This window comes from Pan paniscus, chromosome 1, assembly GCF_029289425.2.
Source record: "Pan paniscus chromosome 1, NHGRI_mPanPan1-v2.0_pri, whole genome shotgun sequence".
Lineage (NCBI taxonomy): Eukaryota > Metazoa > Chordata > Mammalia > Primates > Hominidae > Pan > Pan paniscus.
In genome coordinates this window covers 64,365,946-64,619,574 of record NC_073249.2, presented here as the reverse complement: position 1 = coordinate 64,619,574, position 253,629 = coordinate 64,365,946, and the positions used below count along the sequence as shown (strand labels likewise).

The 253,629-nt window shown below is 37.7% G+C and overlaps 3 protein-coding genes, 1 long non-coding RNA gene and 3 pseudogenes across 29 annotated transcripts; 2 read left to right on the top strand and 5 right to left on the bottom strand.

Moving 5' to 3' along the window:
- Nucleotides 1–14,809: 14,809 nt before the first annotated feature.
- TRMT1L (tRNA methyltransferase 1 like) lies at nucleotides 14,810–54,334 on the bottom strand. 3 transcript variants are annotated; one of them, XM_055110528.2, is made up of 15 exons: nucleotides 54,160–54,334; nucleotides 48,502–48,612; nucleotides 47,055–47,168; nucleotides 43,882–43,946; nucleotides 42,140–42,269; nucleotides 40,619–40,742; nucleotides 40,075–40,154; nucleotides 36,694–36,943; nucleotides 36,090–36,302; nucleotides 34,326–34,516; nucleotides 25,374–25,452; nucleotides 21,656–21,822; nucleotides 20,564–20,626; nucleotides 17,101–17,227; nucleotides 14,810–16,989 (listed from the first exon to the last, which is right to left on the bottom strand). In XM_055110528.2, the coding sequence occupies exons 1-15, from the start codon at nucleotides 54,332–54,334 to the stop codon at nucleotides 16,737–16,739; spliced, it is 2,142 nt and encodes a 713-aa protein (XP_054966503.1). In that variant the 3' UTR covers nucleotides 14,810–16,736. The 3 variants fall into 3 exon arrangements, with proteins under 3 accessions (XP_054966503.1, XP_003815648.1, XP_034798343.1); XM_003815600.6 differs by lacking the exon at nucleotides 54,160–54,334 and adding an exon at nucleotides 53,207–53,798; XM_034942452.3 differs by lacking the exon at nucleotides 54,160–54,334 and adding an exon at nucleotides 53,713–53,731.
- SWT1 (SWT1 RNA endoribonuclease homolog) lies at nucleotides 53,782–189,769 on the top strand. Of its 24 annotated transcripts, none has more exons than XM_055110507.2 (19): nucleotides 53,782–53,893; nucleotides 57,569–57,653; nucleotides 63,294–63,374; nucleotides 65,080–65,138; nucleotides 71,100–71,841; nucleotides 77,115–77,174; nucleotides 78,673–78,784; nucleotides 80,981–81,082; nucleotides 81,482–81,670; nucleotides 87,285–87,378; nucleotides 99,400–99,545; nucleotides 101,439–101,602; nucleotides 103,372–103,510; nucleotides 111,250–111,398; nucleotides 118,550–118,737; nucleotides 128,630–128,761; nucleotides 169,360–169,426; nucleotides 174,641–174,705; nucleotides 188,736–189,769. In XM_055110507.2, the coding sequence occupies exons 2-19, from the start codon at nucleotides 57,570–57,572 to the stop codon at nucleotides 188,863–188,865; spliced, it is 2,703 nt and encodes a 900-aa protein (XP_054966482.1). In that variant the 5' UTR covers nucleotides 53,782–53,893; nucleotide 57,569; the 3' UTR covers nucleotides 188,866–189,769. The 24 variants fall into 24 exon arrangements, with proteins under 24 accessions (XP_054966482.1, XP_054966435.1, XP_054966418.1 ...); XM_055110460.2 differs by having other exon boundaries at nucleotides 53,783–53,893; nucleotides 57,561–57,653; nucleotides 78,673–78,805; XM_055110443.2 differs by lacking the exon at nucleotides 188,736–189,769 and adding an exon at nucleotides 183,211–184,586 and having other exon boundaries at nucleotides 53,783–53,893; nucleotides 57,561–57,653; nucleotides 78,673–78,805.
- Nucleotides 68,072–68,446, bottom strand: LOC134730183 (large ribosomal subunit protein eL22-like; annotated as a pseudogene).
- LOC129397450 (large ribosomal subunit protein uL18-like) lies at nucleotides 120,675–124,786 on the bottom strand (annotated as a pseudogene).
- On the top strand, nucleotides 178,905–183,204 carry LOC117976557 (26S proteasome non-ATPase regulatory subunit 7-like; annotated as a pseudogene).
- Nucleotides 189,770–194,437: 4,668 nt separating the features above from the next.
- On the bottom strand, nucleotides 194,438–216,305 carry IVNS1ABP (influenza virus NS1A binding protein). Its single transcript, XM_003815601.6, has 15 exons — nucleotides 214,948–216,305; nucleotides 209,119–209,346; nucleotides 207,414–207,542; nucleotides 207,034–207,203; nucleotides 206,831–206,906; nucleotides 205,520–205,693; nucleotides 205,063–205,188; nucleotides 203,585–203,692; nucleotides 199,485–199,614; nucleotides 199,023–199,247; nucleotides 198,488–198,609; nucleotides 198,268–198,394; nucleotides 198,054–198,185; nucleotides 197,765–197,938; nucleotides 194,438–196,341 (listed from the first exon to the last, which is right to left on the bottom strand). Exons 3-15 carry the CDS (start codon nucleotides 207,522–207,524, stop codon nucleotides 196,088–196,090), a joined length of 1,929 nt encoding a protein of 642 aa, XP_003815649.1. The 5' UTR covers nucleotides 207,525–207,542; nucleotides 209,119–209,346; nucleotides 214,948–216,305; the 3' UTR covers nucleotides 194,438–196,087.
- Nucleotides 216,306–218,950: 2,645 nt separating this feature from the next.
- On the bottom strand, nucleotides 218,951–233,211 carry LOC130541355 (uncharacterized). Its single transcript, XR_008955398.2, has 4 exons — nucleotides 230,114–233,211; nucleotides 229,419–229,540; nucleotides 228,173–228,455; nucleotides 218,951–219,133 (listed from the first exon to the last, which is right to left on the bottom strand). It is a non-coding gene; the product is annotated as an uncharacterized LOC130541355 (long non-coding RNA).
- Nucleotides 233,212–253,629: the final 20,418 nt, after the last annotated feature.

Sequence of the window (253,629 nt, the reverse complement as noted above, 5' to 3'; positions counted from 1 at the left end):
ATCAGATACATGATTTGCAAATATTTTCTCCCATTCTTTGGGTTTTCTTTTGATTCCCTTGATAGTGTCCTTTGATGTACAGAATTTTTTTATTTTGGTGAAGTCTAGTGTATCTGTCTTTTTTCTTTTGGCTATGCTATTGGTGTCATATTCAAGAAGATTGCCAAACCCAATGTCATGAAGATTTTCCTCTTTTAAGAGTTTTATAGTTTTAGCTCTTAGTCTTTGATCCATTGTGAGTTTTGTATATGGTGAAAGGTCAGTGTCCAGCTTTGTTCATTTGTATTTGGATATCCAGTTTTCTTAGCCCTTTCTCCACTGAATGATCTTGGTGCTCTTGTTCTAAATCATATGTGAGGGTTTATTTCTGGATGTTGTATTCCATTGGTCTATATGTTTGTCCTTATGCCAGTACTACACTATTTTGATTACTTTAGCTTTGTAATAAATTTTGCATTATATCATTTCTAACTCTTTGAACCTTAGGAAGACAGTATTTCCTTTGTGTACATTTGAGAAGACAAAGGCTCAGGATTCTGATTTGGATAACTAAATGTGAAGTAACTGAAATGCCAAGTGAGAAAAGGCATCTCTTAAATTCCCATTTCTATTCAGAAAAGTTTAAGTTTCCCCAAAAATAGCCTCAAAACTCCCCAAAAATCACACTCCAGTGAATTATCACTCTTGGCCTTTCTGGAACCTCACTGAAAAGCTCTTTTTCTCTGAGCGTGTCTTTGACTGGACTCAGCTCACTTTGCTTAAAAAGCTCTATCTTCATGGTGTTTGTAAAAAATAGTTCCTGCCGTTGTTTAACACAGCAGTTGCCTGAGGCATGTGGGGCTAAAAAGCAGCTGACTAAAAAGTAGGAAATGTAGAGGGCTTTGAAAAGTTCCATTATGTTCCTGGGAATCTCGAAGGCCACGCATTTGTGCAAGACTGTTGGCATGCCCAAGAAAAAAATATAAGGCACTAACCTCACCTGTAGCAGACCCTGAGGCTCTACGCCAGCAGGAAGTGAAAGGTAAGCCACAGTTGTAAACTACATGCTGGAGTTTTGAAGGCATATCCCAGACAGAGCACTTTAGCAAGACAGAGACTTACTGGTTCAAAGCATTTAAGGAAATCTGTCTAGTTATTAGCTGACCACTAAGCTAATGAAGCAGACTTCAGTGGTCACAGCAGAGAATGCAAACATTACAGAGTTAGTCAAAAGAAGGCCACTAAACCAGCAAACACAACAAACCCTGGGGACCTAAAGGGATTCTGATTTCCAGAGTTGCCACATTGTATTACAGTCGTCCCCCATTATCCAGTTTTGCCTTCGTGGTTTGTTACCCATGGTCAACTGCACTCTGAAAATACTAGATGGAAAATCCCGGAAATAACTCATAAGTTTTAAACTGTACACCGTTCTGAGTAGCCTGAGGAAATCTTGTGCCATTCCGCTTGGGACATGAATTATCCCCATGTCCAGCATATCTTTGCTGTATATGCTACTCGTCCATTAGTCACTTAGTACCTGTTAACGGTTACCAGATTGATTGTCATGGTATTGCAGTGTTTGTGTTCATTTTACTTAATGGCCCCACATTGCAAGGGTAGTGATGTTGACAATTTGGATATACCAAAGAGAAGCCATAAACTGCTTCCTTTAAGTGAAAAGGTAAGAGTTCTTGACTTAATAAGGAAAGAAAAAATAAATTATGCTGAATTTGCTAAGATCTATGACAAGAACAAAGCTTTTTTCTATGTCAAAGTTGAGACAGATCTCATGAAATTGTGAACAGTATATTATGATTGTATATTATTAGTTGTTGATCTCTTACCATGCCTAATTTATAAACTTTACCATATATGTAGGTGTAGGAAAAAAGAAGTACAGGGTTTGGTACAGCCTGTGGATTCAAGGATCCACGGCGGGGTGGGGGGATCTTAGAACATATCCTCAAGGATAAAGGGGGGACTATTTTAAAAGCCTAGTTTTCAACAGAAAATTACAAGACCTATAAAGAAACAGAAGTGTCTGTGAGGAAGTCCAGATGTTGGACTAATTAGACAAATACTTTGTCAGCTTTTAAAAACATGTTCAGAGAACTAAAAACCATGTCTGAACTAAATATGAGAGGAATGTCTCACCAAATAAATATCAATAAATTACGAACAAACCAAATGGAAATGTGGATTGAAAGATAAAAGAATTATAATTTAAAATTCACTAGAGTCTCAACAGTGGATTTGAACTGGTAGAAGAAATAATCAACTTGAAGACAGGCCAATTGAGAATATCCTGTCTAAAAAACGAGTGAAAAAGAGTGGAACCTCAGAGACATGTAGGACACCATCAATTGTACTAGCACCCAGAATTGGAGTTCCAGAAGGAGAGGAGGGAAAGGGGCAGAAAGTGTATATTTGAAGAAATAATTGCCAAAAGCTTTAAAAATTTGATGAAAAACATTACCTGCACATTTAAAAAGCTTAACGAACTACCATATAAATTCAAAGAGATCCACAAAACTAAGAGTACTATGAACAGTATGAGAAAATCAATTCATAAACAAGGGGTCCTAAATAAGATTAACAGCTCACTTCTCACAGCTATCACAGAGGCCAGGATGCAGTGAATGACATTCCCAAGTACTGAAAGAAAAAAATAGTCAAGAAATCTGTATCAGTAAAATTATTCCACAAAAACGGAGAAATTAGTAAGACATGCCCATATAAACAAAAACAAAGACTATCACTAGCAAACCTTAACCACAAGAAATACTAATGGGAGTTCTTTAGGCTGAAATGAAAGATTAGATAGTAACATGAATCCACACAAAGCAATAGCACTGGAAAAGGTAACTGAATAGTTAAATATAAAAGACAGTATAAATGTGTTAGCTCAGGCTGCTATAACAAGGTATAGACCAGACAGCTTAAACAACAGATACTTTCTTCTCATTCTGAAAGCATGGAGGCTAGAAAGAAGTTGCAGAATATTTTCCAGGTGCTGAAAGATAACTGCTAATCCAGGTACCTTAGCAAAAGTATCCTTCAGTAATGAAGGGGGAAGAATTTGCTGCCGGCAGACCTGCCCAAAAAAGAATGGCTAAAGGAAATTCTATAAACAGGAAGGACATGATAATAGAAGGAACTCTGGAACATGATTAGAGAGAAAGGACGCAATGAGAAAAAAAAAATGACTAAGTTGAATACACCCTCCTCCTAAGTTATCTAAATGTTGCTTGATGGCTGAAGTAAAAGTTATGCCATTGATGTGGCTCAAAATGTATGTAGAGTTAATATTTAATGATTATAAACAGGAATAGTTAAAGGGAGGTAGGTTTTCTATACTTCACTTGAATTGGTAAAATCAGTAGACTGAAAAGTTATTTTTATATAATAGAGCAACCACTAAAAGTGGTTTTATAGTGTTTACAGAGATACACTCTAGAAGTATAATTCTGAAAAATGTTCAAGTAACACAGGCAGAAAATGAAAAACAAGTACAAAACCAATAAAAGCCCACTTAAGCCCTAATATATCAATAATTACATGAAATGTAAATAGTCTAAATATACCAATTAAAAGATTGGGAGATTAGTTCAAAAACATGACCCAGCTGAGGCTGGGCACGGTGGCTCACTCCTGTAATCCCAGCACTTTGGGAGGCTGAGGCAGGTGGATCACGAGGTCAGGAGATTGAGACCATCCTGGCTAACATGGTGAAACTCTGTCTCCAATTAAAATACAAAAACATTAGCCAGGCGTGTTGGCGGGTGCCTGTAGTCCCAGCTACTCGGGAGGCTGAGGCAGGAGAATGGCATGAACCCGGGAGGTGGAGCTTGCAGTGAGCTGAGATCTCGCCACTGCACTCCAGCCTGGGTGACAGAGCGAGACTCCATCTCAAAAAAAAAGCAAAAACATAAGCTAACACAACACACCTGATACTAAAAAGGTAATTTACATAGCCCTCTAGTATTAAGGAAATTGAATTCACAAATTAGTAACTCCTCAAAGAAACCTTCAAGCTCCAATGATTTCACTGGAGAATTCTGCCAAACGTTTAAAGAGGAATTAATGCCAATTCTACACAATCTCTTTCAAAATATAGGGGAGGAGGGAACACTAACCAATTTATTTCATGAAGTTATTATTGCCCTAAACCAAAACCAGACAGTTAAGAAAATCACAGATCTGCATTTTTGATGAATATAGACTAAAAATCCAAAAAAAAATTGGTGAGTAGAATTCAATAATATATACAAAGAATTATATATTATGACTTGGAGTTTATTCCAGATGCAAGGCAGTTTCAGTATTCAAAATTCAATTAATCTACCATATTAAGAGGCTAAAAAACAAAATCACAAATCAATTGATGCAGAAAAAGCAGCTGATGAAATTCAACACCCAGTCACGGTTTATAAAACTCTCAGAGGCCTGGCATGGTGGCTCATACCTGTAATCCCAGCACTTTGGGAGGCCCAGGCGGGTGGATTGCTCAAGCCCAGGAGTTTGACCAGCCTGGGCAACATGGGGAAACCCTGTCTCTACAAAAATCAGCTGGGTGTGGTGGCACGCACCTCTAGTCAGTCCCAGCTGCTTGAGAGGCTGAGGTGGGAGGATCACCCAAGACTAGGAGGTTGAGGCTGCAGTGAACCCTGATTGCACCACTGCACTTCAGCCTGGGTGACATAGTGAGACCCTGTCTCAATAAAAACAAACAAAAAAACAACTTTCAGAACATTAGGAATAGAGGGCAACTTCAACTTGACAAGCAGCATCTACAAAAAAAATTCTATAGCTAACATTTAATTGTGAAACACTTCAGTTCTCCCTGTGATTGTGAACAAGTATGCTCTCATTACTTATTCAACATGGAAATTCTAAACAAGAGAAGAAAGAAAAAAAGAAAATGCATACAGATCAAAAAGGAAAAGCTGAAACTATCCCTATTTGCAGATGGCATGATTGTCTACATATAAAATCTTCAGAAATTTGTAGAAACACTTTTAGAACTAATAAGTAAATTCAGCAAGGTTGAAAGATACTAGATAAACATAGAAAAAATAGTATTTCTATATATTAGTGATTAACACATGGACACTGAAATTTTAAAATATCACTTATAAATTTTTTTTTTAAAAAAGACTTCTTTGTAAATATACAAGTAAAAAAAAAGAAAGTAGCTTTTAGCCCAGGAATGCAAGGTTGGTTCAACAAACAAGTCAACTGATGTAATCTACCAATAAAGTACAAAACTGACATAATCATCCATTACAGATCCAGAAAAAGCATTTGAAAAAAAACTTCAGCCTTTTATGATTAAAAAAAAACTCAACAGTATAGGAATAAAAGGAAACATTTTAAAAAGGGACATTTAAGAAAAAACCAGCTAATTTCATACTTAATGGATGAATGTTTACATCCTATCTTAATTTTCTAAGGTTTTCATAAATTATTCCAAACTTGGTGGCTTAAAGTTATTCTCACAGTTCTGAAGGCCAGAAATCTGAAATCGAGGTGTCAGTAGGGTTGATTTCTTCTGGAAGCTGTGAGAGAGAATCCATTCCATTATAGTGTCCTAGCTTCTTGTGGCTGCTGGCAATTTTTGGCATTCCTTAACTTTTGGATGCATCACTCCAGTCTTTGCCTCCATCTATTTTTTTTTTTTTTTTTTTTTAGATGGAGTGTTGTTCTATCACTCAGGCTGGAGTGCAGTGGCATAATCTCAGCTCACTGCGGCCTCTGCCTCCCAGGTTCAAGCGATTCTCCTGCCTCAGCCTCCCAAGTAGTTGAGACTACAGGCATGTACCACCATGCCCAACTAATTTTTTGTACTTTTAGTAGAGATGGGGTTTCACCATGTTGGCCAGGCTGGTCTCAAACTCCTGACCTCAGGCGATCCACCAGCCTCAGCCTCCCAAAGTGCTGGGATTACAGGCATGAGCCACCACGCCCAGACTTTGCCTCTATCTTCACATGGCCTTCCCCTCTGTGTCTATGTCTTCTTTTCTGTCTAAGGACACCTGTCATTTAGGATTTAAGACCCACCTTAATCCAGGATGATTTCATCTTAAGATCCTTAATTACATTTGCAAAGACCCTTATTCCAAATAAGGTCACATTCTGAAGTCTGGGTAGACATGTCTTTTGAGGGCCACTATTCAATTCATTATAGTACACTCTCAGATCCCTCAACATTCAGGTCTGTCCCACATGCAAAATACCTTACTTCAATCCAACATCCCCCTGAATCAACCTATTCCAGCATCAACCTGTACATCTAATACCTCTTGTAAATATTTTTAACTCAAAAAGTCCCAAATCTTATCTAAATCAGGTATGGGTGATACTCTGGGTATGATCCATCCTAGGGCATAATTCCTTTCTAGCTGTAGACCTGTGGACTAGAAAACCAACTATCTGCTCCCTAAATACAATGGTGGGACAAGCACTGGATAGCCAATCCCATTCCAAAAGGGAGAAGGAGGAATGAATAAAGGTATCACAGATCCTAAACAAGTTCAAAACCCAGCAGAGAAAATCCCATTAGGTTTGAAAGCTTGAGAATTACCCTCTGCAGCTTAATCCTCTGCTCTCCAGAATCAGTGTTCCACACTCTGGGTCCATGGAGGCTCCTTTGGCTCTCCAGAGGGGCCACCTCTCTGCCCTCTGCTTCTGCACCTGTGCCTCTGCTTTTGGAGTCATTCTTTTTTTCTCTCAAAAGGTAGCACATGTTTGCAGTTGAGTAGCCCTATCAGCCTGTTCCTGCCTGTAGAATTTTGAGAATCTAACAACCTTTTTTCATTTTGTATAGTCTCAGTCTCTTTCATTCTAAGCCAGCAATGTTTCTGCTGCTATAACATTCTCAAAATCCTTGTCTATCTCCCATGTCTCATCCCATGGAGGTCCATGCCATTAGACAAGAGAGATCTTGTCTTGATAGATAGACCTATCTATCTCTTGACAGATCCTTCCTGGATAACCCCATCTCTATTCCTGGCTTTTGCTAAGACAGTTGATTACATCCATGAGTCACACACCTAATCTCTTCAGCAACAGGTTGTCCAGTCAGTCCCTTGGCCCTCTTTCCACAGCATGCCTTTCCAACAGTAGATTTGTTACTTAGCATCCTCTGCAATCAGGATAGGATGAGACTCTTGAAAATCATCAAGTGCTGGTTGCTTTTTGCTTAATAACCTCTTCAATTTATCTCTTTCCTCTCACATTTTACTCTAAGCAGCAAGGAGAAATCAGGCTGCGCCTTCAACACTTGTTACTTGAAAATCTCAGTTAAATATCCAAGTTCATAGCTTATAAGTTCGTTTTTACCCAACAGTAAAACATAACTTAGTGGGTTTTTCTGGTTTTGTTTTGTTTTGAGACGGAGTCTCGCTCTGTCACCCAGGCTAGAGTGCAGTGGTGTGATCTCAGCTCACTGCAACCTCCGCCTCCTGGGTTCAAGCAATTCTCCTGCCTCTGCCTCCCAAGTAGCTGGGACTACAGGTGCACATCGCCACGCCTGGCTAATTTTTTGTATTTTAGTAGAGACGGGGTTTCACCGTGTTGCCCAGGCTGGTCTTGAACTCCTGAGCTCAGGCAATCTGCCTGCCTTGGCCTCCCAAAGTGCTGGGATTACAGACGTAAGCCACCGCACCCCACCTTGTTTTTTTTGTTGTTGTTGTTGTTTTGTTTTTTTAAGAGGGTCTCACTATGGTCCCTCTTAACTATAACTATTGTGCAGTAGCTATTCACACGCATGATCATGGCATGTTAGAGCCTCAAACTCCTGGGCTCAAGTGATCCTCCTGCCTTAGTCTTCTGAGTAGCTGGGACTACAGGTGCACACCATCATGCCCCACTAATTTAGCCAAGTTTTATGCCACTTTATATCAAGGATTGCCTTTTCTCCAGTTTCCAATATTATGTTCTTCATCAAAGACCTCACCAGAAGCACTTATTAATGTTCATATTTCTACCAACATTCTGTTCATGAGAATATATTTATTCTCCAAGATAAAAAGCTTTCTATGACATGTACCTCACTTCCTTTTTAGCCCTCTCAAGAGTCACATTTAACATCCATATTTCTTCCAATTTTTTCTGTCTTCAAGGCAATCTAGGCAGGAATTCAAGACCAGCCTGGGCAACATAGTGAGACCCTGTCTCTACAAAAAATAAAAAATTTAGCCATATATGGTGGTGCACACCTATAGTTTTAGCTACTCAGGGGGCTGAGCTGGGAGGATCCCTTGAGGCCAGGAGTTCCGTGCTGCAGCGAATTATGATTGCACCACTACACACCAGGCTGGGTGACAAAGTGAGCCCCTGTCTCTTAAAGAACAAAAACAAAACTCAAAGTGGATTCAAGACTTAAGACCTGAAACTATAAAACTGAACTGAACTACCTGAAACTGTAAAACTAGTAAAAATAAAACACAGGGAAAAGTTTCTTGACATTGCTCTGGGCAATGATTTTTTTTTATATGACCTCAAAAGCACAGGCAACAAAAGTGAAAATAGACAAATGTGATTGCATCAAACTAAAATGCTTCTGATACAGCAAAGGAAACAATCCACAGAGTGAAAAGACAACCTAAAGAATGGGAGAAAATATCTGCAAACCACACATCTAATAAGGAGTTAATATCCAAAACATATAAGGAATTCAAAAAACTCAACAGCAAGAAAACAATCTGATTAAAAAATGGGCAAAGGACTTGGATAGACATTTCTCAAAAGAATACATACAAGTGGACAATAGGTATACGAAAAAATGCTGAGTATTACTAATCATCAGGGAACTGCAAATTACAATGAGATATTATCACCTCACATTTGTTAGAATGGCTATTGTGCAAAAAGACAGGAGATACATATTGGCAAGGGTATGGAGAAGCGGGAACCCTTGTACACTGTTGGTGGGAATGTAAATTAGTATAACCCTTATGGAAAACAATATGGAGGTTCCCTACAAAATAACAATAAAGCTGAGTTTGGTGGCTCATGCCTGTAATCTCGGAACTTTGGGAGGCAGGAGGGGTGCTTGAGGCCAGAAGTTCGAGGTAACAGTGAATCATGATTGTGCCCCTTCATCCCAGCCTGGATGACAGAGCGAGACCCTATCTCTAACAAAACTATATGATCCAGCAACCTCACTCTTGGTATTTATCCAAAGGAAATGAAATCATTCTGTCAAAGAGATATCCGCACTCCCATGTTTATTGCAGCCACTCCCATGTTTGTTGCAGCATTATTCACAATAACCAAGATATGGAATCAACATAAGTGTCCCCTGATGGATGACTGGATTAAGAAAATGTGGTGTATATATACAACAGAACACTATTCAGCCTTTTGAAAGGGGAATTCTGTCATTTGTGACAACATGGATGAAACTGAAGAATATTATGCTAAGTGAAATAGGCCAGACATAAACAAATACTGCATGTTCTCACTTACATGTGAAATATAAAACAGTCAAACTCATAGAATCAGAAGAATAGTGGTTGCCTGGGGCTAGGGGTTTGGGCATAGAGTGGGATTGGGAGATGTTGTCTAAGGGTTTAATTAAAAAAACTTTTTAAAAAACAATGAAAGATGAAAAGATGAAAGAGGAGATAATGCAATGCCATGGACTAAATGTTTGTGTTCCCGCAAATTTGTATGTTAAAAATCTAAGCTCCAATGTGACAATATTTGGAGTTAGGGGCCTCTGGGAGGTGATTACACATTGTATATACATGTATCAAAATATCCCATGTACCCCCAAAATATGTACAATTATATCAATTTAAAAATACAAAATAACCCTAACAGAAGTACTAGAATGTAATGTGAAATGTATCTCTTAAGTAATAAAGGCCAGGTGTGGTGGCTCACCCCTATAATCCTAGCATTTTGGGAGGCCGTAGAGTCAGGAAGATTGCTTGAGCCCAGGAGTTCAAGACCAGCCTAGGCAACATAGGGACACCTCATCTCTACAAAAAATTTAAAAATTAGCCAAGTGTGGTGACTCATGCCTGTGGTCCCAGCTACTCAGGAGGCTGAGGTGGGAGGATCACCTGAGCCCGGAAAATCGAGGCTGCGGTGAGCCGTGATTGCACCACTGCACTCCAGCCTGGGAGACAGAGCAAGACTTTGTATGAAAAAAAAAAAAAAAGTAATAAAAAGATGGAAATAGAGTAAAAAAAAAAAAACAATTAATCTACCCAGAAGGTCTGAAATCTGAAAGTTTCAGGAAGAGAAAGATGGAATGAAGGAAAGAAAATTATTAAACAATGTAAGAAAATGACTCCGAAGTGAAGGACTTGAATTTTTCTTTTTCTTTTTTTTTTTTTTGAGAGGGAGTCTTGCTCTGTCACCCAGGCTGGAGTGCAGTGGCACAATCTTGGCTCACTGCAACCTCCACCTCCTGGGTTCAAGCGATTCTCCTGCCTCAGCATCCCAAGTAGCTGGGACTACAGGCACGTGCCACCACACCTGGCTAATTTTTTCTATTTTTAGTACAGACGGGGTTTCACTGTTAGCCAGGATGGTCTCGATCTCCTGACCTCGTGATCCGCCTGCCTCGGCCTCCCAAAGTGCTGGGATTACAGGTGTGACCCACCACACCCCGCCAGGACTTGAACTTCTAAAGAACCCAGAGAATGCCTAGCACAAATAATTTTTTTTTAAAGATGCACATCAAGCATAATATAGGATAAAAAGATGTTAAAATCTCCAGAAAGCACACACACACACACACACATTCCCTCTCTCTTTTCTGTCAAAAAGATCAGAAATCATAGAATAGATATCTCAAAAATTGTTTAAGAAAATTAAATCATCTGTATCTTCTGTAGTTGGATTTTTTATTTTTTTTTTTTGGAGACAGAGTTTCGCTCATTACCCAGGCTGGAGTGCAATTGCACAATCTCGGCTCACTGCAACCTCTGCCTCCCAGGTTCAAGAGATTCTCCTGCCTCAGCCTCCTGAGTAGCTGGGATTACAGGCATGTGCCATCACGCCCGGCTAATTTTTCTATTTTTAGTAGAGACGGGGTTTCACCATGTTGGTCAGGCTGGTCTCGAGCTCCTGACCTCAGGTAATCCACCTGCCTTGGCCTCCCAAAGTGCTGGGATTACAGGCATGAGCCACCGTGCCCAGCCTTCTGTAGTTAGAATTTAATAGATAATGCCTAAAATGGAATACAGGAATACTATTGGTACTATTGGTATATTATTATTATTATTATTATTATTTTAGATACGGAGTCTCGTTCTGTCGCCCAGGCTGGAGTGCAGTGGCCCAATCCTGGCTCACTGCAACCTCTGTCTCCCGGGTTCTAGCAATTCTCCTGCCTTAGCCTCCCATGTAGCTGGGATTTCAGGTGCATGCTGCCATGTCCAGCTAATTTTTTGTATTTTAGTAGAGATGGGGTTTCACCGTGTTGCCCAGGCTGGTCTCGAACTCCTGAGGTCAGGCAATCCACCCGCCTCAGCCTCCCAAAGTGTTAGGATTACAGGTGTGAGCCATCGCACCCAGCTTGGTATATTATTTTAAAATAATAAGTAGATTCTTAGCTTACCTCTTTCACTCCTAAGAATTAATTTGACTTGCTAAATAATGTATATGTATTGCTTTGGCAAAACCAAACCAAAACTAGATGAAAATAAAACACTTGCACTCGTCTCATTTTTGTACCTAAATATGGTGTAACCTTGGCCAAATATCTTAGTTCCTTAACCCCATTAGCAGTGTTTTCTCTGATGGAGGGGTTGATGTTGTCTATGGTTCTTTCTATCTGTAAAACATGAATGCTTTATCTTTGAAAGTACAGCAGGTCCTTGAAAAAATGTTTTGTTATAATGTTGATGACCAAAAAATAATCACGTCCCTGGTGGCACCGCTGTCTGTGTGGAGTCTGCCTGTTCTCCCCACATCTACGTGGGTTTTCTCCTGGTGCTCCAACTTCCTCCCACATCCCAAAGATGCCCATATTGGGTTCACTGATGTGTCTACATGGTGCCAGTGTGAATAAGTGTGAGTGCACCCTGCCAAGGGATGGGCATCCTGTCTAGGGCTGGTTCCTGCCTTGTGCCCTGAGCTGCTGGGACAGGCTCTGGCCATCTGCTACCCTGAACTGGAATAAGCAGGTTGGAAAATGAGTAAATGAACACAAATTCTTGTAAAATAAAAATTTGTAAAGTAAATGATAATCATAAAGGTGTCTGTATTGACAAAAAAAAAAAAAAAAAAAAAAAAAAGATGCAGTACAACAGTGCTCAGCAAGCCCACCATATTTGTTATTGTGTTTGAACTGTGCAGTGGTAGGAGGTGCTCCTTATAATTTTTGCTTTGCAAACACTTATTCCTCAATTTAAACCCCCCACCATTACAATCGCTATCACTCAGGTTTACCAAAACTTGGGTAAATAATTATATTGTTTTTATTGATCTTTCTTAGATGTATGCATGGCTCACATGTATTTCAATGTTTAATATTAGAAGTGTTTGGGGTCTCTACTTAGAAGTTTGATGATGTTTTTGTGACCAGAAATATGGTGTAGGAACTTAACTCTTGTTTATATCAATTATCCTATGGTTAAGTTGGTTTCATTATAAGTCATTTTGTTTAAAGTCACGGTCTCCAAGAGCCTATCAGCAACGGTAAGTGAAGACTTACTGTATTTAACAAAATCTTTACGGATTTGGACTAACTTCAGAGAGTAGATTCTCACCAAATGTATTGAGATTTTCAAGTTGTAACTGATTATTGAGAGAGATCTGGAGTTCAATGGGTTTTTACCTTTTATCTTCAAAAGGTTGAGTTTGCAGTGATTTTTCTATTAATCTAAAACTAAGCTCTGGGACAATATTGGCCATAGAAAATGAGAATGAAGCTAAAAGACAGTGTTTTCTACATAGGGATAGATTATAAAGTATAGTGGTTAAAAGGTTTTAGAAATGGAAAATGTATAATAGGGCAGCGGTTAACTATTCTTTTGTAATTAATTCTGTTCTATAAGTTTCTACCGGATTGCCTTTGGCCAAATAAGTATTACTTTAAAGTAATCTTCTATTTTACATACATCTTTATGTTCTTCAATAAAGGAAGATTACCAAGTGGCTAAAGTATGACCTCTGAAGTTGGCTTGGGATTGGATCCTGGCTCTTTTACTAGCCAGTTTTAGAGTGGCACTGGATGAGTAAGTTAATCTTGTTTAGCTTGAGTTTCTTTTTCTATGAAGTGGGGATGATCGTAACAACTGCTATGGATTATATAATCTATGTAAAGATAGCACTGTGTATAGTACTAAGTCTCATATAAATATAAGCTATTACAATTAATATTCCACTTCCTAGGGAATGTTTTTCCTAGGATTCTGCGAGCTGGTGGAATCCCTATCTTGTTGGGTCTTACAAGAGTAGAGAAGCTGGTCAGGAAAGAGTGGTATTCTGAGAGTAAGAGTTTTGGGAAGACTACGATGAGTTGAGTATCCTAAATCCCAAACTCCTCACTTGAAGGTGAAGGAACCCCTTAGATATGCTTGTTACCTTGGCTGACCAGTCCCTTAATAACCTCACTTAAAGGAGTTAGTTACCTTGCACAAAGAAGCCCATATGCCTATCCCTACAATCCCTCATTGTTTCCAGGACACAGTTTGAGTCAGATCCCAGCATGTCCCAGGGAGACAAATACAAAGTGTGATCTGAAAGAGTCTTTTTTTGGATCTTAATATTGATAGGTGGAGAATATCTGTGGAAATAGATTCTGAGTATGTAGGACCTTGGAAGAAAGGACATAAATTGGGTCAAATGATCATTATGGGTAAACCTATAGTAGAGATTTTGGCTCAGTCTATGAGACTGAACAGCTTGAAGTAGTCCTTTTTACTTGGTGGAAACACATTTTGACTCAGCAGTGGCTCATCTAAATTAGAGATGATATGCCAGAAACTCCTTGGTATGATGTAGAGAAAAGAAATCAAAGAAGAGGGGCCATGTTGGGGAGGATTTAATATGAGTGATCCTCTAACTGTATCCCTCATAAGAGTCTAGTCAACTCTCTTTACCAAGGCATTGAGAAAAACACTGGTGAGCAGAGCACCAGCACTCTTGAAAAGCCATATAGTCTGTCTGTAGGCCAGAGATGCCAGTGGGAGATGCTTCAGTTGAAATGGACCCCTTGATTCAATAGGCATTTTCAAGACTGTTTTGTGTCAGAGACAAAGTAGTGCATTTAATTGCTAGACTAGAAAGGTGGGCATGGTTACTGTAATAGACAGCAGGAACCACAGGATAATCAGTATAGTCTCAACATGAGGTCTGGCTTTGGCTGAAAGATCATGTGATCTAAAGAAGGAAAATGGATAGTCCTATTTGGTCTATGTTACTAAAAACTGTTAGTCTGACTTGAGCCACTATAGTAATCATGAGCCCTTAACTGAGTCTCAGGTCTGATTTAATTCAATTTCTGGAGGCCTTGGAGAAAGGACTTTGACATAATATCATGAGTATGTATTATGTATCTCTTAGCATTCTCCAAAGTAATCTGTGGCCATTTCCCAGAGCAGTTACACAGTGCAGAAAGAAATTCCTAGACCTTTCGGGCTCACCAAACATGCTGAATTAGTTCTAATTTTGGGCAACCAGAACATCAAACATTTATTCAGAGTGGAGTCTTGTGGAAGTCAGTATAAGTGGAGTTTTGACCCAAGTCCACCACAGTGACCCCTAAACCCATCCCTTGGTTACTTCTCCCATTTCCTGAGTGTATGGCTAGAGTATTAACATTAGCAACTAGCAGAGTCAACACACTGGTTTCCTTAACTCGTTCTTTTGTTTATCAAGTTTTAATGAAAGGATACAACTGATGTTACTTTACAACATGATAAACATTTGCAGTGTCCCAAATTACTACTATTGTTACGAGAATAAGATTGCTCAGGTTGCTAAAAGGAATTTTTAAAGTATTTCCTCTTTTGGTTGATGTAGTACCTGATCACAGAGTTCTAAACTACCGCCTACCAAATTTTTCTTTGAAAAATCTACCTTTATATGTGAAATTAATATACACATATATTTTAGGTAACAGTAATTTACAGGTTTCTTTATTAAATTAGGATCTTTGCATTAAGCCCAACTCATCATTGATCAACATGTATCATGCTGATAAGCATTTAGCAAAATTTGAGACTGATATTCAATAATATGTATTAAATCAGATAATCTGAGTGCTATAATAGTTTGCCTCCTGGATTTATAGTAATTTTTATTTTTAATTAAAAAAAACCTCATTTATTCTGCTCATTTGTAAGTTATAATTTTAACTGGCAAGAATTACACAGCAGAATTTTTTTAATGGTCATTATAGAAACTAGCTTGCACTTCACCTATTTCTTGATTTTACCGAAATTTATGACCACATTAATTGGAGAAAGGAAAATAAACTCTCTTGGGAATACGCTGTACTAGCATGAAGAGATTTTCCTTCATTTCTGCATAATTAATATTCTCTATTCATCTAATGCCTATCCACTAGATTTTTTTGTATATGTCACAGAAGTACTTTTTTCTTAGGTAGTATATTTAAACCTTTCAGTTATAATTATTACCACCCCCTCCACCCCCTTCCCCCCACTTAATGGTTGTAAAAAGTTACATCCCTTAAGAAATATTTAGGGATAAATATGGATCAAATCCTTGAGACAAAAACCCAAACTTTATACCAAATCCTTTCATCCAAAATCTTATATTCAAATGAAGTGAGAATTCCATTAAGGAAACAATTTTTTTTTTCAACTAATTTTTATAGTCACATCAGCCTGGACTAATTATACAGAAAATTTATACAAATACACACAAAACCAAAAATACCAAACCAAGCAACAACAAAAAAACAACCCCCAAACCCAAAAACTCTCATTCCATAAGGTGACAAATTTTACTTCTGAGAGGTAGTACAACCAACCAAATGAATACTGTACGTGCATTAACTGAGGCACTTAAGATCACCCAACCTTTTTAATTTATAACCAAATCTCTCCTCTTCAGGATTTCAGTGCTCATGAACAAGTATTATATTAGAATAATGGTCTCAATTTATTCTGACAAAATCTTACTTTGAAGTTTAGTCATTTAGACCTTAAAGTTACAAAAATAAAGTATTTCTATCTCAGGCAAGTATTTAATTTCTTAAAAGCTAGTAAGAAATGAAAAGATCAATGTGGAGAGAAGTATGATTTCTTAAAAATGGGTACATATTTTAGTTTTTTAATTGTGAAATACATTATGACCTGTAAGAACATTGTTCTTCCTATTCTATTCAGGGTCATTTTAACATGTGAGCCTTCAGCTTCATTTTGTACACTACAAACAGGAAAACATAAACATCATGAATCAGTTTAGGCAGAGATGTGATTAAGAATTGTAAAAGATGGCTTTCATAACATACATAAAATTCCAAACACTTTGCATGTGAAAATTTTCTGAATTATTAAGCAGTAGGGTGATCTCAGTGAGACTTGGCTTCATATGAAATGTTTCCATTAAAATTTTAAGTTTGCCTTAAAACAAAAAAAAACTTGGAAAGCAAAGCTCCCAAACCAGCTAAGTTAGAAACTGCTCAGTTTCTGAATGAAAATGACACTGTTTTTTATTTTTACTCTACTGAATTGAAAGAACAGAAAAAGAACTACAGTTGGTATAGAGAACTATTAGGCCATCTATACAGACACCTGAGAAGCAATTCTTCTCTACATTTACCATCTTCTGCAGCCACTTGCTTCTGCTTTGTCATTCACTGACATTTCAACTCTTTCAGTTACTGTATCTTCAGATGCTGACTGGACATGGCTTTCTGACTGTCCTCCAGTGTAGGTGGGGGTGCTGTACTTTAAAAGGATAGATTTGAACTGCATCAGAGGTGCATCTGTGCGTACACCCATTGGGTCAAAATGAGTTCGGCTTACTCGAAAGCCTGCTTGAGATAAATAGCACAAAAACTTTTTTAACCTGCAACAAGGAAAGGAAAGAAAAAATAATCAGGTTCTTGTATTTTTATTTAAATCACAATATTATTAAAATATAAAATATATATACTTTGTCATTCACTGGGTGTCTTACTTTGGCATATTCATTCCTTTAATGCTGTGTCTGTGAATGTTGTAATAAAAGGGAGGATGTTCAGTACTGACATCAGTCTTTTGCTTCTTGCCTAAATTTGTGATCATTTCATTACTTTTTCTCTTTCCTGCAACATACACATACAAAGTTAGCATGCTCTTAAAAATTACAAGCCAAATACTTTTATAACTATATATTTATCTCAAGTATAAATCCTGACACATTATTTCAACCTGACTATCCAATCTTAATTCTTATAATTTATTCTATTTTCACTGTCCTTCACTTATGTACTTTTCATATTAAACTGCTGAATCAGAACTTCCTTTCTACCTTCTTCAACTTCAAGCCACACTCTATTTCGTCTCCTGTAGGAAGCCATCTGTGAATCTGGGGCTAGTCACTTCATAGATTTCATTGTTGTTAATACTACACTACACTACTCAGAGTTTGATTAAGTTGTCATTTTTTTTTCTTTTCTTATAGTTCCTTAATGTGTGTAAGTCCTTTCTCCCCAAGTTATATTCTAAGTTCCTAAGGACAATGTCTTTCATTTTTATACCTGTATTTCTACTGAGTGATCAGTATTGGATACATAGTGGGTCTTTAGTAATCACAAAACAAAGAAAAACAACACAAAGTCTTGAGAGTTTGGACACAGAAACTGACATAAGGTCAATGTTATGATCTCATTGCCTATTTCTCATCACAGCACTTAGTTTTTTCATTTTGAGTGAAAGGAGGCCAGCTAAGATTCTAGAACTGTATCCTTCCAAAAATCACAACATGAAAACAACTGAGATATCCAATACTATAATGAGATTTTGCCTGGTGTTCAACCCTTGATTATTTATATATGAACGTTATGGTCAAACCTTATCTCTTCAGGGAAAGTAATTAACATCTGCTTAAGCAAAATATTCAGAAGCTGCCAGGAGCAGTAGCGTACACCTGTGCTACTGGGACCCAAGTCCCAGCTACTTGGGAGGCTGAGGTGGCAGGATGGCTTGAGCCCAGGAGTTTGAGTCTAGCCTGAGCAACACAGTGAGACCTTGTCTCTTAAAAAAAAAAAAAAAGTATTGAAAAGGCAAAGTTGATACATAAAAATAAATTACATTCAAAATAAATATAAATTATTGCTGAACTGTTGCCTCTTTACATAAAAACATAAAGCAAAAAGGACAACCTGGGATCCATCCATCAAATCAGAATTATAATTTGAAATCTAAAATTTGAAATTGCATGAAATCTAATGAGGCACCTAGTCAAAGGATAGATATCCAGATTTAGTACAAGTTCTAGGAGCATCTGAGGCAAAAAATCTGATGTAATACGTTAATAGTGAGTATCATCAGCAGTATATAGATTTTTTTTTTTTGCCTGGTAATTTCTTCTTTTTTAAAAAATAATTTCAACTTTCTTTATCGATTAAAGGGTATATGTATAGGTTTGTTACGTGGGTATATTGTGTAATGCTGGGGTTTGGGGTCCCAACAACCCCAGCACCCATGCAGTGGGCATAGTACCCAACAGGTGGTTCTTCAGCCCAGGCCACATCCCATCCCTCCCCCATCTAGTAGTCCCCAGTGTCTATTATTCCCATCTGATGTCTGTGAGTACCCAAAGTTTAGCTCCCACTTGTAAGTTAGAACATGGGGCTTTGGTTTTCTGTTCTTGCATTAGTTTTATTAGGATAACGGCCTAGAGTGCCATCCATGTTGCTGCAAAGAGCATGATTTTGTTCTTTCTTATGGCTGCATAGTATTCCTTAGTACATATGTTCATTTTCTTTATCCAGTCCATTGATGATGGGCACCTAGGTTGATTCTGTCTTTGCTACTGTGAATAGCACTGCAATGAACATATAACGTATCTTTGACAGAATGAATTATTTTCCTTGGGGTTTGCATAGTACTATCATTTTAAGATTTTATGTGTTGACCAATGGTCTTAGAATAACCATATAATTTAAAAGTTATAGAAGAGCCCACAAAAATTAGTCTAATTTCCTTAATTTACTTATGAGAAAGGCTCACAGATTAAAAACAAATTTTTTTTTGAGATGGAGTTTGGCTGTGTTGCCCAGGCTCACACAATCCTTACACTATCCTCCCACTTCAGCCTCCTGAGTAGCTGAGATTACAGGTGTGTGCTACTGTGCTCTTGGCTTTTGAAAATATTTTTAAAGCTTATTTATGTTTTACTTTATTCTAAAAAGGATTTAAGATAATTTTGCTGAATGGGAGGGACCTGGCTGAGTTTATATAACAACGCCTGCGTAGGATAATGCTCTTAAATCTAATTTTTTTTTTTTTTTTTGAGACAGTCTCGATCTGTCACCCAGGCTGGAGTGCAGTGGTGCAATCTTGGCTAACTGCAGCCTCTGCCTCCTGGGTTCAGGCAATTCTCCCACCTCAGCCTCTCAAGTAGCTGGGATTACAGGCTTGCACTGACACACCTGGCTAATTTTTGTGTTTTTCGTAGAGACGGGGTTTCACCATGTTGGCCAGGCTGGTCTTGAACTCCTGACCTCAAGTGATCTGCCCAACTTGGCCTCCCAAAATGCTGGGATTATAGGCATGAGCCACTATGCCCAGCAAATCTAATATTCTTTACAGTGTATCATAATGCTTGTCTTCCCTCCAACAGAGAAATTAGGTAGAATGTATCAATTTAAGTTATCAAATTAGTTGAAGATGCCAAATGAACATGGCTGTTGCAAAGAGTATGCAGTAGTTATTTAAACTATATACTATTAAAAGAAATTTAAGTTTTCTTGTCTTTGAAGGTCAACATTAAACTGCTGAGCAACTAATAAAAAATTACAGCTGATAACTAAAGGCCACTGCTCTTTCAAACTTAACACTCTACAGTCTTCTTTTCATCTGTACTCAAAAAACACATCTAGAATCTAAAGTTTTTTAAAAAGCAAAACAAAACCTTAGACATTAGGGCACTGATATTTTAAATCTTAACATCCTTTAATATGAATTTAGTGTCTACCACAGCTAGATTTAAAGTATGCACATATCCTAAATTATATGAAAGGCCATATAATAAATTCTTTTGGCTGAAGAATGAGGTCTTCTGGTTAATTAAATGGAATTGCTATAAATCATATATTAATGAGCAATTTTTAAAAGAATTAGAATAAAATTTTATCTTAACTATAAAATTATATATAACTTTATCATATATAATTTGATCTTATTTTATTCACATGGTTCAAGATCAGTTCGTTCAAAGGGATAACCATATATTACAGATGTGAACAAAGCATATGTTAACAGAAATTTCCAATGTGTGAATGCTGATAAACAAGTTTTACTACAGTTTTGTTGTTATATCATATGAAATGTATTTTTAAGTAGGCTACCATGGCAATCTCTTCTCTTCCTACCCTTTTGCTATATGCCTTTTTGACCTGATATGTACATATGTACACACATATATGCATACATACCTTGTGCAATGTAATTATCTGTTGTGGTGTCATCTGTAGTTTTAATAAATACACCATTTTCTTCTAAAAAATAAAGCAAATGGGAAAAGAAAATATTTTGCAGAATGACATAAAGCAACAACTCAGTTTAAATAAAAGTTTATGAAATTCCATCCACACTATTTTCACGAATATGCAAGAGATTCTGTGGCCAAACTGAACTGCAAAAATTACATTTTTAACCCTCTATAATAGCAGTTTCTAATTATTTATGAGAACACTAGGATATTCAATAGGCTCATCTTTATATCAATAGTCAGATACAACTACAAAATTGGCTGTTTGTACTAAACAGAAAAAACACATAGCTTTACTGAATGAGAAGTATAAATGTAGTTTCTGTGTCTTCATAGATATTACAATTTTTGGCCACAACACTCCTTGAATTACCAAGTTTCTTTTTCTAGAAAGCACATCTAGGGTAATAAAAATCACAAAGGACCTTCAGTGTTTTTTTTTTCTTTTTAAAAATCTAGTAAAATTAAAAACACACAAAAAAGGAGGTTATCTTTAAAAAAAAATTATCAGGGCATGGTGGTTCATGCCTGTAATCCCAGCCACTTTGGGAGGCCAAGGTGGGAGGACTGCTTGAGCCCAGGAGTTTGAAATCCGCCTGGACAATATGGTGAGACCCCATCTCTAAAAAATATTAGCCAGGTGTGGTGTGCATGCTTGTGGTCCCAGCTACACAGGAGGTTGAGGCTGAGGCAAGAGGACTGCCTGAGTCTAGGAGGTTGAGACTGCAGTGAGCCATGTTTGTGCCACTTGTATTCCAGCTTGGGTGAAAAAGTGAGACCCAGTATCCAAAAAAAAAACAACAAAACCAACAACACTATTCATCATTCACCTATTCATCTCAGGCCTGATTACAAGCCTGAATAAAACTATGTAATTAAAAAAAAAACCAGATGATCAGACTCATTAGAGAAGATTTACTAAAAACACACTATTTATAATTATATTGGTTTTATTATAACATCAAATACAATTGAAAAAGATACAGTATTTTTGGTAAGCAGTTTAAAGCTAGTAAGCTAGCGTTCAGTTAGTCACCTTGCTTGTTGACATTTGAAGGTGCAAGAATTGAAAACTGACTTTGAGGCGTACACTCTGATTCAAAGATTAATGTCTTTATTAGGGTCTGAATGTCATCCAAACCATGGTGAAGAGATTCAAATAGCATTCTTTTGAGGAATCCAGTATTGAAAAGGGAACTTGACCTGAAAAGAAAAGAATATACAGAGAACTGGGTTTGAAAAATGTTTCTCTTTAAAAAGAAAGTCTTCACAATTTAACTATAAGTAAGATATATAATTAATTATATGACAGAGTAATACTTAAATTCAAAAAGAATTTATGATTTAATTTAAAACTGTTTATTTTCTTTATTATTATTATTCTTTTTTGAGATAGAGTCCCGTCCTGTTGCCTAGGCTATAGTATTTTATTATTTTTTAATAGAGATAGGGTGTCATCATGTTGCCCAGGCTGATCTCAAACTACTGGGCTCAAGGGATCCTCCTACCTTGGCTTCCCAAAGTGCTGGAATTACAGGTGTGAGACACCACACTTCTGGCCTAAAACTTTATTTTCTATTTGCCACTCATTTTTATCATATCAGTTCTCTAAACTAGTAGCGTTAGTCAAGGAAACTTAATTAAGTCAACAAGAATCTATTGAGGCTGGGAAGGGGAGAAGGGAGAGGGTGATGAAGAGGGGTAAAAGAATATAAATGTATTTATTACCACTGAAGTGTATACTTAAAAATGGTAAAGAAGGAAAATGTTATATGTGTATGTTACCTTAATAAAAAAATAATTTATTGAGCTCTCATAAGGTATACAGTACTGTGGTACACAGAGGGTGTGTGGAGGATATACCAAAATATAATATACAATGTTGACTTTATAAAAGCCTATAAATCTAGACAGGAAAATAAAGCAATGAAGAGGTTTTCACAATGCACATTCTAGTCACTAATAGAAAATCTTAATTCTGATGAGTTTATGGTGGTAGGGTGGGGCAGGACAGGGCAGGGGAGCACATATATGAGAATTATATGTGGTGATGGTATGGTTCAGAAATAGTCTGGGGTGAATCTGATATGCTTCCCATTTAATTTAAGAATCACAGGTATAATGGACAAAATATGAAATTCTGAGTATGATAAACTGGATTCCAATCCTGGCTCCATCACTTACTAGTTATGTAATCTTTTTATTAAGAGACAGGTTCTCACTATGCTGCCCAGGCTGAACTTGAATTCCTGGGCTCAAGGGATCCTCCTGCCTCAGCCTCCTGAGTAGGTGGGACTATAGATGTCTGCAACTGTGCTGGGCTAGCTATATAATCCTGAGTAATTGCTACTTTTCAGTCTTATATTCCTCATCATGAAATGTAAAATAAAACTTTTTTCTTTCTGGAGATGGAGTCTTGCTCTGTCGCCCAGGCTAGAGTGCAGTGGCGCAATCTCAGCCCACTGCATGCTCTGCCTCCCAGGTTCACGACATTCTCCTGTCTCAGCCTCCCAAAGTGCTGGGATTACAGGCATGAACCACCACGCCTGGCCAAAAATAAAACTTCTCTATATATCCTCAATGTATGGTAGCTACTATTGTTAGGGTTAGCAAATATATATGAAAGAATATATGATTTTAAATTATCAAATATGTGATCAATATAAGATATACTAAAGGGAATTTAGAGATTATATTGGGTTGAGGCACTAAGAAGAGACTTCAAAAAGAAAGTACAATTTGAATTGGAGGTGGTAGAGAGGGGAAGGTATTCTGGATGAGCGTAAAGACATGAACACAATAGCTTTCATGTGGAAATCATAAGGTTTTATTAAGAATTCATAATCCCAGCACTTTGGGAGGCCGAGGTGGGTGGAGTCAGGAGTTCAAGACCAGCCTGGCCAACATGATGAAACCCCCTCTCTATTAAAAATACAAAAATTAGCTGGGTGCAGTGGCACATGCCTGTAGTCCCAGCTACTCGGGAGGCTGAGTCAGGAGATTCGCTTGAACCCAAAAGGTGGAGGTTGCAGTAAGCCAAGATTGTGCCACTGCACTTCAGCCTGGGCAACAAAGTGGGACTCTGCCTCAAAAATAAAAAATAAAAAAAGAATTCAGTCCTGGGAGTCAGAAAACCTAAGTTCTAGCCTTGGCTGTGGTATGAATTTTTTTGGTCAGTTTTAGCAAGCACTTAAAAACACTGTGCCATAGTTTCCTCATGTGTAAAATAAGGCAGTTAGGCTAGAAATCTTCCTTCTGGATCCAGTAACCTGCTATTTTTAACTTCCTCAGTTCTGAATCAGTGAGTAGGATCAATGTGTAGCAGATGCTATAGGTGAGAACTAGTTTTAGAAGAACTAGAAGGTAGGGCTGGCTAGATCTTTCTTAATCTAAGAGTATTTAATAAGATGAAGATAAAATCAAGAGCATCAGCACAAAGACATTTACCATGTAGGTCAATTTCTAGGTTTAGTAGGTGCTTAAGCCTTGACCTTATAAAGTAATGAGAAGAAATTTGCAATTCTTGTCACAATGTTGTTAGGAATCTTGAATTTCTGTAAGAATCTCGGCCGGGTGCGGTAGCTCACGCCTGTAATCCCCAGCACTTTGGGAGGCCGAGGCGGGTGGATCACTTGAGGTCGGGAGTTCGATATCAGCCTGACCAACATGGAGAAACCCGGTCTCTACTAAAAAAATACAAAATTAGCTGGGCATGGTGGCACATGCCTGTAATCCTCGCTACTCAGGAGGCTGAGGTAGGAAAATTGCTTGAACCTGGGAGGCAGAGGTTGTGGTGAGCCGAGATAGTGCCATTGCACTCCAGGTTGGGCAACAAGAGTGAAACTCCGTCTCAAAAAAAAAAAAAAAAAAAAAGAATCTCTAGTAACAAACTTAAGGTAAGGATTCTGATTAAAATAATTTGGCCAGGCGCAGTGGCTCACACCTGTAATCCTAGTACTTTGGGAGGCTGAGCCACGCAGATCACCTGAGATCAGGAGTTCGAGACCAGCCTGGCAAACATGGTGAAACCCAGTCTCTAATAAAAGTACAAAAATTAGCCAGGTGTTGTGGCGGGTGCCTGTAATCCCAGCTACTCAGGAGGCTGAGGCAGGAGAATCGCTTGAACCTAGGAGGTGGAGGTTGCAGTGAGCCGATATTGCGCCACTGCACTCCAGCCTGGGTGACAAGAGCGGGACTCTGTCTCAAACAAACAAACAAAAAAAACCAATTCAACTTTAAGGTACAATCAGCTGTTACCAATGATGCAAAAGCATATACACATTAAATATTTCCAATTGTGTATCATCTAAATAACTTTATCTGAAACAAAGGCAGACACTTTCACATGCCTTTCTCTCTTAAAACTAATTCTTCTAGGGCCTTTTACATGAGTTGGCTCTTCTATAAAAAGTTATTGTGATCATTTAAAAATCACATGCTAGATCTACAATGATCAATTTTAAAAAGCTTCTTTCTTACTATTCAGAAATGAATTATCTAGTTTCCAGATCATCCAGGCTTCTCTTTTACCTCCATTGCCTCTTAGTTCTGTCACAAACTAGAGAGAATAATGGTAGAGAAAAATCTCAAAATATTAAACACCTCAGGTTCATAGGAGGAGAAGAGTCATAATTATTTGCCTAGACTTAACAATTGAATTTAAATTTGTCTTTTACCACACATAATAAAAATCAGCAATTAATAAATCAATCAATACATCAAATTTTAATATGTTCTTATGGCTGGTCACATACCACAGAGGTCCAAGTTCTATTGCTGTCTTTCCAGGCATGCTTCCATGACAGTTACAAGGCAGCTGTCTATATGGGTTTTCTGTAAAAAGATAATAAAAGGAGAAATCAAAGGAGAAATGACTAATACAAATAGTAGTAATTGTTATATTAATAATAATTTGCAGCTACTATATACTGAGGATCTACTATGTGCCAGGTATTATGCTAAGTATTTTATGTATGTATATATGTGTGTGTGCATATGTATACGTATATATGTATACACACATATATGTGCACACACACACATATATATATATTTTTAATTTAAGTCCTTACAACTCTCTGAAGTAGGTACTGTTAAAATCTCAATTATACAGATCAGAGGATTAAAGCTTGAGAGAGGTGGAAATTCATGTCAAATGGCTTATTAGAGGTGTAACTGATATTTACTTACTATACCACATGAAATAATATAAGGAAGGAGAAAGTCTTATAAAGTTTACAAGAGATCCATATTTCAAAATTAACTGATTAAGGTATAATTTATGTGCAATAAAACATATATACTTTATATTAAAAAGTTGATGAATTTTAACAAATGTATACACCCATGTAACCAACATCCCAATCAAAATGTAGATATTTCTCATAAGTTAACTCTTCCGCAGTTGGAAAGAAAATTCCTTATGCTTGATTCATATTCAGCCTTCAAAATGTAGGCTAGAAGAATCTAATTTGGTTTAAAAAGCAATGAATGAGAGGCCTGATATAATCACAAGGAAACTGGGGAGATACTAGCACTATTCTTAGTTTTCAAAATGGGCTAATATTTGACTATGGAACTTTTAAATCCACTCAAGGCCCAAATAGTCATTTTATATCAGATATTCTCCAACTAATTCCCTCCACTCCAGGCCATTCCTGGGTTGTCATTCACTTTCTTGAAATGGCCTGATCTAATCAATCAGTCCCAGATACATTCAGAACCAAAGAATGGTGGCAGGAACACAGGTCGATAGCCTCTTGCTAGCTGATACTATCACTCTGCTATTCAATACAATTATTGGTATAATGCATAGTTATGAGATCTTATTTTACATTTACTTAAAAGTGTCCTTCACTGCTCCTAGGTCTACTTTTCAGTATTATTTAATTCTAAGCTTTGATGAAAGGGTGTGGTTAGCACTGACATAAGTTTTGTTGAGAACTATGTTCCTCAAATATGAGTATACTTAAGAAGTCTTCTCTTAAACCATTACATCACTAAACTACAAATACTTATAAGCAGTCATCATCCAATTCAGGATGGCAATTTATAGTATAGTTCTGTCAGCTACACCCACTTACCACAGGCAGAGAGCACAAATGAATTATTAATCAGTTTGTATCTTGATGCACTTTGCAAAATAATCTTACCATACAAACGTGCCTTTTCCCAAGCCTCTTTGCTAGGATTTCTCAGGTCTAAATTAGCATCAGCAAATTTCCTCTCTGAGGGCCAAGGCTATCAATTCAAGTTACTAGCAGCAAATAATGAAGCGGTAAAGTAGAAAGAAAACTAGTATTTCCGTGTTACTGGTACATAAGCGAGGAAGGCAATACCAGATGAGGAGTTAAAAAATATTCTGAGACTTCTATTTAAATGCAACAGATTAAACATGCACTCTCTCTCTGCTGTCTCTTAACGCTTAAATCAAATGACAGGAACAAAAATTAAACTACAAGAATAAATAAAATGGGAGAGGAGGTAACAAAAGATGAGAGATGCCAATAAAATTTCAGAAGCAGGAGTCACATACACAATGGGAGAACTGATTATCAGACCAGAAAAATCTAAAGCATAAGCCTGAAATGGATAGATGGGCAACCAACAAAACAGAAAGTTCATTAGTGTTTTGGGACCCTGCAACGGCCTGAAAATTGAAGGCAATGATTGTCTCTGAAGATGACTATAGAGAGGTATTGCAAATAAGAGGTCTGGTTACAATTTTTTAAAGGGTTCAATTAAAACTCCAGATATTCTCTAATACAATCAAGCGTCTGTGTCCTCCCCATTCCAAAAGATGAAGTTAATCTTTGGTGAGGCTAAACTATTGAGGATATGAAACCAGCAGTTTTAGTTACAGTTGAGAGTGAGATGTCTGAAAACAGAGGGATTAAGTAAAAATCTGCTTTCCAGTCTCTGTCCCCAGTGTGGCTCTCCCAGAGCTGCTAAAAGATTGGTTGATTCCTCTCTGGAAAAATTTACCAATCCAAGACAAAAGATCTATATATACTTGTTGACATTTGGGGGTGTCTTACTAAAAAAAGCAGACTGGTATCTTCTTATCACAGTAAAATCCATTGGTTTATTTTTATTTTTATTTTTTTTTGAGACAGTCTCGCTTTGTTGCCTAGGCTCAAGTGCAGTGGTGCGATCTCGGCTCACTGCAAGCTCCGCCTCCCAGGTTCACGCCATTCTCCTGCCTCAGCCTCCCGAGTAGCTGGGACTACTGGTGCCCGCCACCACGCCCGGCTAATTTTTTGTATTTTTAGTAGAGACAGGGTTTCACTGTGTTATCCAGGATGGTCTCGATCTCCTGACCTCATGATCTGCCCGCCTCAGCCTCCCAAAGTGCTGGGATTACAGCCAAATCCGTTGGTTTATAAGCTCTGCCCCAAGTGCTTCAAAACAATTTTTCACTGTGGACAACCGAAGACCACAAAACATTTGAGAACTACCATGACAGACAGAGAACAAAATTACAAAACAGAAAAAGTTAAAAAACAGGAGAACTGAACAACAAAACAACAGCAACAATACAAAACAAACAAAAAACCCCTATTCTCCCCTAAATATAAAATATACCCAAGTATAATCAATTCTTAGAAAGGTAAGAGATTTTGTATCCCTGAAACAATATGACACTATTAAAAAAAGGAACAATAATCACTTGACTAGCCTAAAGAAAAAAAAAGGAACAGTGAAAAAATATGAAATAACTCTTAGAAATGAACAAAATATGACAGAAATTTAAATAAGAGTTGGAAAATAAAAATTAAGGAAAAAGTATAAAGTAGAACTAATTGCCAAAGAGATGAACCGTATAGATATTTTAAAAAATTAAAGGATTAATCTAGAAGACCCAAAATATAACTAAACAGAGTTCCTGAAAGAGACAACAGATATAATTTGAAAGGCAAAACTTGTCAAAGAAATAACATCCCCCAAGGGCCAGGTGTGGTGGCTCTTGCCTGTAATCCCAGCACTTTGGGGAGACGAGGTAGGCAGATCACTTGAGGTCAGGAGATCGAGACCAGCCTGGCCAATGTGCTGAAACCCTGTCTCTACTAAAAATACAAAAATTAGCTGAGAGTGGTGGCACAGGCCTGCAGTCCCAGCTACTCAGTAAGCTGAGGCAGGAGAATTGCTTGAACCTGGGAGGCAGAGGCTGCAGTGAGCCAAGATCACACCACTGCACTCCACCCTGGGCAACACAGCAAGACTCCATCTTAAAAAAAAAGAAAAAGAAAAAGAAAAAATTAGCCCCCTTGCCCCCCAAATTTATCAGAGCTGAAGAGCTCAAGTTTCTGACTTAAAAGAACTCAGAGGCTGGGCGCAGTGGCTCATGCCTGTAATCCCAGCACTTTGGGAGGCCAAGGAGGGCGGATCACTTGAGGTCAGGAGTTCCAGACCAGCCTGGCCAACATGGTGAGACCCTGTCTCTACTAAAAAATACAAAAGTTAGCTGAGCATGGTGGCATGTGCCTGTAATCACAGCTACTCAGGAGGCTGAGTCACGAGAACTGCTTGAATCTAGCAGGTGAAGGTTGCAGTGAGCTGATATCATGCCACTGCACTCCAGCCTGGGTGACATAGCGATACTCCACCTCAAAAAAAAATAAATAAATAAAAATAAAAATAAAAATAAATAAATAAATAAATAGAACTCAGAGATTATCCAGTAAACTGAATTTAAAAAGATGAACTCATACACATATTATCTCAAAATTATTTTAGAATACTGGGTTTAGAAGAGATATTTTAAGAGCATTCAGAGAGAAAATAATATAACACTACACAAGAAAAGCAGCAGACTTCTCACTGGAAGCTAGAAGACAATGGAATAATACCTTGAACATTTTGAGGAAAAAATGATTTCCATCCTAGAATTTGGTACTTAGCCATGCAATACTTCTCTGCAATCTATAGGAAAAAGTGTCCACTCAAAATGAAGAAGTAAACAAGGAAAGTGGGAAAATACACAGGATCTGCGATATGAGATTTATCACAAAAAGAAAGTTAAAGAAAATTTCCAGGATGATGGTTAAACAGAAGCCCTTGGACAACAGATTTCAGCAGATACAGAAAACAAACAATCCAAACTACAACAGGAGGGCTGTCTCCAGGGGAGTGAAATTTATAGCCAAAGATTACCTAATGTGCTTAACTATGGTGAAGGAAGCATTGAAAATGTAGCAAAGAGTTTAGGGATGGATTATAAAAAGTATTTTTTTAAAAAAGGTAACAAGCACAGTAAGTATTAATTCCAGAGTTACCAAAGAGTTGTATAAGAAAGGAAACATTATTATAACATACATGAATCAGCTTTTATTTTTATTTTTGTAGAGACAGGGTCTTGCTATGTTGCTCAGGCTGGTCTTGAACTCCTGACCTCAGGCAATCCTACCTCAGCCTCCTAAAGTGCTGGGATTACTGGTATGAGCCACCATGCCCAGATTCATATGGTTTATCTGTACTGTAGCCGCCTTCCAAAATGATCAGCAATAATCCCTGCCTCTTGGTATTCATACCCTTGTGTAATACCCTCCCCCTGAGTAGGCACTGGTTCTAGAGACATATTTCTAACAACTAGAATATGGCAAAAGTAATGGAGTATTACTTTGAGATTAGGTTACAAAAGACCTCTTCTATCTTGCTGGCACTCACTCACTCTCTGGTTCTTCTGACTTGCTTTTTTTTTTTTTTTTTAAGAGATGGCATCTTGCTCTGTCACCCAGGCTGGAGTACAGTGGTGTAACCATAGCTCACTGCAGCCTTGAACTACTGGGTTCAAGTGATCCTCCTGCCTCAGCCTCCCAAGTAGCTGGGACTAAGGGCACAAACCACTGACCAACACCTTGATCTGTGGCCTTGTGAGAGACCCCGAGCTAGTGGACCCAGCTAAGCCATGCTTAGATTCTCAACTCATAGAAACTATGGGATAATAAATGTTGTTTAAAGCCAATAATTTTGGAGGGATTTGTTACACAGCAAGACAGCAAATAAAATTTGCGAACAATATTTATCTATTTATAAAAATACAAACACTAAATATTGATGTAGTCCAACGTGGAGGGGGGAAAGCATGCATGTGACTCGATTGGTTTAAAAAGCCAAATACTCTTTTTCCATGGAAGGAAGTTAGATGCATTATAAACATGTTATTTAGAAATATGAATGTAAGCATTATAAGAAACAGCTGTGACATTTTAACTGTTTAGGGAGTCAGGCAGAGGTTATTATTTTATTAATAAGACTTATGGAACTATTTGACCTTTTTTTCTTTCTTTTTTTGAGAGGGAGTCTTGCTCTGTCACCCAGGCTGGAGTGCAGTGGCATGATCTCAGCTCACTGCAACCTCTGCCTCCTGGGTTCAAGTGGTGATTCTCCTGTCTCAGCCTCAGCCTCCTGAGTAGCTGGGATTACAGGTGCCCGCCATCACGCCCAGCTAATTTTTGTACTTTTAGTAGAGATGGGGTTTCACCATGTTGGCCAGTTTCGAACTCTTGACCTCAGGTGGTCCGTCCGCCTCAGCCTCTCAAACTCTTGGGATTACAGGCGTGAGCCACCGTGCCCAGCTATTTGACTTTTTAAACTATGTATTACAAATTGATAAAAATTCTGAATGAGATGACTTCTTTGTAGGACATACTTGTTTATTCTAAGTTCTGTATGATTCCAAATAAAATGCAAAAATAAATCATTGCTTTATAGTTATCACTTATCAAGTCAAAAAGTCTTTAAAATGTTTGATTAACGTCACATATATAAGAAAGAAAAATTATAAGAACTTCTATAAGGCACTCAAATTCTTTAACCTCTTTAAGTATACAGGCTATTGGACATGCTTTGGGCAAAGAAAAGCTTTGAACATGAAGGAAACAAAGTAGTATTTTTCTTATGAGCTCTATTGAGTAAACTGAGAGTTAAATTTAACCAAATAAGAGATGACTAGAGAAATTATGGCAAAAAGACTGATGACATATACAGAATATTTTTATATGTAGAGATTAATCTGGCAAAACAGAATGTTAAGTGTTACATATTCTAATAACATAGAGATGGTATAACAAACAAAAATTAGGAAGGGAAAAATGGAAAACAGGAAGCTAATTATCTCAGTTGTGGTATCAAGGAGCCAAAGTATATTACTTAAAACTGATAATTCCAAATTACAGAAGTATATACATATTTACTACCAAAAGTAGACATTAAGAAAAACAAACAGGCTGGGTGTGGTGGCTCACGCTTGTAATCCTAGTGCTTTGGGAGGCCAAGGCGGGCGGATTGCCTGAGCTCAGGAGTTCGTGACCAGCCTGGGCAACATGGTGAAACCCCATCTCTACTAAAATACAAAAAATTAGCCGGGCGTGATGGCGTGTGCCTGTAGTCACAGCTACTTGGGAGGCTGAGGCAGGAGAATTGCTTGACCCTGGGAGATGGAAGTTGCAGTGAGCCGAGACTGTGCCAGTGCACTCCAGCCTGGGTGACAGAACGAGACTCCGTCTCAAAAAAAAAAAAAGAAAGAAAAACAAACAATTACAATAGAATATTTAAAGCAGCCTCTTATCTAGTCAAGAAAAATGGAAGAAAGGATAAATAAATGAAAGTATATAAGGGGAATATGACCATAGGAACCAAGGAGATTAAAAGGAATTATTAGACAACACCCTTAGCTCAACCCTATGTAAATAAAACAGAAATGCTAGGTGAATATTACTAAACCTTTAAGGAACACATAATTCCAATACTAGTTAAACTAGTTCTTAAGAACTAGTTTAAAAAAAATCAGTTTTTCAATTCCTAAGAATTGAAAAAAAGGGAACCATTCCAAATTATTTTTGAAGGGAGTGTAAACTGATAGATCAAAGCCCAACTAAAATTATGCTACAAAGGAAAACTATATACCATCTCATGAAACAAGAATATCCTTTAAAAATTAGCAAATAAAATACAACAACATATTAAAAAAAAACCTGACAATAGTTTATTCTACAAAATCCAGTTTGGTTCTATATTGGAAACTTTTATTACAATTAATCAAATTAGTAAGCCTAAAGAGAAAAACCATATAATCATCTCCACAGATGCTGAAAATGCATTATGACAAAATTCAACATCTTGATAAAATACAATAAAAATGGAAATGAAGTATTCTTCCTTAATGTGATAAATGATATGTATTGTAGATGAAAAGCCAGTATTATGCTTGAATCAGAAAGCACTAGAGGCTGGGTGCAGAGGCTCATGCCTGTAATCCCAGCACTTTGGGAGGATGCGGCGGGCAGATTACTACAGGTCAGGAGTTTCAGACTAGCCAGCAAACATGGTGAAACCCCGTCTCTACTAAAAATACAAAAAGTAGCCGGGCATGGTGGTGTGCGCCTATAGTCCCAGGTACTTGGGAGGCTGAGGCAGGAGAATTGCTTGAGCCCAGGAAGCAGAGGTTGAGTGGGCCAAGATTGTGCCACTGAACTCCAGCCTGGATAGAAGACAGAGCAAGACTCCATCTGAAAAAAAATAAAAAAATAGAAAGCGCTAGAGGAAACTAAAAGTAAGGAACATGACAGAATTCCCTCCATTACCACCACCAGTTAACATAATACTAAAGTACTTGCACACATGAAAAGCATATCATATTTGTAGGAAGCTTCAAAAATCACAGTATCTATTCTCCCCAATTTAATGTCATCAAAATAATATGCCAACTGGGTTATTATTTACTTTTATATTAAGGGATTAACAAAAGAGCAATACAGGAACACTGAAAACAAAGAGCTTTGAGTAGGGATTGCCATCACAGATATTAAATGACACTGAAAAGCCTCTATAGTCAAAACAGTATGATAGACGTGTATGAATAAATATCCAACCACTGGAACAGAACAGAAAATCTAGAAGCAAACTCAAATACATGTGGAAATTTAGTGTAAGATAAAGAAGGTATTCTCAAATCAGTGGAGGAAAGGTGTACTATTCAATACAACCTAATCTACTTTGAATAATCCAGGAATAGGAAAGCTCTTTCTAACTACAGGCAAAATCCAGACTACATAAACATTCAATTAGCAACAAAAAACTTCTGCAAGACAGATTAAAAAAAAAGTGACAAAATGAGAAAAAAATCTGCAACTTAACATAATAAGTGCTAAACTCAAAAATTCATAAAATACCAAGAACCTAACAGAAAACAATAAGCAACTGTTTCCATGTCCCAGAACTGAAACAAACAGAAACAGCTTTATGAAGGCATAAACTACAGCTTTTTCCTTGTTTCCCATCCCCAGGCCTGGCATATAGTAGAGGCTCAATAAATGTTTATTGAATGCATTTTATAACTGATGGCTTTTATACACAGCCAGAAACATGAAAATTATTTTTATAAAATTAATGATTTGTAACAGCCTGGAAAAAACGTAATCTGACTTATGTTCCTAAAATTAGTTGAGAGTGGAAACTAAGTTATTTCTAGATGTTTCGATAGAAGGCAGAGCTAGAAAGCATATATTGTACAGCATGAGTAAATAACTTTAATAAACTCACACGAATGTCTTGTCTGTTGACGAAAGGAAATCCAGTATAGGAAATAACAAAGTTAGCACTGTAATCTTTAAAATCAAAGGACAACAATATGTATAATTAGGTATGTGATAAAGGCTTATTCAGTGGAGGATTATAGATAAACATAATATATAACTTGAATTTACCTTCTACCATATTACCATCCTTCTGAAAAATTCTCTCTTCACACCACTGACAATGGATCAGGTATTGAATCTTCTTGGCTGTTTCATCTGCTGAAGTAGGTCCCCTCAAAACTCTCACAACTACCAACACAAAATGTTCCAGAGCCACTGCAAACAGTACTTCTATGCCTTTGTTGCATCGGGCTGCAGCTCTACAATAAATTTTTTCAAGTTATTTTGTGGGCTTATCATTTTCCCTTGTTTGGCATTATACTGACAATATTACCCTGGACAGTATACTATGGATAAGTTATGGGACATCAAGAAAAATTCAATTCTCAGTAGCAGTGCTTTTAAAAGATCATTACTGTAACTTTTACAGAAATTGAAACACAGGAAATAAAAGATGCTTGGGAGGGTCTTCAGTTTCTAGACATTTTCCCTTGTGATATCCTCTCAACAGGGCAATATTTTCTGGTTTTCAGTCATTTTCACTTTGTTTCTTATCATCACCACCACATTGCTTCCTTTTTATCTATTTTATTTCCTATAAAAGCTTCTTTCAAACAGTATCTATTTATTGAGTAATGACTATATGCAGGATAGTATGCTAGCTACTGAAAATTGAGTGAAAAAAGAACAGTCAAAGTCCTTTCCACCATTAATTTCACAGACTTTTTGGATTAAGCTCTACTATATACCATTTATGTACTCTGCAGTCATATACTAAATTTAATTTATATATATTACTCTGAATTTGCTGATATTACATTATAGACATTTTTAAGTATGTGCAGTTAAGTCCTTAGCATGCATAAAGTAAACATCAGTTTTCAGGTAATTAGAAACAACCCTGAAGGTCTATGAAGTCTAATAATCTGTATTTATCCTGAGGTAGAAATTTCTACTTAAATGCTCTGAAACTAGTATTGGGGCTGGCAAGTGAGCTGGCTGATTATCCATTATCTATATTCACAATATCCGTTTATATTATATTATTCTAGCATAATCTGCATATAGTAAGTGCTCAAAAAAAGTCATCCTTTTAAAAAATAACTGTTTTCAAATTCTGTTTGGAAATTCTGGTGAGAAATGGAGAGAACTTCCCATTTTGTAAGACCATTTTGCAGAATCAAGTTTGTAAGCCATCATTTTATTCAAACTATATAAATAAAGAAGATAAAACAGAATGGATATAAAAGAAATGACTGTTTCTTTCTGAGGCAGAGTCTCACTATGTTGCCCAGGTTGGAGTGCAGTGGAGCAACCTTGGCTCACTGCAGCATGTGGCTCCTGGGTTCAAGTGATTCTAGTGCCTCAACCTATAATCGTAGCTGCGATTACAGGTGTGTACCAACATGCCCAGCTAATTTTTGTATTTTTAGTAGAGACGGGGTTTCACCATGTTGGCCAGGAGGCTTGTTTCATCCTGGGCAACATGGTGAAAAAACAAAACAAAACAGTTTTTGCTTTTCCTTTCATATAGCTATCCTTTATCCTACATTGTTCAAATAAACTGGAAATTAACTTTCACTTTTACCTTTTCTTTCTTATACTTTATTTCAGCAACATTTTAATTGGAGAGTAAACTGAATATTTCAGGCATAAGCTTTTAAATAAAATTACAACAGATACCATGTAAGATTAAAAACCAGTATTACAGATAAGGAATACAGAATTTATATTTTGTGCATATTTTGAATAATAAGGTAAGTACTTCTTGTAATATTATCTCTTTTTATCAAATACTGAAACACACTAAGTACACTGTTGGCAATTTGGTACCTTGCCACTGCAGCTACAACAATTCTGGCTGCTAGTTCCTTGTAATATTCAGTTCGGACAATGTTACATCCGTAGTGACGCCGGGCAACATGCTGTGCCTTGGCATATAAAGAACTGATATCTGTAGAAGTCACTGACACTATGCCAAGGTTTCTTATATTTCTGAATGCAGAATCTAGATAATTCACTGATGTTCCAAAAGGGTCTAGATGTCTAAAATCAGAAAGAATATAGACATTTTAAAGTCATATTAGTAACAAAAATTATACCACTGTAATTATATCTAATTATAAAATTCCATGGATTTAAAAATACATTGCAAATATATTTTAAGTACATAATTCTGTTTTGAAATTAAGTAATAAAATGATAGTATGATGTATCAGACATGTAAAAATATTCGGGTTAGAGGAAAAGTCACATGCCCAGGCATTTTATTTCAAATACTAGAAAATTTTCATACTGCATACCTTAGGCCAATGTCAAAAAATGGCATTAATTTAAATCAATAAACAACAAAAAACTGTCTTAATTTTTAACTACTCCTCATCCCCAAAATTTCAGATAAGTTTAGAAAGTGACACGGCAAGTCTTTTCTACTTACATGAAATCAAAAGATCTCAAATGCATCAGTACATTGGCATCCATTTTGGTCACCTTAATATTACCAAGATTTTTCTCTCCTTCTTCAAGAATATCATCACTCTTTTCCTTTTCCTTACTGTCCACCACCACTTTCAATTTGTTTAAATGGCAGTTTTCCTGAATCAGTGTCACAGAGTTTTCATTCAAGTCATTGATTGTAACTTTGACTGCATTTCCAAGATGTTTTGCCCACTGTAATCCCATTATCCCTTAGGAAAAATGGGAAGAAAATGAGTTTTATAATTGTAATAATTTTAAAGAATAAAAATGGTATAACAACATTCAGTTTTATAAATAACAAATTATTTCAAAATTTAATGTTTTCATGAATCTTATTCCTTCTTACTACAAAGCTTCTCAAGAAAGGTTATAACTAAAAATGTGTCTAACAGATTTTAACTAATACTTCTTCTAAACCTATTTTATGATCCTTGTTCAAATAAAATCTCTATGTATGCTTTTTATTTTGTTGAATAGTGGAAAATGTTTTCTTTTTTGCTTTTTTTCTGACCATGGAATACTTTATACAAATGGGATTACTCTGCTTGAAGGGAGGATGGGAAGTTGGAATACCTCCTGCTGAAGTTTACCATCATGGACCAAAATATGAAAAACTTTTCTAGACCAACACTTTTCAAACACTGCACAATAGCATTGTTGTGAATTAAAAAAAAAAAAAAATTGTGGCCAGGTGAGATGGCTCACACCTGTAATCTCTGCACTTCGGGAGGCTGAGGCAGGTGGATCACTTGAGCCCAGGAGTTTGAGACCAGCTTGGGCAACATAGCAAATCCCTATCTCTACAGAAAAATACAAAAATTAGCTGGGCATGGTGGCGCATGCTTGTGGTCCCAGCTACTTTTGGGAGGCTGAGGTGGGAGGATCACCTCCTAGAGGTCCAGACTGAAGTGAGTCGAGATGGTGCCAAGACCCCATCTCAAAGCCGAGACCCTATCTCAAAAAAAAAAAAAACAACAAAAACAAAAACAAAAAAGCAAATGATTAGAGGAAGAATTCAGACCAAAAGGGCCCCTTTTCACAGTTTTTCCATATCTACTAGCTTAAAGTCATAAGGGACATTCATTACAAAATGGGAGATGGCAACACAAGCCCAGCCAACATAGATTAGTAAACCCCTTACGTACTGGAAATACTGACCATCTTCTCCATACACGTGTCTCATGAATGGAAAAATACCATGTGTTATGGACTTCACATATATGCATTTTTCATATTTTCACAAGCTTGTGAGGTAAGTTCTGACATCCTCATTTTAGGAATGGCAAAATGTGCAAAATGACTGCTCCAGACCTGATCTAAGTTTACAAAGGCACATTAAAAGAAGAGGCTGGAAATATATTCCTTAGATATTAGCTTTAATGACTTCAGATTTAAAAAAGAGTTAAGAGGCTGGGCGCGGTGGCTCACACATGTAATCCCAGCACTTTGGGAGGCTGGGGCGGGTGGATCACCTGAGGTCAGGAGTTCGAGACCAGCTTGGCCAACATGGCGAAGCCCTGTCTCTACTAAAAATACAAAAATCAGCCAGGCGTGGTGGTAGGCGCCTGTCATCCCAGCTACTTGGGAAGTTGAGGCAAGAGAATTGCTTGAACCCAGGAGGTGGAGGTTGCAGCGAGCTGAGATGGTACCACTGTACTCCAGCCTGGGTGACAGAGCGAAACTCTGTCTCAAAAGAGTAAAGAAAAACGGTGTATGGTGAAAAATACTGAGAAATAAATTTGGACAAGCAGGTTAGGATCAGATATGGAAGATACTAAATGTAGTCTGAGAAGTCTGGACTCTCGGCAATAAAGATGAATGACTTTTTTGATTGATAAATAACATTAATGTGGTGCTTCAGAGGAATAGCTGTTTAGCAGTAACAGGCAAGACAAACTGGAGGAGAGAAATGACTGGAAGCAAGGGTACTATTTAGAAGCTACTGCAATAGGCTTGCTATGAAATCATTAAATTGGTGGATATGGAATGGAAAATGTGAGTTATATTAGAAAAGAAAAATTAGAACAGACCTGGTGGCTGAGTAGATATGGGAAGAGTAACAGGAAAAGAAGGAGTAAAAACACGATTCAAATTTCAAATCCAAGCGACTTGGGAAATAATCAGAAGCATCACCTCATCACTTTTACCATATTTATACTGAGATGGTACTAATGCTGATCATCATGGTAGTAGCAGTAGTCTCCTCTTTTAATAGATGAGCAAATTGAGGCACAATTTCCTGTGGTCATACAACTATCAAAGCGATAAAGCTGGGATTTGAACTCAGGCAGTCTGGTTCCACAGTCCATGCTTTTAACCACTACTTTTCCCTGAGGAGAGGAGTTTAGGAAGGAGAGCTAACTCATGCTTTCACTCTTTTGGCACAAACTCCCCAAAAGTGTACTCTTATAATCTTTATAAAGAAGGACCTGGATTGGGTACGGAGGCTTTTTAGAAATTTTCTACTGTTTCTATTATCTTTTCTCTACTATTAAGTCTTTTGAGAAGAATATTCTCAATGTTTAAAATTTCACTTTATTCCACTGTCTAAAGGCTAGGCAATGATCGTCACAACACAAAAAAAGAGACACAACCAGACATCAGGTGCTGCCTGATTGCAGCAAACAAGTATTATTGCAAAAAAAAAAAAAATTGTATCTGAATCTAATTAAATGACCAATTTACAAAAATACAGGAGATAGAAGAACATGTTTTATGAGCCATAACAATACAATCAGTAAAAATCTAGACTGCGGGAAACTCTATAGGTCAAAAGACATGTTAAGTCAACAAATAATTATCACACACACAGAAAATGATAGAAGGACCCATAGATTTAGAAGAGACTTAGACATACCAGACACCTGAAATACAGTTTTTGTCTGCATTCTGATTTGATTTTTAAAACAGATTATGAGATAATTGGGCAAACAATCGATATTAAAGAATTATTCTTTATTTTTAAAGTATGATGACAGTATAGTGGTTTTATTTTTTAAAAATCTTTACCTTTTAGAGATCCAACTGAAATACTTACAGATGAAATGATGTATCTGTTATTTGTTTCAAATTAATGGATATCAAAAGATTAGGATATGAGGTATGAGGACAATGAGAAAACGACTGAGCATGAACCACTCATTTTTGAAGTAAGCGATGGATACACAGGGACTCACTTATTATACTCTAATATACATTTAAAATTTTTCACAATAAAAAATTAAAAATTTTGCCTTGGATCTTTAATTTTTTTACATCACTGCCCATATATATTTTCTAAGAAAAAATACTGTAAAATTGAATAAATAAAATGGGGTTCCAAAAAAGTGTCCTCACTTACCAGTGGCTCCAAAAGCATCTAGACATTCCAAAGGTTTTCGTTCCTCAGCCAAAGCAGCCAATGTACAGAATATTAGCTGCCTAGAAGGAAATCATAATCTGAAATAACTACCATGGCTTCACCATCATAGATTTTATTTCATTTAAGAATAGTGAACTGAAGTTCCTAGTTACTGTACAAACTATTTCAAAAGGAGACCTGAAAACATATTCTGAATTTAATACTATAAGAACTAAAAATATGTGAAATTAAACTATGAATCCAGTTGGATTCTATTAACAAGTATTTATTTATTTATAAAGAAAATTTGCTCACAAAAGTACCAGCTTGTTCAGTAATTATATAAAGTTACGCCTATCTTATTCTCTGATAAAGACATTGGCTTGGTAGAAAAAAAGAAACAATCCTTCTGAGAAAAATGTTAAAACAGATTTTTATTCTGCACCTAGTTCTAAATTTTAATATATTAGAACATAAAGGTTAAGAGAAGGTACATTTATAATAATTTGAAACATCCCATAACCCTATTTTCAATTTATCTTACCGATTTAGTTTCATTTTGGGGTTAAAATAGGAATCTGTTTTCTGAGGTATAGAATAGTTGGGACAAACTTGTACATCTGTGTCTGCCTCTTTCAAAATTTCCTTAGGTGGTTTAGCAGTGGAAGCTAAGATGGAAAAAAGAAAAGATTTCCAGGGAAACACAAAATAATTCTAAACATCTAAAACAATAAATATACATTTTGAAAAATAACTTTATATTATTTTGTGTTAATGCAAACGGTTTGGCAGATGTAAAAAAACCAAAACCAAAGAACTGATTTATTCAGCACTCTCTACAAAAGAGTAACACTCAGTTAAATATCTGATTAATGAAAGTTAATTTACTATCTTGACTGTCCAGCACATCAATACATCTGTATTATGATACCTAAGAACAATCACCCTAGGAAAGCACAAAATCCTAAAATACCTTTGTGGTTCATCAAACACTACATTGTTTGCTAAATATATTTCACTATGGTATAATTGTTAGAAAATGAGTAACTCCATATGGCTGCATTCCATTAGCTAGCATGGCTTACTAAGAATCACTCTATTTCCTGAACATGGGAGACTTCAGAATATTTTCTCATAATGATTTCAAGTCACAAATTACATTGAAATGGCTATAAAGTAATGAAAAAATGATTTTACATTTAGTATGTTAGAATCATTTAGCTATAAACTAATAAAATATTGATGTGTATATATGTGCATATGTTTTAAATATTTAAGAAATGAGATATGGGATGTGTGGGAAAGTTGAGATCCTTTATGTTTGGATTTCTTGATAACATTACAGTCGGAATGTTAACTAAATGGCGACTGTATCTTTCTTTCTAAAATGCCAAATAATAGTAACTTTCCCTAGCACTGTGTTACATACCCTTTTCTACCCGTGAGGAGGCATGTCGCATATCTCACAAGGTCAGACTTTCTCAACTTAGGCTCTGTGAGAAAATTATGCTTCATAGAAAAATAGTTCAGTGACTGTTTTCTTTTTCAGTTCTTAAAGGAATGGTACGTAGTGCCATTCTGGACACAGAGGAGAGAAGCTATTCATTACATATAATACATGCTTTAGGCCATTAGTGCTTGATTTAATTCTTGAGAAGGGATCTCTAAGTAGTAACAAGCTATTAATAATTTCATATCACTAAGAATAATAGTCTTTATTTCACTGTATCTTTTTTTCTAGTGTTTTCCAACAATACATACATGACAGTTAAGGGTGTAAAAGCTGTCACTGGGAAAACAATTCTATAATCTTTCATTAAAATACCTATAGTCACTTGAGTGTCACTTACTTTTTTCTACACCATTTATTAAATATATACATTGAGAATGTTAAAATGTTTTTGGAGACCTTACAGAAAGAAACCAAAAGCTGAAGTAATGGACTAGTGAACTAAATCATTTGGTTAAATCAGCATTATTTTATATTCCTGATGTCTGAAAATAATAACTGGACCATTATTTAAGGATTTACATATTAATATGTTAATGAGATTGCTCAACTTACCTGCAATATAACTAGATTTAGTCTCTCCTTTATTCATGTGGCGCCTAACATGTCCTAGCATATCAGTTCTTCTGGTGATTGTTGCTGAACAAATGATACAATGATAATGGGCTCCCATTTTACTGGTTATCTATCAAACAGAGTATTTAATTTAAATAAGTTGCTAAGACAATGAAACAGAAGTATATGTTTGCAAATTTAAGTACATTAGTGTCTTGGATTTAATGGTATAGAAGATAATTTTAATTTTGCCATGTGACTTTGAAAGTATCTTAACTTTCTTACCTGCATTTACATATACTTTTAAACCTTACTTTACAATAGGCCAGAAGTTTAATTTCCTAGCTTTTCTCATTCATTCCAATCAGAAAATAATTGTATTTTCTATAGGTTGCATTTAAAAATGGTGTAATGTTAGGAGTGGTGTGCTGGTAAATGCTTATTAACTGGCTCTCCAGGAAAATAAAGCCCTGATTTGTAGTATTTGCAGATTTCTTGGCATAAATACTCTGCTATAGCCAATTTCAAGCTACAACTGTCATAGATTTTAAGCTATCAATGTAACATCACTGAATGTGAATTTAGGAAAAGATGTGCATTATTACACCATTACAGAGCACTGCTACCCAGCAGACATAACAGATGTAAATAACTGTAAGTGCACAGATAATATTAAAATACAGGAGAACAATGATATGAAGTGAACATTCATTACCTTTGTTTTTTAATATAACTCATTCATTTTTAGGTTTATATAACTTAATTTTTAATGGAGGCCATACTAAACGACCAGCTTGAAAGATTTCTGGAAATTTGAGCCAGCTCCAGTACCCCACTGAATGTTAAGAGACATAATTAGAAGCGTACTTATCCGAGTAAAAAAATTTTCACTTCATAATTTCTCATTTAGCTGAGAACAAAAGACTGCTCCAATGGCTCTTTCCTAGTTTTGATGCCTTTTACTCTTAGTGCTGCTACCTCCTTTTTACTTGGACCCTTACAGCAAATAGAAAATAGTGAAGCACATTACCCAAGGTTCCTTGTGGTACTGTGATTATCATATTCAAAATATCTTAGACTAGGCTGATGGACCAGGTACTGTTTTGACTACTACTTACAGAATATTTTCTTTTTTGTCAACACTATACTGCTTTTAGTGGCTCAAAAGAAAATGTAATAATGGGAACTCATTACGCCAATATGCATTCAGGATAGTGTCACTAAAAAATTTTATAGTTTGTATTCCCCTTAGGTCAAATCTACCCTAAAAATAAAACACATGTATTTTTTAAAAAGTTACTAAGATTTCTGAAAGTTTCTTGATTCTCTAAGATTGAACTCAAAAGGAAGGACATGGGGAAGATGAATTAAATCAAAACATACTAAGATATTTACTAAATCACAGAAATTGAAGCTCCTATTCCACGACCGAAATTTTAAGAGAAAAAACTACTCTGTAAATTTTCCATTCAAAAATTAGTAAATGAATTAATTTTCATTTTGAACACAAAGGAGCAATTTATCTGACTTAAACTAAAAACTGTAAAATGAGAACTTCAATATAACAATTATTTTTTCATACATTTCATAGTTTTCCCATTATGATAATCTGAAAGGACTCAGAGAATTTTAAAGTAAACCACACTGCTGAACATACACATTTTAGTTTCACAGTAAGTAAAAATTATGCTTTCTTTAAAAAGGACTAAATTTAAAAATAAAAAAATCTAATATCTGATCACCTGTTCTCCAATAATGTTTGGTTTCACTGGTCGACAAGGTAAGTGACAGATGCACATCCTGTAACCTAAAATAAAGAATGGCTGGTTATCATACATTGTTCATTAAATATTCAATTATCAAAAATCATAAGCAAGTTTTATTTTATAAGAATTGGAATTACCCTTACATTTGTAATGTCATAATTACTCAAATGAGATTGCTTTAGTTTATACAATTGTTATACATGAGATATATGTGTATGCATATATACATATGTATATGTTATCTATATACACAAATACAGAGGGATCCAGGTTTGAATTCTAGTTCCGCCATGACTATCTGTTTTATCTTGGATTAGTCATTTAGCATCTTTGGGATTCAGCTTTATCCTATTCTCTGCCACCTTGACTTTTTCTTAGGCTTCATCTTTGCTTCATGCTATTGATATATTTGCCATTATACAGACCCTTCTTCATCTATGACATGGTACTATCTTGGTTTTCTTCCCACCTTTCTTCATCTTCTTTACAGATCCTCTTCCTTCTCTCATGCCCTAAAATGTAGAAATTCCATAGGCTTGGGTGGCTAAGTGATTTTTTTTCTCATTTCCTTGGCAACTTAGCTCCTTTCACAATTCCAATTAAAGGAATCCCAAATTATAGCTCTAGGTACTAATTCATTCCTAAGAGCCAGATTCCTATTTCTAATTGCCTATTAAGGATATGTAACTGATTATCTAGTCAGCATCTCAAAACCTACTTGTCAAGACTAAACTGGTAATTTATCTTACATTAGGTCTCTTTACTTTTTTTGAATGATAATGCCTTACAGTTGCTCTTAACTCAAAGCCTGTTAAGTCATCTCTAATGCCTTTTTCTTATACCTTAGATTCGATCATTTCTTACTTGTATATGCTGAAGTGCTCCAAGATTTAGTCCGGGATGACTTCTTTTTTCCATCAATATGTATTCTTTTAGTTACTTATCTGATCTTATGGCTTTAAATACCATGTGTCTTCTGACAACTCCCAAATGCATATCTTTAGCCCCACATTCTTCCTGAACTCCAGATTCATATAACCTATGGGCTACTTGACATCTCCACTTAGATGCATCTCACCCTTTAAATGCCCAAATTTCTGGTTCTGGCCTTCTTTCCCACACTTGGTCCTAATGCACTGTTCTCCAGCTCAGTAAAGGCCAACTCCATTTCTCTACTTGCGCAAGTCCCAAACCCAAGCATTCTTGGCTCTTTCTCTCACACCTCACATCCATTCCTTCGGCAGATTTGGTTGCTTCTACCTTCAATTTTACGTCAACTACTTTGAAACCTGCTCACTGAGACAAAAACTATCATATCTTCACCATCTCCCAGAGCAATACCATGTGAAAGAACCCAATAGCCTAATGTACATGAGAGAACCACATCCATGAGTAAGTGAAGAAATATCACAAGAAAATATTTAAGAAAAGAGAATAACTTGGAGGGAGACCAAACCTAAAGGTTAAACAATGACCTAAGTAAAGAATATGAGAGATCCTTTTAATTGAAATGAGACCTTTATTTTCCTAAGAAGTCAGTATGGTTTATCATACATTCTTATATAGAACTAAACTTAAAAGACAAGATGATCCTTAAATTAGCATCTAATTCCCCTTTCCCTAAATAACTAATGATAATCTTTTTAGTAGTACTACTAAGAAAATAGTTCCAGCATAGTTCCGACTTCTTTTCTCTTACTAGCTGCTTTATCAAGGCTGGTTGACACTCCAACCATATTTTACAATTTCTGTGCTCACATAATCATATACAAATATAAATGTATATATGTTTAAGATTGATACTTAGGTTTCTTTTGAGGGTGGGACTTTTTGTTTTATCCAAATGGAATATTATAAAATCTTCCCTATAAATTCCTGTTTTCATTAGTAGTTGACCATGGAAATACTTCTAAGTTAGCTGGTATATATCTAATATAGTCATTTCAATGGCTACATAATAATATTTCATGGTATGTATATACCATAATTTATTCAATCATCTCTTTTAATTCCAAGTTTTTGTTACGAAGTAAATATTGCAATGAATATCCTTGTACATTTATCCGTGCCTGTTGATTCTTTTACTTCCTCTTTTTTTTTTTTTTTTAAGAAACGGAGTCTCACTCTGTTGCCCAGGCTGGAATACAGTGGCACAATTATGGCACTGCAGCCTCAAGCTTCTGGACTCAAGCAGTCCTACCACCTGAGCCTCTCTAGCAGTTGCAACTACAGGCACAGGCCACCTCGCCTGGCTAATTTTTTCACTTTTTTATAGAGACAGGGTCTTACTATGTTGCTCAGGCTGGTCTTGAACTCATGGCCTCAAGTGATCTTCCTGCCTCAGCTTCCCAAAGTGCTGAGATTACAGGTATGAGCCACTGTGTCCAACCTCAATTCTTTTACTTCTAAGGCACTCCTAGGAGAGGAACTGCATGGTGGATGGATATGCGTATTTTTAATTTTAAAAGATGTTGTCAGATCTTTTCCCAAAAATGCTATAATAATTCATATAATTCACTTAGGAAGCCCTTTAATTTGAAAAGTTCTTGTTTTCTGTCCTTCGATTTTATTCTTTTCATGATGTCCTCTTGTTGAACTTATTCCCTCAAATTGTGTCATTTTTATCATGATTATAATTGAAATATTTGTTTGTTTCCATTTATCTGAAGTAGAAAATGGCTATGATTTCTGAATTATCTTGTATCCCACCACCATTCTGAATTCTCTTAACTCCAATAGTTTTTTTAAGCCATCAGCAGAAAGAGATATTATCTTGTATTTTCCAATATTCATAGAAATTATTTTATTTTCTTATTTTACTACATATACTATACCTTCCAAAATATGTGTAAAATAAAAGGAAAACTTATTAAAACATTGTTCAAGAAGCAAAATGGACTCCCAGGGTCAGAGTACTCAGTATACAACAGATGCATAATAAATGTTTGCTGAACTAAACTGTGTCATATAGATCTCTACTGCCTATAAAGCTATATGGTGTTTTATTAAATACATTAGAAATGAGGGCATTAAACCCCTCACATTTTAAACTGAAAATATTTGATTATACTCATGATAAAAATGCCAAAACTGGTAATAAATGTTGAATTTCATATATATTACTTCTTTGCAAGCCCAAAAATACTAACCTTCAAATTCAACTGAGACTTTCCAGTGTAAATTCTGGAGGTGACGACGAAGCTTATGGCTATTACAAGCTCTGAATTTTTCCTTAGGGCACAATGGACAAGCCTGTCTGTTGCCTTAAAAAGAAAAAAGAATCAATAAACAACAGAATATTCTAGTTATTAATGCCTGGATTCAGCTACAAAGAGGTTAATGGGGGCTCCCCCTCCTACTTCTTAAAGTCTTTCTTAACTTTAGGGAGAAGTCATTATTCTTGACCCAGGAGACAGTTAACAGTAATTGTTGTAGCACATGATCAGTGATTGTTTTTTCACCCTAAAATTTCCCTCTCTGTAGCTAGTGGATACATTTGTCGTTACTGGGAACAAAGGTTGAAGAAGTGATAAACTGTATGACATCCTTCCGGCCAAATTTTCTGCCACTGAGAGCATCACTCTGTATTTTGGACAGCTGAAAGGACAGCAGTTACACTCCCAAAAGGACAGGGATTGGACAAAGAGCAAAAGTATGTGCTGTGGTATTCCTCTACTAAACTGGCAACAACAGAAACAGTTAACATGTGGAGTTAGAAAAATGGAAGAAGGAAGTGGAAGGAATAGATGGGATTTGATATAACCGCTGTTCTGAGACGGGGTGCATAGTTACAGCCACCGTATCCATTACTGAATTTACAAGTTCTGCCTTCTTTATTAACATATTCTCAAAAAGATTATGTATCATCAAAATGTCTTATTTAATTAGAAATATAATGTATCTCAAATAAAAACTTTGATAGTATAGATGAAAGAATTAAATTTCAAATTCAGGTTTAAAGCAATAAAATATACAGCAAGAATCATTAATAACTCATTTAGTAATTTTTTTCTTTTTTCTCTTATACCTACATACCTGTCAGCTCATATTAATAATTTTTAACCCAACAAATATCTTTCACATATAGTACAATAGAGTATAGGTACAATTTTTATTTTTACACTGTCTACTTCAAAAAAACCACGCAGTCAGCGATCTTGAGGATACAAACCAAACACTAAGGAGAGTAGAGCAGAAAGAGAGCAGTGTGGGGCACTGATAACGTGGACCTCTCATACCAGCCCTAAATTGCCTATCTTGGGACTTCATTTACCTGACAGAATATTAACCTCTTAAGACACTGTTTTTTGGGACCTCTGTTACTTGTAGCCAAATGCTATTCCTAATTTGCCGAATAGACAGCCCCTAGACATCTGTGAAATTATAATTTTCTTGAGGAGTTGTAAAATAACTTATTTCCATAGCAACTTTGCACATAAGCGGTTGCCAATTTCCTGAATAAAAAACTGTATTTTACCACTGTTCTAGTTCAGTAAGAATAAACAAGTCTACTCTAACCAAACCTATTTTTGTGAATTGAAAGATGATAAATTATTAGAAACTAAGAAAAAAAAAAAAACCCAAACATGGAAATACCTGCATCAAGATTATCTGAGTTCAATGAGCTGGCAGAGTCAAAATTTCCGTCAGTTACAAAAGCTAACTTCTCTAGATCAGCAAGCTGCCTTTGAATTGAGATGTGTCTCTCTGAAAAAAAAAATTGAGAAGATTATGCTTTAACAGTTTGTATTCTAGTTCCATTTTTATTGATCACATCGTATAGAAGTTTATTTCCTATAACACAGTGTTATGGACCTAGATGGGGAATACTGCCACAACTCGGTTTATAAAATAACAAGTGTGCTTTAGAATGAAAAGTTGGGGGGAGACCCCACTGTATAAATTTAGTTTTAAAATTTTATCTAATTAGTCAAAATAATTCTAAGAAAAATGTTTCTGTCCTATACAAAATACTGAAGGAAACGTTAAGTCATGTTTTCTATCTTCAAAGAACTTTCAATCAGGTGGGAGAAGGCAATATGTCAACTTCTAACTATCATATGAGATAGGATGAAATGAACACTATTAAGTAGAGATTTGCTAACTGGCCTCATGAACTGAAGTAACCTCATGAACAAATCCATGTGTAGAAAACATACAACCATGCCACCCCACCCTTGGCTGGAATGTGGTATGTTTGGGGGGATGGAGTCAGTAGAAATATGTGCAGCCAAAGATGCAGTACAGACCAAGGAAAACATAAATTCTACGCAAGTTAGTTTGAACTTTATTCTTCAAATAATGGTAAGTCTCTGCAGGTTTTTGAGGAAGTGAATTATACGATCTGAATGAGTTTCAGGAGGCTATCTCTGCCAATAATACCAAAGATCAGTAACAGAGAAAATTAGCAATGGGAAGGGACAGAATAGAAGGTTAAAAAAATAAGCAACAGAACTTGGGATATGAGAAGTAAAGGTGAAGGATAAAATCAAAGATGATTCCAAGATTTTGAGTTTATGTGGTTGAGAATAATGGTATATTAAGCAAACAAGACAGAAGAAACTCTTATGGCAGAAAGGAAGGGGAAAAGAGAAAGGAAAATTTAGTTTTTGACATGGTGTGTTTGATGTACTACTGGTACAGTATTCCAGCAATAATGTACAATAGGCAGCTGGCAATTTGTTTTTGGAGCTCAGGAGGGATTCTAGAGATACAAATCGTAAGTAACACATTAGGTGAAACTATGAGAATATATAAGAAAGCCTAAGAAAAAAAGTGTGAAAAATAAGAGAAAAAGCCAAGACCCAGTCTTACCTAGTTATGACTGATTTCAAACAACTAACTAGGCTACGTAAAATTAATTTTAAAATGTGATTTATATTTTAATTCTAATGCATTTCAAATTTCTCAGTCATTATATATTTGTCCCACTAATGCATTTTCAGGTTTCTCAAGCATTACACACTCTTCAAATTAAATTAAATTTGGAAATACATGAATAAGTCTAAAATAAGTTTAACATGTTCTGACTGGGGTGGGTAGGGGATACATTCCCTACCTGTTGCTGAACCCGCTACTGATTATTATAGATAGATATAATCTGGTAGTGAGGTATGAGAAATGTAGATATTTATAAGAAAAATTAAGTAGAAGGAATCAGGAATGTAGATTCAGAAAGAATAAATGGTAAGGGGAATCAAGGTAATGCAGAAGCCAAGGGAGAAGAGTCTATAAACGCAAAACATTCAACACTGAATATCACAAACAGTTGTAGAGATCAAGAAAGCACATCTGGTGACCTTTAAGAAAACAGGTTCAGGGAGGTGTTTCAGAGTAGAAACAGAATTGGAAGGGGAAAGGAAATACAGAAAATTAGTTTTTTTTTTGAGAAGTTTGACGGTATAAAAAAGGAAATGAATCAGACTGTAACTTGCTTTTTTTAAGTATGGGGAACCTGAATATATGTGCATTCCAAGAGAAAGGAACAATTACAAAGTGGGGACTGAATATATATTAAGATTAGGAGAAACTGATATGTAAAGAGCCCAAGGAGACAGGAGATGGTGGGATAAACCACAGGGCTCTCTAATATTATGTTATTAGGTTATACAATTTAAAACCTTGAGACTTTAAAATTCAATTCTTGGTATTAGCACCTTCTTGACTACTCCTCTCCGAGCTTCACTATCAGTTCATTTGTTTACCCATTTGTATAATTTGTGTCCTTGTTCGCTTTCCCCACAAATAATCAACAGAAGACAAGGCCTATTTCTTGTTCATCTTTCTGATGGCTAAGTGCCTAATGCAATAACTTGCAGATAGGAGGCACTAAAGTTTGTTAAACAAGAAGTTAAAAAAATCGTTAGACTTTTTGGATGCAGTAGCACACTGTGTCAATAATTTTGGAATCCAATTCAGCTCTATCAGACACTCCTGCTCAAATTTATTAAAAGGTAATTTTTCATATTATTATTATTTAAAGATGGGTCTTGCTCTGTCACCCAGCCTCCATGGAATGTAGTGGCTCAATCATAGCTCACTGCAGCCTCAAACTCCTGGGCTCAAGCAATCCTCCTGCCTCAGCCTCCTGAGTAGCTGGGAGTATAGGCTGGTGCCTGGTTATTCACCTTATTTTTAAAGAAGCAACAAACAATATTGGTTAATTTCCTATATCGGATACTGGTCAAATGAGTTATAATGAGATATAATTTCTATAAACAGGTAAAACTGTTTATAGAAATTCATAAACATGAACTTCATAGAAGTTCATAAACATGTTTATGAACATGTTTCATAAAAATCTTTTGCTAGGTCAGACAGTAATATTCCAGAAATGAATCCATGTGTACAAACTAACCTATCTAATTTGTAACCATAAAGGCTTTTGGTTCCAGAGTTCAAAGATCTGTGTATGTAAAACAAGATAAACAGCAATCAATAAAGACGTGCCTATTGAAATTATTCTATTAAATAGCACGAAATAAGAGAAAGGAGCTTGGTTAAGTTAGAAAACTAAAAATCCTGTGGTCTACTACTGAAGAAACTCTTGAAGATCTGTTTAAAAATGCATGATATGCCTATAAACATCTCTGAAATCACCTTCTGGTTTAAGATAGTGCGTATCAGACAATCTGTATGCAAAATACTCAATCTGCTTTTTGTAACACACTATTAATCCAGAAGTCAACAGGCAAACTTCTTGTTAAATTAGATGTCTCCAAGATGCTAGGAGGGTCTTTTACAACTCATTCTATTACTTTTTCCTCAATTTTCAATTCTATTTCAGATAGGCTATCTTCATCTTACCTAGTTATGACTGATTTCAAAGGACTAACTAGATCAACCAAAAATAATGTTTAAAATGTGATTAATATATGTATCAGTTCTAATGCATTTCAGACTTCTCAATCATTACATATTTGTCCTACTAATGCATTTTCAGTTTCCCATATAGTATACATTCTTCAAATTACATATTTGTAAATTTTGGAATATATAGATAAGTCTTTTCTATGTTTAACATATTTTTGATGGTGAGGAGGTAGAGAATGCATGCATTTCCTAAAGCTGCTGAACCACTTCTGACTAATATAAACAAATACAACTTCGAAGTGAGGTAGGAGGCTACTTAGGAGGGTGGAACCCTCTCAGCTCCCCATGCCTCCCCCATCCCTACCCACTGTAGTTGAAGAAACAACTGGCCTTATTTTGTACCTACAAGCTCTGATCTTATATAATGAGAAGGGGCTTACCTGAAGCATTCTGACTTTTGTCTTTCCTGTGATTAGCCCTACTCTGAAATCTGTAACAATTTGTATGTTGTTTCAAAACTGCAAAATAATCCTATCTATAACTATCTAACCTTTTATAAATATTAAACTCAAAACTGGCCTAGAAGTAGAAAAAATAATGAATTAAAGATTATTTTAAGTTCCAATTCAGAAAGCACATAAAGGTCAATTTATGACCACAAACTAAATGTTAAAAGAACTTAAATTATGTCTTTCTTAGACCTTACATTTTAAAATGTTAGAAGATCCTTAAGAAAGTGTTACTCATCAGTCTTTTAAATTCCTATATGGTCCAATAAACCACCACTTAGAAAACATGCAGGCACATTCAGAAGCACAATAATATGGGCCATTAATTCTCAACAGTCTATTTCTGATGGAATGGAGTACAAAACTCAATTGGTATTTATGTATGGGGGAAAACATCCATAAATTTAGTCGATTCTTTCCTAAACTACTACTCAGCCTCAAAATCTCTTCGGAAGCAAGCTGCTAGCGGGGGAAAAGAAAACTGAAATGAGAAAAACTCATCTCCTTGTGGCTGTCGAAGCAGAAAAGCTAGTTGACAGTAATGGTTTAGAAATGTTGGTAGCTAGGATCTACTACCGTAAACAGGTTGCCTCGGTTACTATGTCACATTTGAAAGAACTTAGTTAACCATGGCAGACTGGACTGCGGGAAACTACCAAATTATGTGTAACTTCCTATTTTTGTACCTTAAAAAGACTCCCTTTTAAGAAAAAGCCCTTAACCTCATTATTTCCTTCTATCTGCAGCATTCCTGCTCTCCGCATATCCCTCACCTCTGACATCCTCGAGGCTTATGAAGATGCCGTCTCCCATTCTGTACCCCTGCTTTAGCCGCTACACGGGCCCCTCTTTCCTCCCCACCATTTTCCTAAACCTGCCTTGCCCCATAAAAACCATCCCGGTGAAGGGCCTCCCCTACTTCCCAGCAAGGCGCACTTTCTCTCTTCTGCAGCAGAAAGATCTGGGCCTTCTGCACTTACTGCTTTTAGCCTCCTCAGGGGCAGAGGCTAGGGACGGGGACAGGGCCGGAGCCTGGGCCAGGGCAGGGGCTGGGGCTGGAGCCGAGGCCGGAGTCGGAGCCGAGTCCAGAGCCGAATCCGGGGCCGGAGCTGGGACCCCAGCCGAGTCCCGGGCCGGGGTCGGGACCTGGACCTGGGCCACCTCCACCTCCTCCTTCTCCAGGGGCAGCAGCTCCTCCTCCGCCATATTCTCCATAGTTACCGCCTCCGTGCCAAGCCCGCCCGGGGACCCGGAGCGGGGCTCACGGCGGGGTCAGAGAACTGACGTGAATGCCCACAGGGCTGGATCCAAGGAGTGGGGAAGCAAGTGGGGAGGGCGGGATGCGTGCAACAGACAAAAGATGAAGAACCAGTAACCAAATCCTGTTAGTAGAAAACAGAAAGCCAGAGGCAGCGATTCCAGATGCCCGTCCGCTTCCCTTTCCCCGAGGCGTTACGACGCCACCACAAACTGCGCAGAAGCGTACTGGGGACGGCGTCCAATTGGGTAAGAGGGTTTGGTTTCTACGGTGCGTCTCCGGCCCACCGGCCAACCACCAAACCGAACAAAGACTACAGCACCCAGGGTACACTGCGCAGTCTGGGGGCGGGGCCGGAATTCAAGCCTCGGAGGAAGTAAATGCAAATCTAAGCGAGCGCTGCGGTGCGGTGAGTAGGTATTCCGGATCCGGGCGCAGAACTACGTTTCCCAGCAGGCATACAATTGGTGGGGCGGGGTGTGTGTGTGTGTTGGGAGGCGGGGGTCCCTCTCCTTTGGCTTGGGGCTCCGGAGTTGCCACTGCCGCCGGCGCTGGTAAGGTAGGAACTGCGGGGTGCGTTGACGTTTTGCTGGGCAGGTTCCCCCTCGTCCCCCGCCCCAAGTATACTGGCGGGCGGGCGGCCGGCCGGACTGGGGACTCAGGAGTCACCCGGACCTGGGCGGGGCGACTCTGTGGGCGGGTCCGGGGACGAGCCAGCTCCGTGGAGGGTGTGGTTCTGGCCCGGCTTGCCTCCGGGGCTGCCCCTTGCCCGGTGTTGGGGTCTGGTCGGTTCGTGCGGAGCCCGCGGGCCGCGGCGGTTTACTAGCAGCTGACGAGGTTGCCTGTCCATCCAGCTGACTTGGAATTAGGGTCTGTTCTTCATTTCGCACCCTCACTTACACCGTGACCCGAACGCTCTTTTCCTTTGTTTTTATTTTTGCTTTAGTCTTCATGTTGCCAGTATCAGCAGTTCTGCGGTGTGGCCAGTGGATAGAAATTAGTTGTTTTGCTCTATTTTGCTTTGTTTTCAGGCTTTTAATAACCAGAGCTCTGAGTGGGTAGAGCTTCGGGGCATTTAATTTTGATGCGTTTCAGATCCCCAAAACATATGCTAGCGAGTCCCTGTCCCCCGTACTTCTCTCCCCTTCACTCTTAGTGCCTACTTGACATTCGAGCCTTTCTTGTGTCTTTCTTCTGCCCCCCGCGATAAATCCACTGGGACAGAAAGGAGAAAAACGTGAACTTTCTGGCTGCCCTGCTTGGGCTTGGTCCGAACCTTCTAGGCATCAGGGCAGGAGAGGGAAGCCCAATTTAGTCTCAAGAACAATACGCGCGCTTCCAGTTAGCTTTTCTTAGTTAATTAAGTTGATAAACGCCAATCTTCTTGGTCTATTTGTTTCCTACTTGTTTCAGAACCCCGGGGAAGAGATAGCATGATTATTTGGCACTTTGAAGCACTAACTGGAAATTAACTCCTCCCCCTATAGTTAAGAAGTATATATCTGGAGGGGTGTGTGTGTGTGTTTAACCTCTCCCCAGTTTAATGGGAACAGATTATCCCTGTGGAGCTTCTGTGAGTTATAGTCCTAAATCCCTTTTACTGATCGTCCCGCACAGCTTTTATCTAGTATTCCTGAATGTGTAGTTGACTCATGGCTCAACAGTCAATTAAAAATGGGATAACACTGACTATAACTTACAGAAATGCTAACTATATCTGTGCATCATCCAATAATTCTTGTTCTCATTTCTTTGTTTTTTTTTTTTACTGTCGTTCATGATGATTTTTTATTTCTAAATGACTAGATGGTTAACTGAAAGCTAGATTCAGTATGTTAATGTCATTTAACACCAGCTGGAAACCAGATTAAAAGGGTCAGATTTTAGTATCTGGATTCTGTGGGAATTTTTGTAAGAATTTCTAAGCATGGTCTGTGCTTGTAAGACATCCTGAAGAAGGAATCGTCAATGTTTGAAGAATTAAATAATGTTATTCATCTATTGCTACTGCATAAGTTATACCAAAACATAGTAGCTTAAAACAACAGTAAACATTTATTACTCCACAGTTTCTGTGGGTCAGGAACTCAGAAATGACTTTCTGGGTTGATCTGGCTTTGGGTCTCGTGAGGTTGCAGTGAAGATATGTGCCAGGGCTGCTGTCATGTCACTTGATTAGGGGTGCAGGATCATTAGCTTCAAAGGTAACACACTCACATGCCTGGCTGTTAGTTGGTTCTGGTTGTTGGCAAGATGCCAGTAGTTCTTCCCTTGCGAGCCTTTCCATGGGCTGTTTGAGTGTCCTCATGACACTCTGACTTTCCCTAGAGTGAGCAGTCCAAGACAGAACAAGGCAGACGTCATGATATCTTATATGATTTAGCCACATACCACTATGTAGCAGTAATATCTTATTGGTTACACAGGTCAGCCCTATTCATTGTGGTAGCAGATTACATTAAGTGCATGATTACCAAGCATCAGGAATCATCAGGAGCCATCTTGAAGACTGGCCAGCACATGAAGTCTCCCCTCATTTATGTTTTGATTTGCATAAAATCAATAGGAATTTCACACTAGTATGAATATACAACATTTGTCCGAATAAACATAAACATAAGTGTTTTTCTGGGATAGTCCACAATACTGTCATCCACTAACAGTATTGACTTGGTCCACAGCAGGGCTGGAAAAGTGAGACGGGGATGGGAGGTGGACAGAGGAACTACAGCGAGTGAATTGGAAGTGGTTCAGAATGAAAGAGTTAATATTCCAAGGAAGAAGAATTCACTCATTTATTCACTCAGTAGGCATTTATGAGCACCTAAGTTTTTAATACGGCACACTCAAGGAGCTCAGTGTCTAGTAGAAAGACAAGCATACAAGCAAGTATGTATGTAGACATTACTGTGTACCAACCTATGCAAGATGTATATGTACATATATATATATATTTTAAATTTTTTTAATTTTTTTTTAATTTTTGAGATGGAGTTTCGCACTTGTCACCCAGGCTGGAGTGCAGTGGCGCGATCTTACTCACTACAACCTCTGCCTCCCAGGTTCAAGCGATTCACCTCCCTCAGCCTCCTGAGTAGCTGGGATTACAGGCATGCACCACCACACCTGGTTAATTTTGTATTTTTAGTAGAGATGAGGTTTCATGATGTTGGCCATGCTGGTCTTGAACTCCTGACCTCAGGTGATCCGCCTGTCTCGGCCTCCCAAAGTATTGGGATTACAGTGAGCCGTGGTGCCCAGCCACAAGATATATTTTACATCCATTGTTTCAGTACCTCAAAAAGCCTGTGGGATGGGTTATCTATTTTACGAGTAATGACACAAAGACTTAAAAAAAGCATGTGATTTGCCAAAGTCTTGTTCAATGAATGACTGAAGGTATTTTGGGAAAATGAAACTTATGACTAATTGGCTTTGAAGTGTGGGTGGTGAAGAATATAGCAGTCCTGGAGGCAGTTGAAAATGGTGATCTGATGCTTAAGTGAGAAGTCAGGGATCAAGGCATGGTTTGAGACTCATTCCTGGAAAGGTGATAGATGAAGCTGAAGGAGAGGAGTGGGTAATTTTGAAGGAGAATGTAAGTGAAGAAAAGTGGAATAATGAGAGAATCTTGTCATATTGGGAATGGTTAAAAAATAGTAATCATAGTGCTGGGAGTGGTCACTCACACCTGTAATCCCAGCACTTTGGGAGGCGGGTGGATAACAAGGTCAGGAGGTCGAGACCAGCCTGACCAACATGGTGAAACCCTGTCTCTACTAAAAATACAAAAAATTAGCCGGGCATGGTGGCACATGCCTGTAATCTCAGCTGCTCAGGAGGCTGAGGCAGGAGAATTGCTTGAACCCGGTAGGCAGAGGTTGCAGTGAGCTGAGATCATCCCACTGCACTCCAGCCTGAGCGATGGAGCGAGACTCCATCTCAAAAATAAAATAAAATAAAATAAAAAGTGATCATATTGTAAAACTCCAATCTTTATATAACTGAAAGAAGACAAATTTCTATTTTCTTTTTGAGTGCAAAAGCAAATCCTATATTTTTAATGTTTATGTTAGCTTTTCAGGATGTCCAGCAAAGAATCCTGTGGGAAAAAAGAGACATCTCAGAGGAAAGACACCACCACCTCATCACCCAATTTTGGTGAAAAAGTAAGAATTTTGATTTACTGACCTAGAGATACATTTCAATTTATTTTTGTTTAATGAAAAAAATACACCTTACTATTATAATGATTTATGTAAATATTTTGTTCTGCTCAGCCGATCCAGGAAAAGTCATTTGCTTTTCCGGTTTTTTACTTGCATTGTTTTATTTATTCCTCACAACTGTATGAGGTGGGTACTATTATTCCAATTACACAGATGAAGAAACTGAGGCTTAGAGAGTAGTTTTATAGAGGTAAGTAATTTGCTTAGGTATTCCTGACTTCAATTCTAAGCCCCTTAAATCCCCTCATTCTTAGCGATAACTCAACATTGAACCATTTTCCATGTTTTCTCCTTTTTCAATTTCCTCAACGTTGGCTAGGATTGCATTCTTATCAGTCAGAATGGCCAGCGCTATGTGGCTGAGGCTAATATTGGGGAAGACATACTTACCATGTCTTTCTCTGTTCTCTCAGACACTACCTTAAGAAGTGTTTTGGGGCTGAGTGTGGTGAATCATACCTATAATCTTGGCACTTTGGGAGGCCGAGGCAGGAGGATCACTTGAGCCCAGGAGTCTAAGACCAGCCTAGGCAACATGGTGAGACCCTGTCTCTACAAAAAAAAAAAAGCCAGACGTGATGGTGTGCACCTGTGTTCTCAGCTACTCAGGAAGCTGAGGTGGGAGGAGAATCACTTGAGCCACGGAGACCAAGGCTGAAGTGAGCTATGTTCGTACCACTGCACTCCAGTCTGGCTGACAGAGTGAGATCCTGTCTCAAAAAAGAAAAAAAGAAGTAGTGTTTTGGTAGATGAAATTTAGGGTATCTCATTAATTGAGCTTGGTATTGTCTCTAGGAAGCAAAACTGCAAAACAAACAAAAAAACCATGTAATCAGTTTCATTATATACTCTCTGAATAGCATGGGTAGTTGATCATCAGTATTAGAGAGTGTTTATGCTGTGTTACTGTGCAAGATGAGAGACTAATCTGGCAAAGGTGAATATTCACAAAAAAAGTGATTTCTGTGGTGGCAGGTTAGTTCATAAGACTTTTTCATGACCTGGATGAAGTTCCAGATAGTGTGCTTTTTGGTGTTTGTTCCTTGCTTACTTACTAACTTTCTGATTACAAATTTGGTCTCGCAGGTATAGCAATATTTGGAAAGGCAGCACTGAAGCATGGCCATACAGTACTCTGTGTAATTTATATACTCAGCATCTCCATTTGCCATTATTAACTGGCATGCTGTTTGCAATTAACCCCTCATTCCTTAAACCTACTTAAAACTACTAAACTAAAAAGGTTTAGTCAGACTTTTTCTTTCCATAACTCCTATAGCAGTGGTTTCTGTGTTGCTAAATCCATTGGTCATTTCTAAGACCTCATCTGACATGGCATATCAGCAGTATTTGACATAGCTAATTACACCTTCTCCTCGAAACACTTTCACAAAGCTTTTTGTTTTTCTCTGAGTCTGCTTGCTAGGGAATTCACCTAGCTTTAGAGATACCATATTCTCCTGATTTTCCTCCTTATTGGTGACTGCTTCTCAGTGTCCTTTGCTAGTTCCTCCTCATCTTATAAAACTGTAATCTTTCAGGTACCCAGGCTTTGTTTTCCCAATTTAATAAATTGTGATTCCATTCTTTGAGTTGCTTAGGCTGAAATCCTTGTGATCGTGCTCTACCTGCACCTATCAGCAAATTCTATCAGCTTTCTTTTTATAATGTATAGGCATACCTTGGAGATATTTTGGGTTCAGTTCCAGACCAGTGTAGTAAAGCAAATAGTGCAGTAAAGTGAGTCACATGAATTTTTTGTTTACCCAGTACATATAAAAATTATGTTTAACTATATGGTAGTCTATTAAGTGTACAATGGCATTATGTCTAAAAAAATGTGCATATGTTAATTTAAAAATAGGCTCAGGCAGGAGGATCCCTTGAGCCCAGGAGTTTGAGGCTCAAGGGATCCTCCTGCCTGAGAATCGTGCCACTGCACATCAGCCTGAGCAGCAGAGCAAGACCCCATCTCTAAAAGTAGTAATAATAAATTTAAAAAATACTTCATTGCTAAAAAAATGCTAAAGATCATTTGAGTCTTCAGTGAGTCATAATCTTTGCTGCTGGAGGGACTTGCCTTGATGTTGATGGCTTGCTGACTGATGAGAGTGGTAATTACGGAAGGATGGGGTGCTGTGGCAGCGTCTTAAGACAGCAATGAAGTTTGCCACATTGACTCTCCTTTCACAAAAGATTGATCTCTGTAGCATGCAATTCAGTTTGATAACATTTTACAGCAGAACTTTCAAAATTGGAGTCAGTCTCTCAAACCCTATGTAATATTATTCTAAATCATTTGTTCTCATTTCAACAGTGTGCATGGCATCTTCACCAGGAGTAGAAATCAATCTCAAGAAACCAGTTTCATTGCTCATTTATAAGAAGCAACTCCTAATCCATGAAAGCTTTTTTTTTTTTTTTGAAACAGAGTCTCACTGTGTCTCCCAGGCTGGAGTACAGTGGTGCGATCTTGGCCCACTGCAACCTCTGCCTCCTGGGTTCAGGCGATTTTCTTGCCTCAGCCTCCCAAGTAGATGGGACTACAGGCACCCGCCACCATGCCCAGCTAATTTTTTAATATTTTTAGTAGAGATGGGGTTTCACTGTGTTGGCCAGGCTGGTCTTGAATTCCTGACCTTGTGATCCGCCTACCTCGGCCTCCCAAAGTGCTGGGATTACAGGCGTGAGCCACCGCACCCAGCCCCCATTAAAGTTTTATCATGAGATGATAGAAATTCAGACACATTTTCAACCTCTACTTCAAATTCTAGTTCTCTTGCAGTTATTTTCTCCACTGAAGTCTTGAACTGCTCAAAGTCATTCATGAGGTTTGGAATCAACTTTTCCAAACTCCTGTTAATGTTGGTATTTTGACCTACTCCCACGAATCATGAGTGTTCTAAATGGCATCTAGAATGGGGAATCCTTTCTAGAAGGTTTTCAATTTACTTTGCCTGGATCCATCAGAGGAATCACTGTCTATGGCAGCTATATAGCCTTACAATATGTATTTTTTAAATAATCAGGTGTGAAAGTTAAAGTTAGACTCCTTGATCTATGGACTGCAGAATGGATGTTGCATTAGCAAGCGTGAAAACAGCATTCATCTCTTTGTACATCTCCATCAGAGCTCTTGGGTGACCAGGTGCATTACCAGTGAACAGTAATATTTTGAAAGGAATCTTTTGTTTTTTTTTCTGAACAGTAGGTCTCAACAGTGAGCTTAAGATATTCAGTAAATCATGCTGTAAACACATGTGCTGTCATCCAGGCTTTGTTGTTTCATTTCTAGAGCACAGGCAGAGTAGATTTAACATCATTCTTAAGGTACCTAGGATTTTCTGAATGATAAGTAAGTATTGGCTTCAACTGAAAGTCACCAACTGCATTAGCCCCTAACCAGAGTCAGCCTTTCCTTTGAAGCCAGGCATTGACATCTCTCTAGCTATGAAAGTCCCAGATGGCATCATCTTTCAATATAAGACTGTTTGTCTATGTTGAAAATCCGTTGTTTAGTGTAGCAACCACCTTCATCAATGATCTCAACTAGGTTTTTTGTATAACTTGCTGTAGCTTCTATATTAGCATTTGCTGTTTCACCTTGTACTTTTATGTTACAGAGATGGCTTCATTCCTTAAACCTCATGAACCAACCTCTCTGCTAGCTTCCAAGTTTTCTTCTGAAGCTTCCTCACATCTGTGAGCCTTCATAGAATTGAAGAGAGTTAGGGCCTAGCTCTGGATCTGGCTTTGGCTAAAGGGAATGTTGTGGCTGGTTTGATTTTCTATCCAAACCACTCAAAACTTGCCCAATATCAGTAATAGGGCTGTTTTGCTTTCTTAGCATTTATGTGTTCGCTGGAGTAGTGCTTTTAATTTCCTTCAATAACTTTTCCTTTGCATTCATAACTTGTCTTAATTGTTTGGCACAAGACTAGCTTTCAGCCTGTGTTGGCTTTTGACATACCTTCCTCAGTAAGTGTAATCCTTTCTAGCTTTGATTTAAAGTGAGAGACTTATAATTCTTCCTTTCACTTGAACACTTAGAGGTCATTGTTGGGTCATTAGTAGGCTTAATTTCAGTATTCTTTTGTCTCAGGGAATAGAGAGGCCTGAGGAGAGGGAGAGAGACTGGCGAATGGGTGATTGGTGAAACAGAACACACGCAACATTTATCAGTAAAGTTTGCTGTCTCATATGGGCAGTCTGTGGCGCCCCAAAGCAACTATAATAATAACATTAAAGATCATTGATCACAGGTCCCATAGCAATATAACAACAATGAAAACATTTGAAATACTGTGAGAATTACCAAAGTGTGACACAGAGACATGAAGTGAGCACATACTGTTGGAAAAATGGTGCTAATAGACTTGCCATAAACCTTCAATTTGTAAATAATGCAATTATCTATGAAGTACAATAAAGCAAGCCACAATAAAATGAGGTATACTGGTGTTCAGAGTCTGACTATCTCCTTTACTGCTATGTCCATGATCCAAGCACCTTGTTTTCCTAAATTATTGTAATAGTTTCCAAAATAATCTCCCTACTTCTGCATTTGCTTCCTTATAGTCTGTTCTCAACACACTAGCTAATGTGGTCCTATTAAAATATAAGTACAATCATGTTACTCCTCTGCTAAATACTTTCCAGTGTTTTCCCACTTCATCCAGAATAAAAGCCAAAATCCTTACCAGGGTTGACAAAGCCACCTCCTCTCCCCATCCCATCCCCCTGACACTCTCCTGACATAATTTGCTTTTCTACTCCATGGCCTCCTTGCTGCTGTTCCAACAAGCCAGGCATGTTTCTGCCTCTGGGGCTTTGCCCTTGCTGGCATCCCCTTTGAGTTGAAAAAACTCTTTCCCTCAGTATTCTAATGGTTTGTTTCTTCACTTTATTTAGGTCTCCATTCAGATGTCAGCTCGTACCTGGGGTCTGACTACTCTGTTTAAAATGGCGAGTCTTCCCCACTGACTCCCAGCCCTTTCTGTTTCCTTTCTCTGCTTTACTGACTCCCAGCCCTTCCTGTTTCCTTTCTCTGCTTTATTTTTTTCCATAGCATCGTCTGACACACTAAATATATTACTTATTTGTAAATTCCTGTACTAGATTTTGACCTTCATGAAGAACTGTTATTATTTTTTCATTCCTCTCTCTCCACTGTCTAGAATGTCTTTGGTACATGGTAGGTACTTCAAACAAGTTTGTCCTAGGTCTGTTGAATTCAGAATCCAGTGAAAAATAAGTGGATGTGTGGTTTTGCATTGTAGAAGACTGACTGTCACCATGGCAGTGCCACCTCACAACAACCTTATCTGAGCTGTCAGCTGGCTTCCTGCTCTGATACCTATATCCCACCTCATCTCTATTTTGTGAGCATTTAGGGGTTCTGGCTTCTAGTTGAATCTCCCTTCCTTTTACCAAAGTTTGTGTATCTGTAAACATGGTTCCCCACCGAAGTTCATTATTGAATGTAAATGTTGATTTGTAATACTAGTGATGAAATAGTTCTGTTTATACTATGCTTTATTTTGTGCTTTTTAAAATTCATTTTCTTTATTGCATTCTTAGGACAAGAAAGAGAGAAAAACCCCAGCAAGTTCTACTAGTTCATCTTCTATAAGATCAGTTTCATCAGAAAAGAGAAAACTGGTGAGTGTCTAGATATAACTAACTGCAAGTTATTTATGCTAAAGTTTTAATCGACAGTGTTTGTGATATAAATTCCTCCTATACTTTTTGATAGCCAATAGGAAGTCAGTATTGTTTTCTTTCTTCTACTCACCAAACCATTTATCAAGTTTTATTATTTCTTGTACTGTTAGGCCCTACCGTGTGGGATTAGACAACTGTCATGGCTATAAATTTAGACAGTTTTTAAGTCCTCTCACATATATATGGTTTTATATATATATATTTTTTTTTTTTGAGACAGAGTCTTACTCTGTTGCCCCAGGCTGGAGTGCAGTGGTGCCACCTTGGCTCACTGCAACCTCTACCTCCTGTGTTCAAGCGATTCTCCTGCCTCAGGCTCCTTAGTAGCTGGGATTACAGGCGTGCACCACCAGGCTCAGCTAATTTTTGTATTTTTAGTAGAGAAAGGGTTTTACCTTGTTGACCAGGATGGTCTCAAACTCCTGACCTCAAGTGATCTGCCCGCCTCAGCCTCCCAGAGGTTATATTTGTCTCCTTTTGAGGTAGCCAAGGCAGATACATTGTTTGCATTTTCAGATTCAGAAATCGAAGTCTAGAAGGTTAAGTGACTTTTCCAAGGCCACAAAACTGTGTACAGCAACAGAGCCAAGTCCAGAGTTCTTTCCACTGTCATACAAATAGTTAGAAACAGTGACAGCAGATTAAACGCAATAAGCTAATCCATAGGTTAGTGGTAATGTACTTAGAACATTCAGGTTGAAGTTACGTACATATCCAGGATAGCTACATAGTTATGGTGGGTATAAGATAAGGTAGTGGAAGTTCCAGGGATGCAGAATTGTGTTTTAAGAATTTACTTGTTTTCATATAATTAAGCTGCAGTTTCTATTTATTTTTGCAATATTAACCTTCTTAAAACACCGATTTCATCCCATTTCTCCTCTGCTGAAAATCTTTACTCACTATTTGCCATTCAGGGCTCTCTCAAATTTGTTCATACCTTAACTATCCAGTTTTCTTTTTTTTTGTTGTTTTCCCTTCTTCCTTGAAAGAGGCCCTCTTGCCTTTCGCTAGGCTGGTTTATTTTCTTTCTGCTGAATTTATACCAGTTATCCTCAGTTTCTCAGAATGCCTTCTTTTACTCGTCTTTCAAGCTTTATTATTTATTGTTATTTTGTCCACCTGTTTTCCTAGGTACCTTTCCTCTTTAGGTGGTTGATATTTTGAACTGTTTTAGCACTTTTTGACTCTTCTGCTTTGACACTTACTTACATCATTATAGTAGGTTATTTGTACATGTTCTACTTCTCGTCTTTATTATTTTATGTAAAACTATAAGCTCTAAGCTCTTTAGGACATGGATTATATTTTATGTCTCTCTTACCTTTCTTGTGCTTGGCCCAGTTTCCTCAGAGTACGTAGAGAGATAGGATGGTAGCGTAGAGAGAGTCAGACAGATCTATTTACAGATGACAGATGACTGCTCTGCTGTGGACTTGCTCTGTGACTTTAAGGAAGATGCCTACCTCTGTTTGAGTTTTGTGAAACGGGGATGATGATAATATCCATCTCACCGGATTACTGGAAAGATTAAGTAAAAGTATTGTGTCAGCCTATTCACTATCATAAACTGTGGAAAAAAATATGTACCAGTGCACAATTTATGTGTCCTAAATGATAGACTTTTTTTTTTAAATTTCAGAAATCAGATCATACAGATGTTCTGTACTATAATATAAAAAGAAGACAAGGACTGAAAAGGTAAACTTCTCCTTTTTCTTTTTACTGTTTTGGTTTAGAATTATGAGACTAAATATTTGGATTTAAAAATTTTTTTTATTTACTTTGAAGAGGACTGTTTTGCATGCAAATATCTCTAGCTATATCACTGATTATGATTATAGAATTGTCTTAATATTAACTATATTTAAGAAAAAGTTGAGTGAAATAAAAATCTATGAAAACTATTGTGTAAATGACACTCAAATGTGCATTTTAATCTCAAGTGATTTGATTTTGGCACATGATTGTAACATGCGTAACTTCATTACATACACTAGTGAAGTAAGTTATGAGGCTAATTTAGAGATTTTGGATAAATCATTTTCATATATTACCCGTGAAGAGAGTATGTATCTTATAGAATTGATATGGCTTTAAAACCGTGTTGATTAACCAGTATGTGATTATAGCTAGAGAACTTGGGGAATGATGGTTGGAATAATGGAAATTATTATTCTTTAATTTCTGCACTTTTTGGATAAAAATTTCAGTGAAATTTTGGTGCAGAAAGTACTTGCTGCTAATGGGGATAAATAAGTATACAAAGTTATAACGTGTGATAAAACTTGGTAAGATCAAGGTTTCTCCAAAAATAAGAAGTTAAGGGAAAACAAGTAAGATGGCATTAAATATTATAAATAAAAGCTCTGCTTCCCAAACAATCTCAGTGTTTGCTAAAAACAAAAAAATTCAACTCGCCTCTGTCTTTTGTTCACTTTTTCTTCTGAATCATCTCCTGATACTTTGCTTCTGTGTTATTCTCTGTTGAAGTATATTCTTGCACTAATTTCATATTATGTTGACTATCCCTTGCTACATTTTTTGAACCATTTTAATGCCTTTTACACTGATATCCTTTTTTTTTTTTTTTTAAATTTTAAGTTCTAAAACACTATTTGACTTTAAACTAGTTACCTTTTGTTTAAGGACACATTTTTTGGCCCTTGATATTATATCAATATATACAAGAGGGTAAAATATAAAATGTTTTATAAAAATCTCTGTATTAATTCAGCTCTAGAGAAGTTTCTGAAATTGGTGTGCAAACAGTGAAAGCCATAATACAGATGAAAAATTAGAGATAATTTTATCATTTGGAAAGGCGGTTACAGTGCACCATTACTGTAATTTCTGTTCCATGATTTGAATACATAGAAATGTATTAGCAGTAAAAATATAAGCAAGAAGCTGGGCACAATGGGTCATACCTGTACTCCCAGCACTTTAGGAGGCCGAGGTGGGAGGAAGGCTTGAGGCCAGGAGTTTGAGACCAGCCTGGGCGATGTAGTGAGACCCCATCTCTACACACACAATTTTTTTTTTCAGAACTTAAATGCTAACTTCAGCCCAGGATTAATTTTTTTTTTTTTTTACAGCTAAACTAAAAATTACTACATGGGAACATCAATGCAACACACAAGTAAAATTTGTAAACTCAAGGCACAAACTTATAGTTAATGAGTTAATGATCATGGTAAGGGACATTGCCAAAGAGCTATTGATGCCTCAGTGAAGTCTGAAAGAAACTGCCTTCTCTGAAGGCAGAGAAGAAATATGCAAGCAATTCTGCTTCAAAGAAATTTGCACAGAAAGAGAAAATGCTAGAGCCGTTACCATAAGTGAAATTGCAAAGCCTCAGCATGTTCAACTCAATCCACAAAGCACCAAATGTTAAATTGGAGCCAAGGTAGAATTTGAACATTCAATTTTCAGCTTTGCAACTCTCAGAGCACAACAGTTTCAGGTGTGGAAACCAACTGTAGGCAAGCTCTTTTAAAAACCTGAATTTTATACACCGTAAATTCTAAAACAGAGCAGACACTTCTGCGTTATTGTTCCAGTTTCTGAAGGGCACCACAAGGCATCAGGGTCTCTTTCAAAGTCACTGGCTGCAACAATTCTGTCTTCCTAACTTTGGTAGCCCCCTCTGGTGGTTCTCTAGCCTTTGTACGCACTGAGGCACACCACTGTTTGTACGATGACTTCTGACATTAAATCCAGTCATGGCCTAAGTAGCATGAAGCAGCTGTTCCCTGGGTACCTCATGTCTCCTTGGCATGGGAGGTTTCCCAGTGACTTCTTCGTGCCCCCATTCAGGAGAGCCTCCAGAGCTCTCGGCACAAAGGGCCCCTAACTCTGGGTCCCACACAGGAGGCCACATCTGGAAGCTCTATTCCTCTAGCTCCCTCTGCTGGAAACCAAAGTGACAGTTTGTTGCAAAGACTTGTAGAAACAGATTATGTATAAACTCATTCTTTTATGCATTTACTTAATTTAGAACCTGGGACTTTTTAACAGTCGCTGTCCAAACCTTTTATGGTGGGTGATGGACTATGCAGCAGTGCTGAAGGAGCACAGTTTCTTTCTATAGGACTATAGGAAGAAAAGGATTAGTATACATAATTGTGTACATCAAGACAAATTTATAATAAAAAAAGAAAGATGAAGGGCCCAGAAACCTGCATTTTATTGACACTGTCATTTTCCACAGGGAATCTTAGGCAGACGTCACCTGTTTTCTTTTAAGTAATGAGAGAAGCCCACTTGTATTCCTGAATCATTTTTTGAGAAAAGCACCAGAGACGATTGACAGTCACACTTTTTAAAATAAAACAGTGACTACCTCTAGCCTACATCTCCCCACCCTCATCTACCTGCCCAATGGTTGTCAGTTCCCCTAAAGTCACCGTCTCCTTCTATTCTGGTATTACCATTAGAATTGAAATTTTCAAACAGGAAAAAAAAAAAAAAGTCTAGTTACAAATGAGTGCATGGCATCCCGAATGAAGCCCTTTGACTGTGATTTCTAATTTTCTGTTCAATCCATACTGCACAGATACAAGGATGAACCACCATTTTGGTTCCCAAGTTTTATTCAAGAATTCGTATAAAATATTCCACATAAGTGAATTTTAATCCTCGTCTTCCTCCTCTTGTTTGTTCTGGTTAATTTGGAAGTAACGTAATTCATAACCCCTTTTGCTGTTAGCAGTTACGCACGTCCAATCACGTAGATTGTTCTTCTTCAAATATTTCTTATTTCAAATACCTTTTGGGAAGAGGCATCTCAGAAGTCATGGTGATCTTGCCCTTGCTCCTTTTGATCACAACCCCTCCAATGACATTCCTAGCTTTTCTGCTCACTTTGATCCTCTTGCAAAAACTGCTCAAAATTGGCAGCATCCATGATCCATCTTCTATGGGGTGGGTGCAATCAAGAGTGAACTTCAGAACCTGCTTCTTTTTTTTTTGCTCCCCTTTACCACAAGGTTTTTCATGGGTGCCATGGTGGCAGTGAAGGCAGAAAGGGCATTTTTTTTTTTTCTGTTGCCTAGGCTGGAGTGCAGTGGCACAGTCTCGGCTCACTGCAGCCTCCAACTCCTGGGCTCAAGTGATCCTCCCACTTCAGCCTCCCAAGTAGCTGGGACTACAGGCGCATGCCACCACTGCACTTCAGCCTGGGTGATAGATTGAGACTCTGTCAAACCAACGAAGACATACCTACATTCATGCATGCATATATGATGAAAACTCAGGTGAAACTCCTATAAAAACTCTGTTTATGGTTTGCTCTTACATAATTAATTATTTGAGAAGTCACTTGTTAAATGTGTCTCTCTTGCTGGGCTGTAACCTAATTGAGGGTAAAGACTCTGCTGTGTCCTCTACTGCCTCTTGGGTGCCTACCAGAGTGATGGCACTGAAAAGGCACACATTTACTGATATAAATTAATAGATTGTGTTTGACATTTTTCCCCTTTTTTTCTCACTACAAAGTAATATCTACTTTTATTAAGCAGGAAAATATAATTATCACCTCTAGCTATTGCTGTTTCTAACATTTTAGCACCTTTCTGGCCTTTTTACTATGCTTGTTTAAGATGTTGAGACCATATTATATGTACAGATTTGTATCCTGCTTGTTTTTGATTTTCAGTATGTTTTATGTCACTGAAGACTTTTCATAAACATCCTTTTAAAAAACTGTGATATTCCGTCATATGAATATGTCACTTTTTAAAGTCATTTCCAAAATTTTAGCAGTTACTTTGTACCTGATTGTTTTGCTATCATAAGTAATCCTGAATTAAATATCTTTTAATATTTTTTTCATGTGTGATTTTCTTCACCTCGGTATGGTTTCTAAAATGAGAATTTCAGATGTAAAAAAATGACCATTTTTAGAGTTTTAAATTTATATTCACATTTCTTTGTGGGACTGTTATGTTGTTTTACATTTCTACCAGCAACATGTGAGAGTGTCCATTTTACAACCTCTTGCCAGTATTTGATGTTATTGTAAAATCTTTGCTAATTTGATAGAAGAAAATGGTACGGGCCAGCTGCGGTGGCTCACACCTGTAATCCCAGCACTTTGGGAGGCTGAGGTGGGCAGATCACGAGGTCAAATCGAGACCATCCTGGCCAACATGATGAAACCCCGTCTCCACTAAAATACAAAAAACTAGCCGGGCGTGGTGGTGTGTGCCTGTAGTCCCAGCTACTTGGGAGGCTGAGGCAGGGGAATCGCTTGAACCTGGGAGGCGGAGGTTGTGGTGAGCCAAGATTGTGCCACTGCAGTCCAGCCTGGCGACAAAGCGAGACTCCGTCTCAAAAAAAAAAAAAAAGAAGAAAATGGTATGTTATTGTTATTATTAGCATGTCTGTGATTGCTAGAGAAGTCAAACTTTTTAAAAATGTTTATTAGCTGTTTTCTTTTATTAATTTTCTGTTTATGCCCTATTCTAGAATCTTAGTAGTTTTTGATGAGCTTTTTATCTACTAAGGCTAGTAAGCTTATTAACATTATTTTGCTAGAAGTTAGTACATCTAACAAATACCATTTCCTAGTTCTTTAAATTTTTATTAATTTTTAATATGCTAAAGTTTTAAAGTAAATAGTCACATATTATCAGTGTTATCCTTTGTTATTTCTCCCACTGTTTTTAAGTTTGGGAAGTTCTCTATTAAGAAATCAGGTTGGGCATAGTGGCTCATGCCTGTAGCCTCAGCACACTGGGGAGGCTAAGGTGGGCAGATCGCTTGAGCCCAGGAGTTCGACCAGCCTGGGCAACATGGTGAAACCCTGTCTCTACCAAAAAAAAAAAAAAAAACAAAAAAAAAACAAAAATTAGTCAGATGTGGTAGTGTGCATCTGTAGTGCCAGCTACTCAGGAGGCTGAGGCAGGAGGATCTCTTGAGCCTGATATGTTGAGTTTGGAGTGAGCCAAGATCGCGCCACTGCACTCCAGCCTGGTGACAAAGTGAGGCGCTGTTTCAAAAAAAGAAAAAAGAGAAATTGGATAGGCCGGGGTACAGTGGCTCACACCTGTAATCCTAGCACCTTGGGAGGCCGAGGCAAGTGGATTGCTTGAGCCCAGGAGTTTGAGACCAGCCTGGGCAACATAGCAAAACCTTGTCACTACAAAAAAATTACAAAAATTAGCTAGGCATTGTGGCATGCTCCTGTAGTCCCAGTTACGTGGTAGTCTGGGAGGTAGAAGGATTGCCTGAGCCTGGGAGGTTGAAGCTGCAGTGAGCCATGTTTGCATCACTGCACTCTAGCCTAGGCAACAGAGTGAGAACCCGTCTCAAAAAAAATGAAATCACACATACGTACTGTTTTTCCTCACTGGTTTTTAAGGGTTTAATATGAAGCACAAAATTATTATGATAATAATAATAATTTTACACTTAAGCATTTAGTCCATTTGGAATTTATGTTGTTACTATTTAAAGTTGTAATTTTTTTTTCCAAATAGCAAACTAATTATTCTAACACCATTAAGTGAGTAATCCTTTCCACTTCATTCTTAATGTAGCTATTTCTACTTTTTATGAAGCTTAATGTCAGCCCAATTCTGTTATTCTAACTAAAATGATAGAGTGCAACATTATGTATAATTATAATGTAACCTAGGTTTCTGTGCTGTTTTACAGATTGAGAGTAGAAATTGACACTCTCAGAAGGAGACCAAAAATCGGTTCTTCATCCCAAAGACCTATTAAACTCAAAGAAGCATCATATTCAAATGATAATCCAATTATTTTGCAGAGTCCTTCTTCAAATGGAACTAAAAAAGACATACATAAATGTGTAGACTTTAAACCTAAAGATATCAAATTGACAAATGCTGGGAGCAAGCTTGACCATGGAATTAAAAGCCTTAGTAGTCCTAAGATTGCCAGTGATGTGAAACCTAAAGCCGAAGGCCAGGGAAGTGAAAATAAATGGTCTCCTTTACTTGTTCAGAGAGAGAAGATGAAAGAACTCAAGAAAGAAAGAAACAGTAAATTTAGAGACAATTCTGAAAAATGTGTCTTAGAGAAATGGAAGAGAAATCAATTTTCTCAGGATTATAACTCCAACAAGATAATTAAGGAACCCTTGGGATCTAAAAGACAGAAGATCAGTTTCAAAATCCCTATAAAATCCCGTGACACCCTCCAGAAACTTGTAGAAGAAAATGTCTTCAACATAGATTCTAATAATTCGAAGACTAAGCAGGAAGAAAGAGAATACCTGGAAAGCTCCCAGGTTTCATTAAATGTGACTAGGCAGAAAACTGAACATTTACTTTCAGATTTCACATATAAGCGGACTGTTCATGAGTGGAAACGAAAACATCATTATGACCATCAAGAAAGTAATGATTCACATTCTAGGGAAAACCTAACCCAGGTAAGGTAGTAAAAAATGAAGAATATAGGTTTTAACTGAGAGTTTATTAATATAGTTAAGTTTTTTCTGTATTTCTATATTTTTTTCTGTTTTTTTTTTTTGTTGTTGTTGTTTGTTTTTTGTTTTTGAGACAGGGTCTCACTCCGTTGCCCAAGCTGGAGTGCAGTGGCACGATCCTGGCTCACTGCAGCCTTGACCTCCTGGGTTCAAGCAATCCTCCTGCCTCAGCCTCCCTAGTAGCTGGGACTATAGGCACACATCACCGCACTGGGCTAACTTTGGTGTTTTTTGCAGAGATGAGGTTTCACCATGTTGCTTAGGCTGGTCTTGAACTCCTGGGCTGAAGCAGTTCACCCCTGCTCAGCCTCCCAAAATGCAGGGATTACAGACGTGAGCCACTGCACATGGCCTTTTTAGTTGTTTCTATTACTGATGATAATCATAGATGGCTGATTCAAATTTATTCATGAAGATATATGTTGGTTTCTTTATTTTACTCTCTTTAATTCCAACTTTTTTAGGAAGATATTTTGGCAGGTATCAAGGATTCATAATAGAAAGGAATGTGTAAAAATGTGGTGAGAAGCAGTTATAGATAGTCCTTTGAAAAAAGCATTGTATGCTGGAGAACACTCAGGGGACAATATTCTGAATAGTCTTTAAACAGATTATTTTTTTCAGTGTCACCGTGTACCAGGCACCACAATAAAATAGCTTGTAAGAGATAACACAGTTTGTTTTCAGGGACTTATTCAAGTGAAGAGAGACACAAGCAATTTCCTTAAATAGGAAAAGTATAATACCTATCACTTAATAAGAGAATACACAGCAGGGGATTAATATAGCTTTGGTACATCATGAAACAATTAGTTTAGAAAGGTATACTGGAGGGGACTGGATACAATGGCTCACGCCTATAATCCCAGTGTTTTGGGAGGCCCAGGCAGGCAGATTGTCTGAGGCCAGGAATTCAAGACCAGCCTGGGCAACATACCGAGACGGGTCTCAACAAAAACATAAGAATTAGCTGGGTGTGGTGGCGTGAGTCTGTGGTCCCAGCTATTCAGGTGACTGAGGTGGGAGGATCACTTGAGCCCAGGAGCTCAAGGTTATGGTGAGCTGATCATGTAACTGCACTCCAACCTAGGTGACAGAAAGAGACCTTATCTCCAAAAAAAAAAAAAAAAAAAAAAGATTTACTGGAGGCTGGAGGGAGTAACATTTAAACAGACCTAAAGAATGAGTCGAAGTTACTTAAGTGGAGGTGAAGTGAGGTAGAATGGGAGAAGCCGGGATATTTTAGGCAGAGGGAGCTACATGAGCAGGGATCTAGGCTAGAAAGCTTGGCACATCTATTTTGCTTTAAAATTATGTAATGTAATTGGCATTTATGGACTACTTTGAGAACCTAATCTCTATAATTTTGTTTCTATGTCAAATAAAGTTACTTATCTTCAAGAGAACTTTCAGAACTGTGGAACCTCGGAATTTTAGAACTTCAGAAATTCTGAAATGTAGAGACCACTGATAAACAGGGATGGTTAAGCCTACCTGCTTTTAGTTATTAAGACTGTGGACTGTGGCCAGGCCTGGTGCCTCACACCTGTAATCCCAGCACTTTGGGAGGCCGAGGTGGGCGGATCACGAGGTCAGGAGATCGAGACCATCCTGGCTAACACAGTGAAACCTCATCTCTACTAAAAATACAAAAAATTAGCTGGGCATGGTGGCAGGCACCTGTAGTCCCAGCCACTTGGGAGATTGAGGCAGGAGAATGGCGTGAACCTGGGAGGCGGCCCTCGCAGTGAGCCAAGATCGCGCCACTGCACTCCAGCCTGGGCGACAGAGCAAGACTCCGTCTTAAAAAAAAAAAAAAAAAGACTATGGATTGCAATGGTAAGATATTTCTTACGAAAAATGGAGGAATTATAACTAAGGAGGCCAGAAGAGCTTGGGAATTAGTATTTTTAGTTTAAGTGAACTGGAAGGGGCCCAAAGAGGGCAAGAATTGAGTTTGAATTGAGTTTGTTTTCACTGCTTTCTTAAAGGAAAGAACCTCCAGTTTTTCTTCTTGTGTTATAACCATTTCTCTAGAGTAGAATGAAAGAAAGGAACTTGAAGTTGCCAGTATGTTCAGTGATCATCATTGTGTCATTGCCTGGTTTTCCCATTGTGCTGTACATCTAAGGAATAGCATGAGAAATCTCTGCAGGGCGTTGTATAGTTTCTTTTGGTCTCTATGTAGAATTACTACACTAACCAAAAGAGGTACATAGCAAGAATATTAAGTTGCAGAAGAAGCAGTTTTTCCATGACCACTTTCCAGTTATTGGAATTTAGACTCTTTATAAACTGTTCTCAGATAGCAGCATTATCAGGCTTAAAGTCATTTAGACACAGAAACAGCAAGTAAATATTGTCCTTATCTTGTGTATATTATCTTCAGCATATTATTGACAGCAGATAATCATCTTAATACCCTGTTTGTTTTTATGTTTTACCCACTAATTCCTCAGTAGATAATTATTTTCCTAAAATAATGAGTATACTTTACAAGGAAAATAATTGTATTTTCTTTTTCTGGATTTAGTTATGCTTTCTAAAGGAAAAATAACTCTTTTGTTTCTTAGGTTTTATAGTTCTTTGATATAGACCCCTCTCAAATTGCAAACCTCCCCCTCATTGAAAATTAATGTCCTAGAGATTTATAGTTTATCGGCTACTTTTAAAAACAGCATCACATTTAATTCTTACAAGACTAAAGTAGGAATTCGTTCATTTATCAAACATCTATTAAAGGTACCTAGTGTGTATCAGGCATTTTTCTAGGTACTAGATATTTAGAAATGAGTAAGATGATTGTTAGCCTCAAGAAGTTCCCAGGGAGGCAGACTAGTAAGTAAAAAAATATGATTGTACTATAGTGAAGTAAATACCACAGTCCTACAAATTGGGTGTGATGTTAGTATAAATCTCCGGGTAAGTTAAAGAAGGGCTCACTAAAGTGGTGGTTCTAAAGCCTCATCTCGAAGGACATGTGGGGTGAGGACTAGATGTGCTGTCCAGCTAGGGTAGAGGGCCAGTGTATGTAATGGCACAGAGTTGTAAAACTGCATGGAAGGAAGGTACATGAGCACATAGGTTGTCAGTATGACTAGAGTCAAGATGGGTAGAGAATCTATAGGAAAGGAAGTTGGAGAGAAAGCCAGGGTCTCTAGACAATGGATGATTTCGTATCATGGGAAAGACTGGTTTTTATCTCGTAGATGGAAGAGAGCCACTGAACCACAGTCAGGGAAATAATATAATTGTGTTTTCCATTTGGAATCACTTTGGTAGATAGAACCATTATTATCTTTGTTACGATATTCCCTTTTGTCATTCTCACGAAAGGCTTTATCCCAACCTATGTATTTGATAAGGCATGGTGGGGGAGGCAAACAGTTAAATGCATTAACTTTTCTGGATTGTTCGGTGGTGGAAAATTCATTGTAGTCACTGTAGGTGGCCCATGAATAGAGAGAGCAAAGGGTAATAGTAACCAAAGGAAGAGAATAAAGAGATGTAGAATGTCAAAAGCCACAAGTTCTGATAATAATCTCTGGCTTGTTTGGCACTTCTTAAAGAGAACTTTAAAGATCAGTGAGATTTAAAGTTATATGGAGAAGGGATTATGACTCTCAGGGTCATGGAATAGTAAAACTATAATGAGCCTATGTGTGTGAAGTGTGTTGTTATATCATGTGAAGTTTGATGTTGGTTGGAAGCTGATTTCCCAGTAAAGCATTTAGCCTGAAAGTTCAGGCGGAAGCTGAATTCTCAGTAAAGCATTTCTACGTATGATGTACTTGTTTAAAGAGTGTTTGTGTGGGCGCAGTGGCTCGTGCCTATAATCCCAGCACTTTGGGAGGCTGAGGTGGGCAGATCACTTGGGGTCAGGAGTTTGAGACCAGCTTGGCCAACATGGTGAAGCCCTGTCTCTACTAAAAATACAAAAATTAGCTGGGTATGGTGGCGGGCCTGTAGTCGCAGCTACTTGGGAGGCTGAGGCAGAAGAATCGCTTGAACCTGGGAGGTGGAGGTTGTAGTGACCTGAGATCATGCCACTACACTCCACCCTGGGCAACAGAGCGAGACTCTGTCTCAAAAAAAGAAAAGAAGAGTGTTTGTAGTTCATACCAGAAATAGATTTCCGTAAAGTACATGTTAGTTTGGAGTTACTTTGGAGAATTCTTAGAAGGTTATAATTCATTCGTTCTTTTGCTGAGCTTCCTGTCACCTGTATGTAGGGTCAGGTAGGTCTCATCCACTCAGCAGAAATGCCAGTGGAAAATTGGAATTTGGAGGGAGATTTTCAGACTTTGTTTGAAGACAAAATATAAAACAGAAACCCCTGGTGCTCTAACTACATATAATATAACCGTGCATTGTTCAGCTTTTCTTTTTTAGCCTTATTATAATCCTCAAGTTCCTTCTGTTGTTTTATCATGTCACTTGTAGAAATGACTTAGTTGCTCCTGGATGAAAATTTTTCACCACTGAAGGCCAACTTGTTTACCTTTGCATTCATTATTTCTCTTTTTTTGGGGTGGCATGTAATTTTATTCTTAGAATATAGTATTTTTATGAATCTGTATATGAAGAATTCTACCATGTTTCATGACTTGATAGAATGGGGCTTCTCTATTCTAGGGACAGTTTCTCATCTGGAGGCAATTTTGCCCCTCAGGGGACATTTGGCAATGCCAGGAAACATTTTCGATTGTCAAGATTGAGGTTGGGGCTGGCACTACGGCTCACGCCTGTAATCCCAGTACTTTGGGAAGCTGAGGCGGGTGGATCACTTGAACTCAGGATTTCGAGACCAGCCTGGGCAACATGACAAAACCCCATCTTTACAAAATATACAAAAATTAGCCGGGTGTGTTGTTGTGCCTGTGGTCCCAGCTACTCAGGTGGCTGAGGCGGGAGGATCGCTTGAGTCCAGGAGGTTGAGGCTGTGGTGAACCACAGTTGTGCCATTGCACTCCAGTTTGGGTGACAGAGTGAGACCCTGTCTTTAAAAAAAAAAAAAAAGTTTGGGAGTAGGGGTAGGTGGGTAGTACTACTGACATTCTGGAGGATAGAGGTCAGTGATACTGCTAACCATCCTGCAATATACAGGGCAACCCCTAAAGTGAATTATCTGACCCTGAAGGTTAATAGTGACAAGGTTGAAAAACCCTATTTAGGTTATGCTTTATTCTTAGCTAATGAAATTACTTTCATTTCAGAATTTTGAAGCACCATGTTCTTCCGTGTCATCTGAAAGTATCCAGGATGCAGATCAAGAGGTTATTGATATTCTTGTTTACTTTGATATTTTTAATGAAATTAAGTCAAACAGTTCCTACTTTTAATAAAAAATAATGACTGTAGAAACCCTGATAATATGAAAATAACAATGATGTCTCTATTTAAATCAATATGTAGGGTTTTATGAAGTCGTCCAAAACTATTCAGAAAAGTATACTTTAGTACTTTTTACTTTTGTTTCTAGTAAGGTTATCTATTGTGAACAAAGAGCATGAAACCAGTGGCCCACAAGTAATCTGAATTTTGATTTAATATTATGACACTTTCCCTGTTTATGCCTAGGGTTGCCAAAATGCAGTAGGACATTAACATGTTTTTACTTCATTTTAAAAATCATCAATAAGATGAAAACATTATTCAATGAAAATGAGAGTACATGAGTGTTTATCTTTTTACCTGTTGCTTCATTTCCCAACCAGAGTCCCCTGACTGATCTTCATAGAATTTTATGTTGACTTGTCCTAAGTTAAGATGAGATTCGTGGAACACTTTGTAATTGTCTTTTTAAAGACTTTCAGGCAAAGCACCGTGGCTCAAGCCTGTAATCCCAGCACTTTGGGAGGCCAAGGCGGGTGGATTACCCGAGGTCAGGAGTTCGAGACCAGCCTGGCCAACATGTGAAACCCTTTCTCTACTAAAAATACAGAAATTAGCTGGGCATGGTGGTACATGCATGTAATCCCAGCTACTCAGGAGGCTGAGGCAGGAGACTTACTGGAGCCCGGGAGATGGAGGTTGCAGTGAGCCAAGATCATGCCACTGCACTTCAGCCTGGCTGACAGAGCAAGACTGTGTCTCAAAACAAAACAAAAAACTTTCAGACTATGTTAATTGATTTTTATTTATGACAGTCAATTGTATTTTTCTGTTTTGAGGTGCTCCTTGATAGAAGAAAGATGTCTCACCTCTGATCTAAAGCTAGACTGTATTTTCATTTCTTTGTGTCACAATACATCAGAGAAGTATTTCTGTGAAGCGAGAATGGTTTTAAGATCTAGATTTCAGTTTATGATGGTTCATAACAATCTTAGAAATCTCAAGAAGAATGCTTACTGTCAAGATAAAAAAAATTTGACTCCTAAAATGAAGTGAGGATTGGAATGAGAATGAACTTACTTTAATGTCTAGGTATTTGGCTCTGTGCAAGGAGCTTCACCTAGCTTATTTCATTTATTCCTCACAAAAATCCTAAAGGAAATAGATATTAAAGATTCCTACTTTGTGAATTAACAAACTGAGTCCCAAAGTTGTTAAATAATTTGCTTGCATAGGTTATGGAGGTAAGAAGAAAACTATTTTGAAAACCACGTGTGTGTTTATAAATCTTTATTCTTTTACTATGCTCCTTCAGAGTTTTATAAAATTTTTTCTTTCCATAAACCATCTCAAGTGAATTAATTAAGAATTAATTGCTTTCCTCTCTTGTCAGTCTGCAAAGTAACTCAAAATATTTCACTGGGGTCTTTTACACTTTAGATGCAGATAGTAGAAGAGCTTCATGCTGCACGTGTGGGAAAAAGTGTGGATTTACCTGGAGAGTTAATGAGTATGGAAATTGACTTAGAAGATGATGTACATTCCTCCTCTGGTATACCCTATATGTTGATGTGTATGCTCTCCTATGCTTTCCTAAAAATTAATGTGCCAATATTCAATTTTTATAATATTTAGATGAAAAATGTTAAAATGTGACCACTTGAAATGAATGATTAAGTAATAGTTTATTTTTTAGGTACAGGAATTAGATCCAATATTTGTCTTATTGGTTTTACATATTTCATATTATTGGATAGTTAGATATATTTTCTCTTTTTCTGTCAAGAGGTAGTAATTAGAATTATGAGTTGTCTTTTATTCTTGCTGTTATAACTTTAACAATTTCAATGATGTAAAGCACTGATCAGAAATAATGCAGAATAGCTGGTGCAGTGGCTCATGCCTGTAATTCCAGCATTTTGGAAGGCTGAGATGGGAGGATTGCCTGAACCCAGGAGTTCAAGACCAGCCTGGGCAACATAGTGAGACCTCCTGTCTACAGAAAATAAAGTTAGCTAGGTGTGATGGGATGCGCCTGTAGTCGCAGCTGCTCAGGAGGCTGAGGTGGGAGGATTGCTTGAGCCTGGGAGGTTGAGGCTGCAGTGTGCCAAGATTGTGCCACCGCATTCCAGCCTTGGTGACAGAACAAGACCCTCTCTCTCTCAAAAAAAAAAAAAAAAAAAAAAAAAAGAAGAAAGAATGCAGATTGCTTGAAGGTATTATATTTATTGATTTCTTATTCATGTTGTGAAATTTTGATCATTTTTTTTTGCTACTGGGAGAAGATAATGATAGAGATTATCCAAAATCTATCAGTGTACTGTTTCAAATTCCATTTTTAAAAATGGCAATGCTGACCGGGCACGGTGGCTCACGCCTGTAATCCCAGCACTTTGGGAGGCCAAGGAGGGTGGATCACCTGAGGTTAGGAGTTCGAGACCAGTCTGGCCAACATAGTGAAACCCCATCTCTACTAAAAATACGAAAAATTAGCTTGGTATGGTGGCCCATGCCTGTATCCCCAGCTACTCAGGAGGCTGAGGCAGGAGAATGGCTTGAACCTGGGAAGCAGAGGTTGCAGTGAGCCAAGATTGAGCCACTGCATTCCAGTCTGGGCAACAAGAGCAAAAATCCATCTCAAAAAAAAAAAAAAAAAAAGTAATGCTACCTTACATTCACATTGCAGTTTTCATCTTTCATGTGTTTTCCTATGTATTATCTGATCCTCAAAATGGTCCTATGCAATAACAATGCTAGAATTATTATGTATTTTCTTTTTTTGTTTGTTTGTGGGTTTTTCTTTTGTTTTTGTTTTTTTGAGACGGAGTCTCCCTCTGTTATCCAGGCTGGAATTGGAGCTATCTCCACTCACTGCAACCTGTGCCTCCCAGGTTCAAGCAATTCTCCTGCCTCAGCCTCCCAAGTAGCTGGGACTACAGGCGTGTGCCACCATGCCTGGCTAATTTTTAGTAGAGATGGAGTTCCACTGTGTTGGCCAGGCTGATCTCGAACTCCTGACCTCAGGTGATTGGCCCGCCTCGACCTCTCAAAGTGCTGGGATTATGGGCGTGAGCCACCCCGCCCAGCATGTATTTTCTTTTACACATATTCATCTTTCAATTATATTCACTCAGGATATGTTAAAATTAGCTTATAATTACTAAGTGCACAACTACCGGTGATCCATGACAGAAGTTAGAAACATAATTACTCCCCAGGCAAGTCAGTTCATAATTTAAAATCCACCTACAAGCAATTTATAGTATTCTACTAGTGGGTGATTAAACATTGATTACTATTCTTTCTCTTAAGAATCGAAGTAAAAGCAATTTTGTTTTTATTGTCTAAAGGACTTCTCTTAAGAATGCTCTCAAAAACATTCTCCATGGCTGGTTTTTCACAGTCTTGGCCCCAGGTTTCCTGTGTATTTCTGCTTTGCCAACCCTTACCTTCTCTGCCCACTTTGACTTAGACGATTCTGCACCCCACTCCCACTCCAAACAGGGGTTGCTATTCCTATCGAGAGGACCTTAATTGATTGGGGAGAAATTTACTTGGCAACAAGGATACGGGCCGGATAGATATCAGCTTGAGAGTCTAGCCAACTGTGTAAATCTCTGATACGGTTAACAAGACAAAGAGGCGTTTTAAATTTAATTGAATTTTCAATGCTTCTGTAATATCAAAATTTTAGTCATTATATAAGTCTGTTATCAAGTGTCATGAAATATTTGCTCTTTTTCTTTAGCAAATAATACTTCAGACAGAAAGCTTCTAATTGTTATTGACACAAATATTCTGATGAATCATCTCAAATTTGTTAGAATTTTGAAGACAACAGAAGTACCAGGTATTTACAGAACATATTTAAAGATTCTGATTTTCTTCCTTAAGTTGATATTTTATATTAACAATGATGTGGCTTTTTTTGCCATGAACATGTCTCCATTTAGATATGCTATATATTAAGCATATTCAGTGTTATAAGTTTATAAAAGCCTTTACAGGTTAAACTAGCAATCTGAACTCACTCTTTTTTTGATCTCCAAGAGTAATTATTTTTTTAACATTCTTTTGACACATTATTTTCTTTTTAATTTCCATTTTATAATATATTGTCTCTCAATTTATTGTGAATTTCTTAAAGGTAGGGACTTTGTGCTTTAAAACTTTCACCTCTTGGACAGCAATTCCATTTAGTAGCTCAATAAATGTTTGTTAAATTCTAAGAAATCTTTTTATTTTTTAGGTTTTGACAAACTTGTGTTAATAATTCCCTGGGTCGTTATGCAAGAGCTAGATCGTATGAAGGAAGGAAAACTACTAAAACGTGCCCAGCACAAAGCTATACCTGCAGTTCATTTCATCAATGACAGTCTCAAAAATCAAGATAGAAAGCTATGGGGTCAGTCAATACAACTTGCATCCCAAAAACATTGTAAGTATTGTTCTCTCAGAGTGCCTCCTGATTAATACTTGTTTGGGTGCAGACTCATTATTGGAGGGAAATGGTGCAAAACTTTTAAAACATTTAAACCCATTGGAATGTGAAATGGAAGGGGCATTGTGATGGTTTGTGGCTTAGTTTAGGAGTCTTTGACTTTTATTTTTCTGCTTCTCCTAGACGTTTTTACATTATGTCTATATTTCACAGATAGTGACTGTATAGTTGTGTATGCATAATTATCTATATCCCAGAACCTTGGACTCCTTTTTTAAAAATACCATTGCTGAGTGATGAAGTCTGTAAGTGATCTAGGTTTCTAGTCTGTTAACATCACCATATGCAGTTAATGTACTGTGGAGACGATGTTACTTTCCTGTGGTTTGTCAGAATCGGTAATAATGAATGAGGTGTTTTTACAATAAAGTAGTGTATAGATTTTCCCCTCATTTAATTTTTTTCAATATTAGTTTCTATTAAGTCATTTAAAAAATTGCTTTAGTCTTAGAAGCTAAGGATGTTCTTTATGTTTTATATAATTTGCTGGAAAAATATCTATATATAAAGGAACACTTATTTCTGTGGAGTTTATACATATATATTTAGAAGACTTATTTCATTCTTTCAGAACTTGTTTCTTCCCAGCTCAGAATTATTTATATATGTAAGCTTACATTATTTTAAATACCACGGATTTGTACTGTCCACTGCACCCATATTCACCATAAGATTTGAAAGAATTCATCTTAAGAGGAATCCAATTATGGTATTAACTATGAGAAGGCTTTAAAAGCCATGATTAGATTCATCTTAAGATGAATTACTTTAGTCGAAAATTTTTGTTTAGTCTTAAAATTTTGAAGAAAAAGGGTCTCTACCATTCATTCATTGTCTAAACAAATATTTATTAGTTCTTAGTATATTCCAGATATAATGCTTATGAATTTTGAGTGAAGATGGTCCATGTCAAGTAGCTTTAGTTGACTATAATTTTAGCCTTGTCCTTAACTATTTGCAAAATTATATTTATTTGATATAGTATTGATCTATTATAGTGAGAGGAACATAGGATTTGAAATATGATCAACCTGGGTTTACAGCATAACCTGGGGAAAGTTAAAGGTGAAGAAACTGAATAAATGAAATGAGAGGAAATAAATTCCACGTCATAAAATGGTTGTGAAGATTGGTTGAGTTAATATATTAAACTAATAGCTTATGGTTCAGAATAGGCAGTAATTCTCTTGTGTCCTCATTATATGAAAAGCTTATGCAGATTGATAAGACTCATCTATCTTTTTTTTAATATCTGATTTATTTTTATCACTTCTAAGTTTAGAAAGTTACTCTCTCCCAACCCACTAGGAAGATTCACAGCACTGCATGGCTTTAAGACTATGAATTGGTAACTTTGTAGAAGAGCAGTATTTAGCAATGTGCTTGAATAAGCCTAAGGATAATAATTGTCTTTCTAGAAATGTATCCAAAAAAAGTGAGAGATGCAGGCAGTGATTTATATAAATAGTGTTCATTATAGCATTATTTATGTAACAAAAAAATTAGAATCAACCTGTATAACATTGGGAGAAGTTACATACATTGCTATAGCCACAGGAGGGGACACTATATTTGGAAAAACATTAATGACATATAATTTTAAATAAAAACAAACATAAGATTAAAAAATATGTGAAGTATAATTCTAAATTTATTTAATTATATACTGATTAATGATGAATAGAGGTGATATTTACCTGATGGGTTTATCAGTTATTTTAATTTTCTTTATATTTTCTGTATTTTCCAGATTTTTAATTACCTTTTTTTTTTTTAAGATGGAGTCTCGCTCCCGTCACGCAGGCTGGAGTGCAGTGGCATGATCTCAGCTCACTGCAACCTCCACCTCCCGGGTTCAAGTGATTCTCCTTCCTCAGCCTCCCAAGTAGCTGGGATTACAGGTTTGCCCCACCATGCCTGGCTAATTTTTGTATTTTTAGTAGAGATAGGGTTTCACCATGTTGGCCAGGCTGGTCTCTAACTCCTGACCTTAGGTGATCCACCCGCCTTGGCCTCCCAAAGTGCTAAGATTACAGGCGTGAGCCACCGCGCCCAGCTTTTTTTTTTTTTTTTTTTTTTTTAAAGAGTCTTCGTTTGTCACCCAGGCTGGAGTGCAATGGTGTAATCTTAGCTCACTGCAACCTCCACCTCCTAGCTCCACCTTCAAGAGCTTCTCGTGCCTCAGCCTCCTAGAGTAGCTGAGATTACAGGTGTGAGCCACCATACCCAGCTGATTTTTGTATTTTTAGTAGAGATGGGGTTTTGTCATGTTGGCCAGGCTGGTCTCGAACTCCTGACCTCAGGTGATCCACCTGCCTCAGCCTCCCTCGGCTTACAGGCGTGAGCCACGGTGCCTGGCTAATAAAATTATATATTTTTTATAATAAGGTAAAAATAATTAAAGGTAATAAATAGTTATCTGCCACTCCCCCAATCAGACATTTGTTCTGTATTTTTATATTTTTCATTGTATTTTTATTGATTCATTTGTTTGCCAAGTATTTGTACCAGACACTGTTCCAAGTGTTGGCCCTGTAACAGTGAATAAGAAAGATAAACCCTACTGTTGAGGAGGTTAAATTCTATTAGATATTAAACATCTTAATAACTATGATTTATATAGAATTTATTTATTCTGTATGTGAGTGAGGTCATTGATGTTGAGGTGCCATTTAAGCTGAATCTTTCTAAATTTTTTTTTATTTTTTTGAGATGGAGTTTTGCTCTTGTTGCCCAGGCTGGAGTGCAATGGCGTGATCTCAGCTCACTGCAATCTCTTGCCTCCCGGCCTCAAGTGTGCGATTCTACTGCCTCAGCCTCCTGAGTAGCTGGGATTACAGGCATGTGCCACCATGCCCGGCTAATTTTTTAAGATATTTTTAGTAGAGATGGGGTTTCACCATGTTGGTCAGGCTGGTCTCGATCTCCTGACCTCAGGTGATCTGCCTGCCTCGGCTTCCCAGAGTGCTGGGATTACAGGTGTGAGCCACCGCACCTTGCCAAGCTGAATCTTAAGTAATAAATACATGGTACTTTTAAGCATTCACTATTGCCATACACTGGGCTAAATACTTTATATACATTTTCATTTACTCCTCATGATTAAAAACTTCACCCAAGGATACATACCTAGTAAGTGGGAAAACAAGGATACATAACCAGACTGGTCTGTTTCCGGAGTCTTTATTTTGTTCATTTTATTTTGTTCACATGTACAGGTGCTCAAAAGTATTTATTAAATAACTAAAGATTTCATGAATAGTCTTACAGTTGATTTTTCTGCTCCATATATCTTAGAAAAAGTGGTATTACTGATAATCTTGAGTTTGATACTGTTACAGCAGTGCACTGTTACTTTTAAGCCTCCTTTTATCTGCTGAATTGAATTGTTTAACTAATGATTTTGAGTTACACATTTTGCATTATTCATGGCATTTACCCTCTGAATTTAAGGAAAATTGACTACTGTGATATATGTCTGTCTGGCTCACTGGTCATCTGATCAAGAAATTTAATCACATCTTCCTCACACTCATGTCCTGACATAGTTGAGCTCTGTCTAGATTTCACCAATATGAACTCCTAAAGAGTTTGTCTTTGCATATCCATCTGCTTAGCATGGCACAAATTAAGCCGTATATAAGTATTTATTGCATGAACGAATGAGTTTTCTAATTTGAAGGATTAGAGGACTAAGTAATATAGGCCAGAAGTTGAGAGAAAAATGATTATAAACTGGGAATAAGGTTGAGATGAATTGGCTGGTATGTCTTAAATTTTAATGTATAAGAGACAGGCCAAGACCTTAAATTATGATCTGGGTCCAGGCTTCAAAGATTCTTACCCAGAAATATATTTGGGGTATGGTCCTGCGTTCTGTGTTATTAATAAGTCTAGGGAGTTCTCAGGTAGGTAGTTTATGGACTTGTGGGAAACATTATCTTTGGTCCAATTTCTACACATTACATTATTATTATTATTTTATTCTTAATTTTTTTAGAGACAAGGTCTCACCCTGTCACCCAGGCTGGAGTGCAGTGGCACGATCATAGCTCACTGTAGGCTTGAACTCCTGAGCTCAAGTGGTCCTCCCTCCTCGGCGTCCTGAGTAGCTGGGACTATATGACTACAGGAGTGTGCCACCGAGCCTGGATAATTTTCTTGTTTTTTTTGTAGAGGCAGAGTCTCGCCATGTTGCCCAGGCTGATCTTGGAATCCTGACTTTAAGCAATCCCACTGCCTCAGCCTCTCAAAATGTTGGGATCACAGGCACCACCCACCTGGCCTGCATTAATTTTATAAAAACTGAATTTTTGCTACATGTTTTGATGCTTAGAGAATGCCAGAGGGTACCCTGTCAGCAGCTGATTAACATTTGTTAGGAATTACTTCTTGTGTTACCTTCCTAGGGCCCATATTTCTTTCTCCTGTATACCTCTAATTGCATTGCTTTAGAGATTAAGGAAGAGCACACACAGGAAACTAGTTTAGCTGCGGTAGAACAGTTGCTTATTAGTTCACAGACTTCTTAAGCTGAGAAAATGTTAAGTTACTTATAATCTGTAAGTGACTGAATTGATATTAGGATTCGTGGTTTTTGGTTTCTAGTCTGACATTTTAGCCTTCTGATCACATTTCTTTCCTTTGAGTTTACTAATAGCCATATCCTAGACCATTTTAATAGCGAACTAACCACATTAAATCCACAACTGTATGCTATGTAAATTCTAGATTCAGAGTTTTAAAAAAATTATTTTCTTGTCTTTTTATGTAAAAAGTTTTCTTTCTTTTATACGTACATAAATATATATGAAATACATATATTTCTTATATATGTATATATAAATACATATATACTTTTTTTTTTTTGAGGTGGAGTCTCACTCTGTTGCCCAGCCTGGAGTGCAGTGGCGGGATCTCAGCTCACTGCAACCTCTGCCTCCCAGGTTCAACTGATTCTCCTGCCTCAGATTCCCAGTAGCTGGGATTACAGGCACCTGTCACAACGCCTGGCTAATTTTTGTATTTTTAGTAGAGACAGGGTTTTACCATGTTAGCCAGGCCGGTCTCGAACTCCTGACCTCAAGTGATCTGCACACCTCGGCCTCCCAAAGTGCTGGGATTACAGGCGTGAGCCACTGTGCCCAGCTGAGATGTATTTTTTAATAGAGTTTTTGAGAGTAGTTTTAGTTTCACGGGAAAATTGCACAAAAGACATCAAGATTTCCCACATACTTCCTGCCCCCACACAAGCATAGCTTCCCCATTATCAGTATCCTTCACTGGAGTGGTACCTTTGTTATAGTTGATGAACCTCCATTTGACATCATTATCACTCTGAGTACATAGTTTACATTAGGTTCACTCTTGGTGTTGTACACTCTGTGGATTTGGACAAATGTATAATGACGTGTGTCCACCATCATAGTATCATACCTTAACTACCTTAAATCTCTTAGATATTTTTGTTTTGTAAATACAGCCTAGATTATTTCTGTGGCACCCACATTTCTAGTGTACTTACTGACTGTTGCCTTTACTAAATTTGCAGATGGATTGAGTGATGAGAACAATGATGATCGAGTACTAAAATGCTGTCTCCAGCACCAGGAATTATTCCCTTGTTCTTTTGTTATTCTGTGCACGTGAGTTTCATAGTCATTTGACTTTTTATTTTTAAAAAATAAACCAAATAATTTAAAAAAATCATACGGTATCCAGCATACCAAGGATCAAAAACATACATAATTTTCCAAATCTGCCAGTAAGCATACCCACTTGTATCTGACAGTCTTATAATGTGTGAGCACTAGAGGAATGAGATCTCAACTAGATGAAGTTTCATTTCAGTTTAATTTTTATACGATTCAGAAAACTTGAAAAAGCAGGGGAAAAGGCAACTTAATATCCCTCCAAAATTGTTTAAAAATCAGAATCTGACAGGATGAGACAAGAAATTTATTTACTTACATATTGGTGAGGTGGAGATAAGGTAGTTTATGTTGGAGTTGTGTGCTGGGTGCCTATTACAGAGTTAGACTGCCTGGCTTGGAGTCCTGATCTATCATTTATCAGCATTGTGACCCTGGACAAGTTCCTTAACTTAGTTTCCTCATGTGAAATAAACAGGAATAATAATATTACCTGCCTCATGAGATTATTGTATTTAATCTGTTAATATATGTAAATGACTTAGAATAGTGCCTAATATATAGTAAGATCTCAGTAAGTTTTCTCCCTCCTTCTCCCTTCCCCCTGCTTCTTCCCTCCCTACTAATATTTCCATAACTTAGTTCAAAGATAAAACTAAGATAATGCTAAACAAAATTTTATTCATCATGTATGAGAAAAGGTTCTGAAGGGACAGAAGAGCAATTTTAATTTGCAGTTTTTTTTTAATCAGTCTACATCATGCTTTGAAACTTGCAGTTTTAATCTGTATTTTATTCACTGCAAAATGGAGTTTTTACAGTTTCATGATCATGCTCAAATTCTTTCTGTGAAATGGAGCTACTATAGAAATCGTTAGCCCTGACATGTTTCTTGGAAACATTCTAGTCAGTGTTATTATTTTAGCTATCTTCAAAGATAATGTGATTCCTTTTGCTATTAAAGGAAATATTGGAGCTTTCTATCTATGAGTTTTAAATTATATTTTGATCTAGGACATATTACTTTGGAGTTTGTTGAAGGCTGAAATAGAATTAATAATATATAAATCATTTTGAATTTGAGATAAATTCGAGAAGTAATTCTTTGTTATGTAATTATTTTTTTAGTTCAGCTTAGAATGAAAATTAAATTGACAAAACTTTATCTAAATTCTCCATTATTTGTACATTCACTGCTTTTTTTGGGATTAACAGATATACTATTTTTTAGCGACTGAAAATTTATAGCCAAACGTTGCTTTTAATTCTGACATAGTCGTGTTCAAAGTGGTGAGCCTGTTTTTCTCTCTCTCTTTTTTTGGTTGGTTTGTATGCATTTTCTTTAAATAGTGATAATCCTGTGTATTGTATAAGTCATACCTACTATTGTGAGGACATATTTATATTACTTAAAATGGATGATGATAATGTCAATTGATAGTGATAGTAATCAGAAAAACTTTTATAACACTTATATACTATGCATCATTCTAAGTGCTTACATTTACAATCATAAGTCTGGACCAGCAATACAATTAATATCTCCAATCCATATTGCTTTTCTAAACTCCAGGCTAATATATTCAACTATTTATTTGATATCTCTTGGATGTTTCATAGACATCTGAAACCTATCATCTCCATAAATGAACTCTTGAGTTTTTCTTCTCAACTCTTCTACACCTGAATAAAAAGGGTCACCTCCTACCCATTTGCTAAAGCCAGAAACCAGGGAGTAAATTTTGATACCTGCCTTTTCTTCATGATCTATATACAGTGAATTAGCCAGTCCTGTGTGGTCTTCTTTAATTGTATTTTTTAGAAACAGGGTCTTGCTATGTTGCCCAGGCTGCTCTCAAACTCCTGGGCTCAAGTGATCCTCCTTCCTCAGCCCCTGAGTAGCTGAGGAAATGCACAAATCTAAACTATACAATGTTGACAAATGGATGCACTGGTGTAGCTCACATCCTGTTAATATAGAGAACACGTCTATAATGCCTCTCTTTTTTGTTTTTGTTTTTGTTTTTTTTTTTGAGACAGAGTCTCACTCTGTCACCCAGGCTGGAGTGCAGTGGCGCCATCTCGGCTAACTGCAGTCTCTGCCTCTTGGGTTCAAGCGATTCTCCTGTCTCAGCCTCCCAAGAAGCTGGGATTACAGGTGAGTGCCACCACGCCTGACTAATTTTTGTATTTTTAGTAGAGATGGGGTTTCGCCATATTGGTCAGGCTGGTCTCAAACTCCTGACCTCAGATGATCCGGCCACCTCGGCCTCCCAAAGTGCTGGAATTACATGTATGAGCCACCGCGCCTGGCCCAGAAAGTACTCTCTTGCCTTTTTGTGCTCTTTTTTTCTTGTTTCTTAAGGTGGAAACTTAGATCACTTATTTGGTACCGCTATAACTGTCCTCTAAGCACTTCTGCAGTTGTATCCCACAAATTTTAATATGTTGTGTTTTCATTTTCGTTCTATTCAATATACTTTATAATTTCCCTTGTGACTCTTTCTCTGACCCATAGGTTATTTAGATGTTTGTTGCCTAATTCTAAGTATTTGCAAAATTTTCAGATACTTGTTTTGTTTTTTTTACTGAATTGTAGTTTAATTTCTTTGTGAATTGAGAACATAATTTACATGATTTCTGTTCTTTTAAATTTGTTAAAGTTTGTTTTGTGGCTAAGAATATGGTCTGTTTTAGTGAATGTTTTCTGTGTATTTGAACAGAATGTGTATTCTGCCCTTATGGGTGGAGTATTCTATAAATTTCAATTAGGTCAGGTTGGTTGATAGTATTCTTCAGGTCTTCTATAACCTTACTGGCCTACTTTTTCTTTTCTTTTTTTTTTTTTTTTCCTGAGATGGAGTCTCACTCGGTCGCCCAGGCTGGAGTGAAGTGGTGCAATCTTGGCTCACTGCAGCCTCTGCCTCCCGGGTTCAAGCAATTCTCCTGCCTTAGCCTCCAGAGTAGCTGGGACTACAGTTGCAGGCTGCCATGCCTGGATAATTTTTGTATTTTTAGTAGAGACAGGGTTTCACCATGTTGGCCAGGATGATCTTGATCTCCTGACCTCGTGATCCTCCCATCTTGGCCTCCCAAAGTGCTGGGATTACAGGCATGAGCCACCTTGCCAAGGCTGGTTGCCTACTTTTTCTGTGATCACTGTGAAAGGAGTATTGAAGTCTCCAACTGTAATTGTGGATTTGTCTATTTCTCCTTTCAGTTCTATTTGTTTTGCTTCGTGTATTGTGAAAGCCACTGAAGCTATGGCTTTCTGTTGTGGTAAAGGCATTGATGAATTGGAGAATTCTCTCAGGCAAAAAGATAGAAACTTGTAGTGAGATGCATATACATCTAAGATTGTTTATGCTTGTCTTCTTGGAGAATTGCTTCTTTTATAATTATATAATGTCCTTTTTAGTTCTGACATCATTCCTGGTTCTAAAGTCTTCTTTGTCTAGTATGAATGCAACTATTCCAGCTTTCTTTTGCTTAATATTTATGTGGTGTATCTTTTTGTATCCTTTTACTTTTAGCCCCTCTACGCCTGTATATTTAAAGTAAGTTTCTTGTAGACATCATATAGTTGGTTCTTTTTTGACCAATCTGACAATTTCTGTCTTTTAACTGTTAAGTTTAGACCATACACATTTAATTTGTTGGATTAAAATCTACCATTTTGCAAATAATTTTCTATTTGTTTTGTTCCATCTGTGCTTTTCTTCCTTTTTCTCTTTTCGATTAATTGTGCATTTTTAATGATACCATTTTGTCCCCATTATTTACTTATTTATACTTTTTTGAAAAAACTTCTTATGGTTGTTTTAGTGTTTACAATATACATCTTTACTTATTAAAGTCTACCTTCAAATATTATACTGCTTCACAGGTACCATAAGGATATTGCTGTTGTATATATTGTCCCATAGCTCTTGGATACTTAAAAAAAAAAAAGTCTTTTATTATCTTTTTGTTTCAGTTTGGGTACTTTCTTTTGACTTCCCTTCAAGTTTGTTGATTCTTTCCTTGCCTTTGTCAAATCTATTGACAAGCCTGTTCAAGGCATTCTGCATTTTTGTTACTGTGTTTTTTATTGCTAGCATTTCCATTTTATTCTTATGGTTTTCATCTCTGTGAAACTGCTTGATTTCCCTTTCACCTTTTCCATTAGAACCTTTAACATATTAATAAAAATTACTTTAAATTTGCTGTCAGATAACTTCAGTATCTGTGTTGTATTCAAGTCTACTTCTGTTGATTACTTTGACTCTTGGCAGTATGTTGTTTTTCTCTGGGCATACTTTATATGCAGATTTTGGGGCTCACTTGCTCTGTGGTTTCTTTTCTTCAGTTTCTCCCTTAACTTTCTTTTTATTATTATTATTATACTTTCAGTTCTGGGATACATATGCAGAACGTGCAGGTTTGTTACATAGGTATACACGTGCCATGGTGATTTGCTGCACCCATCAACCTGTCATCTGCATTAAGTATTTCTCCTAATGCTATCCTTCCCCTATCCCTCAACCACCCGACAGGCCCCGGTGTGTGGTGTTCCCCTCCCTGTGTCCATGTGTTCTCATTGTTCAACTCCCACTTAAGAGTGAGGACATGCAGTGTGTGGTTTTCTGTTCCTGTGTTAGATTGCTGAGGATGATGGCTTCCAGTGTCATCCATGTCCCTGCAAAGGACATGAACTCATCTTTTTTTATAGCTGCATATATTCCATGGTGTATATGTGCCACATTTTCTTAATCCAGTCTATCACTGATGGACATTTGGGTTGGTTCCAAGTCTTTGCTATTGTGAATAGTGCCGCAATAAACATATGTGTGCATGTGTCTTTATAGTAGCATGACTTATAATCCTTTGGGTATGTACCCAGTAATGGGATGGCTGGGTCAAATGGTATTTCTGGTTCTAGATGCATGAGGAATCGCCACACTGTTTTCCACAGTGGTGAACTAATTTACACTCCCACCAACAGTGTGAAAGTGTTCCTATTTCTCCACATTCTCTCCAGCATCTGTTGTTTCTTGACTTTTTAATGATTGCCATTCTAACTGGCATGAGATGGTATCTCATTGTGGTTTTGATTTGCATTTCTCTAATGACCAGTAATGATGAGCCTTTTTCCATGTGTTTGTTGACGCATAAACGTCTTCTTTTAAGAAGTGTCTGTTCATATCATTTGCCCACTTGTTGATGGGGTTGTTTTTTTCTTGTAAATTTGTTTAAGGTCTTTGTCGATTCTGGATATTAGCCCTTTGTCAAATGATAGGTTGCAAAAATTTTCTCACATTCTGTAGGTTGCTTGTTAACCCTGATGGTAGTTTCTTTTGCTGTGCAGAAGCTCTTTAGTTTAATTAGATCCCATTTGTCAGTTTTGGCTTTTGTTGCCATTGCTTTTGGTGTTTTAGTCATGAAGTCTTTGCCCATGCCTATGTCCTGAATGGTATTGCCTAGGTTTTCTTCTAGGGTTTTTATGGTTTTAGGTCTTACGTTTAAGTTTTTAATCCATCTTGAGTTAATTTTTGTGTAAGGTGTAAGGAAGGGTTCCAGTTTCAGTCTTCTGCATATGGCTAGCCAGTTTTCCCAACACCATTTATTATATAGGGAATCCTTTCCCCATTGCTTGTTTTTGTCAGGTTTGTCAAAGATCACATGGTTGTAGATGTTATTTCTGAGGCCTCTGTTCTGTTCCATTGGTCTATATCTCTGTTTTGGTACCAGTACCATACTGTTTTTGTTACTGTGGCCTTGTAGTAGAGTTTGAAGTCAGGTAATGTGATGCCTCCAGCTTTGTTCTCTTTGCTTAGGATTGTCTTGGCTATACGGGCTCTTTCTTCTTTCCATATGAAATTTAAAGTAGTTTTTCTAGTTCTGTGAAGAAAGCCAATGGTAGCTTGATCAGGATAGCATTGAATCAATAAATTACTTTGGGCATTGTGGCCATTTTCACAATACTGATTCTTCCTATCCATGAGCATGGAATGTTTTTCCATTTGTTTGTGTCCTCTCTTATTTCCTTGAGCAGTGGTTTGTAGTTCTTCTTAAAGAGGTCCTTCGCATCCCTTGTAAGTTGTATTCCTAGATATTTTATTGTCTTTGTAGCAATTGTGAATGGGAGTTCACTCATGATTTGGTTTGCTGTTTGTCATTTATTGGTGTATAGGAATGCCTGTGATTTTTGCACATTGATTTTGTATCCTGAGACTTTAGAAAATATTTATATATTTAGAAAATATGCAATCATGTCATCTGCAAATAGAGACAATTTGACTTCTTCTCTTCGTATTTGAGTACCCTTTCTTTCTTTCTGTTTTCTGATTGCCCTGGCCAGAACTTCCCGTACTATGTTGAATAGGAGTGGAGAGAGAGGGCATCCTTGTTTTGTGCCAGTTTTCAAAGGCAAAGCTTCCAGCTTTTGCCCATTCAGTGTGGTATTGGCTGTGGGTTTGTCATAAATAGCTCTTAATATTTTGAGATACATTCCATCTCAAACTCGTTCCACCGAGTTTATTGAGAGTTTTTAGCATGAAGGGGTGTTGAATTTTACTGAAGGCCTTTTCTGCATCTATTGAGATAATCATGTGGTTTTTGTCATTGGTTCTGTTTATGTGATGGATTACATTGATTGATTTGCATATGTTGAAGCAGCCTTGCATCCCAGGGATGAAGCTGACTTGATCATGGTGGATAAGCTTTTTGATGTGCTGCTGGATTCGGTTTGTTAGTATTTTATTGAGGATTTTTGCATCAATGTTCATCAGGGATATTTGTCTGAAATTTTCTTTTTTGTTGCATCTCTGCCAGGTTTTGGTATCAGGATGATGCTGGCCTCATGCGTTAGGGAGGAGTCCCTCTTTTTCTATTGTTTGTAATAGTTTCAGAAGGAATGGTGCCAGCTTCTCTTTGTTCCTCTAGTAGAATTTGGCTGTGAATCCATCTGGTCCTGGACTTTTTTGGTTGGTAGGCTATTAATTGCTGCCTCAATTTCAGAACTTGTTGTTGGTCTATTCAGGGATTCAGCTTCTTCCTGATTTAGACTTGGGAGGGTGTATGTGTCCAGGAATTTCTCCATTTTTTCTAGATTTTCTAGTTTATTTGTGTAAAGGTGTTTATAGTATTCTCTGATGGTAGTTTGTATTTCTGTGGGACGGGTGGTGATATCCCCTTTATCATTTTTTTATTGTCTCTCTTTTCTTCTTTATTAGTCTGGCTAGCAGTCTGTTTTGTTGATCTTTCAAAAAACCAGCTCCTGGATTCATTGAGTTTTTGAAGGGTTTTTTGTGTCTCTATCTCCTTCAGTTCTGCTGTGATCTTAGTTATTTCTTTTCTTCTGCTAGCTTTTGAATTTGTTTGCTCTTGTTTCTCTATGTCTTTTAATTGTGATGTTAGGGTGTCAATTTTAGATCTTTCCTGCTTTCTCTTGTGTGCTTTTAGTGCTATAAATTTCCCTCTAAACACTGCTTTAGCTGTGTCCCAGAGATTCTGTAACATTGTGTCTTTGTTCTCACTGGTTTCAAAGAGCTTATTTATTTCTGCCTTCATTTCGTTATTTACCCGGTAGTCATTCAGGAGCAGGTTGTTCAGTTTCCATGATGTTGTGTGGTTTTGAGTGAGTTTCTTAATCCTGAGTTCTAATTTGATTACATTGTGGTCTGAGAGACTTGTTTATTATGATTTACATTCTTTTGCATTTGCTGAGGAGTGTTTTACTTCAAATTATGTGGTCAGTTTTAGAATAAGTGCAATGTGCTGAGAAGAATGTATATTCTGTTGATTTGGGGTGGAGAGTTCTGTATTAGGTCCACCTGGTCCAGAGCTGAGTTCAAGTCCTGGGTATCCTTGTTACTTTTCTGTCTTGTTGATCTGTCTAATATTGACAGTGGGGTGTTAAAGTCTCCCACTATTATTGTGTTGGGAGTCTAAGTCTCTTTGTAGGTCTCTAAGAACTTGCTTTATGAATCTGCTGCTCCTGTATTGGGTGCATATATATTTAGGAAATTTAGCTCTTCTTGTTGCATTGATTCTTTACCGTTAAGTAATGCCTTTCTTTGTCTCTTTTGATCTCTGTTTAAAGTCTGTTTTATCAGAGACTAGGATTGCAACCCCTGTTTTTTTTTGTTTTTTTTTTTTTGCTTTCCATTTGCTTTGTAAATATTCCTCCATCCCTTTATTTTGAGCCTATGTGTGTCTTTTCACATGAGATGGGGCTCCTGAATACAGCACACTGATGGGTCTTAACTCTTTATCCAATTTGCTAGTCTGTGTCTTTTAATTGGGGCATTTAGCTCGTTTACATTTTTTTTTTTTTTTTGAGATGAGTCTCGCTCTGTCATCCAGCCTGGAGTACAGTGGTGAGATCTCAGCTCACCGCAGCCTCCACGTCCTGGGTTCATGCGATTCTCCTGCCTCAGCCTCCTAAGTAGCTGGGATTACAGGCACACACCACCATGCCTGGCTAATTTTTGTATTTTCAGTAGAGACGGTATTTCACCATGTTGGTCAGGCTGGTCTGGAACTCCTGGCCTCGTGATCCACCCACCTTGGCCTCCCAAAGTGCTGGGATTACAGGCATGAGCCACCACGCCTGGCCTAGCCCATTTACATTTAAGGTTAATATTGTTATGTGTGAATTTGATTCTGTCATTATGATGCTAGCTGGTTATTTTGCCCATTAGTTGATGCAGTTTCTTCATAGTGTCAATGGTCTTTACAATTTGGTATGTTTTTGCAGTGGCTGGTACTGGTTGTTCCTTTCCATATTTAGTGCTTCCTTCAGGACCCCTTGTAAGGGAGGCCTGGTGGTGACAGAATCTCACAGCATTTGCTTGTCTGTAAAGGATTTTATTTCTCCTTCCCCTATGAAGCTTAGTTTGGCTGGATATGAAAGTCTGGTTTGAAAATTCTTTAAGATTGTTGAATATTGGCCCCCACTCTCTTCTGGCTTGTAGGGTTTCTGCTGAGAGATCTGCTGTTAGTCTGATGGGCTTCCCTTTGTGGGTAACCCGACTTTTCTCTCTGACTGCCCTTAACATTTTTTCCTCCATTTCAACCTTGGTGAATGTGACGATTATGTGTCTTGGGGTTGCTCTTCTTGAGGAGTATCTTTGTGGTGTTCTCTGTATTTTCTGAATTTGAATGTTGGCCTGTCCTGCTAGGTTGGGGAAGTTCTCCTGGATAATATCCTGCAGAGTGTTTTCCAACTTGGTTCCATTCTCCCTGTCATTTTCAAGTACACCAATCAAATGTAGGTTTGGTCTTTTCACATAGTTCCATATTTCCTGGAGGCTTTGTTTGTTCCTTTTTATTCTTTTTTCTCTAATCTTGTCTTAAGGCTTCATTTCATTAAGTTGATCTTCAGTTTGTGATATCCTTTCTTCCGCTTGATCGGTTTGGCTATTAATACTTGTGTATGCTTTATGAAGTTCTCGTGCTGTTTTTTTCAGCTCCATTAGGTCATTTATCTTTTTCTCCGAATTGGTTATTATAGTTAGCAATTCCTCTAACCTGTTTTTTCAAGGTTCTTAGCTTCCGTGCATTGAGTTAGAACATGCTCCTTTAGCTCAGAGGAGTTTGCTATTACTCACCTTCTGAAGCCTACTTCTGTCAATTCATCAACTCATTCTGTGTCTAGTTTTTTTCTCTTGTTGGTGAGGAGTTGTGATCCTTTGGAGGAGAAAAGGCGTTGTGGTTTTGGAATTTTCAGCCTTTTTGAGCTGGTTTTTCCTCATCTTCATGGATTTATCTACCTTTGTTCTTTGATGTTGGTGACCTTCAGATAGAGTTTCTGTGTGGACGCCATTTTTGTTGATGTTGATGCTACTCCTTTCTGTTTGTTGGTTTTCCTTCTAACAGTCAGACCCCTCTGCTGCAGGTCTGCTGGAGTTTGCTGGAGGTCCACTCCAGACCTTGTTTGCCTGGGTATCACCAGCAGAGGCTGCAGAACAGCAAAGATTGCTGCCTGTTCCTTCCTCTGGAAGCTTTGTCCCAGAGGGGCACCCGCCAGATGCCAGCCGGAGCTCTTCTGTATGAGGTGTCTGTCAACCCCTGTTGGGAGGTGTCTCTTAGTTAGGGGGCACGAGGTTCAAGGACCCACTTGGGGAGGCAGTCTGTCTCTTAGCAGAGCTCGAGCGCTGTGCTGGGAGATCCACTGCTCTCTTCAGAGCCGGCAGGCAGGAACGTTTAAGTCTGCTGAAACTGTGCCCACAGCCGCAGCTTCCCCCAGGTGCTCTGTCCCAGGGAGATAGGAGTTTTATCTACAAGCTCCTGAGTGGGGCTGCTGCCTTTCTTTCAGAGGTGCCCTGCCCAGAGAGGAGGAATCTAGAGAGGTAATTTGGCTACAGTGGCTTTGGGGCGCTGCAGTGGGCTTTGCCGAGTCTAAACTTCCTGGGGGCTTTGTTTACACTGTGAGGGTAAAACTGCCTACTCAAGCTTCAGTAATGGCGGATGCCCCTCCCCCCACCAAATTCCAGCATCCTAGGTTGACTTCAGACTGCTGTGCTGGCAGCAAGAATTTCAAGCCAGTGGATCTTAGCTTGCTAGGCTTCGTGAGGCTGAGATCCACGGAGCTAGACCACTTGGCTCCGTGGCTTCAGTGCCCACTTCCAGGGGAGTGAATGGTTCTGTCTCGCTGGTGTTCAGGCGCCACTGGGATATGAAAAAAACCTCCTGCAGCTAGCTCAGTGTCTGCCTAAATGGCCGCCAAGTTTTGTGCTTGAAACCCAGGGCCCTAGTGATGTAGGCACCCGAGGGAATCTCCTGGTCTGCGGGTTGTGAAGACCATGGGAAAAGTATAGTGTCTGGGCCGGAGTGCACCGTTCCTCAGGGCACAGTCCCTCACAGCTTCCCTTGGCTAGGGGAGGGAGTTCCCTGACCTCTTGCACTTCCTGGGTGGATGGATGCCCCACTCTGCTTCAGCTTGCCCTCTGAGGGCTGCACCCTTTGTCTAACCAGTCCCAATGAGATGAGTCGGGTACCTCAGTTGGAAATGCAGAAATCACCTGCTTTCTGCATTGATCTAGCTGGGAGCTGCAGACTGGAGCTGTTCCTATTCAGCCATCTTGCCAGCTGCCAACCTAGAGCACTCTCTCCCTTAACTTTCCAGCTGCCCTGGTCAACCTTGAACATGGTTCTTTGACATTTCAAGCCACTAATACTTGTCACACTTGATGAATTGGGAAATGCCCTCAGGTAAAAAGAGACTTGTAGTTCTCGCTATGCATTTTCTGTGTCTTCAGGGTAGACTCCCACTCCAGCTTCTGCCTACATTCTGTTGCTTTCTAGTGCCTTCAAATAGTTAATATATATTTTTTTTGGTTTAGATTTTATAATTCTCATTCGTAGTAGGGTTAGTGTGACCAAACTACTCTGCCATTAACAGAAGCTGGAAGCCTACTGGCCTCCAGAACAATTTAATAAACACAGATACGATCATGTCATTTTCCCACTGAAGCCCTTAAGTTTCCTGTTTTTTAATGCCCTTGTCGTTCTCTGTAACCTCATAAACTGGTCTCATGCACTATGTTCTAATCATATTGGCTTCTTTCAGCAAACAGCAAGTTTGTGCTATTTGTCTTATGCTTAATCTGAGTAAATTTGTACTTGTCTGCCTACTGTAAATTATTTCTCATACATAGCTCTCTGTTTATTTCTCTTTGGATAATCACATTCCTGTATTCAAATCCAGCTCCCACTTACTGGGTGTAACTTTGGACAAGTTACTTAACTTTACACCTCAATTCCCTATCTGTGAAATGGGGGTAAAGTTAATACTACTCCTACCTCAGAAGTTTGTTGTGAGGATTAAATAGATTTATATATATATATAAAGCACTTTAGAATGGTGCCTAGTACCCAAAGCTCATATTTTTTAAAAAAAGTTGTTATTCTTTCTTAAGGTATAGGCTGAGAATCACCTGCCTCTGACTAGATCTCATGTGTTTTGATTTGCCATGTGGTTTACCTTATAAAAAATATTTTTTCCTCCTAATCCCAACCTCCCAACCTTAGGGATGATAGAAACTTAAGAAACAAAGGCCTAATAAGTGGTGTGAAGTCACTCAGTAAAGAAGAATTGAGTGCAGAGTTATTACACTTATCTCTGAACACAGATGTGTGTCATCAGCCTTGTATTCCTAAGCAACAGTTGAAAGCAGGTAGTATTTTTACTATAAATAATTAGAGATATATCTTATTTTATACGCTAAGATTATTTATAACATTAGAATCAATAGTAAATTTTTATTTTGTACATTTAAAATAACATCGTTTGGAATACTTGCTGGCATGTAAGTCATTGAATAAATGGAAGTTATGATGGTAATCCAAAAGAAAACATAATTAACATTATTACCTTCTATATGTACTTTTACAAATTAATTTGATGTTTTTGCACGCTTACATACATTTTTACATTATAATCACTGTGTACATGCTAATTTGTACCTTGCAGAGTGTACCTGTATTTTTCACCTTCATTTTCTTCAAGTGAAACAGAGTATTCCTTTTAAATTAATAGCAGTTATAGGAGATATTTAGTTGACATAATTTTTTAGTTTCTTTTTTAAGTTGGCTTTCTATTTATAACCTTCTATTAATATGATAAAAACTCAGCTAGCAATAGAGAAACTTGTTGGAATCTAGTAATAGTTTTCTTTTTAAAAATTTTAAACTAATAATCAAGAAGTAACAGGCCGGGTGCGCTGGCTTACGCCTGTAATCCCAGCACTTTGGGAGGCCGAGGCGGGTGGATCACCTGAGGAGTTAGAGACCAGCCTGGCCAACATGGGGAAACCCTGTCTGTACTAAAAATACGAAAAAATTCGCTGGGCGTGGTGGCGGGCGCCTGTAATCCCAGCTACTCGGGAGGCTGAGTCAGGAGAATTGCTTGAACCCGAGAGGTGGAGGTTGCAGTGAGCCGAGATTGTGCCATCGTACTCCAGCCTGGGCAACAAGAGCAAAACTCCGTCTCAGAAAAAAAAAAAAAAAGTAAGGACAATACTATTATTTCATTTTTTTTCACCAGAATAATCTGTTCTGTAGCTTGATATTTGAAGAAATATTATATTAAACCTGACATTATTTATAAGTACATCCCACCTTTCCCCTCTTTGGGGAAAATGATTATTGAAGTCTCTAATATATGTGCATTTTATATATAATTGTGAAAATAGTCATATATACATATATACTACTTATTTACCCTTTTTGGAAATAACGTTTTTGTCATAATATTCAAAATGGCCTTTGAAGGAATAACAGGATATTCTAGTTTACAGTTTTTCAAGGGTAGTGTGCCTTTAGCTTGTCCACTTTGTAGAGATAAGCCACTTAATATTTTTAATTTTGCCATAAGAAAATTACAGTTGTTTTCAAGTATCTAAAAAGTAATGTTAATGAAGTGATATCACTTAAAATAATAAAAGCTCCTTTTAAAGGAGGAGGGCATGAAGATAGTTAAGCTGGAAATTTATTGATGTGGGCTGAGTTTAGAAAAATATTCCGTTTTTTCCAGCTACTCGGGGTGCCGAGGCAGGAGAATCTCTTGAACTCAGGAGGCAGAGGTTTCAGTGAGCCAAGATCGCGCCACTGCATCCAGCCTGGGCAACAGAGCGAGACTCCGTCTCAAAAGAAAAAAAAAAAGAAAAATATTCCATTTTTGGAAAAAAACCGATTTTGATCCATAGTTCTTGATTTTTTGTTGTGAATAAATCCAAGGCATTCTTGTAACTGTCTTTGGAAAATAATAAAATTAAATTGTAGTTGAAATATCACATACATTTCTTACATTTTTATTTGAGTAAAAATATTATTTAATTGCCTGTTAAAAAGATAAAACATTTGTTAAAGTAATATATTTATGTTGCATCTAAAGCAACTATAATACAGATACATGTTTCTAAATTGTTTTGAAAATAAAATATTGGTTTGTTTTATATATAATTAAAATATATACATAAAATGTTTACTGTTTATGGCAATATACTAATTATATGTATAATAATTACTGTTAGCATTCTAAATAAAGTCTGTAACTATTTGTTTTAAAGAAACAACACCCTTGAAAGAGAGCTATAAGGAGGAATCTACAAATTCTGGACTGTCCATTCTGCTTGAGAGCATTGTATCTGATCTTGAAAAATCTCTTGGAACAGGTTTATCTTCAATATTAGAAACAGAAATGAAAATTGCTTTTGGAAACCTTTGGATGGAGGTGATTAGTTGAACTCTATTAGTTGAAAATTTCTTTTTTATTGCTGAAGATTTGTTATCTTAAGAAATATTACTTGTATAAAATGCATACGCTTCATTGAATAATCTGTATCATGTTACATTTTTCTTCAAGTTTTTGAAATAGTTTTTTGACAGTTAAATGATGGACATTTCTTAATGGTTAGGAATATATGTTATTCTTTTTTTTGAGCAAACATATTTATTTTGCATCTGCTGTGTGTCAGAATCACTGTCCCATGGTGCTTAAATTGAATGAAAAAAAACTTGTCTATTTAATTTGAGTCAAAATGTCTAATATAAGGAATCTCTCTAGCAATATGTATTCAGAAAAAGAAGTATATATTTTTGCTTGTGCCATGTAAATGTAAGAATCAGAGTATAAGTTGATTGTATTAGTAAGATATTTTGAAATTTCTTTGGATTCACACCTTTTTGACAATCAGTAAAACTCTAATAATAATGGTTTCAGAAGTTCAGTGTTTTTTGTTTTGTTTTGTTTTGTTTTGTTTTGAGACGTTGTCTCGCTCTTGTTGTCCAGGCTTGAGTGCAATGGCATGATCTTGGCTCACTGCAACCTCCGCCTCCCAGATTCAAGTGATTCTCCTGCCTCAGCTCCCCAAGCAGCTGGGATTACAGGCATGTGACATCACGCCCAGCTAATTTTTGTATTTTTATTAGAGATGAGGTTTCACCATGTTGGTCAGGATGGTCTTGAACTCCTGACCTCAAGTGATCCTTCTGTCTCAGCCTCCCATAGTGCTGGGATTACAGGCGTGAGCATTTATAGCTAGGAGAAACATGATTTTGCATCAATCATAGCTTGTATCTATTCTAGCTGTTCAGTGAGATTCTAATATTTGCCAGAACGGTGCATTTGCTACTTGATTATATTGACAAAGTTGAACCAAAATGATGACGAATCATCAGAAGATACTAGGAGTGTTGATATCTCATAGTAGAGATAAGGAAAGTAATTGTATATATGTGAGTGATTCAGAAAAGGAAGTGCTGACATCTTATAGAATTAAATGATCAATGTTTTTAATAAGCATGTCTTTGCAAGAGTGTAACAAGTGACAGTTGTCACTGACATCTTTTTTCTTCTCTTTTTTTTTGAGATGGAGTTTGGCTGGAGTGCAGTCGCGTGATCTCGGCTCACTGCAACCTCCTCCTTCCGGTTTCAAGCTATTCTCCTGTCTCAACCTCCCAAGTAGCTGGGAATACAGGTGTCTGCCACCAGGCCCAGCTAATTTTTGCATTTTTAGTAGCTATGGGGTTTCACCATGTTGGCCAGGCTGGTCTCGAACTCCTGACCTTGTGATACGCCCACGTCGGCCTCCCAAAGAGATAGGATTACAGGCATGAGCTACCGAACATCTTTTTTCTATACTGATTTTCACCCAGTTACATGAAATAATTAGATTAATTTTCTTATAGCGATGACTGCGTTGACAAGTAGATTGAAGGACCTTAGCTGATAAAACTATGTTTCCTCTGATTAGATGTATGTTTTTCTTTTTTGCACAGTTTCTGAAACTATTAAGATTAATACTAACATGAGTTTTACAAAAGCAATTTGCAATGGAATTAGCATTTTAATGTTATGATTGACTTTACATCTTTTAATTTAAAAAGAATCCAACTAATTATATTTTGCTCAAAATATATGTAGGAATTCCTAAATAGGTACTTTTTAATAATTGGAATAATAAATCTAGAGATGTTAATTTTTTTCTGCATACTCTTTAGATCCTGTACCTGAAACCACCATGGACTCTACTACATTTACTACAGTGCTTTAAAAAACATTGGTTGGCTGTATTTGGATTAGTTATGGAAAAGAACTTGCTTTTAACTATTGAGAGCCTATACAAAAATCTCCGTAAAGGTATGAATCTTTTATTTTTCTCTTTAGCAGTGTTGTATTAAGTCAGACTAGCAGATATATTTCCTGGGATGTGAAGATAAATTAATGAAGAATTTGTTAATTAGTTCTTAATCATGTATACTTCTAATTTATAAAGGTATTTGTGGAAACTGGATGAACAGATGCAGCTCGTAGAGCTATGTATTTGTGGAAACTGGATGAATAGATGCAGCTCATAGAGCTTGTGACTGTAAATGGTATTGTTGATATTTCAAAATATTGTGAATATATAATTTTTGATGATGTCTACTTTGAAAACTTTTAAAACCATGTTTTACATTCTGTTCAGATACACCAATAGAATTAATTAGACTTTTTTCGTTTCTTACAGTGTTTAACACAAACTTTGAGGACATTTCATGTACTAATTTTCAGAATAGTGTGTCAAGGTTTCTATTTAAACTATATGGATAAGGAACAGGAAACCTTTGGCTTTGGTGTATAGTGAATTTTAGAACTGGAAGAGACCACAGTGAACAACTTAGTTGGTTTTTAAACTATATTGAACAGAACTTTTGGCTTCTTGAAGTGCCTCTGCTGCCACAGATGGATGTTGGAAAGATTGAAGGGGGAGCCCAGTAGGTGGTGCCTTTGGCCCTCAACCCCAACTTTAGCCAGAGCAGCTTTTAAAAATTTCTTTATGGAGATTCTATATAGGACTTGGAAAAAAGTTTATCTGCTGTGAGGAAAAAAATGTGAGAAAAACTGACCTAATGTTATTAAAGCCTATATTTTATGATCAAGTAAACTAGTCTTGAAACAGTAAGTGACTTGTTCAAATAACTAGATTTGTCTTGTTATGCCTTTAAAAGGCAAAGACTGGGCATGGTGGCTCATGCCTGTAATCTCAGCACTTTGGGAGGCCAAGATGGGTGAATTGCTTGACCCCAGGAGTTCAAGGCCAGCCTGGGCAACATGGCAAAACTCCCTTTCTACAAAAAATACAAAAGTTAGTCAGGTGTGTGGTGCATGCCTGTAGACCCAGCTACTTGGGAGGCTGAGGTGGGAGGATCATCTGAGCCTGAGAGGTAGAGGTTGCAGTGAGCCAAGATGGTGCCACTGCACTCCGGCCTGGGCAACAGAATGAGACCCTGTCTCAAAAAAACATATATATAATATAAATAAGCAAAGTGTGATTATTATTAAAGGTTCAGTTGGTACTTTGCTTTTTTCAAACTCCTCACATGAAGTGATGTGTTTATTATTTCATATATTAATTATATCCAGCGTACTTCTGAAGCATAACTGTGATGGCTTCTAACAACCTGAGTACAAGAGGGCCGTTAAATAATTAAATTATTAAAGGCACCAAGGCCGGATAATGAAGAATAGGAGATGATTAATCATGAATCATATGCAAATCATTATTGCAGCACTTGAGCCCGGATTCTAACCTTAAAATCTTCATAGGAGCTAGGACAAAAAGGAAAAAAATTGCATATTCTATGATAGGTGTACCTTATTCTCTGTCTTTTCCTTGAAGTGTAAACTCTTTGAAAATGAGTTGTTCTCAGAGGAGTAAAGGGTAGAATAGTGATTACCAGAGGATGGGGAAGGTGCAGTGGTAGGGGATGATAAGAGATGGAGCAGTATAAAAAGCTACAGTTAGATAGGAGGAATAAGTTCTGGTGTTCTGCTGCATTGTAGGATGACTAGAATTAACAGTTACATATTGTGTATTTCAAAATAGCTGTAAGAGAATATTCCTATCACAAAGAAATGATAAATGCTTAAGGTCATAGATATGCTAATTACCCTGATTTAATTGTTACACAATTTATACATATGTCAAAACATCACATTGTACTCCATAAATATGTACAATTATTATGTGTCAACCATAAATAAAGTCGATAAATAAATATTTCCTCTAGGGGATTTAAAGCACCTAGTCATTTCCTTATGTCTCATCCATGTTAGATGTTCGATGAATATCTTTTTTTTTTTTTGATCTCCTAACATGATGCATTTACTCAGGAGTAAGGAAAAAGGATTCTAATCTAGGATGCATAGCTGTGACAAGCCACAAGTGCACCTGAAGAGGAGAGAGTAAGGGAAAGCTTTTATTGGCAAAAAGAAGTTCATACAAGCTGCTTAAAAACAGAGTTTATTGGTGCCTGAGACTCAAAGCCAGAGTTGGCATTAGTTCATTGGTGGAGACACTGTTACTGGGCAAAAGGTTTTTCAAGAGCGTCTTATCTGAACTGCTGTAGTCCTAAAGAATGTCTAGTGATAAACCCGGTTTAGAAATATGTGCATACATGCAAGATGTGGATCATGAAAAGCATGAGATGCATGAAGGACATGGAGGAATTTCTTGTGGGATTTTTTAAAGAAAATCCTTGAGACTGTTGTTATCTCAGAAATGCAAGCATGAGCTCCCCTCCTTCGTGCTATCCTGGCTCCAATTTCTTATTTATTTATTTATTTATTTATTATTATACGTTAAGCTCTTGGGTACATGTGCAGAACGTCCAGGTCTGTTACATAGGTATACACGTTCCATGGGGGTTTGCTGCACCCATCAACCCATCATCTACATTAGGTATTTCTCCTAATGCTATTCTCTAGTCCCCCACCCCCTGACAGGCCTCAGTGTGTGATGTTCCCCTCCCTGTGTCCATGTGTTCTCATTGTTCAGCTCCCACATATGAGTGAGAACATGTGGTGTTTGGTTTTCTGTTCTTGTGTTAGTTTGCTGAGAATGATGGTTTCCACTTTCATCCATGTCCCTGCAAAGGAGATGAATTCATCCTTTTTTATGGCTGCATAGTATTCCATGGTGTATATGTGCCACATTTTCTTTATCCACTCTATCATTGAAGGGCATTTGGGTTGGTTCCAAGTCTTTGCTATTGTGAACAGTGCCGCAGTAAACATACATGTGCTTATGTCTTTATGGTAGAATGATTTATAATCCTTTGGGGATATACCCAGTAATGGGATTGCTGGGTCAAATGATATTTCTAGTTCTAGATCCTTGAGGAATCACCACACTGTCTTCCACAATGGTTGAACTAATTAACACTCCCACCAACAGTGTAAAAGCATTCCTATTTCTCCACATCCTCTCCAGCATCTGTTGTTTCTTGACTTTTTAATGATCGCCATTCTAACTGGTATGAGATGGTATCTCATTGTGCTTTTGATTTGCATTTCTCTAATGACCATTGATGATGAGCTTTCTTTCATATGTTTGTTGGCTGCATAAATGTCTTCTTTTGAGAAGTGTCTGTTCATATCCCTCGCCCACTTTTTGATGGGGTTGTTTTTTTCTTGTAAATCTATTTAAGTTCTTTGTTGATTCTGTATATTAGCTGTTTGTCAGATCGATAGATTGCAAAAATTTTCTCCCATTCTGTAGGTTGCCTGTTCACTCTGATGATAGTTTCTTTTGTTGTGCAGAAGCACTTTAGTTTAATTAGATCCCATTTGTCAATTTTGGCTTTTGCTGCCATTACTTTTGGTATTTTAGTCATGAAGTCTTCGCTGATGCCTATGTCCTGAATGGTATTGCCTAGGTTTTCTTCTAGGGTTTTTATGGTTTTAGGTGTTATGTTTACATCTTTAATTCATCTTGAGTTAATTTTTGTATAAGGTGTAAGGAAGGGATCCAGTTTCAGCTTTCTGCATATGGCTAGCCAGTTTTCCTAACACCATTTACTTGGACAAAATTCAACAGCCCTTCAAGCTAAAAACTCTCAAGAAACTAGGTATTGATGGAACGTATCTCAAAATAAATAAATAGCTCTTAACCTGTGTATGACAAACCCACAGCCAATATCATACTGAATGGGCAAAAGATGGAAGCATTCCCTTTGAAAACCAGCACAGGACAAGGATGCCCTCTCTCACCACTCCTATTGAACATAGTATTGGAAGTTCTGGCCGGGGCAGTCAGACAAGAGAAATAAATAAAGTGTATTCAGTTAGGAAAAGGGGAAGTCAAATTGTCTCTGTTGCAGATGACATGATCGATATTTAGAAAACCCCATCATCTCATCCCAAAATCTCCTTAAGCTGATAAGCAACTTCAGCAAAGTCTCAGGATACAAAATCAATGTGCAAAAATCACAAGCATTCCAATAAACCAAGAACAGACAAACAGAGAGCCAAATCATGCGTGAACTCCCATTCACAATTGCTACAAAGAGAATAAAATACCTAGGAATACAACTTAAAAGAGATGTGAAGGTCCTCTTCAAGAACTACAAACCGCTGCTCAAGGAAGTAAGAGAGGACACAAACAAATGGAAAAACATTCCATGCTCATGGATAGGAAGAATCAATATAGTGAAAATGGCCACACTGCCCAAAGTAATTTATAGATTCAGTGCTATCCTCATCAAGCTACCATTGACTTTCTTCACAGAATTGGAAAAAAATACTTTAAATTTCGTATGGAACCAAAAAAGAGCCCACATAGCCAAGACAATCCTAAGCAAAATGAACAAAACTGGAAGCATCACACTGCCTGAATTCAAACTATACTACAAGGCTACAGTAACAAAAACAGCATGGTACTGGTACTAAAACAGATATATAGACCAGTGGAACTGAACAGAGGCCTCAGAAATAACACCACACATCTACAACCATCCAAATATCTATTTTTATAAGTTACCAATTTTTTAAGGAACGGCACTTTCCTGTCATTGCCTTCAGTTGTAGAAGTTGTTTATTAGGGATATGATTATATGAAGGACATGGAACAACATATTGGACATCTCTCCAAAGCGGTTTTATAAACAACAGGTGCTGGAGAGGATGTGGAGAAATAGGAACACTTTTACACTGTTGGTGGGACTGTAAACTAGTTCAACCATTGTGGAAGTCAGTGTGACGATTCCTCAGGGTTCTAGAACTAGAAATACCATTTGACCCAGCCATCCCATTACTGGGTATATAACCAAAGGACTATAAATCATGCTGCTATAAAGACACATGCACACGTATGTTTATTGTGGCACTATTCACAATAGCAAAGACTTGGAACCAACCCAAATGTCCAACAACGATAGACTGGATTAAGAAAATGTGGCACATATACACCATGGAATACTATGCAGCCATAAAAAATGATGAGTTCATGTCCTTTGTAGGGACATGGATGAAACTGGAAACCATCATTCTCAGCAAACTATCGCAAGGACAAAAAACCAAACACTACATATTCTCACTCATAGGTGGGAATTGAACAATGAGAACACGTGGACACAGGAAGGGAAACATCACACTCCAGGGACTGTTGTGGGGTGGGGGGAGGGGGGAGGGATAGCATTAGGAGATATACCTAATGTTAAATGATGAGTTAATGGGTGCAGCACACCAACATGGCACATATATACATATGTAACAAACCTGCACATTGTGCACATGTACCCTAAAACTGAAAGTGTAATAATAATAAAATAAAAAAAAAAAGCATGTAGAATCTTTTTTCATATCTTTTACCAGGGTCATAATTTAGTTGATCTTTTAAAAGAGAAAGTCCGTAAACTATGTGTGATCTCAAAGTTAGTGTAAAAAATGAAGTGTCTAGTTGCCATCTTCCATCTGTTTTTCCTGGCAGGGGGGTCTGCTCTTAGACGCAGCTGAGAGGTGGTAGGTGGCAGCTCTAACTGCCATTAAGGAGAGAAGTGAAGATGTGATGACTGTATCTTCTGCTGAAAAATCAGTTTTGTGATCATTATAGTTTATTGGTCTTTGATCTCGAAGAATCTGATGCCTAACGTTTAATGAGTTATGAAGAATATGTCATGGGATTATAAAAGTACCTCTTGCCAGGAGTTCATTGCCAGCGTGGCCAACATGGTGAAACCCTGTCTTTACTAAAAATCCAAAAAAAATAGCTGGGCGTGGTGGTGGGTGCCTATAATCCCAGCTACTCGGGAGGCTGAGGGAGGAGAATCACTTGAACCCGGGAGGTGGAGGTTGCAGTGAGCCGAGATTGTGCCATTGCACTCCAGCCTGGGCAACAAGAGTGAAACTCTGTCTCAAAAAAAAAAAAAATACTTCTTGCTGTAAGATAATTTTGAATGAGAAAAATCACAGTTTATGTTCTTGTGTACTATCTTTTAATAATACCTTCAGCTGTTGAATTATATATTTGTTTAACTTGAGAATACCACGCATGTATCCTTAGATTAGTTCATAGAAAATTGTGTGGAAAATGACTAGTAACTTTTATGACTTTGTTACCCATATTAGCTTTAAATAATTATTGGCCTTATATAAGCATTAGACTATTTCATTCATGTAGATTTCTTTTTTTGTTGTGTCTGTATACTGGATTTATTATTGTTATTACCCTTTTCCTCATAATCTTAGGAACTTTTGTAAGACAGAAATAAAATGATTAATTCATATATATAAGCCTCATTAAACATACGTTACATTGGAAAAGCACCCTTCAAAGAAGTTGTGTCCAATTATATCTTCCTCAGGGGATTTACGTAGTTCATCACATCTACAGTCTGTCCTGTGTGTAGCATCTCTCATTACCCACAGGAATTTAAACTAGTCATTGGCTTTAAAAAGAAATGAAAGTTTTCCTGTAAGGAAATACATTGGCTTGCTTTATTATTATTTTTTATATTTTTGGATAAAGGAGAAGCCAGAGGCTTGACTACAACCATTACATTAGATTAGAGTTTCTGAATATTGTGGAATTAATTATTAAGATATAGTTTTTATTTCACTTGACCCTTCAGGATTTCACAAGCAAGTTCTTGTGATACAGAGGAACTCCTTATTGTTTTTTAAACTCATAGTGCCATTGAACAGCCATGCTGATATTTCAGAATACAATAGAGTCTCTGAAACTGTGAACATTAAAACAAAAAGTAAACAACAGTATAGCATGATTATTTTGAAAACTGTTAGGTAGCATTCTGCTTTAATAATGGAAATAATTTTTTCTGTTCTGAGTTTTATGATATTAGTTACTTAATTTTATTGTTTATAACTTTTGAAATTTTTGAAATTATTGTCACCAGCTTTCCCAACTAGTTTGAGAAGTTAATGTAATTAGTTTTAGTTCCTTGAGATAAAATTGTTATACCTTTAAATTATTGTTTGTAGATTTTCTCACTTTTAATTTACAGGGAAAAAATTCTGCAGGCTTCTTTTGCTTCTCACTGTTGCCCAAACTTTTTTTCTCTCCTGAAGTTGTGTTGTACATATAGAGATAACTCATAGTTTTCAATAAACGTAGTATTAAGTTTCATGTAATGGAGTTGAAGATAAATCACTATGTAGATAGCTGAGGTGATGACGAGAGGTACCATATATAACTGACATGCTTACCAGTGTAGTCTCACTCTTCTGATCTCTCCATAGTACTCTTATGTGAAATCACCTCAGCATTGAAATCTGTGGTTTGACTTGTTTCTTTGGTGATTTTCTCTTTTTTCTGGGGAGTGTAATATTCTTTAACTTTACTTTTACTTTGAAGTTGACCGTGCTGACAGAACTCCTGAAATCTGAATTCAGAATACCAGAATCAACTCAAAGGACTTTATCTATAACTAAATCTATTTAATTATTGCTTTTTGTACCAGAGGGATAACTTAGGAGTGGCATATAGGTATAAATGTATACTCTTTTTAAATTTCAAAATTAATATTAGTGTTCCAAAGACATTTTTATGATGTATACTCATTCTTCCATATTTTTCTGTCTTAATTTTCTGTTACCAGCTAATAAGGCAGTGGATTTTACAACAGTCAAATTCTTGCTTCAGGATTCTAGAAGTTTGTTACATGCTTTCAGTACAAGGTCAAATTATGATGGTATTCTTCCACAGACCTTTGCTCAAGTAAACAACCTCCTTCAGACATTTGCAGAGGTAAGATGCCTTTGGAATGCCAGTTAGAGTAGCTAATTATACATGTTCTGAAAATGTGTTTAGCAGACAACAGTAGGTAAAGGATAATTTAATTCTAACTTATTCTAACATACTAAAGGCATTAAGTAAATGTTAAGTGAATTGAATAGAGAGTAAGCAACTCTAACAAGTTATAAAACCCATACCTCCTTTTATGGAAGCAGTGTCACAGCAGTTGTTCTTATTTTATATTATTTTCACTTATGGATGGAAGAAAGCTATGCATGCTATTTGACTGTTCATTTACAGTGCCCTAGGCCAGTGGATCTCACATACATCAAAAATACCTAGGAAATTGTTTTAAACATACAGATGTCAACACTGTCTGAAACCCTACTGAATCTATTTTTTGACAGTGTTACTTGGTAATGTTGTTGTCCTTGTTTTACTTTTTATTTTGAAATAATTTCAAACTTATAAAATGGTTACAAGAGCAGTACAAAGAATTCCCATATATATTATTTACCCTAATTCTCCAAATGTTAATATTTTGTCACATTTGCTTTATTGTTTTCTTTCTCTACCTACCCACCTGTCTGTCTGTCCATCTATCTACCTATCTATATTTTTTTTCTGAGCTATTTGATAGTATGTTGCAGATAGGATGCCCTTTTTCCCCTAGGTGCTCTTTTTCCCCAAGATATTTCCATATGTATTTTCTAAAAATAGGGATATCCTATGTAACTACAGTATAATTAATCATGAAATTAACATTGATACAATAGTTATCTGTGAACCTTATCCAAACTTTGCCAATTTGTGAAGTTTTTAACAAGTTTCATGTGATTCTTATGCAGCCATCTTAGCTGATGCCTTTTTATCTCTTTTAAACTTAACTCTCTAATTTTTGTACCCAGTAATACAGTCTTATTTTTTTGACACAGGGTTTTACTCTGTCACCCTGGCATGATCAGGGCTCACTGCAACCTCCACCTACTGGGCTTAAGTGATTCTCCCACGTCAGCCCCCCGAATAGCTGGGTCTACAGGCATGGCACCACCACACCTGGCTAATTGTTCATATTTTTAGTAGAGGCAGAGTTATGCCCTAATACCTAGGCTAGTCTTGACTCCTGGACTCAAGCAATCCTCCTGCCTCAGCCTCCCAAAGTGTTGGGAATACACGTGTGAGGTACTGTGCCTGGCCTCTAATTTCAAGTCTAGAAAAATCTGAGAGTTTTATGTAGCATAAACAGCTCAAAAAACCTCAGTTATCACTATTACTAAAAGAGATATTAATGGAACTTTTATCCAGTATAGATATTATGTTCTCTTTTTTCTCTGAGGAACTGAATTGTCCAGGTTTTTCTCATTGATTTTTCATAGTCAGATAGGTCCCCTGCCTATGAAGTAATCAAAGGATTAGATGATACTAACATTAATCATAGTTGACGAGGAAAGCACTTCCTTGCTAAGAGAATACTTACTTCATGGAGTAAAGGAAGCAGCTTTTTAAATAAACTGAGTGGAAATATGTGATCATTCTTGAGGAAAGAATTTATTTAAGGGGTGATATGATCTTTTGGTTTGAGATGACCAAAACATTGGTAGTTTTATTTTTTTAATGGCAAGCGTGATTTTTAGAACTATTAGTAGGAAAAAATGGGCCTAGGGATTTAGAGGGTTATAGCATGAGTATGGTACCTTGATTGTGTTGGAAAAGATGTGTTCTCCTTTCCCGTCACAAAATTGAGTCCTAAATCATATCCTTAGTGAATAAAATCTGGTGAACAGATGGAAAGTGCAAGATACTTAAAGTCTTAACAGTCTTTTAATTAAGATTATTGAGAATAAAACAAAATTTAGGATTCATTGAAATAAAAACAATAATGTGTAGTTTTTAACCCTCTTCATCGATAAAAACCTACAGATGGGAGGTACCATGAAAATATGATGTTAAAATTTTGTATTGTTTGTCAGATAATGCTATGCCTACTACGTATATGTTGCCCATTGCATACTTAAAAGTATTGACTTGACTGGGCATGGTGGTTCATGCCTGTAATCCCAGCACTTTGGGAGGCTGAGTTGGGTGGATCACCTGAGGGCAGCAGTTCAGGACCAGCCTGGCCAACATGGCAAAACCCTGTCTCTACTAAAAATACAAAAATTAGCCAGGCATGGTGGCACACACCTGTAGTCCCAGCTACTCGGGAGAATTGCCTGAACCCAGGAGGCAGAGGTTGCAGTGAGCTGAGATCGTGCCACTGCACTCCAGCCTGGGAGACAGAGCAAGACTCCATTTCAAAAAAAAAAAAAAAAAGAAAAAAAAAAACCAGTGACTTGTTAATAAATTATTTATTTCTGGATCTTAAGTTTCATTTGCTACGTTAGCAAGAGATTCATGAAGGCGAGTAGCAAAGAATCTAGCATCCTAATAGTGCTTTCCCCTCAACACTTGGCTTTAGTGTGATTACTTGAAACCATCCACGCTGTTTCCAGGATTAGAACTCTGAAGTGTTGCACCTTTATTTTTGTGTTAGAAACAATTCATTGTCTGAGTAAACGAAGAACTTTATGATTTAGTATAGTCCTTTAAAACAGGGGTCCACAACCCCTGGACCATGACTGGTATTGGCATAGCAGGAGGTGAGCAGCGGGCAAGCAAGCAAAACTTAATCTGTATTTACAGTTGCTCCCCATCACTCACATTACTGTCTGAGCCCCACCTTTTGTCAGATCAGCAGTGGGATTAGATTCTTATAGGAGCATGAACCCTATTGTGAACTGTGCATACAAGGGATCTGGGTTGCATGTTCCTTATGAGAATCTAATGCCTGATGATCTGTCACTGTCTCCCATCATCCCAGATGGGACTGTAAGGTCAGGGCTCCCACTGATTCTACATTATGGTGAGTTGTATATTCCTTCCCTCCCTCCCTTTTTCCCTCCCTCCCTTCCTCCCTTCCTCTCTAGAGTTCTCTGTTGTTGCCCAGGCTGGAGTACAATGGCATGATCCCAGCTTATTGCAGCCTCCACCTCCCAGGTTCAAGTGATTCTCCTGCCTCAGCCTCCCAAGTAGCTGGGATTACAGGCACGTCCTACCACACCTGGCTAATTTTTGTATTTTTAGTAGAGACAGGGTTTCACCATGTTGGCCAGGCTGGTCTGGAACTCCTGCCCTCAGGTGATCCACCCACCTTCGCCTCCCAAAGTTCTGGGATTACAGACGTGAGCCACTGCGCCCAGCCAATTATTTCATTATATATTACAATGTAATTATAATAGAAATAAAGTGCACAATAAATGGACTGTGTTTGAATCATCCTGAAACCATCCTCCCACTTACCCGTCCATGGAAAAATTATCTTCCACAAAACCAGTCCCAGTTGCCAAAAAGGTTGGGGACTGATGCTTTAAAATATACTTTTAACAGGAGTTGTTTTATAGAATGTATTAGATTTGATATATGTCTTATATATTTGGTCATGTCTCAGTAACTTGAGCAACAAATAGATTACCTCCAAAGATATGGTATCTCCTAGTAACTGTAAAAACTACCTAATCTTAATTTATTAAGTGTAGAAAATCAGGAAAAGAGGAATATTCATTATTTGATTGCTTTGAGAAACTAAAATGGAGATAAACTAACTTTATCATTTTCCAGATTTTTTTTTGGGAGACAGGGTCTCGCTTTGTAGCCCAGACCTGAGTGCAGAGTTGTGATCATAGCTCATAGCTCTCTGTGACCTTGACCTCGTGTCAAATGATCCTCCAGCCTCAGCCTCCTGAATAACTGGAACCACAGGCATGTGCCACAATGCTGAGCTAATTTTTAAATTTTTTTGTAGAGACTAGGTCTCACTTTGTTGCCCAGGTTGGTCTTGAACTCCTGGCCTCAAGCAATCCTCCCGCCACAGCCTCCTGAAGTGCTAGGATTACACGCATGAACCATCGTGCCCTGCCTTTTCCAGATTTTCATATAAGAGGGGAGAAATGGGAAAAGGATACGTACACTTTCGTTTTATGGGTCTTCTAACCACTAAAAAAAATAGGACTTGCCTTTTGCTAAGATGATAGAGTAATTAAAATCAATCTTGTTAATAAGCTTCAGACTTATATGCCTCAGGATCCTGAGTTGTGGTATTTTTAACCTCTAGTTAATTAAACTCTCTGGATCTTAATTCTCTCTTTTGTAAAATGAGTGTAATAATAATGCTGGCCTTAGAATTGTCACGTGAATTAACAAGTTAATATTTGTGGAGACCTTAATGTCTAGCATGTAGTAAGTGCTATGTAGTATTTGATAAAGAAATCCACTTGCGTAGTATATACACTACTATTTAAGAGCTAAAGAAAAGAGGCATTAGGTAAATGCTGGGCTGTATTTTAAATATATTTGGTGATAAAAAATTATCTCAGGATAAAATGTCTTTTCATTTATGTCTATTCATTAAATTCAGAATTTAAGGTAAACAGGCAAAAATGGGAAGAATCATCTTTTTAATTTTTCTTCTTGCCCCAGAAGATAAAGAAGGGTAACATTTACTTTTACAGATGGAGAGAGCTCATAACTTCATTCTGGTCAGATTGCTGAAGGTCAAATCCTGTTCATGCCTTTTATCATCTGTGTGACCTTGGATGAGTTAATTAACCTTTCTATGCCTCAGTTTTGTTGATTATAAGATATGGACCATCATAGTATCTGTTTCATAGGGTAGTTGTTAGGATTAAATGAGCTAATAAATAGAAAATTCTGAGAAAGTACATAACAAATGCTCAATAAATATTAACTGTTACTGCTGATAGTATTGGAAATTTTATTTAAAAAAATTTTAATATGTATGAAATTAGCAATCCATGAAGCTAATCCTTTGAAATAATCATTTTATCACAGGGAACTTAAGCCTAGAGAAATGGAGTGCTTTTATTTAAGTTTACAAAGCATATTTATAGTAGAGCCAAGACCAAAAAACTAAGTTTTTAAACTTATAGTTAAAATTTTGTACATTCTGTCAGGTACTTTTCCTTTTTTCCTCCGCATGATATATATATTTTTAAAAACTGGAATCAGTAGTTTATCTCTTTTACTGTGCTTTAAACTATGCTTAGATCTTTTCCATTCTTAAATACCGTACTTTTCATTGGCCATTCTATTTACTGCACTGGCCTTCCATCAACTACCAAACTTCTTAAAAGAGCAATTTATGGCCAGGCATGGTGGCTTATGCCTGTAATCCCAGCACTTTGGAAGGCCAAGGTAGGCAGATTGGTTGTGCCACAACCAGTCTGGGCAACCAACCAGCCTGGGCAACATGGCGAAACTCTGTCTCTACAACAAATAAAAAAACTTAGCTGGGCCTGATGGCTTGCACCGCTGGTCCCAGCTCCTGGGGAGGGTTGAGGATCACCTGAGTCCTAGAGGCAGAGGCTGCAGTGAGCCAAGATCACACCACTGCACTCCAGCCTGGGTGGCAGAATGAGACCCTGTCTCAAAAAAAAAAAAAAAGCAATTTCTAACCATTGTTTTCATTTTTGCACTCTTTTTTTTTGTTTTATTTTCTTGTCTCTTTTTCTTTTCTTTCTTTCTTTTTTTTTTTTTGCCAACTGCACAAGGCTAGAGCACTCACTTACCTGTTAATCCTTTACAAGTAGAATTTTATCTCCACACTCCACTGAAAGAAACTGTAGGTTGTCATTTGCTTTCTGATTATCAAAGTTACCCTTTTCTCTTTCTTATTCTTCTTCTCAGTCCTTCTTCAGCACTTGGTGGTGTCTATCCTTTCTTTCCTGAAACCTGACTCCCTTGGCTTCTATTGTTATTGCATACTGATTCTTCCCCTCTTATTTTTGCTAGTTCCTACTTTTCCCCCTTCAGTTTGTCTATTTCATCTCCTAAGACTTGTCTCCATGAGAATGATTCTTAACTGTATATTTAAGCTGCAGATCTACATATCCAATTACTTGCTAACTATCTTTACCTGGATAACTTTTTATACCTCAAACTCAACATATACCTAAAAAACAAACATATTCTGTTCATCCAAAGAGGATTCTTATTTGCAAGCAGCCTCTCTTCTTAGCTTTACAACAAGAGGCCATAAAATTTGGAAACATAGACAAATACACACTACAGTTTATTGCTACTACACTATAATATGTGATATGTTCAGTGAATTGTCCCTCATTAGCAACGCATAAGTTAATGTGATCTTTAAAATTGCAGTGATTATGGAACATCAAATAGTATTTCCATCAATTCCTGTATATGTATGTGAGACGTATTGCTTCCGAGTATTTGTTTGACTTTTACTGAGTAAAACTGTATACATTCCTCTGGGGAAGTAATCAAGAAGGTTCAGTCTACTTAGTGTGCATGTGTGCGTGCACACAGACACACACACACACACTCTTCTAGATTTATGACCACCCTAAGTTCCTATTTATTTGTATCATTTTCTAACACATCTAGGTTAAAGAATGTCTTAGGGTCTCCCTCACTCCCTGGATCTAGTCTTTGGCCAAGTCTTTATATTTCTTGCATGCATTTTATTTTTCTTTTCATTCTGCTGCCTTTTTATAGCTAATCCATGTTCTCAGGACTCTCCTCTTGGATTATTTCAGTAACTTTCTAACCAGTTTTCTTGCCTCCGCTTTCTTCTGTTTTAGTTTATCTTAGAGTGCACTTCTGAGTATATCACTGCCTAAGTTAGAAACCTTCAGTGGTTCACCATTACCCATAACCTGAGGTTTAAATTATATCTTGATTTTTTTTTTAAACAACACTTTGCAGCCCTTTACATTTTCTTAAAACTGGATTGTAAGGTGCTTCAAGGCTTGATTGTACCTCTATACTTTGTATTCTAGGGGTCCTCTGTCTCTTTCAGTACTGCATATGTAGAAGCATTCAAGCAGTATTCTTAAATTGACATTAGCATGTTAGCTAAACAAATCATTATAAGTAGATTGGAAATATTGTTTGATTTAAATGGAAAAGGAAAATATCTTTTCTAGCTCTGATGCTTTTCTGGGAATATTATGTACATAATAAAAGAAAAAGAATTGCCACCAGTTCTCAGAAAGCTAGAACATTTGTAAGCACAGTTGCCACTCTCTTTTTCTCCTCTGCAAATGAAGAACTAGCTGCATTTTATGTAATTCTTATTTCCCCAGGTCAAGACAAAACTTAAGCCAAATTCTTCAGAAAACACAGTGACTAAAAAGCAGGAAGGTACTTCATTGAAGAATTCTCATAATCAAGAAATCACTGTTTTCTCGAGTTCTCATCTTCCCCAACCCAGCAGGCATCAAGAAATCTGGTCTATCCTAGAGAGTGTTTGGATTACAATATATCAGAACAGGTACTAAATTTGGGGGAATTTTTTTTTAGTTATTTTTTAAATTGACATTATAATTGTACATATTTACAGGGTACAATTTGATGTACAATTTGACGTTTCAATAGATATATGTGATATATAATCAAATCAGGCTAGTGAGCCTGATGAATACCTCATGCATTTTAAGTGTTAAGTGAAAAAAAAGCTTTTTTCACTTAACATGATATTCTCCAGGTTTATCCACGTTGTCACAAGTGACAGAATAGCGTTCTTTTTTATGGATGAAAAGTATTCCATTGTGTATATGTACCACATTTCCTTTATGCATTCATCCATTATTGGACACTTAGGTTGATTTCATATCTTGGCTATTGTAATGCATTTATCATGTATTTTTCATGAGGTATTCATCAGCTCATGCATTTATCGTGATCTTCTTTGTGATAAGAACATTTAGGCCGGGCGTGGTGGCTTACACCCATAATCCCAGCACTTCGGGAGGCAGAGGTGAGTGGATCACTTGAGGTCAGTAGTTTGAAACCAGCCTGGCCAACATGGTGAAACCCCATCTCTACTGAAAAAAGAAAAGTACAAAAATAAGCCGGGCATGGTGGCGTGTACCTGTCGTCCCAGCTGCTCAGGAGGCTGAGGCAGGAGAATTGCTTGAATCTGGAAGGTGGAGGTTGCGGTGAACTGACTGTGCCACTGCACTCCAGCCTGGGTGACAAAGCAAGACGCCATCTCAAAAAAAAAAAAAAAAAAAAAAAAAAAAAAAAAAAAAAATCAAAAGCCTCTCTTCTAGCTATTTTGTAATGTGCAATACTTTACTTTGAGCCATAGTCACCCTACTATGCAATAGAACACCAGAACTTATTCCACCTATCTAATTGTAACTTTGTACATATTGACCAACCTCTCCTCATTCTCCCATCTCCGTTCTCTAGTGACCACTGTTCTACTCTGCCTCTGTGAGATAAACTATTGTAAATAGTGCTACAGCAGACACAGGAGTGCAGGCATCTCTTTGACATACTCATTTCATGTCCTTTGGATGTATACCCAGTAATGGGATTGCTGGATCATACGGTAGTTCAGTTTTTAATTTTTTGAGGAACCTCTGTACTATTTTACATAATGGCACCACTAATTTACAAATCCCACTAACAGTGTATAAAGTGTTCCCTTTTCTGCATATCATTGCCAACACTTATTTTTTTGTTTGTTGGCTTTTTTGAGGCAGGGTCTCGCTCTGTCACCCAGGTGGTAGTGCAGTGGTATAATCATGGCTCACTGCAGTGACCTACTGGGCTCAAACGATCCTCTCACCTCATTTTTTTGATTTTTTAATTTCTTATAGAGATGATGTCTCACTATGTTGCCCAGGTTGGTCTCAAACTCCTGCAAACTCCTGGGCTTAAGCAGTCCTCTTGCCTTGGTTTCCCAAAGGATTACAGGTGTGAGCCACCGCACCTGGCCAACACTTTTCTTCTTTCTGATAATAGCCACTCTAACTGGAGTGAGGTGGTGTCTCAGTGTGATTTTCATTTGCATTTCCCTGATGATTAGTGATGTCAAGCATTTTTTATATACCTGGTGGCCATTCAAATGTCTTCCTTTGAAAAATTTATATTAAGGTCTTTTGCCCATTTTTTAAACTTTAAGTTCAGGGGTACATGTGCAAGTTTATTTTATTTGTAAACTTGTGTCATGGGAGTTTGTTGTACAGATTATTTCTTCACCCAGGCATTAGGCCTAGTACCCATTAATTGTTTTTCCTGATCCTCTCCCTCCTCTCACCTTCCACCCTCCAATAGGCCCCAGTGTTCATTGCTCCCCTCTATGTGTCCATGTGTTCTCATCATTTAGCTCCCACTTATAAGTGAGCACAAGTGGTATTTGGTTTTTTGTTCCTGCATTAGTTTGCTAAGGATAATGCCCTGTATACACCATGAAGTATTAAGCAGCCATAAGAAAGAATGAGATCATGTCCTTTGCAGGGACATGGATGGAGCTGGAGGCCATTTATCCTTTTGCACATTTTTAATTGGGTTATCTTGTTTTCTTGCTGTTGAATTAAGTTTCTTACATATTCTGGATATTAATCCCTTGTGAGATGTATAGTTTGCATATATTTTCTCCCATTTTCTTGGTTGTCTTTTCACTCTGTTGTTTCCTTCACTGTGTAAAAGCTTTTTCCCAATGTGTGTTCTTGGTACCCATGTCCAAAATCAGATGGCTTTGGGTATGTTAATTTACTTCTGGGCTCTCTATTCTGTTCCGTTGGTTTATGTGTCTGTCTTATGCCAGCCAGTACCATGCTGTTTTGGTTACTATAGCTTTGTGGTATATTTTGTTGTTTGTTTTTTTCTTGGTTAATTTTTGGTTGTTTGTGGTATATTTTGAAATCAGGTAGTGTGATGCCTCCAGCTTTGTTCTTTTTGCTCAGGGATTGCTTTGGCTATTCAAATTTGGCATGTGAAATTTATGATTTTTTTTTGTTTCTATGAAGAATGACACTGGAATTTTGGTAGAGATTGCATTAAATCTGTAGATCACTTTGGAAAGTATGACCATTTTGATGATATTAATTCTTCCAATACATGAACATGAGATATCTTTCCATTTATTGTATCCCCTTCTATTTCTTTTATCCATGTTTTAGAGTTTTCAGCGTAAGATCTTTCACCTCCTTGATTAGGTTTACTTTTTTGGTAGCTATTATAAATTGAATTGTTTTCTTGTTTTCTTTTTCAGATAGTTCACTATTAGCATATAGAAATGCTATTGACTTTTGTATGTTGATTAGTATCCTGCAACTTTATTGAATTCATTTATTATCTCTAAGACATTTTCGGTGGAGTCTTAAGAGTTTTCCATATATACAATCATGTTGTCTGTGAACAGGGATAATTTGACTTCCTTCTTTCCAATTTGGATGCCCTTCCTTTCCTTTTCTTGCCTAATTGCTATAAGACTTCCAGTACAATATTGAATACAAGTGGTAAAAGTAGGTGTTCTTGTTCCTTCAGTATGATGTTAACTATGGGTTTGACATATATGGCCTTTATTGCATTGAGGTATGCTCCTTCTGTATCTAATTTTTTGGGAGTTTTTAATCATGAAGGGATGTTGAATTTTGTCAAATGTTTTTTCTGCATCTATTGAAATGATCCTATCATTTTTGTCTTTGATTCTGTTAATGTGGTTTATCACATTTATTGATTTGTGTATTTTGAACCATTCTTGCATCCCTGAGATGGATCCCACTTGATCATAGTGAACTTTTAAATGTGTGGTTGGATTCAGTTTGCTAGTATCTTGTTGAGAATTTTTGTACCTGTTTATCGAGGATATTGGTCTGTAGTTTCATTTTCTTGCCATGTCCTTGTCTAGTTTTGAAATTGGTAATGTTGGCCTTGTATAATGAGTTTGCAAGTATTCCTGCTTCTTCAATTTTCTAGAATAGTTTGAGGAAAATTGGTATTAATTTTTCTTTAAATATTTGTTAGAATTCAGCAATGAAGCCATCAGGTTCCAGAATTGTCACTGATGGAAAATTTTATTACTGATTCAGTTTCCTCACTTGTTATGGATTTGTTCAGATTTTCTATTTCTTTGTAATTGAATCCTGGTAGATTGTATGTGTCCAGGAATTTATCTGTTTCTTCTATGTTATCAAACTTGTTATCATAGTTATTCATTAATGGCTATTCATAATAGTTTCTTATGATTCTTTGTATTTCTGTGGTAATGTCTCCTTTTTCATCTCTGATTTGCGTATTTGCCCTTTTTTTAATCTAGCTAAAGTTTTGTCATTTTTTTTTTTAGCACTTTCATTACATTTTGGTCAACAATGGAATATGTATGACAGTAGTCCCATAAGATTATAATACCATATCTTTTACTGTACCTTTCCTATGCTTACATATGTTTAGATACCCAAATATTTAACATTGTGTTACAACTGCCTGCAGTATTCAGTACAGTAATATCCTGTACAGATTTGTAGCTAAGGAGCAATAGGCTATACCATACAGCCTAGATGTCTAGTAAGTCATACCATCTAGGTTTATGTAAATACACTCTAAGGTGTTTGCATAACAATGCAATTGCCCAGCAGTGCATTTCTTAGAATGTATTCTTATTGTCTTAAGTGACACGACTGTATTACTGTTATTCATTGTAAGATTTTGTTAAAAGAAGATAAATACTTTTGTTTAAAAGGAAGAAATACTTCTATTTAGCGTGCATAAACATAAACTATCTACTGGCTTTATAACCTGTCATGCTAAAGAAATAACAATAAATGGCATGAGGACTAACAATAATATTTACAAATTTATATTTTCATATAAAGCAAAGGTTTTTTTTTTGTTTCAATCTTAACATAGTTTTAAGGTTTTGGCTAATCAGACATTCTGGTTAGCAGAAAGTTACCATATATCCCTGACAGGGATTACCACTTTCAAAATAAAATAGATTAAAACTATATCTAAGATATTTTAGCTGTCCTTTCTTAGAGTTCACCTATAATGTACATGCGTTTGTGTTGGATGCTAGGGAGTTTTGCGTAGTTTCTGGATAATATACTCTATGTAATAGCATTTCAGCAAGACAAAAATGCTTATATTGCCTTATTAATACATATTTATTTAGGCCTACTTTACTGTTTCTCAAGCCTAGTTATGTACCAGACACATTATAGAAGTTTTTTGACATAATCGCTCATGGGCCTTTCATGTAAAGATGCTTATTTGGAAGTCTGGTAGGACCTATGCACAAATAGTTATATAAAACTATACCAGAGCGAGGCTGGGCATGGTGGGTCATGCCTGTAATCCCAGCACTTTGGGAGACTGAAGTGGGAGGATCACTTGAGGCCAAATGTTTGAGACTAGCCTGGGCAACACAACAAGACCCTCTCTTTAAAAATCAGTTGCAGGTTTGTAGCTCATCAGGTCAGGTTTTTGGTATCTTTTCTACTTACAAGGAATTTAGTTAAGTGTTAGATACTACTGATTCAAATTAAAACAAACAAAAACAAACAAAAACTTCCCTACTATTTCTCATTTAAGCTTCTGAGACTTTTTTTTTTTTTTTTTTGCTGTCCATAAGTTTATTGTCTTTATCTGAAAAATCCTTATAGAAAATTGTTTGGTTTAGCTCTCAGCAGCCCGCTCCTGAGCTCTGAGGAAGCTTGCCTTCTTTTGAGCTACCCGATCTTTCTTCTGAGCAATGGACATTTTGGGACAGTTCCACCTCTTCTTTTTAACTTCTTTCTTCGGCGTCTTTTCATAGACTGGATTCTTTTGTATAGCAGCATGAGCTTTCTTATACATCTCCTCCATCATATCTGGAGTTATGCTGTTCTTTATGTATTGAGAGAACTGTTTCTTGTAAGCATCTTTATCTTCTTCCATTAAATAGCACATGTAATCTGCAACATTCTGGCCCATGATGTGCTTCCAGTGTACTTCTGCATTAAATTCCTTGCTTTCAGAATCATAACCAGAGAATTGTTTGATACTATGAGGGATAGACAAGCATCCATCCACAGCTCCCTTCAGGGTGCTAAAAACTTTATTGCCAGTGGTAATTCTGGCAAGACCTGCATCCAAATAGCAGGTAAAGGCACCTGGCTGACCATCAGTGCTCTCCACATTGTATTCATTGCCAGTCTCTTCCACTTGGCTTTCAAAGATCTTGTCCATGCCAAACCTATTGAGAAGCCTGCGGGCCAGCAGCAGGCCAGTACAATATGCCGCAGCATAATTTTTCAGGCCAACCTTCATACCATTATTTTGGCAGTTTGTGTACATATACTGTGCAGACTATCATATCCCTCTCTATACGAGCAGAAGCAGTCTGACAAATGATATCTCTGTTTGTTACATGAACTGTCATCCTGTATTTGAGTGTGTTGTATTTATTTTTATCCTATTATCACCAAGCGTTTCCAAGTATAGTAATCATTTTTACCTTCTCGTCGTCTTCTACATTTCACTTGGTATCTCTTAAAGTAGGCCTTATTCTTAACAACTTTAACAAACCCCATCCTGCAGAACAGAGACCTGCGTCTGCAGCTTGACAGAGACCTGCAGGCCCAGCAGCTCTAGCGGGGGAAAAAGGCGAGACATTTTTAAAAATGTGTATCCTGAGGCCAGGCATGATGGCTCATGTCTATAATCCCAGCACTTTGGGAGGCAGAGAGAGGTAGGAGGATCGCTTCAGTCGAAGAGTTTGAGACCAGCCTGGGCAACATGGTGAGACTTTGTCTCTACAAAAAAAATTAAAAATTAGCTGGTCATAGTGGCATGCACCTGTGGTCCCAGCTACTCAGGAGGCTGATGTGGGACAATCACTTGAGCCCGGGAGGTAGAAGCTGCAGTGAGCTGTAATTATGCCATTGCACTCCAGCCTGGGTGACAGAGTGAGACCCTATCTCAAAAAGAAAGGGTATCAAAAAAGTCTGGGAACCTGTGGTAAACATCTTTAAACAGTATGTCACATTAAAAAAAAAATGTATATATATATCAGTATGTTTTTCTTCAGCCTTAAGATACATTTTCTGCTAGATGCAGTGGTTCATGCCCATAATCCGAGCCCTTTGGGAGGCTGAGGCAAGAGGATTGTTTGAACTCAGGAGTTTGAGACCAGCCTGGGCAATATAGTGAGACCTCATCTTTACTAGAAATCAAAAAAGTTAGCCTTGTGTGGTAGCCCTCACCTGTAGTGCCAGCTACTCGGGAGGCTGAGGTGAGAGAATTGCTTGAGATCAGGAGATCAAGGCTGCAGTGAGCTGTGATTGTACCACCGTACTCCAGCCTGGGCAACTGAGCAAGACACTGTCTCAAAAAAAGATACATTTTCAAGTGAAGGACCTCTAAATTTTAGCCATGGATCCAATAGTTAATACATTGCACAGTGTCTGTAAAAGTCTAGAATCAAGGGAAAATGGTGTATTTATTGTATTTTTTTCATACTTTCAGGCACTTGGTAGTATGTCATTTGATCATGACGCCTTAAGAGGAAAGAAGAAATGGAGGAATAGTAACACGGTTTTAGGGAGGAGTGGTAATTACAGTGTTAGAGAGTGTTCAAGAAAACCTTCAGTTAAAAAATGGCATTTGTACTGTCTTGAAGGAGGTGAGGATGGGAGCATATAGTTATTTACAGGAAAAGCGTTTCAGATAGAAGAATAGAAATTACAAAGAGCTTGAAAGAACATGTCTAATACATTGGGTGAACTGAAAGAAGGCCAGTGTGGCTGGAGCAAGGGGGCAGAGTAGGAGGAGATGAAGTGGGGAGGTACAGTGTGCTAATTGTGTAGGGCCTATAAGCCATTGTAAGAATTTAGGGCTTTTACTCTTAGCAAAAGCTACAGCACAATTTTAAGCAAAGGAATGACAAGATCAGGCCTGCGTTTTAAAAAAGATTGCTTTGCCTTGTTGAGAGCAGGCTGTGAAGTGATGAGGGTGAGGCAGGAAGAGGGCGCGAGATACCGGTTAGGTGTGTACTGTGATAATCCAGGTGGAAAATGATGATGATTTGGGTCAGGGCAGTTGTGGGAGAGATGATAAGAATTGGTCAAATGCTGGATATATTTTAAAGGTTAAAAACAACAAGATTTGCCGATACAGCTCAAGAGACAGGAGCAAAAATAGTAGTACCCACAGCAAAAGATGATTGTACCTGGCAATCCTATGACTGATATGGTTATTTTCATCCTCATCTCACGCTCATTTCTCCCACATTTTGTCATTTAGGATAAACCCTGGAGGAAGAACTTTTAGTGTCCTCATCCTTTTACCTAAATTGTATAAATCTATATAAAAATTATAATGGAAGTTTTTGGAATGATGGTATCTAGTATATAGTACTTTGATTTACTGATGGCTTTCCTGGAAGATGTTGTTTCCTGTTTTCTCTCTCGGTCTCCTCCTGCCTCCCTAGCCACTCTCTCACAACCACACCTCCACACACACAATTTGCTTGTATATCCAGAAAAAGATGAAGAAAGAACCAGGTATGTTAGTAATGCTTATCTCTGGTTGGTAGACTGTGGGTATTACATATTCTCTTTTTACATTCTCTTTTTAGGCTTTAAATTTAGAAAATTTTTTTTAAATGTAAATATTTTTAAATAAAATAAATTTGGTTTTATCTAAAAAATAGCAAATGCACACACACAAATACCCGGAATAGGCAAATCCATAGAGACAGAAAGCAGAGTGGTGGTTGCAGGGGTTTGGCGGGGCAAGAGGAGAATCCTGGGGAGTAACCACTCAATGGATTCAGTTTCCTTTTTGGGTAATGAAATGTTCTTTAACTAGATAGTGGTGATGGTTACACAGCATTGTGAATGTACTAAATGCCACTGAATTATATGCTTCAGAATGTTCAAAGTGGTGAATTTTATGTTAAGTGAGTTTTACGACAGTTATAAAAGGAATACTTTGGAAAGTATAAAGTAGGGGAGGAAATTCCTTTGAGTGCTGCTGCCTAAAGTCTACCGTAGTCAACATTGTGAATTTATTAAGCATACTCATTCTTGTTTTTTAGGAATGTAATTAGTTTCCTACAGCTGCTGTAGCAAAGTATCACAAACTGGCTGGCCCAAAACAACAGAAATGTATTTGCTCACAGACCTGGAGGCCAAACATTTGAAATCCAAGTGTCTGCAGGCTTGGTTCTTCTGGAGTTTCTGAGGGAGGATCTGTTTCATGTCTTTCTCTTTTCTTCTGGTAGTTGCCAGCAGTCCTTGCCTTGTAGATGTATCACTCCCATCTCTGCCTTTTTCTTCACATGGAGTAGGGCCCATTCTAATCCAGCATGACCTCATTTTAACTTAACTAATTACATCTCAAAGACCCTGTTTCAAATAAGGTAACATTCTGAGGTTCTGGGTGAATATATGAATTATGGGGGGACACTAGTCAAACCAAGCACAACATGTTTTGGATTTTTATATGGTTGTTCTTATGTTATAAAGTAAATTTTCTCTACTTTTATTTTTCTATATCATAGGTGGCATAAGCATCGTTTTAATAGTTTGGTGTTTTGTGTGTGTGTGTGTGTGTGTGTGTGTGTTTGTTTTGTTTTGAGACAGGGTCTCATTTTGTTGCCCAGGCTGGAATGCAGTGGCACGATGACAGCTCGCTGAAGCCTTGGCCTCCTGGGTTCAAGCGATCCTCCCACCTTAGCCTCCCAAGTAGCTGGGACTACAGGCAGTGCCACCACGCCTCTCTAATTTTTAAATTTTTTTTCTAGAGACAAGGTCGAACGATGTTGCCTAGGCAGGTCTCAAACTTCTGGCCTCAAGTGATCCTCCCTCCTCGGCCTTTCAAAGTGTTGAGATTACATGGGTGAGCCATCACGCCCAGCCTAGTTTGGTATTTTATCAAGTGGCCAACTTACTGATTACTTAACACTGCTTATATTGTTATACATTTAAGGTGTTACTAATTGTTGCCTAATTGTGAATAACTATTATTAATTTACGATAAATTTCTACAAGTGAAATTACTAGGATTAACTTCTAGTTTCAACAGGAATAATCTGATCTCTAATTTTTTTCTTCATCGTTCTCATCCTGAGTACTGACTTGAATGCAGATGGATAGCATTACTTCTCCTCTATCTCTTGTTGTCTCTTAGAATGAAACAATATTCACACAACTTTCATAGTATTACTTTAGATTAGACCTGTATAGTGTCTGAACTAGATCCTTTACATGAATCTTATCCCAGACTTTCGTATTTTACTATCTTTTATTTCTAATTTAAATAGATCAGCATTCTGAGAGATTAGTGATAATAAATACTACTTTACTTTATACATTTGCAGCAGAAATACTTGAATTACATTAAATATGTATGTATACCTATGAGTATCTTTTTTTTCTCTATTTTAGCACGGATGTATTTCAAAGATTGGGCTCAAATTCAGCTCTGACTACTTCAAATATAGCATCATTTGAAGAAGCATTTATATGTCTTCAAAAGTTAATGGCAGCTGTGAGGGATATTCTTGAAGGAATTCAAAGGTAAACACTATATTAATTTTAAAGTGTTATTTACTTATTACTTTTCTCTTTCTCCTAGGCTTACCAACTTTTTCAGAGTTGCTAGGAGTCACATAGCAAATTTTATAAACTAATGACTTTTAGATTCAACTCTTTCTCCCTCTCTTGCAAATAATCCCTATTTCTAGTTGAGATCACAAGAATGTTTCCACCTTTTCCCTTTCTAGAAAAAATATACCAGCTTATAAACTTCATGAACTTTTTCATTATTGTGTAACTATAACTCCTAGAACAGTGCCTGTCATGTAATGGGCACTCCATAATTACTTATGGAATAAATATATGTTAAGGTGATTATCATTGCTCTTGAAAACAAATATGTTAATATTTTTAGCATGATTTTTTTCTTCCAATATAGTTTTACAGAACTACAAATTGAAATAAGTTTGAAAAGCAACATAGTTGCTGGGCATAGTGTCTCACGCCTGTAATCCCAGCACTTTGGGTGGCTGAGGTGGGTGGATCAGTTGAGGTCAGTAGTTTGAGACCAGCCTCGCCAACGTGGTGAAACCCTGTCTTTACTAAAAAATACAAAAAATTAGCCGGGCATTGTGGCAGGCACCTGTAATCCCAGCTACTTGGGAGGCTGAGGGAGGAGAATCACTTGAACCTGGGAGGCAGAGGTTTCAGTGAGCCGAGATCACATCATTACACTCCAGCCTGGGCAACAAGAGTGAAACTCCATCTCAAAACAAAAAACAAACAAACAAAAAAGCAACATAGTCTTAGGATGCTTTGAAATTTATACATATGTGATTATTTAAAATGTTTGTGATGCATATGGAAAATATAGTGCCAGAAAGCTATAGAATAGACCATGGCACTTTATAGCATAAAATCAAGTGCTTTCTTTTGTGGCACTAAAGGAGGATACTTCTAACCTTTGCAGTTTTATCGTTATGTACCAAGATTGTTTGACCTGAATTAGATATACAGGTTGATAACACAAAAATACTGTTCTTTGTAAATTAAAACAGAAACAAAACTGAGTTGATTTTGCTATGTTCAAGTTTGAAAAACTTGAATTTTCAAAAAAATTTTTTTTCATTTCTCTTGAATGGTTTTTGCAAACTATTGTTAATATACAAGGCATTTTTGCCTTGTTAATCTAGAAGGCATTTTTGCCTCTTTTTTAATCGCAGTTGGCCTAAATAATTCTTATAATAAAAAGTTATCTAAACTTCTGCCACCCTTAAGTTATTAATGAATTTAAAGTATGGCAGATCCTAACACAAGTTAAATGTTACCTCTAAATGCAAATAGTCCCTTTATAATTTAAAGCCTTATTAAAATAAGGGTGGCTCCATAAGGGTGAACTATTGAGTTCTGATTTTAGCTGTGTAAAAACTTCTGTTCACTCTAGATTGCATAAAAGCCATACTTGACAGTATATTTTCTACAGAAAGTAATAACTCAGCAGATGTTCATTGAGCACCTGCTATACTTGGTATCGTACTAGGCACTGGGGACCAAAGAGAAATAAGATATGACCTCTGAATCCAAACAGCTGTGGAAATAATTCAATCATATTAAAACAGATCTTGCAATCAAAAGGTATTAATATTTTAATAGAGATATATATATGCAGTGGCGGGAGGAAGGGTTGGCAAAAGATGAGGCTGGATCGAGGTTGGAGGAGTGTGTCTCAGGCCATGCAAAGCAGTTTCCATTTTATCTGATAGGCCAGTATTTCAGACATTCAGAGCTGTTAATTATGTGCCAGAAGTGTTTCTGGTTCAAAAAACTGGAAATACTGCATACTCTACCACCTTCTGGGGAAATCACTTGTATTATTAGCATATTAATGGCTTTATAAACCTCTGCTGTAAGGAAATTTTTTTAATTTTAGGAACTTTAAAACATATTGATGCCTGGATCCTCCACCCTAGAGATTCATATGTAATTAGTCTGGGGTGTGCCTGGCAATGAAGATTTAAAAAATTTCCCCAGGTAATTCATATGTGTCAGCAAGGTTGAGAACCTCTAGCCAATATGCTTATCTAGTGGTTCTCAAAGTGTAATCACAAGACCAGCGTCATCACCACATCTAACTTGTTAAAAGTGCAGATTTTCAGGCCCTCTCAGATTTATTCAATCAGAAACTGTGGGTATGAGGCCTATAGGTCTGTGTCCTCTAGGTGATTCTGTTCATGCTGAAGGCTGAGCATCACTGGCCCAAGTGATTCTCAGCCCTAGTGGCAGACTATAATCACCTGGGAGTTTAAAAAAATAGGAATGATCTTTTCAAAAAACCAGCTCCTGGATTCATTGAGTTTTTGAAGGGCTTTTCGTGTCTCTGTCTCCTTCAGTTCTGCTCTGATCTTACTTACTTCTTTTCTTCTGCTAGCTTTTGAATTTGTTTGCTCTTGCTTCTCTACTTCTTTTAATTGTGATGTTAGAGTGTCAATTTTAGATCTTTCCTGCTTTCTCTTGTGAGCATTTAGTGCTATAAATTTCCCTCTACACACTGCTTTAAATGTGTCCCAGAGATTCTGGTATGTTGTGTCTTTGTTCTCATTGGTTTCAAAAAGAACATCTTTATTTCTGCCTTCATTTCATTATGTACCCAGTAGTCATTCAGGAGCAGGTTGTTCACTTTCCATGTAGTTGAGCGGTTTTGAGTGAGTTTCTTAATCCTGAGTTCTAATTTGATTGCACTGTGGTCTGAGAGACTGTTTGTTATGATTTACATTCTTTTGCATTTGCTGAAGAGTGTTTTACTTCGAATTATGTGGTCAATTTTATTTATTTATTTATTTTTTGAGACGGAGTCTTGCTCTGTCGCCCAGGCTGGAGTGCAGTAGCGCAATCTCGGCTCACTGCAAGCTCTGCCTCCTGGGTTCATGCCATTCTCCTGCCTCAGCCTCCCAAGTAGCTGGGGCTACAGGCACCCGCCACCATGCCCGGCTAATTTTTTTGTATTTTTAGTAGAGACCGGGTTTCACCATGTTAGCAAGGATGGTCTCGATCTCCTGACCTCATGATCCACCCGCCTCAGCCTCCCAAAGTGCTGGGATTACAGGTGTGAGCCTCTGCGCCCGGCCTAATTTTAAAATAAGGGCAGTGTGGTGCTGAGAAGAATGTATATTCTGTTGATTTGGCACGGAGAGTTCTGTAGATGTCTATTAGGTCTGCCTGGTCCAGAGCTGAGTTCAAGTCCTGGATATCTTTGTTAATTTTCTGTCTCATTGATCTGTCTAATATTGACAATGGGGTGTTAAAGTCTACCACTATTATTGTGTAGGAGTCTAAGTCTCTTTGTAGGTCTCTAAGAACTTGCTTTATGAATCTGGGTACTCCTGTATTGGGTGCAGATGTATTTAGGATAGTTAGCTCTTCTTGTTGCATTAATTCCTTTAGCATTATGTAATGCCTTTGTCTCTTTTGATCTTTGTTTGTTTAAAGTGTGTTTTATCAGAGACTAGGATTGCAACCCCTGCTTTTTTTTCTTTCTATTTGCTTCGTAAATATTCCTCCATCCCTTTATTTTGAGCCTGTGTGTGTCTTTGCACATGAGATGGTCTCCTGAATACTGCACACCAATGGATCTTGATTCTTTATCCAATTAGCCAGTCTGTGCCTTTTAATTGGGGCATTTAGCCCATTTACATTTAAGGTTAATATTGTTATGTGTGAATTTAATCCTGCCATTATGATGTTAGCTGGTTTTCTTTGCCCGTTAGTTGGTGCAGTTTCTTCATAGTGTCGATGGTCTTTACGTACAATTTGGTATGTTTTTGCAGTGGCTGGTACCGGTTGTTCCTTTCCATGTTTAGTGCTTCCTTCAGGAGCTCTTGTATGGCAGGCCACTAGCTAGACTAATAAAGAAGAAAAGAGGGAAGAATCAAATAGATGCAATAAAAAATGATAAAGGGGATATCACCACCAATCCCACAGAAATACAAACTACCATCAGAGACTACTTATAAACACCTCTATGCAAATAAATTAGAAAATCTAGAAGAATTGGATAAATTTCTGGACACATACACCCTCCCAAGACCAAACCAGGAAGAAGTCGAATCCCTGAATAGACCAGTAACAAGTTCTGAAATTGAGGCAGCAATTAATAGCCTACCAACCAAAAGAAAAGTCCAGGACTAGACAGATTCACAGCTGAATTCTACCAGAGGTACAAAGAGGAGCTGGTATCATTTCTTCTGAAACTATTCCAAACAATAGAAAAAGAGGGAATCCTCCCTAACACATTTTATGAGGCCAGCATCATCCTGATACCAAAACCTGGCAGAGACACAACAAAAAAGAAAATTTCAGGCAAATATCCCTGATGAACATCAATGCGAAAATCCTAATAAAATTATGGCACACCAAATCCAGCAGCACATCAAAAAGCTTATCCACCATGATCAAGTCAGCTTCATCCCTGAGATGCAAGGCTGGTTCAACATACGCAAATCAATCAATGTAATCCATCACATAAAAAGAACCAATAACAAAAACCACATGATTATCTCAATAGATGCAGAAAAGGCCTTTGACAAAATTCAGCAGCCCTTCATGCTAAAAACTCTCAGTAAACTCGGTATTGATACAATGTATCTCAAAATAATAAGAGCTATTTATGACAAACCCATAGCCAGTATCATACTGAATGGGCAAAAACTGGAAGCATTCCTGGCAGAAGACAAGGATGCCCTCTCTCACCACTCCAATTCAGCATAGTATTGGAAGTTCTGGCCAGGGCAATCAGGCAAGAGAAAGAAATAAAGGGTATTCAAATAGGAAGAGAAGAGGTCAAATTGTCTCCGTTTGCAGATGACATGATTGTATATTTAGAAAACCCCATCGTCTCAGCCCAAAATCTCCTTAAGCTGATAAGCAACTTCAGCAAAGTCTCAGGATACAAAATCAATGTGCAAAAATCACAAGCATTCCTTTACAATAATAACAAACAGCCAAATCAAGAGTGAACTCCCATTCACAATTGCTACAAAGACAATAAAATACCTAGGAATACAACTTTTACAAGGGATTTGAATGACCTCTTCAATGAGAACTACAAACCACTGCTCAAAGAAATAAGAGAGGACACAAACAAATAGAAAAACATTTCATGCTCATGAGTAGGAAGAATCAATATCATCAAAATGGCTATACTGCCCAAAGTAATTTATAGATTCACTGCTATTCCAATCAAGCTACCATTGACTTTCTTCACAGAATTGGAAAAAACTACTTTAAATTTCATATGGAACCAAAAAAGAGCCCACATAGCCAAGACAATCCTAAGCAAAAAATAAAAAATAAAAAATACTAAGCAATCCTAACAAAACTGGAGGCATCACGCTACCTGACTTCAAACCATACTAGAAGGCTACAGTAACAAAAACAGCGTGGTACTGGTACCAAAACAGAGACATAGACCAATGGAACAGAACAGAGGCCTCAGAAGTAATGCCACACATCTACAACCATTTGATCTTTGACAAACCTGACAAAAACAAGCAATGGGGAAAGGATTCCCTATTTAATAAATGGTGTTGGGAAAACTGGCTAGCCATATGCAGAAAGCTGAAACTGGATTCCTTTCTTACACCTTACACAAAAATTAACTCAAGAGGGATTAAAGACTTAAACATAAGACCTAAACCATAAAAACTTTAGAAGAAAACCTAGGCAATACCATTCAGGACATAGGCATGGGCAAAGACTTCATGATTAAAACACCCAAAGCAATGGCAACAAAAGCCAAAATAGACAAATGGGTTCTGATTAAAGAGCTTCTGCACAGCAAAAGAAACTATCATCAGAGTGAACAGGCAACCTACAGAATGGGAGAAAATTTTTGCAATCTATCCATCTGACAAAGGGCTAATATCCAGAATATACAAAGAACTTAAATAGATTTACAAGAAAAAAACAACCCCATCAAAAAGTGGGCAAATGATATGAACAGACACTTCTCAAAAGAAGACATTTATGCAGCCAACAAACATGAAAAAAGCTCATCATCACTAGTCATTAGAGAAATGCAAATCAAAAGCACAATGAGATACTATCTCACGCCTGTTAGAATGGCGATCATAAAAAGTCAAGAAACAACAGATGCTGGAGAGGATGTGGAGAAATAGGAATGCTTTTTCACTGTTGGTGGCAATTATTTCCACCATCATGGATGACAGTGTGATGATTCCTCAAGGATCTAGATCTAGAAATACCATTTGACCCAGCAATCCCGTTCCTGGGTATATATCCAAAGGATTATATGTCATTCCACTATAAAAACACATGCACACGTATGTTTATTGCAGCGGTGTTCACAATAGCAAAGACTTGAAACCAACCCAAATGCCTATCAATGATAGACTGGATAAAGAAAGTGTGGCACATATACACCATGGAATACTATACAGCCATAAAAAAGGATGAGTTCATGTCCTTTGCAGGGAGATGGATGACTCTGGAAACCATCATTCTCAGCAAACTAACACAAGGACAGAAAACCAAACACTGCATGTTCTCACTCATAAGTGAGAATTTAACAGTGAGAATACATGGACACAGGGAGGGGAACATCACACACTGGGGCCTGTCAGGGTGGGGTCTAGGGGAGGGATAGCATTAGGGGAAATACCTAATGTAGATGATGGGTTAATGGGTGCAGGAAACCACAATGGAACGTGTATACCTATGTAACAAACCTGCCCATTCTGCACATGTACCCCAGAACTTAAAGTATAATAAAATAATAATAATAATAATAAAGTAACAGTGGTTGGGCCCTACCTTAATCCTATTAAATCTGAATCTGAGAATGGGACCTGGTCAGAGATTTCTACAGACTCCCCAACTGATGTGGGTGGAACCAGGGTTAAGAAGATTTAGCATGTATTGCTTACATAAGCAGTATCTAAAAGAAATAATTACTTGAATCTTAAGGCTAATACAATTTGTTACTCTTTCATCTTAAGGACACCTAGCACTAGGGATAAGAAAAGATTGGTAGCTCTGCTACCTTTTAGCGTGTGACCTGGGGTGATTTTTTTTTTTTTAAACAGAGTATTACTGTGTTTCCCAGGCTGGAGTACAGTGGAGCGATCACGGCTTACTGTAGCATCGAATTCCTGAACTCAGGCAGTCTTCCCACCTCAGTCTCCTGAGTAGCTGGGACTACAGGTACATGCCACCACAGTCAGCTAATTTTTGTATTTTTTGTAGAGATGGGGTTTGCCATATTGCTCAGGCTGGTCTTGAACTCCTGGGCTCAAGTGATCCTCCTTTCTTGGCCTCCCAAAATTCTGGGATTACAGGCATGAGCCACCTTGCCTGGCTTGGGGAAAATTTTTAAAGCTATCTTGAGCCTCAGTGTTCATAAAACAGCCATAATAATACCTTCCCAGAGCATTTCATGGGGTTACTATTGTGCTTTGAGAGCAAGGTGTTGGTATTACTAACCATCAGCAGTTCTTAACTTGTTTGTTGGGGAATTTGTTACAAATGTAAAGTTTAAGGTTTTATCCCAGACTAACTTAAATAAAAATATCTGTAGGTATTTGTGTAGAGCAAGGAAGTTGTATTTTTAAGCTTTCCAGGGGATTTGTATGCAGGTGGTGAGAGATCACATTTAATAAAACTAATGCGATTTTTTGTAATGTTACATTAGAGAATGCTTTTCTCTTGAGCTACCAGTAGGGAGCATTGTGAATAAACTGGTTTGCTTAACTCACCATTCACTTATCAACAGGAAACTACAAAATTGTGAAGTTTTTTTTTTTTAAACCCTGCAGATAATAGGCATTTAAATTAAAATTTAATAAAAGTTAATAATTATTTTTTCAAGTGTACATGTAGTGCTTAAAATCTTTCAAGAAACAAAATAATGTTAAATCAAAAGAAGCTCAGTTTAAAAATTTTTTTGCTAAATATTGATTTAAAATTTTACTATTTAATTTAAATTTAAAATTAAATATTGAAATTGCATGCAATTTGTAGTGACTGCAAATTAGCATTTTTGATGCTTGCTAAAATGACCTAGTTTCATTTGGTTTTGAGATGCATGCTCAGTGATTATATGTTAGCTCTATTCCCTTTTATCTTAAAAATAGTAGATCATATATAGTGTTATATTGGGGCTCGATAATCAGGTGATCTTTAGCTTGGCCTTTCAGTTAAAGAAGTGAATGAAAACATATTTGATAGACTAACAGCTTTGGGTTCTAGTGCTAGATTTATCCCCTTGTAGCTGACTTTGGGCATGTCATTTACCCTCTAAGTCACAGTTTCTTTCCTTGTTAAATGAGAATCCTGGTACCTTCTTTAGAAGAGTGTATGAAATGATGTATGTGAAAATACTTTCTAACTATGTTTACATGCGCTAATCTTGCTTTTTCCTTAAAGTTGATATGTGAAGTTTGAAATGTTTAAAATGTGTATTTCAGTTTTAAGAAAGCTCTAAACATGATTGTGGTTAAGATTGAAAACATTAGTGGAGCAGTTGTCGGTACGGTTATACATTTGGCAGCAAAATACCTAATTTTGCAAAGTTAGAAAAAGGATGAGGATCTTGCAAATTCCTATATTTTCTGAACACTTTCTTTTTAGGTAGGAGAAGAACTTTAATTAGCTTATTTGCTATTCATTTAGAAATTGCTTCTCTCCTCATCTTTTCTTTTATATGTATACAGGATTAATTTGAGCACTTTTGTTAATAGTTTTCTCATCTAACCACTAGATAGCCAAGGACAATGTTGATAATTTTTTTTTTCAGATAGACAAAAGTGTTTTAAGATTTGTTTTTGGTCAGTACTACATAGTCTTAATTTATACTTTTGTAAACTTATGTCTAGATTGATCAGGTAACTCTTAAGACCACAGAAACCTTTTGCTTAGTATATAAAGATGATAAAGTTTCGTTTGGAACAAAATTAATTGGAGAGTTAAATTGCAAATTTCTAAAAATAGGGAAAGTTCTACTTTCTATATTGATCAAAAACATTGTCTACATGTATTTTTGCTTAAACTGTCATCTTTGCAGAGTTAACTAAACAGGTCATGTAATCCAACTCTGAGGCACACTGTAAATGCATGCAGCTTCAACTTGAAAGCTAATATTCAAAGCAACAATACAAGTGTTGTAGATATGTTTCTGTGTCTGTGAAATAGATGATGAGCTAGCTGCCTGATTTAGAAGCTAAGAAGGAGGGTGAAGGTGAGAAACTTTAACTTGCTTAGGTTTTATGTTTGTATTTCACCTTTATAAAATAAGGTTGAAATTATGTTTTAAAAAACAAAAAAAGGTAATATTTTAAATCCAAAAATATACTAGATCATGCCCAAATATGTTTGGTTTAACATGTAAAACTTTGCATATGTGAGTTTCATGAACTGAAGTAGCTTTATTTGAAATGTTTGAGATAATGAGTGTTTTCTTGGTTTATTATTTTGACTCATATTTGGGGTGGGAAAGAGGCAGAGGGAATTTCTATTCCTTATAAATAGGTGCATTTTGAGGACATGCTTTTATATTAAAAGATATCTCAAGTGTATATAGCTTAGTTTTTTTTCTAGCTGTCATTTTGTTTGGTCATATTTAAATTTAGCAATAAATGACTGCTAACCGTTGTGTTTGGACATAATCATAAGCTGCATGGGCATTTGTACTTGATCATAGAACAGGATTTTGGAAAATAAAACCTCAGTTTCAATTTAGGAAAGGAAGATGATTAATTTTTATTGAGTTGTTTAATCTTCTTAGTTTTAATAACCTCTGTCACATTCTTGTGGCTTTAGTTTGGAATACTTTAGACAGCTATTTTTCTAAAATAATTGCAGTCATGAAGTTTGGGGGTTTTTTGGTGTGATTTGCATATATTTTGTTTTCTTATTAAACCTCTAAAAATTAATTTTCCTTTTAATCTCCTACCCCATTTTAACGTAAGAACAGACCATATATGGTATATTTATGCATTATTTCTGGGAAAAGAAACCTTAAAATCACAGTAGCTTTTCAGATCCACTAATATGCTTCAAAGATACTGATTTTTGCTTTTGAGATAAAATTTTATTAACTTAGCCTCTTTGACTTACTGTGTATATTGATAGTTGACCTCTTAAGATTTTGGAAAAGGTTATTTAGAATAGGTCATCCTTTACTTTACACAAAGATAACACACTTTAGGCTACTTCTTTAAACTAGATGTTGAAACTAAAGATTCTGTCACAGGCATGTTAATGTGTAGAAAATAAAGACCTTAAAAACTTCATCCTTTGAAGTTTCGAAGTGACTTTTTAGACTGTGAACTCATTGCAGTGTGCAAAATATTCAGCCATCGTTATCTAGAGTGGAGGGGTTTATTCATGTTTGTGTCTGACCTACTTTCTTTGAGGCTTGGCCTTTTCACCCTTAGATAATTAGGCTTCACCTCCCACTCTTCAGTTAGGGTTTCACAGCTCCTCAGATATCACTTAGTTACCTTCTCAGATTTTCAACACCTTGTCCTTTCATCACCAAGTATATCAGTTGTTTTGTTGAGTAAGAAAAAATAATACAATTTATTGTTTAAAAATGAAAAGACTTAGTTGCTTCATCCTTCATGCCACCATTTTGTAAAAAATAATTTTATTTTTTATAATTTATTTTATAATCAGTTCCTTAATACTTTGAATGCCTCCAGGGCAGAAACTGTCTTACTTTTCTGTATCTGGAGCCTTGCACAGGTAATGACACATAGTAGATGGTCAGTAAGTGATTATTTAATGAGTGTTTTATAGTCTTTGTGATAGAAGGCAACTTTTTTTAAGGCTGAATGCTAATTATACTACATTATGACATTAGATGAATAGTTAATGTAGAGGTTTTAAAAGAGGTATAGAAGAGAGATGAGCAAGCTATGAAAGGTTAAAGAATAAGAAAATCAGGAGGAAGGAGAAAGACTGGAAGAGAGAGAGATTAAGGAGATTAAAAAGGCATTTATGTCTGGAGCAGATGATGGAGCCTCCAGTAATTCACCCAAATGTCTCTTCGGGTTACATTGTTATCCTTGATTACTTTATCAACGATAGATTATTACTTATGGATTACTCTCTAGATCAACTATGTAAAATAGGGCTAGTAGAAGGAAAGATAGGATCTAATGGAAGAGTTAGACTCAGGGAATATAAGCAGACAGTTCTTGTTATATTATAGACATATATAAGGTCATATGTGTAATATATAGACAGTTATTAAGAGCTTTTATGGTATCTACATTGCAGTTTGACAAGCACAGTTAATGTGTATAACAAATTTTAAATGTAATATGTAATAAAATTTTTATTAAAGTAGCTGATAAAATACGTGACATTCACGTATCAGTCGGACTGAATTTTTCAGTAACCAGCTGATTTTTTTAAACCTGGGTCTGTATGTTACTGAAGATAATACATCACTATGACTTAATTTTTAGAATAACTGGATTTCATTTTACATATCTAAAACTCTTATCTGTGTTTCCCAGCATTTGTCATTCAAGAATTGGAAATAAAGACCTCATATTTACCTTTTAAGGTAACCTCCGCTGATACTTATATCAGCGGAGAAATGCCGCAGTTATTCCCATCGCCCCTAGAGTGGACTTAGGTGTTAGTGTTCCCTTGGCCAGTATAATTCAGTTTTGGATGACAGAGTTAAATGTATCCCATCATAAATTCTCAAATCACATCCAAATTAAGCAATTAAATATAATATGAAGATTACTTCTTGAAGACAACAAATATTTTAACTTGTTTATGGAGTTTTTATTTATAATCTGTTCTTTTATTTAAAATTTACTTCTTGTTTTATACCTGACTAATTCTACCTAATGGTTTATTGTTCTGATATTTAATTAAAATTCCTTGCTATTAAGTCTCGTTTTAAGAAATGCTAAAACCACCAGATGGAATAAATGACCTAATAAGTCAGTGATGTTAAACACCAGTAAAAGAAATGAAATTAGGGAGAAATCAATAGAAGGGTCTGAATAAGGGCTATCATAATAATTTTAACTTAAATAACAAGTATGTATAGTAAGTATATGGGATAAAGCCAGATGATCAGTTCTAATTCATTCTTACAAAGCAGTTATATAAAAGGCGTAAAGGTAGAGTATACCCTATACTCTAGGATACATTCTAACTAGTTGGGTTTTTGTTTGTTTTGAAACAGGGTTTCACTCGGATGCCCAGGCTGGAGTGCAGTACTGTGATCTCAGCTCACTGCAACTTCCACCTCCTGGGCTCAGGTGATCCTCTCACCTCAGCCTCTGGAGTATTTGGGACTACAGGCATGTGCCACCACACACAGCCTATTTTTTGTACTTTTTGTAGGGACAGGGTTTCTTCATGTTGCCCAAACTGGTCTTGATCTCCTGGACTCAAGCAATGCACCTTCTTCAGCTTCCCAAATTGCTGAGATTACAGGTGTGAGCCACCACATCTGGCCTAGGATTAATTTTATCTATTTTGAGAAATATATTCTTGTGCCTCTAAATAACTTTTAGCACCTCAGTAGGCCAACCAGCTGCCAGTAGTGAGAAGTGATACAGTGTCCTCAAGGGTGTTTTCCAATAGTAAGAAAAGGTTGATTCTAACTCAGGACAGTGTTTTCCACATAGATGGTACTCAGTAAATACTTAACCGTATATCAGAAACCTCTGGAATTATTAAACATTTTGATGCGCCAATCCCTGTTAACAAGGCATGTTAAACCTTTTTAGAATCAACATATACACTTTCTCTTAACAATAAGGTAACTGGAACTATAAGTTTAAATTGTCTGATTTTTTTGCTAATATTAAGCTACTTTATTACTATTTAAATATATGTAGTTAACGTATTATTTTTGACAGCATGTAGCTATATATTTTCTCCAGCCAAATTGTTGAAATAAGACAAATAAGTAAAATAATCAAAATTATGTTTATTATTAAAGATAGTGACTTTACACAGATTTTATTTAAACCTTATTGATAAAAAATGTCAGCAGTTTTGTATGCTATTGGAGTGTAAAATGGTATAGAATGTATCGATCAGCCTTCTTTCATGGACTTTCATCCATTTACCCATGCTGCCTATATTCTAGAGAAAGGGAAATACACTCATACATCTCTCTCTCTTTTTTAATATATATAATTCTTTTTCTTTAAAAAAAAATAGGGATAGGGTCTCACTGTGTTGGCCAGGCTGGTCTTGAACCCCTATTCTCAAGCTGTCCTCTCGCCTCAGCCTCCTAAAGTGCTGGGATTACAGATGTGAGCTACCCCACCCAGCTAGTCATACATATCTTAATGATGGGGATACATGTTCTTGTGTGAGCATTATAGAGTGTATTTACACAAATCTAGATGGAATAGCCCACTACACACCTAGGCTATATGGTAAATGGCCTGTTGCTGCTGGATTACAAACCTGTATGGCATGCTACTGTACATACTACAGGCAGTTGTAACACAATGGTAATTATTTGTGTACCTAAACATACGTAAACATAGAAAAAGCATGCTTAAAAATACGGTATAAAAGATAAAAAAAAGGTATACTTGTATAGAACACTTACCACAATGTAGCTTGCAGGAGTGGAAGTGCTCTGGGTGAGTCAGTGGGTGAGTGGTGAGTCAGTGGGTGAGTGGTGAGTGAATGTGAAGGCCCTGGATATGACACTACTATAGACTATAAGCACTGTACACTTAGGCTCCACTCAATTAAAAAATGTTTTCTTTCTTCAATAACAAATTAACCTTAGGTTGTTATAACTTTTTAATTTTATGAACTTTTGATTTTTTAATACTTTTTGACTCTTTTCCAGTAACACTTAGCTTAGAACACAAACAATGGCCAGGCATGGTGGCCGACACCTGTAATCCCGGCACTTTGGGAGGCCAAGGCAGGGGGATTGCTTGAAGCCAGGAGTTCGAGAGTAGTCTAGGCAACATAGTGAGACACCATCTCTGCAAAAAAATAAAATTAGCTGGGCATGGTGTTGTGTGTCTGTAGTCTCAACTACTTGGGAGGCTGAGGCAGGAGGATTGCTTGAGCCCCCCACGAGTTCAAGGTTAAAGTGAGCTATGATTGCATAACTGCATTCCAGCTTGGGCAACAGAGTGAGACCCCATCTCTAAGAACGATTTTTTATATTTAAAAATAAAATAAAAAAGGACCACCCCTTTCAGATGTATGCTTTCTAGAAAACACACACATTGTACAACTGTATAAAAATATTTTCTTTCTTGATATCCTTACTCTGTAGCTTTTTTCTTTTTATAACAATTTTTATTTATTTTTTACTTTTTAAGCTTTTTTGTTAAAAACTAATACACGAAACATACATATTACCCTAGGCCTACACAGGGTCAGGATCATCAGTGTCATTGTCTTCCACCGCCATGTCTTGTCCCACTGGAAGGTCCTCAGAGATAGTAACACACATGGAGCTGTCTCCTATGATAACAATGCCTTCTTCTGAAATACCTCTCAAAGAACCTACCTGAGGCTCTTTTTAGTTAACTTTTTTTATAAGTAGAAGGAGTATACCCTAAAATAATAATAAAAAGTATAGTAGAGTAAATATAGTAAATACAGAAAAGAACCAGTAACATAGTTGTTTATTATCATTGTTAAGTATAATGTGCTGTACTTAATCGTATGTGCTATACTTTTAGAGGACTGGCACTGCAGTAGGTTTATTTATGCCAGCATCACCACAACCACATGAGTAATGAGTTGTGCTAGTAGGAAGTTACTAAGTGATAGGAATTTTTCGGCTCTAGTATAATTTTTTTTCCACTCTTGCTGATAATCTTACATTATAATCTTTTTTTTTTTGAGACACAGTCTCACTCTGTTGCCCAGGGTGGAGCACAGTGGCGTGATCTCGGCTCACTGCAACCTCTGCCTCCCAGGTTGAAGTGATTCTCCCACCTCAGCCTCCCAAGTAGCTGGGATTACAGGCACCCACCGTCATGCCTGGCTAATTTTTGTATTTTTGTATAGAGGGGGTTTCACCATGTTAGCCAGGCTGGTCTTGAATTCCTGACCTCAGGTGATCTGCCCACCTCGGCCTCCCAAAGTGCTGGGATTACAGGTGTGAGCCACCACGCCCAGTCTTACATTATAATCTTATGGGACCACCATCATATATGTGGTCCATTGTTGACCAAAATGTCATTGTGCAGTGCATAACTGTACTTAGACCTTTTAGGGAATTACTACATACTGGCTCTGAGTTAATGCTAATCTCTACAGGCCTAAAATGCCAGTATAGTTGGAGAAATGGCCAGAGGGACAGATCTATCCTGATTAGTATCACATCCTTTAAATTTTTATTTTTTCTTTTCTTGGAGTCTCACTCTGTTGCTCAGTCTGCAGTGCAGTGGCATCATCATGGCTCACTGCGACCTCCACTTCCTGGCTCAGGTGATTCTCCCACCTCAGCCTCCCAAGTAGCTGGGACTACAGGCATACCCTACCACGCCCAGCTAACTTTTGTGTTTTTTGTAGAGACCAGGTCTTGCCATGTTGATTAGGCTGGTCTCGAACTCCTGGGCTCAAGCTATCCACCCTCCTCAGTCTTTCAAAGTGTTAGGATTAGAGGCATGAGCCACAGCACCTGGCCATATCCTTTAATTTGTATATCTTAATTATGTTCATATTTTGGAGAGCTTTTTTTTTTTTTTTTTTTTTAAATGGGGGTCTCACTTTGTCATCCAGGCTACGGTGCAGTTGTATGATCATAGCTCACTGCAGCCTGGAACTCATGGGTTCAGGTGATTCTCCTGCCTCGGCCTCCTGAGTAGGAAGGACTACAGGCGCACTCCACCATGCGTGGCTAATATTTTAAATTTTTGGTAGATAAGATCTCACTATGTCCTCCAGGCTGGTCTTGAACTCCTGGGCTCAAGTGATCTTCCCACCTCAGCTTCTTCAAGTGTTAGCATTACAGATGTGAGCCACCATGCCTGACCAGGGGCTCATTTTTTAAAGATCTTCTAAGATCATTTTTCTTTACATTCTATTGTGACTGGTAAAAACTCAAACTAGAAATAGTGGCATCAGCTCTTTTCTTGTTGATTGCGTGTGATTGCCTTATCATTATTATCTTCAGTCCTTAGGTTTCTTGTTGGAATCCTTTAAACTGTTACCCATTTGATGAAGGTTAATTCAATAAGTAATATAATCTGTAAATCATCTAACCAGACATACGTAAAATGCAGTGCCTTGAAGAACATTGAAAGCCAATAAATAAGGTACACACCTCTCCTTTCCTCCCTAATGTGGAACTCCCACCTTATCCCCTGGATACTTCAACATGTGTGACCTGGGGCTGTCTGACATACGGACTAAAGTAAAGGCACAATTTCAGAAGGGATAAAAGAAAGGGGAAGATACAATGTTAGGAAAGTAGAGTCAGCAGTTGGAAATACTGGAGGTTAAATAGTGGGATGTGTAACTGGACAAATGGACTGTTGATGCTTTAGGCTTTCTCTAGACTTATTTCTGCTCTTTCATTTTTTGCATTGAAAGTTGTTTAGAAAAAAAGTTGTTTAGCTATTTAATTTCTCAGTGAGATTCATATTTATGTATCATAAAGATGAAGCTACCTCAATTATAAGGGAAATTTTGTTGTACTGAAACTTGATACATGGAAATTTTCAGTTTGGCTCTGTAGAGGTCTGTCTGGATTCTCAGGGTGATGTAGGGGAAAGCATAAAGAAGGCTGAGTGCATTGTTCTCCAGACCTGTACTTTGCTTCAGTATGTATGGCTCTCCTTTGTCTGTTTTAGAAATATATGAGATTTCTGGGTAAGCTTTCATTTAGGTTTCAACAAGCTCTGCTACAAAATAAAAATAGAATATTTCAGTCATGGAACTAAATTTTATGTAATTTGCTTCTAGAAGTGTTTTTTTTTCCTTCCTAAAAAGCAGACTATTTGTTTATTTGCTATTACAGTATGAGTTGGTGACAGTGCTTTCTTTTGGGCCTCTTCTTCCTTTGCCTAAATTAATAGTTATTTCAGGCTTTTTTGCATTTTGAAACTCTGCATTCATGGTGCTTTGTTAGGATTTCCTCTGCAATATAGGATCACAGTACATGATTACTATGGTTATTTTCAAAAAGTCAACAGTTCCTTCAGATTGCTTGGAAGCAGTTGTGAACAATTAAGAGAAGTGGATATGACCCTGTAATGTATTTCCCGTATAGAAAGAAGCAGAGGGTATCTGTAGTTCAGTGTGTTTCCACCAATTAAACTGTAATTGTACTCTTTCCTTACATGTTTAATCTTAGGGACTAATATGCAAACAACAATGTTCTCACACAAAACAAATTAAACTCAACTTACTTTCAATACAATTAACCAATAATAATTTTTTTCATAAATACATGGATTTTCAGAGAAGTTGCAGGATAGGATTTTATGATCCAGGCCAACATATTTTTCGTATCATGCATTTTCAACTTTATATTGAAAGTCATTCTGAATAGAAGTCCATGTTCAGAAATTTAGTATGTTAATTATTCAACTTAGAAACTTCTGTGCTGGAATGATTCGCCTGGGGAGGAATGATTGTTTACACACCCTACTTATTCCTTATGAATTTGTACACTCCCCCTCTGGTCTGTGTCTTTCATTGGTTCTGGGGTGATGGTTCCTGCTGTCACTGTCATATCTGTCTACCATCAATGGAGATACTAATCTCTCTCCTCTCTTCATGCTGAGATATGGAAAATATCCTTCATTTAACTACATGCAGTGGAACTTTCACTAAAAGGAACCTTCACTAAAAAGCTAATGAAGATACGACTAAGCCAAAAAAAAAAAAAAAAAAAAAAGACAAAAGCAGTTCAGCAGTTTTTTATGCTAAACCAATCAAAAGATTAGCTGAAAATAAATTCCATACCATATGGTTTATCTAGCTGATGGTTGATTTCCCTTACCTTTACTCTCATGTTCTGGTATCTATTGCTGTATAACAAATCACCCCAAAACTTATTGGCTTAAAACAGTAACAACCAATTATTTGTTTTTTGTAATGTTTTGGGAGTTGACTAGACTCATCTTGGAAATTCTCACTTGAGATTTCTTGTGTAGCTGCATTCAGATAGTGTCTGGATCTCCAGACACTATCTCCAGACACTTAGAGGCTGGATCTCCAGCCTCTAAGGCTGGCTGATGCTGCCTCTCAAGTGAAACGCCAATATGTGGCATCTTCATGTAGCCTGAGCTTTGTCGCAGGCTGCAGGCTGGTTTCCAAGAGTGTCCCACCATATGAGGTGGAAGCTATGTTGCCTGTTATGGCATTGCCTCAGAAATCATATAGTGTCATTTCCCCTACAGTCACAGACCTGCCTAGGTTGAGGGGCCTGCCTGTTGATAGGAATGCCAGTGTTACCCTGTAAGAAGAACATGTGGGATGAGAGATCTCGTGTGGCCATCTTGGAAAATACAGTCTGCCCTCTGGTCACGGCAGTTTACATCCCTCCAACTGACAAGACCTGTACATCCCCAAGTCTTATCCCTTTATAGGATTAGGTTAAAGTCCAGAATCTCATTATTTGAATCAGGTCCAGGTGTGGTTGAGGCAAGGCTCCCTGGGTATGGCTCCTTCAGCAGAGCTCCTTGAGTACCTACCATTCCTCTAGATGGGAAGTGCTGTGAACTAAAGAGACAAACTGATCCCCCACCACCCACCCCATACTTTATAAATACTCTCAACATTCGTGTTCCAAAAGGGGAACACAGGAAGTCACTAGCAATTCTAAAATCCAGCCATGCGCATGTTGCTAGTACTTGATAAGGGCTCAGCCTGACTGCCTGGGAATTATTCACCACTGTTGTTGACTCTGCTCTCTGGGCTCTTGGTTTTGGCTTCTTATTTACTTTTCCATAAGAAAAGGAAGCTGCAATTGAGGAGCCTCCTCAAGCTGTGTCCTTCCTGTAAAAGGTAGGGATTCTAAAGACCTTTTTCATTTTGTATTACTTCTCTCTTTTATTCCAAGTGGTAGTACTTTTACCAGAACAATCCTGTAAATCTGTTTGTTTTCTATGAATCTTTATTGGGATTCACTGTGTTAGACAAAAGTCACAACCACAGATCTCTTTGAGATAAACCACCCTCTCACCTTGGGCTCCCTTTGAACCTGTATGGACAATGCTCTTATGATTTTATTTTATTTATTTTTAAAGACTGGTGTCTCACTCTATCATCCAGGCTGGGTTGCAGTGATGTGATCATAGCTCACTGCAGCCTCGAACTCTTAGGCTGAAGTGACCTTCCCGCCTCAGCCTCCCTCGTAGCTGTCACCATAAGAATGTGAGAGGCAACCATTCTTAAGACCCTTAAAGGGCCTTTTGTGTATCTGAATGATTCTAAGAGGCACTTTAGCTCTTTCTGAGTCTCAACAAAAGGTTTTACAGTAATGCTATTGTCTTCATCTTTAGACCATGTTTTCCTGCCATTCCTGTTAATGGTAAATATTGAATAGTTCTTACACTGCTAAGTGAAGAAAATTTTGGAACATTTCTTACATGTATCTCCAGATGCAGCCTACCACTCCTCTTCCTCTCTCTATACTCCACTTTCCCTTTGTGAGCTCATCCCAACTCCTTTGTGCCCATTACTTGGTTCAGTTGTGAATTTTCACCTTAGACTCCAAATGTCTAAAACTAAACTCATAATTTATTTAATTTAATTTTAATTTAATTTAATTTTATTTTTTGAGATGGAGTCTTACTGTGTTGCCCATGCTGGAGTGCAGTGGTGCAATCTTGGCTCACTGCAACTTCCACCTCCTGGGTTCAAGTGATTGTTCTTTCTCAGCCTCCCAAGTAGCTGGGACTACAGGCATGCACCACCATACCCAGCTAACTTTTGTATTTTTAGTAGAAACGGGGTTTCGCCATGTTGGCCAGGCAGGTCTCAAACTCCTGACCTCAGGTTATCTGCCCTCCTCGGCCTCCCAAAGTGCTGGGATTACAGGCATGAGCCACTGCGCCCGGCCTGGAAATATTTTTCTTTGTTTGACATGGTTGATACACTTATATAGGCTATCTCTAGTAAATCTAAATTCTTGAAACTGAAAAATCATTCTTTTATGGCTTTAGAAGTCAGTGATTTAATGATGCTCTTCCTAATGGTGGTGTGCATGGAAAAGTTTTTATTAAAGAGCATATGTGGTTTGAATTTGCAAGATGCAAATATCACAGACTCCAAGAAAACCTAAAAAAATAAATAAATTAATAAACCCACAACATCCTGAACTGGTGCCACCTCACTTCTTTCTTTTTTTTCCTTTTACTTTTTATAAAGCTACATCAATTCTAAATGTGTCCATTAGATCAAATTTGTTCAGGCTGGTCTGAGTGCAGTGGTGTTTACAACTAACTGATCTCAGACAGTTACAGATTCTTTTGTTCCTTCTCCACTCCCACTGCTTCACTTTAGCCTAAAGAAAAAAATTGATTTTATGTTGTCCATATTATTATATACTTGCTGAGTTTTGTCTTTGATCAGTTTTATGATTTATGTTAAAAATTTCCTACTGTAATTGTGGGATTTTCAATTTCTTATTGTAATGCTGCCAATTTTTGCTTTGCATATTTTGAGGTTATCTCTTTCTGATGAATTGATCCTCTTTACTGCTAGTGAGACTTTCTGCCTAAAAGTTTGTTTTGTCATATATTAATACTGCTAGACCAGCTTTTTGTTGTTATTAGTATTTTTTCTTTGCTTTATCATCAACCATTTGGAGTCATTATTTTCTTTAGCTAGATTTTATATATCCAATCAGACAATTTGTTTTTTGCTTGATAAGTAAAACAATTTATATATATATATATTTTTTTTTTTATTATACTTTAAGTTTTAGGGTACATGTGCACATTGTGCAGGTTAGTTACATATGTATACATGTGCCATGCTGGTGCGCTGCACCCACAAACTCGTCATCTAGCATTAGGTATATCTCCCAGTGCTATCCCTCCGCCCTCCCCCCACCCCACAACAGTCCCCAGAGTGTGATATTCCCCTTCCTGTGTCCATGTGATCTCATTGTTCAATTCCCACCGTTGAGTGAGAATATGCGGTGTTTGGTTTTTTGTTCTTGTGATAGTTTACTGAGAATGATGATTTCCAATTTCATCCGGACATGAACTCATCATTTTTTATGGCTGCATAGTATTCCATGGTGTATATGTGCCACATTTTCTTAATCCAGTCTATCATTGTTGGACATTTGGGTTGGTTCCAAGTCTTTGCTATTGTGAATAATGCCGCAATAAACATACGTGTGCGTGTGTCTTTATAGCAGCATGATTTAGTCCTTTGGGTATATACCCAGTAATGGGATGGCTGGGTCAAATGGTATTTCCAGTTCTAGATCCCTGAGGAATCGCCACACGGACTTCCACAATGGTTGAACTAGTTTATAGTCCCACCAACAGTGTAAAAGTGTTCCTATTTCTCCATATCCTCTCCAGCACCTGTTGTTTCCTGACCTTTTAATGATTGCCATTCTAACTGGTGTGAGATGGTATCCCATTGTGGTTTTGATTTGCATTTCTCTGATGGCCAGTGATAATGAGCATTTTTTCATGTGTTTTTTGGCTGCATAAATGTCTTCTTTTGAGAAGTGTCTGTTCATGTCCTTCGCCCACTTTTTGATGGGTTTGTTTGTTTTTTTCTTGTAAATTTGCTTGAGTTGATTGTAGATTCTGGATATTAGCCCTTTGTCAAATGAGTAGGTTATGAAAATTTTCTCCCATTTTGTAGGTTGCCTGTTCACTCTGTTGGTAGTTTCTTTTGCTGTAAAGAAGCTCTTTAGTTTAATTAGATCCCATTTGTCAATTTTGTCTTTTGTTGCCATTGCTTTTGGTGTTTTAGACATGAAGTCCTTGCCCATGCCTATGTCCTGAATGGTAATGCCTAGGTTTTCTTCTAGGGTTTTTATGGATTTAGGTCTAACGTTTAAGTCTTTAATCCATCTTGAATTGATTTTTGTATACGGTGTAAGGAAGGGATCCAGTTTCAGCTTTCTACATATGGCTAGCCAGTTTTCCCAGCACTATTTATTAAATAGGGAATCCTTTCCCCATTGCTTGTTTTTCTCAGGTTTGTCAAAGATCAGATAGTTGTAGATATGCGGCGTTATTTCTGAGGGCTCTGTTCTGTTCCATTGATCTGTATCTCTGTTTTGGTACCAGTACCATGCTGTTTTGGTTACTGTAGCCTTGTAGTATAGTTTGAAGTCAGGTAGTGTGATGCCTCCAGCTTTGTTCTTTTGGCTTAGGATTGACTTGGCGATGCGGGCTCTTTTTTGGTTCCATATGAACTTTAAAGTAGTTTTTTCCAATTCTGTGAAGAAAGGCATTGGTAGCTTGATGGGGATGGCATTGAATCTATAAATTACCTTGGGCAGTATGGCCATTTTCATGATATTGATTCTTCCTACCCATGAGCATGGAATGTTCTTCCATTTGTTTGTATCCTCTTTTATTTCCTTGAGCAGTGGTTTGTAGTTCTCCTTGAAGAGGTCCTTCACATCCCTTGTAAGTTGGATTCCTAGGTATTTTATTCTCTTTGAAGCAATTGTGAATGGGAGTTCACTCATAATTTGGCTCTCTGTTTGTCTGTTATTGGTGTATAAGAATGCTTGTGATTTTTGTGCATTGATTTTGTATCCTGAGACTTTGCTGAAGTTGCTTATCAGCTTAAGGAGATTTTGGGCTGAGACGATGGGGTTTTCTAGATATACAATCATATCATCTGCAAACAGGGACAATTTGACTTCCTCTTTTCCTAATTGAATACCTTTTATTTCCTTCTCCTGCCTAATTGCCCTGGCCAAAACTTCCAACACCATGTTGAATAGGAGTGGTGAGAGAGGGCATCCCTGTCTTGTGCCAGTTTTCAAAGGGAATGCTTCCAGTTTTTGTCCATTCAGTATGATATTGGCTGTGGGTTTGTCATAGATAGCTCTTATTATTTTGAAATACGTCCCATCAATACCTAATTTATTGAGAGTTTTTAGCATGAAGGGTTGTTGAATTTTGTCAAAGGCTTTTTCTGCATCTATTGAGATAATCATGTGGTTTTTGTCTTTGACTCTGTTTATATGCTGAATTACATTTAGTGATTTGTGTATATTGAACCAGCCTTGCATCCCAGGGATGAAGCCCACTTGATCATGGTGGATAAGCTTTTTGATGTGCTGCTGGATTCGTTTTGCCAGTATTTTATTGAGGATTTTTGCATCAATGTTCATCAAGGATATTGGTCTAAAATTCTCTTTTTTTGTTGTGTCACTGCCTGGCTTTGGTATCAGAATGATGCTGGCCTCATAAAAAGAGTTAGGGAGGATTCCCTCTTTTTCTATTGATTGGAATAGTTTCAGAAGGAATGGTACCAGTTCCTCCTTGTACCTCTGGTAGAATTCGGCTGTGAATGCATCTGGTCCTGGACTCTTTGGTTGGTAAGCTACTGATTATTGCCACAATTTCAGATCCTGTTATTGGTCTATTCAGAGATTCAACTTCTTCCTGGTTTAGTCTTGGGAGAGTGTATGTGTCGAGGAATTTATCCATTTCTTCTAGATTTTCTAGTTTATTTGCGTAGAGGTGTTTGTAGTATTCTCTGATGGTTTGTATTTCTGTGGGATCGGTGGTGATATCCCCTTTATCATTTTTTATTGTGTCTATTTGATTCTTCTCTCTTTTTTTCTTTATTAGTCTTGCTAACTATCAATTTTGTTGATCCTTTCAAAAAACCAGCTCCTGGATTCATTAATTTTTTGAAGGGTTTTTTGTGTCTCTATTTCCTTCATTTCTGCTCTGATTTTAGTTATTTCTTGCCTTCTGCTAGCTTTTGAATGTGTTTGCTCTTGCTTTTCTAGTTCTTTTAATTGTGATGTTAGGGTGTCAATTTTGGATCTTTCCTGCTTTCTCTTGTGGGCATTTAATGCTATAAAATTCCCTCTACACACTGCGTTGAATGTGTCCCAGAGATTCTGGTATGTTGTGTCTTTGTTCTCATTGGTTTCAGAGAACATCTTTATTTCTGCCTTCATTTCGTTATGTACCCAGTAGTCATTCAGGAGCAGGTTGTTCAGTTTCCATGTAGTTGAGGGGTTTTGAGTGAGTTTCTTAATCCTGAGTTCTAGTTTGATTGCACTGTGGTCTGAGAGACAGTTTGTTATAATTTCTGTTCTTTTACATTTGCTGAGGAGAGCTTTACTTCCAAGTATGTGGTCAGTTTTGGAATAGGTGTGGTGTGGTGCTGAAAAAAATGTATATTCTGTTGATTTGGGGTGGAGAGTTCTGTAGATGTCTATTAGGTCCCCTTGGTGCAGAGCTGAGTTCAATTCCTGGGTATCCTTGTTGACTTTCTGTCTCGTTGATCTGTCTAATGTTGACAGTGGAGTGTTAAAGTCTCCCATTATTAATGTGTGGGAGTCTAAGTCTCTTTGTAGGTCACTCAGGACTTGCTTTATGAATCTTGGTGCTCCTGTATTGGGTGCATATATATTTAGGATAGTTAGCTCTTCTTGTTGAATTGATCCCTTTACCATTATGTAATGGCCTTCTTTGTCTCTTTTGATCATTGTTGGTTTAAAGTCTGTTTTATCAGAGACTAGGATTGCAACCCCTGCCTTTTTTTGTTTTCCATTTGCTTGGTAGATCTTCCTCCATCCTTTTATTTTGAGCCTATGTGTGTCTCTGCAGGTGAGATGGGTTTCCTGAATACAGCACACTGATGGGTCTTGACTTTTTATCCAATTTGCCAGTCTGTGTCTTTTAATTGGAGCATTTAGTCCATTTACGTTTAAAGTTAATATTGTTATGTGTGAATTTGATCCTGTCATTATGATGTTAGCTGGTTATTTTGCTCGTTAGTTGGTGCAGTTTCTTCCTAGTCTTGATGGTCTTTACATTTTGGCATGATTTTGCAGCGGCTGGTACCGGTTGTTCCTTTCCATGTTTAGCGCTTCCTTCAGGAGCTCTTTTAGGGCAGGCCTGGTGGTGACAAAATCTCTCAGCATTTGCTTGTCTGTAAAGTATTTTATTTCTCCTTCACTTATGAAGCTTAATTTGGCTGGATATGAAATTCTGGGTTGAAAATTCTTTTCTTTAAGAATGTTGAATATTGGCCCCCACTCTCTTCTGGCTTGTAGAGTTTCTGCCGAGAGATCCGCTGTTAGTCTGATGGGCCTCCCTTTGTGGGTAACCTGACCTTTCTCTCTGGCTGCCCTTAACGTTTTTTCCTTCATTTCAACTTTGGTGAATCTGACAATTATGTGTCTTGGAGTTGCTCTTCTCGAGGAGTATCTTTGTGGCGTTCTCTGTATTTCCTGAATCTGAACGTTGGCCTGCCTTGCTAGATTGGGGAATTTCTCCTGGATAATATCCTGCAGAGTGTTTTCCAACTTGGTTCCATTCTCCCCATCACTTTCAGGTACACCAATCAGACGTAGATTTGGTCTTTTCACATAGTCCCATATTTCTTGGAGGCTTTGCTCATTTCTTTTTATTCTTTTTTCTCTAAACTTCCCTCCTCGCTTCATTTCGTTCATTTCATCTTCCATTGCTGATACCCTTTCTTCCAGTTGATCGCATCGGCTCCTGAGGCTTCTGCATTCTTCATGTAGTTCTCGAGCCTTGGTTTTCAGCTCCATCAGCTCCTTTAAGCACTTCTCTGTATTGGTTATTCTAGTTATACATTCTTTTAAATTTTTTTCAAAGTTTTCAACTTCTTTGCCTTTGGTTTGAACGTCCTCCCGTAGCTCAGAGTAATTTGATCGTCTGAAGCCTTCTTCTCTCAGCTCGTCAAAGTCATTCTCCATCCAGCTTTGTTCCATTGCTGGTGAGGAGCTGCGTTCCTTTGGAAGAGGAGAAGTGCTCTGCTTTTTAGAGTTTCCAGTTTTTCTGTTCTGTTTTTTCCCCATCTTTGTGGTTTTATTTACTTTTGGTCTTTGATGATGGTGATGTACAGATGGGTTTTTGATGTGGATGTCCTTTCTGCTTGTTAGTTTTCCTTCTAACAGACAGGACCCTCAGCTTCAGGTGTGTTGGAATACCCTGCCGTGTGAGGTGTCAGTGTGCCCCTGCTGGGGGGTGCCTCCCAGTTAGGCTGCTCGGGGGTCAGGCGTCAGGGACCCACTTGAGGAGGCAGTCTGCCCGTTCTCAGATCTCCAGCTGTGTGCTGGGAGAACCACTGCTCTCTTCAAAGCTGTCAGACAAGGACATTTAAGTCTGCAGAGGTTACTGCTGTCTTTTTGTTTGTCTGTGCCCTGCCCCCAGAGGTGGAGCCTACAGAGGCAGGCAGGCCTCCTTGAGCTGTGGTGGGCTCCACCTAGTTCGAGCTTCCAGGCTGCTTTGTTTACCTAAGCAAGCCTGGGCAATGGTGGGCGCCCCTCCCCCAGCCTCGCTGCTGCCTTGCAGTTTGATCTCAGACTGCTGTGCTAGCAATCAGCGAGACTCCGTGGGCGTAGGACCCTCCGAGCCAGGTGCGGGATATAATCTCGTGGTGCGCTGTTTTTTAAGCTGGTCAGAAAAGCGCAGTATTCAGGTGGGAGTGACCCAATTTTCCAGGCGCGTCTGTCACCCCTTTCTTTGACTCGGAAAGGGAACTCCCTGACCCCTTGCGCTTCCCAAGTGAGGCAATGCCTCGCCCTGCTTCGGCTCACACATGGTGCGTGCACCCAGACCTGTGCCCACTGTCTGGCACTCCCTAGTGAGATGAACCTGGTGTCTCAGATGGAAATGCAGAAATCACCGCCTTCTGCGTCGCTCACGCTGATAGCTGTAGACCGGAGCTGTTCCTATTCGGCCATCTTGGCTCCTGTCCAATTTATATATTTTTTATTGTGATTATTGGTATATTGTATTTGGACTAATTTCTATCATTTAAAAAATCTTTCCTCTTGTTTTTATTTTATTATTTTGTTTTTTTTTTAAGTCCAGTCAAGTGAAGCAGTGGGAGTGGAGAAAGAACAAAGAAATCTGTTGTAACTGGTTGTGGTCAATTAGTTGTAAACGCCACTACACTTGGATCAGCCTGTCTTTCCTCTTTATCATACTTTTTCTTTGTTCTTTTTGCCTTTTATTGGATTGGGCAAGACATACTGTTGTTAGTTTTTCTAATTCTCCTTTTTATCCCTCTACTAGTTCGGAGGTTGTACCTTTTATTTCTATTTCATTATTATTGTTATTCTTAACGTAATAAATGTGTACTTGATTTATAAAGTCTGAAGTGTCAGTATTATTCAGATCCTGAATATAGCAAGGATCTTAGAACACTTTGAGTTCTGATCTCCATCCTCTCATCTTTCCTCTCCTTATTTTCTAACATTATATAATGTTCCATGTTGTTTTAAATCACCACCCCAAATTATTTGTTACTATATAACACAGTTTTTGTTGTGTTTAGCTTTATCATGCTTATTTATCATGCTTTATTAGTTTTTCAAAAATTTCCATTGCTTCCTTCATTTTACTCATTTTCTGGGATTCAGCTTCCTATTTAATGAAGCAAAATTTTAGTAGTTCTTTCAGTGAAGATCTTTTAATGGTAAATATACTGACGTGTTTTTATTTTGCTTTCATTCTTGATTGATAATTTTGCTGGCTATGGATTCTAGATTGACTATTATTTTCCCTAAGTAGTTTGAAAATATAATTTTATTATCTTCTGTCCTCTTGGAAATGGGAAGTCTGCTGTCAGCATGTTGCTTTTTTTGATAGCTAATGCCTTTTTTTTCTCCTGAATGCTTTCAAGATTTTTCTCTGTATGTTTTATGTTTACAATTCTATCATAATATATCTGGGTATGGATTTTGTTTTGCTTATCTCTCTTGAGATGTGGTATGCTTTTTTCAGTCTGAAGACATATCTTCAGTTCTGGAAATTCTCACTCCTCACCTCTCCAAATAGTGCTTCTCTACCATTCTCCTTAGTTCTCTTATATGGAATTCCTATTCCTGGCTCTCCTCATTCTATCAGCCATATCTCTTGACTGTTATTTTATTTTTTCCATCTCTTTTATTCTTTGATGTTGCCTTCTGAATAATTTCCTCAGACTTATTTTCTGATTCACTAAATCTCTTCCCAATTAAAATTTTTTGATCACTTAAAATGTACATAATACCTTTATGTTACTTTAAAATAAAAGGTGAAAGTTTTTCTTTTCACCATTTTTACCTCAACTCCCTGTTCTCCTTCTCAAAGTCAGCCAATATTAATCAATTTCATGTGCTGCCTTTCTCTTGTTTATGTTAACTGTTTTAAAGACAGACTAGCCTGGAAGCTCTTTAATGGAAAGAACTATTTTGCTTTTTGATATATTGCCATCTCCCATAGGAGTTAACATACAATCAGCAATCAATAGGTGCAGGAATAAATAGAGAGGAAGAAACTACGTGGTCATTTGAATCTTCATACCATAATTGCATAGTCATAGGTACAGAGTTTAGTCCCCAGGTTTGCAAGTTTAGGAATTTTATTTTACCAGTTTACTGAGAACTTAGATTCACAGTAATCAGATTTGAACAAAATGAGGCTGATACATCAGAATGCCCACTTACTTTTATGTTGAGATCAGTAACTGTCAACTGAATCAAAATATTTATAAATTGAGTGACTCCTAGAGGGAAATTTACACTGCAAACTAGATTACTGTCACAGTTTTCTTGCTGACTCCTGGGGACATTGACCTTAAGCTAAAGTACTCTCTTTTCTACTCTAAAGCTTTATTTGCCAAATAGGGCAGACTTTTCCCTATATAGGGAAATTCTTGTTCTTGAATCCCTTTATCTGTTTAGACCACTTACTTCTTGTCAATTATGTCAGCATAATAAAGTTATCTAAAAATACTGAAACACAATTGGACAGATTTCAAGATTATTTATAGTACTTACATTACATTCATATTTCCCTAAAGAGATACCCTGATGACCTTGATTAGAACTGGATGGTCACTAAGGTTCTATCAGCAGTACATTTGCAAACCATCTCTTAGGGTGGGTATTAATCTAATCTGTTATATAGCAAGCGGCATGGGTGAGTACTTTAGAAATGCCTTGGAACTCACAAAGCATACTTGTTATTTTTAAGCTTAGGATGGGAAAGGAAAACAATGGTTATTTATTTTAGAGGATGAGTGCACATGATGGCTTAGGTGGTACCAAATAGATAAGGGAAATCATCCTTAAGCCCAAGGGGCAACTGTGATGCCAGAAATTTGAGGTAAAAACCAGGAAGGAGTCTAGAAGACACTGGAAAGGATTGGAGAACAAAGGATAAGGGTAGGTACAGGATGAGAGAACCCAAGACATTTATCTTTAAATGGTGCTAGAGTACTCATGCTTTTCTTTTACTGGTCAATGGCTGTGCAGTGTAGATAAATTAGTCCAGTTTAATACTACAGAACTGTAAATGAGGATTGAAGAGGAGGAGCAGGAGGAAATGTTCATGAGACTAGCATCACAAATGTCAAGGAAGGAATAAGTTCCAAAAGAAAATGAATCTTTAACAGCATCATGCTACTACTGAGAGGCCAAATAAGATATGGTTTAAAAGTGTCCATTAGATTGAAAAGCACAGAAGTCATTGGTGAATTTGGTAGTGGCAGTTTCATGAGAATGTTGGGGCAAATGTTAGATAGTAGGCCAAGGAGTGACTTGGAGGTAAGGAAGTAAAAATAGCAAAAGAACGTAATTGTAGCTAGAGGAGATCACAAGGTCAAGTGAAAGGGTTGTGTTTATGAATATGTGTATTAGACTTCCTTGGAAAAACAAAGAGTCAAGTCAGTAGTATAAATGTTTCTTAGATTATACATGAAAAGATAAAACCATTCATAATAATATAAATACCAGAGCAAAAGTGATTCTGTAATAATGACACATGAAATTTTTCTTGACTCTTTCCCCACAGTAATTCTACAAAGTCTTTGGTTCCTCAAAAACCTCCTTATTTTTTTGATCATGGTTTTCCTTCCTTAAAATAATGTTAATATTTAAAATTTTTAATTGTGGTAAAATGCATATAACTTACAGTTTATCTTCTTAACCATTTTTAAGTATACAGTTTAGTGGCATTGAGAACATTCCTGCTCTTGTGCTGCTGTCACCACTATCTATCCACAGAATTCTTTTCATCTCGTAAAACTGAAACTCTGTACCCATTATATTAACTCCCCAGTTTTCCATCCCCTTCAGCCCTTGGCAACCACCTGAATTTGACTACTTTAGGTACCTAATATGAGTAAAATCATACACTATTTGTCCTTTTGTGACTGGCTTATTTCACTTAGTGTAATGTTTTAAATATTCATCTATGTTGTGGCATGTGTCAGAATTTCCTTCCTTTTTAAAGCATAATATATTCCATTATATGTGTATACCACATTTTTCCCCATTCATGCATCAGTGGACCCTTAGTTTGCTTCCACCCCTTGGCTATTGTGAATAATGCTGCTATGAACGTGGATGAACAAATACCTATTTGAGTCTTTGCTTTTAATTTTTTAGGTGTATAGCCAGAAGTACACTGGACCGTATGGTAATCCTATTTTTAATATTGTCAGGAACTACTATACTGTTTTTCATCACAGCTGGCTGTACATTTTAATTCCCAACAAGAGTGCACAAGAGTTCCAATTTCTCCACATCCTCACCAATGCCTGTGATTTTCTGCTTTTTTTTTTTTTAATAGTAGTCATCCTAATGGATTTTGGGGTAGTATGTTGTGATTTGGTTTGTCCTGTTTTTATTAAAAGTCTAATATACAAAACTGTGCACTTTCAAAGTTGATCAATTAAATGTGTATAATAAAAGGATTTTTCTTATGCTTCAAAGTTTTTTTCCTCGAGGTTCTTATAAATAGAACATTTCTTTAATGTTGTTGATCTATTGTCAAAAGTCTCTGCATCTAGCGAGGTATGCTTGTAATGAGGCAGTAATAGGCTTGTGTCTCAGCCTTGATTGCGTATATTGAGATCTTAATGGCAGTATGAGTAGATGGTGGGAGGATACGATCTTTTGTTTCTTTTACTCTCAGCTCTTCAGTTGCTCCTTCCTTGTTAACGAGAGTGATCCTATTTGTCATATTACAGTGGAAAAATAGTAGATACCTGATAGTGAGGTAAGATTAATCAATTGGAGAAGAACATTCATAAAGTATTTGGAGAATCATTAGGTATTGTGTAGATTTAGCTGGCAGTATCTGGTTTCATAGAGGGCACAGGATTCATTGAGGACCTGTTTGAACCTCACAGGAGCCTCACTAAGTAGAAAAATGAACCCGTTTGTCATACTTGTTTCTGGCTCCCTTTAGTACATTGTTAACCCTGATCATAGAACTGGCCTCCAGCAGTACCAGCATCCCAAGTACTAAGATTATCATCCAAGGAAGCATAATGCTAGAAAGCAAAGCAAAGAAAGTATTTAACAACTAACTACTCAGTGAATTCCACATCATTCCCATATTCTGGGGAATGTTCCATCTTGCTTCTAATCATGAGGTACATGGCTCCCCAAAGCTGGGCCACCAGTATCTGTGGATGGCAGCTGAATGTTAGTTAGCTAGAGCCACCATAACAAAATACCACAGACTGAGTGGCTTAAACAACAGATGTTTTATTTTCTTATAGTTCTAGAAACTGAAGTCCAGGATCAAGGTGCTGGCAGGGTTGGTTTCCTCTGAGGCCTTCCTCCTTAGCTTGTGCTTGGCTGACTCTTCACGTGATTGTTCTGTGCACATGTATCCTTGGTGTCACTTCGTCCAAATTTCTTCTTCCTTTTTTTTTTTTTTGAGAGAGGGTCTCACTCTCTGTGCCCAGGCTGGAGTGCAGTGGCATGATCTCGGCTCACTGCAGCCTCAACCTCCCCAAGCTCAGGTGATTCTCCTACCTCAGCCTCCTGAGTAGCTGGGAATACAGGCGTGTGCCGTCATCCTGGGTGATTTTTGTATTTTTTGTAGAGACGGGGTTTCACCATGTTGCCCAGGCTGGTCTGGAACTCCTGGGCTCAAGCGATTCACCCGCCTCAGCCTTCTGAAGTGCTGGCATTACAGGCATGAGCCATGGTGCCAGCTCCAAATTTTCTCTTCTTATTAGGACACTATTCAGATTGTATTAGGGCTCATGCCAATGGCTTCATTTACTCTAAATTACCTCTTTAAAGCCCTTATCTCCTAATATATCCACATTCTGCAGTACTGGAGGTTAGGGCTTCAACATACACATTTTTGGAGAACACAATTCACCCCATAACAACAGCCAATACCCAGTAACAAAAAAAAAAAGTGCTGGATTTGAAGAAACTCAGAGTGTTGTGATGAACTCTTGAGGTGCACTGTGGTTGGTGTTTTTCAGAATTTCCTGAATAATGAAGTTAGGATCCCATGGTCCCCCGGCCTAACTTTACCAGCTCATCTCAGATCACTTTGCCAAAAATGTCTCTTTAGTCATGAATGAGGATCCATCCATTGCTTGGCTAGTATATCACAGAAGAGGCTTGAAAACACCTTATCTACATGGACTCACTAGCTAAGATAAGAATATGCTGTTTTGTAGACAGAGTTTTAAAATTTTTTGAAGGTGGTTTCAACTGAACACTAAACCTAATTAACGAGATGGATTTTTGATAACACAAGCTGTCTTTTCATCAGTCAGAGATTTTCAGATATTTCCAGTCCACTTCTCATGACTTTTCTAACAATAAATTGTGGCATTGATTTCAGCTCCCATAGATTGACCCAAAGTCACATAAAGATGAAACTGGGACTAGAATTTTACATCTTTTACCCTGGCAGAAGATTGTATTAGGGCCCATGCCAATGGCTTCATTTACTCTAAATTACCTCTGTAAAGCCCTTATCTCCAAATATATCCATATCCTGGGGTACTGGAGATAAGGGCTTCAACATATTGATATTGGAGGAACACACTTCAGTCCATAACAACAGCCACTATCACAACTAAGCAAATTTCAGTAATATGGCTGCAGCTGATTATCAGAATATCACCTTTTACTTCTGGGTGTGCTCCTGGATTCTGGTAATGTGAAACGGTCTCTCCTCATTTAGTTGGTAGCCAGTGGATAGGGCATAGTCCCTGTGTTCCCTCCTGTCCAGAAAATATTTTACAGACTGGGTTCTCTACTAATAACAATCATGGTTTTGTTCACATTTGGCGCCTCTTTTTTTTTTTTTTAACCTTATTTACAATAATCAATAGGGATGAAAAGTGTAGTTAAGTATATAGTAGACATCTTTTGCTTTTCATTTTTCTTGATTTCTCCTATTGATGTTTATTGTCAATATCAGGACTAAGGCGAGAAGACCATTACTGTTCATATGGATGACATAAAAGTTCACTGCTGGAGATGCCTTATGAGAAGAGAACAAGTCCCCAAACAGCTTGAATTGAATGTTCATTTGGTTCCTAGTTGACAAGCTATGTGATAATTTGTGGTGTTTTCAAAGATAAGAAATAGAATAATAATAGTAGTAGCTAATATTTTATTGAGCCAAGAATTTTTCCAAGTATGTTACCTATGTTAACTCATTTAATCATCTTAATATGCCTGTGACATAAGTACTATTGTTGTCCCTGTTTTACAAATGAGAAACTAAACATAGAGAGGTAAAATAAGTTATCTGATATCACTTAGCTGGAAAGCGGTAAACCTCTTATTTGAACTCTGGCTAGCTGACTCCAGAGAGACTGTGATCACAACCATTATATTATTATGTTTCAATGCTAATGAAAATACAGGAGAGGAGTAGGCTGGTGACCCAAGATAAAAGACAGGATTAGTTGAAAATTTTATGGTGTAGATTGTGTTTTAATCCTTCTGCAAAATTAACAGAAAGCTGTAGTATTTATTAGTATATTCTAATTGTATGTATGTTTATGTCTAACAAACATGTAAGACATATAATCTATTCTTTTAACAATCAAAATGATATTTTCCTACTCTAGAATTGCTTTAAGTTAAATCTGAAACATAGTCATTAAAATTACCTATAAACTCTTCCTATTCCCACCACCAACTTAAAAAATAAAAGATTTCTAGTATTCTGAATAGATCAAATTTTAATTCTGAACTTTGTCCAAACTTTTATCAAAAGTTTTTATGTTTAATAGTTATATGTAATTAGTATAGTTAACCTATATGTATTTATTATAGTGAGCTTGCAAATTTTTATCTCTGAAGGGAAAATAGGAACATAAAATTTTAACAATTAATTTTGCTTAAATTGTTTAATTGTTCTTTCACCATTTTAACTATATATGGCATTTTTTTCAAAATCTAGGACTGATGGCTAGCTCTCATTTGCATAGCTGATTTTCCAAATTAACTATAGAAAACATATAATTTTAGGTTTACTTGTAATAAATAATCCCCCCCAAAAGTGCTCTAAGATCCAAGACTTTTTTTCCTTAGTGTTTCCTCATTGTGGATTTGATATATTTTCACCGAGTTTATCAGTAACATAACTTAAATTCATCATCAGCAAAATCCAATTTGATAATATCGTTCAGGCATGTCACTGTATTAAAATGAGAAGCACAGAGCTTTGAGCCTCCAGAGTGGTCTGAAGTTGAATTCTGCTTCCATCCATTCACCAGCTTTGTTACCTAGATAGGTTAATTAGCCTTTTTTGTGTTTGTTTCCTAATATGGAGTTAAAACAGTTGCTTTATTAAGCTATAGAGATCAAAGGAGATAGCATTTATTCAGTCCTTTGTATTTAGTGGATGCTCGATAAATGATTTTGTTATCCTCAATAACAATGTAAGTGGTTCATAATATTTAAACCTTGACTCATTTATTAGCTATAGAGAATATAAAAGTGAATTTTTAATATAATATTATAAACATTTCCACTTCTTGCAATTCCTTTTAAAACTTTTTTTCACACTCTCTACAACTGTTTTAAATATTATATTAATATAAAACATTGTCTTGCCAGAAGGGACCACAATTTATTCAGTTCTGTGGGTTGTAAGTCATTATTTATAAATATCCAAGAACATATTTAAGTTTTTTGAATTTCTAGAATTAAATTTTATTTTATTTTTCTGAGATGGAGTCTCGTTCAGTTGCCCAGGCTGGAGTGCAGTGGCGCCATCTTGGCTCACTGCAAGCTCTGCCTGCCAGGTTCACGCCATTCTCCTGCCTCAGCCTCCCGAGTAGCTGGGGCTACAGGCGCCCGCCACCACGCCCAGCTAATTTTTTTGTATTTTTAGTAGACACGGGGTTTCACCGTGTTAGCCAGGATGGTCTCGATCTCCTGACCTCGTGATCTGCCCGCCTTGGCCTCCCAAAGTGCTGGGATTACAGGCGTGAGCCACCGTGCCCGGCCTTAGAATTAAATATTAAACTGGAATATTTTAGATTTCTTTCCTTGTTCCTGAATCTGCAACTTTATTTTTCCTAAATAGGAGATAAGTTTTATTTGAATTTTTAAAATTCAAATGGAAAATTTAGTCCATTTTAATTCATCATTTAAAAATTTCATCAGATTATTCTGTTTTGTCTCTAAAAACTTGAGTGGTGGTTTATCACAACCAGTTACAGATTTCTTTGTTCCTTCTCCACTCCCACTGCTTCCTTTGACTGGCATTTGGGGGAAAAATTTTTTTTAAACCTTGAGTGGCATGGTCTTTTTTTTTTTTTTTTCTTAAAGAGATATATTGATTTGTATTTACTATTGAGCTATATAGAAATGAAATTTGTTTAATTCAGATTAATATTAATGCTAATTGTTCATGGATAAATAGAATACTGAGAGTGCCTATGTGACTGAGTCAGGGCCGCTAGTGAGTGTCAGTTCTGTTAACCAACTTGCTTTGTGGCTCTGATAAAGATAAAACAACTACATTAGTGTTTGAACGTACATGAAATAATTTGCCAGAAGCATTTGATAAAAGACAGCTTTTTTTTGCTTACATATAAAAGCAATAGTTTAACTGTTTTAAATGGACTTTATTTCATTTGATTTTGTAAAATAATTTAAAGGCAAGAAGATGGTAGTGGTTGTCCTTTTATTGGTGGGAAAAATATGAGTTCCAGAATCAAACCCAAAGAGATTTGGATACCTACCACCACTCACTGTGTAATCTTAGGCAAGTATCTTAAAACGTTGGACTTTGGTTTCTACATCTGAAAAGTGGTTATTATATAACAGCTAATATTTATTGAGCATGTACCGTGTGCCCTATGTTGTGCTAAACACTGTAGATGCATTACTTAATTCGAACGGTAACTTTATGAGGTTAACGCTGCTTTATCCCCATTTCACAGGTAAGGAGCTGAGATACAGAGAAGTAGGCAACTTGATCAAGGTCGCAAAACCAAATTTAGGGTGTTAAAGCTGGGCTACATAATTAAATTCAGGGAGATAGTGTATGTAAAGCAGGGTCAGACTTAAGTGTTCAGTAAGTCACTATGTGTTGTTATTGATGCTGTCATAAAGGAAACCAGAGCACATCCAGCTGTGAGCTGCAGATTGCATCCTGCTTCAACATCTGTTCCCCAAAACTCATTCCAGAATTTAAGAGTGAAATTTTAAGATTATAAACCACTTGAGGATAATGGACCATGTCTTATTTTTTTAAATATTTCATAGCTTCATATGCATTTGAACAAATATGCATTTAATATATACTTACTGTAATTGTTATGAATTTCTTTTTAAAGGACAAATATGAATATATTTATAAATTTTAAAAATGGCCATTGTCTAAAAGATATTTTTCCCAAGGGCTAATTTCTTGATTCCATCATTCTTTTAAAGAGTTGCCATTGAAGGGTGATTTTAGGACTTTCATTCAAAAAGCCTTTTGTCTTCATACTGTACAAGAAAAAAAGAATGAGAAAACTTTAGAGAAGGCTGACCTCTCAAGAATTTTGTGTGGGGAATTACTAAGGGATTTTCTCTATTTTATTTTCTGTGTATTTTCAACAAGCTGTATTTCTAGTGAGTAAAAGTTTGCAATTTTTTTGTGCCAGGCCACATTCCATTCTCATATTCAGAGTTCATAGGATGTAATGAAGTCTAAATTCAACCCCAAGTTGACTGCATTTTAATAAAGTTGTCCAGTCCATTCTGGGCTCAGTTTACCTCCAACCATCTTTCAAAATAACAAATTTTATCATATATCCTATAACATATATTGTTGTTTTAAAAAGTAACATATATAGTTTTTATCTGATTATAAAAGTAATATAGCTGTGAATGAAGATGAGATCCCAATAAACCTTTCTTCAGTAGAATACAATTCTGTGATATTTTGTGAGATAACTAAATATTTACATTTAGAACAAATTACTTCTTTCTTAGAAACTTAAAATTCCTGTGTTTCTTAATTTGTTTACAAGTAGCCATTGAAAAGTTGGAAGAGATGGCCAGACGGACAAGAATGATATATTTTTCTTCCTTTATTATCTCCCTGTGCCTGGTCAGGATTTGTTTCTTTCATGCCCTCTTTAGAACTGTGAGGCTTTGGACTACTCTGGATCGTTCACCATTGTATCCAGGGGCCCAGGTCTCAAATAGTTGTTGAATGAGAAAATAAAGGGTCACTTGTTCTGATCTGGGCATCTTTAGTACATATTTTACATTTTTATTTACTCATCAAATACACTGTGAGGGTTGGACATTCACTAGAGTTTGTCTCATCCTCTGGAGTCTAATATAGTATGTTAAACTTACTAGCCTCTTAATATAGAACATCTTGTTTTATCTAATTTTCTCGCCCTCTTTTATGGACAGTTCAGATTATTTCTAAAGCCGTAAAAAAGAATAGGTATAAAATATTCCACATGGCTGATAGTTTGTTTTCTTTCTTTTTCTCTTTTTTTTTTTTTTTGAGACGGAGTGTCGCTCTTTTGCCCAGGCTTGAGTGCAGTGGCGCGATCTCGCCTCACTGCAAGCTCCGCCTCCTGGGTTCACGCCATTCTCCTGCCTCAGCCTCCCGAGTAGCTGGGACTACAGGCGCCTGCCACTACACCCATTTAATTTTTTGTATTTTTAGTAGAGACGGGGTTTCACCGTGTTAGCCAGGATGGTCTCGATCTCCTGACCTCGTGATCTGCCCGCCTCAGCCTCCCAAAGTGCTGGGATAACAGGCGTGAGCCACCGCGCCTGGCCTGATAGTTTGTTTTCAGTTGGTTACCAAGTTAGAACACACTAGTTTGTTTCCCATTGCCTTTCTAAAGGATTGGTTTAACTTATCTAGATAGCTTTGTCTTCATGTTTTAAGCAAATTATGTATGGATCCTTCTCCATATGTATTATCCAAGCAAATTATGTATGGGTCCTTCTCCATATGTAGTATTCCTCAGGGCTTTTTTGGAGGGTTAAGAGGTTTTTTTTTTTTTTTTGTATTTTAAAATTTCTTGTTGGGAGAAAAACTTTTTCTATGAAATAGTATTCTTATGGAGGTTGTTATATATTCTTAAAGATGTTCTGTATGTGTCCCCCCTCCAAGGGACCTTTAAAAATTTGACTATGTCCCGAAAAACTATTTATAAAAGCTCTCCCGCAAGTGTAATAAAGGCCAAATAGTCTAAGGATATAATTAAGATTATTGAGAACAGTTAATTATCAAGTCTGACAGAATCAAGTAGTGGCAAGGATGTGAAGACCCAGAGACAGTGTTGTAATTAAAAGCCATTAGGAATCTAAAAGTTAACCGAAGTGGCTTGATTTCTCATTAGTTAATATCAATATTTACTTATTTTATAGCTTGAAACTACAGATGATTTCCAACTTATAATGGTTTGTTTTAGGATTTTTCAATTCTATGATGGTGCAAAGCATTTAGTACAATCCTTGACTTACCATGGGGTTAGGGTTATCTTCTGATAAACTCATCATAAATTAAAAATATTGCAAGTCAAAATGCACTTCTACTTAGGATGTTTTCAATTTACGATGGGTTTATTGGGGTATATCCCCATTATAAGTCAAAGAGCATCTTTATTAGATGATGATGATAGTTGTTACTGTCACTGTTATAATTGACATATACTGTATAGTACTTGCTGTATTTCATATGCTGTTGTAATGACTTTTCTTATAGTAATTAATTTAATTCTTGCAGTAGCCCTATGAAGTAGGGACAGTTATCCTAACTTAACAGATAAGAAGATAAATCACATAAAAGTTAAGTAACTCACCAAGGTCACACAGCTAGACAAAACTCACACAGCTGAAGCAGACAGTACTCAGAGGCACTACACTGTACCAAAATGACAGGCTGGTTTACTTTCCTTTTTTTTTTTTTTTCCCAAAAGAAAAACAGTATTCATGCTGAAAGTATGGAAAAAATATTTAGTATAAGAAAATGAGGGGAGGCCGAGGCGGGCGGATCACGAGGTCAGGAGATCGAGACCATCCTGGCTAACACGGTGAAACCCCGTCTCTACTAAAAATACAAAAAATTAGCCGGGCGTGGTAGCGGGCGCCTGTAGTCCCAGCTACTCGGGAGGCTGAGGCAGGAGAATGGCGTGAACCCGGGAGGCGGAGCTTGCAGTGAGCCAAGATCGCGCCACTGCACTCCAGCCTGGGAGACAGAGCGAGACTCTGTCTCAAAAAAAAAAAAAAAAAAAAAAAAGAAAATGAGAATTAATACTTTACTACTAGAAGTAAAAATATGTTCTTCCCTTCATTATTTTTATGGCTGGGTGCTGTGGCTCACACCCATAATCCCAGAACTTTGGGAGCCTGAAGTGGGAGGATCCCTTGAGTCCAGACGTGTGAGACCAGCCTGGGCAATATGGGGAGACCTCTTCTCTACCAAAATAATTTTTTAAAATATTAGCCCGACTTGGTGGTGCTTGCCCGTAGACCCAGCTACTTGGGAGTCTGAGGTGGAAGGATCGCTTGAGCCCAGGAGGTTGAAGCTGCATTGAGCCATGATTACACCACTGCACTACAGCCTGGGCGGCAGAGTGAGACCTGGTCTCAAAAAAATAAATTTAAAAAGTTGTTTTATTTCTGTGTTTGTCATTTGTTATTTTTTTGTCAATCAGTGTTATTTTCACAATTTATGTAATCTATTGATTTTTCATAGAGCTGTAGGCTGATAGTTCAAGCAATGTTATTTGAATTTAGTCAAAATCTTTTATTAGGATATCTTTTAAGTGGCTAATAGTTTCATCAGTTGTCTGTTTGGACTGGTTGAACATTTCTGTGGGAAATACTCAAGCTTTGTCTGGAGCTTAAAAGGTATGAAGTATAAATGCACTTCACATTTCTGTCTACTTTTTGAGAAATCTGTATTATTGTATCTTAAAATGTGAACTATAACTTCACGTGTAAGAATGCTTATAGTTGTTGATTAATTGATGTTATAAGCATGAATTTAAATAAGCAAAAACATTTTAATAAGTTGACCTCCGTTGAATTAAGTTTCTGGTTTTATAATTTTTAATTGATTTTTAAAAATATTATAAACCTGTAAGCTTATTAAACAATAAGTTACCTCTTGTGGTATGGGTATGTTTTGGGAGAAAGTTCAAGGTATTGGTTTTTTCTGAAATCATTTATTCCCCCCCTTTGTTTTTATTTTATTTTTTAGGATTTTGGCCCCAAACAGTAATTATCAAGATGTTGAGACCCTCTATAACTTCCTAATCAAGTATGAGGTATGGGAAATATTTTAAAATATTTATCACATTTCTACTTTAAACAAATTTTAATGTAAATAAACAGAGTAGGAGTTCTCAAACATAGTGGAATGCTATTTAATTGATATTTGCTTTAAATTATTGAATGCCATAAAAGTTTGTCAGTGACATATTCTTTTTTTCTCACTTTTAAAAAACGGTATATTTAAGGTATATAGCATGGTGTTTTGATATGTTATACATAGTGAAATGTTTCTGTAGGTAAGTAAATTTAACATATCAGCTATCTCACAGTTACCCCTTTTTGTGTATGTGACAAGAGCACCTAAAATGTACTCTGTTAGCAAAAATTTTGAATATAATACAGTCTTATTAACTATAGACTTCATATTGTATGATCTCTAGGCTTGTTCATCCTACGTATCTGCAGCTTCCTATCCTGTGATCTACAACTGTCCATTTCCTCCCCTCCTCCCTGCCAGTGACATATTGAATTTTTTCTTTGATTCCCTAAGTAAAAATATGAGAGTCCTAAAATAACACGCTTTCCTCAATGCGAAATTGTTTCTCATCAGGGGTGCTGTTGGCATATTGGACAGGTCATTTCTTCATTGTGTGGAACACTGCAGGATGTTTAACATCCCTATACATCAGGTACTAAATGCCTGTAGCGATACCAGTTGTTGTGACAACCAAAAGTATTCCATCTCCCCATCCAACTTACATACCCAGAATACCTCACAAAGGAAGAACTCCTGGTTGAGAAATACTTATTACTGGAAAGGAAAGCTATAATTTAGTTTCCTCTATAGTGGCAGCATAAACCCTGGAGGTAGAACTATAATGAGGCTTCAGTGTATTTTGTAAATTAACCTGCATGCTCTCCTCATCATTACTGAACCGAAGCGGGTATTCTGTTGTCAATTTCTGTGTGCTTAATGCTCTTTGTTTATGTTTCCTGTAATAGTATTACTTTCAATTTTGTGTGTATATGTGTTTAATTTTTAAAACATTCTAAATGAAGGAATGTGGCATATATTCAGGTCTCAAATTTCTTATGAAGTCAAACTCCTTTAAATATATTTCTTCACTTTTATTCCTGGTTAGCTCTTTGTTTAACTTTCTGTATGCCACATCTTCCATTAAGAACCCAGTGATTAAGAACACAGACTCTGAAGTCAAACTACCTGTGCTTAAATGTTGGTTCTTCTACTTATTAACTGTGTGATCTAGGAAGAGTTATTTAATTCTCCTTATCTCAATTTCTTCATCTGTGAAATGAGAGTAACAATAGTAGGTAAATTATTTGTATTCTGCAAAGATTAAATAATGTAAAATATGCAAAGTGCTCCAAACAGTACCAGGCACAGAGAACTAATCTTGGGCCAGGCTTGGTGGTTCACGCCTGTAATCCTAGCACTTCGGGAGGCTGAGGTCAGTGGATCGCCTGAACCCAGGAGTTCAAGACCAGTCTGGGCAACACAGTGAGACCCCATCTCTCTAAAAAACAAACAAAATTAGCCGGCATGGTGGCATGCACCTGTGGTCCCATCTCCTTGGGAGGCTGAGGAGAGATTATTTGAGTCTGGGAGGTCAAGGCTGCAGTGAGCCATGTTCATACCACTGCACTTCAGCCTGGTTGACAGAGCAAGACCCTGTCTCAAAAAAAAAGGGGGGAGGGGATGGTTAACTAGTTTTATTTAAGCAATGAATGGTGTTTATATGGGCTTTTTAAGAGTCAGCCTTAATTTGGCTGAGCGCCGTGGCTCACAGCTATAATCTCAGCACTTTGGAAGGCCAAGGCAGGTGGATCACTTGAGGTCAGGAGTTTGAGAACAGGCTGGCCAACATGATGAAACCCCATCTCTACTAAAAGTACAAAAATTAGCTAGGAGTGGTGGCATGGGCCTGCAATCCCAGCTACTCGTAAGGCTGAGGCAGGAGAATTGCTTGGACCTGGGAGGTGGAGGTTGCAGTGAGCCAAGATTGCACCACTGCACTACAGCCTGGGTGACAGAGTGAGACTCTGTCTCAAAAACAGTAAAAATAGGCTGGGCGCGGTGGCTCATGCCTGTAATCCCAGCACTTTGGGAGGCTGAGGCAGGCGGATCATGAGGTCAGGAGTTCCAGACCAGCCTGGCCAACATAGTGAAACCCCGTCTCTACTAAAAATACAAAAAAATTAGCCGGGTATGGTGGCAGATGTCTGTAATCCCAGCTACTCAGGAGGCTGAGGCAGGAGAATTGCTTGAACCCAGGAGGCGGAGGTTGCAGTGAGCCAAGATCACACCACTGCACTCCAGCCCAGGCGACAGTGTGAGACTCTGTCTCAAATAAATAAATAAAAATAAAAGAGCCTTAATTCTTTATCACCACATTATATGATTATTAAGAGAACTTCCTCTTTTGAAATGATTCATATAATTATTTCATCTTACTTTCTGAATTTCAAATCAAAACATTAAGTCTAACAAAAATGTATTTGTAGAACTGGGCATGGTGGCTGTGATCCCAGCGACTCAGGAGGCTGGAGGTGGGAGGATCGCTTGAGGCCAGGTGTTCAAGGCTGCAGTGAGCCATGATCATAGCACTGCACTCCAGACTGGGTGACAGAGCAAGACTCCAGCTCTAAAATATATATGAACAATAGGACAGTTTTAAAATCACATACCCTGGAAAATTCTGGGTCATAGTTCTTTTTAATTTAGTACTTTCTATTGCCAAGAGTATTAGAAGAAAGTACCTAACTTACTAATTATAAGAATATGTGGATCTGTTGCTTCATGATATCTTGTGATATAAAGAAACAAGAAAAAAATTAAAAAATTAAAAAATAAGAATATGTAGATCTAAGAATCATATATGTTATATATATTATATATAGATGTCAGATATATGTAATATATATTATATATAGATGTCAGATATATATATTATATATAGATGTCAGATATATATATTATATATATATTATATATAGATGTCAGATATATATTTGTCACAGTCATGACCCACTAGATCCTTGAACTCCTAGGTCAAGCAATCTTCCTACCTCATCCTCCCAGGTAGCTGGGGCTACAGGCATGCACCATCGTGCCTGGCTGATTCACAGATTTTTAAAATCATTTCTCTTAAAAGAATTGCTTTTCCTACATCAGTTACTACATTGGAGATATTTGTCTAATATTAAAAATGGTGGTAGGACTGTCTAAATCTTTTAAGGAGTTTGACTATTTTTATACTTCTCCTTTGCCTTTTCTTGAATTTTTTAATTAAAAAGAAGCCATTTCTAATATCTGGCTTTTACTGTAAGTAGTACAGCTAAAAGGTAATGATACCCATTTCACAATTCGTTTTATAGTCACAACTCTAATGTTTGCTGACAGTGGCATCTTTTAGCTATTTTTTTCCCCTGGAAATTAAAATTGTTCATTTAAGCATGGAGATGATATTTAACAGTGTAATTTAAAATGTCTCAATATGGGTAAGTGAAAATGTCTTCATAGTCAAAATTAATTAATATGGTGAAACAAGATCAGGCCAGACCATCATGAGACTGTGCTTCAGTTTTTCTTTATTAGTAAAGTAACTGCCTACTTTGTAAATTATCTACTATAACCTGGAATTATGTCACCTTTATACTTCCAGCTGTGTTCTTGGATAAATGTCTAAATGTATGTGGATGGTTGCTTTTACAACTAGAGATATATCTAGATACTTAAAAAAAGATCTATTAAAAGCTTAATATAAATTATTTTATATTCATATTTAACAGGTTCAAATTCAGTTTTTCAGCTGATTTTTCTCAATAGTTGTAGAAAATGGATCATTCGCTTCATCCTCTGACCAAATGTCTGCAGTGTGTTGACATTTGGTGGCCCGTGTTCTGATAAATTGTAGGTCCCAGAATGTGTGGCTATAGTAACAATATCAACAGCCCTTAGGAGAAGGCAGAACATGTAAAGAAGAAAGAAGTGGACTGGTTGATAGTTTAAATGAACTTTTTATAACATTTTTAGAAGATTCTCTTAAAAATTATGGTAAATTATATACCAATTTCATATAATCATTAAATATAATATCAAATATTATATAATTAAATAATACTAAATATATAAATATATACTAATTTTCAGCAATATATCCATGTTCACTTAAATATTTGAAAACTATATATATGTGTGTACATATATATATAGTTTTTCTTTTTTTAAATAGAGACAGGGTCTCACTATGTTGCTCAGGCTAGTCTCAAACTCCTGGGTTCAAATAATCCTCCCACCTTGACCTTCCAAAGTGCTGGGATTACAGGCATGAGCTGTTGCACCTGGCCAAAAAAACTGTATATTTTTAAACTTACAGTGAATGAAACATTTTCTACACAAATATGGTAAACTTTCTATGAAAACATTGAAGAAAGTCATGGAATTTTTGCCAATAAGAAGACTTTTATGATAAGAATCTTTAAATTAGTAGTAATTAAATTAGGGGGTATCATTCTTCCCCACCAAAAAATGCATGCCAGCTAGCAACACTTAGAAATATTTTTTAAGTAAATTGAATAGAAATTAGCCTTACTGTTTCCTTTTACTAATTCTAATTTTCTGAAAATTTAGTCAATATGTTATTTGTTATCTGATCAAAATAATTTTTCTCTGCAAGTTTTCAGATTCTTCCCTGCATATAAATAGGAATATTGTCTAAATCAATAGTAAGTTTCAAGATTCCTTCACTGTGTCTTCCATATGTGTGCCATAGCTAGTTTTTATATGATGAAAGATTTTTATATTTATGGTATTATAAATTATATCTCTGATATAGATATTTATTAACTTAAATCTATTAGTTTAAACACGTAGACCTCAATAATCTGAAAAATATATTTCTTCAGAAAATGTCTGTAAATCAAACTTTTTCCTAAACCAGATAGAACTGTCTGCAGTTTATAATCTTATTTGTGTTTTTCTGTCCATTTGATCTCCACTGTGTCTAGGCCCATCTCACCTCTGCTGGTTCTACTAACAGATTAAGATATAATAGTGGGATTCATATTTTTGCACACGGTTCCATGTTAGCATTATAGTCGTTGCACTTCTTATTGTTGCTGTTTAATCCTTTTTATGCAATAACTAGAAATTTGAACTTTCCTCTCAGAATATGGGCTACTCTAATTTTGCTGTCATCACTCACTTTAATATATATTTTTAATAACTATATCTTGGTTCCTTTCAGGTAAATAAAAATGTCAAATTTACTGCCCAGGAAATTTATGATTGTGTTTCTCAGACTGAGTATAGGTAAGTCATATCTATATATAGATATAAACCATTGTAACAAGCTTTTCCATATACAGCAGCACTTGGTGGTGGTGGTGGTGATGTGTTTTTTCATTGTCTTTTCACTACACTATGTTTTTTTTTACCTTACTAATATGAAATATTTCCTATATACAAAAAGGTCATGTGTTGTGTGTTTATCAGCTATTAGGTTTAAAGTGGTTCTCCAATTTTTTGGCCTCAAGACTTTGTTACATTTTTAAAAATTATCGAAGATCCCAAAGAGCTTTTTTTTGTATCGGTCATTATCTAGCTATATTTGCTGTATTAAAACTTAGAACTGAGAATTTTAAAATGTTTATTTATTAATTCATTTAAAAATAACAACTACATGTTAAGATAAATAACATATTATGAAAATATTAAAAGTGACATTGTACATTTTTGCAAATCTTTTAATGACTGGCTTAATAGAAGGCAGTGGGATTCTTACAACTGCTTTTGCATTCAATCTGTTTTGATAAGCATGGCCGGATTGCGGGAAAACTACTGTTCACTTTTGTGAGAGCAAGAGTACAAACGACAAATCACATCTTAGTCCTTATTTATTTATTTATTTGTTTATTTATTTGTTTTTTTAATTTTTTCTTTGACACAGAGTTTTGCTCTTATCGCAAATGGTGCGACAATGTGCAGTGGAGCGATCTTGGCTCACTGCAACCTCTGCCTCCCAGGTTCAAGCGATTCTCCTGCCTCACCCTCCCAAGTAGCTGGGATTATAGGCACCCACCACCATGCCCGGCTAATTTTTTGTATTTTTAGTACAGACGGGGTTTCACCATGTTGGCCAGGCTGGTCTTGAACTCCTGACCTCAGGTGATTCACCTGCCTCAGCCTCCCAACATGCTGGGATTACAGGCTTGAGCCACCGCACCCGGCCACATCTTAGTCTTATTATGGAAATAGCTTTGACTTCTTTGACCTCGCATACCCTCTGAGAGAGTCTTAGATTCCCTGTGGTCCCCAGACCATGTTTTCAAGAACAACTGATATAAAAAATACCCATCTGCCTACCATTCAACTAACAAACTTGAATTTTACCCATTTCTAGCTGTAACCTACCTTTTATTCTCTCTCAAGGGATTGTATCTTTATAGTTCTCATCTTTTTTTTTTATGGTTTTACTGTTATTTATAACAAAAATAAGTTGATTTATTTTGCTGATTTTTGAACTTAAATGTATCACACTATATACTTTTTTTTCCAAAATGATTTGTTTTATAGCATTCATACATAACAAAAAGGGCAAGTATTATAAATCCAATTCTTTTTTTTTTAATCTTCTTTTTGTTTTTTTTTGAAGCAGGGTCTCACTATGTTGCCCAGGGTGGTCTCGAACTCCTGGACTCAAGCAGTCCTCCTGCCTTGGCTTCCCAAAGTACAGGGATTGATTACAGGCATGAGCCACCACGCCCAGCCACAAATCCAATTCTTACATACACAGGGTATAGTTGTGAAGCCATACACAGGGTATAGTTGTGAAGCCTTTGCTGTGGGCTAATGCTTGTGTACCCTCCAAACTTATACATTGAAATCTAATCCCCAATATGATAGTGTCAGAAGATGGGGCCTTTGGGAATTGGATTAGTGCCTTTATAAAAGAGACTGCAGAGCATTAGCTAATTCCTTCCCTTCTGCCATGTGAGAACACACAGAAGGCACCATCTGTGAGGAAGAGAACCCTCACCAGACACCAAATCTGCTGGTGCTTTGATCTTGAACTTCCCAGCCTCCAGATCTGTGAGAAATTTATCTTGTTTGTAAGCTCCCCAATCTAAGATATTTAATTATGGCAGCCTGGACAGTCTAAGATGTCCCTCTAATTCTAGGCCCAGGCAAATTCATGAGGAGCTAAAACTGTTTAATTCCTTCACTGTTGCCTTCCAATACCCTCCACCACTACATATTCCATTTTAGCTTAACATCAGGATTGATCCATGTTGACACATGGGGCAGTAATTGGTTTTCAGTGAGTTCTATTGTAACACGACATGTGCATTCATAAATGTCGCCACTGCATTGTATAGTCATGCAATAAAAACCACAAGGTTTATGGGAAAAATGGGATTAGGAGCATAACACTTAACCTCATTTGGGACACATTTTTAAAAAGGTAGGAACTTAATAAAAGTATCACTAAACCACAGTTCATTTGCTATATATAACTTACCTGTGTACCTGTGTGGCTACAAAATATTATGAACAGGCCTAGCAACAAAGTTAACTAGCAAAATGCTTCTACTGTTAAAGCTCCAGACTGATAAATTTGTTTGAGGATATCAGATGTAGGATTGATAGTCATACACAAATGTTTCAACACAACTATGAAAGTTCACCAACTCATTAGATTAAAATAAGTTTTTCAAGAAAATCTGAAGCCAGTTGGCATACACAAATCTGTTACAGTTGGGGGAGAAAATGGTTTCTTGCCCTAATCTTCAGATTATCAATGAATCGGTTTTACTCATATAGATTTTTACAGATAATCCACATTTAAAATATTGTGTGAGATGTGTCAAAAATATAACATCTTCCAACCTTAGCCGTATTTTTTAGTGTAAAAAGCTTATTGTAGATACATGGAGGCCACAATTTCTTGAAGCATGATCCTAGTAGACGTCTAGAATTGTTTTGATTTTAGCTTACTTTTAGATTAGTTGGCAGAGTTTTTATTGGGGGAAGTTCAGGAGTCAGGTCAAATGTTCATAGTTAAAGTAGTTGTACTATTTTTTTTCTTTGTTTTCTTTCCATTTATTATGTCAGGGATTTAAACTATGAAGTTAATCAGTAAACCCTCTTTTATACCCAGAAGGATGATTTTAAAGAGAAATCAAATATATTTAATATGTTGCAGGCATTGAAAAATGGTAATTGCTGCTCAGCAAGCTTTCAGTTAATACTATTTAGATCTTTTGGGTTTTTTGTGAAATTATTTGCCAATATTTAGAGTACACAGTATCTTCCATATTTGTCTCTGGTGTGCTCCACAACTTAAAATTTTCAAATAAGCTGCCAAAAGAGAGAGGGTTTTTTGGTTTCACTGGTTCATACTAGATATGGGGCCAATTGTGGCAGATGAAAGGTGACACCATTTGCCTGTGACTCAGAGGTGAAAACAGAAGAATGATTTAACTTGCATATAGATGACTCCCTTTGGGAATATGAAGGACAGTTAATGTTTAAGACAATTATTTAAATTGTCTGAATTTGATAATCTTTGTTTTTGTTTTTTTTAAAGCATTAGTTGTAAACAAGGAAACTGTTGATGTGCCACACCATATTTATTGCAATAAGGAGATGTGAAATAATGAGAAATGTATCTGTGCCCTGATATGGTTAGGTTTTGTGTCCCCACCCAAATCTCATCTTGAATTGTAATCCCTATAATCCCTCCGTTTCGAGGGAGAGACCAGGTGAAGGTAATTGAATCATGAGAGCAGTTTCCCCCATGCTGTTCTCATGGTAGAGAGTTCTCATTGAAATCTGATGGTTTTATAAGATGCTCTTCCCACTTCACTCAGCACTTCTCATTCCTGCTGCCTTGCAAAGAAGGTGCCTTGCTTCCCCTTCCTCCATGATTGTAAGTTTCCTGAGGCCTCCCCAGCCATGCTGAACTGTGAGTCAGCTAAACCTCTTTCCTTTATAAATTACCCAGTTTTGGGCAGTTCTTTATAGCAGTATGAAAACAGACTAATGACAATCGCTGACTCTGGTTCCTGAGACAGAGCTCCTAAAACCCTAGATAGGACTTCTGGGATAATCTTTTGTTCTAATCTTTGGTCTTTAACCTGGTTTCCTGACACGGAGCTCCTAAATCTCTTGGAATTTCCTAGGTGATAGGAGCATCGTTTGCTCTAATGAGGCAACTCTTGGTGGGCTCCTGGATGGGGGCTGGTCACCAGAAGGACCCAGCCATGATTAGAAGCTTAACACATTCAGCTCTACCCCCTATCCTCTCAGAAGGGGAGAGGGGCTCCAGGTTGAGTTAATAATCCATCATGCCTACAGGATGAAGCCTCCTCCATAAAAATCCCTAAACTGGCAGTAGCTGCCAAACTGGAATAGGAGAAGCTGGGCCTGGAGGAGCTGCGAGAGTTCTTGCCACTGTTGGTGTTGGCAAGTGGCAGGGAGCCAGGACTTGAGGGTTGGGGTGTGTTGTGATGCCAGAGCTGGCGGTGCAGAAGGTGGTGGTCTACCCCCTGTTGCTTCTCAGTGTGGTGGATCACTTCAGCTAATTTGGTGAGGTTGGAAACCAGAAGCATGTTGGTGTGCTATTGGGGTCATGGCAAAAGAAAATACTTGATATGTCCAAGAGTTTTGCAGTCCCTTTTTATGATGATGACTAAGTCCTTTTTTATGAAGATGACAAAGATGATCTGATTTTTAGACCAAGATTATTTGGAAAACATTTATGGATTGTTTAAGATGGTAAATAAATGCCAGAGAAAGAATATTTGGGTGGCACCACACAGGCCATAAACTTTACAAGAATGCCATTGCCATCAATGAAGTAATGAAATGATGCTGCCCTAACTCTTGTTTTGGTCATTATTGATGTGAAACCCAAGGACCTGAGCCTGCCCACAGAAGCATATATTGTGGAAGAAGTTACAGAAACATATACAGTGGAAGAAGTTCATGTTGATAGAACTACAACCACAAAAACATTTGAGCATGTGACTGTGAAACTGGAGCAGAGGAAGCTGAGGAAGTCAGAGTCAAACACTTGTTATGAGACATCAAAAACACTACCATGGGTACTCTTTCCTAGCAGATTATTAACCAGGTCTATGCATGGCTTGAAGGGTAAAAGTAGCGACAGGCAAGCTACCCATAAACCATCAGATCATCTGCCTGCTGTAGGATGTCTTCAACCTGCTGCCAGATGTCAGCCCTGATGAGTTTGTCAAGGCCTTTCACCTGAAGACCGACAACCAAATGGAGGTGATATACTTGGCCTTGCTGATCTGTTTTTGGTTGCCCTGCACAGCCTCATCAACAACAAGATTGCTAACCCGGGTGCAGAGAAGAAAGACGGACAGGAAAAGAAGAGAGCAAAAAGGATAGAAAAAGGTGACAGAGAGAAAGACAAAGAAAACATAAACAGTGATGAAAGAAGAGAAAAAGGAGAAAAAGTAAAACATGTAGCTTTTAAAATTTATAAATTAACCTAATAAACTAAATCAGTGTGCTGCTAGAAGGTTCTTGCTTGCTTTTAGTGCTTTTTGAAAAGCTGTTCTATTGACAACCCTCTGCTTCTGGCCACCCTTGCTGTGGCATTACATGGAAGCAAATGGATAGAGGGACTGACTGATCTTGTACCTAATACTGCAGTTTCAATTGCTGTGAGTTGAGGATGTAATAGTCAGCTCTGGCTTCAGATTGTGTGAGAAAAATTAAGAGAAGTCAACATAACATTTTTGGTACTCATTCTTTACCTGTAAAACCAGGAGTTGAGTTTTTCCCCACCGTAAAAGACTCTTGGGGTCTATTTCTGGTAATTTACAAAATTGCTGAACAGAGTGCATGAATTCCACCCATTCTCTGCCTTTTAACACTTTTGAGTTCTGACCCTTTTGAACTCTGTTGAGAAAAACCACACCACATTTTGGATCTACGTGTAGTTCTGGCATTCTTAGGGCTTGGGATCCAGCTTTATATTTTGTTTACCTTCAAAGACACAATTAAATGGTTTGGTTAAAAAAAAAAAATCCCGTGAACTACCAGGTTCAGAGAGCTTCCAGGTTGCTGGACCCATGTAGCTGCTTGGTGGGGTGGCACACACAGAGAAGGCATGGAAGCTCCAGCCCCTTCCAATACATACTTGGTAATATCAAGTATTTTATAAAAAATGAGTAAAACATAAATATTTCCCTGAGTTCTGTGAGCTGTCCTAGCAAACTACACCTGAGGAGGGAGTTGTTGTGGGAACCCTCCTGATTTATAAGCCAGTTGGTCAGAAGTATAGGTGACAAACTGTTACTTGTAGTTGTTGTCTGAAGTAGGGGGCAGTCTTGTTTGATGAGCCTGCAACCTGTGGGAGTTGACTCTGACGCCAGATAGTGTCAGAATTGAATTGAATTATAGTACACCGAGTTGGTGTTCACTGGAGAATTGCGTGCTGTGTGGAGAAAACCCCACACACATCTGGGGTCAGAATTGTTGAGTGGAGTATATGAGAGTATAGTAGGAAACCCCACAACCTCCAGGTCAACCAACTACCTATAAATTGGGGGTTCCCATGACTCCTTCTTCAGGTTCAATTAATTTGCTAGAGTGGCTCATAGTACTCAGGGAAACATTTTACTTACATTTACCCATTTATTATGAAGGATAAATTAAAGGATACAAATGAACAGGTAGATGAAGAGGAGATACATAGAGTGAGGTTCAGGAAAGTCCCAAACAGGAGCCTCAGTCCCCATGGAGTTGGGTGTGCCACCCTCCTGGCATATAGATACAATTAAGTAGCTCAAGAACATAAAACTGATGGGTTCTAATAAAGCAAGGAATTAAGATTTTAGATTAAAGTAGCTTTGATGAAAAGTGAATTCCATAAGACACAGAAGAACCTTGGTGCTTATATCTGCAATTCAGCTGGTGTTTTCTCTTCTCCAGTTTTTAGACTCTTTGAAGTAGCTTTTGCTCTTGCCAGTAGAGTGTCTGAGCACTGCTTACCCTGAGCAGATGAGGAGTTTGCTCCAAATCCAGGATGGTAAATTAAGGAGATTATCAAACATTACCAAACAAATCTCTTGTGCGGTATCTTCTATCTTTATGAGAAATTAGGTACAGCATTTAGTTCACTTTTTTTTTCTGTCTTGTAAGTTCTTGATAAAGTGTTTTGACATGTTTGTTAGGCAAGTATGTAAGGTTTTTGTTTGTTTGTTTGTTTGTTTTTTCCTTTATGAGATAATAAACTAGTTTGTGACATCAGCCTCAAAGTACCTGACTGTATGAGACGGATACCAAACCAAACTGTTTTTCTTGCTCTGAAACTCATCACAACACACTTCTGACACCAGGCAATCAGATGCACCCCATCTCCGATGTATACATGTGACCTTTGTATCTCTCTTTTTTCACTTAGCATAATGTTTTTGAGGTTTATCCACATTTTAGCATATATCAATACTTCATTCCTTTTCGTGGCTGAATAAGATTCCATCACACACACACATATATACACACCACATTTTGTTTATTCATTCATCTCTTGATGGACATTTGGGTTCTTTCCACTTTTTGACTGTTATAAGTAGTATTGCTCTTTGTGTATAAATATTTGCATTCTTATAATTATTTTCCATTTTGGGGGTCATATACCTAGGAGTAGAATTCCTGGGTGAGATTCTAATTCTCAGAAGCTACACTATTTTACATTTCCACTAACAATATACAACAGTTCCAACTTCTCTTCATCTTGGACAACACTTGTTATTTTCCCTTTTTTGGTTTTGGTTAGTTATTGCCATCCTGATGAGTACGAAATTGTATCTCATTGTGATTTCAATTTGTATTTCTCTAATATTAATTAGGGAAGAGGTTGAACTTCTTTTCATGTGCTATTTGGCCATTTGTATATCTTCTGGAGAAATGTCTATTCAAGCCCTTTGCTCATTTTTAGTGGGTTGGCTTTCTTTCTGTTATTAGAATTCTTTATGAGGAATTTGGCCTCAGGCCAAAATCTTACGTGATGTTTGAGCCCACTATGGACAATTACAAGGCTTTATCTGACAAACTCAATGGCGGAAGCTGCTTTCCTCATACCTAAGGAAATGTTGACCTAAAAGGAAGAGTTGAGGCACAAAATATAATTTAAAGAGTTTACTTGAGCCAGAGTGAAGACAGCTGCCCCTGGTGTGTGTTAAAGTTGCCTTGGGGAGTGTACCCTCAGCCCTTGTTACAAGCAAATTTTTAAAGGGAGAGAGAACAAGGAGTGGGCTAATACAAAGTTATTTGACAGGAATTCTCAATAGTTGACAGAGATATCATTGTTCAGTGATTGGCTATACATTGTTGAATTAGAGGGTATGAGTTAGGGTGTCCAGCATATGGCAGTTATGGCTTCTTCTTGTCAGCCTAGAGCCCACATAGCAAGTGTCTTCAAGAGATAATTATTTAGCTCAAGGGGGAGTGATGTGACTGCTGTTTCATTCCAGTGCCTCTCTGGACCTGATAATTTAAACAGGCTTGCATTCCTCAGATAAGTGTCTTTTTTTTTTTTTTTCCATGCCAGTGTATGCTGTTTTCTGGAGGTACATACTGGCAGTGACTGAGACTCCCTGCAGCCACACTCACACACAGCTGTATTCCTAGCTCAGGTGACTCTGTTTGGAGGCCTTCTTATGAGGAGATGGGGGAGTTGGCTGAGGCACTTCCCAGGTACCTCCACTGAGGCTTCCTTTTGGAGGCTTTGACTAAGGTATTTCTGTCTTATCTGACTCAGTATTTTTCTGCTTCTAGCCCTTCCTCCTCTTCCTCCCCGCGGGCCCCTGGGTTCATGAAGATGCAGAGAGGCAGCAGCCTTCTTCAGGGCTTCTCAGCAGTGAGACAGTGTGCTCCACCCCGACAACCCGGCAGTGCATATTTATCTCACCCTTTCCTAGGGAAGTAATGAAACACTGGAGAACTAGCACCTCTCATTTTGCCCCTTGCTTATACTGTGGCAAGAAGTGAATAAAAACTTGATGGTTACTTTTAATTTGCCTTGTCCTTATTAACCACATCAACACCTGGCGGTTCAACATGTTATATATTCTGGATATTAGACCCTTATCAGATATATAATTTGCACATATTTTCTCCCACTCTGTAAGTTGTCTTCACTTTTTGGTAGTATCCTTTGGTGCACAAAAGTTTTTAATTTCGATTATTTATGTATTTTTTTCTTGCATTGCCCATGCTTTTAAGACTACCTAAGAATCCATTGCCAAACCTAAGGTTATGAAGATTTATCCCAGTGTTTTCTTCTAACATTTTTATAGTTTTAGCTCTTACAGTTAGGCCATTGATCCATTTTGAGTTAATTTTTGTATATGATGTAAGGTAAGGGGTCCAGCTTCATTCATGCATTCATCCATCCATATACATGTATGTGGATATCAGGTTTTCCTAATAGTATTATTGTTGAAGAGACCATTCTTTCTCCATTGAATGGTCTTAGCATCCTTGATGAAAATCAGTTGACCATATATGTGAGGGTTTACTTCAGAACTTTTAGTTCTGATTCATTGGATGTCTGTCTGTCTGCTCATACCAAACTATTTTGGTAATAGTTGCTTTGTAGTGAGTTTTGAAATTGACAAGTGTAAGTCCTCTAACATTTTCCTTTTTCAAGGTTTTGTTATTTGGGATGCCTTGCAATTCTATCTGAATTTTAGGATCAGCTTTTCTGTTTCTACAAAAAAGGTTGTTGGGATTTTGATAGAAATTGCATTGACAATGTAGATCAGTTTGGGGAGTATTACCATCTTACTAAATATTACAGTCCATTAACATAGGATGCTTTTTCTCTTATTTAGATATTCTTCAATTTCCTTCAGCAGTGGTTTTTGTTTTTGTTTTTGAGACAGAGTCTCACTCTGTCGCCCAGACTGGATTGCAGTGGCGCGATCTCGGCTCACTGCAACCTCTGCCTCTTGGGTTCAAGCAATTTTCCTGCCTTAGCCTCCTGAGTAGCTGGGATTACAGGTGCACGCCACCAGGCCCGGCTAATTTTTGTATGTTTTTAGTAGAGACGGGGTTTCACCATGTTGGCCAGGCTGGTCTTGAACTCCTGACCTTGTGATCTGCCCGCCTCAGCCTCCCAAAGTGCTGGGATTACAGGCATGAGCCACCGCATATGGGCAGTGTACAGGTCTTATACCTCTTTGATTAAATTGATTCCCGAGTATTTTATTATTTTTGATGCTATCATAAGTGGAATTATTTCCTTTTCTGCTTGTTCATTGCTAATGTATAGAAATACAATTGATTTTGTGTGTTGATCTTTTACATTGCAACTTTGCTGAATTAGTTTATTAGATCTAACAGTTATTTTGTGACTTCTTTAGGATCTACAAATAGAAATTATTCTGTTTCTTTGTTTCCAGTTTGGATCTCTTTTATTTCTTATTCATGCCTAATTGCTCTGGCTAGAACTTCTAGTACAATGTTGAATAGTACAAAGTTGTACAAAATGGTACAAAGTTGAATAGTGAAAGAAGCCTTCCTTATCGTGTTCTTGATCTGAGGAGGAAAGCATTCATTCTTTTACCATTGATGTTAGCTATTATATACTGCTTTTATATTTGTATTTTATATATTACATTGTATTTCATTTTTCTTTTATTTGACGTACACATTGCAAATGTAGAAATTTGCGATAGAAAATTCAGAAAAATAGAAAAATTCAGAGGGTTGTAAAACACATATCCATTATAGAGCTCATTCTTGGATTTTGGAAAAATTGCATCCAGCACTGGAATTAGGTCATGTAAATTCACTAGTACCATGCCACTTTGACCAAATTGGTTATGCGAAAGGAATCACAAAACTGTGTGGAATTATTTTTAAATTGTATGATAAAATTTCCAGTTATTTTGACCCGAGATTTGGTCAAAGCAAATTTGATACCATTAATAGGAAAATCTAGAGAAATAGTGGCTGTTATTTTGCAGAATCTCATGAATCGCAGAACCAGAAGCAACCTCCAGTTTTGAGCTCTGTTCTCGAAAGGATCAGGAATTGGAATAATTCCTCTTGGAAAAAAAGAAATAGGGACATAAAATATTTGTACTATCAGAGGAAGAAGGGAAAGAGAGTTTTTGTTTTAATTTAGGCAGACTCAGGTCAGATAGATGGTTTTTATAGGCCCAATGTAAAGGAAGAACTATCTAGCAGTGAACTGCGTCTTACAATAGTGAGTGTCCCATCACCAGGAGGGAAAAGCTGAGGTCAGATGACTCACTGGAGATGCTGCAGAAGACAAGCAGAGGTGTTAAGGTGCCCCTGCAGCCAATATTCTGTCATTCTACAGATTAACCACCAGGTAAAGGAACTTAAGAATGCCTATCACCATGATCTAATAAAAAGTATAGGCCAAGCAGACACTATGAAAAACAGCCAATACTTTTCTCAGCCAGTGATGACGGAACTTGCTACAGGAAGCAAAATCTGTAAGTGATAATCCATTGTCCAGAATACTAACTCACGTGAATTAAGAAACAAATGCCACTAGGAGGAAAAGAGAAGATAGAGCTCACCTCTTAATTACAAGGGGTGAGAGGAAGAAAAACATAAGACACAGAAATAGATTCAAAAGTCTAGTTACTGAAGGATATTTTTTTCACATGTGGAATAAATAAGGACAGGAATAGGGACGTACCCTTTTAGTTTGTTTCGTTTTTAAGTTTATAAGAAAACATTTATATCTCTGCTATTTTGAATCCCTTAAGAGTGTTTCAAAATCATTTTTTTGAGTAGTTGTGAAGAATTGGCAGCACCATAGCCCTATTTTTAAACTTTAAATGTAGAAAATGAGATTAGGGTTACACAAAGCCAAAAGTCAGATTTAAATTTTTTTTATTATTATTTTTAGGGAGCAGGTCATACTGTATTGCTTAGGCTGCTCTCAAACTCCTGGCCTTCATGATCCTCCTGCCTCAGCCTTCTGAGTTGCTAGGATTACAGATGTGAGCCACCCAAAAGTCAGGCTTTAATCAGTCTCAGAGAAACCACACATTGTCAAGAAGTGACATTATTCCAAATATGGTACATTTACTTTATTATTATTTACTTCGGTGTTGTCACTACTCCTTGTCCTGTCCCGAGTTCTGATTGTCCCCTCAGTTCTTCTTCCTTTGTACTCTCCATCAAGAGATCTGTCATGTGGGAGGGGCAGTGGGAGAGATAGCTAGTGGTTCTCTCCAACACCATGAATACGGCAGAGCTATCTCAGAAGCCAACGAAGTAATGACAGTGTAACTGTTAAAATAAAAATGACTGCCAGTTTTGAATACTTAACATGCCAGATGCTATACTAGATGTTGGGTGCTCTTTGTGAACTTACATAGACCATCTCCCAGTAGATTAAAAGAGTTATTTACGGGATTGAATTCTTTGACACTTTGAATTCTAGATGCTAGATATAATGGATTGGTGTCCTACAATTTGGGATTCCACCATTTGTAGTCTCATGTTAGCTTTTGAGAGCCTGGCTGGCTTTGCCTGAAGTAAAATTGTGAAGTAGATATGGCACATATTAAGCACTCCCTGCTTCCCCACCCTTGGTTTAAGGTTACTAACATTCCTTTGGTAACTGCTAGGTAACTTGTCTCAGCAATATTTCTAAGAATTGAAACTCTGTCAACTTCCTTACCCCTCTCAAGTATCTGTTCCTTTCAGGAGGTACATCCTCTTAATATCCTCCAGTCTGCCTCTTCTTTACTCTCAAGCCAAATAAGAGAAAAATAAAAATATAATGGACTAATACTGGGATTTGAAATACATTCTTTGATATTTGAGGTAAAATACCATCAATTATGATTAGCACAAACAAATAACATAGGAAGATAAAAGCACTTAGTTGCACAAATTCTTACATAGCCAACATGAAGACAACCTTGGTGTGATTCCTAGAATTCTGGAATTAGGGCTTCTTCCGTGGTGGACCTGCCACCAACAGGCAAAGCTGGATGCCTAACATAGCCTTTTATATAATGGGCTTGGTTGAACAATCTAGTTCTACCTTACTCTCTGAAGGACCTCTCTTAGTAGGAAATGGGCTTATGTTAAGATGTTTTAATCCAAGGGGTAAGCCACACAGTTGGAATAGAATTTTTAATATATCCAAAGGAAATGAAATCAGTATGTCAAAAAGATATCTGCACTCCAGTGTTCATTGCAGCACTATTTACAATAGCCAAGATACAGAATCAACCTAAATGTCTATCAGTGAACGAATGGATAAAGAGAATGTGGGATATATACACAGTGGAATACTATTCACTCTTAAAAAAAGAAGAAAATCCTGTCATCTGGAACAACATGGATGAACCTAAAAGACATTAATAAACCAGGCACAGAAAGACAGATACCCACATGTTCTCACTGATATGTGGAATCTAAAAAAGTATGAGTAGAAAATAAAATGGTGGTTACCAGGGGCTAGGAGGATGGGGGGCTTTGAGGAGATGGTGGTGAAAGGACACAAAATTTCAGATAGGAGAAACGAGTTCGGAGATCTATTGTACAACATGGTGACTTTAGTTAATGACAATGTATTGTATTTTGAAAATCACTAAGAAAGTAGAGTTTGGCTAGATGCACTGGCTCATGCCTGCAATCCCAACACTTTTGGAGGCTAACGTGGGAGAATTGCTTGAGCCCAGGAATGAGACCAGACAGGGCAACATAGTGAGACCCTGTCTCTACCAAAAAAAAAAGCAAAACAAAACAAAACAAAATTAGATGTGGTGGTGTGTACCAGTGATCCCAGCTACTTGGGAGGCTAAGGTTAGAGGATCACTTGAGCCCAGGAGGTTGAGGCTATGGTGAGCTGTGATTGCACCACTGTACTCCAGCCTGGACAACAGGAGTGAGACCCTGTCTTTTAAAAATAATAACTAAGGCTGGGCGTGGTGGCTCACGCATGTAATCCTAGCACTTTGGGAGGCCATGGTAGGAGGATCACTTGGGCCCAAGAGTTCGAGGCCAGCCTGGGCAAGATGCTGAGACTCTATCTCTAAAAAAAAGTTTTTTTAAAAATAGTAATTTTAAAAATGTAGATTTTACATGTCCTCGCCACAAAAATAAGTGTGTGGAATAATGCATATGTTATTTAGCTTGATTGAGCCATTCTACAATATATACCTAGTTCAGAATACCATGTTATACATAATATATATATATTTTTTATTTGTCAATTAAAATGTAAAATAAAATGAAAAAGAATTTTTATTTCTCTGACTAGCTGTCTTGCAATGATTTAACATTTCTTTTTCTCCTAGGGAAAAGTTAACCATTGGATGCCGCCAGCTGGTTGAGATGGAATATACCATGCAGCAGTGCAATGCATCTGTTTATATGGAGGCCAAAAACAGGGGATGGTGTGAAGATATGCTCAACTATAGGATATAAGTACTGATTTGTAACTTTAAAGGAATTGCATTTGTCCTTAAGAATAACAGAGTAGTTTTCAATCTGGTCACTCTTTTGGGCCAAACCCAAGAGAATTTTAAGAAATGTTTCATAGGTATAAAAAGGTGATTGCCTATTACTGACAGTCTCATTGTAGCTCTAAAAAGCCTAATGTATCCACTGTGGAATAAACTCCATAGACTCAACTCTTCTGGAGTTCACAGTGCCTCCCTACCTCTATTCTTGATAGTGAGCCAGTATCTCTAAGGAAAGGAGAGCCGTATTTTTAGTCATCCTAGGGCAGGAGCCACTGTGGCATCTGAGGTAGACCCAGGGTACAGTATTAGCATTTCTTTCAACCCTAGGTATGGGCATGTGACCAGAGACACTGCCAAACCCTAAGAAATCATTAGGGCATGATCATGCTCACCATATTTCACAAATGAAATCTTAACGTGGGCTGTTTTTTATGATCAAACTGTCATCCATGTTGACCTGATGAAAATAACACCCTCCTTCACCTCCCTCAAGGTAATGAAAGTAGAAATTTGACTGAAGCTCCTACTTCCTTATACAGCCTTTCCTTCTGTGGGCTTGTCACTTTTCAGTACATTTCTAGTGGGGAAGAGCAGGGCGACCCCTCTGCTGAGTTTCTCCTTAAATGTGAAGCAAAATAAATTTATATAATGGAATTTGGTGGCAGTGACTGATGTTTGTCTCTAGCTAAAACCAACTGTTTAGTTGACTTTTTAGTTATAGGATAAGTTGGAAGTCCTTGTTTACTGGAATATATTATGCTTTTGTTAACACATTAGATTAAATAGAATTTGGTATTCTATTATAAATGTTTATTTTTTAAAGCAATAAATAACTTATTTTTGGTAAGATTTGGCTTTTTACTTCCAAATTGTTTCTGATATGTACATAAGGTATGATTATAAAAGTGACTGTCTGCAATAAAAGAGAACTTGTTCAGGATATTCACTAGTTGGTGTAGAACCTGTTAAGCTTTGGGTTTGCCAGATTAGGAAACCACACCACCAGCTGCACAGATGGGGCTCAAAGTGCTGTCAGAGATTATGAGCTTCTGGGCAAATGGAGAAGCTTTAAGAGGGCATCTCTGCTCTCTGCCTCTTTCCTTTTCTTTCCTGAGAAGCCAAATATACATTCATCTGTTGCCTGCTGACCCCCATGAAAAGAAGTTTTTTCAGACCCTTATCCTTCAACTTCTAGTTGTTATTGTTGGGTTTTTGTTTTTCCTTGTTCTGGTAACTCCTCTTTTTTTTTTTTTTATCGCTTTAATATAGGTTAATCCTTTCCTTAAAATTTCTTTTCAGTCTTATCACATATTTACCCTTATGCCTACTTCAGTCTTATATAAAAAACTTTTTCAATATTATTGAGATGTGAAGATGTCCTTTTTTAACTTTCTAGTCTTTTTTATTCAAAAACAGTGTTTTAAAATTTTTGTTTTAGCTTTTATTTCTTCCATTTGAAATCATTTGAAATGTCAGGTCTTGCTTTTTTTTGTTTGTTTTTCCCTCTCCCTTCTTTGTTGCTTTTTTTTTTTTTTATGATCGTAAACTTTATTACTTTTCTATTTGTTGTCCTAATCATGTAATGCAGGGGTTGAGAGTTCCTTTACTGTTTTGCAACTTCCTTTTTTTTTTTTTTTTTTGAGGCAGAGTCTCACTCTGTCACCCAGGCTGGAGCATAGTGGCTCGATCTCGGCTCACTGCAACCTCCGCCTCTTGGATTCAAGCAGTTCTCATACCTCAGCTTCCCAAGTAGCTGGGATTACAGGCATGTACCAGTACGCCTGGCTAATTTTTTTTTGTATTTTTAGTAGACACAGGATCTCACCATGTTTGCCAAGCTGGTTTTGAACTCCTGACCTCAAGTTATCCACCTGCCTTGGCCTCCCAAAGTGCTGGGATTACAGGCATGAGCCACTACACTTGGCCTTTGAAACTTACTTTTACAAAAGATAGTTCATTTCTCTCCTGGGAAGACCAGCGAACATCCTCTGGTTTGGAGGGTCTCCAGCTCTCTCCATATTCTGAGCCAAGGAAAAGCTGGCTAAAGAATTGAAGTCTGTTGTGTCCCCACAGGGTCCTCTTGTTAAGACCTGCAGTGGTCAGTTGTGACTGCACAGACTAGAACTTCACAGATGGGTTAATCCCACTTTCACATTGTGGATCTTTGACTGTCACATGAAAGACCAGGTGACACAAGACAGATCTGAAGCTCTATTTCCTTGCTATTTTGAACATTATTTTAAGGGAGAACGAAAGTCCTTTCATTGTCAGTCCAGGTTTATTTAGATGGTGTCTTGGTCAGCTTTCAGAGCCTAGGTCACATTGTTCATATTCTTGACTTTTTGCTCTCTTAGCTAGCATGACAGGTTGGGATGAATTTCCCTCTTTCCTTGAAGTCTGGTGACTGCATCCAGTCTCTAAGGATGTGATGCTACCCATGGCCCTTTTCTGACTTCGAGATTGGACAGGCCAGTCACACTTCTATTTATTGGGTATATATAAAACCCACTCCAGTGAACAGAACTGAGCTCCATGAAGGCAGGAACTACACTGTGTGTAGTGTCTCATAGTTGTGGTTAGTTAATATTTTTGACAAATTGACCTGCAGGCTCACCTACTCTAAAACAAAAGACATACTTTACCTTTGCCTACCAAAGTTTGACTTGAAAGCTTTTAAGTTTGTCTGGTCTGTCAGGTGAAAAGCCACTCAGTAAAGTCAAACAGTTACACCTCTTAGATCTTGGAATATGGCCCACAGAAATGGATTCTTCTGGAGCCAGAGTACCTCAAGATGTTGGCTTTCCTGAGGGTTTTAGTATTATATATACTTGTATTTTTAAAAATCCATCTCTGTATTCATGGAATTCTTTAATATCTTTGGCTGTTGTTAAAAGCAAGAATTGGCCACCCTGAGGGTTTGTAGACTAGTTTTGGCCTGTGACAGGAATCCTTTTTAATTCTAGCTTTGTTTATGAACTAGATGTAGTTTGTCTCAAATTAATTCTCGATGTTGAAAACACTGAGGACAGATTCTTGAGCAGAATTACCAGTTATAAGCCTGGAAGGTGAGGTGGTGGACACCCAAATCCGAGCTACTAGCTTGGTTCAGTCTTCTTAAAGCACAAACCATTTTCAACATCCTATTCTTTATTTCTAATGAGGTAAAATATGGACATGTTCTAGCCCTTCTTCTAAGCTTGATATTTTAAAGGTTTGGTACCACTTTGGTTAAGCTAGAAAAACAAAACTTTTTTTCCTTCGTAAGTGTAGAGTTCTGTGAGTTCTGTCAAACATGTAATCAATCATCAGCAGTCAAGATACTGAAGTCACACCACCCCTAAAAATTCCATGTCCCTTTGTAATTAACTCCCATTCCCAGCTCAGGAGGCCATTGATGTGTTTGCCTTCCCTGCAGTTTTTCCTATTCCTGAATGCTATATAAATGGAGACTGTTTTTTTAAGAGACAGGGTCTTGCTATGTTGCCCAAGTGCAGTGGCTGTTCAGACATTATAGCATACTACAGCCTCGAACTCCTGGGCTCAGGCAATCCTCTCACCTCAGCCTCCTGAGTAGCTGGGACTACAAGTGCATGCCACTATGCCCAGCTAATGGAGGCTTTTGAGTCTGGCTTTTTATTTAGCATGATGCTTGAGACTTATCCATATTATCAGTAGTTCATTATTTTATTCCCAAGAAGTATTGCATTGCCATGGATGTACAAATTTATTCATTCACCAGGTGGAAGGCTACTTCACTGAATTCAGTTTTTGGTGATTATGAATAAAGCTGCTATATTCACATACAGGTTTGTGTGAATATGTTCCTTCACTTGGGTAAATACCTATGAATGGGATTGCTTTGTCACAGATTATTAGAAAATGGATGGATTGTTTTTTAAACTGCCTGTGCACCTTTGCAGTTCCTCCAGCAATGTATGAGTTCAAGTTGCTCTGCATCGTAAGCAGAATTTGGTATATTCAGTTTCAATAGGTGTATGCCATTTTGGTTTTAATTTACATTTTCTTAATGATTTATGATAGTATTTTCCTGTGTTCTTATGGCATCAACTTCTTTTGCAAAGTGTCTTCAAATATTTTACCCATTTAAAAATCGTTTTAACAGATCTCATCTTATTACCTTGCTGGACATTTCATCTCAGTAGTTTCATTACTCCAAGTTAGGTCTTTCTGTGTGCCTTTTTTTTCTGGCTAAAATTATGTTACTTCCTTTGGTCATCCTGAGCAAGTGTGTGGCCTCTATTCAGATATATGCCTCTGTTAAAGGCATTCCACACAGATCCAGCATAATGATTGAGTTTTGCTTCTCACCTTTGTTCTCTCCACCCAATAAGGTGTGGAGCTGTTAATAAAGTTCATTATTTTATTGGCCAAGATTATTGATGCTCATAGGTTGAAGAACCCATGACATTCACATGAGTTTGTATGTTCCTGTTTATAAACTCTACTTGTTGTTCAAAGTGTCATTAATATTCTTGAGAAACTGGCAGTTTTATTATGAAGGATATCTGCAATTCATAGCAATTACTCCTTTTTAACCTAGAGACACTGATTTAACTTAATAAAACCTGTTTATGGGATGAAACTTGTAGCTCAGTCTTACCAAGGATTTAAGGATTCATATATGAGTATTTTTCTTTCTCCTTTACACCTAGTTAATTAACTTTGTATCTTATGTCTCACTTGCTGACTCTTCAGATCTTTTTTTTTTGGAACAAAAAGCAGCTGCATGTAAATTACGACAGCAACTGAATTTTCCATGAATCATATTCACTTTTCTGAAGGCAACTCTGCATGCAGTTACAGAAATGTCCTACTGGGGCTCCTCCTTTGCCTACTTCAATTTTAAGAATTCTGAGGTCAGGAGAAGTAATAGGGCACACACCTAATTTGTTAATTAAGCAAGGATTCTAATGACATATCACATACTCAAATCCTGGATTTTCCCTAAAATATGATTATTATATTGGGAATTTGAAAACATGTTGAGCAGTGGTAAAGTACATGACACACTAGAAGCCAAAAATCAGAACCCTACATTTAAAGTTCATAATAAAAGATCCACCCGAGTATAACCAATAATATTTGGTTTAGATATTTTATAGCTTTTCTACCTTTTTAGGAAATTTAGAGTGTTTTATTAAATTGACCAGAAGTGTGGTATTATCAATATTATTTTGAAACTATTCAAAAATTCCTACTGGTTAAAAAGCTTTTTTTTTTTTTTTTAAATTGTGCTGAGGCTATGCCATTTTCTCCCTCTCTGAAGAAAGTATGTACCTTTTAGATACAGATTAACAGTAACAAATGGCCACTGAGCACTGCTTTTTTTCCTTTATGGAAACTTCTCATGTTCATGCAGACTAGCTACAACAGCTTCTTAAAAAAGATACTTTTTGGCCACCAAACTACCTCTTTGGCATCCAAGGTAATGCAGGAAAACTTTGACCCAAAGTATTCCCATATATTATTTGCATTAAGCATGTCACTTATGAAATGAGAAGTGATCTCAAGGATTTTAGTGCTGAATCCTCAACTAAAATTTTATTTCCTTGTGCTGAATAGAACACATACAGATCCATATTAAAAACAGTCATCATATTAGGCAAATTCAATCTGTCAATGTAGTTTTAGTCCAGAACCAAACCAGTGATAGTTAGGAATTACAGAGTTACCAACCAAACTGATTTCCTTTCCTGGTGGTTCTTTCTTTGTGTAACAGATGAGAGAAATAAAGTGGCAGAGTACCAGTGAACATTTGGAGAAAATACCTAATTATTTTCTTCCTAACCCAAGTTAGCCACTGAATAGTCATCTCAGAATAGTCATCTCATCCCAGTTGGCCCATTAGGTTCCTGTGTGCTTCATCTTCTGTGAGAAAAAAAAACCTTATATCATTCCTTATTTCAGATGTAAGATGCCAGGTGAGTTATTTTCCACAAATTTCTTAAGCTCATTACTGGAAAAAAAATTTCTCAATACTTTTAGTAATGAATGAGTGTACAAGCAGCAATTGGATATTAATCCCATGGTGCAAGGATTTCCTGCAAAGTACCTTTAATGTGTTTAAATCAGCAGCAAGCATTAGGACATGCTATTTTGGCCCCATAAGTTAGGTGTGTAGCACTACACATTAGACACCAAGTCATCCCAACCAATATTTATCCATATGAACAGATAAACTGAACAAAAACATAGTTCTGATAAAACCTGCATTCACAACCTAATGTAGTTTAAAGTAATTTTTTTCACAATTGAGGGCTGCTATTTAGGACTGTTTTGTTAATAATAAAAACAGGAATTATATAGAAGATAAAACACCATTTTTTACTGCTATATAATGTCTTGCTATATAAAACATACCCTCAACAAGTCAAAATATTTAAAACCAGTGTTTCAAATACCAAAAATCACAGCTATGTTACTGTTCAGTAACTCCACTCAAATAAATGTTAGTACTGCATTCTTGAAGGAAAAAAACTGCAGCCAAGGCAAGAACTCTGAAGTTTGCACTCAGAGTTTAAAAGACAGACCCCTACTCTGCAAACTGAAGACTGCCATTCTGCTTCAATAACTCCAGCCTGCCACATTTTACTTCAATTGGTAAAGCACTCTGCTGAGAATATAAAAAGTTATAAAAAGGCAATCATAAAAGATTAAATATTGGTAGGCATGTAAGCTTCCTTTTAATAAAAACAAAAATAGTCAATGTCATCTATTTAAATAAGTATCCTTTGTTATAGAGTGTTCCAGTTATTGAAAAAGGGCCCTTAAAAAACCCAACTGTCTACATCTTTAAACCCTACCCCTTTTACCCCATAGTACACATTTGAGGGAAGAGTCATTTAATGTGCAAATTGGCAAAACAAATGTGGAGGAGAGGGGACTTCTTGAAATGATGTGCCCAATCAATTCTTGGTTTATTCTTTTCCAAAAAGTAAAATAACCAAAGTCTTAAAAGTACACAAAACAGACCTTCATCTTTGCATTCCTTTCCAAATAAACACAAAAAGTATGTACAGCATGTTTAATAATATGCAATATGCAAAAGCTTTGTGTTGCTGTTAGCAACATCTATACCCACCCACCCTCTTTATTCACAAGTGTACCTCTACTAACCATAATTACATCACTAAGCCTGTTAGTTTGAGAGGGTCTTAAATTTGTTAAAACTGGAAAATCTTTGTATAGGGGCTCCATTCATTTGACTCAAGGTTATAGACTTCCACCGTATTCAGAAATTCATTGCCATCGAATCCTCCCACTGCATAAATGGTGTTCCCTACAGTTGCAATCCCAGCATTGCTCCTTGGTGAAGTCATATTTCCCATCATCTTCCATTCATTTCTAGTTGGATCATACATTTCCACACAACTGATGGCATGAGAACCATCAAAGCCACCACATACAAACAGTTTTCCTAAAAGAGAAATGAGATGGGGTAAATCCAGAGATTAAAGTGTAATAAGGTAAAACTCCCCTAAATCTGTCTTTTGCTTAAAAATCAGTGGTTTTAAAAATAGAAATGCCTGTTCGTTTTGTCAAAAAGAATTTATTAAATGCCTAATATGACAAATACTCTCTAAGAGCTGGGAATCAAATCAATAAAAAAACCATTCCCACGTGGAACTTAGGCAACTTAAAAGGGGGAGGGAGAGGAAGCAGTAGCAGCATCTAAATAAGTACAATTTTCACCAACTCTGTGGTAGTTACTATTATTATTTCAGAGAAGAAGAAAAGCAGGAAGAAGCTGGACAATTATCCTACAGATGCAGCTACTAAGTAGCAAACCAGAATAGTTCTGTGCACTGGACTTTATATCAGCCCAATGTACAGAATTAAGCTCAGAAGAGATTATAGGAAAGCAGAAAAATATCTTAGGGCTTTCCAACTGTATAAAATGATTTTGGGGCCAGATGTGGTGGCTCATGCCTATAATCCCAATACTATGGGAGCCTGAGGTGGGAGGACTGCATGAGCCCAGGGGTTCGAGACCAGCCTGGGCAACACAGTGAGACCATGTCTCAATTAAAAAAATAAAATGATTGTGGTACAGAAATTTCTTCTGGAAACAGAGTTATGATTATTTTCAAATAGATACAATGTTAGCAATAAATACTCTGTAGCTTAGAAAAAATTTTATTAATGATTCTCAAATTCATTATTTTTTCATTTGACCATCACTTAACCAGCTTGCATTCTATGTATCTGTAAAGCACGCTGACAGGGCTCTAGGCCAACAGGCTGTGTCTACACTTAAGCCTTCACCAGTTGAGCCATAAGCCTGCTAAGGTTCAGCCTGGTACCAAAAACAATGCTAACTTTTAAATTATGATTATATAATTAGACATTAAAAGTCAATAAAATGGAGGTGGAAAGAAAGCTATGTCTACATTTAAAAAGTTTAATACTTTGGAAACTTGTTAAAATAGTCTAAAGGTTGTATTTCCAATTAGGTATGGAGTAGACAGTTGGAAAAGACTAGGGATTTGCATTTGTTTTGCAGATCAGATTCTTTAAATTCTGGCTGTAAAGAAGGGGAAACTCAAAATTCAAGATGATGCATTATGGATATGTTTTATAGAAGAAAATGACTTGGAAATTCACTCAGTGCACCCATCAAAAGACTGGTGAATTAAGTTATATATCAAGAATTATAAGTCTTTGATTAGAAAATATATTTCTAAAGGACAAATCACCCTAATCTCCATTGCATCAAAAGAGATGACTGCTTCTGAATTCTTAACTGTACAACTATAGTCATCATTGGCCTTTTCTCTCAGAGTTTTAGAACAAAGTCTTGCCACTATCTACTCTTCACCTCTCCAAATCCCAACACTCACCATTAAGAACAGCCACTCCAGCTCCTCGCCTAGCCACATTCATGGGTGCAATTAAAGTCCAGGTATTATTTTCAGGATTGTATCGTTCTACTGTGTTCAGACAATTCCAAGATTCTGCACCTCCGATTATGTACAAATAACCACCAAGCTCACAGACTGCAGACTGGTGTCTCCCTACAAGAAAAGTCAAGTCAAGATTATTGCTACATCTCCCAGACTCTAAGTGTATACTACACATACTGTTGATTTGAAGGTCTTTAAAAAAAAAAAGGAAAAAAAATCAACTTACGAATGTTAAGAGGAGCACAGCTTGTCCACAACTTTGTTACAGGGTCAAATACATCACAATTTTTCAGTCCTTTTTGACCATATGGATCAGAGCCACCAACGATGTATAACTTTCCATTCAGAGCACACACTCCTATGTAAGTATAAAATAAAGTTACATATTGATAATTTATCATATTTAAATACTGGATATCTCAGGAGAAAACTATTATTACCTGCATTACAACGGTTAGTTCTCAATTCTGGAACAGGAATCCAGTCATCTATGTTTGAATCATACATCTCTCCACAACTCAGGTCATCTGAGTGGCCATTCGATCCACCTACCACATAGAGCTGGCCCTATGCCAAAAGTGAGAGATGAGAATTTCTAACATCCTGAAGTTACGAGGAAAAAGCTAAATAGGGGTTGCTCCTCCAACATAATGCGCTTACCATGAGTACAGCCATTTGAAATCGGGCTCTTGGTGTTCTCATGGGAGCAAGAAAGGACCAGTGATCTGTATGTGGATTATAGCATTCGACTGTTCGAAGACATTCCTCTCTGTTATAGCCACCTGGTAAAAAATAAAACCATAAAGATTTATGTTTAAAATATTAAACTGGACCATGGTTTCCAGTCCTGTAAGTTTAAGAAATCTGCACAATGAGAAAAAGTATTAAAACTTTTTAAGGATGCCTTAGTTGATCTTTTAACTAAGTGCTTGTAATAGCTGAAAAATCGCATTATCAGTACAAATAAACTGCTTAGTCTCGGCTTGAATATTAGAAAAATTTAGCCACGACATAATTTTTTTAAAAATTAGATACAGACATTGAACTGAAGGTTAGCCATATTCAATAGTATTGTTATTTCCCTATCTTATTGGATTGCCGTGAAAGATGGCATATTAAACCCTCTCTTTGAAAGTTTGCATATCACAAAAATGCCCATCTACATGCTTAGCCAGTTGAATGCTTCTGTTCTTACCTGCAGCTATGAGTTTGCCATTCATCTCTGCTGTTCCCAGACCAGATCGTGCGTACTGCATAGGAGACATGGGCTTTTCGATTAGCTCATCTTGTTGCATCTCAAAGCTTAAACTCTTACTTAGTTTTGGAGTACTTGTTGGTGAGCTCTGTGGGCTGTTTCTCCCATGAAGAAAAATGACACAGAATATACCATCCAGCACAGCCAGGCACAAGTAAGTGTTATCTGTAAGCACAAGAGTTCCATGTTTAAGATGTAATTATTACTTTTGGTTTGTGTATATGATCCTGAATTGGACTCCAGTCTCCACATCCCAGACTGGAACAATCTGCTCTCGTTTTCCAAATTTAATTGCTTCTGAGTTTTTTCCTCGAGTAGTCAATTTAAGAGGTATTAAATTGGCAACACTCCTTCTTAAAAATAGGTAAGCTGAAAACAATCTGGCAAGTGTCATATACTTACTTGAAGTCTTTTCTGAAGCAACGATTTTCCACTCATGCTTAGGGCTTTGTACTGTAGCATTTGGAGAAGAGAGACATCCAGTTGAACTGCTACTTATCTGCTTATGGCCATTCTCACGTGGTGGCTTTTTCTGCAAAATCAAAAGGTAGCTACAGAAACCTAGCCAAAGACCATATCTGATGTACCTTTGTTCCTGAGCTATTCCACAACACTGAGTATCCTTCACCTATATATGACATTTATAGGACACTAACTTTAACTCAAGCCAACACTTTCCAAATGACACAAATTACTGGCATACTTCCATCTCCACTCAATGATGAGACAACTACACCTACACAATTAGCCTAGGTAAGAAAAAGCTCAGTTTTAACAATTTGAAAAACATGTTGCAAATCAAGACCTCAGCAGAAGAAAAAACCAATCTATAATTATTTTTATATTAAGTATAGAATCTTCTAAAAGAATGTTATAAATTTAAAATAGTGTGAATTAACAGAGAATACATTTAACCCACTATTTTCATGAAATTGTCAAACCTAACTAAATCATATGTACAGGTATCCTTCATACAATGCCAGCAAAACGTAAGCAGATATAGATTCATCCAGTTTCTCTGAAAGTACTTGACAGGAAAAAAGTGGCAATTACAAGAAACACTGAAAGAATATTTCTTTAGGATTACCTTATAGGTATTATAGAGTGGTTTTCTAGACAAAATTACATCAAAACACAAGAAAATAGTAATCAGAAATGAAACATTACTAAAAACAACCAAATATTCACAAAAGTAGAATATATAGGAACACTAAAGAGGGAGAAATGAACAAAGCTGCCAATTTCCAAATGATTGTAAGAGAACTACTTTACACATGTGTTCTCATGTATGAGTTTTCCTTGATGGCTTCCTTCCAATTACTTTAGCCTTTGCCACTTCCAAAGGATATGATCATATGGAATTGGAAGAGTAAAGACTACTCTGAGAGGAACTGCCAAATGAACAGGTAGCAACTTCAGCACCTGGCCTAGTTTGCTCATCCCACTTGTGCTGGTCCAGATGACCAGAACACATGGATAGGTAAAATTTCTAATGGAAATTTCTGTTGCTAGTGGAAGCAAAAAGCCATATAACAAGTAATTGAGAAAAAGATTTTGCTAGCTACTTGAAGCTATTAAGAAAAAGCTATATCAAAAGTTAGGCCTGAGTGTGGTTACAACATACGTAGGCTATTTTGAGAAAAGGCAGGGAATGTATCATTATCAATGGTTATGATTAAATTCCACTTAGATGTTTACTATGTACCTAGGTATTACTAGGTACTTTATTTACATCATCTCTTTTAGTCCAGTGAGGGTGATATTATCTACCCATTTTATAGATAAAAATATTGAAACTCAAGAAGATATGCATTGCTCAAGGCAATACAACTAAAATAAAGATTAGGAATTATGAAGATAAACCCCATCCTTTTTATACTATGACAAGTTATGTCATAGTATAAAACAGATTTACACTATGACAGGCTGTTTTCCACTGTTACTAAAGTTGTGAATGCATCTTTCATATCACTTTTATACTATGAATATTAAGAATAAAAAATAAGGTTAGACTTATCTAACCTTATCTATTATTATGAATTACAAGGTACATAAAACCTCATCCCAGCCTATGGGAAGAAGGGATCCAAATATCACAAATGGATGATGCTTACATTGAGGCTGTATTGAAGTAAAAAAACTGTTCTAATGTACAAACTATAATTAAGAGAAAATGACTGTGAAAGAGAAAGGCCCAAAAGCAATGCCTAATAACAAGCCTAATATAGAAATGCTGATTAAATCCTTTATATGTAAAGAATATATCCCTAAACCTTATTTTACATGACCTCCCAGAGAACTTGACAGTGTTTAGTCCTCCTTCAAACTTTCTTCTCCTACCTTAGGTAGCTTTTACAACACGATTAGATTCTTATTGTCCTCTGACTTTTCTAATGGCTTCTTCTCAACCTCCTTTTTCTATTCCTGAAGTCTAACATGTGTCCCTCTCATCCTCTTCATGATCTCTATTCATGGCATCACATTCTAATGAGTCACACGTCAGAATCCCACTTATTCTCAAGTTCTTTCTTTTCCCTAATCTTGCTAAGCAATCACTAAGGCCTGCTAAGTCAACCTTTGTAAATATAAATGTCTATTTATATATAGACATAAATAAAAAATCTATCCTTTCTCCTTCATGCCCCTAGATTAAGCCCTCATCATTTTTTTAAAACCTGAACTACTGCTGGCAATAGTCTATAAACTGGGCTCAAACTTTTATTGATTTTCTGTGTCTGGTTATAAAAATAGGAAGGGTCCAAGGCAACAATTTTAGAAAATAAAACCAGAAATCAGTTGGGATATCCCAGCCCAAAGACTGCCACCTAATAGACTGTTCCCCAGTTTTTCACCATTACTAAAGTGAATGCAAAACTTTCGTATCACTGTATTCTTACCTAAGGCTTCCCACTGCCTATAGGATAAAGTATAAGCCCCATTCAGGGAGCATTTACCTACTTTCCCAGTCTTATGACCTGCAATTCCAAGAGTATCATCCTTGCAGATACTCTTTGCTAACACCTCTCCCTTTATCTGCTATGCAGACTCCTCTAAATCCTAACACTGCTCACAAGTTACCTCTTGTGTGAAATATCCCTGGCTTCTCTCCTGTCTCACTGTGTCCTCTCCTTTAGGCCTTTCGTAGCTACCTCTTATAAGCCTGTATGGTTTTGCCCACTCTTAGAAGGTCCTACAAGCAGAAACTGTCTCTTACACATTTTTGTGTTGCCATACCGAACATTATGGCCTGCCACTTATTGGGCACTCAACCTCTGCATGTTGAAAATGTACTTTTAAAATGTTAACTCAAAATGTTTAGAGTTAAGGGGGAAAATATCCTCAATATATTCAAAATGCACAAACATAGGTTCTCAACTAATTCAAATTCCAAAACTTTTAGAAATATTAACTCACTGTTGCCACAGGACACCAGAGAGAGCTAACACCTGATAATTTGTAACCATATAGGCTACTACTAAGTCTACCACTTACCCTCTGATTTTTAAAGAAAAGCATTCCTTAGTCTGGGCTGAGTCGACTGCTTTATAGCTTGTCCCTCAAAAACATAATTTGAGCTAAAGGCCAAATAAAAATATATACTATATGACCATTTATATAAATTTTTTCAAGCATAGCCAAACTAATTTAATGTGTCAGAAGGTAGGATAATGGTTTCCTTTGGGAGCACTATACGGAAACGGTTGGGAAGAGGCAAGAGAAAGGCTGCCGGGATGCTAGAAACCTCTTCTTGACTTGGGTAGTGTTTACACTGGTAGGTTCACTATGTGGTAATTATGACTTGTGTACTTTTCTGTATTTGTCCATAAACTTAAAAAATTTATACCTGAGAAGTTTGTTCTCTAGTAATTGTTGATAATGTGTCTGAATAATTATGTGTTTACTCATAGGGGAAAAATGAAATTGGATTTTATAAAAGGCAAAGTAACTCAATCAGCACAGTGGAACTCTACTATATTTTAATTCATCTTGGTTAAAGAAACATCTAGATCAGGTTTTAACATATGATCCACCACTTTTAGACTTATTACATTGTATAGTCCAACTTAACTATACCATTTCTAATTTCCAGTAAGACAGCTCAGTAGTTAAGGTAACATCCAAAAATTTCTTTCATAGCCATCAACAATTTAAGTCCCCCTGCCCCTTTTTAAAAAAAGCTATCAGTCATGCCTGACACAAACAACTGCTTTTCATAATCTTCCCAAATAATTTCTATATTGTTCCATCTTATTGGCCTTTACTGTTTGTAATTCCTGCTTTATGAGAAAAAAATTTCAATAGGGTTTCCTAATTTGTTAATATCTTTTCATGTGGCAAAAATACTAACTCTAAGATATGCTTGTTTTCTCCCAAAAATGTTTCTGTCCAGTTATACCAATGAAATTGGTCCACTTTCCTTTATTAAAGGAAAATTTAAGTATGCTATCAAATTCTCTAGTCAAATTTTAACCTGAGGTTACCTCAGACTGTGCAATGTGTACCTGCACAAACTGAATGTGGTCATCATCACTGCCAAACACCTCAGCCTGTCCATCTAGTAGGTTCCCATCAAGCAGCTTGTGATCAGCTGAGTAGTACAAGGTTTGAACCTGCAAAACAGCAACAGAACACCCATGTGGCTACGGTCACCATGGCTACTCCACTAGTATGCAGATTACACAAACGCCTCAAGGTAACCTCCAGTGTGCTTCTTGAGCTTCTTGACATATTACTCTGGCAGGATCCGGAGGTAAAGAAAAATACATGTCATGGTGGTAAAAATTAAAAAACAAAAACAAAAAACCAAAATCAAATACAAAATCTTCCAATACTGGCTGAAGAGTCGTTGGCTTGATTGGCTTGAAAGAAATCTTCATTTTTTTCATAGCTTCTATCATATAACAGTAAGAAAAAAAGCACTAGTACAATATATACTCTTAAAGAATATACATATTTACAATAAAATACTGAATATAGTTTACACCTTTGCAGATAAGTGGTCTGGTTTGCATAAACATATTTCCTTCCTGTAAGCAATGTCAAGAAAAACAAAGAAAAAACAAATGCAAAAATTCAAGCAAGCTGTAGAGTCATCTCCATTGAGACAGATGCAAATACATGGCAAATGCATCTGACTTTCAAGTGGGAATCATAGAATTTAAAGATAATCTGTTAGCCCTTTTAGAACATAATGATGACAGTGTTTCCGCAGGCCTAACAGATTTGGTAAGCCCTCATAAAGGAACTCTGAAAGGTTTAAGTGGAGAGAGAAACTCAAGGTTACTCCACTGCTCCACCTGCATGTTTTCAATTCCCACCATTTCTCCATCAATTTTATCTTGTGTATTTTTTTTTAAAGTAGCCCAAGTTAAGTGAGTGACTATATGTATGAACAACACCATTGAAAAACACACAGCTTTAAAGACAAGAATCCTGTAAAGGAGTAAACACCATTAAATCATCATCGTTCTCTGCCCACAGCGGATTTTTCTTAGGAGAACTGGGGCAGGACTGCTGCTTCTTTACGTGTCAATACACTTGAGGTTTCTTCTTGTTTCTTCAGTCTTGGGTATCCTAGTTTTGTTAATAAACCTATGGGGAGATAAATCAATGGGGAGGAACAACCATTAGAAGCTTTTACCTACTTGTCAAATTTAAAGCAAAAACCTGTGAAGAAAAATTAAGAATCTACAGAAAATTTCAGTACCACTTCCCATTTCTAAAGCAAATTACATGCTACTTTAAAGAAAGTTAACAGCACATAATAAGCAAAGAAATAAAAATAGAAAAGCAGAAGACCAAACTGAACAGTTCATTCAGCTCACCTGGACACCCCCCCTGTTTCTCAGCTTAGGGGTACCTATAGCAAAATTTAAATTCTTTAGGGTGATGGTTATAAAATAAAAGTGAAAGGGAATCCTTCATGTTATAGCAAAATAATTTTTAAAAATGGTTGAATCCCATTTACTTTAAAACTAACCTCTTCCATCAGCTCTTCCAGACTGTCTCCATTCTCCCAGATGCTACGCTGCACCCAGTTGATTACCTTTGTATATAATTTGCCATTGCTGGGCAAGCAAACATTATCTTCAAGCATTACCTCCAACTAGAATTGGGAAAAACAATGACATGGATCAGTGTTGGGCTCCTAGTTCTCAGCTTAATTCCCAATTTCATAATAAAGTTGTCACAGATGCACAATTCATTCCATACATTTACTCTACTTTGTAAGGAACCAGGAATTTGTAAGGAATTTGATTACTGAATCAAAAACAAAGTAAACAAACTGGTAGGGAGGAACCCATTACGCTGCTAAGAATAACAATATAATTTCAATGTATTATTTCATAATCATTACTCACTTGCTTGAAACACAGACCAAGATTCCATGCCTGGAACTAGATAGTATACATCTGTTTATAGACTTTACTCCTTACCTTTAGCCTTGGAAGCTTAAGAAACTCCTCCTCTTCAGAAATTTGTAACAAATGCTCCTGAATATAAGCATCAACCTTATTCAACAAACGGGAGTCTCCCATACAACTTGCAAAATTTCGGTAAGAGATGCAGCTGGTAACATCCATTCTAGACAGTAAATAATCACCACAAACCTTGGAAAAGAAATATATGAGTGCCAACACTTACATATCTTTTATTCAACAAATATTTAATGTTCAGTGTGGTAAAGACTATGTGAAGATACAAAGAATCAAAAATCACTGTCTTAATACAACAAATGTTAATAGTGGTAATAACACGTATACAAATGATAAACATCTAATTATGCCATACAGATATGTAAGTTTTAGTTTAAGGAGAGGTACAACAAATTGAAATGCTATGTAAGTTCACATAAGTATTTTCAAGTAGAATAATTTGGTAAGGCTTCATGAAATGCAGTATCTGAACTGGGCTCTACAGGAGAGATGATGTTGATGTTGAATGCAGACAGAAGTAGAGAAGATGCTGCAAACAATTTAATTTGGTTGGAGAAAAGATAACTAGGAAATAGTTTTGGAAAGACAGCAACTATTTAAGGGAAAATCTAGAAACTAAATGCGGGGATATGTACTGTAAATTAAGGAAGGATTTTTGAACAAAGGAGTGGTATTAGAAGAAGGGCTAGCAAATCAAACTTTTTCTTAAAGGGCCAGATAGTAAAAGCATTTTAGGCTTGTAGGCCATTCTGTTTGTCACAACTGCTCAATTCCGTCACTGTAGCTGGAAAGCAGCATAGACCATATGTAAATGAACACACATGGCTGTGTTTGAATAAAACTTTATAAAAATAGGCAGCTGGCCAGTAGGCCTTAAGTTTACTGACCCCCATGCACTAGGGGATTAAATGCCTGTTTTCCAAAAGTACTTTTTACTGGCATTAAATTCTAGAAGGAATACTTTTAGAGAGCACAGGAAGTTTAGGAGAACACAGAATTGAGGACATAAGTTATGTGATTAACTCTTAAGAAAAACATTAATTTTAATTCATGCTATCAAAGGCTGACATAGCCACACTACCAGAGAAGACTGCTGAAAGGGTCAGACTTTAGCCCAAATTATCTGAGAAGAAGTGTGATCTTGCTACATTATTATAGCCAAACAGTTAAAATAACATATTGACTACTCTGAGGGAAAAAAGGGACATGTTCAAGTCGTTGAAACTAACAAGATGTTTTATGACAAATTCAGCATTGCAATCACACAAAATAAGACTCCATAAATGATTTTATTTACTTCTGATACTCTACCTGCTTTACTCGATCCATCTTCAGCTTTTTTGCTGCAGAATAAACATCTTTTACCAATTCCTTATCTGCTTTCAACCTATTTAAAAAAAAAGTTACTTATGATACCAAAGCCTTAAAACACACTTAATTTAAATATATGTAGCAAGACTTGGAATTTTCTGAAGATATTCCCTAATTATATGGTTTACTTCAAATGTACTTACTGAGCAGTGTAGGCATAATTCAACAAGACTTCAACAGCTTCTGGATTGAGATCATCAAATTTAACGTGAGAAATTCCATGAGGATCACTATCACTATTAAAGATTTCAAATAAATAGGGACTGCAGCAAGCTAGCACTGCTCTGTGTGCTAACATTTCATGGCCACAGACCTGAAATTATGAAGAATTATAATTATAAGTATTGTGGATTATGTGCTTCTCTAGCTAATTACTATATCAGATTCCTTTATCTTACATTTCTCAGTATTCTTTTAAAAAATCATTTCATTAAATGCCTATGAAAAAGAAATAAGCAAATCTAAGAACTTATGGCTTTTAGTAATAAAAAATTCTATAAATTTTGAATTAAGTTTTAAATACCTGAAGTCGAACATCACAGAACTGGCCACTTTTCCTCAGGGCATTTAATTTGGCAACAGAAGACTCAATAAAATTTTCATCCTCAAACATCAAATATCCATTGGGAATCATTTTTCCTTATAAATTTGGCTAGATGATGAAAAGAAAGCTGAGTTATTTTACTTGCAACTGACGGTTTTAAAAATATAATGCTAAAGAGTAATACAGTCTCTTTATTCTCAAATTCCATCCTATAAACAACACATAAAAATTTCATCACACAAAAACTTAGCTGAAACAACACCTGTGTTGAATGTCCAAGTCTTTGTTCCCTAATACTTTGGTCATAAGACTTTTAAAGGATTCAAACAGTAGCAGCTATCTCGACAATTTTGGCCGGGTTCCCATGCCTATTAAGCAAATTCATTCTGAAGGGAAGGAAATGAAACTCCATCCTGCCCAAACCCATATAACAAGTAATCTAAAAGCCTGAAAGGGTGAAATAGCCAGTACATATAGGTTTCCTTGGATTTGGGCTCCTGTCATTCCTTTACCCACAAATGAGAAAAACTGTTACTTATCCTAATCCTAGCCTTTTTCAGTTGTCTTAAAGGGCCCCCAATTTGCTTCTAGTCTTCAAAATTATATATAATCAAGATTTATATGCAGAAAATTGCCTAATGTCTTCCTCCCTTGCCTAGTACACAAACTTAAAAAGTCTGATTAGTCTTGTCACTGTATCTACGAAATTATTTTTATAAATGTTTTGAAACATATACAGTGATTTAAAAAGATGAACTTATATTCTGTTCCTTTCTTTCATATATTCTAAATCACTTATGTCATCAGATTATATAAATATAAATGGGAACTTACAACTTTTTTGCATTTTACCATTACTTATAAACAACTGACTAATGACTACACAAAATGCATAATTAAAAAACAGTGATAGGCTGGGCGCTATGGCTCACACCTGTAATCCCAGCACTTTGGGAGGCCGAGACAGGTGGATCATTTGAGGTCAGCAGTTCAAGACCAGCCTGGCCAACATGGTGAAACCCTATCTCTACTAAAAATACAAAATTTAGCCAGGCATGGTGGCGGGCGCCTGTAATCCCAGCTACTTGTGGGGGCTGAGGCAGGAGAATCGCTTGTGAGGCAAAGGTTGCAGTCAGCTGAGATTGTGCCACTGTACTCCAGCCTGGGCAACAGAGAGACTCCATCTTAAAAAATAAAATAAAATAAAGAACAGTAATAGGGAGGCCAAGGCAAGAAGATTGCTTGAGCCCAGGAGTTTGAGACCCGTCTGGGAAACATAGTGAAATCCTGTCTCTACAAAAAATGTAAAAATTAGGCAGTCATGGTGGTGGCGCACACCTGTAGTCCCAGGTACTAGGAAGGCTGAGGCAGGAGAAGCACTTGAGCCCAGGAGTTCCAGGCTGCAGTGAGCTATGATCCCACCACTGCACTCCAGCCTGGACAACAGAGATCTTATCTCTTTAAGGAAAAAAAAAAAAGGCAGTAAGAAATTTTAATTTGAAGTAACTGATTTATTTAAAGTCAAAATATAGAAAAGAAAAATATGAAAAATTTTTTATACTCAAATGATTACTGACTTCTCTGCCTTTAAAAAAAGAATATGAAAGGTTTACTGTACTCGACATACCGTCTTCAGAAAAACAATGTGTCTTAATACTGGACTAGGCAGAGAACATTCACTTACCTACTCTGTTGGTGGCAAATGTATTTCTGGGAACTCTTAAGTAATCCAAGGACAAAGGAGTGTTAAAAGGTGCACTTCGTCAGGGTATGAAGACAGGTGGTTGAAATGAAGGCAGGTGTGTCTTAAGCTCTAATGGTGATTCCAAAACTATCAGGCTTGAAAATGATGTAATCAAGTCCTTAAAAGCTATAGACACGAATTTCTTCTGTGATAATGATGCATCATAATCTATAACAATGATAAATTTAAGTTAGATATTCAGAATGATCAAAGACTGTCATTGATCTAGGTAGAGCAGATCATGTAAAACAAGTCCTGATCTTCAAGAGATTTGAGATAAATGGCAAAAATATTCCCATTACATAAAAAAAGAACACAAATGCAATTCCACATAAACATTTTTCATTTAACTTGCAACAACCCAAGTGATTAAAAAAAAAAAAAGTCCTTTCCCAAAGGGCAGGGGCTAATGACCTATGTTTATGAGAGGTACAAAAGCACAAGACTACAAAACAAATGTCAATACTGTTTAATTCTAATATTCTTTATTATTAATTTCCAACTAATATGCAAACATGAGATCTGTTTTGAGCCAGCAAGCAACCTTAGGCATTATTCCCAAGCATATATACTATGTTACTGTTCCTCAAAATGAACTCTGCACTTCCCAGGCTCTGTTAACTTTGTTCAAGTTCTTCTCTCTACCTGGAAGGCCCTTAACCCAACCTCTGCCAGAGGAAATCTTACAGCCATAGAGCCTCTGCCAAATGCTCCCAGTTGGGAAGCAGTTTCTCCTCATCCTCCACATTTAGAACCCTATCTGAGGGGTATTTATGATCTTCCAGCTGGTCTGTTTCATGCTGTATTTATATATACTTGTTTATCTTCCTTGACTCATGGGCAAACCTTCTGTCTTGTTCATCTTTTGTATCCATCCCATCTCCTCTCTACCAGGACTAGCCTAAAAACTTGAACAAAAAGATGAGTAATTTGTTGGAATAAACTAAACAGAAGGGAAAATACTGATGCCTGTGCTTTGTATAATCATTTTTCTCATACACAGTAATAAACTATTAATGGAATCATTCTGGTTCAAACCTAATCTTCAAGGTAATCAGTCCTCCTACCTATTCTCCCTCCTTCATTTTCACATCATCAATTACTAGTGTCAAATTCAGATGGTACTAGTGTCAAATTCAGCAGTTCACCTGAACTGCTATTACACCACTATTAACTCTGGAAACCAGAACTAAGGAATAACTTACCTGAAATATGTGCAAATATATTCATTTTTATGGATATCTTAAGATTATCTGCCTTATACATCAATACAACAATTCTAAATCTAACAATTACGTCAAAGTGAATAATCACTTACCACAGGACTCCACTGCAGGCTGGTCCAGTTCGAATTCAACAAACCTACTATGTTTAGTTCAACATGTGTCCTAACAGGTCTCTCTGTAACAGGTTTCATTTCAAGGAAACCCAATAATGCCAATTCGGGTTGGGATTGTTGTGAATGCTTACCCTTGCATCAAAACTATATCACAGCATTAGGTAATATTGATTTCCTCTGCTCTACCTTTTATCTAGGTTAGTTAATTTGGCTTTTCTCTAAGAAACTAGTTCTAACAAATGTTTTCCAAATATACATAATTCTTTCTACACAGAGAGAACACACTATCCTAAAGAAACCTTCAAACATTTTCAGCCAAGACCTGGCTCAAACTAAGAAAATTTTCATATATATATGATTTATACTGGCATGGTCAACTCACAGGCATAGTTGGCAACTCCTAACTTCAGTTTCATAAGCTGCTCTTAAAATAAGAGGAAGGAGTCCCCATGCAAATTGTTATATTAAAATGCATCCTCTGAAAAGCCAAAAACATTATAATATGAAGGTACTATTTTAAACTTTGACCAGTTTTATTCACTTTTTACTTGTAAACTTGATCTAACAAAAAATAAAAATGGTATCCACTTACTATATTTGACAAATTGAATGTTCTACCTAAAATTTATTTTGGAAAAAAATGGTTAAAATTACTGCAGCCCTTGGAGAAAACACTGGAGAATTTTTGGGGCAATTTGCATCAGACAAATTTGTACAATATTATTATGAGTTTTGCAGTAAAATGAATCCTGTATTTAGTGCTTGATTTTTATTTATTTTTTACTCTAATTCCATGACAGTACCTGATTTTTAGTACATCAAGGTCATAATATGAACCTCATCTCTTTAATATCTACTGATCAGAGTACAAAGCTACTTGATTTTAAAAGCCAGCCCAAATCTAGATGACATTTAAGTTAATGCAAACTTACTTTATTCAATTATTGTCCTCATACACTCTATACCTACTTCCCGCCCACCTCAAGTTTGGAGGGGATCAGATCAATTCCTGTCTGTAAAACCATGTTTTTGAAAGTTCCTATTTACTTTCATTAAAGTGAGCTAGGGCAAATCAAGAGTTTTAAACTACTCCCCAAATTGACAGGAGATCTTATTTGGTCTATAAAACTCAAGCACGATAACTAGTGGAATTAAAAAATGGGGAAAATTGTTTTCTTTGAAAATCCAAACCAAAAGTCCAGACATCCCAGAGTCATATAAGAGTATGAAACGTAGAATTGTTTGGTGTTTAAAATACACTTTCAACTAAATCTACACCTAGGTCACTTTTCTTACACATTTAAAATTAAAACTAGGATCAAATACAATATATTCAGATAAATTCAGCATACTTCTATGGCCACTGCAAGGGATACCGAAGACTCATAAATGAGTAATTAAACTGCTTTAATAACACCCAGAAGTTCACAGCCCAGAAAGATGAGCTTAAGTGAAATACAATTCAACAGGTCTTATCAAAGAGTTGTTAAAAAGGTAGGCACAATATGGCCTCTGCTAAAATTTGTCTCTGGCCTTCAGTAAGACCAAGATAAAACAAAGGCAATCGTTTGAGGGCAGTCAGCTCCCACCAAGTAGCCATCAGCTGCATTTTTAAAGGAAAGACTTTATAATACAAAGTAAATCAACACATCTTTTTAAAACCAGAAGTTACAGCTTTCCAAAGTAACCTCTAAAACCACCATCACCATCCATGTATATGAAAACTCGCTGAACTCATTCATTCTATCCATGCTCATAGTTTTGTAATTCTTTCACTACAACACAAACATATGTAGCACCAAACATATGGAAGGCACAAACTGAAATGGAATGCTCATATCATAACACAATAGAAGTTAACTCAGTTCTCTAGCCTGGAACACTTCACAGGCCAGTCAGAAAGATAAAACAAGCTGTGAAATAGCTTGAGCAGAAAGGAAAAAAGGTATGATAGCAAATATATTCCAGAAACTGCAGCTACTTCAGTTTCAATAGATTGTAGATTTGCAGGATGCATATGGTAATAGTGGGCGAGGAAGTAAGAGAGCCTAATTCCAAGGTTTAAACAATGCTAAGCATGGAAAGTAGGTGAAGGATTTAAACAAGGAAGCATAGGGCATCCTAGCAGAAGTGTGGGGGATGGTCTAGAGGAATGAGTAAAGCATGGAAACAGGGCAGTTAAGATTCTGTACACCCATGCTCCTTTAAGGCAGTGAGGACTTAAGATATTTTATCTTAGATATGTGGCATCCTTATTAACATCAATTATCAAAATTAAGATATGTGGCATCCTTATTAAAATCAATTACCAAAAAGCATAACACAAAGTCGTTTATAGTTTGCTACATGGAGAAGGGAAGGAAGGAAAGGAAGAATTTGGTTTGAGACGTTCTAATGCTGAGGTATCTGCATGTTAATAACAAAAATATAATAGTATGATGTTAAGTATAGGTTCAGAAACATTTACAAGATATACAACTTGTAGTTTACACGTATGTATTTTCTGTTGTTTTAACAAAAACCCAGAAATCAATCTCTTACTCACAATACTTCAATTTACACACACACTAGCACATGCACATGACATGGTGGGAAGACCCCCAACCTTTAATAATTCCTACTTGCAGGATTTGACTATACAATCGCACTGCTAAAAAGTGGATGAAATGACTGACTTAGTGTTACTTCATCTTAATATCAATTAAGATACTTCCTTAACAGGAAAACATTTATATTTAAAAACGTATTTGCAAAACTACATTTAATTACCATCTAACAAATCCTTCAAGCAAGAAAAAATCCCACCTTCCAAAAGCAAGTAGCCAAAAAGACACTAATTTAAAACTAAGACTAAAACCTGAAATGTTTTGTCTTGGGGGGAAACTTAGAAAATCAACTACAAATTAAGACAATGGCTATAGAAATTAGTATCTATTAGTTAACCAGAGATATCATCTATTAGGAAAACACAGAGGAAAACCATTCCAGGGCTCTCTTTGGTCAGTGGCTCAAGTTCCGTTTACCTCTGGCTACCAAATTATAAGCTTGATAAGTAGCCTGCCAGCTGGCGTTAAATGATACTAGTCTCAATTCAATTCTAAAGTCCATGTTTACCTCACGTCCAGACTTAACAAATACAACTACTCTTTCAGTATCTTTAAGACAGAAGTGTCAGCAGGCTTTAGCCTAAAAGTAATCATCAGTATTTTGTTTTTCCTAAATTAATCACTGGTGCTAGAATTATTAAAAGAAAGCATGGCCTGTGGCAGTCTAGTCCATGCTGTACTTATTCATCTGTTAAGAGTGGTACTAGGCTTCCAGAGTTGTCATCTATTAGTAGACAGAAGACCACGACACACTCAACGAATAGCTTGATGCCAAGGTGTTCTAACGCTCCATCACTGCACGCTCCATCACAAAAATGCGCCCTTTTGGACATCTGATTTCTCCTTGAAATGTCAGCTGTCTCAAACCAATAGATATGTCCACTACGTATTGGGGGAAAAAGTAAATGTAGTTCTCAAGTAGTGGTTCAAGTTACCCTAGGTTCAACCCTCAGCCTGATACCTTCCTATCATCAAGAGCTTATAATCAGAGACACTTAACCAAAAGCGTGGAGGGACGGAAAAAGAGCAAATCTTGCCACTGATTTCTTTCAGAAAAAAGAAAGAGCGTCCCAGGCCTTCCTCCTCGCGCAGCCAGGCCGGCGCCCACTCCGCAGGCGGCGAGGCGAGGCCCCCAGCACCCGCACACCCCCGCCCCGGATTGGCCAGCCCCGCAGTCACTCAGTACCGACACGTCAGGGCAGCCGCTCCCTCCCTCCTCCCGCCCCCTTCTCCCCGCGCTTGGCAAGAAAAGCGGGCAACGTGGAGCGGGAACAAAGGACCCCGCGGCCCACGGCGATCGGGGACTCCGTGCCACCCTACTCCAGGCCCGGGGCTGGCTGCCCGCCCACACGAGCCGAGTCGCGAGAGCTCTTCCAGAAGAGAATCCCAAACCCCAGGCAAACCCGAGGCGAGGCGTCCGTTCCTGACAGCAAGAACGGGGAGTCCCGCGCCCTCCTTCCGGCGGGTCATCCCCGCCCCGCGGCGCCCTAACCCAGGCCCCCCAAAACCCTTCGAACAAAAAACTCTTGTTCCTCCCAGCCTGCCTCACCCGCGCCAGTGTAGCAAAGGGGCTCCAGCCTCCGCGCTCTCCGAGGCGACCGGCGCCCGCTCTCGGCCGCCAACGCAACTTGGCAACCATGGCAGCGCTGGAGCGCGGGCTTCACGTCCCAGAGGGCGGCGGCGGCCGCTTGGGGCTGCCTCCCCTGATGAGGACACCGCTTCCGCGCCTCCCACCCTCTTCCCATCCGCGGCGCCATCCCTTCTTCTCGGATTCTAGCCGCGCCGTCTCCCTCATCTGTCGTTCGTAGAACCAGCGCGTATTACCTGGTTCATCTCTGAAGAGATGGAAACATTCATCTCTAGAGCTTCGATGGGAAGCAGGAGGAAGCGGGCGGGAATCGGCCCAACGGAAAGCGCCAGAAGGCGGGGGAAGACGGGAGCGGTCAAGTAGAAGGACGAGGGGCCAGTCCGTGGAGACTGAAAGGAAGGGGGAGCGCCACCGAGAACTCGCGGGAACTCGCTCGCTCGCCGACACAGCCGCGCCGAAGCAGCAGGCGGAGAAACTGCGCCTAGCAGCTCCGAGCGACCGACCTCCACGCGCGACCGGGAGACACTGCCTCCGCCGCCGCCGACCGCTCGCGCCGCACCCCCTCGCACGTCACCACGTGCGCTGCCGCCGCCGACGCCTCCCAGCCCGCTTCCGTCTCGAATCCATCTGCAAATCACAGGCGAGCCCCATAAAGATCCCACTCTAAGCCCCGCCCCGCCCGCGGCCCCGCCCACATCCCGCCCCGCCGTCCTCCCTGGTCTACTGGGGTTCCTTCCTTCTCGGTGTAACTAGGTCAGCGCAAGGTGATCCTGAGGAGATGGGCGGCGCTCGGGGGGCGCCCTCGTTCCTTATCGCGCCTTTGTCCCTCCCTCCGTTCCTTGCCCCGCACCCTCACTTTCGCCGCCCTGTGCGTTGCCTGTCCCGGAACTGGTTCCCTCAAGCCGCCCTCACCTGTTCTGACTTCCCCTCGAGGCACAATAGCCTGAGAGATCAGACGTGGGAGATTAGATTGCTCGGCGTCAGACCTACTTCTAGGCAACCCCCCCTAGACTGGAGCTGCTCGTCGTGGACATTAGGATCTAGTTGGGCATGAGCCCTTAACTTAAGGGTCAGGGGGGAAGTGGCGTGTGCGGAGAGGCGGCGTGGAGAGTGTGAGGAAGAAGAGAGGCACTCTGAGAAGAAGTCGAACAACTAACCCCTCATTTGGCCTGGTTTGGGTGAGAAGATTGAGTCACTTGGGGAAAAAAATATTGGAGAAGTCAGAGAAGGTGTAATACTATCAGTGGTGCCACAAACACCAGTTTACTTCCACTTTTCACCCCCCGGGTCTGTTTTGTCTGCGTGCAGCTCTCCTCGTGTCGGAGACGCTGAGTCAGTTCTCTACTGGTCTTGCCCTCTTCTGGAAAAAGAAAACAGACCTGAGAAGTGGTAGTTCCTATCCTAACCTACTGGGGCCCTTTAGACCAGGTGCCAAACTTCATTATCCACCCCACCACCTTGCCCGGGAGGGAGATCTGTGAAAGCGAAACGTGATTTAAGCTGGGATCTGGCAGCAACTTCGTGGACTCTGAAGGGCACGTGGGAAAGGTGTTTTGATTGAAGGTGAGGGATTTAGTGAGGTAAAATTATATCCAAATTAGAGCATCAAAGGGGACCCCAGCGAGTTGCCACTGCTGGCTGGGCAGCCTGCTTTTATTCTCTTTTCTGGCCCCACCCACATCCTGCTGATTGGTCCATTTTACAGAGAGCCGATTGGTCCATTTTACAAAGAGCTGATTGGTCCGTTTTGACAGGATGCTGATTGGTGCGTTTACAATCCCTGATCTAGACACAAAAGTTCTCCACGTCACCACTAGATTAGCTAGATACAGAGTGTCCACACAAAGGTTCTCCAAGTCCCCACCAGAGTAGCCAGATACAGAGTGTCCATTGGTGCATTCACAAACCCTGAGCTAGACACAGGGTACTGATTGGTGTATTTACAAACCTTGAGCTAGATACAGAGTGCCCATTGGTGTATTTACAATCCCTTAGCTAGACATAAAGGTTCTCTAAGTCCCCACCAGACTCCGGAGCCCAGCTGGCTTCACCCAGTGGATCCTGCACAGGGGCACAGGTGGAGCTGCTTGTCAGTCCTGCCCCGTTCACCCGCACTCCTCAGCCTTTGGGTGGTCGATGGGACTGGGCGCCGTGGAGCAGGGGGCGGCGCTCGTGGGGGAGGCTTGGGCTGCGCAGGAGCCCACGGTTGGGCGGCGGAGGCTCAGGCATGGCGGGCTGCAGTTCCCGAGCCCTGCCCCGCGGGGATGCAGCTAAGGCCCAGCGAGAAGTCGAGCACAGCAGCTGCTGGCCCAGGTGCTAAGCCCCTCACTGCCCAGGGCCGGCAGGGATGGCGGGGCGGCTGGCTGCTCCGAGTGCGGGACACGCTGAGCCCATGCCCACCCGGAACTCGCGCTGGCCCTCAAGCGCCATGGGCAGCCCCGGTTCCCGCCCGCGTCTCTCCCTCCACACCTCCCCGCAAGCTGAGGGAGCTGGCTCTGGCCTTGGCCAGCCCAGAAAGAGGCTCCCACAGTGCAGCCGCGGGCTGAAGGGCTCCTCAAGTGCTGCCAAAGTGGGAGCCCAGGCAGAGGAGGCACTGAGAGCGAGCGAGGGCTGTGAGGACTGCCAGCATGCTGTCACCTCTCACTTAGGCTTTACCTTAGACTAATGATTTTCAAAGGAAGAGAGTGGTTTTCCCCTGGGGAATATTTGGCAATCCCTGGAAACATGACTGGGGGAGACGTACTACAGGTATCTAGTGGACCTGGAATGCTGTTGAACATCCTACAAAGCACAGGACACTGTCCCACAGCAAAAAATGATTCCACCTGAAATGTCAGTCGTGCCAAGATTGAGAAACCCTGTCCTAAAATTGGTAAGTCTAGTCTCTAGGAAAGTGGCCTGGAAACCTACATTCTGACAAACACCATAGCATCTTATACCTCTACTAAAGCCTGAAAACCACTGCAAACACAAAAGCATTTTCTAGGCGTATGAACATGCTCCATTTCTCCTCAGATATTAGTCATCTCTCTTATTTATTAACCATGCTAATTATGATAAGCTGATTTTATTCAATACTGCTACTTAGCAATTCAGTTTACCAGTCATAGTCTTAATTTAAGTTGGAATCTTATTTACATTTTAAAACTTCTATGCCACATTACATTATTTTTGATCAACTGTCTGCATTTTCTGGGTGTCATTTGCCTAATGAAAAGCTGTTGCCAATTTGTGACTTGGCAAAAAAGCAATGCTTTGCCTGCCTCCTCCAGTCTGCTAGCTTCTCCTGTACTCTAAGTGACTGACTCTTCTGTCGTATATTTCTTTCATCCCTTGCAGTCAGTGCTACTGTTCTCAATTTCTTTCTCTTCTTTCCTTTTGGCACTTGAAAATATTGTTCGGGTATATTAATGGTGTCTTAAGAGCCAAAACAAGAAAATGGTAGTGTCATAAAAGTCACAAGAAGCCTAGGGAAAAATCTTGAAACGTCCATACTTACTTCCACTAAAGTAGGTCATTGGAAACTGTGTTACAATGTATAATAAATTGAGAACTTGATGCCTCTGTAAAAAAAAAAAAAGGCTTTTAAAATTAGTATTCCCTTTCAGAGAAAATCTTCCATTTTCCAGATAAGGCTTCCATAAATACCTCATCAGAATAAGGCAAACTGTGATTATTACCAAAAAAAAAAAAAATTCAAGGATTTGGGCAAGGTGGTGCCTGCCTGTGTAACCCCAGCTACTAGGGATGCTGAGGCGGGAGGATCTCTTGAGCCCAGGAATTCAAGACCAGCCTGGGCAACATAGTGAGTGAGACCCCCTTTCTAAAAAATAAAAAATCCAAGGGTTATAATTCTCCAAATACATGCCTCAGAATACTTCGGTCTTGAATTATTCCTGTCGGCTATTACATTATCCAAGCAAACTTTTACTAATAACTTTTTGCTAGTTTTCTAAAGTAATTACTGTTAAAGTTTTTGAGAACAATTTTAGCCTCCTCATCCAACAACCGGGATTCCCTAATAGTTGCTCTTTCTTTCAACAGTTTCTTAGGAATTAAAACTTCTTATGTCATTCAAGCATGTATCCTGTAACACTGTATAACCTTCAAGCCTGCTCCATCTTTGGAAATGTCATATTCAGCTGTGAACTCTGATGTATAGCCTAGGCTTCAATCAAAAAACCTTATTTTTTAATCAACTTGATTGCTGAGAATGAGCAAGGCATGGAATAAGCAGCCTTTATACTAAGCTGAGTTTTTAATGTAATCACTAAATTAAATGTATAAACAAAAGTGTGGTAACATATAGCACAATCTATACAGTTCAGAAAGAGATCTTTTGTTGTGATCGCATTCAAAACTGGATACCTGGTGAATGAAAGTTACCCAATATAATTCAGTTGGACTATTCAGGAAGTAGTGCTGCAGGAAATAAAAACAAAAAGAATAATAATTCAATTGGACTAGCTAGCCAACTGTTGCCTGTGTAAACTGATCACTCAATATGAAGTCAAGAGACTACTTGAATGAAAAAAACCAGAAAGAACAGAGCGGTTGGGTTGTAAACATGAGTTCTCCTTTCTTGTATTCTTATTGTCTAAAGACGAGCAGAGTAAAGTACAAGGAGAAAATGATGTTTTGCAAGAGTTGAGTGAACTGGACTTTCTTTTTTTTTTTTTTTTTGGGACACGGTCTCATTCCAGTCACCTAGGCTAGAGTGCAGTGGCACAATCACAGTTCACTGCAGCCTTGACTTCCCTGTAGCTGGGACTACAGGTGCGTGCCACCATCCCCTGCTAAGTTTTGTATTTTTTCTAGAGACAGGGTTCTGCCATGTTGCCCTTGAACTCCTGAGCTCAAGCAATCTACACACCTTGGCCTCTCAAAGTGCCTGGATTATAGGGGTGAGCCAGGGCACCCGGCCTGAATTAGACTTTCTAACTATGAAAGAAAGTCACAAAGCTGTTAGCTAGAGGTTCCTGCCCCTTGAAAATAATTCCTCCCTGCTGTACTACTCCAAAATCGGTGCCATTGGGGAAAGAATTATTGAATGAAATGTTTTCTTTCTCAACCATCTCCAATATCTTACTAAAAAGAAAAATGTAAAAGGAAAACTATTGTGGCAAGATATTCTACCAACAGGACTTATTGGGTCACTATGCCTGAGTCACCCTTGTCCCACAATAGCACTTCTCTGTTCTCAATACCTTGCTCCTGTCCTTTTAGACCCAGTTAGTACCTTTTCATTTCCAAGAAGTGGGCTGGTATAATGGAAAGAATGCTAGACTTGAGGCCTAGTCTCAAATCTTGGCTCTGTTACTCAACTACCTAAGTCAGATCTCTGGTCTTCTTGGTGATTGTTTTCTAATATTTAAAATGGGAGCAATAAAACTTATCTCACAGAAATAAAGTTGGTGCAAATGTTTACTTCTAATGGCCAAAACTGCAATTACTTTTGCACCAACCTATATATGTACTTGACATATAGTGTTATGAGTATTTGTTTACTTATTTATTTTAAGGCTTCCTCCAATTACTCCAGCATATATAGCTTTTCTTCCAAATCTATGAACCCTGACATATCATTAGTAACATTTATTTGATACTTAATCCAACGCAGGGTACTTTTATACTTACAAATTTAAGAATTAAGTGAGGCTGGGTGCAGTGGTGCACGCCTGTAATCCCAGCATTTTGGGAGGCCAAGATGGGAGGATCATGAGGTCAGGAGATCGAGACCATCCTGGCTAACACGGTGAAACCCCATCTCTACCAAAAATACAAAAATTAGCTGGGCATGGTGGCACATGCTTATAGTCCCAGCTACTTGGGAGGCTGAGGCAGGAGAATCATTTGAACCCGGGAAGCAGAGGTTGCAGTGAGCCGAGATCATGCCACTGCACTCCAGCCTGGGCTACAGAGGGAAAAAAAAAAAAAAAGAATTAAGTGATTACGATCTTTGAGTACATGGAAGCAGTCCAGACTCCTAAGTGGGCTGTGCCTCTGACCTCAGAAGTGTTGAATGAATTCATGTCCTAATCATCTGTGCCTCTTGTAGCTCTCTCTGTTGATAGGAAACTATTGTGGGAATGGAAAGGGAAACGTATTTTGCTTTGTGGTCTGTGGGGATAAAGACCATGGTTCATTTTGCATCTAGCTGTAATTTCTATCCCAGTGTTTTTGCACATAATTTTTGTCTTCTAAAAAATAGATGAATTGAACTTTTAGAAGTGATTTTCTTTTTAATTTTTTTTTTTTTTTTTTTTTGAGACAGAGTCTCGCTCTTTCACCATGCTGGAGTGCAGTGGCGTGATCTCGGCTCACTGCAACCTCTGCCTCCCAGGTTCAAGCTATTCTCCTGCCTCAACCTCCTGAGTAGCTGGGACTACAGGCACCTGCCACCACGCCCAGCTAATTTTTGTATTTTTAGTAGAGACAGGGTTTCCCCATGTTGGCCAGGATGGTCTCGATCCCCTGACCTCGTGATCCACCCGCTTTGGCCTCCCAAAGTGCTGGGATTATAGGCGTCCACCACCGTGCCCAGCCTAGAAGTGATTTTCTTTATGTCAATTGAATAGGAAATTTCCTTTTCTGCAAAGATCTAATATTTTCTTTGCTTTTAAGAGGATCCTGTAAATTTTAAAATGCTTTCTTCAAGAACTTATAGTGTCTTAAATGATTTAAGATCTACTGAATCATACAACTTTTATTAGTTTTACTCTATCTGGAATGAATTTATGGATGTCCAATTTTCATGTTAAATATAAATGAAAGAGAAATATCTTTTAGTTTATATACATTTTTTAAAGGTACCAGATTGTCTATTGGGAAATTGGCTTCATTAATTCACCACATTGTCACTACTGTATATAGAAATTTCTAGATAATCTCTTATTGGTCTCACCAAGTTTAAAGCATGATGCCCCCTCACCCAATGGAATAGTAATGTAGACATGCCTTAGGGTCTATATCAGAAAAGCCAGTTACATATAGGTTAAGAAAATCTTCAAAGATATCGAAGAACCATGGTCATTTCTTTGCCATACTATACCACTTTATACTTAAAGTGGTATAAAGAATGAAATTCAAGTTATTGAAAGGTTAGGCAAGTCAGAATGAATTGAAAGCTTTTTAGAATATTTGTTTTACAAACAAAAGGGTATAGTGCTACCTATGTTACTTCCAAATGAGCTGATAGGCTTAGAAAAAGTGTCTTGAATTCAAGTTACCATTTTAGACCATGAGGTGACACACCAAGGATGATCTGAGAAGTGCCATGGAACAAATCTAGCTCCCATTGACCTTTAAGCTGCCATACATGCTCTGGACTCCCAAACTCTAGACTTCCTCTATGTGAAAAGGAAACAAACTTTGATTTGTTTAAGTCAAAAATGGAAATGGAAATAGCCAATTTAGCGATCTCTGTCACTTTTTAAAAGTATCCTTTTTGTATCCTATTCTTTCTGTTCAATTTATTTCATTTTATAATACAGTAGCTGTTTGTATTTCCTTGAGTCCACACTGTGCATTTGAAACTAGCAAATTGCAAACATAGGTTCAGTGCTAAAGACTGGTTACTCATTCTATCAAGTTTGCAGTAAGTTGTTTGTAGGTGACTCTGATTAAAAGTCAAGACCACATGCAAAGTCTACAATCTCAAATTTTGAACTTTGCAATTTAGAAGGTTAAGCCCTACCCCACCTCTCTCTTATCTGACCGTTAATCTAGTGCCACATCATTTTTACTCTCCCAAATGGCATATTGGCCTACTTGATGGGCTATAGCAAATATTTACTGAGTGTCTGTTTTGTGTAAAGCATTGTGCTGAATACCGTGAAGTTTACAGATGTGTTGTGAAGTTTTGGATTTTTTAGAAAGTAACCAGTTTATCGAATAGGGTAGGATCTGTGGGGTACAAATGGGGAGTGGGTTTATTTTTTTCTGATCTTCAAACATTCGCTGATAACTCTTTCATTCTTGACTTTTAGATAAACCTTAAGATCCCAAAAACTTTTAGTCCTTTTGGATATTTAAGGTTTATTTTCAGATAGTAAAAGAAAAACAAATACAGTTAGGTCTAAATCAAGACTTTAATCTCACATCTAATTCAAAGTTTTCCCTGGCTTCCCTTACTTCCCAAGGCTCAGGAACCCACAGTGGGCATGGGGAGTGTGATCTTTTTCTGACTTTTACTTTACTCTTTACCACATGGTAGTAAATGGCAACTCCATTTTAATCTGTCTTCTTAATTCCTGCCACTTTCTTTGCTGCTCATTTCTTTCCAGTTCCAGTGTCTTTCTTTCCATCCCAGAATATATTAAGCATTTTCCAAGAACCTTTGGATTTACTCTTCTTTCTGCTTAAAGCTTTTCCCTCCAGCTAGCGTGGCTTGCTCCCTCACTTTTAAGCCTCTGCTCAAATGTCACTTTATCAGCAAGCCCTTCCCTAACTACCCCATCTCAGGTGGCACATGCCCACAACCATCATTTCCTTATTCTGCTTTATTTTTCTCATCTCACCATCTGATAAATTATACTTCTGTTGGGAAGCTAGGTGTCTGTTTCACCTTCTGCAGGTGCCTTCCGTCTTTATGAGGGAGGTTGGGAGATAACACACTGTATTAGTCTGTTTTCATATAGCCATAAAGAACTGCCCAAGTCTGGGTAATTTATAAAGGAAAGAGGTTTCATTGACTCATGGTTCAGCATGGCTCGGGAGGCCTCAGGAAGCTTTTGATCATGGGAGAAGGTGAAGAAGAAGCAAGGCACTTTCTTCACAAGGTGGCAGGAAGGAGAAGTGCCGAGTGAATCAGGAAGAGCCCCTTACGAAACCATCAGATCTTGTGAGAACTCACTATCACAAGAACAGCATGGGGGAAACCGCCCCCATGATTCTGTTGCCCCAACCTAGTCTCTCCCTTGACATGTGGGGATTATGGGAATTACAAGTCAAGATGAGATTTGGTTGGGGACAAAAAGCCTAATCATATCTCCCTTCTCCCCTCTATGAGAAGGGGTGAAAAAAGGCCAACACATTCTTTACTCTTTTGAATTCCTGTTCTCATTGACTTTGGCATATAGAATCTGGAGGTAAGAGTTTTATAAATACTAGACTGATCTGGCTTTTTATACTAAGTGGCATGGATGTGTCAGACACTTCTCTTTAAAATATGGGGATAATTGTCTCTTATTTTCAGCTTTGAGACTTAGGCTAAAATATAAACAAAACAAAACTTCATATAGCATGCTGTTAAATAAGAACCTTCTCACAAATAAAGCTAGCATGCTTTAATTGTCACAAAGAGAACACTTGAATTTGAGATAACCATGATGATGTGACAGATGGCTCCATGAATTCAGGATGTCTAATTTTTAAGAACTAGGATCTGAGGTATTTACACATCTGAAAAGCAATATAAAATTTGTTATGCAGTTACCATGGTGGAAATTTATTGTTTCTGGCTGTCTAGCATTCACTTCTCCTTCTGGGACTACAACCCTTTAGCCACAGTGAATGTTCGTTAATGGATATGTGACCAAAATTGATCCAAGTAGAATGAATCCTTGCATATTGACTGGACAGGAATCTGGGAGATATATGCCTGGTGTTGCTGGGGCCGTCACTTGGAGAGAAGCTACCTTTGAGTAAAGAGGAAAGGGGTTGTAAGATGAAGAGAGGCCAAGGCCAAGGTACGGTGACATTGGGCCTGGATCCAGTCATGAAGTCAATGCTTAGACTTATACTTACATACGTCAATTAACTTCCTTTTTTTTTTTAAGCCAGGTGACTTGGCTTTTCATCACTTGTAACCCAATAGTCCTGGCTTTTGTAATGCATCCCACTTCTCAACTTAAACCGTTGCCTGTGGTGCATTGTCGTCAGAACTGCTATGTTCTTGGCATATTTTCTCAAGATGGATTTATTCCAGTGAGTGCTGATAACTGAAAGAATTCAAGATGGATTTATTCCAGTGAGTGCTGATAACTGAAAGAATTTATTAATGTCCCATTCTGGGATCCTCCTGGCTACTGAGAACAATAAAAAATATAGTTAATTGTTTTGACAAATTCACCAATGTTATGTTTGGATGCATAGTTATGTTTGTGATTCTGAATTTTACTGTTCTATAGATGTGGCTAAAGAAATCTTCTTATTCCTTTTCCATAGCAATCCAAAATAGCAGGTTTGGCTAGGCACAGTGGCTCACACCTATAATACTAGCACTTTGGGAGGCTGAGGTTGGTGGATCATTTGAGGTCAGGAGTTTGAGACCAGCCTGACCAACATAGTGAAACCCCGTCTCCACTAAAAATATTTAAAAAATTAGCTGGGCATGGTGACACATGCCTGTAGTCCCAGCTACTCGGGAGGCAGAGGCAGAAGAATCACTTGAACCCGGGAGATGGAGGTTGGAGTGAGCCAAGATCACGCAACTGCACTTCAGCCCGGGCGACAGAACGAGACTCTGTCTCAAAAAAAAAGCAGGTTTGCATTATTTATTTATTTATTTATTTAGAGACAGGGCCTGGCTCTGTTACCCAGGCTGGGGTGCAGTGGCAGAATCTTGGCTCACTGCATCCTCTACCACCCGGGCTCAAACCATCTTCCACCTCAGCCTCCTGAGTAGCTGGGATCACAGGTGCACACCACCATGCCCAGCTAATTTTTGTATTTTTTTTAGAGATGGGGTTTCAGCATGTTGCCCAGGCTGGTTTCCAACTCATGAACTCAAGTGATCCACCTGCCTTGGCCTCCCAAACTGCTGGGATTATGTGCCTAAGCCACTGTGCCCAGCCTACATATTTTTAGTAATCATTTTCACTAGTCTTTATAAAGTATGTGACTATCTTTATTAATGTTTTATGTTCTGATATATGTTATATACCTAACTATAAAGGTAATAAAAATGTTTTCTTCTACAGAACCCAAAGTCCTTCAACATTAAAAAGAATGTGTTCCTCCTAGTGCCTGAAACATAGTTCTCTAATAAAAAGAGTTCTAAAGTAATAGCCCAGTCAAAAGTGGTTTACGTCTTTGAGAATTCTTAGCAATGCTACTATTGGGAGAATTTTCTGGAAGAAGTCTGAAATCTTCTTCAGTATCACTAATACTGTGACTTTATACATCCACCAAAGTTCTGACATTTTTTTTTGACAGTGTGCCTTTAGTCACTCTATTTCATTAAAAATATACTTGTTTTAAAGATCCTATAAATGACTATCTGCTTATGTGGGATATAGGTCACCTCTCAACGTAGTATTTTTTTTTCAAGCAGTATTTCTTATAGGAGTCTTATTGATCACATAGTAGTTACAAGAATGTCAGATGTGATGACATATACAATCTAAACCAGACAGGCTGATTAAGAATTTACATAATGTCGGCTGGGCGCAGTGGCTCATACCTGTAATCCCAGCACTTTGGGAGGCCGACGTGGGCAGATCACCTAAGGTAGGGAGTTTGAGACCCGCCTGACTAACACAGAGAAACCTTGTCTCTACTGAAAATACAAAATTAGCCGGGTGTGGTGGTGCATGCCTGTAATCCCAGCTACTCGGGTGGCTGAGGCAGGAGAATTGCTTGAACCCGGAGTCAGAGGTTGCGGTGAGCCGAGATTGCGCCATTGCACTCAAGCCTGGGCAACAAGAGCGAAACGCCATCTCAAAACAACAATAACAAAAACAACAACAAAAAACTTACATAATGTAAAAGTATAGTCCGTTTCAAAAGTGAGACATGTGGACAGACACCTGCAGCGGGGAGAGTAGGTGATGGGAATCCCTTTAATGATCAGTTGAGGGTTCATGTACAGTTATGTTGCTTTTCCCTGTTCCATTAAAGAAAATAACTTTCACTAACAGATACAGGTATTCCATACATATTCAGTAGACAGAGTAAATTATGACCTGCTACATGTATAACCTAAAGTGGTATAACTGCGATCTTTCTGTGATACTCCCATGAAAATAGTAAATAGCGAACCCCATGTAGGCAGTGGGAAGCACTGGTAGCTTATTCTAGTTTGAGCCTGGAAGATGTTTAACTCTTGACATTAATATTTGTAAAGAGCATGTTTCCTTTTGCTATGTTTTCCTCACAACTGACCTGCACTTAGAGTGGGGGATTTAAAAAAAAAATTTTATTTCCATAGGTTTTTGGGGAAACAGATGATATTTGGTTACATGAGTAAGTTTTCAGTGGTGATTTGTGAGATTCTAGTGCACCCATCACCCAAGCAGTACACATCGAACCCAATTTGTAGTCTTTTATCAGAGTGGGATAATTTTGATAGTTGTTTGACCTAACAGTCATGACTGAACTACTTTTTACTAATACATTTTAGTCACATACTTAACACAAAACGTGGGTCATCTATAACTGTGATAAGAGGTAGAAAGGAATGCATCTAAATTTTAATGATTTTAATTTTCATTTTCTATAGTTTCTAATATTATCCTAAAGAATGAAAGAGATACAACTGCTTCTTCATTTACCAAAGCAGGCAGTAGTTTGAGCTCTTAGATTAGAGAAAATACAAAACAAGAAATGCCCCTCTTTTTCTGTAGGGCCTTTAAAGAAACTAGACCAAATTTATAAATTATTCAAAGTTCCTATACAGTAGTGGTGTTTTTCTGTGTAACTAATTGTCTAAAGAACAAACCAAATAAGAACTTTCTAACACTGCAAGAGCATTGCCTTTTGGTATATATTAGGAATTAGGAATCTTTAACAGCAGTTCACAGTCAGTCTCATTTTCTTATATGCCCCCATTTTCCCTGCTTTGTGCCAAGTCTTATGGCAAATGTATTTTGGAGGGGGTTGCTGGACTATTTATGCTTAGAGATCTTCTTAAGCAGATTTCTCTAGTTAGGTAAGAACCCTTCTGATAAAACGTGGCAGGTTCTATGAACCTAAAGAGAAGATTCATTGCCTCTCTGAATGCCTTTAAGTTACAGCTCCAATTGCAATTGCCTATTTGGGGGGCAGGGGGCTGGGGAAAGGAGCATTAAAAGAACTTGAAGAATTATTTCACTGGCAACATCAAATGCAAAGTATTTTATTTTTGAACTTCTAAAATTTGAAAACAAGATAGCCTAGGATAAATAATATAGTTTTCTAAAATTGAATTTGCTCATTCAGAGCTCAGTTTTTCTGCTTTAAATGCAAACGCAACTTTCTAAACTCCTAGGTGGGAACACTGCTGTTTTGATGATCTGTGATTAGATGAACTGATCAATCTCAATTGGTAACATCCCCTTTTTATCCTTCCCTCCCTCCCCCCGACTCTGGGAATGATTTAAACATTCTGGAATAGATGCATTTTGTGTGTGTGTGTTTCTAGTCTTATAATGACAGCTTCACTCCAAATGTCTCCCTAGAGGTATATACTATCACATACAGGAATTCGTCTTCATCCTTCTCACTTTCATACACTTCATAAATCAGCATGGAAATACTCACCAAGCTGTCTCTGCTCACCACTAGGAAGAGGGCTTGATTACTATCGAGCTTTAAGGGCCTTCTAATTATCTTGACGAGTTTACTCATGTTGACCTGATCAGGTACAAAATTACTTGGTTTTTCCAGGACAGGAAGCTGCTTTTCACCCCTGTGTCATTCTTTTGTCACTGGGATTTTGGTAGGATGCTGCTGTCAGATAAGTGGGACCTCCACTCTTTGTTCGAAGGAGTGACACTGCTTGAAGGTCTTCTCCAATCTCATGCCACGCAAGGCTGGACAAGGGCTATGGCCAAGCAGAGGGTCCTGTTTAATTCCTTAAGCAAATATTGATTACATGCTTATCATACACCAGGTACTGTGGTAAGGTTTTGTCCTATGGGGTCGAAGTTAGATATTGAAATATATGTCTATAATCACTGTGATATGCTGAGGGAAGATAGATTCCAAATGCTATTGGAGCCTGGAAGAAGGGCAGGTGAGCCAGTGATCAGGGAAGATTCCAGAGAAGGTGGGATTTGACCTGAGACTGAAAGATGGGTATGAGTTTACCTGGTGGATAGGGGAAGGCATTTTAGAAAGCATGTGCAAAATAGAAACAGTATATTTGAGGACTCCTAAATAGAGTATGATGGACAGGGGGTAAGAAGAAAGCAGGTTGGATGCCAAAGAAAGAGAGGTGAAGCTGGCACAGTAGTGCATGCCTGTAATCCCAGCTACTCAGGAGGCTGAGACAGGAAAATTGCTTGAGCCCAGGAGTTCCAGATCAGCCTGGGAGACATAGCAAGACCCTGTCTCTTAAAAAAAAAAAAAAAAAAAAAAAAAAAAGAAAGAAAGAAAGAAGAAGATGAACAGGGAAAAGGGTGCCTTGCTTGCAACTGTTATTCCTTAGAATTTGGATTGTCTTTTTATTATTATTAGTTTTATTTTTTAGAATCAGGCAACAACCCATTCTATGAAATAGAAAGGGCAGTCCCAGCATTTGGATTGTCTTAAAGGCAATGAGAAACTCATTAATCTAGGGAGGAATATTCTCATATTTGCTTTTTTTTTTTTTAAGCCTTTGTGGATGGTTTTCTTAAAGAGAAGGCTGTTGACTTCTCCATATCCACAAGGGAGAGAGTAAGAGGGAAAAGATAACATGCAGGGAATGAATTGTTGCAAGAGAGAGTTCGATTAGACAAAGTAAGAACTTGACCCTGTGGGGATTAGACAGAGGTCATGAAGGGAATTGGTAGCCTTTTCAGACCTGAGGATGTTTTATAAAGGGTGGTCATCGTCTTTCACATTGTAAGTTTTGTTTCTGGTTGAGGCAAGAGGTTGGATATATTCAGACTTCCTACAGCGTGTTCTTTAGAAGAGTCATTCCATCTGTTAACAGATAACAGAAAACAAAGTTTCAGTGCTCCCCAGAAGTTTGGCTTAGGCACAACTGAATAGGCCTATCTATTTACTGCAGTATTTTTTAAAACAACATTTAATATGATAATGTAAACTATGAATATTTCAGTGAAACATTGGATTCAGGGTCCCCAAACTTGACTACAGGATCCCTTTTATATAGGGAACTTGTGGTCTTCTGTTCTAAGGAGCACTCTTGGTAAAATACTGAACCAGATACATTTGATTCTGTTACAAACTCTAAGAATCTTCCTTAGGTTCTGAAATCCTAAAAAAAATAAGATTTGGACTTACTTTTCCATAATGCTTATTCATCATGGAATTATGCTCATTCATTCAATATCTGCCTATCTGGGGCATATATAAGCTCTCAAGTCTGTTGATATTTAATAATAACTATGCAGTGACTATTTTTCAGAGTTCTGAAGGGTGGATAAGTCAGATAAAATATGAACAGATATAATGTCCACCTTAAACTCAAATCAAGCTAAAATCCTAAGGGCCAACTTAGTAGAAATTTTGGGAAATAGCAGGTCTACTCACTCCAAAGAATGAAAGGAAAAGAGGGAATAGATAAACCGTCCCTTATCTCCACACCTGAAGATATTTCTTGGTACATGTCAAAACTCAGGAGGTTAGAATTCTAACGTGTATTCAAAGAGAGATGGAACTTTGGAGTCATCTAAAGAATGTTGCCATTGGGAATGTAACATTTAAGTGCCAGGAATAAGATTTGGGATCCTCAACAAACTCTAAGGCCAGTGCAGTGGCACATGCCTGTAATCCCAACTATTTGGGATGCTGAGGCAGGAGGATCGCTTGAGCCCAGGAGTTCAAGGTAAAATAGTGAGCCCTCATCTTCAAAAAAAAAAAAAAAAAACCCAAATACAAAAAACTCTCAAGAACTAGATTTTTTAGTGATTAAATCTAATCCTGGGGTTGAAAATAGATTTTTTCTTTCTTTTCTTCTGTGCATATGCTTACCCAAGCAAATAGATTTTAATTGAGATATTTAGATGTCAATTCTAATTAGTTGTCAGTGTTGCCTGGAGTATTAGGACGAGAAGAGTTGAGACTGAACCTCAACTGAATCCATGAAACAAATGTGGCAATTGATGAGCAATATCTGCCTTATCTGGGGGAAATGTGTGAAGCTCCCCATCCTTGTAGTTTCCATCCCTTTTCTAAGTTATACTTGGAAGTATTTTAAGTTGTAAAGGGTGCTGTGAGCTGGATTGGATCAGAAACAAAAATTTGAGAAATAGAATGATTCACAAGATTTTGTCAAATCGTGCAGAATGTATATAACCCTATAGGTCTAGAAGAAACTGGTGTACAAGGGAGCCAAGTAACGTTGATTTAGATTAGAAGTGTGAACTTTGCAGAAATGTGGTACAACCTGGGACCCCATAGAAAGGAGTCCTTGACAAAGAAGTCTACAAATATCTTTTAGCACATGAAGTGTACGTCTTCAAATTTTGTATAGTGTCTGTATGAGAATTTCTGCTGGAGATTGTATAGTTGGTCTTTCTTATTCATGTTAATAACATGAATTAATTAACAAATTCTTGTTAATTAATCTGTACTTTGCCAAGCAGTACTGAAAATTCTTGATGAAGTTCTCAATATAAATAATTTTCTTTCCTTTTACAAATGGGGCCTCTGTTACCCATAGGGATCTCCCAGAGTCCCTACAACAGGTGACACTATCAAGAGGAGGTATACTAGACTGGGAATGAAGGAAGAAAACCAGTACTTGTTGTGTCGTTGTTGATCACACAGCATCCAGACAAATCCCTGCCACCATCTCCTAGTAGGGCTTGTCCTATTGATGGGTGAGCTGCTGCCCAAGTGGAGTGGTGCACCTGGTGAGTCAGGAAGAGTTACAACTTCACACCCAGCTTGTTGTCCACATCCAATTCTGTGTCTTAGCCAAATGACATAAAAATCAACTTGAGAAAAATACAAAGTAATGTCCTTCTGGGAGTTTATTTGCAGTAGTGTCTGGTTTGTGGCTAAAATTCTGGACTTGAAATTAGGAGAGCTGAGTAGAAACAGAAATGGAAATGTCTGTGTTCCTTTCTCATTTTGACCAGGCACTGCCTCAGAACTTTTGACAGTTCAACTTTTTTGGGCCTCAGTTTCCTCATATTTGATTGGGAAGAGAGGGAGGCTGGAGGTGGAGACAATGAAGAAAGGGATTGACTATTCAATGACTTCTAGACATTTTATCTAAAGTGTTACCTGCATTTCCCCAGGCCATGCCCAATGAGCTATCAAGAACAGCAATGAGATGCTAATCCTACAGATTGGATGAAATAGAGGGAGCTAGAACCACATGCATCCTGCTCCCCACAACTTCTCCCAACTAATGCAGAAGGTTCCCAAGGTTTGTCAGACAGCGATTTGAATTTCTGTGGTCTCTCTGGCTACCTTGTGGTATTTCTGGTGCCCTGTGGCTCTTGGCATAGGCACTATAATGATGCTAGTCCTTCACCCCTCATTTGTCTGTCTGAAAACTGTGCTGGTTTGAGATGTTTCCCACAGATATCTGGGTGATGTGGCTCCATGTTTTTTACCAGCACTATTTGTAAGCCATTTCTCCCCTGACAGGGACACAGCTTCCTGAAGATTGGGCTGGGAACAATCTAACTCCATTCAAAATCACCTTTTCCTTAAGAAGACCTGTGCTTGTCATTAAATCGTGTGTATAAGCTGGTGTAGACCTTTCAGTTAAGTTCCTTAGACCAATAGTCTTCAAAGTTTTTGCTCTCAAAAGCTTTAAAAGACTTGTAAAACTTAGTATCTCTTTGCAGATTTTCAAGTCAACATGAACATATTGTGTAAAGGATCTATTTTATGTTGTCAACAGACAAAATTACAACAAACAGTTTAAATAGCTCAGTTGGCTGTATTGTGGTTCTAGAATTGGGCAACACTTCATTCCATAAAATATAATAAGTGTTCTGATGAGCTGAGCAGAAGGAGTTAGCTTTGTAGGCAGAGGACGGCTGAAGAAAGCAGAAACGAAGAGAGCAAAGAGGATATTAGTCATTCCACAGCTACTTTTCTGTAAGGCAGGACAGGGAAGCAGAATAATAGAAAAAAATGTGGCTCCCATCTGTAATCCCAGCTACCCAGGAGGTTGAGGTGGGAGGATCACTTGAAGCCAAGAGTTCTAGGCTACAGCAAGCTACGATCATGCCACTGCACTCCAGCCTGCGTGACAGAGCAAGAACCCCTGTTAAAAAAAAAAAAGAAAAAAGAAAAAAAGAGACAGAGAACTGATTAGTTAACATCAGGCTACTTCTTTTGTGTGTGTGTGTGTTTTTTCAAATTTACTAAGTAATGAAACAAAAGATCCAACAGTTCTTACATAGCCTTTATTTAAAAAAAGAAAAAAAGATAAATTGTCTTGAAACTACTCCTAAGTATTTTGAAAAACATTTCCTTTTAAAAGTAGCTGGCCAAGAATCCAGAAAACCTTTTCATTTTAGAGAATCTTCCTCTCTCTCTTGCTTTTCTGTTCTCTTACCTGATGTCAGTCATTTTGTTTTTCCTGGGCAGTAAGAAATCAGTTTTTACTTTGAAACTAAGACACTCATTTTTGGCTTTAAAAATTGTTAATTATATTGTTTGGTTTTGGGTACTATCTTTGGGTAAGTTGACAATTTCTAGGTTTTTTGTTAATTAAAAATTTTTAGTTTTACTACCTCTGTATCTACTTGCGTAAAAAAGGATAGTATCTAATTATATTTTAACTTACCACTTTTTAAAACTTTTAACTGTTTACATGTGTAAGGATTTAAGTAGAAGTTTTTCGTACTGATTGAAGATTTAAACTGGCTTGTTTGGAAAATCAGCTGTTACCTCTTTCTCCTGATTTCTCAGAAGGTCAAATAAATACTTAGTTTGAGTTTGGTAGAAGTGAACTTTAGTATGAGTGATCCCATTCTGATTTTTTATCTGGTCTGTTGAGGCCTGGTGCAGAAACTTAGTCCAAAACAATGGTCTCTTGTGATTTTTATTTAACAGTATTATCTTCGTGCTTTAAATACCCTTTCCTTAAAATCACAGAGTTTCAGATTTGTCTCAGGTCAGAAATTGTTCGTAGAGCAAATTATCTGCATCAAATTACACTGGCTGTTTCTGTCAGGAAAAAGTTGACTTTATTTATTTATTTTTACTGAAAATAAATGTGATTACATGCATGTCTGTGCAACCTCACTTCTGAATGTAAGAGACACAATGTTGGGGAGGGTGGGAGAGAAAATCAGGGTAAAGGCATGGAGCCTTGCTTTGCCTTTCTTCACCTTGCCCTACCTCTCCCGAAATCTCCATTCCCTGGTCCCTCTGCTTGGTGGCCCAGAGGTGTTTACCCCTGGAGCATGCACACAGGAAGCTTAGGTCCCAGTGGGGCTTTGCCTTCCCTTTCTTTTACAAAATGGTTGCAGGGCCTTTGGTTGCGAGAAAGGATGTGGGAAAGGGAACCACAGGCCGCTGCAGACTTCTCTTCTGTAGAGCAGTGTTATGAGAGGACACGTGGGAGCTGGGGATTTGAACATTGCTTCTGTTTAAGCTACCCATGCCTGTGAACCCTTGGAAGGTCTTTATATCCCCAGAGTTATGAGTACCCCAGTTTGAAGACCACTTCTTTAGACCCCTCCACTTACTCCAGTTGAGTCTGGGATGTGCCCACGCAGATCTGATTGCAGCTCTTAGATTAGGCCTTCATGTTTGTTGAATATTTACAATGTACCAAGTGGCTTACCTTTATAAGTTTGTCTTCCTGAAGACCTTGTTACAGATAACTCAGGTAGCAGAAGACTCAGGAGCCAGAGTGGGATACTCCTAATCCCTAAATTAACTTTTGTTCCTGCCACAAAAACTTTCTTAGTTGCATAAGACATGGTCAGCTGAGCTCGTGGATTGAAAGGAGGATCTGAAAGGAAACCTCAGCGTTTGTAGACCATTTCCTGCTTGTGGTTTCCAACTTAATGAGAGAAACAGTGCCTTTTTACAGCCATATCTGTAATAGTGCCTTTTTAGGGCTGTATCTGTGCTACTGAGTCTCCCCTTGACGAAACCTTAGTCAGGCTTCTGTGACCTTGGGCAAGTCCCCCAAGTGTCCAATTTTAGCAAGAATCCTGCTGAATCAGTTTAGCCAGAATCTCCCACCTTAATATCTGATCATCCTCAAAATCTGATCAACATTCTCATCCTCCACCATCCACTACGTAACATCAGATCACCCTGACCTGCCTTCAGCAAGAATCCCATTATGTTTGTTTAACTAGAGAATCCCCTTACCCTTGATGCTTTCTCTTGGCAATTTTCCATCCACCTACTCCTGCACTGTGCTCCCTGTCTATAAATTCCCCCTTTTTCTTGTTGTACTTGGAGTTGAACCTAATCTCGTTCCCCTGATAACAAAAACCTCATTGTAATAGCGCCCGCCATCCTGCCCCGCTTGAATAGTCTTCCTTACCATCTTTAATAAGTGTCATGAATTTTTTTTTCTTTAACACTCTTGTAGGGCTTTAGATAACCTTGGAGGCAATTTCATTTACTTAGATCTGCATATTATTTTGATGTGGTAATTTATAAAACACAGACTTGGTATCTTTGTGTTGCTGTAAAGCAATACCTAAGGCAAGGTAACGTATAAAGAGGTTTATGTGGCTCACGGTGCTGCAGACAATACAAGAAGCATGGCGGCAACATTTGCTTCTGATTAGGGCCTCAAGAAACTTCCACTCATGGTGCAAGGTGAAGGGGAGCCACCATGTAGAGATAACATGGTGAGGAGGAAGCAAGAGAGAGGGAGAAGGTGCCGGGTCCTTTTCTAACAATTAGCTCTCAGGGGAACTCTTGCTGGAATTCTTGTAGTAACTGATAGAATAACTCACTACTGTGAGGATGACACCAAGCCATTTGTGAGGGATCCATCTCCATGATCCAAATACCTCCCATTAGGCCCCACTCTGACGGGGGGGATCAATTTCAGTATGAGGTTTCGAGGGTCAAACATTCAAACAATAGCACTTGGTAATTCATAAAACAATTTTCTAGTTTTTTTAATTTACTAAGTAATGGAACAAAAGAACCAGCAGTTCTTTCATAGCCTTTATTTTAAAAATTGTCTTAAAATTACTCCTAAGGATTTTGAAAATCATTTCCCTTTAAAAATAGCTGGCCAAGAATCCAGAAAAACTTTTCATTTTAGAGACTCTCCCCCCGTCTTGCTTTTCTGTTCTCTTACTTGATGTCAGTCATTTTATTTGTTTTTCCTGGGCAGTCAGAAATCAGTTTTTACTTTGAAATTAAGACATTCATTCTTTTGTCTTTAAAAAAAACGTTAATTATATTGTTTGGTTTTGGGTAATATCTTAGGTTAACTTGAAAATTTCTAGGTTTTTTTGTTAATTAAAAAGTATTAATTTTACTGCCTCTATCCACTTGCATAAAAAAGGATAGTATCTAATTACATTTTAGCTTCCCACTTTTTAAGACTTTTAACTGTTATTTTATTTTACTTTTAAAGGTGGAGTCTGTGTTGTGCGGGCTAAAGTGCAGTGGCTATTCACGGTGTGATCATAGTGCTCTATAGGTTCAAATTCCTAGGCTCAATTGATCCTCCTGCCTCAGCCTCCTGAGAAGGTGGGACTACAGACACATACTGCCATGCCTATATTTATTTTTTAACCACTTTTTAAAAATTGAAATATAACTCACATAGGATTAAACCTTTTAAAATGTACAATTTGGTGGTTTTAGTATACTGACTTTCTTTTAAGATAGCATTGTCAAAGACAAAATTTCAACAAATTTAAATGATTGAACTGGCTTTTATTGCAATTCTTGAATCAGGTGTTATCTAATCTAAAAATAGATGCTAAGCTGGGCAAGGCAGAAAAATCTGTTTTTATAAAGGTAGTTTGATCAGGAACAAGGAAACAGCATAATAAAACTCAGACTCATAGGTTAACACCAGATTACTTCAGGTTACTTTCTTTGTAAGAGTTAAAAACAGGGAATTTCCTTATGCTGGCTAAAACTGGCCTGTTTGGGAATTTGGCTATTCTCTCTCTCTCTCTCCTGATTTCTCTGAAGGTCAGATAAGCAACTTAGTTTTGATTTGGTGGCATGGAACTTTAGCATGAGTGACTCCATTTTGGTTTGGTCTGTTGGGGCCTAGTGCAGGAACTTAGCTCAAAACAATGGTCTTCCATGAATTTTGTTTAACAGCACCTAGGACTAGTGTTTAAAAGTGTGGATTTCTGCAGTAAAGTTCTTTACATATTGTAGGGGCAGAGAGAAAGCTTCCTCTTCACCCACTGAAAGTTTTCTGAAAATGAACTGACAAAAGTCAGAATAGGAGAAAAAGGCATACAAAATTCATTTGATGTGCATAGACATGGAAGCCAAACACACAGTATGAGACTCAAAGAGGGGCCAGATGGTTGAGGCTTAAATACTCTCTTCATAGGGGAGTGATGTATGAACCCAGGAGGCAGACATTATTTTGTAAATGATTCTCTCTGGAAGCTAGATGGGACAAGTTATGGGAAAGTGAGGGAAGAACTGCACAGGAACAAAGTTTGTCTTATGCAGGTAAAGTCCCCCAGGTAATTGCTAGGAACTGCCTCAGAAGAATAGATTAAAAGTCTGTCTGGGCATGGTGACAACTCCCACTGTTTTCTTTTCTCTTTGGTGGTTGAGGTTGATTTTTCCTGGTTGTTTAATGAGATTCCTAGGGAGGAGGTCTTAAGACAATTTTTGGAAAGCTGTTGGAAAGAAGCTTTCTTAGATAAGAAAATTCCTCTGGGAGTACCTCCTGGTGCTTTGGGCGGGAAGATCAGAAAGATTCAGAGGTGGGAATGTCTGACAGAGACCTCGGTTCTGAGGCTACTTCTGAGGCTTATTTCTGAGGCCTTTCCATTTTCAAAGCACTCAGCATGTCGAAGCACTATGTTTTGGGGAATCATTTTCTGTGCCCCAACAGAATGGCCATTTCTATTCTTGAAGCACAGGTCCCATCACAGTGCCTACGGTCCTATCGTAGGTATTACTTTCCTTCAGGAAAATGTTTAAACCACACACATTCTCAATACGTAGACCCATGATTTTAGTTATTTGGTTTTTTTTTTAAAAAAAAAGCCATGGAAAAACAAAATAAAAATAAATGCCACATATCAAAACTTGGCTCTCGGTAGGTATTTACTGAATGAATGAAAGAATTGAAATGGCCACTTTTGGTTACTGAGTTGCTCTTGACAGCTTAAAGATGAAAAGCTTGAATACTTTCAGCATCCCCTTGAACATGCTGACTGGCTACCTTGGACTCTTCACCTCGCCTCCTTTGTGAAGAGAAAACAGAGCCCAGATTAGCATTACTGCCCTTACTGAAATTGCATTTGAATCTGAGTGTTGAAGATGTCATGTGATTAAATGACAGATGTCACTCATGTTTTTTTAGTCATGTTTCTATTCCACATCTATTTACAAGTTTTTAAAAATTCTTTTGCCATTGTAGACATTTCTGTTCATGGAACTTAGGCCTGCAAAAACCAAGATACTGTCATTGTGGGACCTGCCAATCCACTTTGAGAATGTGTACATGTGTATGCAATTGTTTGCTCTTTTTTTTTTTTTCCCAGGAGCCCTCTGGAGACAGAGCCCAGGGACAGTGAGGTCTTTAGTGTTTGCTGATAGATCAAGGCCATGGAATTCCATTTATAGTGTGTATTATAAGAAACTTCAGGGCAGTAGGAGCACAGCTGCCCTGAAAGAAGAAAATATTATGTATTTTGAAATAGTTTTGATATGTAGCATTTATTTTTATTTTGTTTTTCCATGGCTTTTTTTTTTAACCAAATAACTAAAATCATGGGTTTACATATTGAGAATGTGTGTGGTTTAAACATTTTCCTGAAGGAAAGTTATATCTACAATAGGACCATTCAGTTTTTGTTTTTATGTCAAGTTCAACACTGTAAACAAGTTCTATTGAAGTGAAAAACACAAACGGATCTTTCTTCCCACAGTTAAGTCCCTTTAGGACAGCCCAACCAGCTCTCAATTCCCTCTCTAGGGTGACGTGTTCTGTGAGAATCTGCAATAGCAGACAGCAGTGCCCATCATGCATCTGAGCCCCATAGCTGGAGCCAGCCACACACTCCAAGACACCAGGTATACATCCCGACCCTGACAGAGAAGTAGTCTGTAGGATGGCATTGTGCTTATAATTAATTTAAAAGTTAATCATTTAAATTTACATTTGAGAATCTGCATTTATACTAAGCAAGCAGGCCAGGCACAGAGGCTTACACCTGTAATCTAGGAAATTTGAGAGGCTGAGGCGGGAGAATCGCTTGAGGCCACGAGTTAGTGATCAGCCCAGGTAGTATAGTAAGGCCGTGTCACTACCAAAAAAAAAAAAAAAAAGGCCAGGTGTGGTGGCATGTGCCTATAGTGCTAGTAAATCAGAAAGCTGAGGCAGGAGAATGACTTGAGCCCAGGAGCTCGCGGATGCAGTGAGCTGTGATCCCCTACTGCACTCCAGCCTTGGTGACAGAGCAAGACCCAGTCTCTTAAAAAATGTCAAGCAAAGAATTCCTATGAAACACTAGTTTTAGTGTTTTCTTCCCTCTTGCCTGGATTGTGGTCATTCTGTCCTAACTGGTGTGTCTGCCTCTGTTCTCAGGGGACTTGAACTCTAAGATTGCCAGATAAAATACAGGATGCTCTATTAAATATGAATTCGGATATACCACCAATTTTTTTAAGTATAAATTTCTCCCAAAGTATTACATGGGATGGCTACAACATTATATGAAATAAATTGTCACGAAATCCTTAAAAAATTTGTTTCACAATTAATGCTGACCACTTCCAAATCTCAGTATCCAGCCTCATCATGTGTTTTAAACTGAAAATCTCCATTGTGAAGTCTTGCAGGCAACATGTTGAAAATTTAACTCATAATTTGCCCCGCCTGTCTTCTCACTTTCAGTGATGTTGCCCCCATCCATCCAGTTCTTGAAACTGCCCTTGACCATTCCCTTTGCCCCACATCCATTAGGTGGGCCCTTTTGCTTCTCTCCCTAGTTAGTCTCAGCAGCCAGCAATACCTTTACTAAAGTTACAGCACAGTCTGTACTGCTTTCCTCTTCTGTAGGTCCTTCCTTCTAACCGAAGTGACTTCAAACTTCAGACATATGTGCATATACAGAATCAAGTTCCCTGCAAACTATACTTACCCTCACAACTTGCAGGATATTCTGATGTTGTCTAATGTTTCTTTTTTTTTTTTTTAAAAAAAAAAAAAAGCTAGTTGGTAACCTCTTGCATTGATGAGGGATGGCCTGCAATTTAAAAACACTGCCTATTCCATTTTATAAAAAACAACCAGGATAGTGTCTATAAACCCTGGACAGACCATGTCACTCTCTTGCTTAAAACCTTCAATAATTTCATACTCATTACTCTTAGCAGATGAAGTATGAGATGCTTATCATGACTTTAAAAGCCTCCCACTTGCTCTGTTCTCCCTTCCATTAGGTAGTCCTCTTAGCCAGAGAGTGCTTCTCCCTTTTCCTTAGAATTGATCTCCCACAGAGAACAAGTTCTTCAGGTCTCAATGGCATTTCTTCAGGGAGGCCTTCACGGACCTCTTAGTGGAGGGAAATCGCTTTACTGGATGTTCTTCCACACTTAGTGCTTTCATGGCAAAAAGAAAGTTCTAAAGTATTAGTGAACTGCTCAACTGCTCAAAATCCTCCCAAGGCTCTCCATTTCATTCAGACTAAAATCCAGTCTTGACGGTGGCCTACATGGTCCTACATGAGCTACTCCCATTTCTTTGACCTTGTCTTCTACTAATTTTTCTCTTTGTTTACTCTTCTGCAGCCACTGTGTCCTCCTTGTTATTCCTCAAAGGTGGCAGCACTCTCCCCTACCTCAGGACCTTGGCACCTGTTAATTCTCTGACTGGAGCCCCCGCCCCCCAATATCCATGGCAGTCTCTCATTTCTGTCACTTTCCTAAAATGTCTTCTTGTCAGTGAGGCCTTCTTTGATCCCCCTATTTAAAATAGCATCCCCCAGTCTGGCACTCCCCATTTTCTGCTCTGCTTTGTATTTATTTATTTTACTTATTTTTTTATTTTGCTTATTATCTATCTCTCTCTATTAGGATGTAGAATTTGTGATTTTTCTCTACCTTATCAATAGCCAAATCCCTAGCACCTAGAATAGTGCTTGGTTTGTAGAAGGCATTCAATAAATGTATTTGTTGTGTAAATGAATGAGTAACTACATGAATCTTGTTAGTTTTCTTATGAGAGAAAATGCCTGTTCTGTTTACAATGTATCTACCTTAGTGCCTGGCACATAAGAAGGTCTCAAAAAATAATTTTTTGATTTAAATTCATTTAAATTGCAAGTGGTAACAATGGAGAGGGAAGAGTGTGTATAACCTTAAAAATACTTCTGTTTATATTCATAGTGTTTGTAACCCTGATGTTACTACTGTGTACACAATCCTTCTTAAAAGAGAAACCTATTAGTATGATGCATTCACTTGTTTACTGGAATTAATGTTAGGCTTTTAGTGTTTGCAAACACTAAAAAACTGAAGGTGGGGGGTTATCATGTGGGAGTGTCATGGAAAAAATAATTCACCCGTTTCAAAGTGGTGGCGCCTGCATAGTTCCTGTTTTGCTGTAACCATAATCAAATGGAACATGGGTTTATAGTTCCTTATTGAAAACCTTTGGGACCAGCTGTGTTCAGAATTCAGATTTCTTTTCTTCAGGTTTTAGAAGGCAGTGCATGAACTCCAATTTGTTACACACTCAGCAGACTTTAGGGTAGGGCCCTGTACTCAAACATGCCAACACTTCTGCAGCGAAAGTGTGAACAGCCACCCTAGGTGGGTAAAGGCAACAAATCGCCCACATCAGTTGCATTCAGGTTTTTCCACAACAGTGAGTTTTAGAGACAAAAGCATGGAAAACTCTCAGTTTTCAGAACTTCTGAGTTGTTTTTCTGGCTGGGAGTGTTACTGCTGAGTGGCAGTTCTCGGGGCTGCATGACCCAGAGGACTGCTGGCTTTAGGAAAGTTCCTGTTCCTGTTCTCAGTTCCAGTCCCAGTGATAGGACAGATGACACATGATTCTGATTGAATGACAACTCTGTGCCACAAAACCAATTATTTCATCTATAATAATTCAAACAAATAGATGCAAGAAGAACAAATGTCCTTTTCTAGTCAATATCTCAGACCTATAACTAGAATTTGTTCACATCATTCATTATGCAGGAACCAATGATTCTATTTGATTTGCTTACAGAGTTTGAAATTCTTAAAGCAGGGGCTCTCAAAGTTTAGTGTTTAGGCTCTAAAGCATGGGTTGACAAACTTTTTCTGTCAAGGGCCAGAAAGAAAATGTTTTAGGCTTTGTGGGCTACATATTATTGGTATATATGTGTCTTCTCAGTACCTCTTCCACTGGACCACCTCCCCTCCCTGCCCGGAGGAGATTGTCTGATGGTGGAATTGTCAACATGCTCAGATAGAAACGTCAAAGGAAAATCATGTTGACATTTGGATTTATAAAGTGTTTTGTAGGAGTTACCCTTGATCACTAAGCACTCTTCTCATCCCAACAGACAATAACAATCATTTCTTGCTAGTGAGAAAATAGTTTCTCAATGAAAAGGAGATGGTTCCTGATGAAGATGGCCAGTGAGGGGCTGGGTGATGTTATAACTTCCTCTGTGGCTTCTAGATTGTTACCATTTAGATTTCCTTTGTTAGATCCATAGTAGGTAACTAAGCACAATTCTGTGTTTTTTTTCCACGTATTAAAAGTTAACTGCCAGCCTAGGATATTTGCATTAAAAGGTACTTTTTAAAATAGAAAATATTTCTGTTAAAACAACTAAATAAAGTTTACTTAGAGCAAAAGCTAACATTGTGCTATTCACTATGCTAAGCACTTTATATCCATTATTCTATTTACCCCCCACCACAACTCTGTGAAACAGGTGCTTTTAGGAAACCAAGACTTAGATCAAATAACTGGTCTGAGGTCACCTAGCTGGTGTCAAAGCTGAGCTTTCAACTCAGGTCTTGCAGAGTCAGCCCTCAGACTCTTGAATATTATAGAATATAGCCTCATAAATATATATATATATATATATGTTTTTACATGCGAAGAGGAAGGGCTTATTGGTCATGTCAGGTTTTATGTAGATGATCCTACCATGAGAAGCATTAAAAAATTGTTTTGCCTTGAGTGTAATCGATGTCATTCTTTTTGTCTCAGAATGATGGCATGAATCTTTTCTTTTTGGGGATGTTGGCTCTTGGCTTTTTAGCAAAATCTTCCAACAGATTGTTGTTGATTTCTTTAAACTGTATTTAAAAAAAGTTAGCTTGAATTTTGTCACTAGAGAAAGATATTATTTCCAAGGGAAAGTTAAAACTCCCATGACATTTTTTCATTCTAACTCATTAAGACTGTTTTAAATAAGATTTGAATCATCCCTAATATACATACAAAATTATGAAGAAATAAAAAACAATAAAGTTAAGTTAGCATCTACATTATAATTTATGATTAAAGGCTTTACATTTCTTGTTCCTTAGGTTTTCTATATCTAAAGTAGAGAAATGACACCAGTACTAATTATTTAAGTTCATTGAAGTCTTCAGGAGTCTATATTTTACCATGAGTGCATGGGTTAAAGACAATCTTTCTCATTATATCAGTGAAGGCTGTTTATTACTGGAAGAGTAATAAACATCTCTTCGGAGACCTACTCCTAAGAGAGGAGGTGAGAGATTGAATTTTAAAGATTGTACAGTGATAAATAATGCTGTTGGAGAAAGTGATGAAAGAAAAAGAAAAGACATCTGTGCCCCTTTTGCCTTTTGCACCAGATATAGGGAAAGAATTCCAGGTATCAAAACCAACAGAAAGTACTTTCAATTTTTGTTGTTGTTGTTTTTTTTTTAGATAGTATCTTGCTCTCTGTCGCCCAGGCTGGAGTACAGTGACACAATCACCGCTCACTGCAGCCTTGAACTCCTAGTTTCAAACAATTCTTCCACCTCAGCCTCCTGAGTAGCTGGGAGTACAGGCATGTGCCACCATGCCCAGCTAATTAAAAAAGATTTATTTTAGAGATGGGGGCCTCACTGTGTTGCTGAGGCTGGTCTTGAATTCCTGGGCTGAAGCCATTCTCCAACCTTGGCCTCCCAAAGAGTTGGGTTTACTGGTGTGAGTGAGCCACTGTGTCCAGCAGAAAGCACTTTGTTATAGGATATTGGGGATGATCTTTTTTAGAATAATATTCTTTTCAATAAAGGTGATTTATTCAAGTTAACTTTTTTTAACATTATACTTCTAACACATATTTTCTATAATACATTCACAGCTCCTAAAAAACTCATTGTCCGATTTCACATCTCAGTTTATGGTTGTAAAAATATGGTACTTATATATTTTATGTGATATGTTAAGCAATTTTACTTGTGAAGCTGGGAGCTAAAATGTAACTTTGGTAACTCTATTACTTCTGTTTCAAAAATGTCAGAGCTACTTAATGTTTTATATTTGGTGTCATCTTAATTTGTAGAGCACATTCTACATATATTTCCTTTTAGACTAGTTCCTATTTGTTTTTAATCAAAGACCTAGTTAAACTGTGAATAATAACTCAAGATAAAAGGCCTGGGTAAATGTTTGATGAGACTGCTCTAGGAAGGGGGATGGGTAGGAGCTGTATATCTACCTTGTCTGACCAATGCCAGGCAGATTTCTACCTAGTGGTAGCCTTTTTCCAATTTCTCTCTTTCTCTCTCCTCACTCTTTTGTTTCCTCTCTCTCCTCTTCCCTTTTCCCTCCCCATTTCTCTCCTTTAAGCATAAATTTTTTTTTTTTTTTTTTTTTGAGACAAGGTGTCACTCTGTCGCCCAGGTTGGAGTGCAGTGGCGTGATATTGGCTCACTGCCCAGGTTCAAGCTATTCTCCTGCCTCAGCCTCCCAAGTAGCTGGGATTACAGGTGCATACCACCATGCCCAGCTAATTTTTGTATCTTTAGTAGAGATGGGGTTTTGCCATGTTGACCAGGCTGGTGTGTCTGCCTAGTCAAGTGATCTGCCCATCTCAGCCTCTCAAAGTGCTAGGATTACAGGTGGGAGCTACAAGCATAGAAGAAAAAATCATCATTCAAACTATGTAAAAGCATAGCCAATGAAAATAAACATCTCATTCCCCAGGCACTCCTTCTAACCAAGTGTTCTTTTGCAGAGGCAGCGATTTTAAGTTCTGCCAATTTCTCATTCATGATTTATCACCTCGGGGCAATATCTCCTGACTCCTTGCTGTAAAGAATGGGAAGCATTCTCATAGAACCCTGTACCTAAATTACTGTCTTTTACCTTCTCATATTTGTCAGGTCTAGCTTATTCACTTTGTCTACTGGTTGTCTCTTATGACTTTGCATAATACAGATGGCCTCTATTTTCTAACTGATTTTTAGATATAGCTATTGACTCCTTGCTATGAAAACTGAGTACATTAGCACACGTATCCATTGTTTCACTCTCTTCTAATTTTTTTAAGTTATGTTTTTATTTGTATGTTGCCATGACTTATAACATTCACATTTATAACATGCTTCATTGTCTTCTGGCATCTCTGTCAGTTACTACTTGCCCTCAGGATAAAGTCCACATTTTCTACATAGTAAATAAAATCCCAGCTACCCAGCCCCATCCTGTCTCCCCGGCCTAATATGCAGTACAAAGAGTTCTCGCTGACCTCATATATGTGTTTTCCTGGGACTTTGCACATGTTTTTAACTCTCTAGCAAATTTGTTCTCATGCTTCAAGGCCTAGATCTCATTTTCCTATGTGGTCAATCCATCCCCACATGTTCCCACTACCCTCTTTCTACCTCCATTAGGAGGCTTTACATTAAGCTGCAATTTCATGTTTATATATCTGCTGCTGCTTCTCCAGTGTGAGTATAGGAGTGTGCATTTCATTTCTGTGTCTCCAGTGTCCAAGGAAGTGTCCTCACACAGAATGAATGACTGAATGAACACAAAAATATTCTAACAAAGAGATTAACCAGCGTATTTGGCATTTTACATCTTTCGTAAATTGATTTTAATCAGCAAAATTTTCAGTGGTCTTTTTCCAGTCTGGTTTATATTTTTCTTTACTTGAATACCTTATCTACCTCCGTGGGGGAATAATTTAAGGAGAAAATAATTTCTGCCTGTATTGCTGTTAAACACTCATCTTTTCTACATTGATCCCAAAAGTGAGAAAGAAGAAGAGAAACTTATATACCAGGACATGGCTTTTTATTAATTTGTATCACTTCAGAAATTTAAATAACAATATAAAGGGAGGGTAAAGTTACTTTAAAGGATATTTGTTATCAAGTACTCTAAATGAAAACAATGTTTATTTAGAAATATGGAAATTTTTAATGAATTTATACAGGAATCTATGTCACTCAAAACATTTCACCTCCAAATACCCACTGGACATCTCTTCTCTCCTGTCAGTTACCCTGTCTCCTTTTCTTTCAATCTTCTTCCAAACTTAAAAAATATCTACATTTTATCCAACATTCTCGTGTGTGTAGCTAGACCACAGGTGTGCAAATCCTTGTCAGCCTAGACTGTAAGCAAAGTAAAACACTTTCTGAACAAATGATTGGCTCTCATTAAGATGGTATCTCACTCTAGCTGCTAAGAATAATAATGTTTGTCTTTTATTCTTTTTTGTATATTAAGTACATTTTGAAAAGAAATCACTAAATATACCTTTAAGAAGGAAATCAATTCCCAGAAATGGTATTTATTTAAAGAGATTCCTTAGAAACTTCTGTAGCTGCATGATCTATTTTGAGTAAGCATAGCATGTGGCCACAGGTTCCATTGATTTGGCACAATTTTAGTTCTCTGTTGACTGAATCAATCCACATGTTGATCTTCATCACTCCTCCCATTTCCGTTATGCTCTTAATTCCTGCTGGTGTAAAACTGATTAGAGCCAGTGGTGAAAAGCTGCTAATGAATTGAGCACCCAGAGATAACTACAATTCTGTATGTCCTGGGGCAGTATAATTTTTTAAGAAAGTATTTAGGCAATATGGGAACCACCTTGTAAAAGGCAGAACAGTGAAGTGGTGAAGACCTGGAGGCTCACTGCTTGACTTCAGATACTGGCTCTGCTGCTTCTTAGATTCATGACTGTGAGCAAGTTATATAATCTCTCTGAGCCTTTGTCCTCATCTGCCAAATGGGGAATATTAATGCAAGTTAATATGTATATTGAGCTTAGAACAGTGCCTAGTACTTTGTAAACACCCAATCATTACTAGCAATTATTATTTTCTTTGTAAAGAATACATAGATATGAAAGTGAATGGTCATTTGCCTGTGGTAGTCACTATTAACCACCCAGACTATATCTTTCCAGAGCATTAAATATGTATGTAGTTTTAACAGAGTGAGCAGCAGTGCAACAGGAATGTTAATGCTACTTTAAGAATGACTTGGTTCAACCAAACCTAACTGTACAATTTACAAACAGTTTTTCAAAAGAGATTTGCTTTAAAATCCTGATTTCCGTGTTACTTCATAGTTTTTCAGTAGTGAGGAACATACTGGAAGAAAATACAAAATGATATAGTTACCCAAGGATTCATACATCAAATGTATCCAGAATTCACAAACTATCATCATGAATTTAATATTCATGACAAGAATTCTGGGCAAATAGCCAAACTATGGGGCATGTGCCCTCTTTAACTTCATATATGTGTATATTATATATTTTTAAATTGACCTTCTATGTATTCTATTTCTGGTTGTTGAGGGAAAAGCTGTTGCTTAGCAACCAGTTGTTTCCGCTTGGCTGATGTGTAAAATGGAAAACTGTGCAAATCAGAGGCAAATAATTTTGTGCATTAGGAGTGCTAAGTTACTTGTTTTAACTATTAAATTGTTTCCCAATTTGGTTTAGGGTTCCTAGTGTGGAAAAGATAAAATCCGAAGCTGTATCATGATATTTACTAATTATTTTAAAGAATACAGATTAATTAAGAATATGTAAATTAGTATATAAAAAAAGAATAATTCAGGGACTTAAAAAAGTTACTTAAGTGTTAAAGTACAAGTTAAAAGTTTCAGACAGGCCAGACATGGTAGCTCATGCCTGTAATCCCAGCACTTTGGGAGGCCAAGGCAGGTGGATCACCTGGGGTCAGGAGTTCAAGACCAGCCTGGCCAACATGGTGAAGCCCTGTCTCTACTAAAAATATAAAATTAACTGGGCATGGTGGCACATGCCTGTAGTCCTGGCTACTTGGGAGGGTGAGGCAGGAGAATTGCTTGAACCCACAAGGTGGAGGTTGCAGTGAGCCAAGATCACGCCACTACACTCCAGTCTGGGCCACAGAGCAAGACTTTGTCTCAAAAAAAAAAAAAAAAGTTTCAGGCAGAAAATATTTTTATCTTAAAGGGGAAAAAACTAAAATACACATAACAAATTCTTGAATTGTATCCAACAAAACATAGACATACACCCTATAAAACTTTTTAACATAATTTTATATATATTCATTTATTTAGGTTTTTAACAAAGAGTACTTGCTAGAGAATGAGAAGTTGTATAATGATGAGAGTCTCTTGGCTGTTGCTAACAAAAACTGACTAACTGAAGCTAAAGAATATTTATAGGCATGAAAGATTTGGTGCCGGTGGTGGTGTGCTTAGAATTGATGGGATATTGCAGAGCCAGGTTTGGAAACAGGCTAGAACCTTGGGCACTCAAAAATACTGCTTGAGGCCAGAGCCACAGCTGTTTCCTTGTGTCTCTCTCAAGTTTCAAAAGGCCAGGGGAGAGCATTGCCTGGCTGATTCCTCATTGCCTGCTCCTTGGCCGAGGTGAGTCAGGGGCCAGGGAGGATATGGTCCCTTCCATTTCCACGGAGACATGCATCTGTATTTACAGGACAGAACACTGCATAGGGGGTTTCCTTTCTCCAAAAGGAATTCCGGGTGCTATTAGAAAGAAAGAAATGGATGCTAGAGATGTATAGCTGGAGAGATAGATATACAGTATGGAGATATTATGTACAGTTGACCCTTGAGCATTGTAAGGGTTAGGGATGCCGATGCCCCTGCAGTCAAAAATTCTCCTATAAGTTTTGACTCCCCAAAAACTTGACTACTGCTAGCCTACCGTGGGCCTTACCAATAACAAAAACAGTTGCTTAACACATTTTGTATGTTATGTTATATGCTGTCATCTTACAATAAAGTAAGCTAGAGAAAAGGTTATTAAGAAAATCATAAGGAAGATAAATATGTTTATGGTACCATTCTGTGTTTATTAAGTTTATGTCATCAGTTTCCAAGATGAATCCTCTGTCTGAAATGGCAGCCACTGCAGCTGCAGATCTCAAGTTACGGTACACATCAAGCAATTCAACTTCTTGTCATGTCACAACTTTCTGTTTTTTTTTTTTTTTTTTTTTTTGATACGGAATCTTGCTCTGTCGCCCATGCTGGAGTGCAGTCGTGTGATCTTGGCTCATGGCAAGCTGCACTTCCCGGCTTCATGGCGTTTTCCTGCCTCAGCCTCCCGAGTAGCTGGGACTACAGGTGCCTGCCACCACACCCGGCTAATTTTTTTTGAATCTTCAGTAGAGACGGGGTTTCACCGTGTTAGCCAGGATGGTCTTGATCTCCTGACCTCGTGATCTGCCCACCTCGGCCTCCCAAAGTGCTGGGATTACAGGCGTGAGCCTCCGCGCCCGGCCATGTCATGACTTTCTCTGATTCTTGGGAGCACTTCCAGCATCATTGGTGGCATTTGTATGGGTCTCTTGGTGTTATTCAAGTTTGAGGTATTTCACTAAGCATGGTGAAAAATAGGCAAGAACTGTGAGAGATGCTTTTTACTTCAGTTCTGCTGGAAAGACAAATGGCTCACGTGGAGATAATTAGCGTCACACAGTGTTTTAAGCAGATACTCACAACACTTGAACTCATCGCAATAGCAACAGGAGGTGGCCACAAAATTATTACAGCAGTATAGTATTTGCTGCAGTTAATTTTGTGTAGCTATAATTGAATACTGCATTTCTATGTTTGTTTACATTTCTCTCAACTGCAAATGAGACCATGAATGGTCTGTGTGCATAAGTTTTGATAAATTTTAACTTTTTATAATAGATATTTATATATTTTGTGATGGTAGATAATCAAATAGACTAGTATCTACGTACATTTTATGCATGTATGACCTATCTAATTTTTTTCTTAATTTTTTGATATTTCTAGGCTGCACATTTTGTCTGCAAGTTTTTTCAAATTGTCGCAAATCTCCAAAAAATGTTCCAATATATTTATTGAAAAATATCTGTTGGCTGGGCACGGTGGCTCACGCCTATAATCACAGCACTTTGGGAGGCCGAGGTGAGCAGACACTTGAGTCCAGGAGTTTGAAACCAGCCTGGGCAACATAGTGAAACCCTGTCTCTACAAAAATAAAACAAAACACGAATTAGCCAGCTATGGTGGCACATACCTGTAGTCCCAGTTACTCAGGAGGCTGAGGTGGGAGGATCACTTCAGCCTGGGAGGCTGAGGCTGCAGTGAGCTGTGATCATGCCACTGCTCTCCAGCCTGGGCGACAGGGTGAGACCCTGTCTCAAAAAAAAACAAAAATCTGTGTATAAGTGTACCCATGCTGTTCAAACCTGTATTGTTCAGTGGCCAACTGTACATAAAAATCTCCATTTTGGTAAATCTGTAGTGTCTACAAATCAACTCATTTGTGGCCTAATTGCTTTTTTTCTTCTCATGTTCCTCACCTCTAACATGTATATAAAAATCATCAACTTCATGTATTTACTAAATACTATAAAAATTATCATTTAGTCAGTGGTATCTAGATCTTTTTAGCCTATGAGGTAATATGTAAGTATGGTTAGAATTTATAAAGCAGTGATGTTTGCATGTTTTCATATGCAATTTGAGTTGATTTTTATGATTTGAAGCTTTATCTTTATAAGATCCCTGAATATCAAAGACATTGGGGAAATCTATAGAATCACCAAGAATTATATCAAAAAGAGACCAAAGCCATGGAGTCTAACTTTTCACTCACCACAGAGCAAGCCAAAAAGTCAGTGAACCAAATCATTCCTTTTATATACTGTAAGTGGATTTTAGTTTCAAAGGAAAAAACTCATTAAATAGTGAAAGAATTTGTACCTATTTCTTATTAAAATATTTTGGCTTTCACTTACTTGGCTGTCAACGATAGTCCTTGTCATTTAACCTAAAAAAATCTTTGTTGCAATTTGAATCTGCCACATGGAATATTCTGGTAGTGGCCGGTGAAAATAAATGACCAAACACCCCAAATCTTCTGTGTTAGGATACCAGGTCAGCTCCTGAAACAAAGGCCAACATAACAGTGTCAGACAAGATGGAAATTTCTTTCTTTCTCACAAAATAGTCAAGCTTAAATAGACTAGAGCTGATATGGCCATTTCATAGTGCAAGGGATCAGGCTCTTTCCATCTGGGTGCTCTGCCATTCTCAACATGAAGTTTCCATCTTGTGGTCTAATGTAGCTGCTCCTGCAACTGCCACCATCTGCATTCCAACCAGCGGGAAGAGGAGAAGGGCCAAGGGGAGGGCTCATATCCTTGCAGCTTGCATAACATGTGCCAAGTCACATGGCCACCCCTAGTTGTAACCAAAATGGAAAGTATAGCTCTTAGCTGTTGTAGACTGGTAGAGTGGAAGTTTTCTGGCATACCATTCCATTACAAACTTACTACTATCTTATCGTGCTAAACCAGAAAATGTCTACTTATTAAAACACAGCAATAGCAACCCAAATGTCAATCCAAAGAAACAAACCCTAAATCAAATTAACTAACATTAGAAAATAGTGAGAAAATTCTTGTAGTGTGTATTCTGTACATATAAACTAAACTGTTGTCTTTCAGACTATCAAGGTAATACATAATATACTAAGGAAGTAATCAGGGCCAGGCGCAGTGGCTCACATCTATAATCCCAGCACTCTGGAAGGCTGAGGTGGGAGGATTACTTGAGCCCAGGAGTTCAAGACCAGCCTGGGCAGCATAGGGAGACCCTGTCTCTACAAGAAAATAAGACAATTAGCCAGGCATGGTGGCATGTGCCTGTAGTCCCAGCTACTCAGGAGGCTGAGATAAAAGGGTCACTTGAGCCCAAGAGGTCAAGGTTGCAGTGAGCCGTGATTGCACCACTGCACTCCAGCCTTGGTGACAGAACAAGGCCCCGTCAAAAAAAAAAAGAAAAAATTAATTGACCTGCTGGCACCTCAGAGTTATCCTCTGAAAGTGGATGATTAAGGGCATCTTTAGGTGTAGTTCTGCCACTTTCAGACTCTATGTTTCACTGTCATGTTGCTGAAATTCTAGACAAGTGTTTCAAAGGGTCCTCAGAAAAACATAGGGTCTTATATCAAAAGCTTTACCAATGTACACTCCCTTTGACCCCAAAATACTATAAAAACACTACTTTTAGGAGTTTGTCCTAAGGAAAACATTGGGGATGAAGGAAATGATTCATAAAGATATTTATTGCAAAGTAGTTTGTTGCAATGAAAGATTAAAAATAATCTATATATCCTGTAAAAGGAAACGGTACATAAGTTATATCAACACAATAGAATGTCTCACTGCCATTAAAAATGATAGGTAGGCCAGATGTGGTGGTTCACGCCTGTAATCCCACCACTTTGGGAGGCTGAGGTGAGTGGATCACTTGTGATTAGGAGTTCGAGACAAGCCTGGGCAATATGGCAAAACCCCATCTCTACAGAAAGATACAAAAATTAGCCTGGCATGGTGGTGTGCACCTGTAGTTGCAGCTACTTGTGGGGCAGAGGCAGGAGGATTGCTTGAGCCTGGGAGATTGAGGCTGCAGTGAGCCATGATCGCACCACTGCACTCCAGCCTGGGTGACAAAGTGAGACCCTGTCTCAAAAACAAAAAACAAAAAACAAAAACAGGTACAGAAATATTCGCTATTGACATGGAAAGATGCTCAAAATACATCATTAAGTGAAATATATATATTTGAAAATAATATGATAGTATGATTCAAAGTTTATAAATTAACGCTGTGAATATTCTTTTATTTTGTTTATAATTGACGCATAATAATTGTACATGTTTATGGGGTACAATGTGATGTTTCAATACATGTATATATTGTATAATGATTAAATCAGTATTAGTTAGCATGTAGCATGTCCATCACCTCAAACCTTTATCATTTCTTTGTGGTGAAAACTTTCAAGATCCTCTTTTCCAGCTATCTTGAAATGTACAATACACTGTTTTTTTTGGTTTTTGTTTTTGTTTTTGTTTTTGAGATGGAGTCTTGCTCAGTTGCTCAGGCTGGAGTGCAGTGGCCTGATCTTGGCTCACTGCAAGCTCTGCCTCCCGGGTTCACGCCATTCTCCTGCCTCAGCCTCCCGAGTAGCTGGGACTACAGGCGCCCGCCACCACGCCTGGCTAATTTTTTTTTTTTTTTTTTTTTTTTTTTTTTTTAGTAGAGACGGGGTTTCACCGTGTTAGCCAGGATGGTCTTGATCTCCTAACCTTGTGATCCACCCACCTCAGCCTCTCAAAGTGCTGGGATTACAGGCGTGAGCTACTGCGCCCAGCTGTACAATACACTGTTATTAGCTATGGCCACTCTACTATGTAATAGAAGATAGAACTTATTCTGCCTAACTCTAACTTTGCACCCCTTGGATGACCCCTCCTGATCTTCCCCATCCTTCTCCCACCAAGAGAGACAAGACCATCAAGTAGACCAGCACACTCCAAACAGATCTTTGGAAAGAAGGCATTGAGAGTGGACAGAGGGAGGATGCAGACCCTGGGGCTGAAAGGAGAGAAAGTTGGGAATCCTGCACAGGGTTGCCAAGCACTGGAACTCAATC

Excerpts from the sequence above, each read along its gene's own strand:
- TRMT1L (XM_003815600.6), bottom strand. The coding sequence starts at position 53,441 with ATGGAGAATATGGCGGAGGAGGAGCTGCTGCCCCTGGAGAAGGAGGAG. Across the intron at positions 36,303-36,693 it reads TTGAGATCTTTTGATTTCAT|ACATCTAGACCCTTTTGGAA; the intron begins GTAAGTAGAAAA and ends TTCTGATTTTAG. Across the intron at positions 21,823-25,373 it reads ATAGAACTTGGACCTCTGTG|GTCAAGTTCCCTTTTCAATA; the intron begins GTATGTGACCAG and ends TTTTCTTTTCAG.
- SWT1 (XM_055110443.2), top strand. The coding sequence starts at position 57,570 with ATGTCCAGCAAAGAATCCTGTGGGAAAAAAGAGACATCTCAGAGGAAA. Across the intron at positions 71,842-77,114 it reads CTAGGGAAAACCTAACCCAG|AATTTTGAAGCACCATGTTC; the intron begins GTAAGGTAGTAA and ends CTTTCATTTCAG. Across the intron at positions 99,546-101,438 it reads TAAGCAACAGTTGAAAGCAG|AAACAACACCCTTGAAAGAG; the intron begins GTAGTATTTTTA and ends TTTGTTTTAAAG.
- IVNS1ABP (XM_003815601.6), bottom strand. The coding sequence starts at position 207,524 with ATGATTCCCAATGGATATTTGATGTTTGAGGATGAAAATTTTATTGAG. Across the intron at positions 198,610-199,022 it reads TGGCAAACTCATAGCTGCAG|GTGGCTATAACAGAGAGGAA; the intron begins GTAAGAACAGAA and ends ATTTTTTACCAG. Across the intron at positions 198,186-198,267 it reads AACTAACCGTTGTAATGCAG|GAGTGTGTGCTCTGAATGGA; the intron begins GTAATAATAGTT and ends ATACTTACATAG.